Source organism: Schistocerca serialis, chromosome 4 (genome assembly GCF_023864345.2).
Source record: "Schistocerca serialis cubense isolate TAMUIC-IGC-003099 chromosome 4, iqSchSeri2.2, whole genome shotgun sequence".
Lineage (NCBI taxonomy): Eukaryota > Metazoa > Arthropoda > Insecta > Orthoptera > Acrididae > Schistocerca > Schistocerca serialis.
In genome coordinates, this window is record NC_064641.1 from 795,285,904 (window position 1) to 795,512,801 (window position 226,898).

At 40.1% G+C, this 226,898-nt stretch overlaps 2 protein-coding genes across 2 annotated transcripts; one reads left to right on the plus strand and one right to left on the minus strand.

Moving 5' to 3' along the window:
* Positions 1 to 7,615: 7,615 nt before the first annotated feature.
* Positions 7,616 to 108,611, minus strand: LOC126473383 (xylosyltransferase oxt). Its single transcript, XM_050100391.1, has 16 exons — positions 108,424 to 108,611; positions 107,856 to 108,276; positions 107,493 to 107,649; positions 97,968 to 98,110; positions 85,749 to 85,909; positions 76,168 to 76,367; positions 70,062 to 70,368; positions 67,621 to 67,797; positions 58,124 to 58,229; positions 53,267 to 53,469; positions 51,906 to 52,037; positions 49,919 to 50,134; positions 30,058 to 30,212; positions 23,108 to 23,278; positions 19,223 to 19,393; positions 7,616 to 12,737 (listed from the first exon to the last, which is right to left on the minus strand). The coding sequence occupies exons 1-16, from the start codon at positions 108,607 to 108,609 to the stop codon at positions 12,734 to 12,736; spliced, it is 2,910 nt and encodes a 969-aa protein (XP_049956348.1). The 5' UTR covers positions 108,610 to 108,611; the 3' UTR covers positions 7,616 to 12,733.
* A 183-nt stretch (positions 108,612 to 108,794) lies between these two features.
* On the plus strand, positions 108,795 to 190,684 carry LOC126473384 (protein ecdysoneless). Its single transcript, XM_050100392.1, has 13 exons — positions 108,795 to 109,049; positions 125,745 to 125,862; positions 138,246 to 138,333; positions 139,537 to 139,682; positions 145,336 to 145,477; positions 147,599 to 147,778; positions 151,324 to 151,452; positions 175,271 to 175,451; positions 183,182 to 183,353; positions 183,990 to 184,156; positions 184,255 to 184,356; positions 184,482 to 184,585; positions 189,372 to 190,684. Exons 1-13 carry the CDS (start codon positions 108,815 to 108,817, stop codon positions 189,573 to 189,575), a joined length of 1,968 nt encoding a protein of 655 aa, XP_049956349.1. The 5' UTR covers positions 108,795 to 108,814; the 3' UTR covers positions 189,576 to 190,684.
* The last annotated feature ends 36,214 nt before the right edge of the window (positions 190,685 to 226,898 follow it).

The window sequence follows — 226,898 nt, forward strand, 5'->3', positions numbered from 1 at the left end:
TATTTTGGTTTCTTGGGGCAATCTTGCTATTTTCATCTATGATTTTCCTTATAAACATTATTGTTTCTAGGATATATAGGCATGGTAATGGAAGAATATGTGTTGTTGTTGTGGTCTTCAGTCCTGAGACTGGTTTGATGCAGCTCTCCATGCTACTCTATCCTGCGCAAGCTTCTTCATCTCCCAGTACCTACTGCAACCTACATCCTTCTGAATCTGCTTAGTGTATTCATCTCTTGGTCTCCCTCTACGATTTTTACCCTCCATGCTGCCCTACAATGCTAAATTTGTGATCCCTTGATGCCTCAAAACATGTCCTACCAACCGATCCCTTCTTCTAGTCAAGTTGTGCCACAAACTTCTCTTCTCCCCAATCCTATTCAATACCTCCTCATTAGTTACGTGATCTACCCACCTTATCTTCAGCATTCTTCTGTAGCACCACATTTCGAAAGCTTCTATTCTCTTCTTGTCCAAACTAGTTATCGTCCATGTTTCACTTCCATACATGCCTACACTCCATACAAATAATTTCAGAAACGACTTCCTGACACTTAAATCTATACTCGATGTTAACAAATTTCTCTTCTTCAGAAACGATTTCCTTGCCATTGCCAGTCTACATTTTATATCCTCTCTACTTCGACCATAATCAGTTATTTTACTCCCTAAATAGCAAAATTCCTTTACTACTTTAAGTGTCTCATTTCCTAATCTAATTCCCTCAGCATCACCCGATTTAATTTGACTACATTCCATTATCCTTGTTTTGCTTTTGTTGATGTTCATCTTATATCCTCCTTTCAAGACACTGTCCATTCCATTCAACTGCTCTTACAAGTCCTTTGCTGTCTCTGTCAGAATTACAATGTCATCGGCGAACCTCAAAGTTTTTACTTCTTCTCCATGAATTTTAATACCTACTCCAAATTTTTCTTTTGTTTCTTTTACTACTTGCTCAATATACAGATTGAATAACATCGGGGACAGGCTACAACCCTGTCTCACTCCTTTCCCAACCACTGCTTCCCTTTCATGCCCCTCGACTCTTATAACTGCCATCTGGTTTCTGTACAAATTGTAAATAGCCTTTCACTCCCTGTATTTAACCCCTGCTACCTTCAGAATTTGAAAGAGAGTATTCCAGTTAACATTGTCAAAAACTTTCTCTAAGTCTACAAATGCTAGAAACGTAGGTTTGCCTTTTCTTAATCTTTCTTCTAAGATAAGTCGTAAGGTTAGTATTGCCTCACGTGTTCCAACATTTCTACGGAATCCAAACTGATCTTCCCTGAGGTCCGCTTCTACCAGTTTTTCCATTCGTCTGTAAAGAATTCGTGTTAGTATTTTGCAGCTGTGACTTATTAAACTGATAGTTCGGTAATTTTCACATCTGTCAACACCTGCTTTCTTTGGGATTGGAATTATTATATTCTTCTTGAAGTCTGAGGGTATTTCGCCTGTCTCATACATCTTGCTCACCAGATGATAGAGTTTTGTCATGACTGGCTCTCCCAAGGCCATCAGTAATTCTAATGGAATGTTGTCTATTCCCGGGGCCTTGTTTCGACTCAGGTCTTTCAGTGCTCTGTCAAACTCTTCACGCAGTATCTTATCTCCCATTTCGTCTTCATCTACATCCTCTTCCATTTCCATAATACTGTCCTCAAGTACATCGCCCTTGTATAGACCCTCTATATACTCCTTCCACCTTTCTCCTTTCCCTTCTTTGCTTAGAACTGGGTTTCCATCTGAGCCCTTGATATTCATACAAGTGGTTCTCTTTTCTCCAAAGGTCTCTAATTTTCCTGTAGGCAGTATCTATCTTACCCCTAGTGAGACAAGCCTCTACATTCTTACATTTGTCCTCTAGCCATCCCTGCTTAGCCATTTTGCACTTCCTGTCGATCTCATTTTTGAGACATTTGTATTCCTTTTTGCCTGCTTCATTTACTGCATTTTTATATTTTCTCCTTTCATCAATTAAATTCAATATTTCTTCTGTTACCCAAGGATTTCTATTAGCCATCGTCTTTTTACCTACTTGATCGTCTGCTGCCTTCACTACTTCATCCCTCAGAGTTACCCATTCTTCTTCTACTGTATTTCTTTCCCCCATTCCTGTCAATTGTTCCCTTATGCTCTCCCTCAAACTCTGTACAACCTCTGGTTTAGTCAGTTTATCCAGGTCCCATCTCCTTAAATTCCCATCTTTTTGCAGTTTCTTCAGTTTCAATCTGCAGTTCATAACCAATAGATTGTGGTCAGAATCCACATCTGCCCCTGGAAATGTCTTACAATTTAAAACCTGGTTCCTAAATCTCTGTCTTACCATTATATAATCTATCTGATACCTTTTAGTATCTCCAGGATTCTTCCGGGTATACAACCTTCTTTTATGATTCTTGAACCAAGTGTTAGCTATGATTAAGTTATGCTCTGTGCAAAATTCTACAAGGCGGCTTACTCTTTCACTTCTTCCCCCCAATCCATATTCACCTACTATGTTTCCTTCTCTCCCTTTCCCTACTGACGAATTCCAGTCACCCATGACTATTAAATTTTCGTCTCCCTTCACTACCTGAATAATTTCTTTTATCTCGTCATACATTTCATCAATTTCTTCATCATCTGCAGAGCTAGTTGGCATATAAACTTGTACTACTGTAGTAGGCATGGGCTTTGTGTCTACCTTGGCCACAATAATGCGTTCACTAAGCTGTTTGTAGTAGCTTACCCGCACTCCTATTTTTTTATTCATTATTAAACCTACTCCTGCATTACCCCTATTTGATTTTGTATTTATAACCCTGTAATCACCTGACCAAAAGTCTTGTTCCTCCTGCCCCCAAACTTCACTAATTCCCACTATATCTAACTTTAACCTATCCATTTCCCTTTTTAAATTTTCTAATCTACCTGCCCGATTAAGGGATCTGACATTCCACGCTCCGATCCGTAGAACGCCAGTTTTCCTTCTCCTGATAACGACGTCCTCTTGAGTAGTCCCCGCCCGGAGATCCGAATGGGGGACTATTTTACCTCCGGAATATTTTACCCAAGAGGACGCCATCATCATTTAATCATACAGTAGAGCTGCATGTCCTTGGGAAAAATTACGGCTGTAGTTTCCCCTTGCTTTCAGCCGTTCGCAGTACCAGCACAGCAAAGCCGTTTTGGTTAATGTTACAAGGCCAGATCAGTCAATCATCCAGACTGTTGCCCCTGCAACTACTGAAAAGGCTGCTGCCCCTCTTCAGGAACCACACGTTTGTCTGGCCTCTCAACAGATACCCCTCCGTTGTGGTTGCACCTACGGTACGGCCATCTGTATCGCTGAGGCACGCAAGCCTCCCCACCAACGGCAAGGTCCATGGTTCAAGGGGAGGGGGGGGGGGGGGGGAAGAATATGAAGCTTTTTAAATGAGGGTTTGCATGAAGATCGAGGTGCTGTGCCTTCCATGGCTCTTATAATTCTTTTTTGTGCAATATAACAGCTTTTGCCGGGTAGTGAATTTCCCCAGAAAATTAAACCACATCTTAGTAGCGATCCTGTTTGGGCATAGTACACATTTTTTATGACTTTCCTTGATGTGCATCCAGCAAGAACTTTTATACTATAACAAATGGTATTTAATTTACTACATAGGTGTTGTGTGTGTTTCTGCCATCTTAGGTCATCTTGGATCCAAACTCCCAGACATTTGGCGCTATTTACAATTTCAAGTCTTTTGCCTAACAGTTCTATGGTTGCAGTTAAAGGCTACTTATTCTGCACTGTGTGTAGATACATAGTGTTTGTTTTGTGTGTGTTTATTATTAAGTTGTTCATTGTGAATCATTCTGATACACGTGAAGTGCTCTTTTTTTATTTCATTTTGGAGCTCTTTTGGGGTCTTTCCTTTCATAAGTACATTTGTAGCATCAGCATATTTAATGTACTTACAGTTAGAGCTGGATGGTCCCAAGTCATTTACAAACAGTAAGAACAAGACTGGTCCCAGTATGGAAGCCTGCAGCACACCGTATTTAACACACTGTTTTTCTGATTGATAGGAAATTAAATTTTTTCCTTCTTTGTACAAGACTTCAACTATTTGGTGTCTGTTTTGTAGATATGACTTCACCACTCATAAGCTGGGCCTCTGACACCATTTTCTAGCTTTCTATGCAATAGACCATGGTTAATGATGTCAAATGCTTTTGAAAGATCTAGGAATATTACTGCTGTGTGTTCTTTTTTTATCTAATTCATTTAAAGCTTCATTTAAGAAATCAATAATAGCTGTCTCGGTGGATTTACATGTTTGGAAACCATGCTGTGTAGCTGAGAAAAGTGAGTGAGAGACTGGCATATAATCTGTTTTTCCACCCTTTTTGTACAATGGCTTCACTTTAGCTATTTTTAACCTTTCTGGGAAGATTCCCTGAGAAATTCAACTATTGCATGTCTACCATGGGCCTAGCTTATAAGGGTGCACATTTTTTACTGGTATGTTGTCAGTACCAGAGGAAAATTTTGATTTTAGATCCCCTATTGTTTTTAGCATTTCCCGTTCATCTATTGGGTATAGGAAGAAAGACTTGTTACTAGGGATAGTTTTAATCTTTGACAACTCGAGTTCAGGACACAAATGTCAACTAGATACTGACACAAGCATTCTTTCATTTTTTGTGACCTTTATGTCTGAAGATCTGTTGCAGTTTATTGCAGATGAAACAAATTGTTTTTATGTTCACACCAGAGAAAATACTACAGAATCTGTGAATTCTCAACTGTCAAAGAGGAAAGACACTGGATTTGAAGAAATGTATTGTTTTGTTGCTATTTGCCTTCTAATGGCGCAAGTTAAGAAGTTAAAATTAAGTGATTATTGGTCCAGAGATACACTTTTGCATACTTCAGTGAAAATATGTCCCAAGACCGTTTTGGCTATGTCTGAGAACGCTACACTTCAGTGATAGCTCTGCGAGTACTGGACGTGACAGTCTATTTAAAATTAGGATGATTGTTGACAAAGTTCATAAGACGTTTCGTAATTCATTTCGTCCACATCACAAGCTTTGTATAGATGAAAGTCTCTTGCTGTTCAAAGGACGATTATCTTTTAAACAATTTATTCCAACTAAGTGAAGTAGATTCAGAATGAAGACCTTTGTACTATGTGACTGTCAGAGTGGGTATATTTTGGATTTTATTGTATATACAGGCACAACAACACAAATTGGGTTCCATAACTTAGGGAAAAGTGGTGATGTAATGCCGTCTCTTACGGGACCATATTTGGAAAAGGGTCATATTCTATATGTTGATAATTGGTACTCCAGCCCGGACCTGTTCCTCTGGCTTCACAACCATGGAACAGCCACATGTGGCACTGTTTGTAAGAATAGGCCCAACATACCAAAACTGCAGAAGAAATTAAAACAAGAAGAAACTGAGTTTAAGTCCACTGACAAGATCCTTGCTATCAAATGGTGCGATAAGAGAGAGGTGTGCGTGTTGACCACAAGTCACACAACACAAATGGTTGAAACAGAGAAGACTGATAGAAATACTGGCGAAAAAAAAAAAAAAAAAAAAAAAAAAAAAAAAAAAAAAAAAAAAAACCACAATGTATTGTATATTACAATTCGAGTATGGGTGCAGTTGACCATTGTGAATGTTACTGAGTTCAGTGGGATCAGTGCTTAAGACTATGAAATGGTACAAGAAATATTCTTTTCACATTCTGGGTTTGTGCATTCTCAATGCTCATGCTCTCCACCAGTCGGTAGAAGGGCGAAAAATGGCACTTGCAAAGTTTCATTTTTCTCTTGTAAGAGAGGCTGCAGAAAAATATGCTACAGAAAGGAAAAGTGCTGGTAGGGGAACGCGCTATGACGACAATCCTCTGTGATTCAAAGGAAGATATTTTCTGGCTGTTATTGTGAGTGAACATTCGTAGAAAAGTACGCTGACGCGCAGATGTGTGGTTTGCATGAAACAGAAAGTGCGCTGGGAAGCTAGATACCAATGCAAAACTTGCAACATTCCAATATGCGTTGTTACCTGCTTTAAGACTTATACAAAGAAGCATTACTAATAATTGGAAACTAAATCCGAGAAAATTTATTGAGATTTCGGAATGAATTACTAAAAGAAGGCAAAAAATGTAAAAGAAATATAAATCTACTTCTAACTTCACCAGTGCCGGTCCAAAGCTTGGGTCGAAAAGAAGGATGGGAAATAGATGCAAAAGGCGTAAAATTATTCAAACAATGCCTGACTTCTTCATATGTAGCAGTTTGCTGGCATATTAATGGACTTGGTGATTGAGATGGCGCAATATCTGTACTGCAGCAAATGTAATTGATTACATTGTGCCAGTATAACAAAATCCATATATTAATCTACACTCGATACATTTCAATTATTAACATTTAACATAGACAGTTATATTATTTTATTCTTAGTAGTACAAATATAGATCACATTCAGTCTACTTGTACAAAACCTGTTTTCCAATGCCTTTGATCAATGAGAAATAACATGCCAAAGTTAAAACTCTATTCTCAGTCTGATTTTTCTTGCCACTTTGCCTCTGTTGTTAGCCAATATTGGAAATTAAACTCACTGTTCTGGGGAGGGTGGGGGGCTTAAAACTGATTGTTCTTATGAGACCAGCTTTGAAGCATTAATACAAAAAGGTATTTGTAAAGGGAGTATCGAATATATCCTGCTTTCACCTTTCCATAAAAATCAACATCTTTCCCACTAATTTGTAGATTATTGGAAAATAGTAGAGAATAAAAAATTTTATCCCACATCTTTGTGCTATCAATTTATTGTACTCTAAATTTCATCATCATGATATGAATCCAAAGTTTACATTGTTTTCAGACCTGGTTTTCATTCCAATTATACAGCTTGGAATGCTTTAAAGAACACTTTTTTTTTTTAAGCATAATCAGAAATAAAATACTGCATTTTTGACATTTTTACAAAATCTTCAATTTTGTGCTTAATTCATTCAGTACTGGAAAGTGCTACACAAATGAAACTTTATATCTGAGAACCTTCATCATAGCATTTGTCCAGGAGATGCAAGAAGCCAAACGTCAAAATTTTTTCAAACGCCTATTTTTTTTTTGCCGATTTTACCTACAATTTTCTGGCTCAATATGGCTCGTAAAATTATTTTCATTATTATCCTTAAGAGAACGCATAAAGTTGAACAAGATGGCCAAATTTGGTTTCTTTACAAAAACTATTGCCCAAGATATTACAGCTCAAAGCCGCCAAAAATTCACGCTGGCTCTGCGTGTGTCGTAATCAGTCCATAAGTATTCAGCACAGGACGGGTTGGGCAGCACATGCCTCTCCGGATCCCGGCTCCGAGGGACAGGCATTTAGCGCAGGTAGCTGGATAGTTAAAGAGATGTTACTATTAAGTAAGTGAACATTTTATTAGGACAATTGAAGTGCTGTGCACATAGCCAATGTGGAATCTTGTTTTGTATGATCATGACACACAAATAACCATTTTTAATACCTTAATATGTGCACTGCCTGAAATTATTAAAGCAATATATTTAAGTGTAAGGAAAGGAACTAATAAATAATTAAGATATATTTATAGTGAAGTTGTTCTTTTATGAGCATTTATTAAAATACATATGTATGAAAAATGTCAGTTTTTTCATTTGTATAAATTACATTTATGTACTTGAATATAAAACATATTAATTTCCCATAATGTACAATAAATCACATGACAGTCTCATACATTCAACAGTCATCATCAGATCACAAATAATTTAAACATTCTTATCAAAACTTTAAAGACTTTAAATGAATAATACAATACATAAAATCGACATTTAATGTCTTGCAGTATGAAAGCTGTATGGCACTGAAAAAATGGCTATGACTAAGGAACACTCATTCTATACTAGTTCTGAGTAACAAATGTCACATAACATGCTAAATAAAAACCAACATATTGGGTGTGATATTCAAAACAATAGTAAGTCCCAAATCATCTGTCTCATATAAAATTATCAGTACTTCATATATATTCCTTGATAACAGTAGACAACTCCCTGATGTACACAATAAAACATTTTTTATATAATGAAAGAGAAATATGTCTCTGTGCTGAATATATACATGAAATATTTAAGTTTTGCACATGGAAAAAGTGAAAAGGTGACTTTAGGCCTTGAGATGCACATGAATACAAGTAATATAGCCAGAATAACTGCCTGACTACATCAATACATCTCATTCTTTAAAATATGTTAAAGATGTCTGATATTTTCTTGTGATTCTTAAGGTGAGAGCAGAGGAAAATGGTATTCAATGGAAAACATATTTGGTACTTATGAAAACAGTAATCAGCCGAGGACGTTGTTTTCATTGAGGAACATCAAAATTCTTTTTCTGCGCTGCACAACCACAAAATCATGCTAGTCTGGAGAACGTGCCACAGTTATCTCTTAATCATTTGACTGCTATAAATAAGAAAACTAACTTGATGGAAACTATGACATTTATAGTGTTTTGAATTAGATATGCACATCTCTTTAATGGTAGTTGGCAGATGTTTCCCTCACACAGCTGCTACTATTTGTTTATGGAAGTTGGAAATTTAAATTCAGCTTTTACTACAAACATAACAAGAACCAAGGTACTAAAACTTTGTTTCCCAAAAAATTAGTATGCATTGATAACTTGCAAAACCCATTTGAAGTGTTACTTGCATGTTTTGTAACAATGTAATTATAATAACAGAAAAACAGCTACAGTCATCTTTCCTATCAATATTTTGGTCTTCCTCAGTGACTGATTACATTTAAAAGAAGTTTCTGCTGTGGCAAAGAACTACTTTTATTATTGATCAAGTGGGAGAGGCAACTGAATGCTTATGATGGAGCACAGGCCAGCACTTACCTCAAAGTCCTAAATGGTGGCAAGCACAGATGAAGAATGGATATGTCAGCTAAGTTACTGAACTGCCATTATCATTCAGAACCGTTAAGTATAATCAGAAGACAAGTTCTGATAACTGTTAGTAGCTCTGAGGAAAAGCTAAAACCTAAGCCCTCCATTCTGTTTCTGTTAGTGTCTGCCACTTGACAATTAACCATTAAAATTATAATGATTATTTATTTCAGTCACAGCTGCAAAACAATAAATGTGATGGTGATTGGTTTTGGCCATTAGGTTATTTTAATGTTGACACAGTGATTTGACACTCACAATGTGTTAAACAGTAACCAACCAGTCAAAATTTGATGATGGTCACCTAACCGCTGAAACTAGTGATGATCACCTGTATCTTTTGCAACTGTGACTGAAATAAATGATTCATTATAATTCATTAATATTTGCTGTATCCCTTGAAACAACATCTCTGCTCTTATAAAATGCTGAGGGTGGTTAGTGGTCTATCATTGTAATACTTTTGGCACTGACTTGATGTGAGAATTAATACAAAAAGTTCAGCCAATCAGTTATTAAGGAGATTCATCTGAAGCTCTGCTTCATATTAATTACAAAATGATAACTGTGGAGCAAAATCTCTGATATACTTCTCTCCTAGATGATCTTCACCCTAGTAGGATTTTTAGCACCTTGTAATGAGTTCAATCTGAACAAACACACTTATAACCAGGCCATTTATCTGGGTGGCTCAAACACAGTTTTGCAATAAAATAATCATGTAAGACAGAATATCACGTGAGAAAGACAAAGTCTGAGTTGCAGATTCAGTGCACAAAGGAATGCATTAATTTCTGATCCAGATCTTCTCGCGTCACAGAATTATCTTCAAATGACAGATTGGCTCACATGAAAAGGTTCTGATGTGTTTAGGAAATAAAATATTTTTCTCTATAAGTGAAAACTACATGAAGACCAGGTTCGAACCTAGACAGGGAACAGATTATCTGACAGACTGATACTTCTCTGTGGGTTGTTTGGTATATGTATTTAGGTGATTTGGGATTACACAGTATTCATCTGTTAAAGGCCAATGTAAACAATAAAACTTGTCTGTCAAATTCACTGTTTGGTTTCTCGAACAAATGCACAACACAGCAAACAATCTGATGTCACTTTTTAAGCAGTGTCATGCTGTAGTATCGTGTCATGAAATATTTTGACACTGGTGGGCAACGTACACGATGCAATGTAAGATACACACTTTAAATCCCTGAAATCTCTTCCAGTTGCCAGATATCTCCCGGTTACAGACAACAAATACATGCATAAGCAGTCGAAACTGTTTGTCAAATTGGCCATAATCAAACTTTCTCTCAAATATGTCAAATGAAGCATAAATTTGACAAACACACCAAACGAAACACCAGAGTGGCAAATAATGTGAAACTTGACAAAATTTTTAATCATCTATGTGGGCCATTAAGAAGATGTAACTTACTTTTTTTTGCTGTAAAACATTGCTCAATTCTATATTGAATAAATTGAGGAAAAAAACATTTGCAAAGTATTAGCACAGCTTAAAAAATCAAAGAAAAGTTGACGGAAAGTCTACTGTTTAGAGCCACGGGTCCCTTCATCTGTCAAAAAATATACAGTGAAACATCTATATAACGTTTTTCAAGGGACCACAAATTTTGAACACTGTATAGAGGAAAACACTATAAAGAGGAAGGCTTCCAAATAATAATTATAGGGCATTACTGAAGATCGGGATACCACTAGTCAGCTTTGACAAATGGTGCCATAGATGACATTTTAAATTTTCACAACACTGTAATATGATATTCATTTCAAATGATCAACGTATCAAATGATTAGTTTTTTGTAATTAAAACATGGGGCCCGGTAGGTGGATGGGTGAAAGTAAATGGCGCCAAAAACATCGCAAGCAGAATGTGTGTCACATGTCACGTGACCAGGTTCTTCCGCTGACATATGAAACACGCTGAGCATGGGCTTTCCGAGCCCGGTGCAAACTGTGAATCCACAGAACGGAAAACGATGCGTCTACATCCAGTCACTTAAACGTTATAAAGAGGTAAATAATTGACCAGGGTTCCAAAAGTATGAGCGTTACATGGAGGAAATTGTAACACAGAGGAAACACAGTAAAGAGGAAAATTTAACATTGGTTATATGGGCTTTTAGTCGGGACCGAAAAAAACAGATGTAACATAGAGGAAAACATTATATGGAGGAACGTTATAAAGAGGTTTCACTGTAATTGATTAGAGGAAACTCTACAATCCAACAAACTGGTTTCCTTCTGATCCTATTCTGCTGTCTTGATCCCAGGTATCAGGCTTAATTTCCTATTTAAGTGCTGAATAGTTCTGTTTTCCCTCTTACTGAATGAGGAAAAATGCTGGTTATGAAAACTATTATTGTTGTCAACCTTTTTGTGTGTCCACCTACTGTCACACAGTAAAAAGAAGATTCTGCTATCTTCATTAAATCCTGTGCTATGTAGTGCCTTATTTGATTAAGTCATAAGGCATTCATTGAGTTAATATCAGTGATTTTAACGCTGCTACTATTGTGTCAGCACCAGATTTCATCCTCTCTATTCTCCCATCAATATAATGATGTATTTGTCCATCTCTGTGACTGAGTGATCAGTGCAGCTGGCTGCCATGCAGGAGGGCCCAAGTTTTAATCCCATCCAAGTTGTAGATTTTTAGCTGCTCAGGGCCTGAGTGTTGTGTTGTCATCATCATCATCATCAATGTGCAAATCACCAATGTGGCATCAAATAAAAAGATCTGCACTAGGCAGCCAAACAACCCCAGGTTGGGTCTCCCGGCCAATAATGCCATATGATCATTTCATTTTAATGATGTATTCATTATCTATCACCAACTATCTGTTTCTAATGACCTTGTCATTGAAAGAACATTAAATCTAAACCAATTTCCTTCTTCTCATTTCAACATCTAAGGATGTGCAAGGCTTTCTCTCTGATATGTTATCAGGAATCTGAAATCAGATTATCAGCTAATATAAGGAGCCTACAAGGATCACAACAAATACCATGCTCAGTGCAAAGGTAGTATCCGTAGGGTTATAGGAAACTGAAAAAAATATCTGCAGTTTTATGTTATTTTTTAAGGCATTCATGAATTATGACTGATTTATATACTGTATATATATATATTCAGCACAATGAGGAATTAACTTTTGTAGTCAGATTTTTAATGTTCTCCATTAACAGTAAAGATCAACAAACTTACACAGTAAGTACATAACATATTCACCAAATCAACATTCAGCTATGAGCTTCATGTTGGATTTGATGATTATTACTTCTTTGAATTAATACTTTATACACCCCTTCAAAATACGGTACAGATTTACATAGGAGCAGTTCATGAAATCTGACATATATACATGTACAATGAGCACCGGTCATATGTTGATGTTTTATCACAAAACATTTCATGAATTAATAGAAAACTTTTATTGTAAACTATCTTATATGTAATCTGAGCAAAGCTAAACTCAAGTAGTGGATATCACATGGTACAGAAATATGGCATTTCAAATTTATCTTTAAAATTTTTGTATAACAATGACCATTTAAAAATCAAACAGACATTAAAGCTTTCATTTTGTATATGATTGCCTGTCAAATATTTAAATGGCTTTAGAAGGAGATTCTTAAATAGTGGAATGACTTCTCAGTATTGCTTTTGAATGTCATGTTGATCACAAATTTGAAATATATCTAAAAAGTAACCCCAGTCATCACCTGTAACAAAAGAGAATAAATATCTATCAATCAGCTTTTCTCGACTTTATTTAAATCTAATTATTACTCAAAAACCATATTAGTTAAGTGTTCATCTGTGTAATGACATAATCATGCAATGTAACAGAGCAACATTATAAAAGCCAGGCACTTAAGAGTGAATTGTAGAGTAGTCATGTAGATGTAGATACAACTTTTGGTCAATGAATATGAATTCACTGTCTCATCATCAAATTAATAGGTGCAAATTGCAGCTGGTAAAATAATGTAGTAGTGAGACATGTTAACAAAACACGGAACCAAAGCACAATCCTATCCTCTACAATATGTGCATGCTGCCTGCGATTAACATCTCACCCATTTTGACCTAAATGTATGTTTCGGCTATCATATTTCCAATTTTTAATGTCATCATCATCTTACTTACGAAGGTTAGACATGTGCCTGTACCATCCCCACATCATTTCCTTGGGCAACCTGTGTCTATCCATCCCCTCAGGTTGTAGTTCAGCATTTCTAGGGGGCATCTTATTTTTCATTGAAGTCACACTTTTTTTCTCCGGTGTCTATTTAGTTACTTCCTCATTAACAGCAAGCACTTTCCCCTTATATGAAACATTTTCATTCTTTATTAAATCTCTTCTCGTGTAGCCTTCACTCGCTTCACAAATCTCATGACTACTGTTTGTATTTTGCTGTAATTTTTCTTTTAATTTATGCAACTTTCACTTCCATAAAACAGTATCACCACATTTCTATACAACTTAAATTTCTGTATCTGTATCAAGTTTTGTAATTAAGTGTTCTGTTTATAGTTCTACATATTACTTGAAATTTGTGCAGTTTCTCATCTAATCATAGCTCATGATTCACTCAGATATTTAAAATCAGATAACTGTTCAATTACTTTCTTGTTAATTACTATTTTCAACTGGGCCTTTACTTCCGAGTGTAAAGAAATAGTCTGCATTACAGACTCCCGGACTTGCCTATTTGGAGGATAGTTTACTTTAATTATACAGCAATTTTTGCTGTCCCCTTACTTACACAGTAATTCTCATTCACAAAATAAAATACCTGGTAATAAATTCAAAATTGGGGGCAGACTAGCGCAATGTAAAAACAGCACATTTACATAATCAATGAAAGGAGTACAGGTAACAAATCACCGTATAGTTAAGGCACTGAAACATGAACAAGACTGAGAATGTTCTACATCTACATCAACATTTATACTCCGCAAGCCACCCAACAGTGTGTGGCGGAGGGCACTTTACGTGCCACTGTCATTACCTCCCTTTCCTGTTCCAGTCACGTATAGTTCACAGGAAGAACGACTGCCGGAAAGCCTCCGTGCGGGCTCCAATCTCTCTAATTTTACATTCGTGAACTCCTCGGGAGGTATAAGTAGGGGGAAGCAATATATTCGATACCTCATCCAGAAACGCACCCTCTTGAAATCTGGACAGCAAGCTACACCGCGATGCAGAGTGCCTTTCTTGCAGAGTCTGCCACTTGAGTTTACTAAACATCTCCGTAACGCTATCACGCTTACCAAATAACCCTGTGACGAAACGCGCCGCTCTTCTTTGGATCTTCTCTATCTCCTCCGTCAACCCGACCTGGTACGGATCCCACACTGATGAGCAATACTCAAGTATAGGTCGAACAAGTGTTTTGTAAGCCACCTCCTTTGTTGATGGACTACATTTTCTAAGGACTCTCCCAATGAAGCTCAACCTGGTATCCACCTTACCAACAATTAATTTTATATGATCATTCCACTTCAAATCGTTCCGCACGCATACTCCCAGATATTTTACAGAAGTAACTGCTACCAGTGTTTCTTCCGCTATCATATAATCAAACAATAAAGGATCCTTCTTTCTATGTATTCGCAATACATTACATTTGTCTATGTTAAGGGTCAGTTGCCACTCCCTGCACCAAGTGCCTATCAGCTGCAGATCTTCCTGCATTTCGCTGCAATTTTCTAATGCTGCAACTTCTCTGTATACTACAGCATCATCCGTGAAAAGCCGCATGGAACTTCCGACACTATCTACTAGGTCATTTATATATATATATATATTGTGAAAAGCAATGGTCCCATAACACTCCCCTGTGGCACGCCAGGGGTTACCTTAACGTCTGTAGACGTCTCTCCATTGAGAACAACATGCTGTGTTCTGTATGCTAAAAACTCTTCAATCCAGCCACACAGCTGGTCTGATATTCCGTAGGCTCTTACTTTGTTTATCATGCGACAGTGTGGAACTGTATCGAACACCTACCGGAAGTCAAGGAAAATAGCATCTACCTGGGAGCCTGTATCTAATATTTTCTCAGTCTCATGAACAAATAAAGCAAGTTGGGTCTCACATGATCGCTGTTTCCAGAATCCATGTTGATTCCTACAGAGTAGGTTCTGGGTTTGCAGAAACGACATGATATGTGAGCAAAAAACATGTTCTAAAATTCTACAACAGATCGACGTCAGAGATATAGGTCTATAGTTTTGCGCTTCTGCTTGACGACCCTTCTTGGAGACTGGGACTACCTGTGCTCTTTTCCAATCATTTGGAACCTTTGGTTCCTCTAGAGACTTGCGGTACACGGCTGTTAGAAGGGGGGCAAGCTCTTTCGCGTACTCTGTGTAGAATCGAATGGGTATTCTGTCAGGTCCAGTGGACTTCCCTCTGTTGAGTGATTCCAGTTGCTTTTCTATTCCTTGGACACTGATATCGATGTCAGCCATTTTTTCGTTTGTGCGAGGATTTAGAGAAGGAACTGCAGTGCGGTCTTCCTCTGTGAAACAGCTTTGGAAAAAGGTGTTCAGTATTTCAGCTTTACGCGTGTCATCCTCTGTTTCAATGCCATCATCATCTCGGAGTGTCTGGATATGCTGTTTCGAGCCACTTATTGATTTAACGTAAGACCAGAACTTCCTAGGATTTTCTGTCAAGTCGGTATACAGAATTTTATTTTCGAATTCACTGAACGCTTCATGCATAGTCTTCCTTATGCTAACTTTGACATTGTTTAGCTTCTGTTTGTCTGAGAGGTTTTGGCTGCGTTTCAACTTGCAGTGAAGCTCTCTTTGCTTTCGCAGTAGTTTCCTAACTTTGTTGTTGAACCATGGTGGGTTTTACCCGTCCCTCACAGTTTTACTCGGCAGGTATCTGTGTAAAACGCATTTTACGATTGCCTTGAACTTTTTCGATAAACACTCAACACTGTCAGTATCAGAACAGAAATTTTCGTTTTCATCTGTTAGGTAGTCTGAAATCTGCCTTCTACTACTCTTGCTAAACAGATAAATCTTCCTCCCTTTTTTTATATTCCTATTTACTTCCATATTCAGGGATGCTGCAACGGCCTTATGATCACTGATTCCCTGTTCTGCGCTTACAGAGTCGAAAAGTTCGGGTCTGTTTGTTATCAGTAGGTCCAAGATGTTACCTCCACAGTCGGTTCTCTGTTTAATTGCTCGAGGTAATTTTCAGATAGTGCACTCAGTATAATGTCACTCGATGCTCTGTCCCTACCACCTGTCCTAAGCATCTAAGTGTCCAAGTCTATATCTGGTAAATTGAAATCTCCACCTAAGACTATAACATGCTGAGAAAATTTATGTGAAATGAATTCCAGATTTTCTCTCCGTTGTTCTGCCACTAATGCTGCTGAGTTGGGAGGTCGGTAAAAGGAGCCAATTAATAACCTAGATCGGTTGTTGAGTGTAACCTCCACCCATAATAATTCACAGGAACTATCCACTTCTATTTCACTACAGGATAAACTACTACTAACAGCGACAAACACGCAACCACCGGTTGCATGCAATCTATCCTTTCTAAGCACCGTCTGTGCCTTTGTAAAAATTTCGGCAGAATTTATCTCTGGCTTAAGCCAGCTTTCCGTACCTATAACAATTTCAGCTTCGGTGCTTTCTATCAGCGCTTGAAGTTCTGGTACTTTACCGATGCAGCTTCGACAGTTTACAATTACAATACCATTTGCTGCTTGGTCCCTGCATGTCCTGACTTTGCCCCGCACCCTTTGAGTCTGTTGCCCTTTCTGTACTTGCCCGAGGCCATCTAACCTAAAAAACCGCCCAGTCCACGCCACACAACCCCTGCTACCCGTGTAGCCGCCTGCTGTGTGTAGAGGACTCCTGACCTATCCAGCGGAACCCTAAACCCTACCACCCTATGACGCAAGTCGAGGAACCTGCAGCCCACACGGACACAGAACCGTCTCAGCCTCTGATTCAGACCCTCCACTCAGCTCTGTACCAAAGGTCCACAGTCAGTCCTGTCGACGATGCTGCAGATGGTGAGCTGTGTTTTCATCCCACTACCGAAACTGGCAGTCTTCACCAAATCAGATAGCTGCCGGAAGCCAGAGAGGATTTCCTCCGATCCATAGTGACACACATCATTGGTGCCAACATGAGCGACCACCTGTAGATGGGTGCACCCTTCATGGCATCCGGAAGGACCCTTTCCACATCAGGAATGACTCCCCCCCGGTATGCACATGGAGTGCACATTGGTTTTCTTCCCCTCTCTTCCTGCCATATCCCTAAGGGGCCCCATTACATGCCTGACGTTGGAGCTCCCAACTACCAGTAAGCCCACCCTCTGCGACCGCCCGGATCTTGCAGACTGAGGGGCAACCTCTGGAACAGGACAAGCAGCCATGTCCGGCAGAAGATCAGTATCAGCCGGAGACAGAGCCTGAAACTGGTTCGTCAGACAAACTGGAGAGGCCTTCCATTCAGCTCTCCGGAATGTCTTTCGCCCCCTGCCACACCTCGAGACGATCTCCCACTCTACCACGGGTGAGGGGTCAGCCTCAATGTGAGCAGTATCCCGGGCAGCCACAGCCGTAGTCCGATCGGAGGATGCATGGGACGAGCTGGCCGTCCCCGACAAACCCCCATCCGGACCCCCACAGTGATGCCCATTGGCAACAGCTTCAAGCTGCATGACCGAAGCCAACACTGCCTGAAGCTGGGAGCAAAGGGATGCCAACTCAGCCCGCATCCGAACACAGCAGTCACAGTCCCTATCTATGCTAAAAACTGTTGTGCAAAGAACGTCTGAACTAATCTGCAGGGCACAAACAATTCGACACAAAATTTAAACGGTTATTAAAATACAAGGTTGTCTAGTAAATGCAGTAATGCTGCTACTTGCGCACTGCTGACACACTGCTCGACAGCAGAAGGAGACAACGCGATTTTACACTATTCAGGTACTAGAGCGCAATGCTACAACTCTCAAATACTATAATACGCCTGAAATTTATGAATGAAACAATGCAAGTACCCAAAAACACGCAAAGAAATTAAGAATTAAACTATGTAACAAATAAGTAAGCTAGGAGTATACGACTTGCTGCTGGCAGCTGCTTATCCAACGGCGGCAGGGAGCTTTTGGATGATTCCTTCTTCAGAACTATAGAACACACTATCACACACGTACCTACACACATACCATATCCTGGATGACTACATTTTGCCAGCTCTGCTGCTCAACTGGGATGAGTGTTTGTGTCAAGTGAAGTGGGTGGGAGGAGACAGAAAGTGGATAGTGGGCGTAGGGTTTGGGACAAATGGCTGGGAGGAAGAGGCCGCAGAAGCAGAAGATAGGAATGTGCACCAGTGAAATCATTCTAATTGCAGGCAGTGAACATACATTGTTCCTGTAAATAAATATGGTATGGGAAGTTCTGGCAGAATGTAAATAATAATAATAATAATAATAATAATAATAATAATAATAATAATAATAATAATAATAATAAAGTGTTGAGTCAATGATATGCACACAAAAAAGAATGCACACTTGCTAGTTTTTGGACAAATCCTTTTTTGATGTAGAGCATGCAACCTCTCCCCCCCCCCCCCCCCCCCCCCCCCCCCACACCTCTCTCTCTCTCTCTCTCTCTCTCTCTCACACACACACATTTCCGGCATTCCTGCATTGTGTAATTAGTGTGTGTTGGTGCATGTGAGCACAAAGATTTCATTCTTTTACACGTGACTGTCAACAACTCAATGCTTCTATTATTGGATGATTTGTCACTTTCATGTCTAAATTATTTGCTCATGTAAATATTACTTTATACTAGCTGTTTATTTTATTGTTAACAATGATCTGAAAGATATTTGGAGTATTCTTCTTACATATCAATTATCTGCAGTTCAGAATAATAATTTTAGAGACATTGAAAAGTAAGCATACCCTTTGAAATTACACAAGCATGGAGAACTTTTGTAACTATTCTCACAGACTCCTATGATGTAAAATTCGATAGTATGCTCTTCTTCACCTGAACATATGTTACGTGTAGTGCACTGTTACAAATAACTTTAACCTTACTGCTGATTATGATCTGTGCTCATATGCTTGTGTAAATTCCCCTTAAGCAAGTCATGAAAAAGCCTATGTCGCACATTACAGTCACTGACACTTTACCTGTGCAGTCGACCCGTTGCAGGCTCAATAGTTGTGATACTAGACTTTGGGTCAGGAGACAGTGAGCTCCAAAAAGTTGCAGCACAAGGTTCTATTTGCAAATTCCCACAGAGTAGTGCATCAGGTCGTCTCTGCATTGTGTCGACACACTTGTCCAAAATTTTATAGAATCTGTAAAGCACAACAGCACAGTATTAAGAAAAAAGTAAACATTCTAAACTGTGGCAGCAAAAATTAATGTCATAGTTAAAAGTAAGCATGCCCGGGCTGTAATATATCTAGAATGTACGTAAATGGTGCATTTTTTGGGTCTCTTAACTAAAAGCAGGTGGTGCTATTAGCTATCACTTAACATCTTGGGGGATGAAATATAAATCAAATGAGATGTGTAAAGAAAGTGAAAAAAGTATTTATTAGTTTGCTGATCTAATACTCAAGTTACAAGTTTAGAAACTACTTAAGATCATATCGAATTTGGATTATCTATTACTGAATTGTTTTCCTGTGAAATGTCCTATGGATAATCATATTATTTCTCTCTATCCTTTATAGAACTAAAAACTAAACAAATTTGATGTGGAAATTAAAGAAATAGTCATTAGGTCCAAAGTTGACAGAAAATTCTAGGGGAACCACAGTACAAAATGATACATAATATGCAGATTTATTAAAATTTATAAATTAATTAAATATGATATTGGGACACTATTTCACGTAAAGTGTAAAGACCTTCCACAGTTTTAAATTTTCTATTCTGTTCTTTTGTTTTTGTCTTGTAGAAGCAATACATAAAATGATTTGTTGCTGTTTACCATTTATTCCTATTTTGAACATATCTCTTCAACTATTAATTCCTGTGCCCCATATCCTTGATAATCTGAGCTGTGTATTACAGTATTTGTCTTCTGCAATTTTTCCTTTTAACTGTTCCACCTTCCCACATATATAGATATTGCAATACTAGGATCATTTCAAAAGTTCTGTACACTGTAAGACAGAACTGAAGAAAATAATGTATTTTACTAAATACCTTTACAGGTCTTCAATATAATCTCCATTCTTGCTTATGACACCTTCTCAACATTTTGGCAACTTCTGTAATGCATATAAGGCACCTTCATTGTTGAGCTGTCTGATTACTTGCATCACCTCACTGGAAGCATCATCGATTGCAGCAAAACATTTTCAATGGAGTTGTTCCTACAATTTGGAAAACAAATTGAAGACCGGTGGGCTCATATCAGGACTGTACGGTGGGTGTCGAGCATTTCTCTCACTGGTAGGGCAATATGTAGTCTTGCATTATTGTGTAAAATGAGGACACCAGCATGTCAGGCATTCTTTGGAGAATTTTCAGGTGCAAAACATTTTATACAAACAGTCTGTAGCATGTGCCTATTACAGACATCCCATAGGACACACTATTTGTAGCTATTACTCCATTCATGTCATACGCTCTTACTCCACACATGATTGTTGGCAGTGAGATTTTATCAGGCATGGGTATTTCGAACTTTTCCATTGTGACAACTGAGACTACAGTTCTGGCTCAAAATCTTGTATCCAGGTTTCATCAAGTGCAACTATCTTTTCAGAAACTGTTCTCCTTCTGTTCAATAAAGTTGAAGCAATTCTTGTGAGATTCTTTTGCAATCTACTTTCTACTCTTCACTCAGGTCATTTGGAACCCATCTGGCAGCAACTTTTATCATGTTTAACTTTACAGTTGTGATTCTGTAAAGTGAAGTGATTGACATTCTGGCCTCAAATGCAATTTTCTCACATTTTTTGTCAACCCTCTCTCAAAATGTCATTAACAGTAACCTGAGAGGTCCAGCCTGTTGCAGTTCATGGCCCTCCAATTGTTGGGTTGTCCTCAGTGCTTACCCAACCTTCACAGAAATGAGGAGATCATCTTGCTTCTGTGCTATGATCCACTGAACTATTCCCATACAGATTTTGATGCAGGAACACTAGTCACTACATGTAGTCCATCTTGACTTGGTTTCAGTTTCCATTTTAAAATTGAATTACTCAAGCCATGCCATAGCCACACAAACCAGCCTCAGTTCTCATTCACAACTGACACGAATTTCAACATGATCATGCCATGTGCATTGTTTGACCCTCATACATAAATTCAAAGCACATCTCTTCTGTTATTAAGGGTTTCCCATAGACTTCTTTACTCACCTATTCTCCATAATATTTGTCCACTTCTTGCTACTGCTGTCGGCTTAAAATTTAACATTTACCTTAGCATTAGCTGCATCTCATGTAGTTTTAGTTTCTACTGCAATGCCACTGGTGAACCTTTGCACTAGTGCACACTCCCCATAAACATTCCACTGAGAATTGTTCCTTCAGTGTTTCTTCAACATTGAAATTAAACAGTAGAACAATTAAGTGCAACGATGTTTCCCATTCTTATCAACATAAGTGTAAACTCATGACAAAATTATTTCAGAATCAGTAGCTTATATACTGTGTGCTGGGCTGGAATATGTACACATACTGAACTGTAGTATATATTAAACACTCCAATATGCATCATTAACAACAATATGGAAAAAATACATTACTACTCACTACACAGAGCAGGCGTTAAGTCACAGGTAGGCACAATGAAAAAGACTGCTAAAATATTAAGCTATCGGCCAAAGTCCTTCCAAAATAGAAAACACACACACACACACACACACACACACACACACACACACACACACACACACACATATTCACAACTGACACGCTCATGGCCACTGTCTCGAGGCACTGGAGTCAGTCAGGCTCCAGCACCTGGAGACATTGGCCATGAGTGACTGAGTAGGTTGTGAATGTGTGTATGTGTTTTCAATTTCATAAGAAGGATTTTGTCCGAGAGCTTAATATCCTTTTACATTGTGCCTGTCTGTGACTCAATGCTTCCTTTATGTGGTGAGCAGCAATCTATTCTTTCCATATTATTGTTATTCCATCCAGGACTTTCCATTATTTGATTTTGTATACAATATTAGTCCTCTCAGCAACAATGTTTTACAAATTTCCTTCCATTAACATTGCTTTCAGCTACTTCGTATTTCCCATTGTTTTAATTCCTAAGCAACTTAAACAGTTAATTCCCATCCACAACCTACAAATTGCTTCATTTTCTTTTTTGTCATTAGCTTGATGAAATTATTTACTTTCCCATGACCTGTTGCCTTTGTCTGATGTTTCTTATCTCAAATTACTTTCTAGTTTATGTTTCACTTCTCTTCTAGTTAAGCAACCTCTATGGTTTCCTGCAATGGTACCTCTTATTACACTTCACTACAATGCACTTCATAGTGGCTTGTGGGGTACAAGTATCTTTAAACTTCTAGTGCTACACACACTGCTACTGCAGATAATTTTCTCTTGAGGAATTCCTAACCAGAAACCCAAATTCAGACATAATAAGCCTCCATTTTTAAACTCTTTTGGTAGGGATGAGCTATTAAGAAAACTACTTATTCCAAATGTCCTCATGCCATTGACAGGAAAACTAACATTTAACCTGGAATATTAAATTTTAGTTAAAACACCAAGAGATTATTCAAAAGTTTGCTTATAGATATTGTGACAGCCAGTACCTTTACATTGGTAGTTAAATATGCTAATCAGTGGACTGTAAAAAATGATTTACTAAGATTACAACTCATGTGAAAAGTAATAAGGTTTGTCTTATCTCAGTCAAAGACTAATGTAGAATGTGACAATGATAAGAGGATGCACTCAACAATGCCATCTACAAACTACTGAACTTCTCATTTTGAAACATGAAAATAATTGCGTGGAGTTGAAGGGGAGTCTTGGGCAGGGAACAGCAGGTTGTGTTTGTAGGAATTTAAAGCAAAAACTCACTTTGTAGTAAGCGAATCAATCCATTCCCTCAGATCAAGCCCAAATCGACGAGCATTGGTTACACTTCTTCTCTGCAGACTGGCCCTTTCTTCAGAGCTCAAGATCAGATGTTTGTCCCACTCAGAGCCTTCATCAACACTAAATATTTGAGGAGGTCCATTATGAATAAACCTGGAAAATACCACAACTCAGAAGCTTTCAGTATATGAATTCTTTGGCACTCATCATCTAAAACCTCCGTATGTACTTCTATGAAACTGTCAACTATAAATAAATGCAGCAAGGCCAAATAACGTAACATGTCATTTGTAGATTATAATTCTGTTATCAGCACTTGTTACTACACAATTAAAGCTATCTTTAGTTAAGCACAAAATTAAAATGTCCTTTTCACTAACTTTTTTTATTTTTTAAAATTTATTTTTTAACAAACCATCCAGATATCCCACTTAAGTGATTTGAAGTGTAGTGGCCCCACCCGACATCCACTATGGTAATCCAATAGTTGGTGTAACATTACTGTTGACCACTGTGGCCCCTCTATCTGGGAGGGCACTGGTCTTCAGAAGGGCCTTCTGTCAGGACCATGCCAAAAAAGACATATAAGAAACTTCAGGGCTGGTCTGAGTCAGTTACAATGTAATTTGTGAAGTGGTCAGTAAGTGGAGAGTGGGCTGTGTTTGTCATAGACAGAATCTAGATATGGCTTGGACTGGACTTTGCTTTTTAATACAGAGATAAGTTAGCTTGCACTGTTTCTGATGAGAACCCTGTGTTTGTCTCATTGTAAATAAACCAGGGCAAATCCATGCTAGGATGCTGCTGTCATATGTAGAAAAAAGATTTGAGGGCACCTAGCATTTACACAGTGGAACTTCCCATTCTCAATTAACTCATCAACAACAACAGGTGTCAGTTTTGTTGGATAATAATCCTTGTTTGTTATGAACGAAAGACAGGTATTAGAGCACATATGTTTTTTATCACAAGCCAAGTGAGGTTAAAAGAAATAAAACACACAAAACTTAAAGGTAATTTAAGAATTACTTACACAAAGCTCCTTGTGGATGTTAAAAAAACATGGTCTTTAAACAAATTTTACACTGAATGGGAAGTCGATAAACACAACTCTGATACAATGATAACACAGGTGTGCCTGGAGACAGATTAAAATATGATCCACTAACAATGAGACAAAAAAAAAAAAAAAAAAAAAAAAAAAAAAAGGATGAAAAATTACTTCACAGGTGTAAAGCTGGACCTCTGTGTGCAACAAGCAAAATATTTTAGCAAATGATCATGGTAACTTCATCTGGTCACTGCTGAACTGTTCATCATGCATGCCATTAGCAACGGAAGACACACACATTACAAGATTTGTCCCAATAATTACGTCACGAGTCCGGACAACATACAACCTTTAAAATGATTCCACCTTTTGCCAGTGTTACCTAAAACAGAAGGCATCTCTCTACCCAAGTGGATCACAGTGCTCTTTTACAAATATATATAAAAAAAAAATCCATTGAAAATTTTTAACACTAAAGCTGATACAGCATAAGTGCAACTACTGTCACCCAACAGCCCTCTCCCCTCCCCCTCTCCCCTGGAGATGACCATAAGCCAAAGAGCAAGTCTCTATTAATATTCTTGTTAGTTTGACATCTTTTCCTCTGAGTAACACTCACTCCACCACAGCCTAATGGTTGGCTTCTTGTGGGGTATTACCTTAGATGTGCATCTATACTCCACAAGCCACCTTTCACAACATGATTTATGCACTTTCCTGTTCCAATTGTGAGTGGTTAATGGGAAGAACAATTATCGGTTAATTTAACAGCACAGCCCTTTGTGATGCACAATGTCTATCTTGTAGAATCTCCCGCTGAAGTTTGATGAACATTTCCATGATGTTCTCCCACCAACTAAATGAACCTATGAGTTCTACTCATAATTCACTATTTCCTCTGTTAAACCTGCCTACTGAGGGTCCCAGACTGATGAGAAATACTAAAAAATCAGTTGAATGAGAGTTTTGTAAGCTACCTTGTTCATGAGAGTAAAGGCTCTTCCAACAAATCTCTGTCTGACATTTTTATGTGGTCAATCACACTTTCGACCATTCTGATGGTTACTCCCAGATATGTTTTGATTGTTTTTGAATTCAGTGATTGACTGCCAATAATATGATCGAACAATAATGAATCTTTCTGCCATTTTATGCTCAATATGTTACATTTGTTTATGTTGAAGATGAATCTTCAGGCCCTGCACCAAGCATCTACCCTCGATACACCGAACATTTACTGTCTCCACACCTTCTTGCTTTTCACTGCACTTTCCTGGAGTTCCAGCTTTCCTATATAAAACAGAACCAGCCACAAAAAGCTTCACAGAGCTTCTGTGAACACATCACAGCTCTGTATCAGTCCCTTGTGGTACTCTCAGCCTGATCATTTCACCCAATTAAGAACAACAGGTCAAGTTTTATCTGCTGGAAAGTCCTGAACCCGCTCACAAAGTTTGTCCAGTATTCTGTAAGTTTGTATGTTGCTCCCTAGGTGACAGTTCAAAGCTGTACTGAATGACTTCCAGAAGTCAAGGAGCATGGTATAAACCTGTCCACTGTTATCTACTGCCCTCCAGATCTCACGGAGGAGCAGAGCAAGTTGAGTTTCACAAACCATCATTATTCCCATAGGGGAAGTTTTCATTTTAGAACAACAAAATAATATAGGCCTGTAATTATGTGCACCTGTTTGAAACACTCTTCAAAACAAAATGACACATGCCTTTTTTCAATCACTTGCAACCCTTCATTGCTCCAGAGATCTACATTAAACTCCTACTTTCGCATAATAGATATAGAATAATAAAGGTATCTCATCAGTTTCAGTTTCCTTTTCTCAGCTTGATAATTTCAGTCTATTTTTTATTTTGTAGATACTTATCTCAGTACCTCATTTAGGGGTTTTTGCAAGACTGAAAAGAGCCATATTACAATTTTCGGCAGTGAAACAATTTTTAAAGCCCAATTCAGTGGTTCAACCTTCTCCTTGTCATTTTCAGTTTCAATGCCAGCATTATTACTGAGTGACTGTATATATGATTGGATACATTTTCTGACTTTACAAAAGACTTCTTTGGAATTTTCATCAGATCAAAATTTTGCTTTTGAATTCACTGAACACTTAATAATTTGTTCTCCTTACTCTTATTTTGGTTTTGTTTAGCTTTTCCTTTAAAACTGTGATGAAGCTCACTTTGCTTTCACAGCAATTCTGTAACACAACTATTGAATCAGAGATCGCCTTTATCATCACCCATCTCTAATCCCTCACAACCTTGGTACGTGCATATATTTCTGTACCATACTGAAAAATTTGTACTTTTGAATTTTATCCTTTTTCATGCACATCTCTGTCTCCTGAAAAGAAAGGTTGATGCTAACTAGACATGTAACCTAAAAAGTGTATCATGCCACACTTGCCAAGCAAAAATAACTATCTTATGGTCACCAATTCCCTTCCCTATGGTAACTGACTCAAAAAGTTCAGGTCTGTTAGTTACTAGGAGATTCCCTTCAAGAGTCAGTTCTCTAACTAACTGCTCAAAGTAATTCCTTGAACTGATGTTCGGGAAAATTTCACACGAATCTCTGTGCCTGGCACAAGTTTTAATCATGTTAATCTCCCTCTCTATTGCTGCCAAGTTGAAAACTCCTCCTGTTACAATAATATGATAAGGAAATTTACAAGCAATATTCTACAGATTTTCTCACAAGCATTCTGCCCCTACAGCTTTTGAAGCACTTGATTTATAAAAGTATCTTATTACCAAGTTTGACTCATGTCTGAATCTTGATCCAGACAGTTTTGAATTTGAGATCTTTAATAAACTGACGAGATATTATTGAATACTTAATGCTAATAAATATGTTGCCATCACTGATGTGCATTCTATCCTTCCAATGTGGATTTCACTGCTGGCTACAACCAGTTTCCTCTCTTAATACTAAGTGAGCAATATAAATGTGAGGTTATTCCTAGGAGTTTACCATGGTTGTTCCCCCAGTTAACTTTACCATGTTATCATTTCCACTTTCTGAACTACAAGAAAAAAAAATGTTTGCTGTTATTAAGCTGTCTGATTCACTCTGATTTTAGAATTAATGGTCAAGCCTCTGGATAAGTAGCTCCAATATAAGAAAATCTGCATGTGCACAACACACATGAGTGGCTACTTTTTCTGTCTTGCATGCCTGACTCATTGAAAGGACCCTATAATCTCCATCTGATTCTGGAGGTCAAGAACTCTACATAAAAGACCACCACAGAACCATCTGAGCCTCTGGTTTAAGCCACCACCTACCAGCAAGCCAGAGTGCCATGACTTGTCCTGGGTACAATCATGACCTGTGCCTCCCCCATGTCTGTGGGATTAGCTGTTTTGATGAATTCGGTCAGCCACCTCAAAAAACAGGGAACGGCTTCTGAAATGCATTTAATAGCACTGGCAGAGCCTCCTTCACATCTTGGACAAGACCTCCTGGTAAACATACTGAGTACCCACTGGCTTGTAAACATACTGAGTACACACTGGCCTTCTTTTGGCCAACCTACCAATTATTATATGAGGGGTTCCATTACCCCATAACACTGGAGCTCTCAATGATTAACATATTTACTCTCTATCCAACAGACAGTACATCCTGTATATTATATTCAATCATCTTTCAGGTGTACATCTCGGACAGTACTCGTTCTTCTTCTGATATTTTAGCTAATAACCTTAGTGCCATCTTCAAACTGAGTTGCTAGTGGAAATGAAACCATGTGACACAATACACAATATTCTGACAATGACAGTGTTCTACGATCCAATGATTTAAAACCAACTGCTTTTATTTTTCATAGTTCTTTGCTATGGCTTTCTCTCCTCATGGCTGTGTACACAGGGTCACTTTTGAGCTATTATTTGTGCAATGCTACTCAAATTTCTCATTAATCTGCCTGGTACACAAACTGTCATTCTGGGTGCAGGTGTGAGCACTAACATTTACTTCTTTCAAGTTTATTTACAGGTGCAAGTATTTCTGCCAACTTTCGTCATCTACACCTGCATAGAGTACCAGGGCCATGGCCAAAGAGGTTGTAAAGCTTGAAGGCTGCATAGCATTTAACATCATTTTGCTTTATCACAGGGGACTTTAAAGATTCTTCCCAGCTCTCAAATCTTTTGCTCCTCGGTGTATGGCCACCACTCATGCTCCACATATGCTGATCAACCCAGCAGTTTATACACTCCTGTAGAGATGTACATGTGGATTGAGTTCCATAAGCTGATGACTAACATATATCACAACTCATCATCATCATCATCATCATCATATAATACACAGTTTCCTGCTATTGACAGTGTCTGCTCGGAACACAAGACTCTCCATCTTCTTTGGTTTTCCCACAACCTGTCTGTTACTACTCTGGCCACGACTTCTCTCTTCTGAACACTTTCTTCCACTGCTTACGCACTTGTTTCTTGAACCTGCCTTTGTATCTTGCCTTCTATCTTCATATTGTGCATCTTCTTAGGCACCCTCTTTTCATTTACTCTTTCCTTGGGGCCATACCATTTTTATATTTTTCCCCCTCAATTTTCTCTTGTAGAGCAAAGTAGATTCTGTGAGAAAGTTCAGTGGTGTGTATATCTAGCCTCCGTGTGTTCTGGCCATGCAGGTGAGATGCCATTAAAAATAATGCCACAATTTTTTTCTAAAATGATGTTTACTTGCTTCATTACATTTTGTATTTACATGAAAGTTGTGTGTTACTATTCTTCATGTAACTCTTTCACATTTATATTAATGATGTTGTAGTATGTCACAAAATCCTTACAGAATACGAGGATGTTTTGCAATTCACAAAGAAATGGTAGAGTTACCTACACTCTTTATTGTAGATAATCTCTTAGCCTGTTGAGCTGTAGCAGACTTGATTAGAATTCTTTGCAAAGGTTTGAGGGACTTGATATTCATTCTATCCTCTTTTAACAAAAATGGGAATGGCTGTTATTCAATACTACCTTCTTCTCACTAAACAACAGTAAATTGAATGTAACATGGTGGTATCCTGCTACTAGTCTTTGTTCTATTGAAGGCAGGAGAGCTTCCCAGTACAGCCCTTTCTTCCAGGAGTGCTAGTTTTGCAAGTTTTGCAGGAGAGATTCTGTGAATCTTGGAAGGTAGGAGACAAGATACTGGCAGAATTAAAGCTGTGGGAATGGGTCACGAGTCATGCTTAGGTAGCTCAGTTGGTAGAGCACCTGCCCACAAAAGGCAAAGGTCCAGAGTTTGAGTCTTGGTCTGGCACACAGTTTTAATCTGCCAGAAAGTTTCACAACCCTACTGTTGGATAAAGGCAGATACCCCGCCTCCCTGGTGGTCCACACAAGCTATTGGGAGTATTAGGTAAGTTATCATTGGTTTCATGGGATTCCCATGAGAAGTGGTTGTTACAAAAGTCAAGTCAATTAACCCTGCCCACCTAAGCAAGCCTCATTCAACCAATGACTGTTCTGCCTCAATAGTGATGCATTCCACAGCAGTGTAGCATGCCTTGTGTTCAATATTATTATTATTATTATTATTTAAAGGTATGATTATCGTCACAAACCGGGCAGTTAAGGTAAGATCCCATTCTACATGGCACACAATTTTCCATCGTCACACATAGGGGTGGTCGCTGAGGCATCGGCGCAATATATTAGCACAGATGACTGGTATGACTGGTGCCTTTGACCAGCCCCCTGGTTGGTAATCCAGGTTTGTCAAGACTAGCTGAGTTCCTGAAGTGCACGTCACTATGCGTGACCCACAAGAAAGCTGTGGTGTATTGCATGTCACAGAAATGACAACCATTACCCCCCTAAAATACTGTGTTTGATTTACTCACCCTGCTTGCTGCTGACTCACTGGCACGCCTGATACAAATTCTAGTGGCATAACAACAAATTCTGTTTGGACTAATGGAGAATCCTTGTGTAACAGCTTCACTTTCCATGCACCTGGAAGAAGTGGGTCTCGAAGTGTTGGTTTCACTGAACCAGTCTGCAAAATACAATAATACAAAATTTATGAATAGAAATTAATAATAAACACTATTTGGATAAACAATAAGCTACAACTTTTACATTACAGTGGTTGTAATATCAAAACGATGGTTGATTAACATCGTTTCACATGTTAGTAAAGTAAAGCTTCCTTGACCCAAATGATGTGAACATCACAGTGCTTTAATAGCCATGATCCTATTGGAGATGGTATGTTCTTGCCTTTCTCCAACCTTTGATTTGGCTTGCCCAGTCAATTCTACAGGAACTTGCAGTTTAATGACAATTTCCAATTATGTTTCTGTGGTGTCACCGCCAGACACCACACTTGCTAGGTGGTAGCCTTTAAATCGGCCGCGGTCCATTAGTATATGTCGGACCCGCGTGTCGCCACTGTCAGTGATAGCAGACCGAGCGCCACCACACGGCAGGTCTAGAGAGACGTACTAGCACTCGCCCCAGTTGTACAGCCGACTTTGCAAGGAAAGGTTCACTGACAACTACGCTCTCATTTGCCGAGACAATAGTTAGCATAGCCTTCAGCTACATTTGCTACGACCTAGCAAGGCGCCATATTCAATTGATAATTAATATTATGAAGCATGTACCGTAACGAGAGATGTTCTACAATTGTGGATTAAAGTTAAGTATTACATCATCTACGTACTTTATTTACAATTCTCAAGATATTGCCCTGTTCCAGACCTCACGCCAGTCAGCTTGTAATTAAACGCGTGCATTTCGGCCTCCTCTAGAAAAACAGTGTTGGCTCTTCTGCCAACACTACAAAAAATTCACCTACTATTCATTTGCAATACTATTAAGTACCACTTACATAAACAAACAGAGCTTAGAATTGTTGGAAGTCATTCTGTTGTAGAAACAGAGCTGTTGACACCCAATTTGACATTCAAGCCATAAATGACAAAAGTCAAAGTGGCAAATTAAAAAATAAATGTGGAATACCTGTACCTGTACCAGACATTTTTCCAGTATTTCAATTTATACTACACCTCTCATTAAAATTAGTTAACTTGTCTCTCATTTAAAGAAAACTTAATATAATCCTCAGTGTTTTCGCTATATTTACCACTTTGTAACTAGACAATGAAATGTAATTGTTACTGGAGACATTAAGGAAGAACTATGGGCCACTTTCACAGTTGTTTCTTTCCCTTCAAGTCTCACATTTTTAGAGATAATGAGTTAAAATGTAATCTAAAGTTATGTCAATTTCCTCTTTTCAAGAGGATTTGGGTTCCATTTGAAGGACAGAAAAAGAGTTACACTGCATTTTTTGAAATTCAGCTCTGTACGAATCACCAACTTCTGGGTTTACAGCAAACTATAAAGTGTGATGAGTGTCAGCCAGTAGTGTGACAACTGAACTGACAAACCTACAACTAGATTCATACTCTGCAAAAACACTGTTACGGGCATGGCAGAGGGTGCTTCTCATTGTACCATTTACTATGACTTCTTCCTGTTCCATTCCATATAATGCAAGAGACTATGATTGTTTGAACACCTCTGTGTGCATTGCAATTAGTCTAATCTTGTAGTACATTCCTAATTAATCATTTAAGGATGGTTCTTAAAACTAGCTATATAGGCTTTCTTAAGGTAGTCTGTGTTTATCTTCAAGTGCCTACCAGTTACATTTCTCATTTCTTCAGTATCTCTTTGACACTCTGCCATGGGTCAAACTAACTGTGACTATTCACATTTTTCTGGATACATTCAGTATCTTCTGTTAGTCCTATTTGGTAAAGTTCCCCCACACTTGAGCGACATTCTAAGATGGGCTGTGCAAGTATTTTTCTGTAATCAATCTCCTTTGTAGACTGCTTGTGTTTCTCTTGTATTCTACCAATGAACTGAAGTCTTTCATCTGCTTTACCTACAATTCACCCTATATGATCATTCCATTTCATATCCCTACAAATTGTTATGTCCACGTATTTGTAGAAGTCGACTGATCCCTACAGTGCCTTGTTGATACTGTAGTCATAAGATATTACTTTTATCATTTTGTGAAGCACACACTTTTACTCTACATTTCTGGACATTTCAAGCAAGTTGCCAATATTTGCACCATTTGAAATCTGGTCAAGATTGCACCATTTGAAATCTGGTCAAGATCCAACCGGAATATTTGTGCAGCTGTTTTCAAACAGTCTTCATTACAGATATCCATATTATCTACACAACTGCTAGAGATACAGCTGCCATGGCTGAATAGTAACCAAGTATGGATCCTAAAATTTGTATAGCCATCAAACACCCTTTTGATATAGTGGCACATCAATTGTTGCAGCAGTCCACTTTAAAGGGTTAACTCTTCAATACCAGATACACACATCAAAATTTTTGGTGATTTTGGCTGTGTGGCATTAGATGGCAGTCTAAGGCAGGTTCCTGTGCCTATCTTTTCATCTCCTAATGGTGGAGACATCCTCAGTTGCTATAGAGATTAGATTAGATGTACTTTTCATTCTGACTGATCCACAGTAAGAAGATACTCTGGAATGTTGAACATGTTAGAAAACAACAATACACAATAAATATTTACAGAATAAGAACAGATATGATAATGTACCTTCTACAGATCACAAATGAAATTGCCCCTGTGGATATGGAATCGGAATTAAAAAATAAAAAAAAGTCTTAAGCATATTTACATTTAAAAGCACATAAAACTTATCATTAAATATTAAAAGTTCATTACACTTGGGTGCATATGATAATTCTTGGCAGGGGCAGTTTCTGAGGTAGTGCTGCTGTGCCATGGCACCACTTAAATAAAAAGGAAAGAAAGAGAAACCTATGCGAACTGCGCATAAAACATTGTTTTGGAGTACGCATTTTCTGATTTGAAGAGGCGTGTTTCACTGCGTGCACTGTCGAGGGCTGTGTGAAAGGCTCAGCTGTTGGTTTCTACATGCTTCTTATGGCAGAAGTAGACCCACAGCTAGTCTGGCTCAAAGCTTCACGTTCTTTCTGCCAGAGAGCAGTAAAGTGCAGGACCTGTAGAAGCACTACCTGCCATTTAGCAATCATGTTAGAATACATCGGGGCACAGATTTCTTGTAATCCAGTTTTACAATCTTTCTGCAAGTTAATGCTAATGCATTCCAGAACACTAAATAATGCTTAATTAAATCAAATACAGAAATAATGCACTTAAATATCACGAAAAATAGCTAAATGCAATTTGAATATAATTATGCCCTTAGATTTTGAAACTAAGTGGCATTATTTCAATATTGGTATATTTCACAACAGTAGGGCTATTGCGACAGAACAAAAAAACTAATGTATTCACCATCAGTTGAGCATCTGTTTTCCAAACAAAGGTATAGTATTTCTGTTTATACTCATTACGTTCATGTATTACAGCTCTGTACAAACATGTTGTAGTTATTGCAAGGTCACGTAACTGACCGTATATAACTGTCTGCACAGTGTTATCTATAAGGGAAAATTCAGTTGTCTGTGAAAATAGCAAACATGAAAAAAGCAAATGAGTTATTAAAAATGTCATTTAGTGACAGGACTCTCAGATAAAAAACACTAGGTAGGCCACTCCTGAATCTGAATCTGTAGCAACAAACAAAAAATCGATGCCTTAAGTTCAATCTAGAAATTTAAAAAAGAAGAAATGGATTTGTGGTTGTGAGGAAAGAATCACTGTTTTTTTGTTTTCCTTGTGTGTTATTTAGGGGCAGATGTTAATTATTGTAAGGCTGGAGTAACTGACATTGCCTTATATGGTCTAAAATGAAAGCACGATACGTCAAAGCAACACATGAATAATGTGCTTAGTCCTTCATTTGTAGACAAAACCAGTGTCCAGCAGAAATTAGATTTGCAATACAGACAAACAATTTACACCCACAACAAACGTGTACAAAAGAATAGATATGCATTGAATTTAATTATAAACTGTATTCAGTTCTGTGGTGCTTTGGAACTGGCTCTCAGGGGCCATGATGAATCTGATGCCTCTCAAAACAATATGGTTTTTTGCAAGCTAATTCAGTTCAGTGCAGAACTGGATAAACATCTATAAGTTCATCTATTCAAGCATCAGTGTTCAAAGGCATTTCTAGGACTGTTCAGAATAAACTACTGCAAATGCACTTTGTAAGTGTACCATGTTGAAGTTCATAAAGAAATAAAACGTGCCAATTATGTTGCAATAATCACAGATGAAAGCACAGATGTGTCTTGTGAGTTTCAACTGGTTATTGCTTTGCATTACGTTGTTGAGCGAAAACCTGTTGAAAGATTTTGGAACTTTGTTAATCCAGAAAGTCAGCATGCTCATTCTATAGCTGAGAGTATTCTGAAAGAAACTGAACCATTAATTGGCAATGATCGAGCATAACTAATAGCTCAGTGTTATGATGGTGCAAATATTATGAGTGGCAAGTCAAATGGGGTTCAGAAATTAAACAGAAATATCCAAATGCAAGCTACATCCATTGTTATGTGCATCAGTTCAACCTTATGTCCACAGAAGCCTCTGTTAATCGCAAGGCCCACATCTTTTTTGCACACCTTCCAGGCGAGTCTTTCTTTTGTGACTTGCCACAGAGATCAAAAGTGTTGCATAGCATTATTCCAAAAAGCTTGTCCCGGTTGTGTGATGAGATAGAATTATCATTCGCGAGTAGTAAAAAATGTTTTTGAAAACAGGGAAAAATCATATTACTGTTATGGAAGTCACTGAAACAATCAAGAGCATAAAACTATTTAAAAAGTTGGTTCATACAAAGACTGAAAGATAACGAAGTCATTTTCTAGCTATCATATATCTGTAAGATACTGCCTCATGCAGATGTACTTTTTAATTAGTTTCAGAAAAAGATAACTGAAACAACCACAGCAATGCAAGACAACCAGAACATTGAAGCAGTAATGCAAACCATCAGAGATGACATTGACTCCATCCTTAATGAGATTAGTTTCGAAAATGACAAAACAGTGCCTGCCAAGAAGCCTCTTATTCTTGATGGGCATAAAAAAAGAGATGCTTTGGAAGTGTATGATGCTGTTCTTTCTGAAATAAAATTATGTTTACAGTTCACTGGACACCTCATTGCAGCCAACTTATTTGATGTAAATCAGTTTGACAAATACATCACAGATTTTCCTTACAAATACCTTGAAATTAAAGACACATATACATTTCTGGAAAAAAGAAAGTTGAAGCATGAGCTTCAAGTTTTCTATGCTAGGCCTGAGTTGAGAGCAGTTGCTTTTCTTTCACTGATTCTAGAGGATGAATTTCATGACACATTCAACAAGGAGACAGATAAAGTTTTGAAACTGCTAATCACGATACCTATCTCGACATCAGAAGTTGAGTGGTGCTTTTCAATGGTCAAGAGAATTAAAACATTCCTACGAAACACCATGAAAGAAGAATGACTGAGTGCCTTAGGGATGCTAGTTCGTGTGTAAAATTGAGCATTTTAATCTTAGATGACAGATTTATTGCCAACAAGAAGGAGCAACGAATGAATTTACAATATCGCCCCTACTAATTATTTTGAAGCTGCCTTCCCAAAGTCATGGAGTTGCTGCTTTTGGTGAGTACAATACTTTCAGTTTTAAATGTTGGTAATTGGATTAAATTTGCTTCGCAAAATCCAGATTACAAGTTCGGATAATTTATACATGCTCTATTATTTCTCACACTGGTTCTCATGTTATAGCAGACACTCTATTGGTAGTCGGCCATGAACATAAAACAAACGAGGAATTCTGACTGTCAAGAGGAGAAGAGCGGTGTGGGGGAGGGGCAAGCCACGCCTCCCTCTCACAGGGCTGGCAGCCTATGTCAGTGTTCTGTGCTCATGGGAAGGCAGAACCGATGTAATAATGTACATATGGATTGCAGATTCTATCTGGTGTTGTGAGAGTCATATTCGAACCCTGCGGGAGAGCAAGAGTGCTCTCTGCACTCATTTCAAAATAAGAAAAGGAAACAACCAGCAAGCACAACACAAAGCAAAGCGGAGCACATAAATCATTCGATAATGGCTAGAGCACAACTGTTAGTTGAGGTTGGTGGTGTCGTAACATGGTAGTTCAGGCCCAATGTCCACCAGTATCTTAAACAACTATACATCAAAACACTCCCAGCTTACGACTGCCACATTAAAGTGACCGAACATAGCCCATGAGGACTGAAGAATTGTGCTGTTGATATGTGTGCCCACATGTGCATTTGTGTGTGTGAAAGAGATTTTTGAAGTCAGTGTTACATTTTATATCTCATGCAGATATACAAAAAAGATAGCTAAAGCAACTTCTCTCTCTCTCTCTCTCTCTCTCTCTCTCTCTCTCTCTCTCTCTCTCTCTCTCTCTCTCTAACACTTGCTATCATTTTCTACAGGAGTATATCAGTCTCCTACTGTGCATAAGAAGGGCCCTGTTGTAATAAGTTTTTATTCCCATTTCTCTATACGTTTTGTTTGATATAATATCTTGTGAAATATATGAATTATCAACAAAATTCCATAACAGGATCGATGCTACCAAACCAAGTTTTTTTAGGCACCACCAGTGGAATGCCTCAATGGCCGCCACTGATTCTTGGGCTATTGTAGCTACACATCATCAAATAAAAAAAATAAAATAAAAAATATTTTACACCATTTATTTACAACGATCACATTACTGCACAAAATTTGTACTAAAGTCAGATTGTATACAATATTCATATTATTAGTAACATACACACAGACGTCAGTTCTGCTAAGAAATTCATCAATGGCGTAGAAGTAGTTGGCCACCAATAGATCCTTTAGACTCTTCTAAGACTGTATTTTATTACTAGTTAAACTTTTTACGTTTGCCGGCATGTTATTGAAAATGTGTATTGCTGAATGGTGGACACCTTTCTGAACCAACGTAAGTGACTTTAAATCTTTGTGGAAGTTACTCTTATTTCTAGTATCGATTCCATGAACTGCACTGTTCATTTGGAAAAAAGATATATGTTTTAATGACAAATTTCATTAAGGAATAAATATGTTGGGAAGCAGTAGTTGGTATCTCTAGTTCCTTAAACAGCTCTCTGCAGGACATTCTAGAGTTCACGTCACACACAATTCGTATTCATGTTTTTGGGCTTGCAAAACTTTAGTTTGGCCTAATGAGCAACCCCAGAAAAAAATTTCGTATGACATTACAGAATGAAGGCAAGCATAGTATGCTATCATTTTTATTTTTACGTCACCTACATCTGACAACATTCACATAGTAAATAGAGATTTATTCAGGTGCTTCAGCAGTTCTGTGGTATGCTCCTCCCAATTACATTCATTATCAAGCTGTAATCACATGAATTTAACATCGTCAACTTCCATCTGCTTGCCATTATATTTCAGGCATATACTGCCAGGTAGCCTTTTACAGGTTCTGAGCTGCTTATAGTGTGTTTCTTCACGGTTTTATGACAGAGAACCGGTTAGGAACCATTTATTAATATCGATGAAATTTCATTAGCCGACCTTTCTAAGGTTATATTTGATTTACTATTTATTGCAATGTTTGTACTTTCTGCAAACAAAACAATCTAGGCATATGGTAATGTTACTGATGAAATGTCATTGATAGACCCAAGAAAAGTAAGGGCCCTAAGCTGGAACCATGGGGGACAAAACTAATTATTCATTTCCAATTGGATCATGCCTATAAGTTAATACATGTCTCTTTCCTATTGACATTCTTTGTTTTCTGTCAGAGATATACAATTTGAACCATTTTGCAACATTTCCTGCTAAACTGCAATATTCTGGTTCACTCAAAAGGATACTGTTATTTACACAGTCAAATACCTTTGACAGATCACAAAATATACCAATAGCCAGTAATTTTCTGTCTCATGAATTACATACATTCTCACCATACACTGAAGTGTCAAGAAAACTGTTATAGGCATGCGTATTCAAATACAGAGATATGTAAACAGGCAGAATACAGCACTGCAGCTGGCAGTGCCTATATAAGACAACAAGTGTCTGACGCAGTTGTTAGATCGGTTACTGCTGCTACAATGGGAGGTTATCAAGATTTAAATGAGTTTGAATGTGGTGTTATAGTCAGCGCATGAGCGATGAGATACAGCATCTCTGAGGTAGTGATGAAGTGGGGATTTTCCCATATGACCATTTTACGAGTGCACTGTTAATATCAAGAATATGGTAAAATGTCAAATGTCATACATAGTTGCGGCCAGAAAAAGATCCTGCAAGAACAAGTGTCAGCGTCCGAACGATTCAATGAAACATCATTGATCTGGGTTTTTGGAGCCAAAGGTCTACTTGTGTATTCTTGATGACTGCACAACATAAAGGTTTATGCCTCACCTGGACCCGTCAACACTGGAAATATGTTGCCTAGTCAGACAAGTCTTATTTCAAATTGTACTGAGCAAATGAACATGCATGGGTATGGTGACAACCTCATGAATCCATGGACCCTGCATGTCAGCAGGGGACTGCTCAAGCTGGTGGAGGCTCTGTAATGATGGAGGGCAAGTGCAGTTGGAGTGATATGAGACCCCTGATACATCTATGCACGACTCTGGCAGGTGACACATACGTAAGCATCCTCCCTGGTCACCTGTATCCATTCATGTCCATTGTGGATTCTGATGGACTTGGGCAATTCCAGGAGGAAAACACAACACCCCATAGGTCCAGAATTTCTATGTAGTGGCTCCAGGAACACTCTTCTGAGTTTAAACACCTCCGCTGGCCACCAAACACCCCAGACATGAACATTATTGAGAATATCTGGGATGCCTCATAACATGCTGTTCAGAAGAGATCTTCACCCATCGTATTCTTACGGATTTATGGACAGCCCTGCATGATTCATGGTGTCTGTTCCCTCCAGCACTACTTCAAACAGTAGCTGAGTCCTTGACACATCATGTTGCAGCACTTCTGCAGGCTTGTGGGGGTCTACACGATATTAGGGATAGTGTCTTTGGCTCTTCAGTGTATGTGTAGATAGTCTTCTCAGTATCGAAACTCTTTAGGAATCCGAATTGTGACTTGGATAATATTTGATTTATGGTCAGATGGTTAAGAAGGTGACTGTATATTATCTTTTCTAAATTTTTTGAGAATGTGGGAAAAAGAGAAACTGGATGGAAGTTTGATGATATTTCTTTATCTCTTTTCTTATACAAAGGCTTCACTTCAGCGTACTTCAGCCTCTCAGGAAATGTTCCACCGATAAGAGACTGGTGACACAAGCAATTTAATTTGGCATTAAACTCAGAGGTACAATGTTTAATCAGCTTTGTTGATATATTATCATAGCCACTACACTTTCCCGATTTTAAGGATTTTATGAGGGGCACTACTACTACTGGTGTTGTTAAGGTAATGCTCATACTGGTATTATTATTTGTACTGACTGGTCTGAGATATTCCATGCAGCATCTACTGAACCTGATATTCTGATGTTTTCAGTAATAGTTATGAAGTGCTTATTGAAAAGCTCAGCAACACTGCACTCATCTATTACCAAGTGTATCATTTACTCTTAATGCTATGTGAATCTCATCTCTGGTTCTACCAGTCTCTTCTTTCACTATATCCCACACAGTATTCACTTTGTTATCTGTTATGACTATCCTTTTTCTGATAATTCATATGCTCTGAAGTACATTTCATTATCTTCAATATTTTGAAGTATGCTTTGTAATGATCTATAATATATGCATTAGAGCTGTTTCTGACTGACAGATATAGTTTCCTTTTTGTCTTACAGGATATCTTTATTATTTGAGTTATCCATGGCTTTTTTATAGACTTTGGTCTAATCTAGGTTAGTTGTGGGAGGGGGGGGGGGGGGGGGGGAGAACAGTCTTCAGATAAGTTAAGGACATAAATAATAAAAGTGTTGTATTGCTCATACAAGCTATGGGCATTGTACACATCACTCCAATTCATGTCTTTGAGGAATTTCCTAAAACGATCAATTTTTGCATTACTGACTACCCTCTTCAACTCAGATTTAATAGAGTTTATATCCTAATCAGTGTTAAAATTTTAGCAAATGGAACTGCATGTCATGGTCTGAGAGACTATTTATTATTGGTTTTAAAATACAATTTTTTTTGCATTAGACATTTCTTTAAAGATATTACCAAGGACCATCTGTGACCCCTTGGCTATTTTACACTGATGAGGCAAAACATTATGGCCTACTTAATAGCTTGTTTGTCTGTTTATGAAATGAAATACATCACTGATTCTGCATATCATGGATCTGACAGTTTGTTGCTAGGTTTGTGGAGGTGTGTGGCATTAGATGTATATGCACAGGTCATGTAATCCCGTAAATAAAGGGGACACTGATTCACATATGTAATTATGCTGACTGCTAGCGACCCAGACAGGTCCATAGAATTCACATGAGGCTAATTTCGTCACCAAGACGTCAATGTGGATTCACAAAAATGCTCCTCAAACCACTGTAGCATGGTTCTAGCTCTGAGATAAAGACAATTATACTGCTGAAAGGCCAGTGTGTCTTTGATTACTACCACCCAAGCACAGGAGAATGTCTCCCATAGCATAAACTGCTCCCAACAGTCTGCGTCTGTGACGCGCTGCACGTTTCGAGCTGCCATTCATCTCGATGATGGCTTTTGTTGAGATGATCAGAAACCTAGCGCGGCACAAATGTGAATCACACAAAGAGCCGACATGTTTCCATTGACTGATGGTTGAATCCCAATGGGCCAGGGGCACTGCAATCATAATTGATGATCTCGCTGGGTCAACATGCGAACACGTAGGGTAGTCTGCTGCCAAGCTCCATGTTCAACTTTGCATGATGAACGGCGTGCTCTGAAACATCTGTGCGTGCACCAACATTGTGCTATTTCGGCAGAGATGCCGCAGATCACCATCTGTCCTACAGACATGCCCCCGAACCACACGTTCTCTGAAGAGTCGTGGACGTCCAACCATTTAGTGCCTAGTGGCAGTTTCACTGCCCTTGTACTTCTTTCCACAGATCCTCCCGACAGTAGCATGTGAACTTTCAACCAGCTTTGCCGTTTTCGTTCACAGGTTCTGTGTAATAATAATCTGGCCTTGTCAAAGTTGCTTATCTCAGTGGATTTCCTCATTTGCACCGCATATCTTCGTTAGGGTGATCCCTTGTCCATGTCTGCTCTGCTTACATACTTTTGTTACTGTGACACATGCCAGCAACACCGCCAGGTGGTATTCAACATCACAGTGGGCCGTAGTCATAATGTTTTGGCTTATCAGTGTAGTTGGAAAGTTAAGAGTATGAATTAAGTTGAATGGCAATGCCACTGACTGCAATAAGTTCTTAGTGGAAGAGTTTTCAAGAAAATCCGAATTAAAATCAACAGCAATCACTTATTATCTTTTTTGTTGTTAGACAGGACAATAAAGCCAAAGTGATTTACATGCAGATTCAAATTACCTATCATGAATGATTTATTATTAAATTCTACTTCTATTCCAAGTGCCTCCATATGCTTCTCCAAGAAAAATTTATGAATGTCTATGTTATTAAATTTGTGGCAATTCCTGATGAATGTGGCACCTCCTCCATTCACCATTTCTGGCCTAACCAAAATCCTGCAACGCTTAACACAACTATACCAATGATCACATGATTTTCAGAGAAGCAGATTATGTCAATTGAGTTGGATGAATCTAATTCATCAATGCAGGTAAGTAGTTCATTAATTTTACTTCTTAGCCTCAAATATTTTGATGCACTAAAGATAGTTGGCATTTCACACTGACTGAGTTAAATTGGCTGGAAATAAAAATTTCTGCTGATTGATGAAAATTTTTAACCAACAGCTATTTATGCTGATCCTATGTGCTAGAATTATGCTGTTTAATTTCTTTCTCAAACTGACCTCTCTTAGAACTTGACTTCTTTCTGGCCTACCTATCCCAAAAAAAGATGCTGCTCCAGTGCCTGCAACCACTGGTATTTTACCATTCATGGCAGTGCCCCCCACCCCCCACCCCTCCAAATTACCTCACTTACTGAGAGAATCAACAGCAATATGCAACCCTGCACCAAATCCAAGCAGATGTTCCAACTCCAAATTAACCCTACTGCCAGAAGAGTTCAAATGAGGTCAGTCATGGCATTTCAGAACAGACACAAACTCCACACTGGCATGGCTCGACGCTGATGCAACCTTTACCAGGTCATGTACTATATCGTAACCAGGACCTCTGTCAATACTGTTTCCTGGTGTCTTCCTTGGTAAAATCTTCACAGACTGAACCTAAATCCTCTGTCACCTGACCCAAACCAGGACTAGGTTTAAAAAAATTGGTGATTTGGTATTTTGATCCTAATTCATCCTGCAGAAGTTTGCCAACACCTCTGGCATGATTACTACTTAACAACAAAACTTTCTTTCTCTTCGCGCTGATTTCCCTATGTTCTTACTCAAGTGTCTACTAAAAGTTTGTCGTGCCTCGTCTACACCTACCTCTGCCTGAGGCTCATCAGTTTCTAACTGAAGCAACAGGTGAAACTGAGTTTTTACATTCATCACAAAGCTATCTGAAAAAGTTCTAAGCTATGCCTATTCCTTCCATTATCTGTTGCCAGTTCCCACCTCTCTTTACCCTTTTCCTTCATTAACCTATCCGGATCTTCCTTACCCTAATGTAACTCAGCCTGAATGGCAGTAATTTTCCCCTCCTGTTCCACTATCTTCCTATCTCTGCTACGTATCCTACAGAACCACTGATGAGTCTGATTCACTTCCCAATTCCCATGCCACTACAGTCATCTTAATGGCAAAAATTATTGCATCCATCACACCAGGCCCGCAATTTTCACTCATGGTAAAAATAATACTTTAGTGAGAACAAGTCAATTGCATTACCGAAAAACAAGAAAACACATTTACAAAAATCAGGCCTACTTGCAACTGTATGTAAACAAAGCTACTAAGTGTAAAGTTTCTAAGTCCATCAAATAAAATTTATGCTGCACTTCACAAATAAGAATTAAAACAATGATGGGGTATGCTGTACTTAACTTAGTGGAAAGAAAAAAAGAATCTCATTTAATTGTTCTAAAGTTTACTGTGTCAAACATAAATAAAAATCCGATTGTAACCCTGCTTTATGATCTTTTCAAATTTTCTGGCATAATATGCAAAGAAAAGTGAATCCTTTAGTGGTAAGCTTGAAAAAACACAATAACACACACATATGTAATTAGTTATTGGTATTAAGTTATGTTTTATTTCAGTCTGAATCACTTATCTGTATGAAAGCACGAAACTTGCAAGGCTGCCAACTCCTTTTGGTAACTGCTTCTCGACATAAAACAATCTGAGCCTAATGCCCATACAACTTCAAACATCACATAAATATTGGCTACGAAAGCCTCCACTGCTGAAATGAGTGCAAAGAGGCCTGCTAATAACTCAAAATGCAATTGGTTCCTGGAAACTATTTAATAATGTGCCTCCAGGTAAACTATTTATGATTGCCAAAGATGCATCATAGCATGATAATCAGCATTCCTAAAATAATGGAGAGCTGGTGCGTTTGATATTCTCTAAGGATCTGCATGCAATGTGTTGTCACCAGCATACTGGAGGTACTCATTATCTATGCACTACAGTTCCACCATGACATTGTGAAAAGAAGTGAATTACATACTGTAAGCTCTTCCTCATAGAATTCAAATGGCTTCAGAATGTTTCAGACTGAAATGCTTTGTCTGTGATGCAAGGCTCTGCTACTAACAAATTGCAACCATGCTGTAATACTCAGCTAGCACCAAACATGATGTCAAGGCAAGGTTAGAAAAAACTGTGAGCCACGTGTGCCTAATATGGAGCAAACAATGCTAGTTTAGAACTTATAGTTCTTTTTTTGTGGGGAACCACTGGGTTAGAAGTTTCTGATGAATGTGTTGATTGTCTTGATGAAGAGCATTTTTTGTCATTTTTCTCACAGCACTTCTCTGTAAAAAATGCTAGCAGATTGCTGGTATCACCATGGCACTTTTTTGGAACCAATGAGTTTTGATTGCTAGCTGTCCCAAAATATGGTCACTTTGATTTTTTTACATATTGAGAATAACTTAAAATTTTGTTGAGTAACACCATCACACTTTTCCTCTCGACAATTAATTTTTGTTTCCCGGCACTATATACATGGAAAAAATGAATATTACATCCTATCCTTAACAGATGCTAATACCATGTTAAACAGATGCAGCTTCAACAACCCTGTGCTTTGTATACTTCTGCCATCTCTTTACATGCACGAAATACAATGTAAATGTAATTTTCTTTAAATGCAAACATTTTAGGTTAGGCTTTACCATGACTGTTATTGACATTTAATGAAACAACAAGTTTACTGTTACCAGCTACTGTTTATTTATCTACACAATGCATTTCAAAAGGTTTAAACCTCCCTCATCAGGTGAATCCATGTGACGAGGGAGGTTTAAACATTTCAAATGCATCATGGATACAAATAAACAGTGACTAGTAACAGTAAACTTGTAGTTTCGTTTAATGTAATTTTCACTGAGAAATATCAACTTTATTGCACAAAACCTAAAGAACAAAAGTTGGAAGCCCTTAGAGCTTACATAATCAACAAATCTCATACAGAAACTAACAGAAAGTATTAGGGTCTCAATTCTGGAGCTTGTTCACTGTGCCTGAAAGAAATCTGTTTAAATTATAAAAAAATCTGTTTTAATTACTACTGAAACTGAATGTGATGCATAACAATGACATAAGTTAATGATAAACAAGAGATTGCTTTTGGTTATAAAGTTATGGTGTTACAGCCAGTTGCAATAATGCCTCCGACTCATCAAATGCAATGTAAATGTTGTGATATCTATTGTTAATTGTGGAACAAAAGGAACGACCAGCTTTTCCATTTTTAATATGATTTATAAGAAACATAATGGAAAAGTCTTTGTATTATTTATTTCTATATTGTATAGTCAAATGTTACTTGTTCAGGTGTGAAAAAAATGCCAAATTAGCATTCTGGAGCTGCACCTGTAAAAATATAGGCCCAGTTGCCTGCCTTAAAGTCAGCCATCTGTAACTTGACAGGTGCCCTTTCTTGATAGTTCCCTTTGTTCCTCTGAATCTCCTTATGTATTACATACCACTGGACATCTCAATAGAATCTGTAATTTGAGTATTTGTCACTAGATTTTGTGTGGGCATGTCAGTGTGCTAGTTTTGTTCTTTCTTGTGTCTTTGCAGCAGCTAATTACTATCACACGCACCTTTAGACGTGTTATTATTGCAATGTGTATTATAATGAGATTTTGCTGATAGTGACATTGATTTTTTGAACAATGAATTTGGAGATGACTATGAGAATGATAAGGACTATTTTAAAGTAGAAATAAGAGAGGATTTGAGCAAAGCATGCTTGGAACATGATAATTGGTATTTTTATTCAGATTTCAGATGAAAGCACTTCAGTACATAATTCCAATGTGGTTTTATTTTCGAACATTACTTTTAATCATAGAATAAGAAGAGGGCAAAAAGTTACTTAAAGGGCAAACAGTGACATTATTCCCCTGGAAACCTTAATTGAAGAGCTTGGAAGACCAAGCGTAAAGGCAAATTATGAGGAAAGCTGGATGACCAGTGATCATGAGCCCAATAACTGTATTTTCAGGACACTGTGTACCATGCAATATACATTTAGATAAGAACAGTACCACTTCAGGGATTTCATTAATGCCTCCGAACAAACTGTATGATAAACATGAAAGGACAAACTAACCTGAATGTCGAACAGAACATATTGGAGTCACCTTTGTCAAAATGGGTAATATGTTGAGACGGAAGCAAGATGACGACTTGAAAACAATATCACAAAGACGTGAGCAACCAATGTAGTGAGTGCAAGTCACACTGTGTAAATTATCATGTTTCACAATTTATCATACAAAGCAGAAAGTTTTCGTAATATATCCTCAAACATGATTACTGTACATAAGACATGTTATGCATTACTATTACACATTTTGTGTAAAAGACTAATGTTGCTTTCTGAAAGATTCTTTGCATGCTCCCTTGACCAACTTTTCCTGTTATTAAAAACAATGTTATAAAACACTCAATAATGGAAATTCCTGGATGAAACAATACCCTGAGCAACTAAAACATTATGACCACTACCCGCTGCGATGATAGACACTGCCTGGTGGCACTGCAGGCATGCGACTTGGTAAAAAAGGTATGTAAACAGAGGAGACACAGATGGGGAACCATTCTAGCAGAGATATGGGCTGCAAATGGGGAAATACATTGAGATAAGCGACTTTGACAAAGAGCAGATTATTATTGCACAGAGACTGTGAATGAGTATCTCAAAACTGGCAAAGCTGGTCAAATGTTCACATGCTATGACAGTAAAACCATCACCAGGTGCTAAATGGTTGGACCTCCATGACATCACATAATGCGGGGTTTATGGGCATTTCTGGTCTGTAGCATCTTAAATGGTGATCTGAGGCATCTCTGCTGAAATAGCACAAAGCTGGAGCTGTATTTTTTCTCGAAATTGGAAAGTGACACATATTAAATTTTTTGTATTGTTCTTTGTAACTTTACTGCTTAAATAATTACATGTCTGCCAAGTATGTGCTTCTCGTAACTTATGAAAAAAAATTAAAAGCTTCCTAAACACACGAGTTAGGGGCATTTATGTACATAAAAGCACCACATTGCATTGACATTCTTGCAGAGCCAAGTTATCAGAAGCTCACTACATTTAAAAATTGGTATAAAAAAAGTTTTAGTCTGAGAGCAAAAAGATTTTGCACAAGTTCTTATGTTATAAGTATAAGCAAATGTGAAAAGTTTCATGAAAATCTGAGATGATGGGTGACATAACTTGCATGATTTGACATGGAATGACCCTTACTTCAGGTTTATTTATCAACAGTTATTTTTTATTTTTAGTTCACTGTTGCTATTTGAGTTTACATGCTGTCATTTTGTGATTTGGAGTAGTGAGTGGAGCTCTGGATGCTATAAAATGAAGTGATAAGTGAAGAAATCAGAACATTTCCAACATGTTCTTCTGTTTGAGTCTGATAGAGGGGTGACAGCAGAGGGGAGGAAGCCAGAAACAACTGTGTCATGTATGAGGATAATGCCATTAGATAAAGCACATCAAGAAAAAGGTTTTCTCTTTTTAAGGAGGATCATTTGGATATGTGTCTCTTCAAATTCAAGAAGACTTTTGGGTTTGATGAAGATTGTTTAAATGCATTAATTCATAATGATGCGCATCAGTGTACTCCAGAACTGACAAATGTGATGAACTGTGATCATTCCACAACCATGTAACATTTGCATGCAGTGGGAAAGGTTCAAAAAATCAGGTGCACGGGTGCAACACACTCTAAGCCGAAATCATAACAATTCGTGGGTGGCTGTTTGTGCATCTCTGCTTGCTCGTTATCAATTGGCTCATGAAGAATACCAACCAATTATATCCTGTATCTTTACTGGTGATGACAAATGGTGTCTTTATACTAACATATGGAAAAGAAAGGAATGGTTTAGTTTAAACAAAGCAGCAACTCCCCATACAAAAATTTGTGCGCAACCACAAAAGATAATGTTATACATCTGATGGAGCAGCAACAATGTGGTGTATATGAATCACTGCTGACATTTATTGTCAACAACTGAGAGTTTCAATTTTTCTGCTATCTATTGAACAACCTTCATGGAATTTGATTTCCAGATGAAAATGCGCTCCGAACATGGCTTCACAAGTTCGTCGCCTCAACACCATGTGATTTCTACAATCACAGAGTCAAAAAGTTAAGCATTGGCAGACTGTTGTAAATGGTGAAGGAAAATATATTAATGATGACTAAAGCATCTGTTACAGGTATCTGTTGAGTTTATTAAACTAGTGGAAAAATGCTATGAACTTATAAATCAGCCCAAAAATATGGAAGCTTAAAATTTTTCATTTCGGTAAATATTATTATACACTGTAAACTTCCTAAGGGTTACTACACAGTTGCAAAACTGATAAAAACAACCTGGCTTTTCAGCATAAGTTCATGTGTTACAGTTCATATAATTATCTCTGGTTAATAAGCAATATGATAAATTTTACAATGATGTCTGTATGTCACAATGAATGAAAATTAAGAACACAGCAATCATTTAGCACTATCCCAACAAATTTTAAAAATAATTATTTAAACAGTTCATTAAACAGACATGTGGTAACCTTTGTAAAAGACTGATCATGTGATCTTTGTCCCTGAAAACCACATGTTGAAGAGTGTGAATGGAAAGATGAAAAACGGAATCTTCCTGCTATGCTTGAAGACAAACAGATTGACATCAATACAAAGTAAATGTATGGCTGAACTTTTATAGTGTTGACAGCAACTGACTTTATTTACCTAATGTACTCACAGGACCACAATCATAATCAGTCTATCCTACCAGAATTCCAGCTGAAACTTCAGTAACTATGAATGTCTAAAAACAACAGACTTGGGTAATACGCATAATCAAGAAATTGTATGCTTGCAGAGTACTCAAGATCTATTCACCTTATGCCTTGTCTATGCATCATCATGAACAGCAAACAGCATTTGAAGATTCTGCTTTAGTGACAGACAGTCACTCAATAACACTACAGTACCTGAGAACCACAATGAAAAAAAAAAAAATAAATAATACAAAAAAATGCTGTAGCAGTATTTGTGAAGAAATAACAAATGCCAACAAGATTAAACCACCATCTAGCTTGGGGACCCGCTTCATTTAATCTGCAATAACATGCACCAAACTGTTTCAATTCTTGAAAAGCTACTGTGGGTTAGGATGCACTTGTGATGGAACAGGACTTCATATCCCAAAATTATGTCACAATTTTGTATCATGAAATTGTGTCACATGCCTGTAACATGAGAGTTTTCATAATGCAAGTACTTTATTTTAGTTTCTACAGACATGTACCTGTGAATGTCATTTTTATGAATTGGTAATTCTTTGTTGTGTGTTCCTAAAGCTTCAGGGTGATAGAGGCTGGCAACACAGCACACAGAATAGTCGTCTGAAGCCACAAAGAGCCAGCAATACTCCCCAAAGAAAAAATGTAATACAAAACTTTCTTTTTGAACACAAGTCTTATGTGTAGCTGTAGTTGCAAGCTTGTACAAGATGAATAAACTTGTACAACATACATGATCCACAGAGATAAAACATTTTTTGTTTTCTTTTTAAGTGTCTGACAGAGAAGGTAAAGATCATCCAGCAGTCAACAAGACTCATACACTGAAAAATGTAAATTAATTCACTTGGAAGCAGAAACATAAAAGAATATCCTTGAGAGACTGCAAGAAAAGCGAAAAGTGACACCTTTCAAATATAGTATGGCCCAATGACAGGGAACATAGTGATACAACATGTAATCTTCCACCCTGTACAACCTTTGGCGTCTATTATGTTGTAGATGTGGGAACTACAGCTAAAGTAATACAAAATTATTACTAGGCGATCTATAGAAGCTGAGGATATAGCACATAAAATCATTCATACATACTCACGGAAAGGGGCTGGTTCTAGAAAATTACTCGTATATTTAATATTTAGGTACTTACCAAGGTAGTATCATCAACATGAATGTCTGCAACCTGGGCAAGTCTTCCTGCTGGGTCTATCCAGAGAGCTGTCAGATTTAGTGATACTGCTGAATTAGTTCCTAATGCTGGTTCTATCTCAACAGCCAATGCTGGTTCTGAGAAAGGGCCTAAGCTCCGTAGATGATTCCTCAACAGCTGTTCTTTTTGATCGTAATCAGAGCTCACAACTGCCGACTGGAAAATGGAATTAAGATATCACAGATGATTAAAGAACCACCCCTCTTCTGCTTATGTGAGAAGCCAGGTAGACAAATAAACAGAAACAGATAGAAAACTTTAAAAAATATTGATAGTTGTTCTATACACATCTACCATTAGTTTTGGGATTAATAACAACTAAGGATTAGTTGAAATACAGAATCAGTAAAATAACAAAAAAAAGAAAATATTAAAAAAAATTATTGCAGAGACATATGCTGTGCAGCAAGATATGTATTACATCATAACATTTATTGCACTGGATCATTTCAAAACTGGGATTTTCCTGAGCATTTACACTGGTGCAAAATATCCTAAAATACATAGGTTTTGTCTGTATGGAAGACCAAGAGGCAAGACCATCCCATGATTTCAACCCACTAAACTCCGTTCCAAATGCGTCACTGCTTTATCCCATCCCATCAGAAGCAGGGACACCTGTGGAATTATCTATGTCATATATCACGGTCTGACCACAGATTTTTCGGTCTTAGTTTTAACCTGACCTTCACATCTCTACAATGTGAGGAGTCACCAGAAATAACATGTGGTTTGAATTCCATCTTAAACTGTAGGTCCTCTTTGTGTGGTTGGATAACTGCAGTAAGTTAGGGGCATGCAGGGAGCTGAAGTAACGTCCACTACAAAGACTTGCCCCATGCCACTTAGCTACATGAAACTTTTATTACTATCAACTACACTCATAATTAAGTTATGCGAGTTATATTCACACCCGTCTGTTCTTTCTTTTTTTTGCCAGACTCGTCATTTTTGAAAATTAGTTAATAATTCACAATTATTTATGTGCCAAGTCTGGTGCATTTTTTGCTAAATTCAGTACATTTTTTTGCCAAATTTAGTATCTTTTCCTAAGTAATCAGTGTTTTTTTGTCAAATATAGTGTAATTTTTGTGTCAAATTTGAAATTTGGCGACTTGTTTTTGCCAAATTTGGTATTACTTGTCTGAAATATTTGGTGGCTTTCTGCCAAATTTGGTGTTATTTTTTCCATATTCAGTGTTATTTTTTGTGGAATTCAGTGTTATTTTTTCTCAAATTCAGTGTTTTTTTTGCCACATTCAGCATTTTCACTAAGTTCTTTGCTACTTCTTTGCCAATTTTTGTGTTACTTTTTTCTCCCAAATTCAATGTTAACTTTTGCCAAATTCAATGTTGTTCATTTTGCCAAACTCTGTGTTTATTTTTTTTCCAAGTTTGGTGGTGTTTTTGCTAACTTTTGTGCTACTTTTGTCATCATCTCAAAGTTCGTTACACAGGAAATGAATGTCAGTTTAATATTACACAAAGCTCAAACTCAAGAAGATTAAATATCAAAATGCAGTGCTAACATTTAATAACTATCAGCTACAAATATTAATAAGCTACTGTCCTCAGATTTATAACTTTTGATATAGCAAAATTACAAATTTTGTGGTATCTCGTAAAAATCACTAATTTTATATTACTTCACTATAAACAGTTAATTTTGTGATTTTTTCATGTTAGCATTTTTGCATAGTTTTGCTGTCCCCACTTAAAATGCATTTACATTCCGTTTTTGAGGAGGTTGTGAGGTATTTTGAGTTATTTCATTAAAAACAGTTAGTTTTGCATTAATTTTCATGTTACTGTTTTTGCAGAAGTTTCCTGTCCTCACTAAAAATATATTTACATTTCATTTTCTTGTGTTGAGAGATATTCTAATGAACTGTACATTACTCCAAGAAAAAATAATAGCTACAGTTACCTTGATCACAGACTGCAGGGTACCATGGTCAAAATTTCGAATGTGATCCTGAGGCTTTATCCAGGTTTCCAGTCTAACAGTTGCAATTCTGTTTGCTTCTTCTAGTTGTGCCTCAAACAGTATCAATGAGCCCTGCAAATGAAAATTTAACATTTCAGAATGTTAACATTAAGATTTTAAGTAATTTGTTTGAAAAGAAAACCTTTTTTCACTGTCAAAGTCCACATTCTTCATAATTAGGCAGCTTTTCCATACATAAGTCCTGCATCCAATTCATAATATTGCTTATTTGCTGTAGTGCAATAAGTGCTTCATAGTGTAGATAACAGCACGTGAATTTTGTCACCGATTAATTGTTAACGACTGAGAGATTGGCTGCAAATGGTTTGGACAATGATGAATCAGTATTTAACTCCCTTAGACTCAATAACACACAGAACTGTCACACTGCAAGGTGTACAACAGTATTTTTAACTTCTTGGATTAAATCAGAATGAAGAATTTGGAATTTAAGCAGTCATCACTACTTGTTATGTGCCCATCCACAACTCGGCACATCATCTTTAAAGTGGTGTGCCCTCCCAACATTATTATCCCGAAAAAAAAAAAAAAATAAAATAAAATAAAAAAAATAAAAATAAAAAAAATAAATTGTTCAGTTCATGAACATAAAATTGCCAACTTACATCCTGAGACTAAATATCAGCAACTTCAATGTGATGCAGTGTCCTCAGTAAATGAAAGATAACTTAATACTACCAGTTGGTTATAGCATAATAGAAGTGCAGCTACTCATGGAGTTCTAGTGTGGGCTCTAATTACGATATGGCAGTGGAAATTGGTAAATATGCTAATGCATTAATGCAGAACCCATTTACGGTGGAAAAAAAGTAGTTCCATTTTTGGTCACCAATTGCAAATCTGGCACTGTACAGCATCTCGTCGCTGTCTCCAGTGCTCATAAAGAACAAACTGTGTAAGCGGCAGTTAATAATAAAATCATTGTTATACTTTTCTCATTTGTTTGAGCTTTCCCACGCATGTCCCGATGCTTATCCATTACCTATGGAAACATTTCTATATGTCTTTCCTGCATTCTCAGTACCAGATTTGTACTTTGTGGACAAACCTGGAACTAATTTTTTCTAGTGTAAATTGAATTCGCATGAGTACATTAGAATATCTACCACGTTTTGCTGCCATTCCATAATTACATTTTTTTCCATATTTCTGCAAGTAGAATTACAAACACACATTAATATTAAGCCACCTACTCTACATACCAGGGTACTGCAAATTTCATACATAAATGTTTTCACTAAAAATTAGAATCGATTATTCTTTGGCAAATGGAGATTTACCTTGTAGATGTCTTTGAAGTGGTATGAAGTGACCGATACAATTTTCTTCACACTCAGGGAGCACCCATCATTATTAATATTTATATCTTTTGCAGTGAGACGTGCAAGGCTGAAGGCGAGTGTTACAAGTGCATCATCAGGTGATGGGCTGAGATCATCACTGTGGTATGTATTCTGCCAATAACTATTAAGCCCAGTAATACCTACAGAGACATATGGGACAAATTAAAACCAATATAAAAATTGATGATATCAGAACTGATAAGATGAAACAGTTTTGTTATCTCAGTAGTACAATCACAAATGACAATAGAATCTTAATGGAAGTGAAGAGAAGGACTGCTCTAGAGAACAGGCACTTATGACTAATTACAAAAAAAAACCAGCGAACACAGGATTATAGATTTCAGAAAATGCTCTGAAAAATCATTTGGTATGGTGTACTCTGCACTATGAAACTGAAATATGGACTTCAGGTATATTGGAAAGAAACTGAACTCTTCGTTTTCCTTGTCTTCATAGAGTCGACATGTTAGTGGTCGGATGCCCTTCTTGTTGCCATCCCCTCTCCCTCCTTTCCCCACAGAAGGGAACTATATACGCACCATCTGTCTGCACCTAGTGGTACCCCATGTGAAAGTGTGAGAATGTTTACAAGATGTTTGAGAATCGTGTAAATGAGGTGAGACGTGGGTGCAGCCTTGGTATTCACCTAGTCAAATGTGGGAAACTCTTGCTGTTAATCCACTGGCTGAATTCAATCTGAGGCCAGTGCACCAATTCAATCTGAGGCCAGTGCACCAACATGAATCACAGAAGCGACATGCTAACGCATTTGCCTATGTGGGAGGGGGGTCAAACAGGAATCAACTTGAAGCTACTAATATGCTGATGTGGTGGGAAATGACAAGAACAAGCTGGACAGAAAGAAAAATCATCCTGGAAGTCTTAAGGAAAATAATGAAGAGAGGAGATTATTAAAGGAAATGAAGTAGAGAAAAATAAATTTTTGTGGACATGTCATTACACACGACACTATCATTATTAAGTCCGCCCCCCGGTAGCTGAGTGGTCAGCGCGACAGACTGTCAATCCTAAGGGCCCGAGTTCGATTCCCGGCTGGGTCGGAGATTTTCTCCGCTCAGGGACTGGGTGTTGTGTTGTCCTAATCATCATCATTTCATTCCCATCGATGCACAAGTTGCCGAAGTGGCGTCAAATCGAAAGACTTGCACCAGGCGGACGGTCTACTCGACGGGAGGCTCTTGTCACACGCCATTATATCATTATTAACGTACATGAAGGAAAAGTGGTGGGACAGAAAGGGAAAGTACGGCTTATGACAAAGTATTTGGAAGACATCAAGAAATAGAAGGGATGTTAATATTATATGGAACTGAAATGAACAGCTGACAGAACTGAATGGTTGCATTTACAAGTCATCATCCCTTTAGAATACGTACATATGTAGGTAGGTAGGTAGGTAGGTAGGTAGGTAGGTAGGTATGAATGAATGTATGTATATATGTTAATATAATAGAGGGAAACATTCCACGTGGGAAAAATATATCTAAAAACAAAGATGATGTGACTTACCAAACGAAAGCGCTGGCAGGTCGATAGACACACAAACATACATACGAAATTCAAGCTTTCACAACAAACTGTTGCCTCATCAGGAAAGAGGGAAGGAGAAGGAAAGACGAAAGGAAGTGGGTTTTAAGGGAGAGGGTAAGGAGTCATTCCAATCCCGGGAGCGGAAAGACTTACCTTAGGGGGAAAAAAGGACGGGTATACACTCGCACACACACACATATCCATCCACACATATACAGACACAAGCAGACATATTTAAAGACCATATTTAAATATGTCTGCTTGTGTCTGTATATGTGTGGATGGATATGTGTGTGCGTGCGAGTGTATACCTGTCCTTTTTTCCCCCTAAGGTAAGTCTTTCCGCTCCCGGGATTGGAATGACTCCTTACCCTCTCCCTTAAAACCCACATCCTTTCGTCTTTCCCTCTCCTTCCCTCTTTCCTGATGAGGCAACAGTTTGTTGCAAAAGCTTGAATTTCGTATGTATGTTTGTGTTTGTTTGTGTGTCTATCGACCTGCCAGCGCTTTCGTTTGGTAAGTCACATCATCTTTGTTTTTAGATATGTATGTATATATGTACGTATGTACACCTAAGAAATCATGAAATCGAGAATGAGTAGTAACAAAACATTACACAATTCAAACTTTTAACACGATAAACATATATTTCACACTTTTTATTCATCTTACATACAGAGGAAATCAGAACACTGATCTTTAATTAACTACTAACACCAAAGTAACCTCTCACACACACAATCAATAAAAAGTTAAATCAAGAATAAATCTCAATGTAAATAATGTATGGAATAAAAAGTAGAGACTACTCAGTATTGTTTATGTGCCTTCTAATGACTCTGCACCTTCACAATTCAGTGAGTTGTCACCTTTACGCCTCCACCAGAACATTCCACTCCCATATAAATCTCAGTGTTTAAGAAAATACTGGTGGGGTACTATAGTGACACAATGAATTTAATTTTAACAGTCTGTCAGTATGTAAAAAAATGTCATCTGTTCATCCATTGATGTACAGTGCAGCAGTAAAGAGTGGGCATCACTGCTATACTGTGGCAAGCTACTTAGGCAACAATCATTGTCATTTCTGCACACAGCACTAATGCATTAATGATACAGTATTCTGAAAAAGAGTACTAATGTATCCTGGAAAAAAGTTGAACAAAACAGAAGGGGAAAAACTGCAACCAACCACTCTTTTTGATGAATGCTTTATTTTGCCACAATTATTTTCAGGCATAACTCCATCACCTGACAGCACCAAAGATTTATTGAACAAATTTTACCTGAGCATGGACGAAATGTTTTTCATTTTGCAAATCTTTACCTCAAGACCAAAATCACATGAAATTTACACAAGAAATCCTTGCTGCCATCTGCTGATGGGTTCAGGCTTGAAAGTAGTTATGGCAAAATTAAGTGTTCATCAAAAAGTGAGGTTAGTTGTTGTTTTCTCCTGCAGTGATTTTTAGGAAAACAGCTGCGGTTTTCTCAACCCACTGTGGATAACACAAAGCTATGTCTCACAAGAGCTATAGTGGCTATATAATTTTAGGAGAAAAAAAAAACACTAGAAAGTACAAGCAATCAGCATAAATTGAGTAACTTGTTACCTATGTAATGTTTCACTAAATTATCACCTACTAGCCAAACAACAGCATGTTTCACAGAAGAATAGTGTTAGTTATGTGAGACAGAAGTCAGTCGATAGAACCAATCTGTATGAATACCAACAGAGCACCTCTTTCCAGATGAACTGTGATGCGAGGACTACTGAAGCACTGAAGCATTGGAGGAAGCTGAACCTTAGACAGCTGTGGATAGGTCACTGAACATTCATTCCTCTGGCTTTCACAGACACTGTCAGATATATTTAACCACTGGTTAGTCATACAGAAAGTTCAGCTAATGGCCATGTTGCACACCAATGAATGAAGTTAGCTATTGTGCATGCATAGGAACAGGATTTTCATACCATCCTATGTTCTGTAGTTGCTGCAGCCTCCAGTGAGATGGGATAATCAAGTACTGTGCACAAAAGGTTTCATGAAGATGGTGTGTCTGTCAGGAAACTGGATATATTTGTGTTTCTCACCACTTATAATCAAAAGAGTGTTTTTAGTACACTAGATTAATAGATTGATGGATGGCTGCTTCTCACTATAGCTTGAAAGTGACACAATATTTGTTTGGGAAGAAGCCAGAATACATTATGACAGATCAAAGACATGTGTAAGGGATCTTCTAGACATGTAGTGTTATATGAGTGATTACATATCCTTAGATGTCAAACACATCTCCTTTATTTCCATGTGAAACTTAATTCCCCAGTCTGAAGACTTGATAAATTTCATGCTTATATAGGACATAGCGCCAATGGTACTGATTTCTTCTTTAAGGTAACACTGGCACACAGTGGTTATATTGTGAACAAACATCTTAAATAGTCAGTGCATTAAGTGGTTAGTTTAATCTACTGACGTAAATCCCAAAAGGCATGTTTTTGATGTTTTCAGATGTCTAGCAAAACACAGGCATATAAGGAAGGAAACTGAGATACTATCTTAGAATCAGAAACATCTATGCCTCTGCCAGAATGTTAGTTTCACTGATATAACTTGCTGACCCTTGCATCCACTGTGACAGTGTTTTTTGTCACAATGAGGTGATGTCATGCAGATATCTACAGGACTCCTTGGCAGTTGAACTAGACAGCTTGCTATCCTTTTTATCATGTGTCTCAGTACTTAGCAGAATGACACCCATTTTGAAATTTTTTGTAGAGGGGGGAAAAAAATAGAATACTGGACTCCAGAACTACTAGTCCAGATGGATATATGCACTACATGGCTCAAAGGGTAATGGGAGAATCTAAGCAATAAGTAATTGCTTCCACTATAACACCTCATCTGCTCTAGTGCTTCTAAAATTTGCTATAACAATGTCAAAGACAGTGGGTTTGTTTGGGCAGTATGTCATTGTGACTTTTTTATGGAATTAAACTGAGTAATCATTGTATTTCCACTGATTAGAATCATCAGTACACACTGTTGTAAGAACTCAGAGTCAAAACCATTGGTACCATTATCAATGGGCCTGCCTGTTATACATTAAATTCTTCAGCAGTCCACTTCACAAAGACATTTCATATGCTGCAACACTTGTCCTTTTCATACAACAAAACACCAATTTCTGATAATTTTTTACAATATTCATGGTCTCAACAGTTTATCAACTCACTTGCAGTATGTGGACCATACAACCACTCATCCAGCTGGTTTATGATTCCCTGGTTAACAATAGCTTCAAACTTTCGAGCAAAAAACAGCTGTCGCCCTTCTGTTCCCTGGAAAAAAAGCAACAATGCAGTAGAACATTATATATTTTAACATACCATAAATACTTTGTAATGATTAATGATTATAACCTATGGCCAGAGACACATACATCAACAACAAATATCAGAAAAAAAATATTAGAATCAGAAACATCTACGCCTCTGCCAGAATGTTAGTTTCACTGACATAACTTGCTGACCCTTGCATCCACTGTGACAGTGCTTTTTGTCACAATGAGGTGATGTCACGCAGGTGCTATCACACACCATATCCCAGCATGCTCTCTTGTCCAATTGTCAAAGTGTCCTGTAGGAGGTATCTACAGGACTCCTTGGCAGTTTCATTATTATTTCAGTTCTTGGCACTGAAAATATTTGCAGGCATGACATATTAAGATTGCACACATGACAAATTAAGAGAACTAAAACATAGTTAGAAGGTTATTACAAGATAAACATTGCCTGTTTTATTGGAGTAATTCTTCTCTGCTTCTGTTTACTTACAAAAAACAATTTAGAATAGGAATAAGCTACTACTGATGAAACAAATGGTACATTTGACAGTAAATATGGCAGAACATCAGACTTATTTCTTTCTCACATTATTACTGGTTTTAATAAGACACATTTTTTTATTTTCACATCATCATCACTATCACCACCTTCATCTTAAGCAGTGGACCTTTGACATCAACAGCTAAGTCTCCCCTAGACTTAGTCACACATTACAGTCCTCAGTGATAACACATCCATGCTGCTCCTGCAAGTTTTCTATTTATCCACCTTCTATAAGGTGGTCATTTCAGATTTTTTTCTTATATCCAGCAAAGATCTATCTCTGCCTGTCTATCACTCATTTATCTGAATTAGTGTCCCATTCACTTTCATTTCATTTTCATTGCAATAATTATTATATCTTCCCCTCTAGTCTGTTCAGTGGTAAGTCATTCAAGATTTGCACTCAGTCACATTAAATCTGGCTACCACTCAGAAATCAAGCAGTGCCTGAACAGGCACGACTAATGCAGGATGGTGATAAAGTCTTAATCCATTTCTAAGAAATATCAACAATGCAGGGAAAGAAAGACTCCTACTTACCATAAAGAAGACACGTCAAGTTGCAGACAGGCACAATTTAAAGACACTCACATAAAGCTTTTGGCCACAGCCTTCATCATAAAAAGAGATACACACACACACACACACACACACACACACACACACACACACACACACACACACAAGCAAGCACACTTCTCACACAGGACTGACAACTCCTGCATCTCAGACTGGACTGCATCACCACGTAGGATGCAGCACCGATCTGGAGGGGGCAGGGAAGGGAAAGGGATAGTTGTACGGCTGAGTAGGGAGACGAGCTCTGTCTGGTGGAGTGTGTAAGGACTAGAGTGCCAACAGGCACAGCATGAGGAGATTGTGATGCAGGGAGGTGGGCAAAAAAGGAGAGGAGGAGGGAAAGATGGGCAGGTGCATTGGCAGAGGACTGCAAATAAACAGGGAGGAAGATGAGAGTGGGGAGGAGGTGATAAGACAGAGAGGGTGGAAACTGTTGGGTGGAGGGTATGGGGACAATATGTTACTGTAGGTTGAGGCCGGGATAATTACAGGAGTGGAGTATGTGTTGTAAGGTTAACTCCCATCTGCACAGTTCAGAAAAGTTGGTGGTAGACGAAAGGATTCAGACGGCTCAGGTAGTGAAGCGGCCAATGAAATCAAGCGTGTTATGTTCCACTGCATGTTGTGCCATAGGGTGGTCTACTTTGCTCTAGGCAACAGTTTGGTGGTGGCTTCACCCTGGTGGACAGCTGGTTGCACCAATATAAAAGGCTGTGCAATGATTGCAGCAGAGCTGGTAAATGACATGGCAGGTTTCACAGGTGGCCTGGCCCCTGATGTGGCAAGATAAACTTGTGACAGCAGGGATATGATCCTTGTGGCAAGGGGTTGGGATTGTGAGTGGCATAGGGATGGATAGGATGTTGTGGAAGTTGGGTGGGCAATGGAACATCACTTTAGGAGGGGGGGGGGGGGAGTATCTCGGGTAGGATGTTCCTCATTTCAGGCCATGATGATAGATAACCAAAGCTCTGGCAAAGGATGTGATTCAGGTGTTCCAGTCCGAGGTGATAATGGGTGATGAAGGGTCACTCCTTTGTGGCTTGTTCTTGTGGGTGGTGGGAGGATTTGGAGTATGAGGGGAAATGGCATGGGAGATCTGTTTGCGGACTACGTCTGGGGGATAGTGCCTGTCTGTGAAGGGCTTTGTGAGACCTCAGCATACTGAGTAAGGGAGTTGTGGCACTGCAGAGTTTGAGAGATGGAACCTCCAGCGGGTATCGAAGTCATATTTAGTTAGTAGCATCTTTGGAAAGAACACACACCAAGTTTCAGCCATATTGGTCTATTTCTGTGTGTTTGGCATTCATGTGAATCAAGGAAGTTGAGTGACTGTCAATAATTGGATGAAAAATAATTTTGTGTGGTGATTAAACATTACTTTATGAAAGGCAAAACGCCTCAGGAGACTAAAGAGAAGCTTGATAAACATTACAGTGACTCTGCACCTTCAATTAGAACATTTTATCAGTGGTTTCAAAATTTTTAGAGTGGTCATATGGGCACAAGTGATGCTGAACGTTCTGGACACCTTGTGGAGGTTACGACTCCAGAAATCATTGATAAAATCCATGATATGGTGATGGATCACAGAAGAGTTAAGGTGCGTGAGATTGCTAGTGTTGTGGGCATCTCGAATGAATGGGTACATAATATTTTGCATAAACATTTGGACATGAGAAAGCTCTCTGCAAGATGGGTTCTGCGATTCTCTTGCCTGATCAAAAACTGAATCGTGTGAACTATTGCAAGGATGGTTTGCAGCTGTCCAGGAAGAATACACAGGACTTTAAGCATTGTTTCATCACTGTGTGGATGAAACATGGATACATTACTACACTCCTGAGACCAAAGAACAATCTAAACAGTAGGTTACCAAGGGAGAATCTGCAACAAAAAGGTGAAGACCATTCTTTCAGCTGTAAAGGTTATGGCGACTGCCTTTTGGGATTCACAAGGGATAATCCTCATCAACTATCTGGAAAAGGGTAAAACTATTACAGGTGCAAATTATTCATCATTATTGGACCATTTGAAACCGAGCTGCAAGAAAAACGCCGGTGATTGGACCGCAAAAAAGTCCTTTTCCATTACGAAAATGCACCAGAACACACCTCAACAGTTGTGGTCACAAAATTAATGGAAATGGGATTCCAACTCATTTCACATCCCCCCTATTCTCCAGACTTGGCTCCCTTGGACTACTATTTGTTCCCCAATTTGAAGAAATGGCTGGCGGGACAAGGATTTTATTCAAACAAGGAGGTGATTGCAGCAACTAATAGCTATTTTGCAGACTTGGACAATTCCTATTATTTGGAAGGGATCAAAAAATTAGAACAGCATTGGACGAAGTTTATAAGTCTAAAATGAGACTATGTAGAAAAATTAAAAAGGTTTACCCCAAACATGTAAGTAGTTTTTATTTTTTCCACAGACTTTTCAAACGCCTCTCATATATGGGAGGCTATTTTAGATTTCTAAGAAGTAATGGATTTATTTACATAATTATAATCTATTTCTGCAATAACATAGGCCTATTTTTTTAAAATTTAATCAGGAAGATTGCATACAACAGAAAACGTGTGGGTGCTGTTAGCGGGCAACTCTGTGGTTTACCTTATCCAGAGGTGCAACAGGATTTCTCCCAGAAATTTCACAAGCCAGCACCAACAAGAGCAAACATACAGGATGTGCAAGAAGTCCCTGTACCCACTGTTATCAAATGTGTATTGATTTTTTTCGTTTCAGCACAAGTCTTACTTGCGTATTAAGTGTCCAGTATATTGGTATGTTGTCCAACATACTGTAAACACATTTCCTATGCCTCCATGTTTTTCTTGACTTATTTTTGAGCAAGTCCAGTGTTATAATGTGAAATGCATCCTCAACAGCATTACACAGTTCTTTGTTTGTAGCATAACAATGTGCAGATACAGGGTGTTTCAAAAATGACCAGTATATTTGAAACAGCAATAAAAACTAAACAAGCAGCGATAGAAATACACCGTTTGTTGCAATATGCTTGGGACAACAGTACATTTTCAGGCGGACAAACTTTCGAAATTACAGTAGTTACAATTTTCAACAACAGATGGCGCTGCAAGTGATGTGAAAGATATAGAAGACAACGCAGTCTGTGGGTGCGCCATTCTGTACGTTGTCTTTCTGCTGTAAGCGTGTGCTGTTCACAACGTGCAAGTGTGCTGTAGACAACATGGTTTATTCCTTAGAACAGAGGATTTTTCTGGTGTTGGAATTCCACCACCTAGAACACAGTGTTGTTGCAACAAGACGAAGTTTTCAACGGAGGTTTAATGTAACCAAAGGACCGAAAAGCGATACAATAAAGGATCTGTTTGAAAAATTTCAACGGACTGGGAATGTGACGGATGAACGTGCTGGAAAGGTAGGGCGACCGCGTACGGCAACCACAGAGGGCAACGCGCAGCTAGTGCAGCAGGTGATCCAACAGCGGCCTCAGGTTTCCGTTCGCCGTGTTGCAGCTGCGGTCCAAATGACGCCAACGTCCACGTAACGTCTCATGCGCCAGAGTTTACAGCTCTATCCATACAAAATTCAAACGCGGCAACCCCTCAGCGCCGCTACCATTGCTGTACGAGAGACATTCGCTAACGATATAGTGCACAGGATTGATGACGGCGATATGCATGTGGGCAGCATTTGGTTTACTGACGAAGCTTATTTTTACCTGGAGGGCTTCGTCAATAAACAGAACTGGCGCATATGGGGAACCGAAAAGCCCCATGTTGCAGTCCCATCGTCCCTGCATCCTCAAAAAGTACTGGTCTGGGCCGCCATTTCTTCCAAAGGAATCATTGGCCCATTTTTCAGATCCGAAACGATTACTGCATCACGCTATCTGGACATTCTTCGTGAATTTGTGGCGGTACAAACTGCCTTAGACGACACTGCGAACACCTCGTGGTTTATGCAAGATGGTGCCCGGCCACATCGCACGGCCGACGTCTTTAATTTCCTGAATGAATATTTCGATGATCGTGTGATTGCTTTGGGCTATCCGAAACATACAGGAGGCGGCGTGGATTGGCCTCCCTATTCGCCAGACATGAACCCCTGTGACTTCTTTCTGTGGGGACACTTGAAAGACCAGGTGTACCGCCAGAATCCAGAAACAATTGAACAGCTGAAGCAGTACATCTCATCTGCATTTGAAGCCATTCCGCCAGACACGTTGTCAAAGGTTTCGGGTAATTTCATTCAGAGACTACGCCATATTATTGCTACGCATGGTGGATATGTGGAAAATATCGTACTATAGAGTTTCCCAGACCGCAGCGCCATCTGTTGTTGAAAATTGTAACTACTGTAATTTCGAAAGTTTGTCTGCCTGAAAATGTACTGTTGTCCCAAGCATATTGCAACAAACGGTGTATTTCTATCGCTGCTCGTTTAGTTTTTATTGCCGTTTCAAATATACCGGTCATTTTTGAAACACCCTGTACATGTGCCTTAATGACTCCCCATAATGAGTTAGGTGTGGCAAGGTCAGGACTGCTTGGTGGCCATTTCAAGGGAGCTGGTGTTGCTGAACCATGACCTATCCACCACTATGAATAGTGTTCATTTTGGAACTAGTACACCGCAAGAGTTTAGTGAGGAGGCACTCCACCTTGCTGCAACATATGCGTTTTGTGAGGCCCCTTTCCTCAAGTTGAGGTATTAGTTATGTTTGTAATACGCATAAATAATGTGCACCATTCACAGTCCTTTTAAAAATGTATGGGTCAAGCAGATGTTGTGATGTCACTGTTGCCCACATCATTACATGAGGCGGGTTCCATTTTAACTCAAAAGTGTAATGAGGATTCAATATTTCTAGCACATGGGCTGCAATAAATGGCACATTCATCTGAAAACACAATATTGTCATGGTTCACTGCATTTGGAAATTGAGTCAACAAAGCATGGCATGATAAAATGCACTCATTCCGGTCTGAACCTGATAATTTGTTTACAAATGTCAGCCCAAAAGGTCTTCATATGATCTCACATTGTTGTCACTGATATACTGAGTTCCAGTGTCAACTTCAACTTCATAGGAGATTGTTCTGACAAAGCAGAGATTCCGGAACATGTTTCTTCTCATGTCTTCTTCCTTCCACTCTGTGGCGTGTCTTTAACACTGCCAAAGGCAAAAGCACATCTTTCCCAATTCAGAATTGTTGCCTCTAGTGGTGGAGTCTCATTAAAGCTTTCCTCAAATGCTCGCATGGTCTGTCTCATTGCCCTGTGTGTTGTCATTCATGAGCCCACACATGTTACTAAGTGCTCCTCAATATTATAACTATAACCGCTCACATCTGCCGTGGCTAAAAATTAGAATTTGGCTGCAACTGCGAAAACATGTCAACATGAATACAAATGACAAGAAGTAGCATAGCTACCAACATGCATAACAACATTTGATACTAAGCAGGTGTTACAGGTGTATAGGGACTTCTCATCCACCCTGTACAGTTACTTGTCAATAAGTTCTAAAGAACTAGAAACACTGCTGAGGTATCATACTCCATGAGACCTCCTGTAGCTCCAAGAGACACTGAAGTGAATAAGAGAGACAATCGAGAAAAGCAAAATGCATCAACTCTTCATTTAAGCAATGAATTTGACACGCCAAAATCAAAGTTTTGAAAGTTTTACACCACATTAAGATGTTTCACAAATTAGACCACAAGAAGATAATGCATATGTGTTATGATTTGACAGAAGCTGTGCACAACAAACACCTTACAGATTACAGGTTGTTTGCTGGCAAAATCACATTCCATATCTGCAGGAAAGTTAACATAAATAGCAGCCACGTAAGGAATAAAAAGCCAGCTCAAGCTATCACTGATGGTGAACAGACACACCAAAAGTGAATGTGTGTGAAGCCAGCTCATGCTACCACTGAATGGCAAAAACACACACCAAAAGTGGTGTTTGTGGTTCGGATTCCAAAAGACTATAGTTTATGGACTCTTCAGTTTTGCAAAAGAGACAATTAGAGGAAATATTTACCTTGATATGCTGGAGCGATTCCTGGAACCATGATTCAGCAAGAAGGCATTGTGGACATTCTTGTGTTCCAACAGGATGGGGAATCCCCTCATTTTACTCTCATAGGAAGGGAGTGCTGGTAACTCAATCGAAGATTCACCAACAGATTGATGGGCAGAGGTTCAGCAAGACTTTGGCCATCATGTTCACCTGATTTGACCCCTTTGGATTTCTTCGCTTGGGGGTTACATAGCGTCAAGGTTGTGCAAAATGTGGTAAAGGATCTAAGAGATTGAATTCAGGATACAGCATTGCCTATTTCACAAGATATAATTCAGAAGGTATTCAGGGCTGTTCTTCAACGATGGGAGGAATATATCGAAATGTATGGAGGCCATGTTGAACTGCGTTTATGCAAATGCATCCATTATTTCTTAGAAATGTATTGAGATGCTATGACCACATTGCATTGAGGCACAGTATAGCAAACTGGACCATACTGTACAGCCAAGAATATGATCCACCAAGCTGCAGTTGCTTACATTCCAAAGTCTCCAGGCAAACTTTGAACACTGGAGGAGTAAGGTGTGCTGCTCTGCAATTATGGGTAAGCATCCAGCTCAGTACATGCTGACCCCTGCAGAGAATCACAGCCTTTTATGCAGTGAGGGCCAAATGTTTTCAAATTATGAAGGAGACCAAAATAGATTGTGGAATATGAGAGACCATTAGGAGAATTTCTGGCACGATTACAGATGCTCATTTACTAATATAATGATAAATTAAGTCTCTACTTAAACCAGAGGGATGGAAATGGAAATGTCGTGTGGCTAGGGCCTCCCAGGGATGAAGCTCTGGGAATTGGAGAACATTTTGCACGAGTGATCACCAGTGTCAATAAAGAACTAATGCTGAGAGGGACAGTTGGGACTTCAGTTTCAATACTGTGGGGCTACACAACTGGCCTTTCTCAAGTTGGATTCAGCATTTTCTACAGTTAACAACATGCCATTTGATCAAGACAGTCATTGTAGCACTTCACGAGGGACATCCTCTTTAATTTGGGACAAATTATGCTTTTCCTACTCAATGGGGCGTGATCCTAATACCTCTCCTGAAACAATGAAAGGACATAGTAGTGTTGCCCTCACTAGCTGTGTAGAAAAGATCACGGAGTGATCATGAATCATTGGCTTGTCTGGGTTCTCAAATCTAGAAGTTCATAAGTAGCTTCCAGTGTGGACACAGGAAGTATTCTTCTGCCACTGATAGCGTGACCCTCTTGGAGGTGGCTTTATAGGAGGCTTAACTAATTAGGCATCATGCAGGTGGTACTTTCCTGCATCTTGGAAAGATCTATAACATCTCTTGGAGGCATAAAATTCTCATGCAGCTCCATAAATGGGTCTCTGGGGTCATTTCCCCACAAGACTTTTCCTGTGTTCTTTTGTGCACATTTATTTTGTAGCATTTTATTATTATATACATTATTTTCAAAACTTTTTGCAGCACAGATCAGATCAGGCATCAATGACCACATTGTTTGGTACCCTGCACCCAAACAGCAGTGGCAGCAATAACCTAACATCACACTATTGCAAATACAACAACACTAACCAACAGTTGCCATTTATCAAGTCCACATACCTAATACTGGCTATATAACAATATGAGAGAGGGAAAGTTGCTACTCACCATATAGCAGAGACGCTGAGCCGTGATAGGCACAATAAAAAGATTCACACAATCATAGCTTTCGGCCATTAAGGCCTTTGACAGCAGTAGACACACATACAAACACGCACACACACACTCACGCAAGCACAACTTGCATACACATCTGCAGTCTCAGAGAGCTGAAACTACACTGCAGTGTGTATGTGTGTCGACTGCTGACAAAGGCCTTAATGGCTGAAAGCTATGATTGTGTGAATCTTTTTATCGTGCCTATCGCGGCTCAGCATCTCTGATATATGGTGAGTAGCAAACTTTCCTTCTCTCATACTGTTACATTCCAACCTGGATTTTCCATTGTTTAATACTGGCTATGTTTTTTAAATATTAAAATTTTCAATTACTTTACAAATGTATGGGCACTTTGTTTTTATCATGCTCAGTCACTTAAATTTTTGTTTTTACTAAATAAATGGTTGTTAAAACTACAACAGTAGTGAATAACACATCTCATTTCAAAAAAAGTAAATAGTTAAGCATATACTTCTCAATGTTATAATAATACCTGGAGGCGTGGCCAATCATCAATCCTGAAATCATTGGGACTGCAACCACACCAATCAACAACATGTTTGTACTGACATTTGCATCCCAGTCGCCGTTTCCAGTTGGTCACATGTAGGTTGTTGTCTACATACGTGTTGCAAAAACGTGAGTTCCGCAGCACAGTGTGGAAGAAAGTCTGAAACAACAGACTGTGAGGAGCAGCAAACCAATACCAAATATGATATGAGATACTTGCAAATGTAGCACAGATATTTAATAATTCATCCTTGTAGAAGGAATTGTGCGATAAATAAAATATAAGAGGAGCATTCAATGAGTAATGGAAATATTTTTTTCTGGAAGCAGGGTGGTTTTATTCAGCATTCCAATACACCACATTATTCCCCATTCTTTCGGCTACATATCCTGTTTTTTGAAATAATCTCCATTCTATGCAACAGACCTATGCCACCTATGGTAGTGTCTGTTTACCTGCATGGTACCATTCTACAGGTCAATGTTGGAGTCAACATGCTGCTGCATCAATAACCTGCCCACCATGTGCGTACTGCTTCCTGCCTGGGCCAAACAGATGGAAATTGAAAGGTCCGAGATCCGGGCTGTAGGGTAGATGAGCATGAGGCGCCACATTGTCATAGAGGAGAAGAAGTTTGTTTGCATTTTTGTTGCAATGAACATGCTGAAGTCATTTGTTCTATTTCCTGAAAGCAGCACAATGCACTTCCAAGTTGATCATTGCACCATGAGGGAGGACAACAAATGGAACAACACCATCAGAATCCCAGAAGATCATCGTCATGATTTCCACTTGAGGATGAGGATTTGAACTTTTTCTTTGGGGGAGAGGTGGTGTCACGCCACTCCATGTATTGCCATTCTGTTTCCACTTCAAAGTCAACCCATATTTTATTGTTCATGATGATGCTCGACAAAAAATCGTAGTGATCAGTCTTGTAACGTGCAAGCAATTCCACAGATGGCCCTTAGTTGCTCTTTATGGTCCTCTGTTAGATGGTGAGGCATCCAGCGGGCACACACCTTTGAGTACCCCAACTGGTGGACATGTGTGTCAGCATTACCAACAGAGATGTCCAGCTGTGCAGCAAGGCATTATTCGTTTGTGATCCATCAATAGCATTGAATGAGAGTTTCCGCAACATTCCAACACTGCAGGAGTGACACCTGTGTGTGGCTGGCCAGCACTCGGAAAATCTGACAGGTTTGGGCGACTTTGTTCCGAAGATGACAGGTGCCTCGTCCAACGACTCAAATGCTTTTGTTCACTGTCAGGTCTCCATAGACATTCTACAAGTGCCTATGAATACCTGGGATGCTCTGTTTGTCTGTAAAAAGAAACTCAATAACAGCTCTCTGCTTGGAATGCACCTCCTTTACTATATACATATAGCACCTCTATCTATTGGAACTTAACTAGAGGCTGATGCAGGAATATTCCACGATGCCCCAAAACAAATCCCGCATTTTTTCAACTGAAATTGGCAGACAAAACATGAAATTGGCTGAGAAAAAACATGTTTGCATTACTTATTGAATGCCCCTCATACTAACAATCAGAGATATTTTGCATCTCTGAGCTGACTAAGATCACAAATGATGATGAATATAGTTGAACAGCTGACCAGTACTCCCTTCAGGACATGAAATGAGTAGTACTGTTATATATAAAAAGTCATTAGGATGATGATACCAGTTGTATTGAGGTTGGGGGTTGACAAAGATGAAGGGGGAGGTATCTGATGGTACAGTACATTGGTAAGCACTGCGCTATCTCCAACAAAAAAAGGTCTAATTGGATGACTATTTCTGTTTCATGAAGAATATTTTACTTATTTTAACCACATTCTTCTCTAGGTAAAAACAGCATGTGTGCTTATGGCCAGGCTATTGAGTGCCCTACACACAAAATCATCATCATTATCTGGTCCTCTTCCTTTTTTCTTATGGTAAAGTCTCCTGTTGCTTCAGGTGAGAGAGAGCACACAATAAATGGAGCATATGCCCAATATTATGAAGACAAGAATGGGAACTGACAATGACATTGACAAGAAAACTGTTTCTGTGTTTCAGGCTAATGTGAGAAATATATTTTAGGATGGGTAGATTAATATTTGAATTACGACCCTAATAATTATAAGGCCACACTGCTTTGTCTCTCTAAATTTTTCTCTGAATCCCTACACAGTTTTCAGTCACAAACACTAATATAGTCTACATCATGACCACTGCAAAGCCTTCTTGCAAAAACACCTACCCTCTGATCTTAATATTAAAAGTAATGTTTCATAACTGGCACTCCCAAATAAATCACTGTATTTTGCCAAGTCTTTTTATCCATCTTAATTCAGTTCATAGCTTTCATTTCAATTTTTGTTTTACAAAATCATTAGTTTCACAGAATAAAAATAGTTTTCTTTTTACCTCAGCAGGCAATAAAGTGTGGTGAAATACTACAGCAAGACCACTAAGCAGAGGATCTTCAGTTGATGCATTGCTTGCTACATAGGCCACAAACTGTCGTGACAGAGCAACCCAGTCACTTCCACCATCAACCTGTATTCCCCATGGGAGTCGGCGATCTCCAGTGCGCCACATATGCGCATCACATTCTACAAATGTCTTGTCAAGTCCTTGCTTCTGAATAAAGCGCTGGACTTCACGACCATGAGACTTGACAAAATTGCGACCTTTGTTGGCGGTCAAAAATTCAACCAGTTCTCTGTCTGTCCTGTTGGAAAAAAAGACTGATTATATTTAGTTACTAATGGAGGACAAAAGATAGGAACAGCCTAACTTTAAATGTCATACTATAACAGGAATTTACAAAAGAAAATAGATTAGCAACAAGGAACTATGTAAGCCACAGCAGTAATAAACATGAAGCATAAAATACGAAAAAAAATCAGACATTTATAATCATTTTATTATTGTGATCCCATATCAGATTAATTTTACATGTTAACAATCAACCTGGAGGTAGATGTGACATGACACTAATGTTTCTTTCTTATTCACTTATTTAACTAGGGATCGCATGACTCTAACTGTCTCCTTACTTCTAATCTAATACTTGATCGATATTCCAAATGTATTTCCTGTACGATTGTTTCCTCTCTTCTGTCCACATAATTTCTATTTTAAGTTTTGGTTCTCCCAACTTATTCCCAGGCAGGTTGTGCTCATGACTCTTCATAACTGATCACCACCTGCTGCAGGTCCCTTTCTGCTTATGTGAGCCAGTCCACCTGTGTGTGTGTGTGTGTGTGTGTATGTGTGCGCGCGCGCGCATGCGCATGCACGCATTCCACATTGTCTTTGACCAGATCAAGTTTTCCTCATAACATTTCTTTCTTTGACCTGCAGTTCTTATTAAGCCCTTTCTTGTTCACTGTAAAACCATGCTGCTACATTTAACACTCCTGATTCTTTGATAGCGTAATGGCATTAGATGCTTTTTTTCCCTTTTTCAAAAACCACATTAGAATTGTGATCAACTGAAAATGTTTATTTTTTATAATTTTATTTTTGTTATTTAGGATTGGAAAGCTTATGGTATGAATATCTCCCAGGGCCCTTTTGTGAGATGTTATTTTGGTAGTAAGTGTATTTCCCATTGTAAAAATGAAGTGATTTTTTCCAACTTCACAGCTAACAACAGCAGCAATCTCACAACAAACATAAACTGATCGTTGTGGCAGTTTATATCCACCTGGTGCAATGTACTACCAGTAGATGTCTGTCATGTCCAGTGGTTGTAAGACACTCCCCAAAAGCATTGTAAAACCATTAAGTTGTTGGCAAGTATGCTTCTCAAGGCCCACAAAAGACATACCAATTTTGTAGTAAGCCTCTTTGAGAAACTACTTTGGTGGTAATAAAACTTAGCAAGAACCTCTGAAACAAAGTTACTTGGTGGGACGTATACTTTCCATGGCCCAAAAAGCTATATTTCACAACACAATTACAGTAGGTGCAGCAGAGTACCTCTCCTTGCTAGGAGTGTAAAGAAGTGGTACAATGTATTCCCATGAACACAGTAAAGAAATACAGCTAATGGTAAATATATGCCCCAAGGCCCATGACAGGGTTAACTTTTAAGTCATTTCCGTTTGCACATGCCTGAAAAAACACTACAGGTTGCCCCACTCAAACCTCCGTGATTTAAAAAAAAAAAACAGTAGATATGATAATGAAATATGCACCACATTGTAGAGCATCTCGAAGAATTTATTTATTTATCATCAATACACCTCTACATGTGAACCATTTGTAGCATGAAGAATATCAAGTCTATATTCAATTTCTTGCCAAGTTCTTTGTAACATTTCCTCTGTTATTGTTGCAATCGCATTAGCGATATGATGTCACAACGTAGGAATATCATCCACTTTGGTTGCATACACGCGGTCCTCCACGAATCCCCACATGGAGAAATCAAGCAGCATAATGTTGAGTGAATGCGGTGGCCAGGCAATGGGTCCTCTGCATCTGATCCAACGAGTGGGAAATTTCCTATCCAGGAACTTGCGAACAGCCACTGACCAATGTGGAGGAGCACCATCTTGTTGAAAAATTATGTTGGGCTGCAAGTCTTGTATTTGAGGGCACACAAACTGCTCCAAAATGTCCAGATACACTGACCCATTCACTGTTTGTTCCACAAAGAAGAACAGTCCAACAGTCCTGTCGTGCATTAGCCCACACCAGACGTTTGGTTTAGGGCTATCACAAACATGTTCAATGACAACGTGCATTTTGTGAACCACAATTTGAACCTTATGCCTATTAACCCTTCCTGATAGATGAAAGATTGCCTCATCTGAGAATAAACATCTTTCCAGGAAGCTGGCATCCATATCAATATGCTGCAGCATACCCGCAGCAAATTGTTGACGGCGTGGTTTGTCGTTTGGCGTCAGTCGTTGCAAAATTTACACTTTGTAAGCACAGATACGAAGACGCTGGTGAGCTACACAATGCAATGTTGATTGAGGTACATCAAGTTGCCTAGATGCTTGACAAATTCTCATGTGGGCTTCTGAGAAATGTTTGTCTGATGTCCTCCACTGTCCCTTCTGAAACCCCGTAACGTGCACTGCCAGAAGGTTTCAGAACACTTCCTGTTGCCAGAAACTTCCTATACCATTCCTTAATTGTTTTCACATCAGGTGCATCACATTCATACACACAATGACAATTTATTTGCACAGTAATCGACGATTTTGTTTCTGCAAACCACACTACTGCTTGCGTGCACTGCTGTGAAGTTGCCATTTTCACTTCATGCAACCATGCTGCACTCTGGCGACGATACTTGGCACTTCTGACGCGGGAATATAAATTCTTTGATGCTCTACAATGTGGTGCAGTTTTCATTGTATCTACTGTGGTTTTTCTCTCCTGGGTCCCTGAAATCAGGGAGGTTTGAGTGGGACACCCTGTACTTCTCCAAGAGGTTTGGTTCTACCCACCCAGCGACGGATTTGAATTTTCTTGCCCTGTAGATTTTTCCCAGTTCTACTTTCAGCTCAAATAGTACTTGTTGAAAGTTATGTACGAGGGCAGTTCGATAAGTAATGCAACACATTTTTTTTCTGAAACACGGGTTGTTTTATTCAGCATTGAAATACACCAGGTTATTCCCCAACCTTTTAGCTACACAACTCTATTTTTCAATGTAATCTCCATTCAATGCTACGGCCTTACGCCACCTTGAAATGAGGGCCTGTATGCCTGCACGGTACCATTCCACTGGTCGATGTTGGAGCCAACGTCGTACTGCATCAATAACTTCTTCATCATCCGCGTAGTGCCTCCCACGGATTGCGTCCTTCATTGGGCCAAACATATGGAAATCAGACGGTGCGAGATCGGGGCTGTAGGGTGCATGAGGAAGAGCAGTCCACTGAAGTTTTGTGAGCTCCTCTCGGGTGCGAAGACTTTTGTGAGGTCTTGCGTTGTCATGAAGAAGGAGAAGTTCGTTCAGATTTTTGTGCCTATGAACACGCTGAAGTCGTTTCTTCAATTTCTGAAGAGTAGCACAATACACTTCAGAGTTGATCGTTTGACCATGGGGAAGGACATCGAACAGAATAACCCCTTCAGCATCCCAGAAGACTGTAACCATGACTTTACCGGCTGAGGGTATGGCTTTAAACTTTTACTTGGTAGGGGAGTGGGTGTGGTGTCACTCCATTGATTGCCGTTTTGTTTCAGGTTCGAAGTGATGAACCCATGTTTCATCGCCTGTAACAATCTTTGACAAGAAATTGTCACCCTCAGCCACATGACGGGCAAGCAATTCCGCACAGATGGTTCTCCTTTGCTCTTTATGGTGTTCGGTTGGACAACGAGGGACCCAGTGGGAACAAACCTTTGAATATCCCAACTGGTGAACAATTGTGACAGCACTACCAACAGAGATGTCAAGTTGAGCACTGAGTTGTTTGATGGTGATCCGTCGATCATCTCGAACGAGTGTGTTCGCACGCTCCGCCATTGCAGGAGTCACAGCTGTGCACGGCCGGCCCGCACGCGGGAGATCAGACAGTCTTGCTTGACCTTGCGGCGATGATGACACACGCTTTGCCCAACGACTCACCGTGCTTTTGTCCACTGCCAGATCACCGTAGACATTCTGCAAGCGCCTATGAATATCTGAGATGCCCTGGTTTTCCGCCAAAAGAAACTCGATCACTGCCCGTTGTTTGCAATGCACATCCGTTACAGACGCCATTTTAACAGCTCCGTACAGCGCTACCACCTGTCGGAAGTCAATGAAACTAAACGAGACGAAGCAGGAATGTTTGAAAATATTCCACAAGAAATTTCCGGTTTTTTCAACCAAAATTGGCCGAGAAAAAAAAAGTGTTGCATTACTTATTGAACTGCCCTTGTATGAACCCAATGTTATAAAGCCAATTGAGGGCCCAAATTTCTTCTTGTGTTTAAGCTATTTCACTCAGTTAACAGCCAAAGTCAGAAAATGTTATAAGATTGTGTGCAAAAGAAAGGATCACATTTCTGCAGCCAAGACTGAACAGTTCTTGACCCCATTCTCACTCTTCTTCTTCTTCTTCTTCTTCTTCTTCTTCTTCGTCTTCACATCTGCAGATGATTTTTCCAAGGGTATACTGAAGAACAGGGCAAAGAGGGCATTTCTTTGTGAAACTCATATTCACAAGGGCTTCTGGAATCTCTCCTCCAAATTTTAGCTTAGAGAGCTTAGGATCTGTCCAAGGATCACACTCATTTGATCACACAAACCAAATTCCTTTAGGTCCTGAACTGCTAGAACTAACTGTATTACATTGTAGGCCTTTTTCACATCAATTAACAGATCTCCATAGTTTACTCGATTCTGAATTACATATATTACAAGCCTGATTTTAGAGATTAATATATAGGCATACTTTTTTGAAGCTGCTTATGTGCTTTTCCAGGTGTTGATCTAGCAACTGTTCTGCTATGAAGAGATACTAATATGATTTTTTAGGGTATTACCATGAGGGAAGTGCAAGAGTAGTCACTAATATCAATAATGATGTTAGTTATCTTATCAATTAAGTTCCTTCTAATTTGGATGCTTAACTCACCGTGTTTTCCATAATAGTGAGTTTTCTCTCTCTTGGTCTATATGGAACTACTTATAGTATGCCAATAACATTATTCTAAGTTTTGTGCAGAGAAAATATTGTTCAGCCCAAGTGAAAACCTTGATGGCTCACTGATGGTGAGGATCAAGACACAAATGAAAGCAATTCTATGGTAATTACAGCCAAGGCTAAATTTACCATTTTTCTGGTCTCTTCCTGCAGCCACTTTTCCTCTGATACACTACAACTTTACAGGTGAACTATATTTCATTTCTCCTTTTTCAAAGCAAAAAAACACAAACAGCTACATTTTTCCAGCCCTGCATATGATGCACTCAGGCCACAACATGGGCCAATGTTATGTATGTGTACGTGTCTATGTGCCCTGACAAAGAATTTAAGTTCATAAGCTGAGCTACCAAATTTCACTTCTCGTTTCTACTGCATTAAACTTCTTGTTTGTGTCTAAATACAGTTCAGTACCTTCTCTATATGAGTAGTTGTTTTTAGTCATTCCACATACAGTTTTCCAGTACTGTATTTATTCACATTACGACCACTTGTGCAAATTTGTTCTTGTGTGTAAATGGTTTTACAGTAGAACCAGTAAAGCTTAAGCTTTGAATAGCCCGTCAGTTATGCTCGGCTGGCTCAAATGGTAAAGTGCAGCCAACCAAAAGAAAGTGTACAGGTTCAAATATACTGGTCAAGTCCCAGTTTGACAGACAATTTTAACATGTCACATGCAATCAAAAGTTACTGTAATTATTGAAAAATACATCTTTGTAGCCTGAACCTAATAGTGACTTATTAATTGGTAATTTTATTATCCTAACCTGATGTATCAAGGTACAACAAAGAAGGCTAACTGGGATGTGAATTTCATTTACACAACGTGTTCAAAGAATAAAAGGAGTTATGTACATACTCACTTGACAGGGAAGTCTGATTCACTTAGGTTTATAACAAAATCCCACTTCCAGTCTGAGTCCAGAAGCTCTTTCATTGATGTTAAAAGCATTTGTAGCAATGATGCACCACCCCAGATGGTCGCAAAACGTGTTCGTGAAATCTTCACATTAGGAAAGTTGTGCTCCAGAGTCAATAGCTCTCGGTAAAGATAGTCTTGTCTCTGAAAGAGCAACATGAAGAAGTCCATGTTGAGCCATCACAAACAGCTAAACAGGTAAATGACACAAATATCAGCTCTGGAACTATTTTTTGATTATCTGTAGGTACAAAGTGTATTCCCAAAACACACAAAAACAACCACAGTGACTATTCCATTGCGACTGGCTTCAAATCTTCTAGCAAACACAACCAACCTTAGCTGACCAGCACCTCCAGCCCATCACACAATGCCTACCATCCTACATAACCAACCACTTTGTGGAAAATCTCAAATCCCATTGTACATCTGACACTCTCCCTAAATCCAAATTTCAACCCGGCCAACTTCAAACTCACCCATGATTTCTTCACATCTGAGGACCAAACCCACAAATAAAGTGAGGGATCACTATGTCTATGAAAACCTTTTAAAGGACCACACAAAAGAGGAATTCCTCAATATCTGAAGCTGGTCCCCCTGTTTACATGACATCTTTGTGGTCAGGACTCACAGTGAAGACAAACACCTTCACTTCCTGCAAAACTTAACTTCTTTCTCCAGATCAAATACACTTGGTCCAATTTCATATCCCAAGCTACTGACCTCCATCTAATTGAAAAACATATCTTAAGTCCATTAGACTTGAAACCACCCATTAAGCAACAATACCTCGACCTTGACAGCTGCCATCCCTTCCATATCAGATGCTTCCTTCCCTACAGCCTAGTCATCAGTGGTAAATGTACTACTCCCAACACTAAACCCTTCAACATGTATATAAAATATCTATCCAAGTCTTCCTTCCTACAACTACCCCACAAATCTTGTCCACACACAAATGTCTCAGCCAATGTCTTCCTCTCACTCTCTGACAAATACAGTCCTCTCTTCCAAAAAACAGTGAAAAACGTCCCTGTTGCCCAGTACTCTCAGGCTTTGTACAACTTAGCACATTTCTCTGCCAAATCAAGTGCTTAAATCATTCCCACACCACCCACCCTTGCCTTTTAACACCCTGCTAACCTCCATAACATCCTTATTATATGGTTTATTATGAAAAGGATAGTTGCTACTCACCATATAGCGGAGATGCTGAGTCACAGATAGGCACAACAAATAGCTTTCAAACAAAGCTTTCAGACAAAGAGGCCTTCATATGAATACACACACACACACACACACACACACACACACACACACACACACACACACACACACACACACACACACAAACAGACCACAGTCTCTGGCTGCCAAGGGCAAATTAGGCACATTAAAAGCACGGCACATGATGGGAGAAACAACTGGATGATGGAGGTAAGGAGGAGGCTGGGGGAGGGAAGGAGAGGGATAGCAGGGTAGGGGTGGAGGATGGTAAAATACTGTTTGTGGGAGCATATAGGGACGAGATGGGGAGAGGGTAGGGCAGCTACGTGCAGTTGGGAGGTTAGACAGGGGACAGGTGGCAGGGGTCACTGAAAAAGAAGAAAGTAAAACACAAAGACTGGGTATCTTGGTGGAACAGAGGACTGTGTAGTGTCAGAATGGGAACAGAGAATGGAATAGGTGGGTAAAGACAATGACTAAAGAAGTTTGAGGCCAGGAGGGTTACAGGAATTTAGGATATACTGTAGGGAGAGTTCCCTTCTGTGCTATTCAGAAAAGCTGGTGTTGGTGGGAAGCATCCAGATAGTACAGTCTGTGAAGCAGTCATTGAAATGAAGAACTTTGTGTAGGGGCAGTGTGCTCAGCAACTGGGTGGTCCAGCTGTTTCTTGGCCACAGTTTGTCGGTGATCTTTTATTCAGACAAACGGCTTCTGGTTGTCATGCCCAGGTAGAAAGCAGAACAGCAGTTGCAGCTTAGTTTGCAGATCAATTGACTGGTTTCACAGGTAGCCCTGTCTCTGATGGGATAGGTGATACTTGTGACCTGACTGGTGGTGATGATGATGCTGGTGGTGGGAGGATGTTTGGGAGAGGTCTTGTATGTACATCTATTACAGGATATGAGGCATGAGACAAGGAGTTGGGAGCAGGGGTTGTGTAGGTATGGACAAGGATTTTGTGTAGGTTTGGTGAGCAGTGGAATACCACTCACTTGGGGAGGGGTGGCAGGGATAGTGGGTAGTACATTTCTCATTTCAGGGCATAATGAGAGGTAGTCAAAAGCATGGCAGGGGATGTGATTTAGTTGCTCCAGCCGTGGGTGGTACTGAGTCACGAGGGGAATGCTGCTCTATGGCTGGATGTTGGGACTTTGGGAGGTGGTGGGTGACTGGTAAGATAAGGCTTGAGAGATCTGTGTTTGTACAAGGTTGGGAGGGTAATTACAGTCTGTGAAGGCCTCAGTGAGAACCTGGGTGTATTCTGAAAAGGACTGCTCATCACTACAGATGTGATGTGTGCAGTTGGCTAGGCTGTGTGAAAGGCACTTCTTGGTGTGGAATAGGTGGCAGCTGTCGAAATGGAGATATTGCTGGTGGTTGGTAGGTTTGATATGGACAGAGGCTCTGATGTAGCCATCCTTTAGGTGGAAGACAACATCATTAAATGTGACTTGTTTGGTTGAGGAGGACCAGGTGAAACGAATGGGGGAGAAATTTAGGTTCTGGAGGAATGTGGATAGGGTGTCCTCACCCTCAATCCAGATCACAAAGATGTCATAGGTGAATCTGAACCAAGTGATGGGTTTGAAATTCTGGGTGGTTAGAAATGATTCTTCTAGATGGCTCTAGATGGCTAGGTTTTATGGAAGGGACTTTTTTGTATGGAATGGGTGGCAGCTGTCGAAGTGGCGGGTGGTTGGTAGGTTTCATATGGATGAAGGTAATGACGCAATCATTTTTGAGGTGGAGGTCAATATCAAGTAAGATGGCTTGTCGGGTTGAGGAGGACCAGGTAAAGAGAGTGGGGGAGAAGATGTTGGGGTTCTGGAGGAACATGGATTGGGTATCCTCATCCTTAATCCAGATCACAAAGATCTCATCAATGAATCTGAACCAGGTGAGGGGTTTGGGTTTTTGAGTGGTAAGAAAGGATTTCTCATGCAGGGGTCCACATCGGTACCCTGGATTTGTTTGTAGGTGATGCCTTCAAAGGAGAAGTAATTTTTGGTGAGGGTTTATTTAGTCATGGCACCTAGGAAGGAGGTTGTTGGTTTGGAATTCTTTGGGCATTGGGGAAGGAAGTGTTCAACTGTGCCAAGGCCAAGGGCATTAGGGGCATTAGTGTTAAGGGAGATGCCATCAGTAGTGAATGGTAGGGCACCATGTGGTAAAGGAAAAGCAGCTGTGGGGAGGTGGTGGTGCAAATGGTTGGTATTTGTTATATGGGAGGGTAGATTGTGGGTAAAAGGCAGAAGGTTTTGGTCTTCGAGAGCAGACATTCTCTCAGTAGGGGCACAGTAACTGGCCACAATAGGGCATTCTGGATGGTTAGGTTTATGGACTTTAGGAAGCATGTAAAAGATAGGACTGTGGGGAGTGTTAGGGATAGGGTGAGAGATGGACTTCGGGGAGAGGTTCTGGAATGAGCTTAAGGATTTTCATCAGTCCCTGTTCCTTTACCAAATGGTACCCTGCTCATCACTATTGGTACCACTTCTCTTTACACTAACATCCCTAATGCCAGTGGCCTTGCTGCTATTGAACACTACCTTTCCCAACGCCCGATAGATGTCAAACCTAAAACCTCCTTCCTTCCTGTGCCATCTCGATCCTCCCCAACAACACCACCTTTCTGAATTGTGCAGATGGGAACTCTCCCAATAATATATCCTACATTTCCATAACCCTCCTGGTCTCAACTTTTGTTAACCATTATCCTTACCTACATATCCCCTTCCACTAGTCGCCCTGATCAACTATATCCCAACCCACAATTACTTCTCCTTTTAAGGCATCATCTACAAACAAATACAGGGTACCGATATGATCCCCTGCATGAGAAATCCTTTCTAACCACTCAAAAACCCAAACCCCTCACCTTGGGCACCCACATAACATCATACTATGCAAACCTTTTCATGGGCCATCTAGAAGAATCCTTTCCAACCACACGGAATATCAAGCCCATCACTTGGCTCAGATTCACCTGGCTTCTTCGTGATCTGGATTGAGGGTGAGGACACCCTATCCACGTTCCTCCAGAATGTCACCTTCTCCCCCATTTGTTTCATCTGGTCCTCCTCAACCCAACAAGTCACCTTTCTTGATGTTGACCTCCACCTCAAGGATGGCTACATCAGAGCCTCCATACAGCCTAGCCAACTGCACCCATCACATCTGTAGTGATGAGCAGTCCCTCTCGAAATAACCAAGGGTCTCACTGAGACCTAAACAGATCGTAACTACCTCCCAACCTTGTACAAAAATAGATCTCCCTCCCAAAGCCCCAATGTCTGGCCATACAACAGCATTCCCCTCATTACTCAGTACCACCCAGGACTGGAGCAACTGAATCACATTCTCTGCTAGGCTTTCAACTACCTCTAATTATGCCCTGAAATGAGAAATGTACTACCCACTATCCATGCCACCCCTCCCCAAGTGAGTGGTTTTCCACCACTCACCAAACCTACACAAAATCCTTGTCCATCCCTACACAACCCCTGCTCCCATCTCCTTGCCTCATGGCTCATATCCCAGTAACAGACCTAGATACAATAGATACAAGACTTGTCCCATACATCCTCCCACCAGCACCTACTCCAGTCCTGTCACAAGTACCACCTATCTCATCAAAGACAGGGCTACCTGTGAAACTAGTCATGTGATGCACAAGTTAAGGCGCAATCACTGTGCTGCATTCTACATGGGCCCGACAACCAACAGTTGTCTGTCTACACGAATGACCACTGACAAACTATGCCCAAGAAACAGCTGGACCACCTAGTTGCTGAGCACACTGCCCAACATGATGTTCTTCATTTCAATGACTGCTTCACATCCTGTGGCATCTGAATCCTTCCCAGCAACACCAGCTTCTGTGAATCATGCAGATGGTAACTCTCCCTACAATATATATCCTACATTCTCGTAACCCTCCTGGCCTCAGCCTTCCCTGCTCCAATTCCAGCACTATGTTGCCCTCTATTCCACCAACACACCCATAGTCTTTTCACTTCTCTTCTTTTACACAGAACCCTACCCCCTCCCTCTTGCACACCTGCTAACCTCCCAACTGAATCTGGCTGCTCCCACAAGCAACACTTTACTGCCCAAACCCCTACCCCTCTCCATTCCAGCCTCCTCCTTACCCCCACCACCCAGTTGCTTCTACCATCATGCCCTGTTGCCTGCAATCTGGCCTTGGCAGCCAGAGACTGCGGTCATGTTTGGCCAAAAGCTTTGTTTGACAGTCTTTTTGTAATGCCTGTCTGTGAGTCAGTGTCACCACTATATGATGAGTAGCAACTATCCTTTTCACATTATTATTATTATTATTATTATTCCAACCCAGACTTTTCATTGTTTATTATGTGGTATGACATTTTCAAACATTTACCCCTATTCTGAGTTTCCTACACCAACATCATACTCACAGTAAAACCTTCCTCCATGCATACAATACATTGACTACAACTACTGCAGCCCCACCACAGGTATGTCATTCAACATCAAAGGCACAACATGTGAAACCATGCATGTTGTTTGCCAGCTAACATGTATTCACTGCATGGCTTTTTTATTTATTTATAGGAATCACCACCACTAAACTGGGCAAACATGTCCATGGTCACAAGAACTGTCTGCAACGGAAATACCACACAAACAGACTCAAAAAGGCATGAGTGCTTACTACACAACACAAGCTATTTGAATCATCTGACCCAGAACTAGTTTCTGTGGACTCAGGAGACGGAAACTTGCTTTTCATCATATTCCACACATCCAGCCACCCATCTGAACTTCATCATTCAAAAACCACCATCTCCCCTTCCCAAATTGATATTTACTTCACTGGCAGCATTTCCTCTTTTTCCCACTTTTTTTACTTACTCTCTCTCTCTCTCTCTCTCTCTCTCTCTCTCTCTCTCTCTCTCACACACACACACACACACACACACACACACACACACTTACTCACTCACCCACACACTATCTCCTTGTTTTTTGCCCCATCTCCTTTTCTATTTTCCCCTTAGTTCTTAATTGCACTATTCATCCCACTTCTCATTTTTCTTAGTCTCAGCCCATCTTTATTTCACAGTCTGTTGTATCATATCTGGACTGAAGCTGCACAGTACATATCAATATAGTACCTTCAACCTCCTGCCTCTCTGGCACCTCCCTATTCATCTGTCTTCTCCTGTCGCAATACAGGTGGGTTCCTCTCAGTCTGGGGTCAAGTGATCTGCCCCTCCATCCCCATATCCCAAGACCAATCTTTCTGTCTCTAAAATTTCATAGGCTAGGAATAGCTTTTTTCATTTTTAAATATGTTGTCTGGCAGTAAAGGGATATTGCCACCTGAATGTCAAACTGATCAGATATTCAAAAATGAAAATATTTTTTAAAACAGGAAAACATGAAGGCAAAATATTTGTAATAATACACAAAAATTTTCAAAAGGCCTACGACTCAGCTGATTGTGAATCTCATTTCCACATTTTAAAGGAACAAGGGCTAGATAATAAAACCCTAACACTGATTATGGAAATGGTAAGTGATTCCAAAATGGCAGGGGCAAAAGTTGAGTCAAAATATAGATTAATCAATCAAGTTTCATAGAAGTAATATTAGAGTAGATTGCCTCAGCTTTGCAGATGATCTGGTAGTTTTAACTAGGGATATTACCACAGGTCAAAAAGAAAGTGAAATTCTTACAGAAGTTGCGGAAAAACTAGGACTACAAATACCATTTGAAGAAATGGTATATATGGCATGCAACAAACAAGCATAAAAGTTTTTGAAAACGAAATATGGAAAAATAAAAAGGGCTTCTCAGTTTAAATACCTGGGGGAAATCATACACAAAAACAATATGGAAAAAGCAACAAACGAAGTTTGCTGCCAAAAAGTGACAACTGTATTCAGATTAACACAAAATATCTATAATAAAAAAATAACTTTCTAAATTCAGTAAACTTAGGCATTACAGCACTGTAATCAAATGTGAATATCTTCAGGGAGCAGAAACTTTAATTATAAATAGAAAGAGGGATACTGAAGGAATTAAAAAGAAAGAAAGACAGATTATTAGGAAAATATTTGGCTCCAAAATTACTGATGGAGAAACTTATAGGCTGAAAAGTAATAAGGAAATGGAAGAATATGCAGACAAAAACAGACTTAAATTTTATGGGCACATTAAAAGAAACACAGCCACTAGGTTGACAAAATAAGTAGTAGAATTCTACGAAAATAGAAGTAAGGCCAAATTGACCCAATTAAATGGATTACTGCAATTAAAGAGTGTCTTAAAGAAGCCAGTATAACTCAGGCAGAGGTTACAGTTAGAAAAACATTCACATAAAAGGGTATGTGATTGGAAAGTTGATCAGAGGGAAATTAGAAAACAGACTGGAACAATGTGGTCTTATGAAAGAAAGAGACTTCATTCTGAAAGGATGAAACAAATTTGGACACAAAGGAAGGCCAAAAATCAAAAGCGACAATGATTGATTGTACCTCGCTTGGTCCTATTGGGACCATACGTGAATAACAACAACATAAAAATAAATGATAAATTACAGTGAAAATCCCAAAGTAAATGTGGGTAATTCCTGTACATATCAAAATTTGTATGCCAAAAGCAACATTTCAGTTTAGATTTGATCTGGGGTTTAGAATAGGAGTTTTAGAGTGCACTCATAATGGACTAAAAAACTCTTCTTCATCCACTAGAGCACAAACAGTGAACATAGTACAACAAAATGAAACAAAACATTCAACAGCCATGACACCGCAACTGGATCCATTATTGTTGACTCATTCAGGTTAGTAGGAAGACATAAACACTAATCGCCCAAAGCCTCCTGTGTCTAATGATTCAGAAGGTGACAAGCTGAGCACCCAAGAAAAAGTTTATAGACTGTGAATAGTACCCTTTGTTATTTTCAGGGAAATTGATTTCTGCATATTCTGAGATCATGTACACCTATAAACTTGAATTTATAGCTCTAAAAACAAAGATGATGTGACTTACCGAACGAAAGCGCTGGCAGGTCGATAGACACACAAACAAACACAAACATACACACAAAATTCTAGCTTTCGCAACAAACGGTTGCTTCATCAGGAAAGAGGGAAGGAGAGGGAAAGACGAAAGGAAGTGGGTTTTAAGGGAGAGGGTAAGGAGTCATTCCAATCCCGGGAGCGGAAAGACTTACCTTAGGGGGAAAAAGGACGGATATACACTCGCGCACACACACACACACACATATCCATCCACACATATACAGACACAAGCAGACATATTGGTCTTTAAATATTTCTGCTTGTGTCTGTATATGTGTGGATGGATATGTGTGTGTGCGAGTGTATACCTGTCCTTTTTTCCCCCTAAGGTAAGTCTTTCCGCTCCCGAGATTGGAATGACTCCTTACCCTCTCCCTTAAAACCCACTTCCTTTCATCTTTCCCTCTCCTTCCCTCTTTCCTGACGAAGCAACCGTTTGTTGCGAAAGCTAGAATTTTGTGTGTATGTTTGTGTTTGTTTGTGTGCCTATCGACCTACCAGCGCTTTCGTTCGGTAAGTCACATCATCTTTGTTTTTAGATATATTTTTCCCACGTGGAATGTTTCCCTCTATTATATTGAATTTATATCTCATTACACCAAAAAAATTAGCTACCTCCTTACACGCAACTACTGACGAACACAGCTCTTCTACATACTGACAACCATGACTGCTTGCATAAGGTATGGGTGAGATAAATCCTAATAACACCGAATGAGAATGCCAACCTAATCATCATATTATTTTGATGAAATCTTCAAGTTATCAGCTAAGAAACAGGGTCATTGGGTAGCAGTGTTTCAATAAATTTCCAGCTCATCAACTTGAGGTACCTCAAGAGGTCAAGCACAAAATTCATCATGGCAGTTTCTCAGTTGATAACTGAAGCTCCCAGATTTTTATCATATACTAACTCTTAGCCAGATGCCACACACACCAATGATTGCACCCTGTGGCACTTGTGTGCAATTTGGTTCATACAGCAATAGCAATGCGCTAAATAGGCATGCAGTCTGGAGACATGTAAAACCCATTTCCTTTGAATGGAATTGTTACTTGAGATCTAATGTTATGACCATGAGGCTATTTACGAGTATTACCGATATTGTCAACAGGAAAATTAATTCTACATTAAATCAAATTTTGTTATGTTACTTAAAGAATAAATCTAAAGGTATAACATGACTGTTAAATATTTCACAAAATCTTCGGAAGACTTACAGCATCTACATGGATGAAGAAGAAGTGGTCCCTGTGGAATAGCACTTTAAATAATCTGCGTACTTGGCGTAATGCTCGACCATTCAATGTTAGTAGATAGGCTATTCTTACAGGCTGCGTTCCAGATTCAGGTTTAATATTTGGCACTTGAGGCATAAATTCTATAACAAAGAGTATTTACAAATATTCACTTCTCTTTCAAAACTAATGCGAAAAACATACAGCCATTATAACTAGTTCTATTTAGAACAATTCATTTTCAGTTTTATCACTACACAAAAAATGTTAACTGCTCCACAATTGGCAATTATATCAGCAATAAAACTATTAAACAAAAACAACAAGGCTGGGCTAGGGAAGGAAAAACATATATTCGAGATGGTTCAGACTGCGACATACATGCCATGTTAATGGACTGAAACACATCCACCTTTAACCCAAAAGATACATAGTTGCCAAATATATGACAGCATATAATATTTTTTGGGATAGACTACTACACAAAAAAGGACGGGCACTAAGCAGTATGTAGACACATAGAGTAATGAATACATTGTGAAGTTTTCCAGATAAAGCCCTTCTCTCTCTCTCTCTCTCTCTCTCTCTCTCTCTCTCTCTCTCTCTCTCTCTCTCTCTCTCTGTCTCTCTCTCTGTCTCATATACAGGGTGTCCCATTTATCTCGACCACCTTAAATAACTGTTTGCCCAGATCCAAATTACAAAATGTTTCAAGCAAATGTTCTTTAGCCATCAGGGGGACATCAGTCAGCATGATTGCCTTCATTGTAGATTTGTTTTTTACAAAGATATGAACAGCAGTATGACTTTTTTCAATGGTACCTTGTAGTTTTTATTCGGTAATTCATTTCCTCTCCTAAAGACCTATTCAAAAATGTATCACAGTGTACCATTCACTGAAACACAATGTTATTAATTACATAACACACCACTGACGTTGATGCTCCCAGCTCTTAGTGCAGGTACTCGGGGTAATGGAACACATCCACGTGCTGACATTGACAGAAGATAAATGTAAACATATGAAGAACGCACACCCCTCATTCCATCAACCATCGTCACTTGAAGAGTTGTGTGAGTAGTATGTACACCAACAAAGAGAAGGTAGAAACGCTATTCATCTATGGGGAATGTAAGTTAGCAGAATAGTAATTGCAATACTGTTTTCTTATATACAGGTACATTTAGTAGAGTAGTTTAGTCCTTTTGAATACTGTTGTGTAGATTAGGCATACAGTAAAGGCTGTCCTTCCTACAAACTACATTGACATAATGTTTCTTTTATTGTTGTTGTTGTTGTTGTTGTTGTAGTTGCTGAAGGTAGGTGAAATGCTACGCAGCCAGCGGAAGTGTACTGAGAGTGACATCCTAACAAGAACCCACCTTCCCTATGGATGTTTTCTCGTTTTGTTGTGACGCTTCAGGAAACGGAAAGTTTCAACCCACGGCAACACAATCATCATAGCATTCACACAGACAAAGCTGCCGAAGTTAGTGTTCTTGCTTCCACTGCTATGAATCCACATGTGAGCAAACGACAGCTTGAACACGAGATTGGCATTCCGAAAGCCAATATACGTCATATTCTTACACGTTACCGGTTCCATCCTTACCATGTACACCTACATCAAGAATTGCATGGGAATGATTTCCAGAACTGAGTACAGTTCTGTCAGTGGGTACAGCAGCAAATCCTTGCCAACTCGAACTTCTTGTCCAATGTTCTATTTACCGATGACTGTTCCTTCTCATAAAAAGGACAGGTAAATACAAGAAACATGCATTATTGGTCCAGCGGCAACCCATGATGGCTTAGACAGGTGGAACATCAGTGTCAACGGAGAGTTAAAGTCTGGTGTGGGATGCTTGGTATTACAATTACTGGCCCTTATTTCATCAATGGTAGTCTAATTGGCACAGGGTATGTCAACTTCCTCAGATGAATTCTTCTTCCTCTTCTGGATGAAGTGCTGCTAAGAACCAGATGGCTTATGTGGTATCAACACGATGGATGCCCAGCACATAATGCCTTGCATGCATGTCGTGTTCTGAACCGAAGATATGGATTGGTCAAGGAGGAACAGTTACTTGGCCTGCTAGGTCTCCTGATTTAAATCCTCTGGACTTTTTTCTTTGGGGATGCATTAAGACGTCTATCGCGATATTCCAACAACTCCACAGGACATGCACAGACGTATCATGCTTGCTTATAATTCTCTTCAGCAGGCAACACTGCAAGCAGTAAATAATTCTTTTATTCAATGAGTGCACCAATGTATTTGTGTCCAGGGTCACCACTCTGAGCACCTTTGAATGTTCTACTCCTGGGCAATGGCACAGGAGAGACAAAATCAATTTTGTGTTATGTTTTTACTTGGTTTTCATTTGTTTTCTGACAACTCCAGCAAGTGGACAAGTTTGTGATTCCGGGCTCAAAGTCAAATTGTGTTATGTAATTAATAATGTCATGTTTCAGTGAATGATTCATTGTGATACATTTTTAATAGGTCTTTAGGAGAGGAAATGAATTACGAAATAAAAAAATACAGGGTGCCATTTAAAAAAGTCAGACCGCTGTTCATTTCTTTGTAAAAAACTAAGCTACAATGAAGGCAACCATGCTGATTGATGTCCCGCTGATGGCTAAAGAAAATTTGCTTGAAACATTTTGTAATTTGCATCTGGACAAAGAGAGAGACATATATAGGAGAGGGGTGGAGAGCAGAGACACTTCTAGCCCTTACTTTTCAAAATAGGTGTGAGAGGCTGTAACTGCCCTCCTCTCTTTAGAAAAAGTATAGGATAAATGTTGAAACTAATGGGAGACTGTCACTTGGAGTGATGAATGGGTGGCATATAATGAAAAAGAATTAATTAGAAAAGTTTATCTTTAGACTACCAAACTTTAATTGGCCAATTAAACATAGTAATTGAAAATTCTCAGAACAGATAGCCCCCGGTTCCACTTTCATTCCCTTATGTCAACAGTAATGTTCGAAGTACAAGAAAGCTGTTTCAAAAGTCCAACTGCAAAGAACACACACTAACTCTGGCCACGTTTTCCCAAAGAGCCTGGTACCAAAGATGGTACAAGCAAAGTGTGTCCACAGCTTCAGACACTGTGGAAGGTGATTGCCCTTGGACTGCAAAAGGTAAAAGTTGAGGTGATTTCAATCAGGTAACCTAGCTTAAGTTGGTACCCAAAACCAGATAGTGGGAGACCTTTTCAACAGATTATTTTGAACCCCAACTCATCAAAATATCAGCTACTCTGATCCCACGTTGAATGACAGTGTCACGCCAATATTTGAGCAGTTTTGCGTTGTGAGGTGAACTCATCTTGTCACTGCTTTCCTTGCTGCATACAGCACCTCCCAATTCTGGTAAGGCTCTTGTTAATATACTCCTTGGGGTACTAGCTGTAAAACTAGAAAGTGTTATTTCTGCACTTTCTGTAAAAGTATATGAGTTGGTGTGTGTGTGTGTGTGTGTGTGTGTGTGTGTGTGTGGTTTTTTTTCTCTTATAAACATTACTTTTTGCATTACATAATTGTGGAAGAAAGGAGACAATATCCCTTGTGCACCATGGCAAATAAGAAAATCATTGTAACAAAATAATACAGAACATGAACTGCTCCTGCAAGTAGGCAAAGAAGTCTCGATTGCTTACGCAAGGCACAAGTTATATTCATTGTCATTTCATTGTGTGTGAATTAATTTCACCATTGTGCATTGTGTGTGAATTTCACCGCCACAGCAAAAATTCCTATAAGCCTATTAAAGCATTCTCTACCTACTCTCCACTCCCCTTCTCCCTCAGGTCACTATGCATTGTCACCTACCAGCACTATAGCCTGACTGATTGAGGGTGCCAAGAGACAACAGAGAGAGAGAGAGAGAGAGAGAGAGAGAATATAGACTTTGTCCAAAAGCCGAGCAATTTATCAGCCTTTCTGTATACTTTTTTATTGCTTAGTGCCTCTTCTATAAGGTTAGTAGTGACGTATTCTGACTCACATATTTATCTGAAGTGTCTATAGTTCTCATACACATATGTGTAAAGAATCTGCTTATAGTGGCACTGTAAGGCAATAGCAAATTTGCTACATACATTTATATCAGTATTTGCCACTGTTAAATATGAATTTGTTTTAAGGAGTACCAATAGAATAAAACGTTATCTAGATACAATAACACAAATACACAATTCCTAGCCTTCCATACAAAATATTGTCAGTCAATTAAAGCTCCTGCAAATAAAACCTATACCCCACAAATCTAAGAAATATTCTGGATAACCTTAAAGTTGTAATTTACCAATGGTGCGCAATCAGGGGACACAATGGAAACACTGCTTTGGTAGCGGTAACTGTGAAAACATACTACATAATTATATTCACATGATTATTCAACAATATCTACATAAAACCATCACATTTCTTTGAAATACATAGAACTAATATGTTCCTTATGTTACATTATTCATAAAGCATTCTGAGCCAAGCCAAAGCAATGTCAGTGTAGATTAGCTGAGCAGTGAGAGACTTGCAATGTGCATCTCTGTTGGTCACAGTCTGTGTGCATGTGTTTCTGCCACAACCCATGCTAGCTTCAGACTGTTTTCCTCAGTTTATGAGTTTACCAAATGTGTGTGAAGGTGCCAGGTAGTATCTAATAATATAATATAGAGCTACGTCTACATGTGTTACAACAGAGCTTTTGTCCAAGCCATTTTCTGCACATTCTTTCTCAGAAAAAAAGAGATAATTAAACATTGATGGCCAACACCAGAACTACCAAACTTGGTTCGAAAGATCAGTAAATTCAATATACATTTTCAGTGCAATGTGGGTACCAAATGTGACTGATAGCCAATAGCAGAGACCTAAATGCACTGTTTTGCTGGTGTTGTCTGTTGTTTGAAAAGAATAGAAACACTAGTTGGACCAAAAGTGGGTACATGCATTTTGGAAATTTAGTGAAGTCGATAACTAAGCAGAGTGTGTTTGTTAACCATCAACAATCATCTGTGGCTATAGCTACTCTTGCAGAAAATAAAATGGAAACAGCAGTTGATGACCAGCTTAAAAATGAAATATCTCTATAGGAAGGTGGAACATGTACATCTTATAAGCTTCATTAATGCAATGCATTTTCTACCTGCTTCAATAGCTACGTTTGTTAAAGCATTGCTTGTTGGAGAGGGAGGTTGTTCAGTCCCAGACTGAATGCACTAGGCAAATTAACGGCAACAGTCGCAGTGCTAGCCAGCCTGGATGTGGTTTTTATGCTGTTTCCCACATCCCACTACGTGAAATACTGGGCTGGTACTCCCCCACCACCGTTACATGATTTGCAAATATTTAGAAAACTTTCACTCACTTCCACACAAGTAAAGTGTTACATGCAGAAGGAAGAGCATCCAGCCACCTCTTAAATTAACCATGCCAAATCCATTAATAACTATGCTGGTTCTACACTGATGTGACTCAAAGGCACAAGAAAAAGAAGAGAATGCTTTGTGTTTTCTGGGAAAACAACAGCTGACCATTTGAGGATACAATGAAACAAGAAATTCTATTAACTAGGAAAATTTGTGAATTGACTGGTTGGCTGGATGGTTTGGGGAAGGAGACCAGACAGCGTGGTCATCAGTCTCATCGGATTAGGGAAGGATTGGGAAGGAAGTCGGCCGTGCCCTTTCAGAGGAACCATCCCGGCATTTGCCTGGAGTGATTTAGGGAAATCACGGAAAACCTAAACCTAAATCAGGATGGCCGGACGCGGGATTGAACCGTCGTCCTCCCGAATGCGAGTCCAGTGTCTAACCACTGCACCACCCCGCTCGGTCTTCGTGAATTGATGTAGTACACTGCAGCGTATGTGCTCTTTTAGTGGAGTGCACAGAAATTTCTACTGTGTTTAAAGAAATTTCCAATGGAATTCAAAATGATATAATACAAGTCAAAGGTGTGACTGTTTTGTCAGCTATATAGCTGGACATTGCGTTGCTTTTGTGGCCATCATGGTTGATGAAACTACAGATGGCATTTCTTATCAGAATTCAGAGGTAATGAAAAGTTGATTGCACAAACATTTGCTGGGTTGGTGACTATGTCAAGAAATAGGGGCCAGCAGAGTTCAAGCATTAACTAGGGCCACATATCCTGAAGTATTATTTTTTCACTGTTATGATCGTGTACTAAACCTCATTTTGTCTGAAAGCATCAGCCAAATACTGGAGTGTAAAATATTTTTTAGTTCACTTAATAGTCTCGCAGTTTTTTCCTAAGCATCTTAGATTTTTGCAATGTAATTTTCCAACATAACGGGATTACTCATCAATACTGGTAAACACTATACCAGAACACCCTCTCAAGAAATTGATTCGGATACTTTAGCACCAACTAATGACTTTTTGGCACTTTTAGAAGATTTCAAACTGTTTTTCTCTTGGACACATTCAACAAAATATTTACCTTCACTGATGTGTTATACAACACTCATTAGAACCAAGCAAGTGATATTTTGTACTGTGCACAGAAAATCCAAGGAACTCGCTGTGCTATGTGACAACTAAAAAAGTCTTTCAAGAAACTGTGTCTCAAGTAGGACAACCTTAAAAGCGGAAAAGTATCAGCTATAAATTCATTTATTGCAAGGTATTTGATGATATCTATTTTAATTTATGATTTCAAGATTATCCTGCATTGAAATTTCTAAATTCATTGTCACATGAAAACTGCGGACAAATTCCAATTAGTTCCCCGAAAGCGGTTTCCAAAGTCTCTTTAATGCATACGGAAAGTTCTTTGACACCGTTCAATTGAAAAATGAGCCAACTGTAGAACTGAAGAGCTTATAAATAAAACCGCGAGTGAACTTGCACAACTGCTGAGTACTAATTCAAATGCTGTGTGCTATGAGGTAAAGAATTAGAAACTGTTTCAACTAAAGTTTCTAAATGCCCAAATTTTGTTGTATTACACCATAACATTCACTCACTCAAAAAATAAAACTACCATATTGGAAGCCGTACTCCTGTGTACACTAAATGTAGACATAATTTGCATTACTGAACATTGGCTATGAAATGACAAAGTAAAATTAGCCTCAATCTCAGGATCTGCATTACCAAGTCACTGCACCTAAGAGTTTGAATGTGGTGGCTCTGTGAAAGAACAAATAAATCTCTGTGATGTAAATAAACATTATACTGATTCCACTGAAAAAGATTTCAAACTTTCCATTATTAAGCTGCCACAGCTTAGTTTTATAACTATTAACATACATAGAGCACCAAGTGGAAATTGGCCGGTCTTCCCCCTGAGCAAACTACAGGTTCTGCCGAACAGGATCAGTGCATTAAATATGAAGACAGTGTTCTGTGGTGATTTCAATAACAATTCTTCAGACTACAGCAGTACTAGAGATGCACTGATAAATATGACCAACACAGTCAATACGATCCCCACAATACACTGCCCAACAAGATTAACAGAAAGTACAGACTCTGTCATCTCACACACAAGATACAATTCACAAGTAGAGTGCTGAGCATAGGTTATAGCAATCATGAAGCGCAGCTGCGGTGTATAGAACTGCCAACAGGTAGTAGCAGCTGCAAAAAAGAAGTTGAAATATGAACTTTTTCTGAAGATAACATTACAATTGTTAATTTTTGGTGGCTAAGGAAAATTGGGAAAGCATCTGCATTCAGAACAATGTTGATACCATGTACATGTGTTTTCAGGATATCTTTCTTTACTATTTTAATGTAGCAATTCCAAAAGAAGTAAAAACTGTAAAACCTTACAACAATAAGGAAAGGGTAACAAAGGCTCAAAAATTTCCAGTGACAGAAACTGATTTCAGCACTACTGTTGTAAGAAAAAGAAGTCCCATGAATTTGCAGGTTATTCTAAAGCCAGGGACCGATGACCATAGCAGTCTGGTCCCTTTAATCCCCCCCAAACCAACCAATCTAAAGCCTACAAGAGAATTTATGGTAGAGTAGTCAGATAGGCAAAAATTATGTGGAACGACAATTTGATAAGTAATTCATCTAATGAAATGGGACCCATGTTAAAAGCAATAAAGAAAGAAACTTGTAGCTTAGTACAAAAAAAGGGAATGTATCATGAACACTAGAGGGCTCAAAAATCACAGACCCAAAACCATTCATGACAAACTTCAATGAATACTTCACTTCACTTCACTTCACTTCACTTCACTTCACTTCACTAGCTGAAAACCTCATTCACGTGAACTGTAAAGAGCCAGTCACAAGTACCTCCAGCAAATCGGTGATCTTGGCTGTTTCTGTGTATATTTATGAAACAAATTCTTATGAAATTATAAGTAAAATTCAGTCATTAATCAATACAATCTCAGAGGCCTTGATGAAGTAGCTGATTTCATATTAAAAGCATGTGCTCACCTGTAGCAAAATTGTTGGCAATTTTCAACCTCTCTCTATAAACTGGTGTCTTTTCAAGTATTATCAAAACAGCAGAAGTTTCACCACTGCTAACAAAAAGGTCCTTCTGATATAATATCATACTACCAACCTGTGTCACAGTTAAGCTCCTTCTCAAAAATTCTAGAAGAAACTCTCTTATGACAGGCTTTTAAGAATAAATAAATATTCTCCTCTTACCGTACAACAACATGGTTTTAGAAAGTCAAAATCTACACAGATAGTCAATTTTTAATTCTCAGGCTGTACTTTAAAATCCCCAGATCAACATCAATTAGCTGCAGGTATTTTTCTAGACCGGCCAAAGGCCTTCGACATTCTGGACCATAACATTTTGATCGAAAAATTAGAAAGACCAGGAGTAAGATGTGTAGCACATAGCTGGTTGTGTTCATACCTAAAAAAACTGCAAGCTGAAGATTCTGTTTCAAAATGAATACAACACTAAAAATAAAACAATGAATAGTTCCTTTCTTGCTAATGAATTAGCAATAAAATTCGGCATACCACAGGGCTCAATCTTAGGTCCACTACTCTTCTTGATTTATGTGGATGACTTTCTTGAATATATGAGTCCCCAAAAAACTATCCTATCTGTCGAAGACACCAGCATACTGCTTACTGGATCCAGCCCAATTCGGCAAGACCAAACTCATTGTAAATATTGGCAAACTATGTGTGTCAACTTTCATTTATTTCCTCCATCTAATCAAATGTCAACTCAAGGATGATTGAAAAATGATCCCCTAGAAAATGCGTCACAAAATTTTTGGGTCTGTGGGATCACCAAGATTTAAAGTGGGGTACCATATAAATAACTTGTCTAGGAAACTCTCATCCGTGTGCTATGATCACTAAGAATATTGAAGTCAAGAATAAGCAAAACAACAACCCCAGGCATACTATGCACATTTCCACTCATGGCTTCAATACGGGATCACCTTCTGCGGACACTCAACTCACAGCATAAAGGTTTTTAGAATGCAAAAAAGAGATCTAAGAATAATTGTGGCCTTAAAAATGTGGAGTCCTGTAAATCTCATTTTACTGAGTTTAGTGTTCTGAATGTTTCAAGTTTATTCATCTATGAAACTGTCTTCAGAACAACAGCATATCAGCGGAGCATAATTAACATTGGTATAGTACTACACAATAAGATACCAGACGAACTACAAATTGCTATGTATCCAATATTTAAGATTAAACTAAAGGCATCTCTAATAAAGTGCTGTTTCTATTCTGTTAAATTTTTTTTGAATATGTAACAAATAAGAAGTTGCTTGAAAAATTAAATTGTAAGAATAGGTACCTAATTTTGTCTACTATTTGCTAATACTATGTATTAATGAAACTTTTCTTTGACTTGTAAAATATCAGTTGTACAATTTGTACTGTATGATAAAACTGGACCAATAAAAAAATCAATCAATCAATACTAATAAAAAGTTTTCAGCAGTTTAATATGTCAGTGTCATTACTGTATACAATTCCTGTGAGTACGTCTTCAGTAGAAAGGTTGTTTTAGCACTGAAGACAACTAAAAGCAACTCTCAAAATTCTACTGGAGAGGAGAGACTGTCTCATCTTGGAAATATTTCTACTGAAGCTTTGTACTAGAAGAACTCACAAAGTAGGAATGTTTCTTTCAGGAGGTGGTAACCAAATTTACTTCCTAGGAGAGAGAAATGGATTTTCAATTCTGTTGATCTCGCAGAGGTGATCTACTGAAATGTCAAGGGTGAGTTTAAAGCCAGAAACTGGTTATTTTTTATAGAAATTTGCTTACAGTAATTTAAACTGGTATTAGTCTAATTATTGCAACATTTATTCTTTCAATTTAAACTATTACCAGGTGTGTGTTCAATCTTTAATATTTATGTTTTAATTTAACATTTTACCAGTTAAGTTGTTGAGACAAGCCTAGCCCTTGCTTTACTATTATTTACTTAAAATAATAATATTAATATTTTAAATTAATGAATAACATAATCATATTTAATATGGAATAATACATACTAATAATATAACATTGAGTGCTTCAATTACCTGAATAATCATCGCACATCACTCCAATTTACAAATAACATTTATCTTTCGAAATTGCTGGTGAGGCTTATTTCTTTAGAGCAGTGTTAGCAACAGAGGCCAAGACTACGGGGCGAAGATACGGAGCAACACATGAGCCGTTCTAACATTGTAGTAGGTTACAGGCAATACAGTGTAGCACTCTCTCCCTCTTGGAAAGTATTTGATGTTAATTGAAAGCAAAAGTGGTGGTAAAATAAGAGATCTTTGAAAGATACCTACAAACTGCCAAAGTTACAGTTTCTATATGAAGCAGCAGAACAAAATTTCAGAGGACAAGAAAAAATGTTAATAAGACACATTAGTGCTTTTATAAGTTGAGGTAATGACATCTCATTTATCATATGTCAGGCTTGATGGCCTAGTGGAAAAGTGCATGCCTGGAAACCAAGACATCACAGAATCTAATCCCAGTTGGATCACAGAAATTTTCAGTCTTCAGTTTAATCTTTACCTCTCCTGGCGAGGAATTGCCATGAACAACATGTGGTTCAGATTCCATGTTTAAGTGTAGGGTCCTTTATGGCAGTTGGACAATGGGGGTAGGTGAAGGACATGCAAGTCGCCAAAGTATCATCCAACTGAAAGACTTGCACTCAGCAATTGAGCCACATGCAATTATTAATTACTCATCATATACTCTGGATTATTAGGAGAATATAAATCCAGAATACAATGGTGACAATACACTGTATAGAAGCGAATGACATGGAACAAAAGATCAGGAGTCTAGTCCATCATCAAATAAACAAATACCTCCATCACTGATTAGTCTACGACAGAAACAAGAAAACAACAATTAGGTAGCTGGAGGAACAGTTGACCCAAAGGGAAAAGAAAGGGGAGATGGAAAAGGAAATTAAACCACACCAAACGGTGAACAATTTTCATAGTAATTCACAGGAATACAGCTCTAAGCATTAACAGTACGACAATGCAAAATTGGTGGGACTACATTTGTTTGTTATCTCAATTATGTTTAGAAAATTTTGCATTGTAATGCTATGTAACAATACAGTTGTCAAACTGAGCCTGACTTCAGTCACAGGTAACTCCAGCAAACAATCAGTTGCCGCAAAACTCCCAGGTGCACATGTTAAGTCAGTGTAAATTAATCTTACATATGAAGACAACTTTAAAATAAACAGCTTACAGTTAATGAAGCCACAATACATGTAAACAATGTAAATATCCTGCTTCCAACATGTAGTTAGAACTTCATATTCTGTATTGCTCATCTAGCTTACAAAAGAAGATGTATGATAAAGGAACTCCAACCATACGTATAGAAAAGCAACTGTTCTGCAAGTAACAATGTCAATGATTTGAGATATTCTAATACTGTTGTATCAACATTAGTTTGGATGGCAAAAGGCTTCAAAATTATTCACGGCATATGAAATTAAGAAAATGGGAGGAGAGGACAAAAAAGAATGGTAGAGGAAGGATTGGAGAATAGAAAAGGTTGATGGAAGGGACGAGGGGAAGAAATGAACCTAACTTAGTATAAAAAAGGGCATTTTTTAACAGGTAAAAAAAAATTTAGACCATACATACTTTCAGGTTAATTATGTAAAACTAAAAGAATAGATTTCATTTAAATTCAAAGCTGACAATTCTGATGATGTTTTACATACTTGCAATGCCTGTTTCATAGACATTGATTGTGTAGTATCCACCACAGGCTTCATGGGCATCACTCGGGCACTTCATGTTGCAGGATGAATCAGGAAGCCGTGATGTGGACGGAGGCTCCTCATATCCGCAGAAGCACTCAGTACTACTCAAAGAGATAAATGACTAAAATTATGAGAGGTAGACCCTTGTTAGGAAATAAATTTTTTATTAGCTAATGCAAGATTTTACCACAGGCAATCAGAGAACTAGTAACAAGTTTCTTGTGGTGGTAAATGTTGGAGAATTAATTCTCAGTCACATCTGTGTCAGAAAACTATCTAAATACTGCATATCAAACAAGACACTAACACAGAAAGAAAGAGAGAGAGAGAGAGAGAGAGAGAGAGAGAGAGAGAGGAGGGAGGGGGGGGGGGCAAAATGTGAATACGATAAAAAAGAAAGAATGCTAATGTTTCTTCATCAAAGGAAAGCACAAATTCAATACACATAGTTTGTTTTGGATGACACTTCCTCCCACACTAAATAATGTGTTACATAATGTTGGGGTCAACTGAATATGCTGATACTGAATTTTGACTTCATCCCACGATTTAATGTAGTGTGGCATGTGGCATCACACATGTGTCAACAGGAAGAGGACAAAATACTGGCTATAAATTTTTTTTTATTCTACGTTACTTTTGAGAATGTAGGCTGTGGCAAACGACCGATTTGTAGTGTAACCTAAGGTTACTGCCGTGAAAGGTGACAATATGGTTGTGAGTGGATAAGAAATCTTAGCTGAGGGGACATCTAAATCTGCATCTACATAAACACTTTGTAAGACACCATACAGTTCATGGCAAGCATTTGTACCACTATAATAATTTCCTTTCTTGTTTCACTTGCATGGCAGCCATGATTTCTCAGCTTTTGTCTTTGCGTTCCTTATGTGAGATGTACACTGGTAGCTCGTGGTAGCAGAATTGTTCTGCAATCAGCTGCAAATGCATGTTTTCTTAATTTTCTCAATAGTGTTTCATAAAAATAACATCTTATTTCCTCCAGGGATTCCCATTTGAGTTCATGGAGCATTTTTGTAATACTCGTACGTTGATCAAACCTTGATTGAGACACAGGTGTATTTGAGAATCTATTCTTTATGCTCAAACCTTTGTTAACAGTCTGCAGTGTATCACTGAATCAAATACTTTCTGGAAATCTAGGAACATGGAATCTACCTGTTCTCCTTCTTCCACGATTCACAGGATGTCGTGGGAAAACAAAGCAAGCTAAGTTTCTCAAAACTTTCTAAATCCATGCTATTTGTGTACAGAAGTTTTTGTGTCCCACGTAAAACTTAGAACATGGTTAAGAATGCTGTAGCAAAATGATGTCAAATGGTCTGCAATTTAGTGGGGCCATTCTTTAACCTTTCTTGTGTACAGAAGTCACCTACAATTTTTTCCAGGCAGTTGGAGCTTTATGCTGGGTGGGAGATTATCAATAAATGCAAGCTAAATAAGGAGTCAACGCAAAAGAGTACACTCTATAAATGCAAGCTAAATAAGAGGTCAATGCCAAAGAGTACACTTTATAAAACTGAAACGGGATTCCACTCAGACGTTGGTGACTGTTCTATTGATCTCCTGTGTAGCCTACAGCTCAGGTTATGTTGAAAGGTTACACTTGAATTGCAAGTTGGGGAAGTATCACTGAAGGCTTCAGTCAATCTGAATGTTTTTATTCTCAAACATATATAAGATGCTGATAATTTATAGACAGGTAAGCAAGAATCAATAATAGTACTGTCATTCTCCTCCATCTGCTGCTTATGCTATTTCCAATTATTTAAATTGTTTTCCTTGTTTACTATATTGACTTCACTGAAGGTGTAATGACTTGCTGCTAATGACCTACAAAACCAATCTGGAAACTTGTTAATAAGATTTGTACTTGTATTCTCAAAAATGGTTTGGCTACTATCACATTACAAGACTATAGAGAAATGATACATTGCATTGACAAAAATCTGGGATGACTACTGGAGGAGACATGCTGCTTCTCTCTCTCTCTCTCTCTCTCTCTCTCTACCTACCTACCTACCTACTTATCTCTCTGCTGCCACTGACAGTCTGGCCAGTTCTTCAGTTTGAATAACATATAACATGATTAGCTGAAACAGGCAGCATTTGCCAAGGTGGCCACTTGGAGGCACATAACACCTGAATCTTATCTGCTGTATTACTGTTAATGGAGTGGGTTAAGACTAAAATACTACAGATAACATCTGGAAACATAGAAGGAGTTCAACACAGTAACTGTCTATATAAGCCAGAAATGAAAACTGTGAATTTACTTTCATCGGCACTCTTTGTGGTTTCAAATCTCCCAAAAACAGAGCTTATGTTTATATAAGTTTTCACATTTAAATGAACCACTGTACTGATCCTACAGCATTTCTATTTCCCCTTGAGGAATATTATTAATGTTGTGGTCTTCAGTCCAAAAAATGATTTGATGCAGCTCTTCATGTTACTTTATTCTATGGAAGCCTCTTCATCTCCAAATAACTAGTGAAACTCACATCCTTCTGAATCTGCTAACTGTATGCATGTCACAGTCTCACTCTATGATTTTTATTCTCCACACTTCCTTCAAATACTAAATTGGTGGTCTCTTGATTTCTCAGAGTATGTCCTACCAACCTACCCCTTTTTTCTAGTCATGTTGCACCAGAAATTTCTTTTCTCCCAAATTCTATTCAGTAGCTCCTCATTAGTTACATGATCCACCCATCTAAGCTTCAACATTCTTCTGTAGAACCACATTTCAAAAACTCTTATTCTCTTCTTGTCTAAACTGTTTATTGTCCATGTTACACTTTTGTATATGGCTACAATTTATACAGGGTGGTCCATTGATTGTGACCGGGCCAAATATCTCACGAAATAAACTTCAAACGAAAAAACTACAAAGAACGAAACTTGTCTAGCTTGAAGGGGGAAACCAGATGGCGCTATGGTTGGCCCGCTAGATGGTGCTCCCATAGGTCAAATGGATATCAACTATGTTTTTTTTTAAAATAGGAGCCCCATTTTTTTATTACATACTCGTGTAGTACTTAAAGAAATATGAATGTTTTAGTTGGAACGCTTTTTTCGCGTTGTGATAGATGGCGCTGTAATAGTCACAAACATATGGCTCACAATTTTAGATGAACAGTTGGTAACAGGTAGGTTTTTTAACGTTTGAAGATTTTATTTTGGTTGTTCCAATGTCATACATGTACCTTTGTGCACTCATCATTTCTGAGAACACATGCTGTTACAGCATGATTACCTGTAAATACCACATTAATGCAATAAATGCTCAAAATGAAGTCTGTCAACCTCAATGAATTTGGCAATACGTGTAACAACAGTCCTCTCAACAGCGAGTAGTTCGCCTTCCGTAACGTTTTCACATGCGTTGACAATGCGCTTACGCATATTGTCAGGCATTGTCGGTGTATCACGATAGCAAATATCCTTCCATTTTCCCCACAGAAAGAAATCCGGGGACGTCAGATCAGGTGAACATGTGGGCCATTGTATGGTGCTTTGACGACCAATCCACCTGTCATGAAATATGCTATTCAATACCGCTTGAAGCGCACGCGAGCTATGTGCCGGACATCCATCATGTTGGAAGTACATCGCCATTCTCTCATGCAGTGAAACATCTTGTAGTAACATCGGTAGAACATTACGTAGGACATCAGCATACATTGCACCATTTAGATTGCCACTGATAAAATGGGGGCCAATTATCCTTCCCCCCATAATGCCACACCATACATTAACCCGCCAAGGTCGCTGATGTTCCACTTGTCGCAGCCATCGTGGGTTTTCCGTTGCCCAATAGTGCATATTATGCCGGTTTACGTTACCGCTGTTGGTGAATGACGCTTCGTCACTAAATAGAATGCGTGCAAAAAATCTGTCATTGTCCCATAATTTCTCTTGTGCCCAGTGGTGGAACTGTACACAACATTCAAAGTCGTCGCCGTGTTGATGTAGCATTCTTAACACCGACGTTTTTGAGATTCTCGCACAGTTTGTCTGCTACTGATGTGCGGATTAGCCACAACAGCAGCTAAAACACCTAATAGGGCATCATCATTTGTTGCAGGTCGTGGTTGACGTTTCACATGTGGCTGAACACTTCCTGTTTTCTTAAATAACGTACCTATCCAGCAAGCGGTCCGGACACTTGGATGATGTCGGCCAGGATACCGAACAGCATACGTAGCACACGCCTGTTGGGCATTTTGTTCACAATAGCCATACATCAACATGATATCGACCTTTTCCGTAATTGGTAAACAGTCCATTTTAACACAGGTAATGTATTACAAAGCAAATACTGTCCGCACTGGCGGAATGTTACATGGTACAGCACCATCTGTCACAAAGCGTAAAAAGTGGTCCAACTAAAACATTCATATTTCTTTACGTACTACACGAATATGTAATAAAAAATGGGGATTCCTATTTTTTAAAATGCAGTTTATATCCGTTTGACATATGGCAGTGCCATCTAGCGGGCCAACCATAGCGCCATCTGGTTTCCCCCTTCAAGCTAGATGAGTTTCGTTCTTTGTAATTTTTTCATTTGATGCTTATTTCTTGAGATATTTGGTCCGGTCACTATCAATGGACCACGCTGTATAAATACTTTCAGAAAACACTTCTTAACACTTAAGTCTTTATTTGATAATAACAAATTTGCCTTCTTCAGAAACACTTTTCTTGCCATAGCCAGTCTACATTTTATATCCTCTCTACTTCGGCCATCATCAGTTATTTTGCTGCACAAATAACAAAACTCATAAACTACTTTAAGTGTCTTGTTTCCTAATCTAGTTCCCTCAGCATCACCTCATTTAATTTGACTACAATGCTTTATCCTTGTTTTGGTTTTGTTGATTTTAATCTTATACTGCCCATTTCCTTCAACTGTCATACCAAACCCTTTGCAGTGCCTGGCAGTACTACAATTTCATCGGCAAACCTTAAAGTTTTTATTTCTTCTCCCTGAACTTTACTTAACTCCTACGCCAAGTTTTTCTTTGGTTTACTTCCCTTTCATGTCACTTGACAACAATCTTTTTACAGCTATGAAGTCTCGCTGAAGGTGTACGGACTATTTGTTCAGTATTAAGTTATCTGATGAAGGCCTAAGAAGCCGAAAGCCAGTTCATAATGAACTATTAAATAAATATTATTGTGGAACATTAATACCGTGTATTCAAGTTTTTAAATAACAATGGTTTTAATATAACAAATAGTATTAAAATTATTTGAGTATCTATAACGACAATGTGAGTGAACAATATTGACTGAGAATAAAAAAGTTAATACGGGTGCTAATTCTGCTACTACCACCCTTAATAACAATAATACACTGTTCAGTTCACATTAATGTAACCACCTGTCCAAGCCTGAATAACCACCTTTTGCAGCACACCACTGCAAGACATGCAGGCAGAGAGACAATGAAGTTCTGGAAGGTACCGTGACAAGGATGTAGAGGCATGCTGACTCCAGTGGGCTAGATTTCTCAGTTGAGGATCCATGGTGTGAACAGTCCAACCGAGATGGTCAAACATTTTCAACTTGGTTTAAATATGGGATTATAGTGGCCTGTGGAGCACAATCAACTCATCCTGCTGCTCTTCAAACCAAGCACATAAACTGCAAGACTTGTGACCTGTTGCATTGTCATGCTGGTAGATGCCATCATGCTGAGGGGAAACAAACTGCATGTACAGGTGGACACAGCCGCCCCCCCCCCCCCCCCCCCCCCGAGGGAAGATGCATAATTGTGTTGATTCATTGTGCCTTCAAGAATGATGAGATCACTCAGGGAATGCCACAAACACATTCTGCATACCATAATGCTTCTCCCTCTGGCCTGCGTGCTTCCAACAATCTAACAGCCCTCTGTCCTATGGAGCATAAAACATGATTCACCTGAAATGGTTACCTGTTGCCATTCAGTGGATACCCAGTTGTGGTATTGGTGTGCAAATTCCAAACTTCATCATTGATTAACAGTAGTCAGTATGGGTGCATGAAACAGGCACTTGCTGTGGGGAACCATACACAGCAATGTTGACTGAATGGTCAATGAGGAGACACTGTTGACAGCCCCTTGGTTCATCTGGGTGGTGAGTTGCCAGACAGTTGCACATCTCTTCACCTGTGCATATCTCTGCAGCCATCATTCACCCGTCACCTATGGCCCATGGTGCAGCACAGTTGCAACAGCACTGGTTTTGGATAGTGCCATTTTGGAATGCACGGTACACTTTAACCACAGCAACATTCAAACAGTTTACAAATTTAGCCACTTCAGAAATGATTTCAACCTTGGCCCTTTTGGATGTCAGATGAATCACTCCATTTCTGCCGTACAACAATGACTATACTGCTATTTGTTAAAAACTGACATTCTGAGCACGTAACTACGCACAAAATATATGTTGACTCTTACAGAGAAGATAATAGCAACCAGCCACTTTAACCAACAGTTTCATCATCAGACTTCTAGTTCACATTAAGATGCATTTCAAATTAGCTTTCACTTTTTGTTTTCTGAAACGGTGAAATTTCCTTGCAGTGGTGGTGCCCTACAACCAAAACAAGATGTAAGAAAATGTTTTTTTAATTGTAATTGTGCCTCACAATGATTGTAATGATGTAAACAAATTATTAAAGTGAAGATGTTATGGTTATTTACATTGAAAAATCCACACCATTACGTTTCAGTGCTGACTGCTTATTGTCTTACATCTTATTTTGGTTGTAGGGCACCACCACCTCGAGGAAATTTCACCATTTCGGAAAACAAAATGTGAAAGCTAATGGAAAATGTATCTTAACATGAATGAGACATCTGAAGATGAACCTTTCGGTTCGAAGCTGGTAATGGCACTATTTATATAAATAAATAGCACTGTAAAAAGTGGCTGGTTGTTGTTATCTTCTCTGTAAAAGTCAACCTATATAATGACTGCACTGTTTTCCATGCCCCCCACCAGCCCCTCCAAACAGCTTTATATACCCTCCACTACTAGTGCTGCCATATGCCGTCTGTGAGTGGGTTTTGCACATTGAACATAGGGGGTGGTTATATTAATGTGACTGGACAATATGGAATAATAATATAATAATGGCAATGGTAATGGTAGTAATAATAATAATAAATAATAATAATAGTGTGAAACATAAGAATTTCTAGGTGCATAAAGTAGATATCTTCTGATGCAGCAAGTTCTGGGAAACGGAAATTTAAGGAGACAGCATCAGCTAAGAATATTGGGAAATGAGGAAGATGCAGGTGGAAAGAAGGATGTAAATGGGTAATAAGTGTGTAAAGGGTCAATAGTAATCATTACTGTTGCTTCAGTAGATATGTCAGTAACTGTCTTTCGAAACTGGTGACATAATTAAGATCTCTAACATAATGGGGGAGGTGGTTCCAGAGTTGGGTTCCTGCTACTGAGAAAGACTTTGGGAAAGTGCTTGAGAAATGGAGTGGGACAGAAATAATTTTGCTCTGATGGGAATGGGCTTTTCTGCCTTGCTGTTCAGACAAGTGTGTTAAGATTGAGGAGAGATACGAGAGACAGTGTATGTGGATAAGAAAGTGGAGGAGACGACTATGGAAATTCTTGTCTGCACACATCCTGGATAGCTGTGCATATGATGGTGAAATATAATTAAAGAGTGAAATGTGACAGGTATATCGAACACAGGTATTCATAACCAGTTCCTCGTGCTGTGAATTTTCCTGAGAAAAACCTTGTAGAATAACATCATTGTAGTCAATAATTGAAAATACAGGTGTTTGTGCAAGTTTCTTTTTCAAATCAAAACAGAAGAGATATTTTTTAAATTTTTGCAAGGTATGGAGGCATGTATAAAATGTAGACTGTCAATGGCAAGGAAAGCGTTTCTGAAGAACAGAAATTTGTTAACATCGAGTATAGATTTAAGTGTCAGGAAGTTGTTTCTGAAAGTATTTGTATGGAGTGTAGCCATGTATGGAAGTGAAACATGGACGATAAATAGTTTGGACAAGAAGAGAATAGAAGCTTTCGAAATGTGGTGTTACAGAAGAATGCTGAAGATTAGATGGGTAGATCACATAACTAATGAGGAGGTATTGAATAGAATTGGGGAGAAGAGGATTTTGTGGCACAACTTGACAAGAAGAAGGGACCGGTTGGTAGGACATGTTCTGAGGTGTCAAAGGATCGCAAATTTAGCATTGGAGGGCAGCGTGGAGGGTAAAAATCATAAGAGGGAGACCAAGAGATGAATACCCTAAACAGATTCAGAAGGATGTAGGTTGCAGTAGGTACTGGGAGATGAAGAAGCTTGCACAGGATAGAGTAGCATGGAGAGCTGCATCAAACGAGTCTCAGGACTGAAGACCACAACAACAACAACAACAACAACAACGAGGGACGCCCATGCCTTCTTGCACATTTCAGTTACAAGCTCAGCCTAATTTAGACTTTCATCTAGTATTACTCCTAGCCTCTTTGACAAAGGAGAGAAGTTGATGTTAATTCCATTTAGGATTAAAGATGGTGTGGATGCATGACATTTCAGGCTAATGAGCCTAGAATGACTAACCAAACTGTACTGCTTGGGTTTTGGCTGGATTGAGCTTTAACTCTATATTCTGTACCCATTTTTATAGTGCATGCAAGTCAGTATTGAGGTTTAGCTGTCTTCAGGTTAACTGCACTTAGATACAACTGAAGGACATCAGCATATACGTGGTATTTGAGGTAGAGCAAACTGAAATACAACGAAAAGGGTATAGGACCTAATATCGAACCCAGGAGGACACCTGATACTACCTGCCTCCATTGTGACTTTATGGTGCCACACACAATGCATTTCTGGCAAGATATCAGATATGAGCAAAACCAGTGCACTGCACTTGGTGACAAATTTAGGCTGTGAAGTTTGGCAAGTAAATTGTGAATGTCAGTGTGAAAGGCTTTGCTGAAGTCTAAGAAGCAGAGGGCCTCTTGTGCACCACGGCAAGCTTCAGGCCATCCGTTACCTTCATTATGGCAGGTGTTGTGCTGTGACATTTACGGAGACCTGACTGGTATCCGTCTAGTGGGTTTTTGTAGTTAAGCAGTTTGCTGTCTAGTTATGGACTCTATATTCTAAGGCATTGGACAATGCCACAAGAAGGCAAACAGCTCAGTAATCAGATGGTGGTGTGGTAAGATCCTTTTTAGATGGTGGCTTAACTAGCCCCTTTCTCCAGGCCATCTCAACATTCTCTATGCTACCCATTAATTATTTCTGCAAGTTATTCTAGTGGTTGAATTTGTATGATGCAGCTAGTTTGTGTTTGTTTCTTTTGCAAAATTTTCTTATCTATACATTATACAAGATCAATGCTTTTATTACTAATCCCATAAGAGTACCAGCTTGACATAAAAATGTTGTATAATAAAAAATACTCACGAGTACTGTACACCAGCATAGGGAAAGCCAGACTGAAGGCACATATTGATGCAGTACTGTGGAGAATTTGTTGTTTTAAAATTTGCATAATATCCAGATAGCAGCCGAAATGTTTTTTCATCACGGTAACATCCAAGGGATTTTCCAGCAGTAAAACCTAAATAATAATGCTTGTTTTAACATGTCTTAATATGATGTACCGCTACTAAAACTTTAATTAAACCAAGATAACACACTGTGCATATTTACGTCCAGAGTAGACCTAAATGATAATGACAATCTACGTTCATCACATCCTACAACAAATAATATATAGTTTTGTTAGAACCAGATGTACAGCAGGTTTCTGAACAAGAAACTCACCTTGTGATGGGCAAGAACTAGAAAGACGTTCTGGGTACAGCTGCCCCTGCTGTATAAGGCACGTAATGTTCACTAGTTGCTGCTTACATCGTTGTGTCTTAGCTCGGTGAACTGCTGATATTGCTTCTTTGGTTGTTATATCACAAACAGGTACAAAATCTAATTCTTCCAGTCTTAAGCTACTCCGATTTCCCCATTGAATTACCCTATTCCTACTGTGTGAATGCTGAGGCACTTTTTCTGCTGCAACTGCAGGGTTTCTGCTATCTGCTACGTCATATTTATCCGGAGGAACTTTATGTTTGTTGTAAAGGCCATTCACAGGGTTGCTATTGCTTGGGCTGTCCTCATCATCTACAACTAAGTAATTTTCCTTGAATCTCCTTGATGAAACTGCACCATTAGGATCTTCATGTAATACCTGACATTACAAACATAGGAATCAATTTAATTTAGGAGTCATTATTCGATAATGTTTTTAAATTATTTTAAATTCTCTTTCCATAAAAAAGAAGTATGAAGATCTTACTAAATTTTTAAAGTAAGGATTATGTGCTATAGTACCAACCTCTATGTTTACCCTCCCTTTTCCTGATACACCTCTCTGATCTTGAAGTTTTTCACTGACATCATTATCACCAGGAAAAAACTTATACGCGAGGAAGACTTGGATGCCTAGAATAATAGTACCTGCTACGAAAAATATACGGTACCTACGAACCCATCTACTGTCAAGGACTTTCGCAGAAGCCATGTTTGTGACATTACTACGATCACTTGATAACTAACACTACGCCTACTTTTCCGCAAAACAGCTTTTGGGAATCTGCTTGAAAAAGTACACATGAATTTTGGCATATCATTTCCAATTCCAAATTGTGGATCAGCGCTACATCACTCCCAGTCACATGAACTAAACATCGATCCGGATACAGTGCGAGACAGGCTTTTGTTTAGTTATGGCAGGAGTGCTTGAAACTGTGAGAGAAGAAGATTATGTGGAGTATTATTTGTTTTCAAATGAACTGGAAGAAAACTTCACGAATGAAGAAAGCCGACTAGCAGCATTAGGCGACTGCGTTGCCAGAGTGCAGTCAGTAATAGATAAATATACTCAACAGTATATTTGGCATAAAGATCCTTTCAACGTGCGATTCAGGAGCGAATCGTCAAAGTTTGAAAATGACGCCAAAGGTATATTGTGTGATTTTTGCGTGTATTAGTTATAGTGACGGGAGACATTCGATTCTGAACGTTCAGCATCAGGTGTTTTAGGAATATAACAAAGTGGACACGCCCAGTGGCTGCCAAAAATCATTTAGAAAAAATACATTGTTGTTGAAGTAAGGCATTGATTTGATCGCAAACAGTTGGAACAGACGTAAAAGTTGGTCAGATGTTTTGAAGCGCGTTGCGTTTTACATGTCATTTATGAAAAATCACGCGAACGCCGAATATTCAGCATGTAGAAGCATCGATGTACACCTGAGTTCAGAACGCTCGGCTGCATATGTTCAGCATTAACGATAGAGAACATTTAGTGTCTTAAGTTACCCTGGTAGGCCCAACTTTAGCACTACGCATACTACATTGACATTGCATCTGTCATCATATATTTTGCTGTTAGAATTCCTTTATATCTTTACTGTGTCTTTCGCTTATTGATAACCATCTAAATTTTTAGCTCTTTACTGCTGTTGTCATTTGCTTTCTTGGTTAATGATGTATTTATGTATGTGGCCACTTATAAACTACATCTCTTGTATTTACTCATACAACTCCCTACAAACCCATTGTGCCACAGTTGAAACGTAATTAAATCACTCTTGGGTGTTGGACTGTACATAAAATCAGCCCAAGATTTTATAAACAAGTCCTAAGCAAGATGGAAAGCAATTAACTCATGGTTGGATGTGTTTATTGACCTGCTCATATAGTGCAGTGTCCTAGCTTACAAGACAGGACAGTGAACTAGACTAGGATTGAATTTGCACTGTAGATTAACAACTGTGAGCTTATACATTGTCCAGCCTAAGTTTGGTTTTAGTTGGCTGACCATGATTATTTAGGCACGTACTGGGTAGATCTGCAAACTCCACCTCAGATAATACATTAACACGCAGAATGTAGTTTACACAATTCTCAGTGAAGATAGCACACGGCTTCTCTCTCTCTTTGGTTACCTTGATGACTTTGTTGTTGGAAAGGGCATTTGGCCAGAAAGTTTAATTATTAAACATCATTTGCCAAATCCTGAAACACCAGCCTGTACTAGATAGGATTCCTACACCAATTCACTCATTCGTCTTCATAATTCATCTCCTTGGCAGATTCACTTCTGCAACTGTGTGTGTCCAGAGGTACAAAGAACATAGAAAAAAGAACATTAGCAGTAGCTTCGTTTTTATGAAAGAAAAATTACATAGCCTACATTGAGTATAATTCCCGGTTTCTGGAGGGACAGAGATATTAATCTTTTTTTATTTGATGCAGATGTTTTCTAATGTGTAGCTTCTTGGTAGAACTTTATATATAGACAAGATAAAACTAAGTAGGCCTATGGTAAACTCCCAATTTTTTTCTAACTACAGATTTCTTTTCTATGCATTTTACTCTGTGTTGAGTTTATTGAATGAAGTGCATCCATCAATTGCAGGATAATTCTCAATTAATTTGCTTCATGTTAAGATGATTTCTTGGATTGTAATCATGCATGCCTTTAACTGAGCCGTTCCATGTGTTTTCCAGTGCATAATTGTTGCAAATTTATATGCTGAGTAGCAGGCTGTTAAGTTTTCTGCATTTATTTCTGTAAGATTATCTTGGAGCTAGATTTTCAATACACCTAACAGTGTGTTCTGAAACTTCACTAATCTATACATGTAGGCTACTGCATTTTGCCACACTGTGATAAGTGAAGGTTGACTAGCTCATAGTAAACTGTTAACTGAGTGTATGTATTTACTCCTCTAGATGTATTTCTCATTTAAATATGCTATTGCTTCTTGTAGAGTATACTTTGTTGATTGTTTAACAAGCACCCAAGAATATGTGATTCCCTATTTCTTTAAGAACTGAATCACCTAGTTTGACAGGTGTCATTAGTATGTTCAATTTTCTTTATGTGTATGCTGTCTTATTTGCATTTGCAAATGAATTGTTCTCACTAAAATATTTGTTAGACTCCCAAAAATTTGCCGGGGCTCTTGCTTGCAGTTGTTCTACAAGGTTGCTTTTTGTTGTGGGTGTGGTGTTGGCCGCATACATTACTGCAGTCTCACCAGTTGCTTAAGGCGTCTATGTTTACATATATACTCTGCAAACCACAGTACAATGCATAGCAGATGGTATATAATACCAGTTTATCAGTTTCTTTTCCTATTGCAGATGCATATTGAGTGAGGGAAAACTGACCGTCTCTATGTTTCTGTTCATGCCCTAATATCTGTTATACCTTACTTCACATGTTATATACATATTAGATGCAATGGTAACACTCTCTTCTTTAAATAAGCGTACATGTTCTCCAAATTTACCCAACATGTCTTGGGAGAGCTATGTTGTCTTTCTTTCAAGTATTCCCATTCAACTTCCCAAGCATTTCTGTTACACATTTGTATGGGCTATGAATGACCAGTTATGATCCTAACAGCATGCCACTGAATTTATTCAATGTTGATTTGGATACCTACATGATAGGGACTTTGAACAGTGGACCAATACTCTAGAATTGGTTACACTAGCATCTTAGTATGGGATCTCCCTTGCAGAAGAATTCTTTTAAACACATAATGAAAGTAAGGATCCCAAAATTTATCTTTGAGCTTCACCATACTTCACTAATGTTGTTTGTTTATGCTTACATCCAAACACTTTCCTAATTTCCAACAAATGATTATTATGTCATTTGCTTTGTCTCGAAACTGTAACAGTTTAGTTTGTGTAGAAGTATGTTGGGACATACATAATCAGGTGTTTTTGAAAGATCAAGAACAACTCTACAGACTCTTCGTTGCTCATCTAATGCCTTAATTACACTAGCTACAAAATCAGATGTTGCTGTGGTCATAGAGAGTCAGTTGTACCTACCTATAATAGACAATACTATTAATTCTTGACATAATGATGTAGTGTGAGACATCATACATGTGCACACATAAAGAGAACAGTACAATGGAAAACCAGCCAGTGTTGCAAAGTTCACTTTTATCATTTGCTTGCTGACCAGTCTCGGTCCAGGATCCATTTTCAAATCATCCAGATAAAACGGTATTTCCCAAAATACAAGAACCATGTCAAGATAAGTACAAATGTATTGTTGTTGTTGTTGTCTTCAGTCCTGAGACTGGTTTCGTGCAGCTCTCCATGTTACTCTATCCTGTGCAAGCTTCTTCATCTCCCAGTACGTACTGCAGCCTACATCCTTCTGAATCTGTTTAGTGTATTCATCTCTTGGTCTCCCTCTACGATTTTTACCCTCCACGCTGCCCTCAAATACTAAATTCGTGATCCCTTGATGCCTCAGAACGTGTCCTACCAACCAATCCCTTCTTCTAGTCAAGTTTTGCCACAAATTTCTCTTCTCCCCAATTCTAATCAATACCTCCTCATTAGTTATGTGATCTGCCCATCTAATCTTCAGCATTCTTCTGTAGCACCACATTTCAAAGGCTTCTATTCTCTTCTTGTACAAACTATTTATCGTCCATGTTTCACTTCCATACATGGCTACACTCCATACAAATACTTTCAGAAACGACTTCCTGACATTTAAATCTATGCTCGATGTTAACAAATTTTTCTTCTTTGGAAATGCTTTTCTTGCTATTACCAGTCTACATTTAATATCCTCTCTACTTCGACCATCATCAGTTACTTTGCTCCCCAAATAGCAAAACTCCTTTACTACTTTCCTAATCTAATTTCCTCAGCATCACCTGACTTAATTCGACTACATTCCATTATCCTCGTTTTGCTTTTGTTGATGTTCATCTTATATCCTCCCTTCAAGACACTGTCCATTCCGTCCAACTGCTCTTCCAAGTCCTTTGCTGTCTCTGACAGAATTACAATGTCATCGGTGAACCTCTAAGTTTTTATTTCTTCTCCATGGATTTTAATACCTACTCCGAATTTTTCTTTTGTTTCCTTTACTGCTTGCTCAATATACAAATTGAATAACATCGGGGAGAGGCTACAACCTTGTCTCACTCCCTTCCCAACCACTGCTTCCCTTTCATGTCCCTCGACTCTTACAACTGCCATCTGGTTTCTGTACAAATTGTAAATAGCTTTTTGCTCCCTGTATTTTACCCCTGCCACCTTTAGAATTTGAAAGAGAGTATTCCAATCAATATTGTCAAAAGCTTTCTCTAAGTCTACAAATGCTAGAAATGTAGGTTTGCCTTTCCTTAATCTTTCTTCTAAGATAAGTCGTAAGGTCAGTATTGCCTCACGTGTTCCCATATTTCTACGGAATCCAAACTGATCTTCCCCGAGATCGGCTTCTACCAGTTTTTCCATTCGTCTGTACAGAATTCGCGTTAGTATTTTGCAGCCGTGACTTATTAAACTGTTAGTTGGGTAATTTTCACATCTGTCAACGCCTGCTTCCTTTGGGATTGGAATTATTATATTCTTCTTGAAGTCTGAGGGTATTTCGCCTGTCTCATACATTTTGCTCACCAGATGGTAGAGTTTTGTCAGGATTGGCTCTCCCAAGGCTGTCAGTAGTTCTACTGGAATGTTGTCTACTCCCGGGGCCTTATTTCAACTTAGGTCTTTCAGTGCTCTATCAAATTCTTCATGCAGTATCATATCTCCCATTTCATCTACATCCTCTTCCGTTTCCATAATATTGTCCTCAAGAACATAGCCCTTCTATAGTCCCTCTATATACTCCTTCCACCTTTCTGCTTTCCCTTCTTTGCTTAGAACTGGGTTTCCATCTGAGCCCTTGATATTCATACAAGTGGTTCTCTTTTCTCCAAAGGTCTGTTTAATTTTCTTGTAGGCAGTATCTATCTTACCCCTAGTGAGGTAAGCCTCTACGTCCTTACATTTGTCCTCGAGCCATGCCTGCTTAGCCATTTTGCACGTCCTGTCAATCTCATTTTTGAGACGTTTGTATTCCTTTTTGCCTGCTTCATTTACTGCATGTTTATATTTTCTCCTTTCATCAATTAAATTCAGTATTTCTTCTGTCACCCATGGATTTCTACTAGCCCTTGTCTTTTTACCTACTTGATCAATTGTTCCTTTATGCTCTTCCTGAAACTCTCTACAACCTCTGGTTCTTTCACTTTATCCAGATCCCATCTCCTCAATTTCCCACCTTTTTACAGTTTCTTCAGTTTTAATCTACAGTTCATAACCAATAGATTGTGGTCAGAGTCCACATCTGCCCCTTTAAATGTCTTACAATTTAAAACCTGGTTCCTAAATCTCTGTCTTACCATTGTATAATCTGTCTGAAACCTGTCAGTATCTCCAGGCTTCTTCCATGTATACAACCTCCTTTTATGATTCTTGAACCAAGTGTTAGCTATGATTAAGTTGTGCTCTGTGCAAAATTCTACCAGGCGGCTTCCTCTTTCATTTGTTCCCCCCAATCCATATTCACCTACTACGTTCCCTTCTCTTCCTTTTCCCACTATCGAATTCCAGTCACCCATGACTATTAAATTTTTGTCTCCCTTCACTATCTGAATAATTTCTTTTATCTCGTCATACATTTCTTCAATTTCTTCGTCATTTGCAGAGCTAGTTGGCATATAGACTTGTACTACTGTTGTAGGCGTGGGCTTCGTGTCTATCTTGGCCACTATAATACGTTCACTATGCTGTTTGTAGTCGCTTACCCGCATTCCTATTTTCCTATTCATTATTAATCCTACTCCTGCATTACCCCTATTTGATTTTGTATTTATAACCCTGTATTCACCTGACCAAAAGTCTTGTTGCTCCTGCCACTGGACTTCGCTAATTCCCACTATATCTAACCTTAACCTATCCATTTCCCTTTTTAAATTTTCTAATCTACCTGCCCGATTAAGGGATCTGACATTCCACACTCCGATCCATAGAACATCAGTTTTCTTTCTCCTGATAACAACATCCTCCTGAGTAGTCCCCGCCCGGAGATCCGAATGGGGGACTATTTTACCCAAGAGGACGCCATCATCATTTATCCATACAGTAAAGCTGCATGCCCTCGGGAAGAATTACGGCCCTAGTTTCCCCTTGCTTTCAGCTGTTCGCAGTACCAGCACAGCAAGGCCGTTTTGGTTAATGTTACAAGGCCAGATCAGTCAATCATCCAGACTGTTGTCCCTGCAACTACTGAAAAGGCTGCTGCCGCTTTTCAGGAGCCACATGTTTGTGTGGCCTCTCAACAGATACCCCTCCGTTGTGGTTGCACCTACGGTACAGCTATCTGTGTCACTGAGGCAAGCAAGCCGCCCCACCAACGGCAAGGTCTATGGTTCATGGGGGGGGGGGGGGGGGGACATATGTATTATGAAGTGCAAATAAACAGTTACAGTGCATACAGGGTCATCAGTGTATACGGTTCTTGTACTTTGGAAAATACTATTTTGTCTATCTGGAAGATTTGAAAATGGATTCCGGCCTGAAACTATTCACCAAGTAAATTTAAAAAAAATGAAATTTGCTACTTTGCCTAGTTTTCCATTGTACTGATTAAAAGAAGTTGCTGACCTGTAATTGTTCCAGTGTGCTGGAAGTTCGTCATAAGAGAATAGATCAGTGATAATACTTGTTTTGCAGCTGCATTATTTTTTAGATTTTGGGTCATGGCATGAGACTGATCAGGTCTAGGGGTTACTGTTTGGGTGTCAGTTGGTGAAGTCAACAAATACAGGTATGAAATCTTAATTGTAGTGACTTACTGAGCTGTAGTGTGGTTCGAAGTCTGTCTTACAGCTTGGTTGTGAGTTAGTAAAGCTGGCAAATGTGTCACCATTGGAGTAACTATGGCCTGTATTTCTTGTTATGTTGTTTATTATGGCACTCATTGGATTACAGTGAGTTGTTTATATCTGTCATTTTAAGGATGCTTTTAGTCAAAGCTGATAATCAGTATCAGTGGCTTCAGTTAACCCGTGGGAAGGAATGGAGAGAGATGAGACGAGCGCTTAAGGCACTTGGGATGTTTTATCTGAACCTACCGTTACCAGATGTTGGCTACGTCTTGTGACATAATGATCTTGAGATTTGTGACATGGGCAAACAGAAAGAGAACAGGAAATTGGCAATCTTTTTGCATCTATATTGTTTTTTTGGAATGTGGATTGTGGTAACAGATTGATCTGTAGTATAGCCCTAGCTCAAGGCTAGCGGATAAAAATTCACTTCACACGTTACTGCACATTAACAATGTAGGTGTAGACCAGATATGGCTTGAATTCAAAGCAATAGTATTGACAGCAATTGAGAGATCTATTCCAAATAAATTAACAAACAACAGAGCTGATCCTTCTTGGTACACAAAATGGGACAGAACACTGTTGCAGAAACAATGAAAAAAAGCATGCAAAATTTAAATGAACACAAAATCCCCAAGAGTGGCAATCTTTTACAGAAGCTAGAAATTTAGTGCGAAATACATATAATAGTTTCTAAGTGAAATTTGTCTTGAAACCTGGCAGAAAATCCAAAGAGATTCCTGGTTCAAAGGCTCTGAGCACTATGGGACTTAACACCTATGGTCATCAGTCCCCTAGAACTTAGAAGTACTTAAACCTAACTAGCCTAAGGACATCACACAACACCCAGTCATCACGAGGCAGAGAAAATCCCTGACCCCGCCAGGAATCGAATCCCGGCGTGGGAAGCGAGAACGCTACCGCACGACCACAAGCTGCGGACAGAGATTCCTGGTCCTATGTAAAGTATGTTAGCAGCACAACGCAATCAATGCCTTCTTTGTGTGGTAGCAATGGAAATACTACCGAGGACAGTGCTACCACAGCAGAGTTACTAAAAACAGCCTTCCAAAATTCTTTCACCAAAAAAGACGAAGTAAATATTCCAAAACTCGAATAAAGGACAGCTACCAGCACAAGTAACTTAGAAGTAGGCCTAGATATCCTCGGAGTAGTGAAGCAACTTAAATCACTCAATAAAAGAAAGTCTTCTGGCCTAAACTATATACCAGTTAGGTTCCTTTCAGAGTATGCTGATGCAGCAGCTCTGTACTTAACAATCATATATGATCAACTGCTTGACGAAAGATCCATACCCAAAGACTGGGAAGTTGCATAGATCACCAATATTCAAGAAAGGTAGTAGGAGTAAACCACTAAATTAAAGGCTCATATCATTAATGTTGTGGTTCATGGTGTGGGTTCCTGTAGTCATGTCCTAGTTCATGAACCACGGGCAACGTATGAGTGGCCAAGTAAGTGGTCCCGACAGTCAGGATACCAGTTACTTTGGAATAAGGCAGGGCAACTAGGACATATTCTGAGACGTGGTCACCTTTGTGCTCATACGGCAAAGACTACCAAATCCACCGGTTAGTCCCTCAACCATTAGGGGTAATACCCAGTGGGACTCGGGGCAAGTAAGGCTAGCAACCTGCTTCCCTGGCACTTTAAATATGATGCTGGCAACAATCAGAGCAAAATGCCTCGGACCTTTGGAGGTGACGGAGTCCCACCTCTAACTGACAAACCAGGGACTCCTAAGATACAACTTGGCAAACAAATGGTAATGAGATGGGGAGCTATTAATATTGATGGGGGCTACTCTGGGAAGAAGGTAGAGCTGGCAGAGGCTGCAAGTAAGATGGGGCTGGACGTTTTAGCTGTTAGTGACATTCGGGTAAGGGGTGAAAAAGAAGAGGAAGTGGGAGAATACAAGGTCTACCTGTCAGGAGTGAAAGCAGGAATAGCACAGTGGGGTGTAGGGCTTTACATCAGGAAAGAAATGGAACCCAGCATAGTTGCAATAAGGTATGTAAACGAATGACTGATGTGGATAGATTTGACAGTGTCTAGCAAGAAAATTAGGATTGTGTCAGTATATTCGCATTGTGAAGGGACAGATCAAGATAAGATGGATAGTTTTTATGAGGCACTCAGCGATGTAGTTGTTAGAGTAAAGGACAAGGACAGTGTTCTGCTCATGGGTGATTTTAACGCCAGGATTGGAAATCGAACAGAAGGGTATGAAAAGGTTATGGGTAAATTTGGAGAGGATATGGAGGCCCACAGGAACGGGAAACAACTCTTGGATTTCTGTGCCAGTATGGGCTTAGTAATCACAAACTCCTTTTTTAAACATAAGAACATTCACCGGTATACTTGGGAAGGCAGGGGAACCAGATCTGTCATTGACTATATAATAACAGATCAGGAATTCAGGAAGGCTGTGAGGGACACACGTGTATTCAGAGGATTCTTTGATGACACTGATCATTATTTAATCTGCAGTGAAATTGGGATTGTGAGGCCGAAAGTGCAGGTCAGGTCCATATGTAGGAGGATAAGAGTGGAGAAACTTCAGGATAAGGAAATGAGGTACAAGTACATAGCAGCGATCTCAGAAAAGTACCAGTTAGTTGAATGTAGTCAATTACAGTCATTGGAAAAGGAATGGACAAGATACAGGGACACAGTACTAGAAGTGGCTAAAGAATGTCTTGGAAAAGTAGTGTGTAAAAGTAGGATGAAGCAAACAGCTTGGTGGAATGACACAGTCAAGGCAGCCTGTAAAAGGAAAAAGAAGGCGTATCAAAAATGGCTACATACTAGAACTCAGGTAGACAGAGAAAGTTATGTTGAAGAAAGAAACAAAGCCAAACAGATAATTGCAGCATCCAAGAAGAAATCTTGGGAAGACTTTGGAAACAGGTTGGAGACTATGGGTCAAGCTGCTGGAAAACCATTCTGGAGTGTAATTAGCAGTCTTCGAAAGGGAGCTAAGAAGGAAATGACAAGTATTTTGGACAGATCAGGAAAACTGCTGGTGAATCCTGTGGATGCCTTGGGCAGATGGAGGGAATATTTTGAAGAGTTGCTCAATGTTGGTGAAAATACGATCAGTAATGTTTCAGATTTCGAGGTAGAATGGGATAGGAATGATGATGGAAATAGGATCACATTTGAGGAAGTGGAGAAAATGGTCAATAGATTGCAGTGCAATAAAGCAGCTGGAGTGGATGAAATTAAGTCGGAACTCATCAAATACAGTGGAATGTCAGGTCTTAAATGGCTACACAGGATAATTGAAATGGCCTGGGAGTCGGGACAGGTTCCATCAGACTGGACAAAAGCAGCAATCACACCAATCTTTAAACATGGAAACAGAAAAGATTGTAACAACTACAGAGGTATCTCTTTAATCAGCGTTGTGGGTAAAATCTTCTCGGGTATTGTTGAAAGGAAAGTGCGAGTATTAGTTGAGGACCAATTGGGTGAAAATCAGTGTGGGTTTAGGCCTCTTAGAGGTTGTCAGGACCAGATCTTTAGCTTACGGCAAATAATGGAGAAGTGTTATGAGTGGAACAGGGAATTGTATCTACGCTTTATAGATCTAGAAAAGGCATGTGACCGGGTTCCAAGGAGGAAGTTATTGTCTGTTCTACGAGATTATGGAATAGGAGGCAAACTTCTGCAAGCAATTAAAGGTCTTTACATGGATAGTCAGGCAGCAGTCAGAGTTGACGGTACATTGAGTTCATGGTTCAGAGTAGCTTCAGGGGTAAGACAAGGCTGCAACCTGTCTCCACTGTTGTTCACATTATTTATGGATCATATGTTGAAAACAATAGATTGGCAGGGTGAGATTAAGATATGTGAACACAAAATAAGCAGTCTTGCATATGCGGATGACTTAGTTGTGATGGCAGATTGGATTGACAGTTTGCAAAGTAATATTCCAGAGGTAGATCATAAATGTAAGGACTATGGTATGAAGATTAGCATCTCCAAAACGAAAGTAATGTCAGTGGGAAAGAAATATAAATGGATTGAGTGCCAAATAGGAGGAACAAAGTTAGAACAGGTGGACAGTTTCAAGTACTTAGGATGCATATTCTCACAGGATGGCAACATAGTGAAAGAACTGGAAGCGAGGTGTAGCAAAGCTAATGCAGTGAGCGCTCAGCTACGATCTACTCTCTTCTGCAAGAAGGACGTCGGTACCAAGACTAAGTTATCTGTGCACCGTTCAATCTTTCGACCAACTTTGTTGTATGGGAGCGAAAGCTGGGTGGATTCAGGTTACCTTATCAACAAGGTTGAGGTTACGGATATGAAAGTAGCTAGGATGATTGCAGGTACTAGTAGATGGGAACAATGGCAGGAGGGTGTCCACAATGAGGAAATCAAAGAAAAACTGGGAATGAACTGTATAGATGTAGCAGTCAGGGCGAACCGGCTTAGATGGTGGGGTCATGTTACACGCATGGGAGAAGCAAGGTTACCCAAAAGACTCATGGGTTCAGCAGTAGAGGGTAGGAGGAGTCGAGGCAGACCAAGGAGAAGGTACCTGGATTCGGTTAAGAATGATTTTGAAGTAATAGGCTTAACTTCAGAAAAGGCACCAATGTTAGCACTGAATAGGGGATCATGGAGGAATTTTATAAGGGGGCTATGCTCCAGACTGAACGCTGAAAGGCATAATCAGTCTTAAATGATGATGATGATGATGATGATATCATTAATGTCAATATGCGGCAGGATTTAGGAACTTATATTGTGTTTGAACATTATGAATTACCTTGAAGAGAACGGTCAATTGACACACAGTCAACACAGAGTTAGAAAACAATGTTCTTGTGAAACACAACTAGTTCTTTACTCACGTGAAGTATTGAGTGCTGTTGACAAGTGATTTCAAATTGATTCTGTATTTCTTATTTCCAGAAGGCTTTTGACACTGTACCACACAAGCGGCTTGCATTGAAATTGCCTGCTTACAGAATATCATCTCAGTTATGTGACTGGATTTGTGATTTCCTGTCAGAGAGACCTCAATTTGAATTAATTGATGGAAAGTCATCGAGTAAAACAGAAGTGATTTCTGGCGTCCCCAAGGTAGTGTTACAGGCACTCTGCTGTTCCTTGTGTATGTAAGTGATTTAGGAGACAGATTATGCTGTTGTTTATCACTGAGTAAAGTCATCAGAAGATCAAAACAAATTGCAAAGTGATTTAGAAAAGATACCTGTATGGTGCAATAATTGGCAGTAGATCCTACATAATGAAAAGTGTGAGGTGATCCACATGAGTGCTAAAAGGAATTCGACAAACTTTGCTTAGCCTACACGATATATCTGTCAAATCTATAGGCCCTATATTCATTTAAATACCAAGGAATTACAATTATGAACAGCTTAAATTGGAAAGAACACACAGAAAATTATGTGGGGAAGGCACAACAAAGAGTGCGTTTAGTTGGCAGAACGCTTAGAAAATGCAAGAGATCTTCTAAAGAGACTGCCTACACTACACTTGTCCGTCCTGTTTTGGAGTACTGCTGCGCAGTCTGGCATCCTTGCTATAGGATTAATGGAGTACATCAAAGAATTTCAAAGAAGAGCAACATGTTTTGTATTATTGCGACAGGGGGGAAAGAGTGTCAGGATTTGGGTTGGGCATCGTTAAAACAAAGGCATTTTTCATTGCGGTGGAATCTTTTCCTGAAATTTCTATCACCAACTTTCTCCTCCAAATGCAAAAATATTTTGTTGAAGTTGACCTACATAGGGAGAAGTGATCATTATAATAAAATAAGGGAAATCAGAATTTGCATAAACAGCTATAGGTGTTCATTTTTTCCGCACTCTGTTCAAGATTGGAATAATAGGGAATTATTGTGAAGGTGGTCCAATGAAGCCTCTGATATGCACTTGAGTGTGATTTGCAGAGTATCAATGTAGATGTAGGTTAGGTTGAAAGGCGACCGTTTGATTGTGAGTTGGTGAAGCAGTTGTTTGCATTCCATTTAGAGACTGAATGGACATAATTTAGTTCCAGTATGAAGGATATGGAGGAATTATGTGCAAAGTTTACACAGGATGTTATTTGTGTTCTGGAGTAGCGTGTGTCAAGTAATTGGGTTAAGGATAACCCTCCATGGTTTACAGACAAAATTCAGAAAATTCTGAGGAAGCAAAGACTTGTGCATTCTCAATTCAAAAGAAAGTGTGCAAATGATGACAGGCAGAAGTTAGAGATTTGTGCATCTGTAAAAAGATTGATGCACGACACATAAACCAATTAATTCCATCGCACCTTAGCAAAAGATCTTGCCAAGAACCCAATAAAATTCTGAACATAAGTAAAATCAGCAAATGGGTTGAAGGTTTCTATTCAGTCACTTGTTGACTACTCTGGTCGAGCAATAGAAGATAGCAAAAGGAAAGTTGAAGTTTTAAATTTCATGTTTAAGAAATAATTTACACAGGAGGATCACACAAACGTACCGTCATTTGACCATCGTACAGACTCCGTGTGGAGGACATAGTAATAGGCATCCCTGGTTTAGAGAAGCAACTGGAAGGAGTAGAAACAAATAATTTGTCAGGTCCACATGGAATCTCAATTGGGTTCTACAGAGAGTACTCTATGGCATTAGCCCATTACTTAGCTTGAATTTAATGTGAACCTCTCACCCAGAGCAAAGTTCTAAGTGACTGGCAAAAAGAGCAGCTGACTGGTACATAAAAAGGGTAAAATAATAGACCTACAAAATTGTTGAACATACTCTTGGTTTGAATATAACAAATTTCACTGAGACATATAAGCTTCTATCCACAAAACAGCATGGTTTTAGAAAGCATTGCTCAAGTGAAACTAATTTTGCTGCTTTCACACATGATATCCTGTGAATAGTGGATGAAGAGCAACAGTACAAGCATATGGAATAGGTATCCAGATTGTGAGTGACTCAAAGACTTCTTAAGTGATAGAATGCAGTATGTTGTCCTCAATGGCGAGTTTACATCAGAGTAAAGGTACCATCAGGAGTACCCCAGGGAGGTATTTTAGGACCACTATTACTATTATTCTCTATGTACATAAATGATCTGACAGACAGGGTGTGCAGCAGTATGCAGCTGTTTGCTGAATTTGCAGGACAAAATTTGTTGTAGGGGTGATAAATGGTTGCTGGCTCTAAATGTAGAAAAATGTAAGTTAATGCAAAGTAGTAGGAAGAACAGTACCATAATGTTCTAATATAGCATTAGTAGGCCTAGTGTACTGCTTGACAGAAGTCACATCAATTAAATACCTAGGTGTAATGTTGCAAAGAGATATGAAATGACATGGTGAATGGTCGAATTTGGCTTATTGGGAGAATTTTAGGAAAATGCGGTTCATATGTAAAGAAGACTGTATATTTAATACTGCAACCAATTCTTGAGTAGTGCTCGAGTGTTTGGGATTCCTACTAGGTGGGATTGAAGGAAGACAGAAAAGCAATTCAGCTCTGGGCTGCTAGTTTTGTTACTGGTACAGTTGATTAAATGCAAGTATTGTGGAGATGCTTCGTGAACTCGAGTGGGAATCCCTGAATGGAAGATCACTTCTTTTCACAGTATGCTATTGTGAAAATTTAAAGTGCCAGCATTTGAAACTGACTGCAGAATGATTCTACTGCCGTCAATGTACATTTCATGTAAGGACCATGAATAATATAAGAGAAAATAGGGCTCATATGGAGGTATTCAAGCAGTCATTTTTCCCTTTGCAAGTGAAATGGGAAAGGAAATGACAAGTAGAGGTACAAGGTAACCTCCACTATGCACCATGCGCTGATTTGTGGAGTATGTATGTAGAAGTATATGTAGAAGGCTTCACTTAACCAAAGTTACTATATTTATAACTTAATTTTAGACTGCAATACACAAAAATGGAGAAGAAAGGCAACCAGTCACATATTGGTGAGGAATTCCACTTTGTGAAAGACACTATTTTTTATTTTTGTTATTATCCAAACATGTTTCAACACTTTATGTGCTATCTTAAGTGGGATTTTTATTTTCTTTCTCGCATGGCACTATTAGTTGTATATGCTAGTAGCTTTATATCTGCCTTACATTCTACATCTTTTCATAGTTTTTTTATGTTGTGAGCTTTCTTCTCTTGTTTGTAACCTGTTGAAGCACTTATTTCATTTTCAGTTGTCATTTCTTGCTGTTATACGTGTGTTTGATTACAGTGTATCAGCAAAGCACACAATTTCTGCCACCTTTTCACATGAAACAGCAGCAAAAACCTTGTGCTTTGTGGATAAATTATAATCAGATGCATGTTTAATACCTGAAAAAGAAATAAGAGCTTCAACAGGTCACAAACAAGGGAAGGAAGATCATAATATAAAAAAGGACAAGCTGTAGAATGGATGGTAGATATTGAGCTACCAGCATACACAGCTAATAGCATAATGTAAGAAAGAAAATAAACAAAAATCTCACTGAATGTAGTATATAATGGGTTGAAAAGTGTTTGGCTAATAATAAGTAAAAAATGTTGTCTTGAATAAGGCAGAATCCTGTCTAATTTTTCTTAATACACCCAAAAATCTAGATAATCACTCACAAATAGATTCTTTTCCATCTCTCTCTCTCTCTCTCTCTCTCTCTCTCTCACACACACACACACACACACACACACACACACACACACACACTCTTCTCAGACCAACCCACATGCAGCTCACATACATCACATTACTCAGACATGCCTACATGCAGCTATGGTTACAGTAATTGTTTGTGAGTGGTTGTTTATGCTGAAAGGAATAGCGAGAGAGAGGGAAGGCATGTAGCACTTGAAATGGATTCAGATTTTGGGGCAAGACTGGGGTGGGGAGGTACTAGCAGGCATAATAGAAGGAGAAACAGGTGACTCGCAGAGGCAGCAACAAAATGAAAATTGAAAAACCTAATGCTCTCAAAATAGAAAAAGTGAGAGGGTTTTGTGAAACACCTTTTCCAATCCTCAATGCTGTGATGACAACTCTCAGTGTATGCTGTTTTGTCACATTTTTGCATGAATTTTGCAATAAACATATAGATGCAATAATTGGTTTTGTATAAGAAACCTGAAAGACTGAATAAGAGCTGCACAAATAAATAGGTTCACTGATGTATATGGTTTCTTATACATGAGATAGATTTAAAGTCAGGCTGCAGAACACAGAGAAATTTTCATTTATAGTAAATAAAATTGTAGTAATCCATCAGCATTGTGAAAAGTGTGGCACGGTTTGTAAAGCGCCTGAAAATTTCCAAGCAGTTATTGCTAAAAATGCTAAGCGTTCCTCTTCTTATTAATAAATTTATAGTGATACAGAAAAAAGTGTTGTGTAATATAAGATTGAGAGAGGTGCATACTGTCCAAGCTTTCTCTTCATAAATTTAATGTCATACTGCAACAATATTGAGAAGGACAGTTGCTACTCACCATATAGCGGAGATACTGAGTTGCAGATAGGCACAACAAAAGGCTTCTCACAGTTATAGGTTTCAGCCATTAAGGCCGTTGTGAACAGTGCACACACACACACACACACACACACACACACACACACACACACGCACACGCAACTAGCACACATGTCTCAGGCAACTGGTGGTTTCAGTTGCTTGAGACTGCAGTCGTGTGTGCGAGTTCCGTTTACATGAGTGTGTGTGGGGGGGATCTACTGTTGACAATGGCCTAAAGCTATAATTGTGAGAGTCTGTTTGTTGTTCCTACCTGCGACTCATCGTCTCCGCTACATGGTGGGTAGCAACTTTCCTTCTCAGTATTGTTACATTCCATCCTGGATTTTCCGTTGTTTGATTTAATATCTTACAGTACTTGTTATGGCAGACAAAAATAGTGCTTGTGCTTGCTCTTTTTTTCTCAGATTACGTACCGTTGCACCTGCATGGAATCGCTCACTTTGGAGATAACATTGAAGATGAATGGTTTATTGTGTTTTTACTGCTACAGCTGACAAAAGAGATACCAGGCCTTGTTGTGAGGTACAGTTTCGATATACATCCTTTTAATATTATATGATATATGTGTAAAACTGTAGTCTTTATAGATAACATAATCTTCATTATTATCAGTAGGGGTCGGATTTTTAGGTGCTAAAAAGTTGGGGAGTTATTAATTTTTTATGTTTTAACAATGCTTGAAATATGGGAAAATAAAGTAAAAATATTTGATTATAATTAATTTTATTTATGGGAATATGAACAATATGCAGTACTCATGAATGCAATTATGTTGTGCCACACTGATTGCTGAAGAATTACTATGCACAGTGAGTCATCCTCAAGTTGTCCCTCACAGACAACTGACTAGTATCCTGAAACACTGCGTTCTGCGGGGAAAATGAGCACTCCACACCACAAGATGTCAGTCTAGTAAATTTATAACAGGGCACGTCACTCACACTCACATCAATATGCCCTTCTTGGTGCCCATGTAACACATTTGAAATTTTGCATTTAGTTTGAAACTCACTATTGTTTTTAAACACGCCTGAATTTAACTTTTGAATATTTGTGCTGTAGGTCCACTAAAACTGTTCAGTTTCCTTTCGATGTCCTCAACGTGCTGAACTGTTTCTGACAGAAGGGCCTGTTATAACCTTTAATCACCAATAATTGCGTGGATATTAAACACACTCACTTAGGAACAATAGCTCGTTACATGATAACAACTCAGTATCTCTTATTCGACTGCCGTGCCGTGACATGCGACCGGCACCGTTCGTAGCTAGGTGGCGCTCCCGCGCTCAGCTGAGTTGCGGAACGCCTCTATCGCTGTTTGCGCGTACTGTCGTGGCGGCACTGTTAAATGTCGTGGCACTGTCACAACACTTTTCCCCCCTTGAAAAAAAAAAAAAAAAAAAAAAAAACACTCACTTCCTTGGAGACATGGACAGTGCGGAGACATCCATGGCCTCTTGTGAGGCCCCGAGAAGATCCCATGGAGAGACACGAGAGTATGGTCGAAATGTCCAGGACGGAAGCTCGTGCGTGGAAAGTGCCTCCTGGATGAGATGATGGGTGAAAACTCCGGAGCAACATCCATAGGTGTCGTGGACCTGGGGGTGTGCTCCTGCGAGATGGGTCCCGGAGAAGGCGGCGTCGCGACTGGGGCCGGTTCCGGCGTACTTGGAAGCGGTAGCGACGTCGGCTGCATCAACACATACAGTAGATCGGCAGCAGCGACAGGACTGGCTTCTTGGGCTGGTGGTGGCGAAGGAAGGGGTGGTGGCACCGGCGTGGCCACCACTCGTGGGCGCATCTGGTCATAATGGCAAACAACCATGGTGTCGTCCGTACGTATTTCACAAAGCCGGTGGCCGCGAAGAGCCTTGACCACCCCTGGAATCCATTTAGGGCGAGATCCATACCCTCGTGCCCACACGTCGGCGCCCACCGAGTATTTTCCCGCACTAGGGGACACAGCACGAGGCCTGACATGGTGAAGCAGGTGCAGTAGAGTGCGCAGTTGGCGGTCATGCAAGAGTTCAGCAGGGCTGCGATCACCCAGAGGCGTGAAGCGATAAGAACTCACTCAGAAATTGCAGCAGAGCATCATCTGTGGAAAAACCACTAAGGAATTTTTTCATCTGGCTTTTGAAAGTGCAGACAAGGCGCTAAACCTCCCCATTCGATTGCGGATGGAAGGGCGTTGCTGTAACATGATGAATCCCTAGTCCAGTACAAAAATCACGGAAGGCCTGCGAAGAGAACTAAGGGCCGTTGTCCGTGACGATCGTGGATGGAAGACCTTCTAGCGCAAAGATTTTGGGCAAAGCCAGCGTCGTTGCCGCAGTGGTGGGCGACGGACATCGAACAACAAACGGAAACTTCGAGAAGGCGTCAATCAACAGTAGCCAATAAGTACCGAGGTAGGGGCCGGGAAAGTCAGCGTGCACCCGTTCCCATGGCTGCGCCGGATCAGGCCACAGAGAGGGCATTGTACGAGGTGCAGCCAGTTGTTGAGCACACTGACCACACGCAGCAACCATGTGGGCGATGTCCAAATCAATACCAGGCCAATAAACGTGCCTGCGGGCCAGGGACTTAGTCCAAGAAATACCCCAATGGCCTTCATGCAACAGTTTGAGAACATCTTTGCGAAGAGAGGCTGGCACCACGACCCGTGGAGATGCACCATCCGTGGCCAGAAGAACAACACCATCACGAACAGACAGACGAAGGCGCAAGGGATGGTAGTTGCGAAGGGGATCTGATGCCCGGCCCTTGGTCCTGTCCGGCCAACCCCGTTGAACAAAACCGATCACCTGACGCAGGACCGGGTCCTGCGCAGTAGCCGACGCGACCTGCGAACCTGTAAGTGGAAAACCCTCGACTGCACGACATTCTTCCTCATCAATGTGGAAACAGAGTAGTTCATCACGATCGAAAACCGAGTCGGGGCCCATCGGCAATCGCGACAATGCGTCAGCGTTGGCGTGCTGGGCTGTGGAGCGATAGTGAATCTCATAGTGAAAACGAGACATGTATAAGGCCCAACTTTGCAGGCGGTGAGCTGCCTTATCCGGAAGCGATGCTGATGGGCTGAACAGAGAGACCAGCGGCTTGTGGTCGGTGATGAGGTGAAACTTAGAACCATACAAAAAAACACTGAACTTTTTTAGAGCATAAATGATAGCGAGCGCCTCCTTTTCGGTTTGAGAGTAACGCCGTTGCGCATCATTGAGGGTGTTGGAAGCATAGGCGATGGGTCGTTCCGACCCATCCTCATACCGAAGGGCGAGAACATCCCCTAGGCCATACTGTGATGCGTCAGTCGCCAGAACCAAGTACTGACCCGGACGGAATGTGGCAAGACAAGGTGCCGACTGCAAATGAGCCTTCAGGCGGACAAAAGCCTGCTCACACTCGTCGAACCAACAGAAAGAGACGTTTTGCATAACAGCTGATGCAGAGGATGAGCTACCGCCACCGCAGATGGAATGAGCTTGTGATAATAAGCAATCTTGCCTAGAAACGCCTGAAGTTCTTTGACCGTAGACGGCCGGGGTAGAGCGTTAATGGCCACAATGTGCTGACGTAGAGGACGTATACCCTCACGGGACAAGTGGAAACTAAGATACACAATGGAGGGTTGGAAGAACTGTGACTTGTCCAGAATGCACCCCAACCCAGCCGAATGCAAAACCCGAAACAGTGAACGCAAATTGCGAAGGTGCTCCTCAGTGGAGGTCCCCGTGACAACAATGTCATCCAGATAGTTTATGCAGCCGGGAACGGAAGCCGTGAGCTGTTCCAAAAATTGCTGAAAAATGGCCGGCGCGCTAGCGATGCCAAATGGTAACCGCTGGTACTGATACAACTCACAAGGAGTGTTGATGACGAGAAATTCCTTGGAAGAAGCATCCAACGGCAACTGATGGTACACCTCCGACAAGTCAAGTTTGGAAAAGAACTGGCCCCCAGCGAGCTTGGTAAATAACTCCTCAGGACGGGGAAGAGGATAAGTGTCAATGAGGCTCTGAGCGTTGAAAGTGGCTTTAAAATCACCACACAATCGCATACTCCCGTTTGGTTTAGAAACCACCACGATTGGCGATGCCCATTCGCTGGAGGTAACAGGAAGGAGAATCCCTGAAGCTGTTAACCTGTCTATCTCAGCCTTGACAGGTGCACTCAACGCTTCCGGAATAGGGCGTGCCCGGAAAAACTTAGGGCGCGCTGTAGCTTTAAGAGTAATGTGGGCTTCAAAATACTTGGCATGATCCAGACCAGCAGAGAACACGGACGAAAATTCAGAACACAATCCATCCAGCTGTTGATACGGAATATACTCAGATATGAGGTGCACATCATCATCAATGGAGAACCCGAACAACTGGAAAGCATCATAACCGAACAGGTTTTCAGTGCCCGCATGATCCACTACATAAAACGTGAGGGGCCTAACAACAGACTTGTAGGCAGTGGAAGCATCAAACTGGCCAATGATAGGAATTTTCTGTTTATTATAAGTTCTCAGATTTCGCGTAACTGGAGACAAGGGAGGGGAGCCCAACTCCAAATACGTGCGAGAATTAATGAGAGTTACTGCAGAGCCAGTGTCCACTTGCGTGCGAATGTCTTTATCCAGAACACGAACAGTAACAAACAACTTATTTGTTTGAGAAAGTACACAGTTAACATCCATGTCCGATGCCTCGTTCTCGTCGACACACAGAAGCAATGTGGCCTTTTTTCCTACATGAATTACACGTGGCCCAACGTTTTGGACACGCGGCCCTGTCATGCTGTATGAAACAACGTGGACAAGAAGGAAGTGCGGAACGAACCTGCTTCTGTGGTTGCTGTTTTCGCTGCGAGCATTGCGGCCCAACGCGGCATTGTTTACGCGAGCGAACCGCCGCCACATCTTCGTTCTCCTGCGAAACAGTCAAATTGTCCGTGTCGAAAGTTGACTGTACAGCGCCTACATCACACCACGCGTCTATTTGCACGCCAGCAGCGTGAGACACTTCAAAGGATTGAGCGATGCTTAGAACTTCCAACAACGACGGGTTTGGCAGTTGTAGGGCACGTTGCCGAACTTCTTTATCAGGAGCAAGCCGTAGAATAGCATCCCTAACCATTGAATCAGCATAAGACTCATGATGAGTGTCCGTGACAAACTGACATTTCCTACTCAGACCGTGTAGCTCCGTCGCCCAAGCCCGGTAAGATTGATGGGGCTGTTTACGACACTGGTAGAATGCCACGCGGGCGGCAACGACGTGGGTGTTTTTTTGGTAATAGTTAGACATGATTTTACAGAAAGAGAGGAAAATCATGGAATATAAAACCCTGGGCCAACTGACCTACACTGAGGCTAAGAGGAAATTTGAGCGCCTACATCCTGTGGCTATGACCTCCTCTTATGCCACCGCTACGAGAACAGTTGTCGCCCCCATCAGTTTGTTGCATTCCTGTCACCTCTCAGAACCAAAAGACTACACCTGCCCCTTTGACGGTGGGGGGCACTTCCCTCCCTGTTGCTCCTGCACCACCTACTTTGGGAACAACATCCCCCCAACCATCGGGGTTATCAGTCACCACTTCTGAGCTGGAGAATCATAAGTCTTCTTCGACTCCTTTCGCTACGAACGGGTCCCTTGGATCACTCCCTTCCCAGGTTTCTGGTAGTGGAAAAGATGACACTTAACAGTTGCTGAAGAGCCCAAAAGCAGCTGGTCGTAGGGCTTCACGCTCATCCTCAGTCCCATCCAGGGAAACCCTAGGATCTGTGAGAGAAATCCAAAAAGAAAGTCCCCAATACCAAGGGAATTGTGGTGGCACCCACACCACTGCTACCTAAGGATGAGGTGGAGATTCTGGCGTCTGCTGAGGACCTAGATCCTGCCAGTCCCTCAGACACAATGGATATAGACTGCTCACACAAAAAGCCAGTGGCAGCAGGTGACCCTGAGGCGTAAACTGCCTCATTGAATGTTCCACCTAGTCTCTCAATGATGTCATAATCCAGTGGAATTGAGGCGGTTTTTTGCACAGCCTGGCTGAACTACGGCAACTGTTAAGCTTTACACCTGCTTTCTGCGTTGCCCTCCAGGAACCCTGGTTCCCGGCAATGCAGACCCCTGTCCTCTGCTGTTATAAGGGATACTACAGGAACCGTAGTGACTATAATCGAGAGTCAGGTGGAGATTGCGTTTATGTCCTAAACTCAGTCTGTAGTGAACCTATGCCCCTTCAAACCCCTCTTGAAGCTGTGGCTGTCAGGATAAGGACGATGCAGGAAATAACTGTCTGCAATGTATATCTTCCTCCAGATGGTGCAGTATACCTGAATGTATTAACTGGACTGATTGACCAACTCCCTAAACCTTTCCTACTTTTGGGAGATTTTAACAACCGTAACCTCTTGTAGGGTGGCACCTTGCTTACTGGCCGAGGCAGAGATGTCGAAACTATACAGTCTCAGTTTGACCCTGCCTCTTAAATACTGGAGCCGCCACACATTTCAGTGTGGCTCATGGTAGTTACTTGGCCATTGATTTATCAATTTGCAGCCCAGGACTTGTCCCATCTATCCACTGGAGAGCACCTGACGACCTGTGTGGTAGTGACCACTTCCCCATCTTCCTGTCACTGCCCTGGGGTTAGGCCCACAGACGCCTGCCCAGATGGGCTTTAAACAAGGCCGACTGGTAAACTTTCACCTCTGCTGTCGCTGTTGAATTACCACCACATGGTAACATCTGTTTGATGGTTGAGTAGGTAACTACAACAATCGTTTCTGTGGCAAAAAACACGATCCCTCGCTCTTTAGGGTGTCCCCGGCGAAAGGCAGTCCCTTGGTGGTCTCTGGAAGTCGCTGAAGGAATTAAGGAGCGTTGTCGAGCTCTACAGTGGCATAAGTGACAACCCTTCCCTGGAGCACCTCATAGCCTTTAAACGTCTCCATGCTTGCATTCGCGAACTTATCAAACGACAGAAGCAGGAGTGTTGGGAGAGATATGTCTCAACCATTGGGTGCCATACGTCACCCTCCCAAGTCTTTTTCGGGTACCAGATCCCAACAGGTGTTCCCGGTGTTAACATAAATGGCATGTTATCTGCCAACACAAATGCGATTGCCGAGCACTTCACTGAGCACTATGCTCGAGCCTCTGCATCAGAGAATTACCCCCCAGCCTTTCTCACTCTCAAACGGTGGCTGGCAGTGAAAGACTTCATTCACTGTACGCCACAGTGAATCCTATAACGCCACATTTACAGAGTGGGAGCTCCTCAGTGCCCATTTACATTGCTCCGACACAGCTCCTGGGCCAGATCGGATCCACAGTCAGATCATTAAACATCTCTCATCTGACTACAAGCGACATCTCCTCGTCATCTTCAACTGGATCTGGTGCGATGGGGTATTTCCATCGCAATGGCAAGAGAGCAACATCATTCCAGTGTTCAAACCCGGTGAAAACCTACTTGATGTGGATAGCTGTCAGCCTCACCAACATTCTTTGTACGCTGCTGGAACGTATGGTGTGTCGGCGGTTGGGTTGGGTCCTGGAGTCACATGGCCTTCTGGCTCCATGTTAGGGCAGCTTCCAGCAGGGTCACTCTAGCACTGATAATCTCGTGTCCCTCAAGTCTGCCATCCGAACAGCCTTTTCCATACAGCAACACCTGGTTGCCGTATTTTTTGATTTAGCATATAACACGACCTGGCGACATCATATCCTTGCCACATTGTATGAGTGGGGTCTCCGGGGCCTGCTCCCGATTTTTATCCAAAACTTCCTGTCGCTTTGTACTTTCTGTGTCCAAGTTGGTGCCTCTCATAGTTCCATCCATATCCAGGAGAATGGAGTCCCGCAGGGCTCTGTATTGAGTGTGTCTCTATTTTTAGTGGCCATTAATGGTCTAGCAGCAGTTGTAGGGCCGTCTGTTTCACCTTCTCTGAATGCAGACAACTTCTGCATTTCGTACCGCTCCACCAGTACTGGTGTTGCTGAGTGGCACCTACAGGGAGCCATCCACAAGGTGCAGTCATGGCCTCTAGCTCACAGTTTCTAGTTATCGGCTGCAAAGTCATCTGTTATGCACTTCTGTCGGCATTGTACCATTCGTCCAGAACCAGAACTTTACCTTAATGATGATTCAGTCACTGTAGTGGAGAGATATCTATTCTTGGGACTGACAGCACCTCAGTGCTGTGTGTGTGTGTGTGTGTGTGTGTGTTTTGTTTGGGGGAGGAGACCAAACATTGTGGTCATCAGTCTCATCGGATTGGGGAAGGACTGGGAAGGAAATTGGCTGTCCCCTTTCAAAGGAACCATCCTGGCATTTGTCTGGAGCGATTTAGGGAAATCACGGAAAACGTAAATCAGGATGGCTGGACGCGGGATTGAACCATCGTCCTCCCGAATGCGAGTCCAACCCTCTGCTGCCTGAGCAACACCAACTGAGGTGCAGATCGCTCTGTGCTGCTGCAGCACTACAGAACCCTTCCTCAATTCTGCCTATGGGAGTCTGGTTTATGGTTCGGCGGTGCCCTCAGTGTTGTGTTTAGTCAACCCAGTGTACCAATGTGACGTTCACCTAGTGACAGGAGCTTTTATGACACATCCAGTGACCAGCGTCCTTGTGGAGGCCAGAGTCCCTCCATTGCAGGTTAGGCTTGCACAGCTGCTGGCCGGTTACATTTGCACACATTCGTAGCTCTCCTGCACATCTGAATCAACGTCTCATTTTCCCACCCAATGGTGGTTCATCTGCACCGGCAGCCCGGGTCAGGGCTTCCAATTGCAGTTCGTATCCGATCCCTTCTTTCTGAACTGGAGGACATGTACTGAAGCCACAAAGTGGTGTACAAATGGCTCGGAGCACTATGAGACTTAACTTCTGAGGTCATCAGTCCCCTAGAACTTAGAACTACTTAAACCTAACTAACCTAAGGACATCACACACAACCATGCCTGAGACAGGATTCGAACCTGCGACCGTAGCGGTCGTGCGGTTCCAGACTGAAGCGCCTAGAACCACTCGGAAGTGGTTTACACCGACGGCTCGGTGGCTGATGGTCACGTCTGCGTCATGTATGAGGTGCGGCTAGAAAAAAACCGGACTGATGCTGGAAAAAACATTTATTTACAATTTCATGTTATCTCCTTCAATGTACTCTCCTCCTCGGTCTCTACACCGCTCCATACGAATTTTCCAGTGTTCATAGCAATGCTGCAGATCATTTTCAGTAAGTCCATACATTACTTCCGTCGCTTTTTCTTTTACTGCTTCAACAGTCTCAAATCTAGTTCCTTTCAAAGCTGACTTGACTTTAGGGAAAAGAAAAAAGTCACAGGGGGCCAAATCAGGTGAGTAGGGTGGATGATCTAAGATGGGAATGTTGTGTTTTGCCAAAAACGTCTTCACTGACAACGCACTGTGAGCTGGGGCATTGTTTTGGTGAAGGATCCATGACTTTTTTCTCCACAAATCGTTCCGTTTTCTCCGTACTCGCTCACGTAGGGTAGCCAGGACGCTATTGTAGTAATGCTGATTCACTGTTTGTCCCTCTGGTACCCAATCAATGTGCACAATCCCTTTGATGTCAAAAAAAACAATCATCATTGCCTTGAACTTCGATTTTGACATTCGTGCTTTTTTTTGTCGTGGAGAACCAGGAGTTTTCCAATGCATCGATTGGCGTTTAGTTTCGGGATCGTAAGTAAAAAACCACGATTCATCACAAGTAATAACATTTTGTAAGAAGGTGGTATCACTTTCAATGTTTTCCAAGATGTCAGAACAAATCATTCTTCGGCGTTCCTTCTGTTCAATTGTGAGACACTTTGGAACCATTTTTGAACACACTTTGTTCATGTTGAAACTTTCATGAAGAATCTGCCTAACACTTTCCTTGTCAACTCCTGTTAACTCAGACACTGCTCTGATTGTTAAACGGCGATCTTGTCGAACAAGTTTACTGATTTTTTCAATGTTTGCATCAGTTTTTGCTGACAATGGTCTGCCAGTGCGAGTGTCATCACTGGTGTCTTCGCGGCCATCTTTAAATCGTTTAAACCACTCAAACACTTGTGTTCACGATAAACAATCATCGCTGTATACTTGTTGTAACATTACAAACGTTTCACTTGCAGATTTTCCTAGTTTGAAACAAAATTTGATGTTAACACGCTGTTCTTTCCGTACACTCAACATTTTCCGACGCACAGACAAAACGTCAACTACTTAAAACAGACGCCACGTGCAGACTGAGTGCAGGAGGCAGATGAAACTCGAGCAGTAGGCGGAGCGAGAGTCACGTGACAGGCCACGCGACTTTCAGCCTTATTGCATTCGTTTTATTGTTTCACCAGTACTAGTCCGGTTTTCTTCTAGCCACACCTCGTATGTCGGTGGAGGACATATTGAATAGCATTCCTTGCCTGACGGCTGCAGTGTTTTCACTGCCAAGCTTACAAGCTGTCAACCAGTGCTACCCTCGTCATCCTTTCGTATCGACCATCCAGGAGTCCGTCTGTGCGCTGGAATGGTCCGGTCGTTCAGTGGTGTTTGTCTGGACCCAACTCACATCGGAATCCCAGGCAACGAACTTGCCAACAGGCTGGCCAAACCGGCTATGTGGAAACTGCTTATGGAGATCAGCTTCTCTGCAACTGACCTGTGCTGAGGACTACGCCGCAAGGTTTTGCGGCTTTGGGAGACGAAATGGCATAACCTGAGCATGCACCACAAACTGCGTGCCATTAATGAGTCTATGAAAGTGTGGCAGTCCTCCATGTGGGCCTCTTGCAGGGACTCTGTGGTTCTCTGCCAGCTCCACATTGGCCATGCTTGAGTGACACATGGCTACCTCCTGCGCCGTGATGACCCACCTCAGTGTTGGTGCGACGCCCGGCTGACAGTGGCCCATATCTTGGTGAGCTGTCGTTCTTTGGCTGCCTTGTGGCGGACTTTTCAGTTAGTAGACTCGTTGCCATTAATCTTAGTTGACAACGCCTCATTGGCTAATTTAGTTTTACGTTTTATACATGACGGTGGGTTTTATCATTCTATATAAGTTTTAGCACATGTCCTTTGTCCCTTTGTGTTCTTCACTCTAATGCTTTTAGGGTGGATATTTTAATGTGTTGCAGAGTGGCTGGCTTTTCTTTTTTATTCTCGTTGTCGGCAAGACACAGTCATCTGGTCTCTTGTTTTCACCCCTTCTACCCGTTTCTTGCTTCTCTCTGTGGCTTTCTTTTCCTATTTTGTCCATAGTAGTATTGGTTGTCCTTCTGTCGACCTTCTGGTTCTTCCTGTCTCTTGTTATTGTTCTGTATGTCTCCTTTCTTTTCTTCTTTGCTGAGTGTAGTAATTTTACCAGGAACTAGGGACCGATGACCTTGCAGTTTGGTCCCTTCTTCCCCCTTTTAAACTAACCAACCGATCCTGCCAAAAATTGACAAATTTGGCTTTTTTTTGACTGAAAATAAATTTTCTACACAATAGCATAGTAGTTTTTGAAGAAAACTCAGTAAAACATTTTATGTGTGTTAGAAATAAGGTGCTCTTTTTATGACAGTTATTTTTATAGCAATTTTCGGGTTAGTTTAATTTTCTGCGTGGTTATCGAAAAAGCTTTAAAGGCTTGATCAAACAGTATATATTTTGTACAGGGCTGGGCATAATTCTGGTTCAGCTACATGCATTGTTTTGCACATACAAAGGTTTTTCGATGATTTTAAGCCACTGATGAATAAAATCTTTAATGTATAAACAACAAAATGATAATCAGCTGTAATAACCAGTTTTTTTAAATTATATCAAAATGCAGTACTTAAAATGCAACTTGTTTCTGTGAAACAAAATTTCGTGTGCAGTTACATGATTTGTCACTTTTAAAATCCAAACAATGAAAAATTTTTGTAAACATTTCTTGTAATTGCTGTGAGAATGTATGTCATATTATCATCTGTATCACTGTGAATCATCTGAGTATCTGCAATTCACGTAAAACCGAGTTTTACAAGCATTTTATTAGCTACTTTAGACTGCTATATTCTGGCAATGGATAAAACTTTCACAAAACAACAGTATGACAATTAATTATGTGTATTTGTCTAATTTCTTACAAAATTTGAACCAAGTTTAAAACATAGAAACAGCACACATTAAAAAAGCTCACTAAAATGCATTTTTTGCCCATAACATTCGAATGAAGCTAGATGTTTGAAAGTGAGTTTTCATTTTTATTGTAAGAATGCATTTTTTTATTTATTTGATTCATTTTAATCTATATCTGCTCATTCAGTTCGTGCTATTAACCTAGCATTAATTTCATCCCAGTTAAAATCTTCTGCAAGAGGCATTAACTGCTTTGCACAATTTGTGTGGGCACCATCTGTAGTTCGTCTTTCAAACCTCACTTAACGTAGTGTAAAATAACTACAATAATATAGATGTTCCAGTGGGTGTAAAAAATGGACACAGGTTAGGGCTAAATCAAATACATTTTACCCCATAGTCCTAGCTCAAATAGGAACTGAACATCAAGAACCCCCTCTCTCCCAATTTGTGATTCTGTGCACAGCGTTTTCGTACAGATTTTTTACGGAGCTTGTGTGCTGTAACAATAACCCCCCCCCCCCCACTCTCTCTCTCTCTCTCTCTCTCTCTCTCTCTCTCTCTCTCTCTCTGTGTGTGTGTGTGTGTGTGTGTGTGTGTGTGTGTGTGTGTGTGTGTGTGCGTGCGTGCGTGCGTGTCGTCTTTCACTAATTAACAGAGCTGTATTTAATTCATAAGTGTAGTACACATTTTTACTTCACTAATGCAACCTTCTCAATTCATTACCCTGCTTCTCATATTAAGAATAAGGCAAATGATATGGTTATATTGTTCCTGTACAGGGTTGTCGATTCTGATGGCGAGTTTTTGCTGATTGAAGCTGCGGAATGCCTCCCTCTTTGGGCAAATCCAGATACTTGTGAAGGAAAGGTTAGTGACAATAAATTAAGTGAAGCTGTCTTCAACTCAAATGTTGGTTTGAACACCTCACTGTCCTACAAGATTTGATTCTATTACAATTGGTATGTTCTAGCCATCCCCTGACCTGAAAATTAGCTTAATTAACCAGATATACAGAGACCTAACACTTAACTAAGAATCTCAACCATGATGCAAGTTGATTTTCTCTCTCTCTCTCTCTCTCTCTCTCTCTCTCTCTCTCTCTCTCTCTCCCCCCCCCCCCCTTCTTCTTCTTCTTCTTATTATTATTATTATTCCTCCTTTTTCTCCCCATGTGTATACAAAGCATTGCTGGTAATGACAGTCATGTTAACAACCAAACCCAGTGGGTCTGAGATGATGTCTTGACACAAACTCGTGAGTAACGGATGATCTTATCCCAACTCCTAACATAAAATGCCATGGATGCCACCAACAAGCTATACACCTGAAGATTCTACAAATGCATGGGTGTCTTCATGCAGAATGACCTGCCAAGAATCAACAATTCTTTACGACTCTGTATTGGCCACGCTAGAATGACATATGAATACAAGCAGCACCACCTTATTGCAGCTTGGTCCCTCTTTTATCAGTGGCAGGGATTTTTAATATATGTCTCACTTTCTCCATGATACAGCTAACTCAGAAGCTAGCAGAGTCATTACCCTCAATTTTTTCTGATGACATCCTAGGAGTGAACTTTGTTTAACATTTCTTAAGACAGTGCCAATTTAGAACATTTTGTGTCACTGTTCAGAAGTGACAGTCGAGCACTGCTACAGAATATTTCATAAGCAGTGTCAATATATAAAATACTTAGTTTCGTGCAATGGAATTTCTCTATTCTTGATCTCGTAAATATGATATGTCCCAGTGTGATATAAAACAAGAGGAACCATTATATGGATTAATACTTCCCCAAGCATTCAAACATAATGATTATGTAGTGGGGCACAAATTTTTTTATGATGTAGGAGTTACACACTTACATCTTCCAGATGGAATCTTCTTAATGTGTCAAATACAAAATCTGAAAGTATGAAATCACACATCCTTATATAATGCTGCTTGTTAATGTATTGATGTTTTAACAAAATCTAACATATAAATGCTGTATGTTCTGTAATCAGGTAGTAATTACTATGCTCTCAAGAAAGAAAGGTGCTATAAATATTGTAAATTTCTCTGCAGGTATACCTCTTTGAGGGAAAAGTCCATATCATTGAAGAAAGGAAATCTATTTCCATACATCAAGCTGTTAACCGAGTCAGAAACCCAGAGGAGTCTACAGAGGCATCACAGAGCATACAGGACGCCATTCTTGAGCGAATTGGCGGGTATGGTGGACAATATGCTTATATGGCTTTGGCAAATTATTCTAGTAGTAAATAGAAAGTTTAATGGGGCTAATCATAATACTTTCTTGCTTTTTGTCTTATTTTTGGTACAGTTTTTATAGTACAGTAACATACTACAGTTAGAAATATTTTATCTTTTCTGTAGTTTTCATGGAACCAGAGGAGAACAGCAAAAATCATGAAACTTAGTAGATTAAAACTGTGTGCCAGACCAAGACTCAAACTTGTGACCTTCACCTTTCACAGGCAAGTGCTCCACCAACTGAGCTACCCAAGCATGACTCACGACCTGTCCTCACAGCTTTTCTTCCTCCAGTACCTCATCTCCTACCTTCCAACATTCACAGAAGTTATGTCTCCAGTTATTCACTCTTCCAGAAGTGCAAGTTCTATAAGTTTTGGACAAGAGTTTAGGTAAAGATTGGAAGGTAGGAGAAGAAGTATTAGTGGAAGTAAAGTTGTGAGGACAGACATGAGTGGTGCTTGGGTAGCTCAATAGGAAACAAGTGTGGCCTGGTGACAGGGTGGATTATCGTCCATAAAAATTTCATCGTTGTTTGGAAATATGAACTCCATGAATGGCAGCAAGTTATGCCTAAGATGGCCGAACATAACTATTTCCAATCAGTGTTCGGTTCAGTTGGACTAGAGGACCCAGTCCACTTCATATGAACACAGGCCACAGCATTATGGAGCCACCATAGGCTTGCACAGTGTCTTGTTGATGACTTGGGCCCATGGCTTCAAGAGGTCTGTACCACACTCGAACCCTACTGTCAGCTCTTATCAGCTGAAATTGGAACTCATTTGATCAGGTCACAGTTTTCCAGTCGTTTAGGGTCCAACCGGTATGGTCGCAAGACCAAGAGAGGTCTGCAGGCAATGTCGTGCTGTTATCAAAGGCACTCGCAGTCGTTGTCTGCTGCCATAGCCCATCAACGCCCACCAGACTGTTGTAAAAGACACGTGTCATACGTCCCACATTGATTTCTGCTCTTATTTCATGCAGTGTTGATTTTATGTTAACAGTAACAGCTCTACACAAATGCCGCTGCTCTCGATTCGTGTTCCAAGGGAAGACTCCTTCTGAGTGGCTGTAAGAGCAGCATCTGTGAAGGCTGCGCCATGTGGCGTACCATGAAGCAATGCGTAGATGTTGCAGTGCAGAGTGGAGCATCTGTGCTGGTCTTAGTGAGTTCCAATTGACAGGCTATCAATGTCCTACAACTGACCCTGAACTGAGCGAGCAGTTAAATGCTGTTGCTGGAGGATGTGCTTCACTCAAGCATCCAGCAGGCGGAAGTACATCCGTGACCACATCACTGAGGGCAGTTTCCTGAATAGCAGTGCCACTGGCTTGCTGATGCATGCACTGCTCGGAAGAGTGGCTGGTGCCTCCTGGTCCAGCCTGTAACAAGCAGTGTATTAACAGACTGTACACAGTGTCATATCCACAACACGTGACACATGCATGATATTTGTAATCTCTGGAGGAGACACATGTGGATCAAGTTTGAGCAACCCATAGGGCAAAGACATTATGCTGGAAGTGTAATGTACTTGGCCTAAGGCTGGTATACAACAGTGCCACTAAATTGAGGTTGTATTAGATGTGCTTTCGGGTTACTGTCTGCATACTGATTCTATCGGAGTCACAGTGCATTTATAGTAACTGCCAAAGGGTGTTGCTGTAAATGTTCTTGAGTGGCAAAATGCTTCACAAACACAATTACCTTCACATCAAGTGATCTGTTTACATCATGGAAGAAACAGTCTTTTGGAAAAACATGAGTAGGATTTATTTCTGGGAATGAAGTGGTCAGTAGTGCAGTTTTGGAAAACCATTTTCTAAGAGAGTTTTGTGATTCCCTGTAGAAACTAAGTTTTTATTTAATACATATGTTACGTTGAGAAAGTGATTGTTAAATACTGTACATATATCTGACTTGTCAGTAACAAAAACATTTTTTCATATCCATGACCTTGTATTGTTCACCAGACACTCCCTTCATGACTGACCACATAGTTTTAATTTTATCCTGAGAATTAACTATTCTATTTGCATAACACAAGTTTTTTGCCTTCCTAATAACACGTGTAAGCATCTTACAGTACTTTTTGCAATGGGCTACTGCAGCTCAATTGTGACTATTTCTAATATAACATTTTGCTGTTATAATTTTCACTTTATTCTACTTTATGCTCTTATCCCACCAGTCAACCACCCGGGTTGCCTGTTGGTGCTAGTACCCTTTTTTAAACATTTTAATGGAAAGCAACGTTCATAAAGAATGAGAAATAAGTGAGGAAATCATTATATTTACCATATATGTTATCAGCACTATAAACATCCTGTCCCTCATGTTCTTTGACGAGGTTTAAGAAAAGTCTCTGTTGCTACTCATAATTACATTTAACATGTGTGTGTGTGTGTGTGTGTGTGTGTGTGTGTGTGAGTGTGTGTGTGTGTGTGTGTGTGTGTGTGTGTGTGTGTGTGTGCAAAGATTCCTTTTAATGTTAAAATGTTGGCATCATGGTCTGAAAGGCCATCCAACTTTTCCTAGTAATGAAGAAAGAATAAAAATGTAGTCTGTAGTTGTACTGCTCCCCTGCAACTCTGGTTGGAAAGGATATACTCTGCAGCAGATCATATGAATTTAGAGAGCTCCCAATATTCTTTTCCTTGCACAGTCACATATAAAATTAACATTAAAGTCACTACATACAACTAATTTTGAGTACTTTTTATAAAGTGAATGATGAACTCTCCCCAGATTGAACAGAAATGTCCTGAAATCATTTAGGGGTTCCATAAATAAGTACAATTGAAAAGTTTAGTTTCACTAAATTCCACTGCTCTTGCACAATGTTCAGTGACCTGTTCTGCACATTACTCTGATACGTCAGTAGATTCAAATGTAGCTAATTCCATTTTTCATGTACATGGCCACTCCATCCCCATTCTCGTTGTTTATGAGATGCTGCCTTCCTTCTTAACATATACATACAAACAAGAGTAAAAACCAGTTACTTTTGCTTTGTAGTCCTTTGTTGAAAAAGACTGAAGGAAATAGGCATTTACACAAATATATTGTCTAGAACTAACCTTAATATACTTGGGCTAAACAAGTCTAGATCCATTATTATTTCTAAATACAAATATTACAGATTTTTTAAATGTAACAATCGAAATTATGTGTTACTTCTGCTGACTAGGTAAAGACAAAACTGTCACCTTTGTATCATCTGCTAACACTTGTATAACAACTATCGGGAAAGAGGTATATTAAAGTGACAAATCATAAGCTTCTAGAATTGTTTTATTTGGTAGAGTCTAAAGATAAAATACAGAAAAGGAAAAAGTGCAGAAAATAGGTAAAAGCAGAAAAGTTCTATGGAAGACAGTTTGAATCCAACTGAGATACACTAAAGGTATAACAATTGTAAGAGAATATCCACTGTGAAAAATCTTTGCTGCCAAGGATGTCAGTTAAGAGAATAGGAATGAAATCTTGCACAGAATAGGTGTAGTGACCATCTTATAATTTTTTTTTTAAATTAAGATATTAAAGCTTCAAGTTACACAAATGGTATCATTTCCAGTTCTACTCATTACCAAGTCATCATCAGATGAGTTGAATTGTTTGTTGTTGTGGTCTTCAGTCCTGAGACTGGTTTGATGCAGCTCTCCCTGCTACTCTATCCTGTGCAAGCTTTTTCATCTCCCAGTACCTACTGCAACCTACATCCTTCTGAATCTGCTTAGTGTATTCATCTCTTGGTCTCCCTCTACGATTTTTACCCTCCACGCTGCCCTCCAATACTAAATTGCTGATCCCTTGATGCCTCAGAACATGTCCTACCAACCGATCCCTTCTTCTGGTCAAGTTGTGCCACAAACTTCTCTTCTCCCCAATCCTATTCAATACTTCCTCATTAGTTACGTGATCTACCCATCTAATCTTCAGCATTCTTCTGTAGCACCACATTTCGAAAGCTTCTATTCTCTTCTTGTCCAAACTGGTTATCGTCCATGTTTCACTTCCATACATGGCTACACTCCATACGAATACTTTCAGAAATGACTTCCTGACACTTAAATCAATACTGGATGTTAACAAATTTCTCTTCTTCAGTTCTTGAGTTGAATATGTTACTATATAACTCTTCAAATGCCATAAGGTAGCTACTGTGAACAATCTCTACAAGAATACTAGAAATCATATTACTCTGCTAGGTACTTCCCTGTGCCATTCAGCGCACTCCTTGTGGAACACTTATTTGTTACAACTGTTTACATGGTGTGATGCCATTCATAAATGGGGAAACTGTACCAAGATGACTCATTTGAACTCAAGTTCAGCATTCTGTACTGACATTACATCCATATGGTTTCAGTAACAACTGCCAGAGGCAAAGAATGCTTATTGTGAAGATGTAGTGGCTTGTTGGCAAACACTATTGCATACTTTTTCCTTCTCAATTTGACATGCTATTTGTAAAATTCACAGCAGTTTGTAATTTGTGTGCTTCCACCCCTGCTGTCTGTGATCCGTGTCCCAAAGTTATAATGTCTTGTTGGAATTTTGTCATGTCTGATGCACTTTATTGAGCACCACATTCACGAAGCCCGCCCGGCTAGCCACACAGTCTAACGCACTGCTTCCTAAACGGGAAGGCTTGCTGGCTCCCGGCACAAATCCGCCCGGCAGATTAGTGTCGAGGTCCGGTATGCCGGCTAGCCTGTAGATGGTTTTTGAGGTGGTTTTCCATCTGCCACGGAGAATGCGGGCTGGTTCCCCTTATTCCACCTCAGTTACACTATGTCGGCGATTGCTGCGCAAACACTGTCTCCATGTACGTGTACACCATAATTACTCTACCATGTAAACATTGGAGTTATACTCATCTGGTTTGAGACGTTCCCCTGGGGTAGTTCCTCTGTGGGCCAAACCGCACAATAACCCTGGTTCAGTGTGGGGCAGCAGTGAGGTAGGTGGACTGCTGTGGCCTGTTATGGGGTTGTGAACCACTGAGGGCTATGGTGGGACAAAGCCTCTCCGTCGTTTCTAGGTCCCCAGTTCAATACACAGTACACCACATTCACGAACATTAGTGGCAAGTTAAATTTGTGTTTCAGTTTTAACAGTGGAAAGATGAAACTTGGAAGCAGGCCATGAGGTGTGCATTGTTTCTGCTGTCTAGTTTTATGTCATGGTCTGGCACGCAATTTTAACTAGTCATACATATTTGTTGCTCCACTGAAGAGTAAAATGTCATCTCACCATTTAGAATTTTTTCTAAGTTTTATCTACCTTCTTGCTATAAAAGGAAAAATGCAAGATGTCAACTCATGATATTTCACAAATTTATTTTTTTGTGCTCCTGTCATATTTTTTCAATAAGTTAATACATGTTTACATCTTTATATGAAGATTATCCATTTATGAGTTTGTTCAGTCTTAATGTGTGTTCAACAACCTACTTTTTAATTGTCTCACTGTACCTATTTTACTCAAAGCTAATGTACATACTGAGAATACTACTTTTAAATTTAGTTGTTGTCATAGAGTGAAAATAAGAGTAGTTACTGATGGTTGTGACACTGGCCATTTCTATTCTTTTGTTACAGATACCCAGGAAAAATTACAGAGCTCCTTCACAGGACTACAGCATATATTCCAGTCAGAGTAGCAGCCTTGTTGAAAGAGAAACCTAACCTTATTGCACCTGCAATTTTAGCTTTCTGTAACAGGGATCCCATTGATTTGAAGGTAACATTCAGACACTCTATCACAGTGCTATAACAATATGTTCATTTGCCTTAAATCTTGTACGCAAATGACATTTGAAATGTGGTACAGTGCATTGGCATTTTAAGCATTTTATCTCTGTTCGTTATGTGGCAAAATGGTACACAGTTTTTCTGACTATTCTTTCTGTATATTAAGTACATAAGGGGTTAAAGACTCAAGATGTTTCTCTATTATGAGTGTTGATTATGCTTCTCTCTGCCATTCGATTTATATTCTACTTTGTATTACTCAAGATGTTTCTCTATCATGAGTGTTGATTATGCTTCTCTCTGCCATTCGATTTATATTCTGCGTCTTTGTATTACTCTAGACTTCTTCCTGTAGAATTTGGCAGCAAATTACTTTATAGGTACATTCCTTCCATGTTACCTCACTAAAGCAGGATGTTCTAACACTGCCCCTTGGGACATGGGCACGTGCTAGCTTGCCCCCAAACAGGCACAGGTAGACAGGCTACACACCAGGTGGCTCAATTGGACAAATTAATGCAGCGCCATCTGTTGATTGATTATGAAGCCACAGAAGTCAATGTTTTGTTTCAGCAAGCATATGACTGCGGATATAGGTTAACAACAGAGGCTTGGAAAATGGTTGTTCTGCCAATTGCGAAGTTTATGCAGTAATTCAATTTTTCTGTGCCAAAACTCATCAGGTGTTGTGCCTAGTTTATGTGCCTGTAGTAATGAGTCAAGATAAAATTACACAATGGTATGGAGACTTTAAAAGTGACTGATGAAGTTGTACAACAAGTGGACCAAAAACTGTGATTTGCCCTGTGACTGATAATTGGTCCTTTGGTTGTTGAATTTCCTCATATTGGGCATGCCACTAATTACACTGCTGTAATGTAAAAGCTCAGATCTCACAAACTATATGCCTTGTGAGTACCAAAAATGCTTTTTGATGAGCACAAAGGGCAAAGAATGTCAACTGTACCAGCCTTTTTTGACCGTGGCCAACAATTTGATGATGATTTTGTTTTCTCACACCTAGTGGCCATTCCCTTGCTTTGTACTTGAAACAATAACTTGATAGGTAACGTGTATGGATGGCAAGGAAATAAGACTGCTGTTGTCAGCTGGTCAAATTCCAAGGCAGATAACTATGCAGAGGGGTTAAAGAAGCAAGTGCAGCAATACAAAAGAGAGTAGTCATTGTGTGGGAGACTGAAGAATGTTTGTCAGAAACTAAAACTGGCAATAAAAGCTTTTGTTATTGAATGGCCCAATCTTTTCTCATACACCTCTTTTCTCGCATTGACAGTAATGCAGAGACCTGTGAAGAAACAGATGGTCTCTGAGGTCAATGACAGCAGAATTCACAAAGTGAATGGCAAACCAAAAACATGTCCAGGTCATAGCAAAGTTGCGTTGAGAATATACAAACAGTCCAGGAAGCAATCCAAATCCAAAATTGTAATACAGGCAATGTCAAAACTCTGGTAATCAACGGCTACACTTAAGGCTTCAAACTATCGAGAGACTGACCGGCAAGTGTGTGCTGCAGTACTTACTGGCAGATTGAAATGTCACTGGATGACTCCATGTGACATTCTTGCAGCAGTGGCAGCACCCCACGCAGGAGCAATCTGTGGCCGATGTATGTAGTCTGAGTATCTCTGACCAGCCTGAAAATGTTTGCAACTTTTATGTTTAGCTTGCAGGAGAGGAGATTATACCATTGTCCTAATATTGCAAAAAATTGGTTGAATTAGTGCAGGCTGTTCCCACAATGTCAGGAAACAGTAGCATGTTGTGTCAAGTATCATTGATTCTGTGGCCACAATCTTTCTGTGCCAGGATATTTCCCTAACTCTGTGCCAGATGCCCAAAAGTTGTTAGGTATTTTAACCTGACTATAGTGGAAGGGCACTGATAGCATCACTGTTCTAGGCATGTAAACAAACAACTGTAATTATCATACATTGCTGAAACTTATAAGAATGAATTACATTAAATGCTCCTGTTACTTCTGTTTCATCTAAGTGAAATAATATACCTGAAACCAGTCATTATCAACTCATTATAAATTATATGCTCGTATGTTACCTGAATTCAGTTGCATACTCTCCATTTTCAGGCTTGCCGTGTTATGCGATACTTCCCTCCTGAGAACCGTGTAATGACAAGTGTGGTAATGACCCGGTGCCTGTATGCCATGCTTGTGCACCAACAGTACCAGCCTGATCGAAGGACAGGTTGGAATCTCCCAGCCCCCAGTAGCCCTGAATACAAGTCTCATTCACTTGGAATGAAGATTGTAAGTAACCTACAATAAAATAATGTATTTCTTGTAAGCAAATAACAAAAGCAGAGTAGACATAAATTAAATTTGGTTTGTAGTGGTTACCTTGTCAAACTTATTACAGTATCGTTATATATAAAAACAAAGATGAGGTGACTTACCGAACGAAAGCGCTGGCAGGTCGATAAGTCACCTCATCTTTGTTTTTATATATAATTTTTCCCACGTGGAATGTTTCCCTCTATTATATTGACATTATTACAGTATCGATATGAATATAATAGAGGGAAACATTCCACGTGGGAAAAATATATCTAAAAACAAAGATGATGTAACTTACCAAAAGCAAGCGTTGGTCTGTTGATAGAGACACAAACACACACACAAAATTCGAGCTTTCGCAACCCACGGTTGCTTCATCAGGAAAGAGGGAAAGAGAGGGAAAGACGAAAGGATGTGGGTTTTAAGGGAAAGGGTAAGGAGTCATTCCAATCCCGGGAGCGGAAAGACTTACCTTAGGGGAAAAAAGGACAGGTACACACTCTCGCTCGTGCACGCGCGCGCGCCCACACACACACACACACACACACACACACACACACACACACATATCCATCTGCACATATACAGACACAAGCGGCCATATGTCTTTCCTGATGAAGCAACCGTGGGTTGCGAAAGCTTGAATTGTGTGTGTGTGTGTGTTTGTGTCTCTATCAACATACCAACGCTTTCGTTTGGTAAGTTACATCATCTTTGTTTTTAGATATATTATTACAGTATTGAGTTTACAAGAACTAATATATTTTTCTCCATCACTATCACCATCATCATCATCGTCGTCGTCATCATTGACATCAGTATTCTTCTTCTTCTTTTATTATTATTATTATTTCTTTTCTTTCTCAGACGTTATGTCTGGTTAAAAATGGAAAGTGACGCGGATCTTGATCAAGCGGGACTTCCTTTTAACTGTACGGTATATGTTACATTGCATTTAGGAACTTTCGGGTAATTGAACAAGTATCAATAATTACAAATTTCTGTAGTTGTATATATAAGTTTGGATAGCTGTATTGCGTTGATGTACTGGTGGATATTGTGTGGCATGCCTCCTGTAGTTGATAGTACAATCGGTATAATGTCAACTTTATTATTATTATTATTATTATTATTATTGAGGAGGAGGATGATGGCAAGTTCTTGGGTTTCCAGCCATGTGGCAATGTTGTTATTGCAAAGTTTCAATGAGTGTCGTATCATTTCCTTTCCAACAAAGTGTCAAGCTATTGCTGAAGTTCCAAAATTAATACTGATGCAGTGGCCAACCCTCCAACTGCCCAAGGGATGTCAGGATCTGGTGCAGTTGATGGGCAGGAAGAGGGTTGGGGGTTACAACATTGGGCTGGGAGTGGGCTGGAGGCTACTCTCAAATCTCTGCTTAGGCTTTCTTGATCCATTTTGCATACCGAGCCACTGCTGGATGTGTGCTTGTTGCCTAGCTGATGACCTGCATCTCTGTTGACAAGATTCTCGCAGATCCTAATTTCTGTGGGTTCCTTTGTAATGCTTTCTCAGTAGCCACTTGCTCCACACAGAAACTTGATGTTCATAGAGTCAAATGCATTTTCTTAATTGAACCTGTGCTCCGCCGCTGCTGATTAATACGCGTGTCTCAGATGTTCACATCTGATGTGTTCCTTGTAGTATTTCAAGCTACAGTCCTACATTACCCAATGTATTAGTGGCCACATTCACATGGGTTGGTATGTATCCCTGATAATTTTCAGAGGGTCCTTTGTAAAGTCAGGAATATCTTTTGTCTTGGCCAGTGAATGAAAGATGATTTTGATGTTGCATTTTCCAAGGAACATCGTGATCTTGGCTGAGAATGGCTGCACGTAAGGAAGAAAAGTGAATATCATGTTTCTTTCCTTGTTTTCCCCATTTGCTGCATCTTTTCTTTCTCCTGACAGTGGGATGGGGGTTTGAAGTGTCATTATCTTATAAGTAAGTTACACTCATGCTATGTTGTTGAAGGCCTCTTGAAGGCTCCTTCCAGTGTCACAGAAAAAAGTGTATAGTTCCATTTAATGTGCTGTATGTTATCACTTACTTCTCAATCTGAAATCGGAATCATAGCTGTTTGTTCATTGTCCATTCTTAATCATCCTGTCGTATGTATGTTCAGTGGTCCATGGGTTGGAGTGACTTTAACTTTCTTTCAGTAGCTGCTTGCTGCTACTATGCACAGACCATTCCTCCCCCCCCCCCCCCCCCTGCCCCCCCTCCCCTACTTTTGTATATCTTTTTCCTGATGAGGGAATTTTGAAAACTCCAAAAAAATACAGAGTTTCAGTTTGCTTATGTGTGGCGTTCATGCTCCACTTGTTCCTATTTTGATAGCTAATGAGTGGTTGCTCATCTTCTGTAGGAAACATATGGTTTTTATTGTAACGATTTGATCATTAGCAAAAATTTAAGGTAAATTTTTATTTCGTTCATCATCTATCACTAGACATGTTTCACTTTGTTACACTTAAGCATCTTCAGAGCTGCTGAAATGCAATAAGTATTATAATTTGCTGCAGAAAAGCTAAATATGCCTAGTGATAATACAGAAACAAAGCTGCTCTATATAAACTTATTTTTAACCAAGTCATTGCAAGGAGTGACCTGCAGATAATAATGGTCACACATTACTGAATTTTAGTTCCTTATTTCATTATTATTATTATTATTGTTGTTATTATTCACCATTTTTAAATATATGTAACACGTTGCACGAAAGAAACTTCTTTTGGTGTTTTTGTTATTAGTATTTATTTTAAAAGTAGTAAATTCCTGTAACTTGTCAGGTTTTCCAAGCATTGCAGCTGAAATATTATTTATCTTATGTTGAGGAATGCCACATGTCTCATTGGTACAATGCTTCGATGCTGTTACATTCAATACTTCAATGATACTGCATTGTCATTGTCATATGCTGACATATTTACTGTTGCATTTTCACTAATATAGGTTTTACTCATTTTTAAATAACAGAGTTTCTGTCATAATTTATACAGGCCAGTGTTGTTACTGTATAACCATCAAAAAGCAATATCAAGAATTAATACGGTGTAGTACATCTGTTTTTGTAATGTCATGGTATCTCGCAGTTCTGTGGTATTGTGGTGATCCTAATTGTTATTAAGGTGGATCTTTATACATGTATTATGAAAGCCACACACACACACACACACACACACACACACACTCTCTCTCTCTCTCTCTCTCTCTCTCTCTCTCTCTCTCTCTCTCTCTCTCTCTCCTGTGCCCTACATGGTGCTGGGTGGACACACAATGCTGAGCATCTAGCCAGTGCCATGGAGGGACATAGGTGGTGTGCATGCGTGTTTGTGTACGTACTCAAGATCGCTTTTCAGTGAGTTGTCTCCTTTAATCCAAAACTATTTGCATTCTGCCAGAACTTTCCTATAGATTATACTTAACATTCTGTGCTTTTTCAATTATTTTTCAAAATATTTCTCATGTGTGAGCATAATTATTTGTTTTAGGCTTGTGGAGTTGAGATACTTGCTTCTCAGGCCAAGCCACCGAGTGTACCTGACACAAGTGGAGAAATGTTCAGTGGCCGAAGTTGGCATACATTTGTTGAAAGTCTGAGGAACCATGGCTATTTTCAGGTATTTTGCCTTCAGTTTTAAAATAGTTCATGCCCTAATTTAGTATCAAATATTTGTTGTGCATAAAAATAACTTTTCCTTGTAGATGAATAACAACTATAAGTGTGCAGGAATTAGAAAATTATTGACCTGAGGGAGATCTACTAGTCTTTTCCATAAGGTGGGAAGAGAGTTTCCAATCTTACATCTGTCATTGGTATTGCACTGATGGTTAGGTTATCATATCTCCCATGGAGTTACTATAATTGTAAAATCAGACAGTTTAAAATTCAGAATGCAATAACTACAATATGAAAAGTATAGATTGCTACTCACCACATAGAAGAGGTATTTAGTGGCAGACAGGAACATCGAATAGGGATTGATAGGTATTCAGTGTAATATACATTTTTCCAATTAGAAACGTTTCACTTTGTTAAATGTTAACAAAAAATTGAAGAGAAATAAAACAGTAACACCACAAATACTGACAATTGAAAATTATGGTAATGGGCAAAGAAAAACAAACATAATATAATAGCTAGTTACACCACCATGAATGTTATTTTTATTTGAACTATAGGCTTATCTCAGCTATAAAGCCATCATCAGGTTATCTGTAATAGAAAATCTTATAAATTTTGGTACATTTGTTGTAGTACATGTGAGTTACTTATGAATAATATGATTTTATGTACATTTTCTAGTCCTGACTTCCATGCAGTATTGTTGTTTCTGTTGCTGTCTATTTGTTAATGATTATATTTTATGTTAATGTAGCAATAGCAATTAGTTTTGTAGTATGTCTTGACACTTCTTGTAATAGTGGTCAGAATTATATCTTAGTCTGTAGTTGACATTTATTAACAGCATTCATGACAGATGATTACTGATTTTGTGATTTCTGTTGCTGACTATTTCTTTACTGATTATATTCTTTCATTGTTCTTCTGCTAGTAACCTGTTGTTTGTTATGTCTTGATGTTTTATTAATAATGGTCAGAAATAAACTTACTTTCCGGTTGAAATTTTATGAGAGCAATTATGTCAGATGATCAGCGATATTGTATGGTTACATCTGCTTATTGACAGTTCTAGCAGCAATGTGATTGGGTTATATTGAATGGATATCTGTGGTGTTGTGTTATTTAAGATAAATTTTGTCTCTGGTTATATTATAGTTTATCCAAGATCTTTGTGGATAATGACAGTAAAAATTTTCGATAAAATGTGTATATTATAGATCAGCTCATGCATCGAGGATTAAATGCGGATAATCTCATCTGTGTAAATATATCTCAGTATATCTCTGTATTCATCTACATGCAACACCAAAAGGACTGATAATGAATATATTGCAGGAAATTGAGATATATTTACACACTTGAAATTATTCACATCTAATTATTAATGAACAAACCGACCTACAATATAAACACTTTATCAAAAACTTAACTTGCATTATCCACCAAGATCTCGGATAAACCGTAATTCAACCAGAGACTAAATTTATCTTAAATAACACAACACCACGGATATCCATTCAATATAACCCAATCACATTGCTGGTAGAATTTTCAACAAGCAGATGTAACCATACAATATTGTTGATCATCTAAAATAATTGCTGTCACAAAGTTTCGACTGGGAAGAAAGTTTATTTCTGACCATGATTAATGAAATCTCAGAACATAACGTACAGTAGATTACAACTAGAATAACAACAAAAGAATGAAATCAGTAAACAAATAGACAGCAACAGAAATAAAGAATCACTGATCATTTCTCACAACTGCTGTCACTAAATGTCAACAGCAGACTAAGATTTATTTCTGACCACTGCAGAAAGAAAAGTGTCAGAACATACAACAGAACTGATTACTATTGCTACATTAACATAAAATATAATCAATAGCAAATAGACAGTAACCGAAACAATGATATTGCATAGAATTCAGGACTAGAAAATTTATGTAAAATCATATTATTCATAAATAACACACTTGCACTACAACAAACGTACAAAAATTTATAAGATGTTCCTTTACATATAAGTTAATGATGGCTATGTAACTGGTACAGGACTATAGTCAAATAAAAGTAATAATCGTAGCAGCATAACTGGGTATATAAGTGTATTATGTCCTTGAAAGACATTTATTATGCAGCAGTGCCAGAAGATTACAAAAACAAACAATAAATGCCAAAGAAATAAGTTGTTATCATTTTATACCTGAATCAAAGTAACAGGGTGTTTGACAGTTGAGCATGGAAGGGGTGAATGTTGCTAGTTGTCTGCACAGACAATGTCACTTCTGTGACAACAGACAGGCATTTCCATTGCAGGTATATTCACATGCAACCCATTTTAATGTGCAGTAATGGGTTTGCTTAGCATGATGGTAAGTCTTATCACTTTCTTGCGCATTTTCTCAGCTAGTAAAGAACATTCTGTTTCATAAAATAAACATGACACACAGAGAAACAATGAAAATGTATCGCAGGTGTTATGTTACGAGCTGCAAGTGTTGTCTGTAGCTGACATGGCAACTGGCACATGAGGTAGCAGAGCAATGTGACAAGAGGGGAACAAAATAGAAGGTGTGACCAGCTGATTGGTTGTTGCTGTGGTAGCGGTTATGTAAACAACTAGCTTTCAGTTGGTTTCCTATTTTGACTGAGCTACAGTCAAATGTACACTGAAAGCAAAGTTTTACATTACTGTACATTATACAAGGTGTTTCAGTATAGAATTAACAGCTTTACCATTGCATATAAATTTTTTGTGACAACTCACAGAGCTGATTCTGGTGTTACTTTCTAGCAAAATACAAGTTTGAAATCAGGAAGTGGCATACTGTCAAGTCTCACTACTGTTTGCAAAAGCTCAGTTTTGTGAGTGGTAACTGAGACTCCCTCGAAATAGTGGAAGGCAGCCATCAGTTGTGAATTATTTTGTGTTAGTTACTTAAACAGTTTCAGAACTTCTGTTTATTGACAGAATGTATAGTTGCGACTTAGTATAGACTCCAAACTGTTGCATGAAAATGCACTTATATAGCAGACTGTAACTGTACTGCACTGTATTGTGCTGTCAGTTCTTCACTCAAACTGTTCATGTTTACTTTCTTATGAATTCTCATAGTGTATCATTTTTCACAGGGTGCAGTCATGTGACAGTACTGTTGTTTGTGATTTGCTCTTTCCACCCCCAGGTGCTACCTTTGCACTGCTTATAACAGCCGTATCATTTGCTACCTGTGTGATGCAGCCTTATATATTAGACACTATTTAATTAGTCTTATGGTTAATTTATGACCAGTAAATTAATGAATCAGAGAATTGCATAATTCAGTATATTGCATCATAATTAATGAGAAAACCTTTCCAGTTAGTCAGGAGATTCTAGTGATACAGGCACTAGTCCACCATCAGCTTTTGCCATATCTACACGTCCACACAAAACATGAACAAAATCAAACTCATTAACCGTCTGTATTAATGCTAACCCAAAAAACAGAAAATGCCGTTTGTCATCAATACATTCCACATCACTCCATACAGAGCTTTGAAGTTTGCTGTCTGCCTGCATGCTAATATTTGCAACATCAGCAGCGGTATCCATTTGATAGCCACTAGTGGATAAAGGCCTTCTCTAGACCTCACCACATATCACAGTCTACAGCTATTTATTTACATTCGCCTTTCTCCTGCATTTTTTCTAACACCATCTACTCACCCTCCATATGGGCATTGTCTCGGTCTTTTCGTATCAGCTGGTATTTGGAATACAACAAAGAATTTCCATTGTCCACCTACTGTCCATTTGCCTAGTTATATGTTCTGCCCATGCCCATTTTATTTTCATTATGGTCATAATTACTATTTAAACAATTATTGTAAAATGTATGTTCTATATTAACTATGCTGCAGTCCAATTCAGATTTTCAACAACATCATTTAATCCAAAAAGTGATAATTGCTAATCAGAAACATTAAAATATATAAAACACCACATTTGAAATTTGCCTACAAATGCAGGTGAATTACATACATAGTTCAATTCTTAAATTCCATGCATATTTTTGTATTTAAGAGGTGTAATCTCCCATTTCGGTAACTAAAGTGTAGATTTGCATAGTCTGTTGCACAGTCTCATTTCTTTTCATTGGCCTGCTACAGAGCTCAGTAAAGCATCAGCCTGGATTGATAGCATGTCAGGAAAGTTAGTGAGCTATGTATTTACCTTTCTGTGTGGGCTTTTATAGTTATCCATCCTAGTAGTATGGACAGGACATGTGCATGCTACGTGGGACACAAGAAGAGGTGCCTGCAGTTAGCGGTCAGTGGAAGCTTTTGGCCATGGTTAGCAGCCTTCAGGCTATTGTGTCAATGTGTGGTTATGGCGAAGAATTTGGTGTGTCACCTCAGGTGTTGCTTTTTGCGCTTACAGGCTCAGCTGCTGAGGCACCTTGCAGTGTGCCGAGGCAGTGCATCAACCCTCACCGCAGGGTGAGTGGCAGGTGGTAATGTGTTCATGTTGCGTGAGACGGAGACTCAGTGTGGAGACTGGCCGTTCGGACTGCCCATCCGCCCTGTGGGAGGATATGTGGCTGCTCCTTCAGCAGGCACAAAGGGAGGGGGGGGGGGGGTGTTACTTGTTGCTAGAGAAATGGAGTGGTGTTGGGAGGCAGAAATTGGATCTTGACAATTTGGAATTCATCAAGAAGGTGATCTTGTAGGACTGGAGAATGGACAGGATCATTGTCCATAACAAGAAAGACATGGAGTGGAGGATTCATCTTCAGCAAATAATTTTTCAGCAAAGAACCAAACACTTCGTTGATCTAACCACAAAAAAGATCACATGTCACCCAAGCCTTCTTATTGGACCTCCACATCACATTTAACCTGCTCTTCTGGAATTTAACTTCTTGAAGGCTCTTGGTGTTTCTGAGTGGTAAACAAGCAGCAATTTGATTTTCAAACTGCCACTTGCATTGGCACATAATAGCAGTGTGAGATGGTCTTCCATTGGCTTGTGACCGGGCAATGCATTCTCCTCTGCTATTGTAAAGGTTCACCTCAGCATCTTTTTCAAGAATAGACCTATCTTGTCACAATTAAAATCCCGTTGCGGCAGATAACCCTCAGAATCTATGAGCGTCTTGAAGTTGCTGACGAAGTTCTATGCTGACTTTGTATTAGAGCTGACAGCTTCACCATGCTTCTAAATGCTGTGGATGCTGGTTCTTCTCTTATATTTCTCAAACCACCCACGGCTTCCCTTAAACACTTCTTTGGTCGCTGATCATCCTGGTGTCTTCTTAACAAAGTTTGCAAAAATCATTCTCACCTTCTCACAAATGAAGTTCTCATTAATAGTGTTGCCTTGCAATTGCTTTTCATTTATCCACATAAGGAACAACCTGTCGACATTGTTCAGAATACAAAACTTTTGTTCAAATACTCTTGTAGCAATATGCTGCGATGTGGACCTGGCCATCAAAATAGTCTGCTAAACTGTTGGTCAGCTGCTCATAAGGGACAGCATGGGGTTTCTACCTCAGGATGCAACTGCTGCACTAAGCAATAAGTGTCGTGACCCACATAGGCAAGAAAAAATGCACGATGCTGGCCAATGTTAATGATTCTGTGGACAAGGAAATGTTGTTCCAAGCGATCTATATAATTACTCCACAGTTCAATAGACTTTTCAAATGGCGGTAACGCGGCAGTTGCAGCCAACGCCGGCACCCCCTGGAGGAACACTAGTCAAAGTCTGTAGACACTGAATCAGAAGTTCAGTTGTGTTTTGCATACGATCCAACAGCTCAAGGATGCGAGCCGATGGCGCATCTAAACCCGGAATACCTTCAGCCATGTCAGCAAACAATGGAGCATTGCAGGAATTCGAACAAACTCTTCGCAAATGCTAAATCTATGGAGCAAGAACCAACTTTTTTTTATTAAGGAAACTACAATAAACCACAAACAGTAACACACTATTCAAAACAAAACAAAAAAACAAAAATGTTCCCTTCTGGGGATCAAGCAATTAACAACTAATCCTATAATCAGAGTTCCCTTCGACTCTATACCTGTACAACCATTCCATGTCAAAGTCTGCTGTTAGTTCCCCTGCGGGTCGTGGGGTTAGAATAGGCCTGAGGTATTCCTGCCTGTCATACGAGGCAACTAAAAGGAGTTTCACACGTTTCAGCCTTTATGTGATGGTCCCCTGTAGGGTTTGACCTCCATTCTTCAAAATTTTCCTGAAGAGCGAGCCAATTGGGGAAAGGTGCCTTACAAGGTGCATCATGTCCATCGTGCATTAAGATCTTTAGCTCACCTTCTTGTCGTTGCATTGCAGTCCTGTTCATTCTCCATCTCTTGGGCAAGGACACCTTCCTGGGTGCATTTCCCACCATGCATTGTGCAGTGTTGATTTCTGTGTTGACGATGACCATGGACTTCTTTGCACCTGTTATCCAGCACGGTAGTCAGTCGGTTGTGGTGGGGCCGCCATGTACTCGGGTCGCCATGTACCCTGTTGGTTGTAGCCCCCTGACCACACAGGGATCGCTCTGCTGATGCCTGCGCTGTTAAATCCCATGTATGCCAAGGGGTAAATGCCCATCCCCCTGGGGCATCGGGACTCCTGGCAATGGCCATCCTGCCAAGTGGCCTTTGCTGCAGCTGGGTGGCGCCCATGGGGAGGGCCCATGGTTGGAGTGAGTGGCATCAGGGTGGATGACACGTGATGAAGCGTAGTCCATCATCTCTTGCTGGTGGTGAAACACCAACAGTCTCTAAGCGATCACAAGCTCAATTCAACGCACAGAAGTACGACCCGAAATTGTTTTTCTCCCTGGCCGCACCATGGGAGGAACGTGAGGCTGAGGATGGCAGCGGATCTTATTTGCTCCAGTACCTTGTATGTACGAGAGCAGATGGAGAATCTTTCATGACGATGAAACCTCAATTTTTTGTTGAGCATTTAGAGGACAAGTTCGGGGAGGTGGAGGGCTTGTCCAAAATGAGATCTGGGTCTGTCTTGATCAAAACAGCATCCTCTGCCCAGTCAAGGGAATTGCTCGCTTGTGACAAGCTGGGGGATGTTTCTGTAACCATCACGTCCCATAAGAGCTTAAATATGATCCAGGGTATCATATTTCACAGTGACCTTCTTTTGCAGTCGGATGATGAGCCGCGCGCCAATTTAGAGCAGCGAGGTGTACATTTCGTCCGGCGTGTCCGCCGGGGTCCGGAGCTCGCCTGACTGCAGGATTCTCCAGAAAGAAAGGAAAATACGGAGCACAAGACCCTGGACAGACTGACTTACACTGAGGCTAAGAGAAAATTTGAACACCTGCATCCTGTGTGTGTGACATCGTCTTACACCGCCGCCACTACAACAGTTCTGGCACCATCAGCTCTGCAAACTCAGGTCACCTTTCAGAGCCAGAAGACAAAGCCCTCTTGATGGTGGGGGTCATTGCCCTCCCTGTTGTTCCTGCACCACCTACTTCGGGAGCAACACCCCCCCCCCCCCTCCCCTCCCCCCCCACCACCACCCCCCCAACCATCGTGGACGTCCATCCCCACTTCTAAGCTGGAGAAGCATAAGTCTTCTTCAGCTTCTCTCACTAGGAAGGGGTCCCTCGGGTCACTCCTGTCCCAGATTTCTTCTAGTGGGAAAGAAGACACCCACCAGTGGCTGAAGAGCCCAAAAGCATCTGGTCGTAGGGCTTCACACTCATCCTCAGTCCTGGAGACTGAGCCAGTGAAGTCCTCCCAGCCAGGTAAACCCAAGGAGCAGTGACAAGAGTATCCAAAAAGAAAACCCCTAAGATCAATGATACTGCGGTGGCACCCACACCACCGCTAACTACAAGCTCTGTGGCTGAGGATGGGGTGGAGATTTTGGCATCCGCGGAGGACCTATATCTCGCCAGACACTCAGACACAATGGATATAGACTGCTCAGGCAATAAATCGGTGGCAGCAGGTGACTCTGAGACATAAACTGCCTCATTGAATGTTCCATGCCTTCCCAGTCTCACGATGTCATCCTCCAGTGGAATTGCCGCGATTTTTTCCACCGCTTGGCTGAGCTACGGCAACTGTTAAGCTTTACACCTGCTTTCTGCATTGCCCCCCAGGAAACCTGGTTCCTGGCAATGCAGACCCCTGTCCTCTGTGGCTATAAGGGCTACTGCAGGAACCGTAGCAACTATAATCGAGTGTCAAGTGGAGTTTTCATTTATGTCCTAAACTCAGTCTGTAGTGAACCTGTGCCCCTTCAAACCCCTCTTGAAGCTGTGCCTGTCAGGATAAGGACAACGCGGGAAATAACTGTCTGCAATGTATATCTTCCTCCAGATGGTGCAGTATACCTGAATGTATTAACTGGACTGATTGACCAACTCCCTAAACCTTTCCTACTTCTGGGAGATTTTAATGCCCATAACCCCTTGTGGGGTGGTACCATGCTTACTGGCCAAGGCAGAGATGTTGAAACTTTACTGTCGCAATTCGACCTCTGCCTCTTAAATACTGGGACCGCCACGCATTTCAGTGTTGCTCTTGGTAGTTACTCGGCCATTGATTTATCAATTTGCAGCCCAGGACTTCTCCCTCTATCCACTGGAGAGCACATGATGACCTGTGTGGTAGTGACCAATTCCCCATCTTCCTGTCACTGCCCTGGGGTCAGGCCCATAGATGCCTGCCCAGATGGGCTTTAAACAAGGCGGACTGGGAAACTTTCACCTCTGCTGTCGCTGTTGAATTACCCCCACATGGTAACATCTGTTTGATGGTTGAGTAGTAACTACAACAATCGTTTCTGTGGCAAAAAACACGATCCCTCGCTCTTTAGGGTGCCCCCGGCGAAAGGCAGTCCCTTGGTGGTCTCTGGAAGTCGCTGAAGTAATTAAGGAGCGTCGGAGAGCTATACAGTGGCATAAGCGGCAACCCTTCCCTGGAGCACCTCATAGCCTTTAAACAGCTCCGTGCCCGTGTTCGCTACCTTATCAAACAACGGAAGAAGGAGTGTTGGGAGAGATATGTCTCCACCATTGGGTGCCACACGTCACCTTCCCAAGTCTGGGCAAAGATCAAACGTCTTTTCGGGTACCAGGTGCCCAACAGTTGTCCCTGGTGTTACCATAAATGACGATTTATGCACTGACGCAAACACGACCGCCGAGCACTTTGCTCAAGCCTCTACATCGGAGAATTACCCCCCAGTCTTTCGCACACTCAAACAGCGGCTGGAAGGGAACGTCCTCTCATTCACTACAGTGAATCCTACTGCAGCGAATCCTATAACGCCCCATTTACAGATTGGGAGCTCCTCAGTGCCCTTGCACATTGCCCCGACACAGCTCCTGGGCGAGATCGAACCCACAGTCAGATCATTAAACATCTCTCATCTGACTACAAGCGACATCTCCTCATCATCTTCAATCGAATCTCGTGTGATGGCATCTTTCCATCGCAATGACGGGAGAGCACCATCATTCCTGTGCTCAAACCCAGTAAAAATCCACTTGATGTGTATAGCTATCGGCCCATCAGCCTCACCAACATTCTTTGTAGGCTGCTGGAATGTATGGTATGTTGGCGGTTGGATTGGGTTCTGGAGTCACGTGGCTTGCTGACTCCACATCTGAGCGGCTTCCGCCAGGGTCGCTCTACCACTGATAATCTTGTGTCCATCGAGATGGCAACACCTGATTGCCGTGTTTTTTGACTTACGTAAAGTATACGACACGACTTGGCGACATCATATCCTTGCCACATTGTATGAGTGGGGTCTCTGGGGACCACTCCCGATTTTTGTCCGAAACTTCCTGTCGCTCTGTACTTTCCGTATCCAAGTCAGTGACTCCCATAGTTCCATCCATATCCAGGAGAATGGAGTCCAGCAGGGCTCTGTATTGAGTGTGTCTCTATTTTTAGTGGCCATTAATGGTCTAGCAGCAGCTGTTAAGGCCTCTGTCTCACCTTCTCTGTATGCAGATGACTTCTGCATTTCGTACTGCTGCTCCAGTACTGTTATTGCTGAGTGGCGCCTCCAGCGAGCCATCCACAAGGTGCAGTCATGGGCTCTAGCCCACGGCTTCCTTTTTTCAACCACAAAGTCGTGTGTCATGCACTTCTGTCGGCGTCGTACTGTTCATCCAGAACCCGCACTTTACCTTAATGATGATCCATTCACTATAGAGGAGACTTATCAATTCCTAGGACTGGTTTTCAACACTCGATTGACTTGGCTCCCTCATCTTCGTCAGCTTAAGCAGAAGTGCTGGCAGCATCTCAATGCCCTCCACTGCCTGAGCAACACCGATTGGAGTGCAGATTGCTGTACGTTGCTGCAGCTCTACAGAGCCTTTGTCCAATCCCGAATTGACTATGGAAGTGTGGTTTATGGTTCGGCAGTGCATTCAGCATTGCATTTACTCGACCCTGTGCCCCACTGTGGCGTTTGATTAGCGACAGGAGCTTTTAGGATGAGTCCAGTGACCAGCATACTGGTGGAGGCTGGTGTCCCTCCACTGCAGATCAGACGTGCGCAACTGCTCGCCAGTTACGCAGCACAGAGTTTCCCTGAGCATCAGAGTTACCGTCCTTTTCCCGCCCGCACCAGTCCCATCTCCCGCATCGGTGGCCCAGATGCTCCGAACTGGAGTCATTCCCTTTACCACCTCTACTTGCAGACCATTCACGTACGCCTCCTTGGTGTACACCTCAGCCGCAGCTTCTTCTGGAACTTTTGCATGGCCCTAAGGACTCCATCCCTCCCCATGAACCATGGACCTTGCCGTTGGTGGGGAGGCTTGCGTGCCTCAGCGATACAGATGGCCGTACCGTAGGTGCAACCACAACGGAGGGGTATCTGTTGAGAGGGCAGGTAAATGGATAGGTTAAAGTTCGATATAGTGGGAATTAGTGAAGTTCGGTGGCAGGAGGAACAAGACTTTTGGTCAGGTGACTACAGGGTTATAAACACAAAATCAAATAGGGGTAATGCAGGAGTAGGTTTGATAATGAATAAAAAAAATAGGGAGTGCGGGTAAGCTACTACAAACAGCATAGTGAACGCATTATTGTGGCCAAGACAGACACGAAGCCCACGCCTACTACAGTAGTACAAGTTTATATGCCAACTAGCTCTGCAGATGATGAAGAAATTGAAGAAATGTATGATGAGATAAAAGAAATTATTCAGGTAGTGAAGGGAGACGAAAATTTAATAGTCATGGGTGACTGGAATTCGAGAGTAGGAAAAGGGAGAGAAGGAAACATAGTAGGTGAATATGGGTGGGGCTAAGAAATGGAAGAGGAAGCCGCCTGGTAGAGTTTTGCACAGAGCATAACTTAATCATAGCTAACACTTGGTTCAAGAATCATGAAATAAGGTTGTATACATGGAAGAATCCTGGAGATACTAGAAGGTTTCAGATACATTATACAATGGTAAGACAGAGATTTAGGAACCTGGTTTTAAATTGTAAGACATTTCCAGGGGCAGATGTGGACTCTGACCACAATCTATTGGTTATGAACTGTAGGTTAAAACTGAAGAAACTGCAAAAAGCTGGGAATTTAAGGAGATGGGACCTGGATAAACTGAAAGAACGAGAGGTTGTAGAGAGTTTCAGGGAGAGCATAGGGGAACAATTGACAGGAATGGGGGAAAGAAATACAGTAGAAGAAGAATGGGTTGCTCTGATGGATGAAGTAGTGAAGGCAGCAGAGGATCAAGTAGGTAAAAAGACGAGGGCTAGTAGAACTCCTTGGGTAACAGGAGAAATATTGAACTTAATTGATGAAAGGAGAAAATATAAAAATCCAGTAAATGAAGCAGGCAAAAAGGAATACAGACGTCTCAAAAATGAGATCGACGGGAAGTGCAAAATGGCTAAGCAGGCATGGCTAGAGGTCAAATGTAAGGATGTAGAGGGTCATCTCACTAGGGGTAATATAGATACTGCCTACAGGAAAATTAAAGAGACCTTTGGAGAAAAGAGAGCCACTTGTATGAATATCAAGAACTTAGATGGAAACCCAGTTCTAAGCAAAGAAGGGAAAGCGGAAAGGTGGAAGGAGTATATAGAGGGTCTATACAAGGGCGATGTACTTGAGGACAATATTATGGAAATGGAAGAGGTTGTAGATGAAGATGAAATGGGAGATACGATACTGCGTGAAGAGTTTGACAGAGCACTGAAAGACCAGAGTCGAAACAAGGCCCCGGGAGTAGACAACATTCCATTTGAACTACTGATGGCCTTGGGAGAGCCAGTCCTGACAAAACTCTACCATCTGGTGAGCAAGATGTATGGCACAGGCGAAATACCCTCAGACTTCAAGAAGAATATAATAATTCCAATCCCAAAGAAATCAGGTGTTGACAGATGTGAAAATTACCCAACTATCAGTTTAATAAGTCACAGCTGCAAAATACTAACGCGAATTCTTTACAGACGAATGGAAAAACTGGTAGAAGCCGACCTCGGGGAAGATCAGTTTAGATTCCGTAGAAATATTGGAACACGTGAGGCAATACTGACCTTAAGACTTATCTTAGAAGAAAGATTAAGGAAAGGCAAACCTACATTTCTAGCATTTGTAGACTTAGAGAAAGCTTTTGACAATGTTGACTGGAATACTCTCTTTCAAATTCTAAAGGTGGCAGGGGTAAAATACAGGGAGCGAAAAGCTATTTACAATTTGTACAGAAACCAGATGGCAGTTGTAAGAGTCGAGGGACATGAAAGGGAAGCAGTGGTTGGGAAGGGAGTGAGACAGGGTTGTAGCCTCTCCCCGATGTTATTCAATCTGTATACTGAGCAAGCAGTAAAGGAAACAAAAGAAAAATTCGGAGTAGTTATTAAAATCCATGGAGAAGTAATAAAAACTTTGAGGATTGCCGATGACATTGTAGTTCTATCAGAGACAGCAAAGGACTTGAAAGAGCAGTTGAACAGAATGGACAGCGTCTTGAAAGGATGATGTAAGATGAACATCAAAAGCAAAACGAGGATAATGGAATGTAGTCGAATTAAGTCGGGTGATGCTGAGGGAATTAGATTAGGAAATGAGACACTTAAAGTAGTAAAGGAGTTTTGCTATTTGGAGAGCAAAATAACTGATGATGGTCGAAGTAGAGAGGATATAAAATGTAGACTGGTAATAGCAAGGAAAGCATTTCTGAAGGAGAGAAATTTGTTAACATCGAGTATACATTTAAGTGCCAGGAAGTCATTTCTGAAAGTATTTGTATGGAGTGTAGCCATGTATGGAAGTGAAACATGGATGATAAATAGTTTGGACAAGAAGAGAATAGAAGCTTTCAAAATGTGGTGTTACAGAAGAATGCTGAAGATTAGATAGGTAGATCACATAACTATTGATGAAGTATTGAATAGAATTGGGGAGAAGAGGAGTATGTGGCACAACTTGACAAAAAGAAGGAACCGGTTAGTACGACATGTTCTGAGGCATCAAGGGATCACAAATTTAGCATTGGAGGGCAGCGTGGAGGGTAAAAATCGTAGAGGGAGACCAAGAGATGAATACACTGAGCAGATTCAGAAGGATATGGGTTGCAGTAAGTACTGGGGGATGAAGAAGCTTGCACAGGATAGGGTAGCATGGAGAGCTGTATCAAACCAGTCTCAGGTGTGAAGACCACAACAGCAACAAAGGACTTCATTAACCCCGCCGCTCTCCACTGTCACTTCCTCTCAATTCTTGACGTGTTCCGGGGCTCTGAAGTGGTTTACACCGATGGCTCAATGGCTGATGGTCAGGTAGGCTTCACATATGTTCATGGAAGACATATTGAGCAGCACTCCTTGCCAGTTGGCTGCAGTGTTTTCACTGCAGAGCTGGCAGCCATATCTCGTGCTCTTGAGTATATCTGCTCATGCCCTGGTGAGTAATTTCTCCTGTGTACTAACTCATTGAGACTATGTATGTGTGGAAGTCTTCCATGCAGGCCTCTCGCAGGGAACCAGTTGTCTTCTGCCGGCTCCGCATTGGCCATATGTGGCTAATGCATGGTTACCTACTCTATCGCGAGGACCCACCTCAGTTTCGCTATGGCTCCCAAATGACAGTCATCCACCTCTTGCTGGACTGCCCACTTTTAGCCGCTTTGCGGCAGACTTTTAACTTTCCCAGCACCCTGCCTTCGGTGTTGGGTGACAATGCCTCCACAGCAGCTTTAGTTACATGTTTTATCTGTGAGAGTGGGTTTTATACTTCTATGTAGGTTTTAGCGCATTTCCTTTCTCCCTCTGTGTCCTCCACGGTAGTGCTTTTAGGGTGGAGGTTTTAATATGTTGTAGAGTGGCTGGCTTTCCCTTTTTATTCTTGTGGTTGGCTAGCCACTGTAATCTACTCTCATGTTTTACTCTCTTCTGTTTCTAACGTCTCTGTTGTTTTGTTGTCCCCTTTTGTTCCTTTTAGTGTTCGTTGCCTTCCCTTTGTTCTTGTGGCTTTTCCTTTCTTTCCGTTTTGTGTTATATGTTTCGTCTGTTTTATTCTCACACTTGTGGCATTGTTTTATTAGGAACAAGGGACCAATGACCTCATAGTTTGGTCCCTTCTTCCACCTTTAAATCAACCAACCAATCTGCTGTTAGCAGCTGGTAGATAGCCTAACACAACGAAAGCAACATCTCACAATCATTGCAGAAGCAAAGATGGTCGACGTGGCACACTGCTGGGCCGGCCAGTCTCCTCTGCACTCGATGAGTTGAGAACTGCCTGCTGAACAGCTGGGTGCCCGCTTGTCTAGCCTGGGCAGAAGGATATGTCCGGGACTATTTGCACACACGTGAACACCAGGAAATAGTTCATTGATCATTGTGCCCCCTTTCTCTGCTGCTGGTTGATGCCCTCTGATGGACGTTGGCCATACATATGTGTATGTTGTCAACTGTGATACTTGCTTGTAAACGCTCTTGCATTGGTCAGGCTTCACAACGGGGTCGGCAACCCGCATCGCTAGTCTGTCTGCAAAGCTGCCACTGCCGTAGACATCTGTGATGACTGCAGCACAAGACTTGCCAGTCTTTACCAATTCAAATCGCCACTGGAAAGGAGAAACTCTTCCGTTACAAATTGGCACACATCATAATTACCAACATGAACCAGCACCTGCAGTTGGCTGCACATCTGGGATGATAAAACCACCACAATGCACTGTAACTGCTCAGTGATTGACACTCACTTTTCCCGTACCTTCAGCTGCCTCACTTTGGTGGGACCATCCTCATTTGGCACTGTAGTCATGATGACCTTATGCCACGTGACATCCTACTTTATGGGCTTGACTGGGAGACACCTGGCAACATGCTCCCGCAATTCCATTCACTTCCACCTAGTAGTTAATATGTTATATTACTTTATCTATCTGTTTCTAAGTGAAACTTTGCTTCTGTCCTCCTTTACGCAACTTTCTGTGGTTTGCCAGCTCTACCTGTGAACTCAAGAATCATATAGATTTTGTTGTTGGCAGCAGATACAGTCAGCCTGGTAATGTGCGCTTGTAACTAGCTGCAATGTCACCAGTCAGTAACCCACATGGGCAGGCCCTCACTCAAGCTACTGGGAAAGTATCCTGTGTTAAATGTGGCTCATATTTTCAAGAATTCTTTGTCATTTTCAAGACACTTTAGTTTTCATGTGGTACTTTTTTCACAGAATATTAGTTGTGAAATTGTGAACTGATGTAAGTAAAAATATAAATACTTTACTAAAATTTTGTTTGCAAGAGGGGGCATCATGTCCTCCCTTGGATCCACTCCTATGTCAGACAGCATTTCAGCACTGTCTAGAAAATATGGTCATATGGTGGTGGATATTGACAATAAAGAAACCCATGAACAAATTATTCGAATCCACATGGTAATTCGTTAAACTGTATATTCACAAAAATAACTGAAAACTATTGAGGCTGATGAAGAAATAAACATGCAGCCATGAAATTATTTGCAGTTCTGTCATTTTATATTATTTATATCCCTAGATGATACTAAAGACTCATTTATACCTGTGTACCTGATGCCTAGTCACGTGGGCCTGTGTTTGCCTCACACATGACAAGAGGCACACATGTAGGTGCAGCACTTTTTATCAACATGAGTGCATGCATGGTTCTATTCACACCTAGGTAGACTCATGCACGCTGCCACAGTAATCAAAGTTTTTGCTTTGCTAGCAACAATTGTCGCTACAGCCTGTATATTCTGAGACAAAGAGGAAACCAAAGAAATAAGTGCAAATACTGGGATGTTCCATTTTGCGTAATTGTGCACGGCTGTGCTACAGTTCAAGATATCTACTGCACAGAAATCTGTCATCATCCCAGAAGTTTTCCAGACTTTGGTGAAATCCTAGGAGAGCTACATATAGTTTATGATCACTTTATATTTCTTTCTGTGGAAAACAAACATTTATTTGATACTTAACATTCACAGTCAGTAATCCAGCAATATTGAGTTCCTGAATATGCAACACAATAGAGGTGTGTAGAATAGAATCACTGAAAGTTTACATATACAACAGTTAAATGCCATCAGTGTGTGTGGGGCGGGGGCTTAGTTCGTCAAAAGCATTAATTAGATTTGGATTTGTTTATCGTCAGCCTCCAAACTCTAGAGAAGAGTGTCTAGGCATCACACACAATTTTGAATTGAGGCGGAATTTCAAGCACTGTCTGTGGACTTTATATGGCCGATGTGTGGTTCTGCACCCACACAACAGGAAAACAGCTATTTCGATTATAAGTATGATTTCAGTGTTCTTTTATTTTCTCTCATTGATGCAAACTATTTACGAATCAAAGTGGTTTATAAACCAAGGATGACATCATTAAATTAATTGTGCCTGAATCACTCCTCTTTTAAGGTTTGCCTTTGTTGTTTCCAAGTTATACTTATTTGTGAGTAAGTGTTAACAGTCTTTTCGTTTCACTTTGTCTTCATAGTCTGTTGAATTAAAAAACCGCAAACAAGGAAATCGGTGATAATACTCTTCAGGTTCCATGTGTTTCTTCTTAAAGCACTCAGCCAAAGTGCTAACGCAAGGATAAATTTCAATGTGTGCAAAAAACCTAATCTTTTAGAACTGCAGGCAGCCACATAACAGTTACATGTGCCTCCCCAACTGACATGGAGAGACTCCAGTGCTTGCGCGTGGCATCCAATGCATGCGAAACAGAGGCAGGCGTTACTTCGCACCATTGCATCTCCCCTTTGCCTCTACATGCAATGGTCACATGCATTTAATGTGCACAGAAAGCAGAACAGGTGTATACACAAATTAAGACTCTTCATTTCTTCATCCATTTTTTCCATGTTGATTAGTGTTTGATGGCAGAAAAAAATCAGAAAGTATGTCATTAACAGTCCCTTTTAATCTTTTCAGCACCCATTTCTCTTAAAATAAATTGCTTCCCAAAGTAGATACATGTGACAACTCCTGCTAGGTACTGAACCCAAGTCATGAGAAAGCTTGGGGCATGGAGCTTTCTTGATTTTTCCCAACCGAATTTCTTGTGTTGATCCTCTAGCATAATTTGAACTGGTATTAAAGTAACATTTACTTCAAAAAATGCACCTATTGCTGCTGCTGCTGCTGCTGTTGTTGTTGTTGTTGTTGTTGTTGTTGGGGTCTTCAGTCCTGAGACTGGTTCGATGCAGCTGTCCACCTATTGCTAGGGACAGGAAAATTTCACGAAAACAATAACACAAAAAATAATGAGAAACAGTCAGTTTCACAGTGACATAATGCAAAATTGGCAATTTTTATGAAATATTGTGAAAGTTATGTTCCCACATAACAAATGTTATAAATCTGAGAACAGTAGTTTGCCAGTATTCATAACTGATAGTTATTGAATGCTGAAATTGCGTTTTGATTTCCTCAAGGCTGTGATTCATGTATAATCTTAAAATGATACTTCATTTTCCATGTATGGTGTGATGCCGAAAATAGCTACAAAATTGGCAAAAAATAGCTCTGAAATTGGCAGTAAAACAGCAAAATTGATAAAAAAAAATATTGAATCTGGCAACAAAAGGTAACACCGAATGTGGCAAAAAAAAAAAAAAAGGTTACATCGAATCTGGAAAAAATGGGGTGGGGTTACACTGAATCTGGCAAGAAAAGAGTAACACCAAAAGTGGCAAAAAATAAGTAGCAGCAAATCTCACAGTGACAAAAAGGAGTAGCAGAAAATCTCACAAAAAATTTGGCAAAAAAGAAAGTAGTTCCATATCTGGCAAAAAGTAATGACGAATCAAATCTGATAGAAAAACGACAACCAAATTTGAAGGGGGGAAGGGGGGGGGGAGGCATCGAAGTTGGCGATAAATACCGAATTTAGCAAAAGAAGTAACACCAAATTTGAGAAAAAAGTAATCCTCCATGTGGCAAAAAAGGTAACACAAAATGTGGCAAAAAAAGTACAATTGAATCTGGCTAGAGAAAATTGACACAAAATCTGTTAAGAAATAGCCTCAAACAGGGGGGAGGGGACTGAATTTGGCCATAAAATAAAACAATTTATTCTGTCCCTGCATAATACCCCTAAGTTAAGAAGAAACTGCTGGACATAACACTATCTTGTTGCCAAAATGTTATAGGTTCATTAAGTTTTTACATCTGAGTACTAGGTGGTGCGTTTGACCTGTGGCATTACTATTGTTTTAAAACTTGTCATTGTTGTTAAAACAATGACAACTCAGAAACAGGTCAAGTAGATTGCTTATAGCAAGTGTTAAAGACACAACCTTGTTAAAAAGTGGAAATTTTATAGGAAGTTTACCCTTATACAATGATTTTTCAATTTTTGTAAAGGCTTAACTCAACAACATTATTTCGCATAGCTTTGTTCAACTTTTTGTAATCAATCTCCCTCTGAAAAGACTCACACTGCCAGAGTGGGACAGCTTTCAGATATTGTGCATGGGCAGTTGCAAGGGGGGGGGGGGGGCAATTGATTTTCCCGCTCACTTGTTTTCATATTTCTCTACCTAAGGTCAGATGCTGAAACTTAGCAAGCAGGACCAACTTCCACCATAATTTTTGCAGCAATTTCTTTGTTTTTTGGTTTTTTTTCTGTAAATGTACTACAAATTGAAAAGCTCATACGCCAAATGAGCGTCACATAAATTATTATTATTATTATTATTTATTTATATCTGTAGTACTTTATAAAGACAAGTTATTGCTTAATGTTGTTACCAAAACTCTCAAAGTTCATGATGAATTTACATCAGATTTCTAGTTGATGTTCTAATAAACATTCTGACAGACATAGGCTACATGTTTTTGATATGTAATGTATAAAGGGGAAATGTTAATATAAAAATCCTGATAAGTTGTTGCCTGATTTACTTGAAATTTTTACATGATACAAAACAAGTCCTGTGGGGATCCACCAACTGCTGTCTCGGCGAAAGAAGAAACGGGAAGAGTCTCTGCGGGAATATTTTCTTGTAATGGAGGGACTTACCATCCATGCTGATACTGATAACAACTCACTATTTCAGTATTTGTTTAGGTGCAAAAACTTCCACTGTACTGGGCTGGAAATGTAAAAGAGTTTAAGCAAAAAGTGAGACATTACAGAAGAGCTGTGAGGCCATTGCCAAAAAGAAATAACAGCAGTGAAAATTGAAACTCCAGTAAGAAAGATGCTAATGACCCAAGTAGTAGAAATACTAAGTGCAGCTTGAGAGCCAAATAAAGGGTGTTTCAGTTGTGGTGCCAGTGGTCTCAGATCAAGTGATTGCAATTCCCAGAGCAAGAGAAAGATGCTCCAATTGGAACAAGTTTAGCCATGGATCAAACTAAAGCTTTAATAAATAAGTGTGGTGTTACTATTAGGATGCCAGAAGGGGGAGCTCATCTTATGTGTATCCATACACCAGACAAACCAAAGCTCTGTTAGTGATGAAACAAAGGAACGCGTCAAAGATTTAGTGACTAATAACATCCCAATAAAGACAAAGTCTGCTGATGTCGGAATGAAGATTATTGAGAGAGAACTAAAACAACAACTGATATATAGTAGACCAAGAAGATTGTCACCAGATGAGAAAGAAATTGTTGACAACCAAGTCCAGATGTCGCATCTTCGAGGAGTAATAGAACCTAGTTCATCTGAATATGCTAGCCACATTGTAATTGTAAAAGAGAAAAATGGAGATTATCGCATCTGTATAGACTACAGAATATTAAACAAGATCACAGTGAAAGATCATTACCCATTGCCCATCAAAGGAGACCTTTTAAACTTCAAAACATCTGTGTGTTTTCCACACCAGATCTCAAAAACGTTTTTTTCTACATTGATGTTGAAGAAGAAAGCCAAAAATATACCTCATTTGTGACATTCAGGAGAGTTTTAATTCAGGAAAGTTCCATTTGGATTATCAAATTCACTTGCAGTGTTCCAGCGTTGTTTAAACATCATGTTTTTGGGCACTGGCTTTGAGAAAACTTGTTATTTATTTACATAGAATATATAATAATACCAACAATGATGATGAGGCACGGTTTGGTTTAGTGTTACAACTGCAGCAGAATATGACTTGGAAATTAATTTTGCGAAATACCAGTTCTCGAAGAGAACTGTTGACATTTTCGCGTGATGTTATACAGTGTGAACAAATCTGACCTCCTTCTGAGAAGATAATAGCTATTCAAAATTTTTCAGAACTGGAATCTGTGGCAGCAATAAAAAGTTTCCTATGTCTTAACAGGATACTTTAGGAAGTTTACCTCACATTACTTTGCAATTGCCAAACCTCTGAGTGCTTTACTAAGGAATAATTGAGAACATAAGTTTGAACAACAGCAGAAGCAAGCATTCAAGATGCTTAAAGATATTCTTTCATCAGATCCAGTTTTAAAAATCTACAGCCCAAAACCCAAAACTGAATTACACACAGACACAAGCAAAGAAGGTTTTCGAGCTGTGTTATTACAAAAAAACATCAGATTATGTCAAGTTCCATTCAGTATCGTATATGAATTAAAAAGAAACACCACAAGAGTGGAAATACTGTAGCATGAGCTTGAAGTCTTAGCTATTGTTAATACTGTAAGTAAATTCTAGGTGTATTTACTAGGAATACGTTTTAAAATTGTAGTGGAATATGCATCATTCCAAGAGACTATGGATATGAAGGACTTCCAAGAATAGCTAGATGGGCATTACTGTTAGAAGTGTGTTCCTACAGCATCCAACACTGATGTGGTTCTACGATGAAACATGTAGACACCTTAAGTCGCCGTGTGAATATAATGAGGATGAAGGTTGAGCAACAATGTAAGAGCTATCTCAAAGAATGGCCTTATGAAAACTTTTTAATGAGAGACGGAATTCTTCTGAAGTTCTGAGATTGATAAGAGACTTTGTTTGTTCACGCAGTATGCAATGTGAAATCATCAAGCTTGTGCATGAGAAAGTTCATCATGCAGTTAACCGAATTGAAGAGGAAGTAAGATTTGACTGACAAGGTGAAAAGAGTGACCTCCAAGTGTATAAAATGTTTGATTATGAATAAGGAATCAGGAAAGAAGGAAGGTTTCATTCATAACTTATTCAAAGAAAGTGAGCCATTATGCTGGATCACTTCAATTAATTACACAGAGAATACAAACACATTCTAATTGTTATTGGTGTATTCGACAAGTTTACCTGGCCATATCATATAAAGACTACAAAATCAACAGAAACAATTAGTAAGATGGAATTAGAGAAAACTGATTTTGGGAATCCAGTCCAAATAATTGATGATGGGTGACTTGCTTTACTTGTCAAGAATTCAAGGAATATTACATTACAGAAGGAGCTGAACACACTTTAATAATGATGGGATTCCCTAGAGCCAATGGACAGCTAAAATAATTGCTAAGCTTACGGTAGTATTGATAGCTCTAATGAATGGTATAAGATGGTACCATTAGTTCAGTATGCCATGAATTCAACATATCACAGAAGTAGTGGGAAAACACCATTCAGATAGGAGTTAAGGTCCCCACACAGATCTTCACATCACAAAATTATTATAAGAATAAATTATTAATTCATTTGAAGAGAGATGCAGTAAAATGAAGGAAAGGTGAAGGTCAAGAATCTGGGTCCCTTTAGAGTTACAAAAGTTAAAACAAATCACACCCATGATGTGTGCCGAGAAGATGATAACCACAAAGATTGCAGGACCGAGGCTAAAAATAGCACTGAGAGCCTGAGGTTTATCAACCTGAACTAAGAATAGAGAACCTCTGAAGTGCTTTGCGGAGAGTACTTTTAGCTTCTAATTTTGCTTTTTTGGTCATAAAGTGCTGTTGGTATGAAGTTATCTGAATATTAATATCATATTGAAGTGTAATTGTTAAACCTCACTGGCATGTTAAATGATACTCCACTTTCAGATGAGTACAGATCATTCAGTGATGATAATTTTCAGTCCATATGATGATAACATGCTGAATGGATTCCAAAGTGCTCTGGCAGTTATCTGCCCTGTGAACCTCACAGTGTGTTGTACCTGCTGAAAAGTTGAACTGAATTCAAAATGCACAAAGCTCTTCACTGTCGTCATCAAAAGAATCAACTCTTCCTAACTGCCCGAAATGAAATAGATTGTTCGTTGGAAGCATGGAGAACACACTGCTTTATCAAATTCTAAAGTGAGCGTGTTCTTTTGGCTGAATCAAGTGAGGGGTCACAGTGGTTACTGTGGACTTTTATTTGTGAGGAAGGCGATTTGGATTCCCATTCTGCTATCCAGATTTTCAGTGGTTTCCTTAAATTGCTTAAGGAAAATGCCAGAATGGTTCCTTGGTAGAGAGCATGGCCATTTTCCTTTCCTAGCTTTCCCTTAACTGAGATATAATATGAAGCTGAACCCTAATGTTTCCTCCTTTCTTCCTTTGCCTGAATAAAAACCACTGCTTTTTCTGCATGGATTGTAATAATTTTAGTGAATATCCTGTATGTTGTGGAGAGAAGCTGATAGACATACCCAGCGAGTAGCAAGGGATAATAGTTGCCGTGGCTAGACTAATCCCTTCCACACTAAAGTGTCTCTCCCATATAATCTGTTCAGTCACGAATGGCACATCTTTAATGACGAGTAATCCCTTGCCCAGTGTGCTGATGGTCTTACTAAGGCCTTCACAGATAGAATCTCTCTCTCTTCCCCCCCCCCCCCCCCCCCCCCCCTCCCTCCCTTTTCCTCTCAAACATAGTCCAAAGACAGACTTCATGCAACATTTTGACAAGTGTGTACTTAATCCTCTGGCTACCCCCAGGAACCAGCTGCAAAGAAACACATCCCCCCCCCCCAAATCACAAAAATGCCATCCTGTACTGGAGCAGCTGAACTATATCATTTGCCAGGGCTTCAACGACTTATCAACATGCCCAGAAATGAGGAACATCTGAAATGCTATCCTTCCCACTCCTAAAATGGTATTCCACCAGCCATATAATCTACTCAATATCATAGTCAATTGTTGTGCCACATCTACTCCTTACCCCTTGCCATACAGGTCATACATACACTGTGGAAAATCCAGGTGCAAGAGTTGTCCAGCTAATCTCTTTATTCAGATTTTGTAAGAAGTATTACTAATGATGCCAATGTACGCAAATTAAACTTAAATGGTGTGTAAAATAAATATTCCACCACTATCCATTTTAATAAATGAATTTTAACAGAAATTGATAAAAGTATTAGATTTGCTGTTTCGCTTTGTAGTGTGTGTACAGCTCAGACATCTTTTCTTGTTTCAGGATGAGCTTGAAGGGTCTAAAGGATACAAGAAAAAGCTAGAACAAGCTAAGCAGTATTATGTGGAACATCGGGACAGTTTACACTGCCGTCCTTCAGTGGCCCAAGAATTGTTACAGATTCTTTCCAACTTAGATTTTGATGAAGATGCCTTGCGACATGCAGATGTTCCACCACCTGATGGTAAGAAACTCAATCAGTAAACAAGTTTTATTTTGTGCATCGAAGAAAAACTCAGTTGAAAAAACTAGTCAGTTTTGAGACAGAATTGCTTACCCTGTTTTACTTACAGGATGTGAAATAGTACTGCTGATAGAAGCACATAATAGGAACGCACTACATAGCTTTTGAAACTAATAGTTCCTTTGTTTGGGAGAAAAGAAGTATATCTTGGGGAAAGTTAGAAAGGAAGGCAGGCCACTCAGACCTCAGGATGAGAGAGACCCATCTGTAGTGAGGGCAAGGGTATGCAAGGTGAAGTCAGAGAGAGGGGTCACAGATGGTACATTGTTAAGCACTGTGTCAGCTCCACTCCAGAGATGATAAATATAGATAATTAAGGGTAAGCTACATAAATAGTGCAAATTAAGCCCGAGAGCAAGTTCTCATCTCCTGAGTTCAGAGAAACTTGTACTGGGTGGGAGAATCCAGATATATCTGTGTGGTGCAGCATGCACTCAGTGCCCCTTGATTCATACTGTAGAACATGTTCAACAGCTGGGTGCTTGGTGTCCTCAAGGCAGATGGTTCTTCTGTGCTCACTCCTGTTCTCAGTTTAGTGATGATTACAGCTGTATAAAACACTGTGCAGTGGACACAAGTTAACTGATGAACATGCATTGTTTTGCAAGTTGTTTCTGTCTTTGATTATGTAGTATTTATTAGTGTTGGGGCTGGAGTACATCCTGGGGGGTGGGTACAGGGGGCAAGTTTTACAGCAGAGACTGTTGCATGGGTAGGGCCCTTGGGACAGAGATAAAGGTATGAAATGTCATTAGGTTTGACTAGGTTGTTACCAAGGTTATGAGGGCAACTGAAGGCAGTTGTGGATGATGTGGGGAGGATATCAGGACACGAGGAGCTCGGTTTAGGGCATGACTCAAGAAAGTCATAGCCTTGATGGAGTAAAGTATTGAGGCATTCAAGGCGAGGGTTGCACTGGGTAATAAGAGGGTGCTTTAGAGTTTCCTGAAAGTGGGAACTTTATTATTCAGAGGGTACTTCCTGGAAGATTTGTTTGTGAATAAGATCAGCTGGGTAGTTACAGAAGAGGGAAGTCTGTGAGAGGTTGTTGGAGCAGGTGTTGATGCATTTGGTGGTGGAGCAGATATGTTTGTCTTCGATGCCTAGGGTGGAGGACAGGGAGTGTTCAGTGTGAAAGGAGTGGCAATTGTAGGTATCATTGCTTATTGGCTGGTTTTATGTGGGCTGAGGTTTAGATTTGGGCTTCAGTGAGGTGGTGTCAAGTGTTAAGGAATGTGGTCCAGCTTCTGGGTCAAGATAAATTATTTTTCCATGTTGTCCATGAAACAGTTAACTTAACAAGGGTCATCATGATTCCCACAGTTCCCTTGATTTATTTGTAGATTTGGCCATAAGAAATGAATGGGTATGGATAAAGTCAGCTAGGGTGACTATAAATGAGGTTTTAGGAAAATTTTCAGGTTGTTGTTGTGAGTGATAGTGCTCTGTGGCTGAGAGACTGTGCGTATGTTGGATGCTTGTGTAAAGCAAGGTCGCAACAAAGGTGATGAGGGGTCCAAATGAGAGAGGGATGAGACATTCCAAGAAGAATCTTTTATGTATGATTGAAGGCTCTCTGTGGTAGGATGGAGTTGCGGATCAGCCAGGTCTGAGATGCATTGGGTGAGAGCTTTAAAACGAGCTGTTGTGGGACAATTAGGTTGGTTGTATTCGTGTATTTTGGGAAGTAGGTAGAAAGTGGGAATATGTAGATCAGGAGATGTATGGAGATTTATGGAAACAATTTTTGAGTTCTTGTGAGGGGCTTAGGGTTTTCACGATTTTCTGCACCTCTGTCTGGATGAAAGGATCATTAGAAACAATTTTGTATGTCGGGGTGTCCGAGAGCTGATGATGTCCATCTGCCACATGCTCTTCTTGGTCAAGTACTGCAGTAGTCAAGTTGTCCAAAGGGAGGTGATTTCTTATTTAATTTTGTTTTGTGCATATAGATAAGCTCATTGGAAAAAATGTTAGTCACCCCTATAAGAACACACTGATAACATTAGAATTCTGTAGATGGTGTAGAACTGGTACCAAATGTTGATGTGACCCTCCACAACTGATGTTAGTCATGCCAGCGAAGTGATGTATATGCACCAGTTAGTTTATTGAAACAGCACAAAATGATCTGTCAACTCTGAGACGTGACAGAAAGGCAGAAGAGAGGTATCATGATTGTACAATGACAGGCACAAAAAAAACACAATACTTCAATTTCTTACAAAAACTGAAATTTATTTTAAATTTATGACATAATCCACTGTCTGATGATGGAATATTGTGGTGTGGTCCCATCTATGTGTCCAACAACTTAATAAGAAAGACAATTATAAACAAATTTAACAAATTAAACCAGAGGACACTTTGAGGAAATTTTTAATAAGCTCATAAAGTTAATGCAAGTTTGTTTTGATGTTGTATACTTCACACTTTACTTTACAGACCTTGGAGACGATCTTGGAGACCCCGTTCACATCTGCAAAAGAATGTATTGTCACCTCTTGCACCAGTAACGGCATTCAACCTTTCAGGCATGCTCCTGATTAATGCGGTTATGTTCTGTTGACGAATCTTCTCTCATTCTTCCAAGAGGGAGCTCCTTAAGTGCTGTAGGCTCTCTGGACAGAGCTGATGGGCCTTCTCCCCAGCTGGTCCCAAACGTGGTCAATAGAATTCAGATCAGGGTCTCGAGCAGGCCAACCCATAGCATGAATCCCTGTTTCATCCAAGAACTCTTGCACAATTCTCGCAACATGCGGGCGTGCATCAGTGTACAATCATCACCAATAAATGGACCAAAAGACACAACATGCTCCAGAAGGATTTCCTCCACGTACCAATGTGCAGTGAGGCTCCCGTGCTCCACAAAGACCAAATCCATCCTTGTAGCTGTATTGATTCATGCCCTCACCATCACAGAACCACCCTGAAAAGGCATCCTGGAGGAGACTGTGCTAAGGGAATACCTTTCCCCTGGCCTCCTTCAGACCGACTCTCTTCTGTCAGGTGATCAGAGGCCAAATTGCGACTCATCGGTGAACAACACTTGATCCCATTGTTGTACTGTCCAGCAAAGATGTTCCCTTGAAAAACGTAGTCAAGCTATGCAATGCTCTTTGGTGAGTTCTGAGCCTGTAGCAGGTCTTATGGACTGAAGATTGGCTTCTTACAGTCTTCTTCGAACAGTTCTCTCCGTAACATTGACCCCTCGAACCTGTTGGAGTTGATTTCGTGCTTCAGTAGCAGTGGTGTGATGGTTGCATAGAACTTGAAATTGTAAGAAGCATTCATCTCTCTTGGACCTGCTCCTGGTCTTCTTGCAAAACCTCCAGTTTTCCTGCACCTTCTTACATTTCCAGAAATCGTGGAAGGTGTAGTTCTTAACAATCCTGCAACATAATGCCTGCTTTGGCAGCTTGTTAAGGGGTTAATGGTGTATTTACTCCAGAAAACTGGTTATGACAATCACAGAAAGATCCTACAAACACGTATGAGTGAAAGGGGAACAATGCAGGATACTACAATAAGCACTACAAGAACGGGAGAACATTATTCGCTCACATTCAATGGTAGGTTTTCCATGTTGTATGGGGAACAACCATTGAGGTTAGTGCAATAAAAGATTGACAGTTCATTGTTTGCTTGCAAAGCAACGCCAATAACATACCCCGTCTCAAAAAATTGATTGAAGTGCTTCACTGTGATTAAATGAATAATTACACATCATTTACTGGGTGTTGCATTTTTCATGCCAGTCAGTGTATGTGCACATGATCACACCCCGGCCAATTTGTTCGTGCATCAACACAGACTGTCCATTGTGTCTATAAGAATGGTGTACCAATTGCAGCTTTGTAAAAAGGCTAAAGAACTGTGGTTGCACAAAAAAGCTAACCACCAGAGACTGAAGATGAGAGTCATGCCTTGTCAGTGGCTATCAGTTTCAAACCCAGCAGGAATTGCTGCTGTTAGTGAATCCAGATCCATCTCAACCACCATCTGAGTGACCATTGCATGCTTGCATGCAATAGAAAATGGAGTAGGGAACCCCAAAAAAGGATATTGCTTACATTGCCACGTAGAACTGTAAATCTTCAATGGGTCTAACAATATAGGAACTGGACAGTAGCTGACTGGATGTATGTAGTTGTGTGGCAGGTCAACATCTTGCCTCTTTGCAAGTGATGCAAAGTGTTGAAAGCTTTGATGACCCAATGAGGTGATTAATTTGCAATGTGTGAGGTGTTTTCTTCAGTGTGGATGTGGTTCTGTGATGTTTTGAGGGTGTTTCTCATACCATGCCAGTCCATTCATTCAGATTATCATGAATATAACAAGGACATTCATTTCAACATTCTTGTTTATGTAAGTGCAGCCCTTTCTTCATCACGAGTACTATGTGTTTATTCCCTTCTTCCAAGGTGACAACAGTCTTGTTCATAGATTGCGTGCATTATGAACACTCGGGCAACCCTATCACAACTTGACTGGTCAGCTAAATCACCTGATCTTAATCCCAAGAAAAGTATCTGCGACTGTTTGGAACAGAAATAGCAGCCAACATCTTCGCAGTGTGATAGTTCTGCTGTCCATTGTGCAGTAAGACACCACTGGCACCTTCTAGGCTAATCCCGTAGACAATCTCCTCTTCAAGGGGTGGAGGGGGAGGGTGGGGGGGGGGGGGGGAGGGAGGTCTTATGTTTTAGGTTCCAACAGTACCAACTCTTACTCACTTACACAATCTCCGTCCAACAATTTCCTAATCATTCAACTTATCAAATTCTTTTTCATACAGGGAGCATTAACCCATTGCACACCCACTGTTGGGTAAGATTACCAGTTGGAATGTGCCTCGAGGCTGTCTGTTGGGATGTCTCCATGACCCCCTTAGAGTGCTCCTTGTATTTTCTATTCTGTTTCTCAGCTTTGGCACCAATATTGCATTCAGTACACAATTTTGCCACTCCTACATACTTTCATAATTTGATTAAATTTCTGTCTTACATCAGTAACTCCATATGACCTATCTCATGACTGAAGGAGTGGCAATCTTACTGTTTATCTCCACCCCCCCTTCCCTTTCCTAATCAACCAACTACCTGGATAGCTCAATCTGTAGAGCATTTGCCCAAAGACAAAGGTCCAGATATTGCATTCAGTTTTAATCTGCCAGGAAGTCCCAACACAGTACCTACTCAGCTGCAGAGTAAATCCTCCATTCTGGACACCCTGTTGCTGCTTCTGCTGCCAAATTAACCATGTCTGTAGTATGCCATTAGCAATAAAAGATTTTATTTTCCAACTAAATTCAGTAAGGTTACCATATTTTTGAAGGGTGAATAGTAATAGAATTCAGTGTAGTCATTACTTATAAAACTGATCGTTCTTACAAACATGCCAGTTATTGTAATGGTTATGTAACGAAGTTCTGCTATGAATATCTCAGTATGCTTGACATACATATTATAGTGCATGAGAAAGAATTGTAATAAATATGAACGTCTCCTCACCTTCGTGGGGAGCTTTTTGCATATATGTTTTCATCCCAGTCCTCACGTGTTGTATCTCAATCTAATTTTCAAATATTATCTGCATCTGCATACACACTCTGCAAGCCACCACACAGTGCATAGCAGAGGGCACCCTGTATCACTGTTAGGCATTCCCTTCCCTGTTCTTATAAATGATACAAGGTAAAAGCAACTGTCCATACACTTTTGTGTGAGTCCTCATTTCTCTTATCTTGTCTTCGCAGTCCTTACCTGAGATGTATGTGGTGGCACAACGATTGTTCTGCAGTCTGCTACAAATGGCGTTTCCCTAAACTTTCTCAAGAGTGTTTTGCGAAAAGAATGTCTTCTCCCCTCCAGAGATTCCCGTTTGAGTTTACAGAGAATTTCCCCAATGCTCACATCTTCATCAAATGTCACAGGAACAAATCTAGCAGCAAAAATCTAACTTGCTTTAATGTCTTCCTTTAATCTGACCTGAAGGGAATCCCCAAATACTTGGAAGCAGTACTCAAAAATGGGTCACACAAGTGTTCATACACGGTCTGCTTTACAGATGAGCTGCACTTTCCTAGAATTCTCCCAGTAAACCAAAATTGGCCATTTGCCTGCCTTACAACTGATCACATGTTCTTGTTCCATTTTATGCCGCTTTGCAATTTTATGCCTAGATATTTAATGGGCATGACCGTGTTACGTAGTGCACTGCTGGTATTGTATTCAAATACTAAAGCATTGTTTCTCCTATTCATTTACATTGACTTACATTTCCTCCACATTTACAGTGAGATGCCATTCATCACACAAATGGAAATTATATCCAAGCCATACAGTCACTCAAAGATGACACTTTTCCATTCACTACAGCATCTTCGACAAACAAGCCCATATTGCTTCTCAATGTATGCATCATGTTGTTCATGAATAAAGAGAAGAAAAGCCATCCTATCACACTTTTCTGAAGTACTCTTGAAGGTGGCTCCAACGAACACTTGGCGTCCAGGACAACATACTAAGTTTTAGTACTTAAAAAGTCTTGGAATCACTCCCATGTCTGAGACCCTATCCCATATGTTTGGACCTTCATTAACAGGCTATAATGTGGCACTGTATTGAGTGCTTTTCAGAAATCTGGAGTGGGGAATCTGACTGTTGCCCTCCATCCATATATGACAGGTTGTCGTGTGAGAGAAGGAGAAATTGTGTCTCGCATAAGAGATGCTTTCTAAATCAGTGTTGATTTGTGGATATAAGATATCCTCCTCCAAGGACATTTATTATATTCTAGCTTAGAATATGCTTAAGAATTCTGCAGCAAAGTGATATTAAGGATACAATAGTGGTTCCATTGTTTTACTCTCTCAAATACAAGAATCACCTGCAGTTTTATTTTGGACACTCTGCTGGGTAACAGATTCAGGATATATACAAGCTAAGTATTGGGCCAACGCCAATAAGTAATCTCTGTAAAACTGAATTGGGATTCAGTAAAAGATAGGGAAGGGTAATGCAAATGAGCCATTTCAAGGATATGGATGGAAATTCACCCAAGGTCTCACGTTCAGAGAAGATCAATGCCACTGATTTTCCTCTTTCCTGTCCTCTTGAAAATATCCTGATGAGTGTACTTGGGTAACTTTCCACCCGTGTTATTGAAATACTACTTTTGTCTGATTCTTCCCTACCTTTTGCTCAGCAGAGTTTCGTGGAGCTTGAAGCTAGTGAATCTGCTAGTTTTTTTCATGCCACTGTGTCTGCAGCCAACTGATATATAGAGTTTTATTCCTTCTTTGTAAGATTGTTAACTTTTTATATCCAGGAGGAGGAGCAATTCAGAAAATAGCAGAAAGAATGGAAAGCACACTAATTCCCTTTGTAGATACTGATAGGAACTTTCCTCTTATCAGATTTAAAAGTGTTTGTGCTTCCCACTATGCTGTCACCTATGTTGGTTGTAGGGGATGCTTCATTTCAAATTTAATACCTTTGTTGGACTGGTACTGATTTAATCCCAGTTCTTAAATTATATTTCCCATTTTGTGTACTTTTGATTTTTACTTCGCTTTCAGAAAGAAAGTTTTTTTCTCCTTCTGGTAAAAATTCAAGTAGTTCATAGAACAAACATTTTTGAATTGTAAAATTTAACTTTGCTTGCAGATGATTCTTGGTTAGAAGTGAGTCCAGCAGACATTGATCGCATGTTGGAACAGAGATACGGCAGAAAGGATTTCATGACAGCAGATAAGACCTCAGATCCATCAAGTATATCGGCTCACCTTAGCCGGTTTCTTGATCACATGTCAGGTGTCGAAGGGGCTGAATTTCCTAGGTATTTTGATGATACTATAAATTTTTTTTTAATGACAAAATACTAATTGGCTTATCTTAAAAGGCTAGCAATAAATGTCAAATATTGCTTTTCAGAATGTCATTGTATAAAGAGAATATGACAACTTGGCTGCAAGCTCAAAAACTTGTAAATCAGTATGTAATTAAATCACCTGACACAATATTTGCTACCTGTCTTTCAGTAAGTTTTCGATAAAAGCATTAACTCAGATGTATCATTCGCATAGTCTTTTTACTATTTATATATCATTTCTGAAAATTTGGAATTGGAGCAGGAGTGCTATGCTTCTTATAAACCTTTTGTGAACAAGGCAGAAAAGCTTTCAAAAGTCATTTGCAGCTCTCCAAGATACATGATTCCTATATGTTATTATTACTAAGAGGGGTTTGGATGTACACAACTATTTATGATCTCCCCAGTTCCAATAAGCTATGTAATATGACTGTGGGTTATAAAATGTGGCATCAAGGGCACATCACAAGCCAATACACACATCACAGATTATGATTATTGTTGTAGTTTTTATTCATTCTAATGAAAGTTAAAATTGGAAAGTACTAAACTTTTCAAGTATTTGACTTATTTAAATAGTTTTGCTACATGTCTACATTATAGTGATGACCTGCCACCAAAACGTCCAAAGAGAGGCATTAAACCATTCAAGAATAAGAATTCTGAGGCAGATCTCCAGGGTAACGAAGATGAAATGTCGGCCTCAGTTACAGAGAATAAGATTGCATTTGATCCAGAATCATTTTCATGTGCAGTTCAAAATATTCTTGGTATGTTGATATGTACTTAATAAACAATAATATCTATTGCCACTAAATTAAAGACTATGGTAGTAAATTTCCATGCACTATGTTCCATTTTGTTCAAGACTTTGCCATACCAGAAGATAGCTGGGATCTTGAATCAGATGGATCAGGAATGAGTTCTTATGAAGATGAACTTGATATGGACATTGATCAACTAAAGAAAGGTATGAGTAATTTAATCATATCCATTGGTCTGTATGTTCTTCATTATACTGTGGTGTACAATTAGGTATTATAGCATTTATAAAAAAGCTGTAGGAATTATTAATTATTTTATTAACACTTTAAGGTAAAGGTGGAGAACAGCCCAAATCAGAGTTGAAGCAGTACATGGACCAAATGGATCAGGAACTAGCTTCTACCACTATGGGTCAGAGCTTCGAGAAGTCTGAGGTAAATTGTTTCTATTAGAAACGATACCTTTTCTACTTTCCAGAGTTAGTTGTGTAAGTACATGTGCCTAGAACACACACACACACACACACACACACACACACACACACACTGGATCTATGCCATCCTTCACAGTAAGCAATAAGCTTTCTAAGATGTCCATCATCAGATCTAGTGAGGGTGTTTTGATTTCTTAAGATGTTTTAACACATTCCAGAAACACTAAGAAAAAAATTGTAACACCAGGAAATAATTAATATAGAATAATGAAATTTCAGGAATACATTTGTCTGTGTAGCATATGTAAGTGATTAGCATTACATAATTGCAGGTTAATGTAAGCATGAGATAAGTCATTACAAATGTGAAAAGTTGGTGCATTAATAACCAGTGCAACTGCCAGAATGTTGAATGAAAGCTTGCAAAAGTGCATGCATTGTGTTGTACAGGTGCTGGATATAAGTTTGTGGGATGGAGTCCCATGCCTGTTGTACTGAGTTGAGCAATACAGGAACTGTTAATGGTGCTTGTGGGTGTCACTGGAGTTGTCGTCCAGTGATATCTCATATGTGTTCATTGGAGACAGATCTGGTGGTTGAGCAGGCTAAAGTAACATGTCGACATTCTGTAGAACATGGGTTACGACAGCGATATGTGGTAAACTTTACCTAGCATAAGTTATTCTGGAAACACCCCCTGGAATGTTATTCATAAGCGGCAGCACAATGGGTCAAATCATCAGACTGATGTACAAATTTGCAGTCAGGGTGTGTGGGATAAGCACAGAGCACTGCTGCTGTCATACTAAATCCCACCCCAGGCCATAACTGCAGGTGTAGGTACAGTGTGTCTAACGTGCAGACAGGTTGGTTACAGGACCTCAGCTGGCCACCTGCTATCCAGCACACAGCTGCCTCTGGTTATGAGGCAGAACTAGTTTTCATCAGAAAACACAACTGACCTCCAGCCTTCCCTCCAGTGAGCCCCCACTGAAGTCACAAAGGCTGGTGTTTTTGGGGTCAATGGGATGCACGTTACAGGGCATCTGGCTCAGAGCTGTTATTAAAGTAACCGATTTGTAACAGTTTGTTGTGTCACTGTGGTGCCAACTGCAGCTCAGATTGCTGCTACAGTTGCATTACGATGTACCAGAGCCATACGCCGAACACAGTGGTCTTCCCTCTCAGTAGTGCCACATGACAATCCGGAACCCAGTCTTCTAGTGACCCTCTGTTCTCATTACCACCGTTGCCAGCAGTCACATACAGTGCATTCCTGCTAAGTCTTTCTGCAATATTGCAGAAAGAGCATACAACTTCTTGTAGCCCTATTACACGACCATGTTCAAGCTCTGGAAGGTGTTGATAATGGCATGTTCGTAGCCTTAAGGCATTCTTGACTATTATCAACTCACCACAACTAATCTCAAAGGTAACTAACACTCTCAACTGTTACAGTGAGTATTTAAAGCAGTCATTTACACCCTGACTCTTACATGAGTGGCATGAAATTTGAATAGACATTATCTTTCAGGTGTAGAAACACACGTACAAGTTTTCGTTTATGTCTCACAATTCCTTCTTGGTGTTGAGATCTTTTTCCATCAGTGTATTTTTACATAAAGTAAAGGCAACCACTCACCTTGAGCAGACTTATGTATGTCACATAGACACATGTAATGGCACACAATATTAACTAGCTTTCGAGCTCTGGCTTTTCTTGTGACAGTAAGTACCCACATTAACAGTCACAACAATACAGACGCCCAAATGCTCACTATTGCAGCTGCAGTAACACTGGTTATTAGAGAGCAGCTGCCTGGGCTGATGGATATGGGGAAGGTGTAGGGAAGGACACACGAGGCAAGAAGGGGGTAGTGGAATAGGGCGAGGCGGAAGTGGGAAAGACATCACTGAGACATATCAATGACAAAAGAAAAAAGTAATCTGAGGCAGTGGAAAAACAGATTAGTGGAAGTTTATACCAGAGGGGTTGAGAGAAACATATGCTGGATGAGATCATTCAAATGGCATGTGTAGTGAAGAAGCAGCTTTTGAAGTCCTCTTTGGCAGCCAGATAGTAAAGTTTGCAGTCTGCCGCAGTTTGGTGGTGGACACTCTGCTTGTAGACAGTTGGTTACCCATTACGTGTTGTGCCCAAGAAGAATGCTGCACATTAACTGCAGCGTATCAGACATATAACATGGGAGCTCTCATGTGTGGCCCTGCATTTTATTGTGTAGGAAATGCCTGTGAGTGATAAGAGGACTACTGGTCGGTGGCTGTTTAACAGGTTTATTGCTGTCAGAGGAGTGGATGGCACAGGAGATCTGTTATGGATGAGCTGGATTGGATATGGTTTGTCCATAATGGGTCCAGCACAGCTATAATATATTACAGCAGTTTTGTCTGTATTGTAATAGATGTGTATAAATAATTATTTTGTTGTAATATGCACAGTATTAATGTGAGTTGTTTGTGAAAAATTTGAGCATAATGAAAGAAAAACTTTATAACATTCAAAGCAGCATATAGTTTTTCAGTGACGGGTTGAGTAGTACTCTCCAATTGGCCTTTTCAAGCATTTATGTGCACAATGGTGTAATGGTTGAGGCATTGGACTTCCATTTTGGGAGGAGGACCAGCCTTTAAATCTTCACTTATCCAACCAGATTTAGATTTTATATACTTTCTCTAAATGACACCAGGTGATTGCTGAAATAGGTTATTTAATAAGCGACAGATAACTTGAAGTTTTTCTCACCAATTTGGTTAGTGTAACCACTGAAATACTTAAGTCATATATATTGCAGAATTGATACTACAAAATTCGATGGATGGTTATGTTTAACTATATGTCAGCATTGTTTGCCTTTGAAGTTAGCTGGTATCACCTTGTGGCATGGTCTGGGATGCAGTGGTGTATCATCAGTAGTCTCAGTCACTCTAAATTTTGTACGTCGTAAATTAGGCTACTTGTTTATCCCAAAACGGTGTTCTTCATTCATTCATTGCACTCCAGAAGCCATTTACGAACAGAATAGTATTCATCCACATATTGTAAGGGATGTTCAGTATGTCATATCCTCAATACAGCATATTCCCTCACCTGTCAAGTTGTGTGACCCTTATTTTCTCATTCTACTACAATGTCACCCATTGAACATATCAGGAATTTAATTGGTCAGCAACTTGTTCATGACATTTGACCTGGATTGGAAGCATCTGAGATATCATTCATCCAAGTACATTCAAAGTCTGTTTGATGTGATGCCTCTGGGTATAGAAGTTGTCATTGCAGATTCACCAGATAGTGATTTTGAACATAATATAGAAAAACAAAATATCATTTCTTTGTGTTGCTATAGGTCCTATGCAGGCTAAACTGAAATTATTTCTGGTAATGCATGTATGGTGCTGAATTTTTTTCATTTAGTATAATGAAACAAAAAATACTGCATTTATTTATTCAAATGTGTCAATCAAGGTGATGAAATTATCCTTTGCACACTGGATTGTTTGGTTTTTTTTTTTAGTTTCCAGTTAAAGATATTAGAGGTCATACATGTGGTTTAATAATTAACATTGTCACTTTGTGTTATTGATGACATCCCAGGTTTATTTTGACCAGATGACAATGTGGTTTGGGTGCATTTGTTTTGTGCACTTATAGTTACTTGTTGACTTTGGATCCTGTAAATGATGTCTTTTTTACTGACATATTCATAGATGAAAGATTTTGGTTGTTGCAACAGCTACATCATCCTGGGAGGAGGAGTGGAGGAGAAATGTATGTCAGGCAGTGGAATGGGAGAGGTTAATATGCAGTTAGAGAAAAGTGGTGTGTGACATACTGTATGGTGCAAGAGGGGGCGGGACAAGGAATTATGTAAATGAAGGGAGAGGGGGAGGAGAGATGAGGGGGTACATGCAGACATCAAACATACTAGAGACTCTTTTTTTTTCCCCTCCATAAACTCCATTTGTTGTCATAACACTTGATATAATAGCTCAAGGAAGCAACTGCTGTTACAGGACAGCTAGTGTAAATTATTCTCATTGGGAGTTTATAAGATTCAGCTAAAATGCCACATGTATCACTGGTGAAATTATCATTAGATTTTAGTACTTTTCTCCATAGCAAAATACAGTCTTCAGCTTGTTGAATAGCCCAGTTTAAACACTGGTTACTTAACTATGAAGTTGTATTTTTCTCTTTACTTCCACATTCCAATCTGAAATAAGCAAATGGTCACATTTGCTTCCTACTATGCAAATAACATTTTCTTCAGTTAATGCTAATAAGTCATTTGTGAGAAAACTACACGCATCTCTTAACATTAATGCAATACACCACCTTATTATCTGAGATGTTACAAATGACTGTTGATACAAACTAAACTTTACGCAGACTTTGCACAGTAATGTAATTAGTCACACTTCTTGTTTTTTTTTTTTTTATTTATAGGTAACTAGTAGTTTATGCACTATGATGGATATTAAAAAAAAGTTTGCTGATAATGTCACATTTACCATTGCCATATCCAGCATTTAAAATGCCTGCAGTCTCTCCTCAGATTCCACTTCCCCTTCTCTAGTTTTTTTTCCCAGTGTCTTACTATAAGTGTGAAAAAGAAAACATTTTGTGTTCAGTTGATGAATTTGATGTTTTCAGGTACTAGCTGTCATGTCTGTAATGTTAATAATCTTACTCTCAATCCATTCCAAAATAAACATTCCTAAACTTGTGTATTGGATACTTGCTTTAATTTGCCTTTTTTTTGCAGATACCAGAGAAAAAGTGGAAGGATGACTTTGAAGATGTTGAGGATTTTAAACCTGTGGACATTGATTTAACTGCTCTGAAGAATATATTGGAGTCATATCAAGCTCAAATGGGAGGTTCTGGGCCTGCTAGCAATCTGTTGGGTCCAATGGGTGTACACTTAAAGACAGATCCTCCTGATACAGATTCATTACCAGGACCTTGAACAGTAACAGGTCATTCAGAGAACAATAAGGCACTCTAGTCAGCTCCTTTTTTTAATTATTGGAATTGAATAATTCCAATGCACATGCCAGTTTTCAAGCCAGATGATACACTTTTATATCTGAGAATCTTCATATATTTCCTGTTCTAAACATTGGTGCTTATTGTACAAAGAACTGAAAAAAAATTGCAAGGCCAGTCAGATGTGGAAGAAAGTATATTGTTACAGACAGTGAAGGAATTCAAATGCAGAAAGTATACAGTTGTTACATGTTTTATTAAAACAAATCTGAATATTGTTGAAGGACGTACGACAGGGAAAAAACGTATAACAATCTGTATTGTGAATAGAAATGCAAATCAGTTCCAGAAGACCCATGATTAAAGGTTATTTTTGCAGTGAATGAATTTATGGTATATCAACCAGATGCTCAGTTATATACAATGGTCACAATGAAATGTCACTGTAGTGGCATTGTTTTGAAGCTATAATTTGTAATAGGATGATGATTTCCTGATTTATATTTATGGAAGTAGTTTGGTAATGCTTCACTCTCAAATCTCTTGATAAACCAGCTTAAAAAAAGTTGTCCTACATAACTGAAATTAAACATTTTTTTAAGAAAAATCAGGAAGAAGAAGGGACAAGCCATTGAAATCAGCCAGAAAATTACACACTGTTCTTACATTTTAAAGTTTATGTCTGTTGGCTTTATACTCACAGAATGAACAAATTTGCAGTGTTAAATGGTTTAAACAGGGAAGTTTTTTAATGTGAAATATTTTCTTCATTATTTTACAAAGTATTTTTATCAAAATTATGGCCATAATTATTTTTGTTTTGTACTTGCTACAGGAGTCATATTAAAAAAGGTGTGATTAAACAGTCAGCTTGTAATGACATGTGATCACTGATGTACTTACTAATTTGTGTGTGTGTGTGTGTGTGTGTGTGTGTGTGTGTGTGTGTGTGTGTGCACATACAAAATCCATGGCACCAAACAAAACATTAAGGATGTGGACTGTATTTGACAGAAAGTTCTGTTGAAGTAAAATGCAACAATTTTGTATTTTAATTTTCTAAATAAAATGCTTTTTTCAGGATATTAATTATTTGTTTCCTCCAGAATGTGTACAGTATCAATTTGAGAAGTTTTGGTTGCTATTGATCATGCTTTACAAATTCATCTCTTGCTCAGTGTGTGTCAGTATCATGTAGGGAAACTGACAGACTATTTTACATTGATGTCACACCTTACCTATAAAATTACTGGTGTGATTAGGACATCACAATGTTTAAGAGCAATTTCAAATAATTTAATTTGCAAAACAATATGAAATAAAAAGCACTATAGAAATATGTCTTTCGCTGGGTGGCTATTACTAGGAGTATTATTATTATTGTTATTGTCATCTTTCTCATAATAGAAATTGCATTGTTAGATATAGTCAAGACAACTCCAAGTTACTTCCATCTTCCTCATGAGTATCACTCAAGTGATTTTACAATACACAAGATATGGGCAGTTCCAAGTAGCATTATATCTTTTATCTCACTGTTTTTATTACATCCTGGGACTCGAGACACTGCTTGCTTTAAGTTATGCGTTATTGATTCCAGATAGCAATGATTATCAGGATGACATCAGTTTTAACATTCCACATTCAGCTGACCCCGGCACTCGTATCCTTATATTTCAGTTTCTTCTGAGCAACTTTTAATCATAACATTCACCTCACACAGGATTGATAAATCGATTAAGAGGCAAATATTTAGCTGGTCTGACATACCACATCGGATTTATTGATTGCAACTGCTTGGTCCTTATGTATCTGACCGTACAGGATAGTGTAACATCCATCTGCTATGACTGCTTTAGGTGTGTATTCTTACCATTGTTGGAGATGTATCTGGTAACACTAGAGCTCTACATATTTGCAAATGAAGGTATGAGCACAGCTTAATTGTGCCTCTTGATGTATTTATTCTTTGCCAAAATATGGCATTCTGATGTTCTTTGGTCTCAGAGCATACTCCACAAAGTCAACGTCTTATCATCTTGAGTTGTTTTCCTTATAAATTTTTCAGCTGCAGGACCTGGTGTTGGGAAGCTGCTAATAAAGCTTCAGAGTCTGCTTTTTCTTCTTCTTACGCCCCAGCTATTCCAGATCTAAATCAGTGTCTATATATACTCTCCTCAAGCAGTTGTACAGTACATAGCAAAAGGTACGTGTACAAATATTATAGATTATCTTTACTATTCCAGTCGTGTACTGAGCGAGCGAAAGGTTACTGTCTGTATGCACCTTAATCTCTCTCATATTTTTCTCATGATCCCTATTTTCATTAAACTTTTGTATAGGCCTATAGCAACCAGTTACAATCCTAGCATCATTTCTCTGAATTTTTCTGATATCTGTTGTCATACATACCCGGTAAGGACTCCCAACACTGAAACAATAGTCTGCAACTAGTTGCACTATCTGTGTCAGGGTTGGGGGGGGGGGCGGGGGGGGGAGGTTGGAGATGTCAGATTAAGGGTGTGTTCTACTATGGAACCACAACCCGTATCGAAGTTTTAGTGCCCATGGTTGTCTCAAATTGTGTTAGCTATATAGCACATGCTACAGGTCTTACACCGGCACTGCAGTTTTCCAGGAAAAATTTAATCAACTAATTATTAGCAGCTTTAAATTAAAATAATCATATTGTTTAGAATTTTGTATGCACAATTTGCAGCATTTTAGTTTAAGAAACTTTGTCACATTCCTCACAGGCTGCAGGCAGACCCGGATCTATGATATTTCCAAAGCGAGGCAAAACCCTTATAGCGCCACCGCCCCCATCTCCATAGAGTGTTTGACATAGGATATCAAAAATCTTTAAAAAATCGATTTTTTTCAAAAATATCTTCATTTTATAGCACACATCTTACTGAAGAGTTTGATATAAACAACGTACACTTCTTAACTGTGCCAAAGTGCAGTGCCACGCCTCTTCACACAGCATTCTCCTATCGCACATCACTGTATTTCGCTCTTTGGAATTCAAACATCTATATTTTGTAATGGAAGCCATCAAATCAGTATAATGCACAGCATAAATTAAAATGTCGTGTGGTGGCTCTTCTGCTCCCTGACAGCTGATTTGACATCCTACCCCTCCTTTTTTTAAAAAAAGAAAAAGAAACCCCTCACAATAAATGCTGAGTGGGATATATTGTGGCTGGGAGAATAGCCATTCCAATGCTTTGGTAGTGGAGTAGTGACCTTAAAGTATCTATTTGGCTATATTCGAAAACGTGTTGGCAAAGCTAGCCCTTAATTAATTCCAAAAGTATTGCTTGCTTAACTATATATGTTAAATTCATGATTTAAACAAATAATTTGGCCTAACTCTTGCAGTAGAAGAAACTGCTAAAAAAGGCACAATTTTTCAATGTATTCAGTTAATTTAATGAGTTAAGTTTTAATTGTAATTTCTGTAAATTTAACTTTGAACAATGTGTAGTTTCAGTACCTATTATTGTGAGGATAAATAAGGGCCTGATTTTTGGTCCCAAGACAGTAAGTCCACAGCCAAGTTTCAGTCGAGGAACCTGTGTTGGTTAGAACGATAACAATGCATCAAGAGTGTAATAAGTGTTGCACAATTAGGCTGTGTGTTAAAACAGTGACAGTGTCTGCTCCATACGTATCTTTCTATTCTTCAAGAACTGTGAACTTTGTGATTAGGCTTTTACTGCTCACATATGTAGCAGTAAGCTATTTTAGCAGTGTGTGGATTTTCACCTGCTAACTATTAATGAGGCTTATGGGAAGTTCGAACAATAGTGCACTGGCCATATATAACTGTGTATTATTGGGGGGAAGGGGGGGGGAGGGGCGGGGTTGTGAAAAGTGAAAGTACAAGACTGTGCATCTGTCAACTACATCATTTATAGTAGACAGTACTGCACATCCACCCCCTATTTTTTCAGCCAGTAAGTCGAGACCGAGGACAACAAACGAAGAAACAAAGTAGGTGAACTGCTAAAATTTGTAATGTACAATGCACCCCTCAAGGATGCATTTGGGCAAACCAGTGCCAAATGACCAATTGTTTTGTTCATCAGCTCCACATCAGTCACGTCATTAAGAGAGACGGAATACTGCAAAATTTTGCCTCTACTAATATAAGTGAAAGGCACCTGATTATATCCATACAAATTACAAAAATGCTCGTACATTCCACATCTTCTCCTAAACCACTGGACTGACTTCAACCAAACTTGGTACAGATATTATTTACTTTCCAGAACATATCATTGTGGGGTACGAATCTCCTCCCCCTATCAAAGGGGTGGAGGTGGGGATGAAAAATCAGTGTAGCCCATGACGTGAGAATACCCTTACTTCAGTTATCCAGTATTTGAGAATGAGAGCACTTAGAGACTTGAAACAAACTTTACACATAATTTCAAACCCTAACAAAAATTTTTGTTGCTTATGACCTCCACAAAATTATGTTAAGGAAAAATGTTTATCGCTTCCTTCATTTTCACTGTTCATGCAGTGAAACTGCCCCATGAAACATGATGTTTTAATTTATTACTTCTTTACTACTTACTGTATTCGTGACACATTTTGCAGACAGTATTCACGTGTACCACTGACTGTACCAGAAAAATTACATTATTGTGTGACACTTAGTTTAGGAGATACAATGTCATAAATGCTGACTTAAATGAAAAACTATCATATCATGCAAGATGTTTAAATTTATTACTTCATTGCTACTAACTCTATTTGCAACACTTTATCGCAGACAGTATGCAAATTTGCTACTGAATGTACCTATACAAATATATCATTGTACGACACACAGTTCAGGAGAGATGATGTCAGATGCTGAGGTATGTGAGAAACTGCCGCATCATGTGTGACATTTTAATTTATTACTTGTTTACTACTAAATGTATTCACTGCACGTTTTGCAGTCAGTAGGCACACACAGCACTGGGTGGACCCATAAAATTATATCATTGCATGGAACATAGTTGAGGAGATAAGGCATAATGACCATAAAGCTTCTTGGAGTGAAACTGCAGCACGAAAGTCGCTAGACATACGAGGTATGCGAGAAAAATTAACGAGACAAATTTTTTTACATACCAAAGTTTTTATTTTTTTCAAACAACAGTGTTGTCCCCTTCAAAGTAGATCCCTTCGGCAGCTATACACTGGCACTCTTGGTAGCAATGCTAACACGTCTATCTCGAGTTACAAAATGAAACCGTTTTAAAGACTTTTTCGATTTTGGGAAAAGAAAAAAAGTCACAAGGACTCAGACCAAGTGAGCAACAGGAATGTCTTTCGAGGTCAAGAATTCCATTGTGGAAGTGGCTGTGTGACATGGGGCATTGTCATGATGCAGCATCCACTTGTCTGCAATGTCTGGTCTCACTTGATTCACCCTTTTCCTGAGCCTTTCAAGGATGTCTTTGTAAAATGCTTGGTTGACAGTTCTTCCTGAAGGAATAAGTTCTTTATGTACAACACCCCCTATTGTCAACAAAGCAAACCAACATTCTTTTGATCTTTGATTTGCTCATTTAAGATTTTTTCAGTTGAAGAGATGTCTCAAGTGTGCCACTCCTCACTTTGCCGCTTTGTCTTAGGATCATACTTAATAATCCAGAATTTATCACCTTTGATCACATGACTGAACCATTCATTTGTCAAGATCAGTGCACATGTTTCTTCAATTGCCTTCTGCTAACTTGAAAGGTTTTTTGGCACCACTTTGGCAGAAACCTTTCGCATGCGCAAATCTTCAGTCAAAATTAGATTTATGGTGAAAGTCAACAGTCACCCTCGTCCTTATTGTTAAACACCAGTCTTATGTCAGAACAGCATGCACCTCTTTGACATTTTCATCACTTTTTTAAGTTGAAGGTCTACCTGAGTGAAGTTCATCTTCAACATGTTCTCAGCCTTCCAAAAATGATTTGTACAGTGAAAAACTTGTGCTCTTCTTAAGGAGTGTTCCCCATAGACCTGTTTCGACTTTTGAAAGGTTACACTCACAGATTCCCCAAGTTTAACACAAAGCTTGATTGCATAACATTGCTCTGAATTCCGTTGTTCCATTTTCGTAACACACAACAAAAATACAGCTTCATGGATGGCGCTCTCAAAAATCACCTGAAGGCTGTATGGTGCTGAAACTCGGACTGAGTGTCTGGAAGGACTGAACACTCGGGTCTACACACTTAGAATAACACAGTGCTGCCAGATCACTTACAGTGTTGTTAGTCTCATTACTTTTCTCACACATCACCACAGGTGAAATAAGTGTGTGAAATATATTTGACATGTGCATATTTAGCTAAGCCACATGTAAAAAGCTCATCCTGACCCCATGGAACAAATTCAATCAAATTTGGTACAAATATTATTACAATATGGAAAGAAATACTGCATGATTAAGAACCACCAGTCTCCTATCGGGGTGAGTTTGATTATGAGAACAGAGAAGATAGGATGAGGAGATGGACAGAGAGATGGGGAAGAAGAGAGGCAAAGAGATTTTTTTTTTTTGGGGGGGGGGGGGGGTTGTGGAGGAGAAGAGAGAGGAGTGGAGATGATGGAAGGGGACAGGAGGGAGTTGAGGTGGATACACACAGAGAGAGAGAGAGGGGGGGGGGGGATGGACAGAGTGTTGCTTGGTTTCTCAGCTCGTGCGTGTGTGTGTGTGTGTGTGTGTGTGTGTGTGTGTGTGTGTTTCTCCTCCTAAATCCCCAGGATCAATTTCAACCAATACTGGCACAGAAACAACAGGGCTCGAGTATCAGCACTAGCTGCAATAGGAGTGGAGATATAGGCAAAAATGTGTTTTTGTAGCTCCTGCCTTATAGGCTGCCCTGCTTGACAGGCGTGTTATTGTAGTGGCGGTGGTGGTGGTGGTGGTGGTGGTGGTGGTGGCAGTAGTAGTAGTAGTAGTAGTAGTAGTGGTAGTATTGGCCTGCTTTATCTATCTGCTTTGCATGGTGGCCTGTACATCATGGACACACAAATGATTTTCAATCCCCTGATGTGTAGCCTGCACTACATGATAGGTTTGTTGTGGGAGAATAGTTGGTTCAAATGGCTCTGAGCACTATGGGACTCAACTACTGAGGTCATTAGTCCCCTAGAACTTAGAACTAGTTAAACCTAACTAACCTAAGGACATCACAAACATCCATGCCCGAGGCAGGATTCGAACCTGCGACCGTAGCGGTCTTGCGGTTCCAGACTGCAGCGTCTTTAACCGCACGGCCACTTCGGCCGGCTGGGAGAATAGTATTTGCCTGCTTTACTGAACTGTATTGCAAGGGCTACCACAAGCATGGATAGATAGAGAGAGAGGAGAGGAGGGGAAGGGGAGATGCTTGATGCAGGCGGAAGGTGTAGTGGGCAAGTGGAAAAGCGAACGGTGGAGGCAGAGATAGAAAGAGGAGTATATAGTCAGGGTGAGGAGAGATGAAGATATGTTTGGGGAGGGGGGTGGAGGAGACAGAGGGAGGAAGAAGTGAGCATAGAGAGGGGGAGGAGGAGGTGTATTCAATATATGCGTCAACCACACATGCAGGCAAAGTTGCGGGGACAAAGACTAGTTTGATCAATATTTTCTTAAAGAAAACATCAACCAATAAAGCAATAGACAACTTAATTCCTTTAATGAAATGGAAAAAAGCTTTATGCAGAGCTTGTGACTGAAGACAGACCCCAGATCATAAAAGACAATGAAGGCAAGACTGATGAAACCGTGCAAAATATAACCATTATGGTAGCACATTAGCTAAAATGGAAACCGGCCTATCGTCTTGTCCTGAATATATTATTGTGGAATTATTGAAAGTTGCATGACACCATTTGAAGAAAATAGCACTCCTTACGAACAATTGTCAATAGACTGAAATACCATCAAAGTGGAAAAGACCATAACTGATTTTTATTTTCAAGAAAGGGAATACATAAGCCAAAAACTGTTACGGAGGCATTGGTCTGAACTGCACAAAGAGCCACACTTATGTGGAAAAATTATGAATGAGAAAGTAAGGCAGAATGTTGGCCACCATATTGTTGAAAATCAGAGTGGGAGTACACAGAATAGACTCTGTGCAGATAATCTCTTTATTTTACAACAGCTAATGAGGAAATTTACAGCTGTGGGGTAGGAGTTAAAATTGCCCTTCTATATTTAGCAAAATTTTACAACATGGTTCCTAGAACAGGACTAGGAAGCTCTGTAAAGTGTAGATATGGTGACTTTATTTTACAAATTATTAATGAAATGTAAACATCTATTAAGGTACTGAAATATTGAAAAACTGATTCCAAACACATTTTGTACCACAAGTTTGGCAATTTCTAGAAGAGGAAGGACTGTCACAGAGGGCTGTTCTGGTACCGAGCGCTGCGGGTTTCGAATCCATGCCAGACAGCATGGAACTCGATGACCATTGCAGCAGTCGTGCTGTAAGAGTCTAACGTGAGGGCGCCACTGTGGAGCACTTGGTACCAGTGGCCAATAGCGACATACCGATATACCCTGTCGTGTATTTAGGCGGCTGCCTCTCACGCAGTGAGAGTGCTTAATACTTTGGTGTTGATCTTGATGTCTTGCTCGGTTATCTGCCTGTCGTGCTTGCACTTCCATTCCCGTTCGTCCATCTTGTTTGTTCATGGGCTGCTCCCATTTAGTTCCACAGCATTTTTGTTAGCGGCAACCCCATGAATGTTCCTGTCGCTGCCCTTCCTTGTCCCAAGGACTTATCTGCAATCCAGGTGTTTTTGGGCATGGTTACTTATTACTTAAAGTTCTTACCCCAAGCTGTGTCTGTTGCTCAAGGCCTCAATCACTTGCGACGCAAATGGGTGACTTTTGATTGGACTCCCACCTGTGACCAGGGTTTTCTCTGTTTAAAGACGATGCTGAGTTCCACCCCTTGCCTTACTCCCTTCTCTCCGCACCTCCCCTTGGTTGTGATGGCTGATGCGTCAGCATACGGCATTTGGACAGTCCTCGCACATCGGAATACTGATGGCTCAGAGCAGTCCATCGCTTATGCATCCAAGAAGTTAACCCCAGCACAACGGAACTACTCCCAGATTGAAAAGAGGCCCTGGCGAGAGTGTTCGCCGTCCAAAAATTTCACGTCTATCTCTTTGGGGCAGACTTCACCCTCCTGATGGACTACAAACCCTTAGTTACACTTCTCAGACCCCACTCTCATCTTCCAGAGAGGGCGGCTCAACGTCTCCAGCACTGGGCATTATTTTTACAGAATTACACTTATACCACTTGGTACAGCCCCACTGCCCACCATGCTAACGTGGACGCTTTATCATGTCTCCCAGCAGGCACCGATCCTGCGTTTGACCAACAGGAGGTCCTCTGCTTTCACATTGATTCCGCCTGCCGGGGTGCACTGGACAGTCTGCCTCTTATAGCTGCTCACATTTCCACGGCTACACACAGAGACCCTATCTTGTGGCAGGTTCTCTGCTATGTGGTCCACGGCTGATCCTCCTATATTACACTTGTCACATGCGGACTGACTTCAGCCTCTGGCATCATCTGTCCCCACGGGCTCTCCGTGGTCGATGATGTCCTTCTGTTGGCCACAGAGTTGGATGCCCATCGGCCAGTCATCCCTCTGGATTTTCGATATCACATGCTCCGTTTGTTACACCGCGGGCAGTAAGGTATGTCCCACATGAAAGTTTTGGCTCGCCGGCATTTGTATTTGCCCGGCATCGATGGTGATGTTGACTGCCTGGTCCGCGGGTGCACTGTGTGCGCATGCATCACCAGGCAACCCCCCCCCCAGTCCTTGGCCCCTGGCCTGTGACTTGCTGGTCCTGTGACTTGCTGGTCCTGTGATCGCATCCATCTCAATTTTGCGGGCCTGTTTTTGGGATCCATGTGGTTACTTATCGTTGATGTTGTTGTTGGTGTTGTCTTCAGTCCTGAGACTGGTTTGATGCAGCTCTCCATGCTACTCTATCCTGTGCAAGCTTCTTCATCTCCGAGTACTTACTGCAACCTACATCCTTCTGAATCTGCTTAGTGTATTCATCTCTTGGTCTCCCTCTATGATTTTTACCCTCCACGCTGCCCTCCAATGCTAAATTGGTGATCCCTTGATGCCTCACAACATGTCCTACCAACTGATCTCTTCTTCTCCCCTGTTCTGTTCAGTACCTGCACATTAGTAATGTGATCTACCCATCTAATCTTCAGCATTCTTCTGTAGCACCACATTTCGAAAGCTTCTATTCTCTTCTTGTCCAAACTATTTATCGTCCATGTTTCACTTCCATACATGGCTACACTCTATACAACTACTTTCAGAAACGACTTCCTGACACTTAACTCTATACTCGAAGTTAACAAATTTCTCTTCTTCAGAAACGCTTTCCTTGACATTGACAGTCTACATTTTATACATCCCTCCAGACCCTACAAAAATTAAAAAAAAAATCTCTTCTGTTTTGATCTGTAAAAGAAACTTGCACAAACACTTGTATTTTTAATTATTGACTACAGTAATGTTATTCTACAAGGTATTTCTCAGGAAAATTCACAGCACGTGGAACTGGTTATGAATACCTGTCTCTGACAGAATTACAATGTCATTGGCGAACCTCAAAGTTTTTATTTCTTCTCCATGGAAGAATTTTTCTTTTGTTTCCTTTACTGCTTGCTCAAAATACAGATTGAATAACAAGGCTGCAACCCTATCTCACTCCCTTCCCAACCGCTGCTTCCCTTTCATGCCCCTCGACTCTAATAACTGCCATCTGGTTAATGTACAAATTGTAAATAGCCTTTCACCCCCTTTATTTTACCCCTGCCACCTTTAGAATTTGAAAGAGAGTATTCCAGTCAACATTGTCAAAAGCTTTCTCTAAGTCTACAAATGTTAGAAATGTAGGTTTGCCTTTCCTTAATCTTTCTTCTAAGACAAGTCGTAGGGTCAGTATTGCCTCACATGTTCCAATATTTCTGCGGAATCCAAACTGATCTTCCCCGAGGTCGGCTTCTATCAGTTTTTCCATTCGTCTGTAAAGAATTCGCATTAGTATTTTGCAGCTGTGACTTATTACACTGATAGTTCGGTAATTTTCACGTCTGGCAACACCTGCTTTCTTTGGGATTCGAATTATTATATTCTTCTTGATGTCTGAGGGTATTTCACCTGTCTCATACATCTTGTTCACCAGATGGTAGAGTTTTGTCAGGACTGGCTCTCCCAAGGCCGTCAGTAGTTCCAATGGAATGTTGTCTACTCCCGGGGCCTTGTTTCAACTCAGGTCTTTCAGTGCTATGTCAAACTCTTCACGCAGTATTATATCTCCCATTTCATCTTCATCTACATCCTCTTCCATTTCCATAATGTTGTCCTCAAATACATTGCCCTTGTATAGACCCTCTATATACTCCTTCCACCTTTCTGCTTTCCCTTCTTTGCTTAGAACTGGGTTTTCATCAGCGCTCTTGATATTCATACAAGTGGCTCTCTTTTCTCCAAAGGTCTCTTTAATTTTCCTGTAGGCAGTATCTATCTTACCCCTAGTGAGATAACCCTCTACATCCTTACATTTGTCCTCTAGCCATCCCTGCTTAGCCATTTTGCACTTCATGTCGATCTCATTTTTGAGACGTTTGTATTCCTTTTTGCCTGCTTCATTTACTGCGTTTTTATATTTTCTCCTTTCATCAATTAAATTCAATATTTCTTCTGTTACCCAAGGATTTCTACTAGCCCTCGGTACCTACTTGATCCTCTGCTGCCTTCACTACTTCATCCCTCAGAGCTACCCATCCCTCTTCTACTGTATTTCTTTCCCCCATTCCTGTCAATTGTTGCTTTATGCTCTCCCTGAAACTCTGTACAACCTCTGGTTTAGTCAATTTATCCAGGTCCCATCTCCTTAAATTCCCAGCTTTTTGCAGTTTCTTCAGTTTTAACCTACAGTTCATAACCAATAGATTGTGGTCATAGTCCACATCTGCCCCTGGAAATGTCTTACAATTTAAAACCTGGTTCCTAAATCTCTGTCTTACCATTGTATAATGTATCTGATACCTTCTAGTATCTCCAGGATTCTTCCATGTATACAACCTTCTTTCATGATTCTTGAACCAAGTATTAGCTATGATTAAGTTATGCTCTGTGCAAAACTCTACCAGGCGGCTTCCTCTTTCATTTCTCTCCCCCAATCCATATTCACCCACTATGTTTCCTTCTCTCCCTTTTCCTACTCTCGAATTCCAGTCACCCATGACTATTAAATTTTCGTCTCCCTTCACTACCTGAATAATTTCTTTTATCTCATCATACATTTCTTCAATTTCTTCATCATCTGCAGAGCTAGTTGGCATATAAACTTGTACTACTGTAGTAGGCGTGGGCTTCGTGTCTATCTTGGCCACAATAATGCTTTCACTATGCTGTTTGTAGTAGCTTACCCGCACTCCCTATTTTTTTTATTCATTATTAAACCTACTCCTGCATTACCCCTATTTGATTGTGTGTTTATAACCCTGTATTCACCTGACCAAAAGTCTTGTTCCTCCTGCCACCGAACTTCACTAATTCCCACTATATCTAACTTCAACCTATCCATTTACCTTTTTAAATTTTCTAACCTACCTACCCGATTAAGGGATCTGACATTCCACGCTCCGATCCGTAGAACACCAGTTTTCTTTCTCCTGATAATGACGTCCTCTTGAGTAGTCCCCGCCCGGAGATCCAATGGGGGATTATTTTACCTCCAGAATATTTTACCCAAGAGGACGCCATCATCATTTAACCATACAGTAAAGCTGCATGCCCCCGGGAAAAATTATGGCTGCAGTTTCCCCTTGCTTTCAGCCGTTCGCAGTACCAGCACAGCAAGGCCATTTTGGTTAGTGTTGCAAGGCCAGATCAGTCAATCATGTAGACTGTTGCCCCTGCAACTACTGAAAAGGCTGCTGCCCCTCTTCAGGAACCACACGTTTGTCTGGTCTCTCAACAGATACCCTCCGTTGTGGTTGCACTTACGGTACGGACATCTGTATCGCTGAGGCACACAAGCCTCCCCACCAACGGCATGGTCCATGGTTCATGGGGGCAGGTTATCGTTGATGCCTACTCCAAATATCCATGTCATCCGCATGGCATTCACCACCACAGAGGCCACACTCACAGCCCTGGCCCAGGTTCTTGCCATTGAGGGCGTGCCTCACACATTGGTCTCCAATAATGGCCCCCAATTCACGGCATCCTCCTTCCACGACTGCTGTCAGGTCAACAGTATCAAACATATCTGTGGCTCGCCTTTCCACCCTTCCTCCAACGGTGCAGTGGAGAGGCTTGTCCGCACATTTAAATATCAGTTGACAAAGGCGGTCAAAACATCTCCAACCATGTCGGCCCTCACCCTGTTTTTGAGCACATATCGCACCACGCCAATTGACGAAAACAGTCTGGCACAGCTTCTCCAAGGGCGGCAGCCATCGACCCTGTTCCATTTGCTGATGCCATCACCCTCCCACCACTGCTCCCGGCCCTCTCAGTGCAGCCGTGTGGGCCCGCGTGTACGGGAACAAGGCAGGTTGGACACCTGCCACGGTCGACACAGCCCATGGGCAGCATGTGAAGTCAGTGCAGATGTCAAAAGGCTTGGAGCGCCGTCATCATAACCAGTTTCACCCGCATACCCCCGCAGGCCTCTTGCTGCTGCCTCCTCCAACACTCTCTCCTTCAGGTACAGACGTGGTCCTCTAGTCGCTGCCACTGCCCCCGGTTACCGCCTCCTCGCATGCCTGCCACCAGCCCTCCCCGCCCCCAGGTGGATTGGAGGCTCCCTCTGACGCCCTGGCCTTTAGGTTGACCATCATTGACACCCCAGATATCCCTTCCTCCCCGACAATGGCAGTTGATGAGCCTGGGTCTTCTCCCATCTGCCAACCACTGCGCCCCCGTCTGGGGCATTTTTGCCTCTACGTGCAGGTTTCAGGGGGGTAAGGATCTGGTACCGAGCGCCACAGGTTTTGAATCCGCATCAGACGGCATGGAACTTGATGACCACAAGAGGTCTTTGCAGCAGTCGTGCCGTAAGCCATGGCTGCACACGCTCCTGGCCCCGAGTCTAACGTGAGGGCTCTGCTGTGGAGCATGTGATCCCAGTGGCCAATAGCGTCATACCCTGTCATGCATTTAGGCGGCTGCCTCTCACACTGCGAGGCAGTCTGGTATTCGCGTTGAGTTGGTTGATATCTCGCTTACAGACATCGTGATTATGTTGCATGTGCTTGCTTCCTGTTTATGAGTGGGCGTTGTTTCGATTTCGTGAGGTTATCTCTTGTGACCCATTGCTTAATACTTTGTTGTTGATCTTGGTGTTCTGCTCGGTTGTCTGTTGTCGTGCTTGTCCTTCCATTCCTGTTTATCTGTCTTGTTTGGTCGCAGGCCGCTCCCATTCGGTCCCGCCGCATTTTCGTTAGTGGCAACCCAGCGACCGTTCCTGTCGCTATTACAACAGCGGTTCTATTGCTTGATAACGCCCCTTCTCATTCCATTGTGAGGGTTCTCGTATCTGATAATGGTCTCTTCGTGACTAAAGTTTTTACCTCCTAAAGTGAATGCCGTTATATAGCCAATAGGCCAAGGTGTAATTGCATTGGTAAAATGACGCTACTGGCTAGTATACTGATAATACTAGTTGATGAGGATGATTTGATGGTATTCTGGAAGAAGGTGACAATTTTAGATGATATACACTAGTTCAGTCATGGACGAAAATTCTGCCAGATGTGTAAGAAAGTGATTTTCAGTGTTGATGTAAACTTGAAAGAGTGGCTGAAGATCAATGATTGCAAGCCCAGCTTCCAGTATACAGATGATGCCAAAATTGTGACCACTACTTCACAACAAAACAAAGAAAAGGACAGTGAATGTGAAAGTGCGGATAAAAACAGTGACCTTATCAGTCATTGTACAGCTTTGCAATGTGTTGATACTCTTCTAAATTATGTGGGCCAGAGGGTGTATCAGTACAATGACATTAGTGCTGCAAGAAAAATTCAAAATGCCGTGTCTAAAAATGTCAACTTATCTTAGAAGCAGAACATCACAGACTATTTTAAGAAATAAACAGGCCTACAGTAGCTATGCACAGAAGTAGGGTAAAGTTTTGAATGAAGAATAAATGATTGAAAATATCTCAATTATTAGGGTTTTTTGATTACTTGGTATCTTCTTTCCCCCATTACCTCACATAATTGGGCAGTGTACTGTATAGGTAAGAGAAAAAATTTTCACTTATGAAGAAAATTACACCCATGAAACTGGGTGGCAGAAACATTTGATCAGAGCGTAAGGAAGTGCAATGCAAAGCAGGGAAAGCAGTTTACTCAAGAATTACTTATTAAAACTCACACTCTTATGAAAACTGAAGCTGCTTAAGCTCATTGCAACATTACACTTATGATTGTCTCCAAACAACCATAATTGCATGCTCTAAAGATTCCAGTCATGTAATTAATAATATGACTATAGCCATTGTCATGGCAGGTAGCCTTCAATGAACGCTTTCCTATTCGTTCCAGTTCCCTGAAGGCAGAATTTGTTTTAATTCTTTCTGAGTCACAGATAAGCACAACAAAAAAAACTGTCACAAATATAGCTTTCGGCCAGTAAGGCCTTTTCACAATATTGTTACATTCCATCCTGCATTTTCCATATTTTGATTCTTTTTCTGTTATGATGAACAGTTGCTGTCTGCTGTTCATCCTGGAGATGTTTTACCAGGTTCAAGTCATTAAGGGACTCCATCTGATATTCTTCTAATCAAGATGCTATGGTCTTGGCTTTGTGGACAGGAGAATTATCATGCTTATATAGAAAATCCCCACTTCCAGACTGATACCACTATGTAAAGAGCAGGTTATTGAATTTTAGTTATCACTACACACACACACACTAGTTGTGCAATGAAGGGGGAGCAAAACTGATAGCATTCTGTGAACAATTTGATCTCTGCATTGCTAATATTTGGTTTAAGCACTGTCAGTGAAGATTATATATGTGTAGAGTACCAGGTGATATTGATAAGATACCAGACTGAGTTATCACAATCAACTATTTATTAAGAAACAGTATTAAGATGGCAAAAACTTTTCCAGGACCAGAATCAATACAGACCATAATTTACCTGTAGCAGATATTATGATAAGATTACAGAATATTAATATAAAGACAACAGATTACGATATGGGACATTGGTAAATTCAAGAATAAAACTTTAAGAAAGAGTACAGTAATTATGTCGAAAATAAATTGGAATGTGTAAGGCAAAGCACAGAAGTCACTGAAGAGCAGAATATAGTGTTGGAAAGATTAGAGATAAAAATTGGAGAAGTGAAAACAACAAGGAATAAGAAAAAGTGGATAACATGAAGTATGTTGAATAAAATGGAGAGCGCAGGAAATGGAAAAATGATAATTTGGAAAAAGGCTGAATACAGTATAGAAACCTGAACAATGAGCTAAGAAGGTTAAATGATCAGGCATGAGAGTACTGGATGAGAAAGCAATATAAGGAATTTGAAGAATTGGAAAAGGAAGTAAAATTGGAAGAAATGTACAGAACTGTGAAAGCTTTAACAAAAAGAGAAGTGGGGAACATAAAGTGTGCAAGGATTTTAAATAAACATGGGAAGAAGACAGTATGTAATAGAAGAGGAGGAGAAAATTTGGATCAATTACGAGGGCTGTTCAGAAAGTAGGGAATGTTTCAGTCTGACACCACTAGGCGCGTGCCGATCGTGTATATTTTGGTATGTGCAAGCTTGGCAGTTCACTTGGCATCCATCCATAACAGTGGGAGCATCTCTGCGCATTTGGTTTTTTCGAATTCAAATTTAAAATGTGCGCTGCAATCAAAAATCCCATCAGTTGTGAGGTGCAGACTGTGATACGGTTCTTGTTAGTAAAAAAACCTAAAACCTATAGAAATTTATTGTGAACTGTGCGAAGTACATGGAAACAACATAATGAGTGAATGTTCCGTCCAGAAATGGTGCATTCGGTTTAAAAATGGCCGAATTAATGCTCATGATGAAGAGAAGAGTGGACGCGGACGCCTGAGCGTTGTAACGGACGATTTTGTCGCTAAAGTTGATGAAACGATTTGTGGAAACCTTCACTTCACAATAATGGAGCTTTCACTTTCTTTTCCACAAGTTTCATGGACTTTGTCACTCAAAAGCTAGGCTACCACATTTTGTGCACGATGGGTGCCCAAAATGCTTACAGAGCACTGTAAAGAACAGCAAATGGGGGCAACGTTGACATTTCTGGAGGCCTACCACAAACATGGTGATTCATTATTGGATCTAATTATAACTGGTGAAGAGACTTGGGTGAAACACGTCAATTGCCAGACAAAATTACAGTCCATAGCATGGGGACACTCAAGGTCCCCCCCCCCAAAAAAACCAAGAAAATAGGCAAGGTGTGCTCCTTATTGATTTTTCTCAAGCATGGAGCAACCAATAATTCTACCCGGTACTGTCAAACTTTGCACAGCCTTAAAAGAGCAATTCAAAACAAATGCCGAGGAAAGCTGATGTCCAAAATTTTGTTTTTGCCCGACCTCACACAGCAAACTGCACTAAAGAACTCCTTAATTCACTCAAATGGGAAATTTTCCTACAGCCTCGATCTTGCACCAAGCGACTTCCACTTGTTTTCCAAGATGAAGAACTGGCATGCAACACAGTGCTTTGATGACGACACGGAACTCCAGACAGACGTGAGTCACTGGCTGAAGTCTAAGGCGGCAGAATTTTACGATGAAGGTCTTTCAAAGCTTGTCCACCGCTATGATAGGTGCTGCTATGTGTTTAGTGACTGTGGAAAAGTAGTACATCAGTCGCTCTTTCAGATGTATATAATAAAATTTATTTCTTGTACTTAATTTTTTTTAATGCCAAAATGTTCCCTACTTTCTGAATAGCCCTCGTATATGGAAGAGTTATTCAGTGCACAGGTGGATAACACCAGAATGGGTTTGGAAGATGAAAGGAGATCAGAATGAAGAAGAGCGAGGTCATAACATAATGAAATGGAAGTTGGAGAAAGCAATTCAAGAGCTCTGTGAAATGAAAGCATTGTAACCTAAAAAGTGCAACACAAAGACCATGAAACAATTACTTTTATTAGTAATGTTACAAAGGCTGTAATGAAATTCATACTGAGGAGCATTGAAAAGAAAATTGAGGAAAATTACTGGGTCGGACCAGTTTTGGTTCAGAAAGCATAAAGGAACAAGAGATGCTATACATTGTCTGAGGAGAAATAATCCATTTGCACAAATATCCATCATCTTTGGGAGTCAGCATTTAAAATCCATAGTTCTAATCCATAGCACAGGACAGATTCAACAATTTGCCTTTTCTTATTGTTGTTGGAAATGTCCACCAAAAATATTGGTGAATGAAAGACAGAAATGAACAAGGATATATTGACTGGGAGAAGGCATTTCATAGTGTCAAATTGAGTACACTGCTGAAAATGTTTGGCAAGTGGTCTGCCTTACTCCTAAACTATTCACATTCTGCTAGAACTTGTTGGTATCGACTGGAGAGATAGAAGTTTAATAACACTCCAAGTAGGAACATCAACAATGTAGAAAAGACAGATTGCTACTTACTGTAAAGATAACACACTAAGTTGCAGACAGGTATAATTAAAATACACTTGCACATAACCCGGAGATGGCAGTCGTGTGCGTGAGGTATGCTTGCTTGTGTGAATAAATGGTCTGCGTTTCTCTTTTTCCGACAAAGGCTGTGGCCGAAAGATTATGTGAAAGTGTCTTAACTATATTTGTCTGCAACTCAGCATGTTACCTTTACAGTAAATAACAATCTATCTTTTCCTACATTGTTGAGATTTAATAAAGGCTATGTACACAATGCAGAAAGTGATAAACTAGGCTATGAAGAGAGGGAAGAGACGAAATTTTAAAGGGGTGTAAGGCATGCATGCTCACTGTCACCGAAGCTGTACAACATATAGAGAGAAGTAGAAGTGTAGGCTTCTGTGTATGTGACCGCATCGTCAATGTGTAAAGTTCTCAGACATTTTGGGCACTGTTGCTAATGGCCTCCCTCAGGATATTTTTGCTAACTGCTGAATGAGAGAATTTTCTGTTCTTTCTTACTGGTGGAAGAGGCTGTTATCATAATCTAATAAGATATGGATGAGGAGCACAGATGTTAGACCTCCTTTATTGGAGCATCCATTGTTTCTTTTCATTGGTGGAAAGAGATGTTCTTGATTGGTGTATGCGTGTGCTTGATTGTTTGCTGGGAATAGACAAAAGAGAAACAGTTGGTATTTCAAGGTGTATATGACTTGGGACAGCCGGGAATTCCGGGAAAAACCCAGGAATTCATTAGAATTCTGGTAATTTTTCATTTTTTTTAGTTTACAATTAAATTTACTTAATTTCGACTGGTAAGAAACAATACTCTAACAAAGGATATTACTGTATTTGCTACTGCAGAATAATACTGCAGCAATAAAACATGAACAAGAGATGAAAAACAAAAATAAAACTTAACTTACAAGAGAAATGCACCATATACAACAACAACAAAACACAGTGGTCCATACAAGCGTCTGCCAACAGCAAAATGTGTCAAAGGCTTTATGAAGAATATGCAATGCCTCATAACAACAAATTGCCTTCGATGAGCGTGATGTCACAACTGTTTACATTAGATTCGTTGGAGCAGTTGCGAGCAACCTCATGTGCATGCACCGTCAAGTCGCTTATGAGTAATACCACAGTCCTTTGTTAGACTGTGGTAGTACCTACTCCTGCTTCTGGCTACAGAAGTGTGGCTGTTACCTGAATAAGCAGTAGCAGTAAGCAGTCAGATGTTACTCGGAAAAATTTTACTGGCGTGCACAAGCTGCCAGATTCATGCATGCGCAACAGGCCGGGTCTAGGGGACGGGGGCCAAACTGGGGTATCTGTACTGGGTGGCAACTTCAGGGGGGGGGGGGGGGGGGGGGGGCAATTCATATTCTTGAGGAAAAAAACCTTCTTTCTCAAAGTGCCTAGCTTCCACTGCACATTTGTCTATCAACTATTCATGTGATTTTGAAACGCATCCCTGTTGGTTTTTGAACATTTAACACATTCTAAGTTGATTATTGAATGATAAGCTGATTTTTGAATGCGTACAATAGCACACGTGATGTCTCTGCCATGGGAATCCTCATTGCATCTAGAAATAAAAAATCCTGCAGACAAAATGTGACGGGCCTATACAAGCTGAGTGTAATAAAGTCAAACGGGGTGAATGCCAATCACTGTTTATGTGATTGGCTGGGTTTTCGAATGATCAGCATTGTTATAAGTGCTAGTGAAACCATAGATTCAGACCACTAGAATGGAAATAAGTGACTAACAGTGGATTACTTATCTTCTTGGTGTAACCAAGAAAATGAAATTTTGACACAAAATTTTTGGCCAGACCACTACACTAGTAGGGACCAGTTGTAGAGTCCCAGTTGCTTAAGTTTATATTCTGGGAGTAGTGCGGAAAACGCATTGTACAAATGCGTAATAACGCCTAACCAAAGAATAAGGATAGCTAAACTGGTGATTGTGGCAGGGCTAGTGAAGTTAACCGGAGAATAAGTTTTGACACTGGCAGGAATAGTTTCAAAATTAGTGATGACATAATTGTTTATTAGAACGAGGAAGGAGAAGAAGTGAGGACATCATGCAATTATCGAAGAATATGAGGATTCCAAATTTATATAAAAAGTTCGTACTACTACTTTTCGGTCTCATGCTTCAGCAACTGAAGAGTATAAACAAAATGTGAAACTATTTTGTAACATTAAGTCTGTTGCTTGTAGTAGGCCTAATAGGCATTTGATATTGGTACTTTGTGATTTATATTCTGTCGTGTTATAAAAATGACCATTTGTGCCAAAACAGTTTTGTTTAGTTGGTGTGTTTACAATTGCTACAATATTAGGCAAGCCTGATTCGTTTTATCTTGCAGATGGTGACAAAATACATGTAATCAGATCGAGAAACCACACGAATCTTTGGTACTATTTGTATTAACACCTTTTTCAGTATTAGACAACAACATTTTGTTTTTTAGACAACAACATTTTGTTTTTTCATGTAGCAAAATGTTTGACAAATTTTGATGAGGTAATAGATTCTTTCCTTGAAAGGAAAGCACGCCATGTAAAGCTGTAGCAAGATTAGAGAGAAAAAAATGCTAGGACTTAATGACTGAAGAAATGTGTGCTGTCTTGCTTGTCTCTTGTCTTTCTTGTTTTTATGTATCCTATATTTAATTTTAGGTCGCACAAAACAGCAAGTTATTAGCTAATAAGCAATAAAAAGTGCAAATTTTCTGAAGAGTTCTTGTTCTCCCGTTTACAAATAATCCCACCCAGTATTAACTGAGGTTGTTTCCCCCCCCCCCCCCCCCCCCCCCCCCTTTTGATGTCATCCATTACAAAATATACACGTTTTCAATTCCAGCAGAGCGGAATACAGTGAGGTGCGATAGAAGTATGCTGTATGAAGAGGTGCACACTTAAGACCAATAACGTCATACATTTCCTCGAACACACGTTTTATGTATCAGACTCTTCAGAAAGATGTGCGACACAAAATGAACATTATTTCAAAAGTCTATTTTTTAAAAATTTTTGGTGTCCTCCTGCCTCAAATGCTCAAGATTGGGGGGGGGGGGGGGGGGGAGGGGGGTCATGGTGGCGGTTGTGGTGGTGGAGCGGTGGGGTACCACTATCTAGTAATACCTTGGTTCAGAGTATTGTGGATCTGTGGCTGATGCACACAGCAGTCTGAATTGTAGTGGGGAAGCAGGTAGTCTCCAGGTGACTCGTGTTTACATTTAGTGATTTTGCCATTTCATCATCTTTTATTGCTCTCACGTCACATGAAAACAAACAGATTTCTGTGGCTGAGAGCTATCAAGCGAATTAAAACACATTCAGGTAATTCCGGAATGCTAAAATATGTTACTAGTTTCAGATTTTATTTTATTTCCACCTTTCTGACAGTCAAGCATTAATTGCCTTCCAGAACAATGAAGTTATTTTTGTCGGTTTGCTGAAGAAATTTAGCTTTTATTAATCTTTTCCATTGAGGCAGTCTATTTGAAACAAAGTGTTTAATTCCACGCTATTGGCTAGTTTTGCCGTTCGCTGCATTTCAAGTGAACATTTTAATTTTCTAGCACGTATGGCATTATGCCATAATAAAGAACCAAACGTAAGATAATACAGTACAGGTACTCCAAGAAAATTTACATCCGAATCTGGACATGTCAAAGTGCATTTTAAGCTGAATTATGCATTTTAGTGGGGTTCACAAAATTCCGCTCTTGGAGTATCCTTTAATGTGTTGTTTCTTTTATGACACAATGTAAGATCTTTTCATATTTTACACTTATGAACATACGGGCTTCCTGCATCATCGTAGCTTCATGAGTGCAGTGATGCCTATTACTTGGCGCGCTCTGGCAACTGTTGAAACGAACCTATTTCTAACAGGTCGCGGGAAAATATTGCTAACGGTTGTTTGAAAAGCAAAGGCGTTACTTTCAAAGTAAATTTCCTTTTATGCAAGATGAACTATGTGCGGTAAAGTATGATGAATTTCTTAAATCATAGAGTGTTTGACTCTCATTTAAAAATCAACTCTTTAAGGACGACCATTTAGAAGAATTTCGAGCCCAGAAGATCAGACATTTATGTCATTGTTAAAACTTTTACTTGCACATTTGTGTGATATTTCTTAAAGTGTAACACACACAAAAAAGATCAATGTTATACTTGAAAGCTTAGCCTCTCTTGCAGCTTATTAATCTTCGAGACTGTTACATGTGAAAGCTTAGCTTTCTTTTTCTTGTAGCAACACTATGCATATTAATTTAAACCATTAACTTTCCCTATTTGTGTGTTCGTGCTACTTAACAGTGATGCTGCTATTGGCTGACTACGTCTTGTCCTATGCTCTGAATATCGGCTGGTGGGATCATGTGACATGAGCTATGCCTGGCTTACAAAAGCACATCGCAATCTCGATTTCAGTGCTTCAGAAAGTAACATACAGTGTTAGGGAGAATTCGAATTTATGCTTTTGTAACACGAAAATATGCAGTGTACATGTTGCTGCACATAAAATATCTTTCCAAAACATGTTGTTTCCCCAAGTTTCGTTTTCTAAAGTGCCAGGAAATTCTACGCCAGTGTATAAAACCTTAACCACTGAAAGGGTAAGTTTTACAGTTCTGAGGAAAGGTATGCTGTCACTTAACATGGAAAAAGTGTATTTTCACCTGGAAGAAAGTGTATTTTGAACCGGGAAAAACACGCTCGCTTGCCCCCCCCCCCCCCCCCTTTTCACACACACACACACACACACACACACACACACATCCCGTATTTACTTGCTGCCTACTGCCAGCTGAGGCATTGCAGTTATCCTGGTGTCTGCCACCACTGAATTGGTGTGTTGTCTTAGTTGGACATACCTTTTATGTTCAGACATCCATGTGCTGATTGGTCGCCCCATCTCACCTACATACAATGGTCCACACTCCTACTTTGTTTCATAAACTCCAGCAGCATGTAGATTGTTAATTGCACCTTTCATTGAGCCAAGAACATCTTTTATTCTGCTGCTGTATTGACTCGTCTACAAGTCCCATGTGCACAGAAGATATATAGTGTACCAAAGGCCCGCATAGGAGCAATGTGAATAGCATTAATTCACAATGCTGCAGTCTAGTGGAAGAACTGGCTCCAGAGCTTCAACATTTGGTGGGCCACATAGATTCATACATTAAGGATTCCACCCATTTTGTAGTGCCTTTACAAGAGAAGTATATCTTATGGACCTGATGATCAGCTTCAATGTGAAGTCATTATTCTCGAATGTACCAGATTCAGACACCGTGAATATCTTAGGGGAATGTGTGGTACTTTATGTCTGCAAGCAAGTGTGCCACTGTTTAATGACCACCTCTTTCAGGTGGAAAGGCAGATTCTATGAACAGACAGACGGCAGAGCTATGGATTACCCTCTCTTGCCTAATGCAGCAGACATCTTCGCGGGAGCATTTGACGAAAACAGCACACTAGTCCACACCTTTACGCCCAGAATGCTAGCTCCAATATGTTGATGAAACTTTCATAAACATCTCAACCAGCAGCATACCAAAACCCAGTTCACTATGGAAGTAGAAGAGAATGGAGTGCTGCGTTTCCTCAACATGTAAGTTTACTGAAAGCCTGATGGTAAACTTGACCACAGAGTATATACAAAAGCCCACCAGCATGAACAAGTACCTACATGCCTTATCCCACCACCACCCTACACAGAAGAAATCTGCACAATTTAACCAAGAGGACCCACAGGATTAGTGATGGAGAACATCTGAAGGCTGAACTAAAATTGTCAGCATTTTTTGAGCCAGTGGTTATGCACTGAAGGTGGCAGATAAAAATATGGCGATAAAGGATGTAGGCAACAGAAAATGCAGAAGGAAGCACAAATCATCGCCCTCTTACCATATGTTCAAGGAGTCATTGAACATGTGGGAAAAATTCTCCGGTGAGCAGGTATCACCCTGATTTTTCGAAGCAGTAACAGAATAAAAGATTTTCTTGGCACAATGAAAGATGCAGTTGACAAGCTACATGCTGCTGCAGTTTTTGAAATAGAGTGTGAGTGTGGACTAGCGTATGCAGGGAATATGGGGCGACCAATCAGCACATGGATATCTGAATGTGGAAGATACATCTGACTAAGACAATACACCAAGACAATGGTGACAAAACACCATGATGAGTGTGGCAAACGGGAGATTTCGAGAAGACTGCATACTGGTGAAACAACCTCTTATCTTCACGAGGAAGAATAGAGAGGTGATATAAATAGCCAAGCACCACACCAACATGAATAGAGACGACAGGTACAGACTACTGGCATCTAGGCTGCCACCAGCAACACCACTATGGAATGGCAGAGGTGTGCAGGAGACTACAGCGACCACAGATACACAGAGTACTGGCATGCTTCAGCCAGCACAAAACAGCAGGTAAACAGTGCTACGTGCCAACTGCTATGTTTCTCATTCACCTATTTTCACTTGTGGCAACCAATCAAGCGGATACCAGTCGAGACCTTCTATTTCCACCAATGAAAAGAAATCGTGCAAAGACCAATAAAAGACATTTAACACCCTTCCTCCTCATCCACAATACCCTGTCAGATAACGATGACAGCCTCTTCCACTAGTGCACAAGAACCAAAAATTCTCTCATTCAGCAGTGAGCTAAAAAACCCTGAAGGAGGCCATTTGCAACAGTGCCTGAAACATTGGAGAATTTCGCACATTGACAATGGGTCACACATACAGAATAATTTTACTGGATATGTGGAGGAGAATTGGCAGGCAAGTCCATAGAGATGCAAGAAGCATTGTAATTGGAGGAAAATACATGGACAATCAAGCATGTGCAAGCAGATACGAAGAGAAGCAAGCTTACAGTGGATAGTGAGGAGTATAGCAAGAATGTCTGGAGTGTAGTGCTATGCAACAGCGAAACATGGACAGCTAAAAAGAAACAAAAAAGATATTTATTAAGTTTTTAATAAGAGCATAGGGAAGAATGCTTAATGTGATGTGGACTGACAGACTTGAATGGAGATGTAATAAATGAAAATAGGGGAAGAAAGAAGATTGCTGGAAGTGACCAGAAAGAGGAAAAATTCTTTGCTAGGACATAAACTGCATTGAAATTGTTCTGCAACAAAGAATTATGGAGCAAGAAGAGGTAGGAAGAGAATTGGAATGATGAATGACACTAGAAATGGATGACATACAAACTGATGAAGGAAGATATTCAAAACACAACACAATGGAGAACTTCCAGTTGAAACCTTTCATAAGACACTAGCAACTGCAATGTCTCATCATGTACTGTCACTTAATATTTTGGAATATTAACTTCCAATGAGTAACAAATCAATGACATTTTGTTTGTGTCACATTGTGGCATCACACATTAATCCTATGATCAGTAACTTCTGGGTACTAGAACACTCATAAAAACCGTGCTCCACTGACCTCTTTGTCCCTGTTATCCTGTTGGCTCCCTCATCACACGTACATAAGTCCTCTATAAAAAATATTAGTGAACCACTTCAAAAGTGCACACTGTGCTCTGTAGATGGTGTAGAACTGGTACCAGACAGTCATGTGACCCTCCACCACTGATGCAAGTCAGCAGTGACGAGGTGTGTGCATATGTTAGTTGGCTATATGAAATCAGTGCAGTAAGATGGGCTGATATGAAGAAGTGACAGACTGTCAGAAAGAAGTTTTCATGTTTGGACATACCCATGACCACACCATAAATGAAGTTGCCCAATTTGTTGGTGTATCAATGCAGATTGTCCATTGTATCTACAAGGACTAGTGATCATACAAAGACTCTAACAGAAAGGGATCAATAAGAGTATCCTATGTCCTGCAAATGACAGTTGGTTGCTACTGTCAGTGAATGCAGGTTCATCTCGAACAGTTTTTGAGTGAACGCTGCGAAGTGATCTGCATGCATTGGACGTTTGGAAGCAGATACCTTGCTACAGACAACTAGTCACAGCAGCAAATAAATCTGCTCATCTTCTGTGGGCCAAGCAACACTGAAATTGGACAGTATCGGACTGGAGGCGTGTAGCGTGGTCTAACAAGTCACTGTTTTACCCTTTAATATATATAAAATTTCTGCTTGTGTCTGTGCATGTGCGGATGGGTGTGTGTGTGTGTGTGTGTGTGTGTGTGTGTGTGTGTGTGTGTGTGTGTGTGTGTGTGTGTGTGCGCACGCGAACGTATACCTGTCCTTTTTTCCCCCTAAGGTAAGTCTTTCCGCTCCCGGGATTGGAATGACTTCTTACCCTCTCCCTTAAAACCCACATCTTTTCGTCTTTCCCTCTCCTTCCCTCTTTTCTGATGTAGCAACCACTGGTTGCGAAAGCTTGAATTTTGTGTGTGTGTGTTTGTGTGTCTATCGACCTGCCAGCACTTTTGTTTGGTAAGTCACATCATCTTTGTTTTTAGATATACTTTTCCCATAGAAAGAAACATTCCACATGGGAAAAATATATTAAAAACAAAGATTCCATGACTTACCAAACGGGAAAGCACTGGTAGATACACACACACAAAATTTCAAGCTTTCGCAACCAACGGTTGCTTCGTCAGGCAAGAGGGAAGGAGAGGGAAAGATGAAAGGATGTGGGTTTTAAGGGAAAGGGTAAGGAGTCATTCCAATAGCGGGAGCGGAAAGACTTACCTTAGGGGGAAGAGCATGAAACAGGGTCCATTCAACCCTGTGTGTGTATGTATCTACTGCGCGCGCACACGCGCACACGCGCACACACACACACACACACACACACACACACATATCCATCCACTGTATACAGACACAAGCAGCCATATGTCTTTCCTGGTGAAGCAACCGTAGGTTGCAAAAGCTTGAATTTTGTGTGTGTGTTTGTTTGTGTCTCTATCAACATACCAACGCTTTCGTTTGGTAAGTTACATCATCTTTTTTTTTATTGGGCCAAACTCTTTGCCTTTAATATGTCTGCTTGTGTCTGTATATGTGTGGATGGATGTGTGTGTGTGTGCGCGCAAGTGTATACCTGTCCTTTTCCCCCAAGGTAAGTCTTTCCGCTCCCGGGATTGGAATGACTCCTTAGCCTCTCCCTTAAAACCCACATCCTTTCACCTTTCCCTCTCCTTCCCTCTTTCCTGACAAAGCAACTGTTGGTTGCGAAAGCTTGAAATTTTGTGTGTGTGTGTGTGTGTGTGTGTGTGTGTGTGTGTGTGTGTGTGTGTTTGTTTTTTTATTGTGCCTATCTACGAGCGCTTTCCCGTTTGGTAAGTCATGGAATCTTTATATATATATAACAAAGATGAGGTGACTTACCGAACAAAAGCGCTGGCAGGTCGATAGACACACAAACAAACACAAACACACACACAAAATTCAAGCTTTCGCAACAAACTGTTGCCTCATCAGGAAAGAGGGAAGGAGAGGGGAAGACGAAAGGAGTGGGTTTTAAGGGAGAGGGTAAGGAGTCATTCCAATCCCGGGAGCGGAAAGACTTACCTTAGGGGGAAAAAAGGACAGGTATACACTCGCACACACGCACATATCCATCCACACATACAGACACAAGCATATATATATATATATATATATATATATATATATATATATATATATATATATATATATATATATATAAAAAGAAAGATGATGAAACTTACCAAACAAAAGCGCTGGCAGGTCGATAGACACACAAACAAACACAAACATACACACAAAATTCTAGCTTTCGCAACCAATGGTTGCCTCGTCAGGAAAGAGGGAAGGAGAAGGAAAGACAAAAGGATATGGGTTTTAAGGGAGAGGGTAAGGAGTCATTCCAATCCCGGGAGCGGAAAGACTTACCTTAGGGGGAAAAAAAGGACAGGTATACACTCGCACACACACACACATATCCATCCACACATACACAGACACAAGCAGACATTTGTAAAGGCAAAGAGTTTGGGCAGAGATGTCAGTCGGGGCGGATGTACAGAGGCAGAGATGAAGTTGAAAGACAGGTGAGGTATGAGCGGCGGCAAATTGAAATTAGAAATTAGCGGAGATTGAGGCCTGGCGGATAGCGAGAAGAAAGGATATGCTGAAGGGCAAGTTCCCATCTCCGGAGTTCTGACAGGTTGGTGTTAGTGGGAAGTATCCAGATAACCCGGACGGTGTAACACTGTGCCAAGATGTGCTGGCCGTGCACCAAGGCATGTTTAGCCACAGGGTGATCCTCATTACCAACAAACACTGTCTGCTTGTGTCCATTCATGCGAATGGACAGTTTGTTGCTGGTCATTCCCACATAGAACGCTTCACAGTGTAGGCAGGTCAGTTGGTAAATCACGTGGGTGCTTTCACACGTGGCTCTGCCTTTGATCGTGTACACCTTCCGGGTTACAGGACTGGAATAGGTGGTGGTGGGAGGGTGCATGGGACAGGTTTTACACCGGGGGCGGTTACAGGGGTAGGAGCCAGAGGGTAGGGAAGGTGGTTTGGGGATTTCATAGGGATGAACTAAGAGGTTGCGAAGGTTAGGTGGACGGCGGAAAGACACTCTTGGTGGAGTGGGGAGGATTTCATGAAGGATGGATCTCATTTCAGGGCAGGATTTGAGGAAGTCGTATCCCTGCTGGAGAGCCACATTCAGAATCTGATCCAGTCCCGGAAAGTATCCTGTCACAAGTGGGGCACTTTTGGGGTTCTTCTGTGGAAGGTTCCGGGTTTGAGGAGATGAGGATGTGGCTCTGGTTATTTGCTTCTGTACCAGGTCGGGAGGGTAGTTACGGGATGCAAAAGCTGTTTTCAGGTTGTTGGTGTAATGGTTCAAGGATTCCGGACTGGAGCAGATTCGTTTGCCACGAAGACCTAGGCTGTAGGGAAGGGACCGTTTGATGTGGAATGGGTGGCAGCTGTCATAATGGAGGTACTGTTGCTTGTTGGTGGGTTTAATGTGGACGGACGTGTGAAGCTGGCCATTGGACAGGTGGAGGTCAACGTCAAGGAAAGTGGCATGGGATTTGGAGTAGGACCAGGTGAATCTGATGGAACCAAAGGAGTTGAGGTTGGAGAGGAAATTCTGGAGTTCTTCTTCACTGTGAGTCCAGATCACGAAAATGTCATCAATAAATCTGTACCAAACTTCGGGTTGGCAGGCCTGGGTAACCAGGAAGGCTTCCTCTAAGCAACCCATGAATAGGTTGGCATACGAGGGGGCCATCCTGGTACCCATGGCTGTTCCCTTTAATTGTTGGTATGTCTGGCCTTCAAAAGTGAAGAAGTTGTGGGTCAGGATGAAGCTGGCTAAGGTAATGAGGAAAGAGGTTTTAGGTAGGGCGGCAGGTGATCGGCGTGAAAGGAAGTGCTCCATCGCAGCGAGGCCCTGGACATGCGGAATATTTGTGTATAAGGAAGTGGCATCAATGGTTACAAGGATGGTTTCCGGGGGTAACAGACTGGGTAGGGATTCCAGGCGTTTGAGAAAGTGGTTGGTGTCTTTGATGAAGGATGGGAGACTGCATGTAATGGGTTGAAGGTGTTGATCTACGTAGGCAGAGATGCGTTCGGTGGGGGCTTGGTAACCAGCTACAATGGGACGGCCGGGATGATTGGGTTTGTGAATTTTGGGAAGAAGGTAGAAGGTAGGGGTGCGGGGTGTTGGTGGGGTCAGGAGGTTGATGGAGTCGGGTGAAAGGTTTTGTAGGGGGCCTAAGGTTCTGAGGATTCCTTGAAGCTCCGCCTGGACATCAGGAATGGGATTGCCTTGGCAAACTTTGTAAGTAGTGTTGTCTGAAAGCTGACGCAGTCCCTCAGCCACATACTCCCGACGATCAAGTACCACAGTTGTGGAACCCTTGTCCGCCGGAAGAATGACGATGGATCGGTCAGCCTTCAGATCACGGATAGCCTGGGCTTCAGCAGTGGTGATGTTGGGAGTAGGATTAAGGTTTTTTAAAAAGGATTGAGAGGCAAGGCTGGAAGTCAGAAATTCCTGGAAGGTTAGGAGAGGGTGATTTTGAGGAAGAGGAGGTGGGTCCCGCTGTGCCAATCAACACGCCCATCAACTCCTATCCTTTATAAAAATCCCCAATCTTTCCTCTCCCACATCCACACCTGTTGTTCAGAGCATCCTCCTACAGGCCAACCGCAAATTAGAGCAGCATGCCACCCTCCACCTTAAAAAACTATCCAATCTCCTGGTTTCCCACCTCCGGAAAGGCAACTCACTCACCCTTCACAACCTTTCCAGCAAACCTCAACCTCCTCTCATTGCACACAAACCCAGTCTCTCCCATCTACTCAATCTCCCACTTCCAGCTCCACTCCCTCCAAAACCTCAAAATTCCAATCAACGCAATCTGGAACCACAACACCCCAATTCAGTAGTTAACCTTTCCTCCAAACCTCTCTCCCAATCCGAAACCTCTGTCCTATCCAAAGGCCTCACCTTCATTCCACTCCCAGATTTAACCAAACAGCCCTCGTCAAAGATTTACTGTCCTACGCCCGTACTCTCTGCTGGAAATATCACTTTGCCACGAAGAAAAATGATCCTAATCCTACTCCTAAGGATCCAACTCCCCAAGACACTATCCAAATTGAACCATGCCTGGAACAGTTCCGTCCTCCGTCACAGCGGGACCCACCTCCTCTTCCTCAAAATCACCCTCTCCTAACCTTCCAGGAATTTCTGACTTCCAGCCTTGCCTCTCAATCCTTTTTAAAAAACCTTAATCCTACTCCCAACATCACCACTGCTGAAGCCCAGGCTATCCGTGATCTGAAGGCTGACCGATCCATCGTCATTCTTCCGGCGGACAAGGGTTCCACAACTGTGGTACTTGATCGTCGGGAGTATGTGGCTGAGGGACTGCGTCAGCTTTCAGACAACACTACTTACAAAGTTTGCCAAGGCAATCCCATTCCTGATGTCCAGGCGGAGCTTCAAGGAATCCTCAGAACCTTAGGCCCCCTACAAAACCTTTCACCCGACTCCATCAACCTCCCGACCCCACCAACACCCCGCACCCCTACCTTCTACCTTCTTCCCAAAATTCACAAACCCAATCATCCCGGCCGTCCCATTGTAGCTGGTTACCAAGCCCCCACCGAACGCATCTCTGCCTACGTAGATCAACACCTTCAACCCATTACATGCAGTCTCCCATCCTTCATCAAAGACACCAACCACTTTCTCAAACGCCTGGCATCCCTACCCAGTCTGTTACCCCCGGAAACCATCCTTGTAACCATTGATGCCACTTCCTTATACACAAATATTCCGCATGTCCAGGGCCTCGCTGCGATGGAGCACTTCCTTTCACGCCGATCACCTGCCGCCCTACCTAAAACCTCTTTCCTCATTACCTTAGCCAGCTTCATCCTGACCCACAACTTCTTCACTTTTGAAGGCCAGACATACCAACAATTAAAGGGAACAGCCATGGGTACCAGGATGGCCCCCTCATATGCCAACCTATTCATGGGTTGCTTAGAGGAAGCCTTCCTGGTTACCCAGGCCTGCCAACCCGAAGTTTGGTACAGATTTATTGATGACATTTTCGTGATCTGGACTCACAGTGAAGAAGAACTCCAGAATTTCCTCTCCAACCTCAACTCCTTTGGTTCCATCAGATTCACCTGGTCCTACTCCAAATCCCATGCCACTTTCCTTGACGTTGACCTCCACCTGTCCAATGGCCAGCTTCACACGTCCGTCCACATTAAACCCACCAACAAGCAACAGTACCTCCATTATGACAGCTGCCACCCATTCCACATCAAACGGTCCCTTCCCTACAGCCTAGGTCTTCGTGGCAAACGAATCTGCTCCAGTCCGGAATCCTTGAACCATTACACCAACAACCTGAAAACAGCTTTTGCATCCCGTAACTACCCTCCCGACCTGGTACAGAAGCAAATAACCAGAGCCACATCCTCATCTCCTCAAACCCGGAACCTTCCACAGAAGAACCCCAAAAGTGCCCCACTTGTGACAGGATACTTTCCGGGACTGGATCAGATTCTGAATGTGGCTCTCCAGCAGGGATACGACTTCCTCAAATCCTGCCCTGAAATGAGATCCATCCTTCATGAAATCCTCCCCACTCCACCAAGAGTGTCTTTCCGCCGTCCACCTAACCTTCGCAACCTCTTAGTTCATCCCTATGAAATCCCCAAACCACCTTCCCTACCCTCTGTAACCGCCCCCGGTGTAAAACCTGTCCCATGCACCCTCCCACCACCACCTATTCCAGTCCTGTAACCCGGAAGGTGTACACGATCAAAGGCAGAGCCACGTGTGAAAGCACCCACGTGATTTACCAACTGACCTGCCTACACTGTGAAGCGTTCTATGTGGGAATGACCAGCAACAAACTGTCCATTCGCATGAATGGACACAGGCAGACAGTGTTTGTTGGTAATGAGGATCACCCTGTGGCTAAACATGCCTTGGTGCACGGCCAGCACATCTTGGCACAGTGTTACACCGTCCGGGTTATCTGGATACTTCCCACTAACACCAACCTGTCAGAACTCCGAAGGTGGGAACTTGCCCTTCAGCATATCCTTTCTTCTCGCTATCCGCCAGGCCTCAATCTCCGCTAATTTCTAATTTCAATTTGCCGCCGCTCATACCTCACCTGTCTTTCAACTTCATCTCTGCCTCTGTACATCCGCCCCGACTGACATCTCTGCCCAAACTCTTTGCCTTTACAAATGTCTGCTTGTGTCTGTGTATGTGTGGATGGATATGTGTGTGTGTGCGAGTGTATACCTGTCCTTTCTCCCCCTAAGGTAAGTCTTTCCGCTCCCGGGATTGGAATGACTCCTTACCCTCTCCCTTAAAACCCATATCCTTTTGTCTTTCCTTCTCCTTCCCTCTTTCCTGACGAGGCAACCATTGGTTGCGAAAGCTAGAATTTTGTGTGTATGTTTGTGTTTGTTTGTGTGTCTATCGACCTGCCAGCGCTTTTGTTTGGTTAGTTTCATCATCTTTCTTTTTAGATATATTTTTCCCACGTGGAATGTTTCCCTCTATATATATATATATATATATATATATATATATATATATATATATATATATATATATATATATATATAAGCATTGAGTGCTCAGACATTCCAGTAAGGTATTTAAACTGCAGTATGTGTCAGTTGTAGTTCAGGTCAGAGATGTTGCAAAGACATGTGTCCAACACATCACAAAATGGTGTCTTGTCCAATTCATTCAGCTCACTGTGAACACAAGTTAGGATGTGTACTTCAAAATTTATGGTGATCTATGTCGGTATTTCTTCTAGATGTTCATTATGAGTATACTGAGGACACTCTCGTCTTTCAAGATTACAATAGCAGTGTTCACAGAGCTACATGCGTAAGTTTGTGGTTTGATGAACACTTAGGTAACCTGATCTAAATACATAGAAAATTCCTGGGAAAGTTTGGAACAGCAGTGAAATGTAACAAATCACATCTCCCAGTAAGATATCATCATCAATGAGTGGCTTCAGCTGGATACAGCATACCTGAAGAATTTTGTCCAAAAGGCTATATGGTATTAGCATGATGTATCCTGGCAGTGACTAAGTTTTGGTCTACTTACACATTTTACAATGCACTGTACAGTGCAAGGTGGAGAAAATTTTGTACCACTGTCAGCTACTTTCTGTTCTATTCCAGCAGTCTCCATGATCTAGATGTTAACTATTGATATGGAGGTCTGAAGTTCAATATCAGAAATATCAGATTTTCTTTGGGCTGGAGGGGGGGGGGGGGGGGGGGGGGAGGGGAAGAGCATGAAACAGGGTCCATTCAACCCTGTGAGCCCAAATGAGAAGTTGATTCATAGAATAAGTAGTGGAACTGATACAGAAGCTGCCAAAGTTTACATCTGGCCAGAGGAGGGGGCATATACCCCCTCCCCGTACCCCTTCTCAGTCCACATACAGAGTGACAAAAAGAAATACTGTCCTATGCCTTGGTAACATTTTAAGCAGGCTTACTTCCTCCATAGTGTTAATTCTTGGTGCTTTGTGTCTATGCTCCATCTAAGTGCTTGTGGGGGTCTTTAATTCTTGATACATTCTCGCTTTTTTATGCCGTAAAAACAGCTGCTGCCAGCCAGAAGATTCACACATCTCTACATGTACATTCTTAACATTTTTGTATTTATGCTCCATCCCAGTAGCTGCTGGGGTCCATCAGTTTTTGGCATGCTACTCACTGTCCACCAGGCTCTTCGCAAGGTGTTCATTCTTAAGCGAGGCAAGGGCTACCTCCTGCATAGCTCCAGAAAGCCCCCATGTCCATCTCTCTCCTGGCCACTGAAACGGGCTGGACTTTCTCCCTCAGCCTGGGACTGGGATGCGGGTGCTGTGAACTGACCAAAGTGGCTACCAGCAGACGTATCAAGTACATGTCCTAATCTCACAACAGGATGGAAGATCTCTGGCAAATACTAATGAGCTAACTTACAGTAGGAGGAGAATAGTCAGTTTTTGGAATCTGTGACTAGCTTCCTGGCACATTTGCTGATTAATCTAAAGATCTGTTAGGTCAGAGTGCTTGTTATCATAAACTCTATTTTGCTTGTTCTATTATCTGTAGGTACACACTTGACAACAATGTGCAAACAAAGTTCATTTCTTGTTAAGCGAAATCAACAATAGAGTTAGTGAACGACTGCGTCTTTACCATGACTGAAGATAGTAAAATTGGAGAGAACCCAACATGCAATATCCATTTCTTATAGGAAGGTACCATAGTGATCCAGCATTACTGTCAAGTGCTGGATCAGTCACATAAAAGTCTCATTATGGTGATCAAAGAACTTGCTCATCCACCATGAAAAAGTTCTTGGCTATATAATGCTGTGTCAAAATTATGTTGGCCAAGAACAAAATGACAAATGGTTTTGCACCCACTTAATCAATGTTCTTAAAAATGTAAACTGCAAGGATTACTCCAAGTTAAGTTTTCTCGATATTTCTGTGTTTCAGAATTGGTATTATTCAGTAAATCCATAAGCTGTATTGCATAGAATGAATATTGATCAGTTCAACTCATAACATCCCACCAAAATTGTAAATGAATATCAAGAATATATGGGTATTTTTGTGAGCAATGCTGAAATTCTGAAGGTTGGTTGTAGTCATATGTGCCTCCCTACATACTGTCATAATCCCAATTCCAAAACTGAACAATAAATAATTTTAAAAAGGAAATACGGAGTACTTGCACGTCTTCAATACAGGAATAGCTTTATTCTCTCTCATATATTAACACTTAGCCGTCCGCATGTCCCGTACAAATTGATTCGCTTGGCACCGGCAGCACTAATTCGGGTTACTTGGCTTGTCACCAGCCATTCTTGACATTATTGGGAGATTATAAATTTTTAAGGTTTACTAATCTTCATCATTAGTTCTCCTAAGTTCTCAACCTTGTTCCCCTACTTACAATAAAGTTAGAAGATAAAATTTGTTTGTTTCGTATATGTGTTTATTTGGATTGTCTTTGGTACTTAGTATTTCTCTTTCGTGTGATATGCAGCAAAACAGTCTCCAAGATGTAATGCAACTCCACAAGACTTGCACATTAAGTCTGTTGTTGTTCTTTTTTTGTTTTTGGAACATACATATCAGTTTCTTTGTTTTGGAAATAAGTATTAGTTTATGTTGCTTTATGTGACCGGAAAGTCTGTCAACCAGATCAAGATGCAATGTAGTGGCAACCTCCAAGTTTTGCTCAGAAGCAGGTACATGGTCTTTTATGCATGAATCACTTTCAATAAAATCGGAGACTCTTGTGTTCTGTATTGAAATATTGACATGTACTGAATGCATTAAATAATGCACAATTAAAGAGGTACTTGCAAACCTTTTTTGACCATTTTATAGTTTTTTTGTATATCGGATAATAACTCAAATATTGGTCTGCCCAATCCACTCCTTGTTGTAGTCTAATACACTTTCAGGTTTTTTTTTATTGTGTAATTGGTTTTTCTACATGTTCTTTGAGTGTCAGTCAAAGTGGCATTATGTACTGTAGAGATCATTCGTATGTTTTAGTTTTCGAAGCTCTCCATGCCTGTGCGAGTACTTCACCTTTCTGCTGATGACAATCTTCAAACACATTGACTTGTGCACTTTAATTTTTCCGGAAATCCTCTATTATGCCATATCGTTCCACAAACTCAAATTTTCAAGTAACTTCTCTGCAAGTTCTACACTGTTATAATAATTATCTATGTAGAGGTGATACCACTTTCCATCAGAAGGTGTCAATAGTTCCATCATTGTTTCTGCTAAAGGCTGTCCAGAGCCAGAATATATCTTGAATGAAGAAACATGATTGTACTCTAATCATTTTAATGAGCTCCGATAGAGTCATCAACAATTACATTCAAATTTTGTGGTTTAGGTGGTTCTCAACTGGAATAAGATCTACAAATGTTTCAGCCACTTCTTTGTATGTCCTATCTTTTACATTCTTGTTCATGTACAGTTCACGTGTCAATTTCCATAAACCAGGCATGCTGTAGT

Excerpts from the sequence above, each read along its gene's own strand:
- LOC126473383 (XM_050100391.1), bottom strand. The coding sequence starts at position 108,609 with ATGGCTTCTGCGAAAGTCCTTGACAGTAGATGGGTTCGTAGGTACCGT. Across the intron at positions 85,910-97,967 it reads CTATGAAACAGGCATTGCAA|AATTTATGCCTCAAGTGCCA; the intron begins GTATGTAAAACA and ends TCTTTGTTATAG. Across the intron at positions 58,230-67,620 it reads ATGATTGGCCACGCCTCCAG|GGAACAGAAGGGCGACAGCT; the intron begins GTATTATTATAA and ends CTTTTTTTCCAG.
- LOC126473384 (XM_050100392.1), top strand. The coding sequence starts at position 108,815 with ATGGCAGGAGTGCTTGAAACTGTGAGAGAAGAAGATTATGTGGAGTAT. Across the intron at positions 125,863-138,245 it reads ATACCAGGCCTTGTTGTGAG|GGTTGTCGATTCTGATGGCG; the intron begins GTACAGTTTCGA and ends GTTCCTGTACAG. Across the intron at positions 138,334-139,536 it reads CAGATACTTGTGAAGGAAAG|GTATACCTCTTTGAGGGAAA; the intron begins GTTAGTGACAAT and ends ATTTCTCTGCAG.